General features: G+C 43.8%; 2 protein-coding genes across 3 annotated transcripts; one reads left to right on the plus strand and one right to left on the minus strand.

Moving 5' to 3' along the window:
• Nucleotides 1–24414: 24414 nt before the first annotated feature.
• Nucleotides 24415–142371, minus strand: Lrrc1 (leucine rich repeat containing 1). Of its 2 annotated transcripts, none has more exons than XM_036193535.1 (14): nucleotides 141961–142369; nucleotides 94324–94441; nucleotides 68267–68345; nucleotides 64353–64442; nucleotides 50640–50696; nucleotides 50386–50449; nucleotides 49975–50049; nucleotides 47540–47684; nucleotides 44960–45078; nucleotides 43588–43671; nucleotides 35789–35904; nucleotides 28317–28489; nucleotides 27303–27439; nucleotides 24415–25492 (listed from the first exon to the last, which is right to left on the minus strand). In XM_036193535.1, the coding sequence occupies exons 1-14, from the start codon at nucleotides 142117–142119 to the stop codon at nucleotides 25334–25336; spliced, it is 1575 nt and encodes a 524-aa protein (XP_036049428.1). In that variant the 5' UTR covers nucleotides 142120–142369; the 3' UTR covers nucleotides 24415–25333. The 2 variants fall into 2 exon arrangements, with proteins under 2 accessions (XP_036049428.1, XP_036049429.1); XM_036193536.1 differs by lacking the exon at nucleotides 24415–25492 and adding an exon at nucleotides 40844–40868 and having other exon boundaries at nucleotides 27378–27439; nucleotides 141961–142371.
• A 121022-nt stretch (nucleotides 142372–263393) lies between these two features.
• On the plus strand, nucleotides 263394–267840 carry Klhl31 (kelch like family member 31). Its single transcript, XM_036194305.1, has 2 exons — nucleotides 263394–264565; nucleotides 266448–267840. The coding sequence occupies exons 1-2, from the start codon at nucleotides 263394–263396 to the stop codon at nucleotides 267178–267180; spliced, it is 1905 nt and encodes a 634-aa protein (XP_036050198.1). The 3' UTR covers nucleotides 267181–267840.
• Nucleotides 267841–288358: the final 20518 nt, after the last annotated feature.

Consider the following 288358-nt stretch of genomic DNA (forward strand, 5'->3'; position numbering starts at 1 on the left):
ACATTCCCACACTAGGAATATCTTAATGAGGTACACTCTGCCTATAAACTAAATCAGTATTTACAGTCTTCCCACAAAGAAAGGTAAGATCCAGACAGCTTAGAAGCAAGTTCTCCTGTGTATTTGAGGAGATAAAACCACACTTACGTTACTTCAAAAAGAGGGGAAATATACCCCTATTCATTTTATGAGCTGTGTATTCATGAAATGCCCAGACTAGACATGAATACGATAAGAAAGTTATTCCTGGTCACCTATGAGCATGAGAACAAAAACCTGAAGCGAATCATCAGTAACATGAATTAAGAGAAGGACAGAAATGCCAATTCACTGTGGTCAAACTGAATTTATTCAGAGGAATACAACAGACTTGACGTTACAAGTGAATGCAGTGTAGGCTACTGGTAATGTGACTTTCCAATAATCATAGATTCAGAAATGGCAGAACCATCTCAATAGATGCAGGATAAGCACCAATAAAATTCAGTAACCATTACAGATTTTCTTAAGTGTCATACCAAAATTAGAACAGAAACAAACCCACTGAACTGATGAAGCTAATCTACTAAAAAAGAAAAGAAAGAAAGAAAGAAAGAAAGAAAGAAAGAAAGAAAGAAAGAAAGAAAGAAAGGAGGGAGGGAGGGAGGGAGGGAGGGAGGGAGGGAGAGAGAGAGAGAGAGAGAGAGAGAGAGAAAGGAAGGAAGGAAGGAAGGAAGGAAGGAAGGAAGAAAGAAAGAAAGAAAGAAAGAAAGAAAGAAAGAAAGAAAGAAAGAAAGAAAGAAAGAAAGAAAGAAAGAGGAGAAATCTATAGCCGGGCAGTGGTGGCACACACCTTTAATCCCAGCACTCGGGAGGCAGAGCCAGGCATATCTCTGTGAGTTTGATGTCAGCCTGGGCTACAGAGTGAGTTCCAGGAAAGGCACCAAAGCTACACAGAGAAACCCTGTCTCGGAAAAATTAAACAAAAACAACAAAAAAAAAAAAAAAAAAAAAAAGAGTAATCTATGAAAATGCCTAGCTTACTGGTGAAACATTAAGGAATCCCTTTTAAAGTCTGGAGTCAGACAAAGACACACACACACACTTCAAGCTTTTCTATTAATTATATTAAGATACTTGTCAAGGCAAGGCAATAAATAATAAATAAATAAATAAATAAATAAATAAATAAATAAATAAATAATGCAGCATGGAGACTAGAAAGAATGAAATCTTTATTGTTTACCAACGATACAAAGATCTATGTGGAAACAAAAAGAATTATACATAAAAAGCTTAAGTTAGTGAATTTAGCAAGTGGACAAAATTAAGATCAATGTATAAAAATGATTTGATCTTATAAGGTAGCTATGAAGAAAAGCAGTTGAAAAGAAACTACGACTACAACTCCGTTAATGCTTTTAGTAATGGCCAAGTTAAGGTGTACTAACCGTACTATTAGAACAACAAAAAATTAATCTGATATATTAGATTGAAGATACAAGAAAAAAACACAAACCATGAAGATCTTGGGAAAGGGGATTCAGAAAGATTATCTTAGAGGGTGGGAAGGGTCTAGTTAGGTGCACTAGTCATATCACATATGAATATTCACATAACACTATCATATCACATACGAATATTCACATAACACTATCATATCACATACGAATATTTACATAACACTATCATATCACATATGAATATTCACATAACACTATCATATCACATATGAATATTCACATAACACTATCATATCACATACGAATATTCACATAACACTATCATATCACATACGAATATTCACATAACACTATCATATCACATATGAATATTCACATAACACTATCATATCACATACGAATATTCACATAACACTATCATATCACATATGAATATTCACATAACACTATCATATCACATATGAATATTCACATAACACTATCATATTGCTATGAGTGTTAAGGTCAGGCAGGGAAGGGACTGTGAACAGAGAGGGCTCTTAGAAAGTCTGAGCTGGTGTCTGCTCCTTCACCTGGGTAGTAATTACGTGGATGTTAATGACAGCCCCTTAAGCTATACAGTTTTTATATCTACGTTTCAATTAATATGAGTGGAGTTTTAAATTGGCGACTAACTTTTTGGATAAAATGGTAACTTCATCGACTATTAAGAAGACCTACTTCAGTGGAAAACGTAGGTTAGAAGATTCAATTTGATGAAGACGGCAGTTTCACCCAAATTAGCATATCGATTCAATGTAATATAAATCAAAACCCAAACATGCATTTTTGCACATAAAGCAAGCTGACTGTGTAATTCACACGAAAGGGAAAGTCAGGAGCTCAGTGCGACTTGTAGGGACAGACCAAAGCTGCCATCTATAATGTCCTCTCTCCTGGGAAAGCCTTCCAACAGCTCCGACCAGGCTCACCCACGTCATCCATGGTAATCCTCTCACTTATAGTCAGCCCACCAGGGACTCGTCTTACACATGCAAAGTTCTTTCACAGTAGCACCTAGATTAAGGTTTGCACCACCGTGTCTGCAGTCTAGACAAGTTGGCAGATCAAAGGAGCTCTCAAAGACAGACAGGACCTATCCGCCCAAACAGCCAGACTTCCTTCTAAACATCAAGGCTTGTGATAACATACCATACGTAGGATGTGTGGTAGTGAATAGCACAAGTGGTAGGAGGGGTCAGAGTGAGGTCAAATGCCAAATGCGCATGTGTGTTGAAACCTGTAAAATGTCAGAGTGATAATGAAGATCAGGAAGAAAATGGATTAGCCAGTATGCAGCACTTAATATAGAAATTAATGAAAAGAATCCCTACTCTTTGCAAAACACACACACACACACACACACACACACACACACACACACATGCACGCACACATGCACACAATGTGAGAACAGAGAGGCTGAACAGAACACTTTTCCTCCACTAAGTGGAGGCTTTGGGCTTCTTTCTGTGAGTTCTGTGGAGAGGCAACAATCCCTTTTGATAAGAATGCCTAATTGAACTGTGTCTGGCCTGGGAAGAGAATTACTAAGCCACAGGTGCCTGCTCCAGAAGCTTCCTTCACACCACACAACCTGCCATGAGACATTTCCCTTGTCCTGGAAGCTATATTATACATTTAATAACTTCTGAGCCGGTGTTGTGTACTGCCTCTGGAGAGCTGAGCCTGGTGACATATGCCTGGAAGTTCCATTACATAGGAGACAGATGTAAGATGATCACCATATGTTCAAGGCTCTCCTGGTCTACATGGTAAATTACAGGACACCAGTGAGCCCCTGTGGCCCTGGAAGTGCTTGGTTGGTATGCTGGTGTACTCCCACAAATCCATTAAGGGGACTGGGCCCTGCTGGACGCTATGCCTCTAGTCCTGAATATTGGCACTGGTGTGGCCTACTCAAGAGGAAGTGCCTAAGTGGTCAAGTTTGGGGTGTTTTACACACACACACACACACACACACACACACACACACACACACTCCACATTGATTAAGGAGTGAAGTACTATGGATACTTTGGAAGAGAATCTAGGAGCATCTGTTTATGACTCCAAAGTAGGTGAGATCTCTTGATGCAAGCCATGAAAGAGTGTTATATTTTCTAAAATCTTGTTTATACTTCATTTATCAAAGACCGTAAGATCACAGGCTGCAAACCGAAAGACAACATTTTCAATACACAGAATAATACAAAATAGCAATGTCCATGATAAAATAAGGATAAAGAAGTTCTATGAAGTATACAAAAGATAAGTATAGGAATTGAAGAGGGGTAGAGAATGATTAAAATTTTTAACAGAGACACTAATAAAATCAGAAAATTATTTCATACACATATTATGAAAGATTTATATATATGCATACTAAGTCACAGGGACTGTTAGATACTGCTAGGATGATTATAAATTGAAACAATTACTTTGGAAAACAACTTGTATTCCTCACGAATCAGCCATTTACAAGTCTCCTGCTGTGTATTCTTAGTCCAAAGATGAAGTGTAAAGAGAAACACTTACTGCCACACTGCAGAGGTCATGCTCAAGAATGATCCCAGAAACACTATTCATGGTTCAAAAATGAGGCAACTTGATATGAAGAGTATAATGAACATGTGCATATATACCTATCTGCATGATGAATCTCAAAAATGTCCTATGTGTGAAAGAACAGGGTACGACACAACACAGACGACAGTTATTCTATAAAGTTTAAAAGCAAGCAAAACTCATCACAGTACGTGGTAAGATGTAAAGGCAAAACAAGGAATTGACAATCAAAACTGTCTGGAGCGTGGTCCCAGGCCTGGACACAGAAGGGATGTGTGTGTTCAGCCAGGGCACACAGAGGGATTCAGAAGCCTGCACAGTGTTCTTCTGTTTCAGTGGCAGCAGAAAGTAAACACAGGAGCTGGCCTTCTTCCTACCACCATGCTTTAGAACATAGACATGTAACTCTCTCTGTGCCTTACATTATTGATGTAAAAGGAAATTCAGGGATGAGTGTAGTGGTGGTGGTGGTGGTGGTGGTGCGTGCCTTTAATCCCAGCACTCAGTAGGTAGAGGCAGGTGAATCTCTGAGTTCAAGGCCAGCCTGGGCTATAGGTCCAGTTCGAGGACAACCAGGGCCACACAGAGAAACTCTGGAGAAAAAAAAAAAAAAAAAGGTGGCTGGCCCAGGAACAACCAGTGGAGAGACATCCTGCTATATTCTCCCAGGACAGGGCTGGTGGTGGCCCCACCAGAGGTACCAATTAGTAATCCTTTCACAAGCTGTTCCCTTCTGACTCATGCCTGTTAAGGCTCCCATCTACAATCAAGACCTCAGTCCCTATGGCTCGGTACTCATCTCTAATTCCATAGCAACGGGAGCATGCATTCCACACAGATTCGTTGTGAAGGAAGCCATTTTGCAAATTACTTGTGGTAAAATGAAGTGCCGACATCACTGTCACCCGTGGAGCCAGCAAGCCTTTGCTGAAATGTGCCAGGTTGTCAGTTTTCTTCCACTTGTCTCCTCCTACAAGCTCAGCTAAAGCTGATGCTGAAGAGAGATCTGGTCATCGGGGCATGTTTGGCTTAAAACATTGAAATCAAGAGACTTCTCTCGGGGGAACAGGAAACCTACATACACCCTTCCAGCAGTTTGTTCTTCCACAGGATTCATCTGAGGAACTGGATGGCTCGCCAGGATCTGTTTCCCTCCTCTGTAGAAAGCTGCAGGGGGAAATGGAAAACAACCCATTCCTAATTCTGCTGTGAGAAAGATACATCGGGAACCCGCTTAGCCTGAAAGCAGGCTCCACTCTTCATCTCCTTAAGGGCTGTTGTCTGTCTGTTTGTTTGTTTTCCACTTTTAACCAACACCCTTGTTGACAATTTACAAACAAATCATTTTGCCTAACTCTCTTCCCTTTAATTGCAGTCAAAATAATTACTGGGAACCATAACCATGTTACTGTGTATACAAGTTAAAAATATAACAGAAGCTTTTGACTGACCTTGAGTGAGAACCTGAGAGAGAAGGGGATGCCACGTGATGGCAGAACATTTAGCTAGCATGCATGGGATCCAAGGCTCAACACCCAAGCCCTGCAATGACCATGATATTGGGAAACATAATCACGAAATAGTGTGAAGTTTTGCCCTCTGCTTGCGCCTTGGTAAAAACACAGGCTGACTCTATGGTTTTTGTGGCCATTCACAGTGAATACTGCACCTTCAATGCAGAAACCTAAAACTGTAGATCCATTATGAGTCTAGATGGGCACAGGATATATGGTCACACCACACATCTCTCCTCTCTCAGGAGGCCCAGGCCAGGCAGGACTCCAGCCTGAAGAAAGGCCATATCAGCATCTCTCCTTTCGTTAGCTGGCGCTCCTCCTAGCCTCTACCAGGGTCCCGTCTTGATGTTGAGTGCTTTCTCCAGCATAGAAGAGAGGGAGGGGAGGGCAGGAAGGTAGGCAAGGAACTTCGCTCCTGGTTCCACCTCTATAAGCTGGCTTCATACTCTTGGGCTGGTCATGGCACAAAGCAAACGGTTTCTCTCTCTTCCACTTCAATGGATGTGTTTGCCCATCCTCCTCATCAGTGCAGATCTTCTCCCAGCAGGCCTCTGGACACATATCCATATCCATTGCTGTTCGTTTTACACAAGGTCTTACTGTGTAGCCCTGGCTGGCCTGGAACTCACTATGTAGAGCAGACTGGCCTTGAACTCAGAGAGGGTGCCTGGCTCTGGGATTAAAGGTGTGCCCTTGCATATGTTTTTCAAGGCTCCTAGTCACACCTTCATTTTTTTTTTTTCTGTTGGGCTATGTAGCCCCTCCAGATACCTCCTTGCTCAAGACCTGAAGTGACTCAATGCTACATCTTACAACCAGATGTCATCCAGAAGACTCATGACAAATTCTGAGAAACCTGATCCATGCCATGCAGCTCTCCAGCACACCACTGCCCAGCCAGTCTCTGGAAAGTGAAAGCCAGCCTTCAGTGCACACTGAGCCATACCTGAGAGGTATATATTAGGATCCTCCTGAGAGCCCTCTTGCAATGCCTGAAGACCGGGCAGCCTTAATCTTCCCCGTCCCTGGTGGGTATGGGAGACGTGCAGGACACTGCAGTTCTTTCTATAAAAACCTTGCCACTACGGACTGCCTACATCTTATGCCTTCCATGTGGTGTGACATCCAGAAGTCAGCTAACTAGTCACAAATCTCACAGCAGAGTATAGTGGCTCTTATTATTTCAGTCACAAATTTCACTTAGCACCCTGTTCTGTCAAGTAAACAGCAAGGCCACTGGGTCTTCCTAGTCAAGACAACTTGGCAAATGGCTTAAGAAAAGAAATGACTGAGTGAGATTCTCTAAGCAGGAACTGGCCTGCACAGCAATGGTTCAAAGGAAAGTGTTGTCCCTGTCAAGGAAGAAGCAAGGTCACCCAAAAAAAAGAGCTTTCATGGTAGATGTAAGATGTAGGAGGAAAAACTCTCACCATAGTGGAACATGAAGATGAATAAATAAATGATAAATAAGCCTTGTGCCATATAGTCTGTGGTCCTGTTTTACCAGTCTTAAATGAAGTGGTCCAATCTACTCTGATTTCATAAATGAATGTGTTCCCAATATAGAGAGAAAAAATTTTAAGTAGTAATGACAAAAGAGAAAGAATCATTCATATATAGAGAGAGCAGCTGTTCCGTGCTGGGTCATAGAGGAAAGAAAACCAGGAAGACATTCCTTGCTCTTAGCTGACTCATTTCTTAGATGGGGTGAACAGGGCTTCTTAGAGAAGAATAGCCTGGGATAACCCTCAATGTGCAGCAGAGAAAAGTCATTCCCGCCACAGCGTACAGCACAAGCTGAAGAAGTGGGCTGGGACAACTGGAGAGGGGGGTCTCCAGTGTCTCCCCAGGAGATCAGATCTCATCTTTTACAATGGGCAACCACAGCACATTTTAAAGAAGGAAAAGGAGAGACTTTTTTGGGGAGAGTCACCGTATTGGCCGGTTAGAGAACGACACATGAGATTTGAAACTGGGAACAGGAATGTCAAATGAAGACTACAGCTAGTTTGGGTAGAAATACAGATGCTTAAAAACTGGGCCAGTTGAAAACTTGCTCATAGAGTTAATCCATAATGAAGACTATAGTAATTAGAATGTGGACAAAAATGCTAAGACACGGAACCCCGAAATACAAGGCTTGAAAACTATGGAGATTCCTATCTGTCACACAAATCTCTCAGTTTGTGGATGGGGTAAGGTAGGGGTCAAATCTAAACTGTTCATTGTTAGGTGCAAAGAGGTTTATAGAAACCCAGCCATGCCAGTCATTTCCCTTTAGAATATCAGCTTCCCTTTTGAAGAGCAGTTCTACACTTTCAACGGAGACCTCAGGGCCAGAAAAACAATTTTTTTTCTTCCTTTGCTGTTCAAACAATTATCCAACAGACCTTCTAAGCATTGTATCTCACAGCAAAGACATGTCTCCAAGCCTGAGACTATCTCAGATCCAGGCTGAAGAGTAAGCTTGGATATCTACAACACAGACCTTCCACATTGGGTCCAGGGAAATCTCTGCCATAGTATCATCTCCCAGGTAGGGGGAAGACAGAAGTTAAAACTCAGCCACATTCAGACTTTCTACCTCCTAAGTCACCAGACACATCCTCACTGCAGAAGAGACTGGGAAATTCAGTCCCTAGCCACTTGGCTGGAATTCTGGCTGGAATTCATCACCACCGCCCTTCACCTCCTGTAACACACATGTATGTTCATATTCTGGCATATCTGAAGAATTCACCTTCTGAGCCCAGACTGAAGCTGCACTTTTCCAGAGTTGATGCTCATCTCCTCCCTACTGATGGAGTAGCACTGCCCCCACAAAATGACTTTACGTAAATGTGATACTCGGGGTGGTTTTTAAACCACCCTTAGTATGACTTAGACCACAAATCAATGTGAGTGACTTCTGGTTCCAGATCTCAGGGGAGCTGCCTTTCTCCAGTCCCCACCAGTGTGGCAGGCTCCAGCTATTTTGTTCAGTGAGTGAGTAGGTAGCTTTTTTCATGCCCCTTTCAGGGAAGAGCAGCCCCTTGGTGTCCCATTCTTGTTTGTGGCTCCTGTTCGGGCTCCCCATTCTTTTTGTTTGTTTGTTTTTTGTTTGTTTGTTTTATTTTTGGTTTTGTTTTTTGGTTTTTTGTTTGTTTGGTTGGTTGGTTGGTTGGTTTTGGTTTTTCGAGACAGGGTTTCTCTATGGAGCTTTGCACCTTTCCTGGAACTCGCTTTGTAGACCAGGCTGGCCTCGAACTCACAGAGGTCCACCTGCCTCTGCCTCCCGAGTGCTGGGATGAAAGGTGTGTGCCACCACCGCCCAGCCAGGCTCCCCATTCTTAAATGGCTTTTGTTTCACACAGATGCAAATATGATGGCTGTTGCCATAGTGATATCTTAAATATTATGTTATGGTAAAAGCTGAAAGAGATTCATATAGGCAGGTGTGGAAACATAAACTGCCTTCAGTGGTGTGGAGAGGAACAGGTCAGAGTTCATTGCCAGGTGTTTCCTGTATGGAGCTATGGAAGACGACACAGAGTAACCCCAGACCTTGCCGTCATGGAAGGCAACAGCTCTCCATCCCTACACCTGTCCAAAAATAACTGAGCACAAATATAAACTATGACCTAGAATGGTTCCCAAGCTTTCAGTCTGTTTGTGGCGGCCACATATCTCAGCATGGTCTGCGGATGGGTGGGCATGGGAGGTCTTGAGGGATGCAGTAATGAAGGTGCAGAGATGGGCATGAGAGTGAAGACGGTGTATATGGCTGGTAGAATGCATGCAGGCAGGAGCTGTGGAGAACACAGTTTCTGGCAGGGACCATTCTGTGTATAACAGTGATGGTAACTAAACAGAATACACACAAGAAGGCAGATTTAGATTCTGGGTGAGATGCAGAGAAAAATCTTGATTATTTGGGAGCAGGCTATATTGGGGGTATTTCCTCGTTAAATAAGAAATGGAGCCAGGAAATGAACACTATAAAGAAACTCTTTTCTTTACACTTTAAAGAACAATCAATTGGGATGTATGGAGGAAAAGTGAGGTATTTGAAGCTACCATAACAACATGCCAAATTTATCTGACTGAAAAATTAATAAAACTGAAAATAGCTCAAGTGTGTTATGTAATATACTTCGGATTATTCTCAAACACTCTACCAACCCTATGTAATGAGTCAAATCTAACAGAAATGACTAGATGAGGTTGAGAGCCTTGAAGAGATTTGCCAAGGGCATTGATGTGGGAGTCCAGCTCCAATTTCTCCCACCTTCCAAAGGGTTCTTGGGTAGAGGAGAGAAGAATGAGGAAATATTAGGTAGAAAGACAGACCTAGATGATGAGAAAGACAGAGACACAGGATAGCTTCAGGAGGGCCCTGGGTCATACCCAGCTGCCCAGAGCTTTATTCAAAAGGGTTTTTTTATAATATGCCAAGGAGAGAGGCAAGAGACTTCCCCCTTGCAAGTCAAAGCACACCCTACATCCATGTGTAGACCCTTCCAAACACCTGGAAAATACTCTCCTGGCCAAATCATCCCATTATGCAGCCCTGCTGGGTAAAGCAAACTCAGGTTCTCTGACCTGGAGTAATTTGGGCCTCCACACACCGGCAGGCCTCACAACTACCATCACAGTTGCCAGCACGCAGCAGCAACACGGCATATGCCGGTGGGTGACTGACACACTACAGCTGCCCCATGAGGTAGCATGCCTGCTTTGAACCTAAGTCACAGCCTCTCTGCTTGCCTGTGTCTCTCTTGGGGCCCAGAATGCCACCTACCACTGATTCCCTGTCTCGTTTCTTGGTTCTGCCCTTCCTTCTTTTCCCTTTGTCCTGGCAGTCTGTGGTTCCACAGCCTTTTTCCAATCCATTGTAACTTCTAAAATCACTTACAAGTCAGGGAATTAGTGCAGTAAAAATCAAAGAAATAAAACAAGAAAACTACAAAACTCCACAAAACATCAAAAACAAAACACAATTCAAACTTAAAACAAATATGTACAAACAGTGAAAGTCATATAAGCTTAAGTTTTCCAGATGAAATAAAATCAAATTTTTGAATAGTTTTTCCCCAGAAAATAAATCATACAAAGACTCTACTAGTGTAACTCTTTAGGATGAGTGATAGCACAATATAGCTGAAATCCTTTCTGGGTATTATTTTAAGTATTTATTACTGTGTGTGTGTGTGTGTGTGTGTGTGTGTGTGTGTGTGTGTGTGTGTGTGTGTTTATGTATGTATGTGTACTTACGCCATGGTGTGTGTGTGTGGTGGTCAGAGGACATCTTCCAGGAGTTAGTCTCTCCTAGCATATGGATCCCAGGAATCAAATTCAGGTTCAGGCTGGATAGCAGGCACCTTCACCCCCTGAGCATCTTGCAGGCCCTGTTTTATTTTATTTTGCCAATTTAGAGTATCCTATTTCTTTTCCTGCTACGTTTATGCCTTTGGGGCAGAGTATTTTTTCAGTTGTAGTGGCCACTGCTGTCCTGCTTCAAAACGTCTTACATTTTTTCATTCCAGATTTTAACTTTGGAGCATCGTATTTCCTAGAGCAAAGGACTATGTTGTAGTAAATGCTTTTACAACTTACTGTTGTAGAATATAAAAAAGATTTTAATCTGCTTTGTGGGGGAAATAGCAGACTGCCTTGCATAAAGATGAGTACTCGTAAACAACTCTGTGGCTCAGATGACTGTGGTGAGAAGAATGGCTGTTTCTGTTTACAAGATAACTCTGGCCATGCAATGAAAATAGTGCAGCTGTATTCACTCAACTAGCCAGCCCTTTTTTTCTTTTTTAGAGAGAAGACTAAGGGAGGGTTGATTTCAGTTTGGGCACATAAGGTGAACCTCAACTCTATGTAACATTTTTATATACACAAAGAATATAACCATTTATAATTGAAAAATCAAAAGAGTCATGCCTTTCAGGATTTTTCAGCAGGATGGAAAGGATTGTCTACTTACTTCTCCAGGCACAGCTCAAGTGCAATGCTGACCACACACAAAATGCTTCTGAATATGATAGTGAGGATGATAAGACAGAAAATCCTGAAAGTCAAGGAAATGTGGCGTCTCTGATGATGCAAATCTATTCTTAAAGTCTCCGAGAAAGGAGAAACTGATACCACTTCTGATGCCTTTGGATAATTAAAACTGTCAATAACAGAGTGGCATCGTAAGTGGGTCATCTGCAGAGGCAACGGCTTTCCCTGAACTGGAACTGAAGCTACATAAGAACTGACAGAAGGAGAAACATAAATTACATATTTCAGGCTCACCATACAGTGTGTGTGTGTGTGTGTGTGTGTGTGTGTGTGTGTGTGTGTGTGTGTGTGTTGTATGTATGTATGTGTTCATGTATGTGAACACATGTAGAGGCCAGAGTTAAAGGTCAATGTCAGGTGTCTTCCTTTCTCACCCATGTTCCACCTTATTTTTGAGACATGGTCTCTCACTGAACCTCGCTAATCCAGCTAGTCTGGCTGACCAATAAGCTCTGAGGTCTTCCTGTCTCTACCTTGTCAGTCCTTGGATTACAGATAGGCACTACAGCGACTGACTTTCCTGGGTGCTGGGGATCCCAACTCAGGTCCACATGTTTGCACAGTAAGAACTTTATTAACTGAGCCATCTCCTCAGACTACTTCACAGGACAGCTTTAAGACATTTGGAATTGAGTTACAATTTCATTTAGTAAATCAATGATTCCCAATCTCTTCCCATGAGAAAGAATAAATATTAATAAAATAGTAGATAGAAACCACTGAATTTAAATGCACAGAAAACAACCCCACATGTTTAAGAGCACTGCCATAGGCTAAGGGGCTGTAGTGAATACATACAGTGCAGATCCCCCTTTCAGAAAAAAAGATGTCACCGGCCTCCCTGTTGATGAGCCCAGAGAGTGAGCAGTTACTCATCCTGAGTGCCCCTCAAAAACTGCCTCCACCCTGGAGCCCCAGAGCACTGCCTTGTCCAAATTATATACCTGCTCTCCAGTGGAAGCCTGAATGGAATTACGGGCTACGGGGCTCCTGCTCCCTGATGGATTGGCCAACGCCTCTATTGGAACTGCCTTGCAATTCAACTCTGCGTTCATTCCCCAGAAAAAGTCCTGTAGGTGAATCTCTGGCTCAGAGCCAATTTCCAGGGATTCACTTTACCACCACAGCAAACCAAAAGTGAACTGGTTTCTGGAAGAGGTTTTTACACAGCCATCAAGAAAACATTTCCCTGTTTACAGAAAGATGACAAAGAAAATATTTTCAGAGAGTCAAAGTTGAGTAACAAGCACTGTAAGAATGCAGAAGAAAACACCGCACCTCTGTATCTGTTTAAACCTTGGCATGGATGTTGTGTTGATACTCTAAAGAGGTAAGCATCAAGTTTATCTCACAGTCCTGGAAAATTCCTAGCTTCTTGGGCTGATTATATTCTGCCTGAAATACTGTCAGCCAGGGAAGCATGGGGGACATACAGAAGTCTCCAGAAAACCTAGCCCAAACAGATTGTAAAATGGCCAAGTGGGGACCTTCACTGAAAACTATCCCATTTGGGGGAAACTGGACCAGTCAATTTTTAATAGGGATGAGAACATACACCTGAGTCTGATTTCAGAATGCTATATTTCTTTCTAAAGTACAATATTCCTTATGAAACTATAGTTCCATCTCAGATTAGTTTTCTCCCTAGGCTTGCCAAATACGGAAATGTATTCCTTCTTCTGGTGTGATGCATCTGCATTTCCCTATTTACAATCTCAGTTTTCACCTTCCACCTCTCTTCACTCCACCAACACAAGGCCCTGCTGCATCTCATGTTTCCCTTCCTGCCTCCCACTCTCACATCCCCCAAGAAAACAAAGTTCTTCCACAACTTCTTATCCACAGAACCAGACTTGCTGTTGGCTGGTGAGAAGCTTCATAGAGGGTCAATCTCCTCTGGACCTGATTCACTTTCCTTCCTTCTTTATGCACCATTATAGCTAGAAGGCAGGGGTAGGCATTTTATTTGGGAGAACCAAATTAAGAAATGATCTGGAGTAGTTTCTCTCTCTCTCTCTCTCTCTCTCTCTCTCTCTCTCTCTCTCTCTCTCTCTCTGTGTGTCTGTCTGTCTGTCTGTCTGTCTCTGTCTCTCTGTCTCTCTGTCTCTCTCTCTCTCTCTCTCTCTCTCTCTGCTTCTCTACATTTATCAACCCCTGGTTTTATCTGTCATGAAGGGGTTTGTAAATTCTGGAGCTAGGACTGCCCCTTGAAGGTGTCACAGTAGCAAATTCAACAGTCTTGACTTCAATAGCCAGAGCAGCACCCGCCAGTGAGTCAATGATCCTAGTTCTGACTCAACTTCCTAACCACTGGAATGGGTTTAATATCTCCAAGCACATAGGATTGTGAGGCAAAGTATCAACTAAGCTAATGTGAGCACTGCCGATTAGAGCAGGCCTGCCACAGAACAGTGGTCACTTGATGAAGGAGACCTGTTGTCCTTACTTGACTCATTGATGATATGACTCACATGGATGCCAGATGGACCTAGAGACTCACATCTAACTGTGAAGAAAGAAGTCCTGGAAAGAAGCTGTGTCCGCAGAGGCTGACTGACTGATCAGAACAGCAGTGCCGTGGGGAGCCTGGAACACTGCAGGTCCAAAGTCTAATCACCTTATCTTGGGTTAGCTTTATCCCAGAACAGCCCTTCCTTGTCCCCCTCTGTGTCAGAACAAACATCTGGTAACAGATAAAAACCTCTGGAATCTGTTGACTTAGCAGACCCCCAGCTTCCACCACTCCAAAGCTAAGAGTCATCATAGAAAAGCTTCCTGCATCTTTAGACCTCAATGGATTTTAAACTTGCCTTGGATTTTGTCTTTCTCTGTTATGGAGAACTATGAAACTGCTTCCATGTTGGAACATGGATCTTGGATCACTGAAATCTGTGTTCCCATGCCACGGTCACTCAAAATGGCTCAAAAATAAATAAATAAATAAATAAAATAAACCAACTCTTATTTCCTTTAAGATGAAAGCTGTGTTTTTGTTTTGTTTTTGCATTGACATAGTAAACACAGTACAGAAGGGAAAACGGCATAACCTTAGACAGGGTCCTGGCTCTGTCTCATATGCTTACAGGATGACATGCTTCGGGTTTTCTCCCATACATAGAAAGTGGATGGCCCAACTAGAGTATTTCTAAAATGCAGTTTATTGGCGGCAGAACCCCACAGATACGTGTATACACAGTGGTGTGTATGGAAATGAAGAAGCAGAGGATGGAAACAGTAATCTTCTCATTGGTCTTCACAGAAAAGGAGAGACAGTTATGGAGGAACTTAAAAGATTTTTGATCCTGTGGGATGGAATTAGAAGATATTTATAGAAGCAGCTGAAGATATGGACAAAATGAATCACAGATAGACAGGTCTAAGAGAGGCAAGATCAGAGAGTGGCTGGAAGAGAGAGTGATAATGTCTAGGAAAAGATGTCAGAACAAGCAAGAATAGAGGTACACACGGGGGAATAGACACTGGTGTTTCACTTGTGAAAGCCAGGATTCCCCCTAAAATAAAGCTACTTTTAGTGGTATCTTTAGTGGTGCCTCAGTAAAGCCCTAAGTGAATATGTGTTGTTGGCATGGGCCTGGCCATGTCAAGGACTCCAATGTCTCAAACCAGGTAAGGCTCAGAGGGATGGCAAAGCCTTCCTCAGGTCCAAGGGCGAATGCTGACAGTGTGTGAGGAAAATATGCACCATAGCTTTCTCCCCTGAGATGTTTACGTCCTGAATACTGCTCCCTTACAGAGACTGCTCCTATTGAGATTAGCTGAGCCCGTCTCTTTGTTCAGCTGTGTATAAAACATGTATATGTAAAGCTGAACCTTGTTCAGCTGTGTAGAATACAAATAACCCTGCCGCCTTGCTTCTCTGTGTGTAGTGACTCCGCCTCCTTGTTCTGTATGCTACTGAATGCAACCACTCAACCTTTCTGTTCAGCCATGTATAATAAACACACTGAGCTTCTGGGGTGCTGCGGCTTCTCCATCCAAGAGCCTAGACAACCTGATCTCAGCTTCTTTGTGTGCAGGCCTCTGTCCTTTCTCTGCTCCCTCACTGCTCCAACTGGGTCGATACCCGCAGCTATACAAGAACATGGCACCTTGATTATTTGTAGATCACTTATTCATAGATCATGCTACAGTTCCAGCTATAGACCCTGTACGTCATGTGATAAAACTGCTCAGCCAGGTCAACAGCAGTACTAGGACCAAGGAGGTGGTGCCACAAAACAATCTCCAACTCCTGAGCCACCTGACAAGGGCTGTTCCCAGGAACGTGTCCCAGAGCATCACACAGACAAAGCAGTGAACCCAGGCTATGCTGTTAGAGGGGACTAAGACTCAGGCGCTCTGCAGCCAACCCACTTGGCAGAGCAGCATCTGGCTGTGATAAGCAGGCAACAAGAACACCATGGCCTTGAAGTGGCACAATGTAGCAATTGGTACCAACTGACTAAAGGAAACTCCTGAACACCTAATAGAGGCAATATGGTAAATGTTTTAGATTTGAGGGGCATCTGGGCTCTGTACATTTTTAAAAATTGGCTTAAGGACTTCATATATGCCAAATATTCGCTCTACCACTGAGCTACATCCCTGCCTTTTTTTGGGGGGACGGTGGCCGGGCAGTGGTGGTGCACGCCTTTAATCCCACCACTTGAGAGGTAGAGGCAGGCGGATCTCTGTGAGTTCGAGGCCAACCTGGTCTACAAAGTGAGTTCCAGGAAAGGCGCAAAGCTCCACAGAGAAACCCTGTCTCGAAAAACAAAAAAATGAAACAAAACAAAAAAATGTGTTAAGGAGCTAGAGAGATGGCTTAGTGGTTAAGAGAACTTGTTGCTCTTGCAGAGGACCTTGATTCCATTTCCAGCACCCACATAATGGCTCCTTCTAGACCTAGAGGATCTGGCACCCTCTTCTGAACTCCCCAGGCACCAGCTGCTCATGTGGTACAAAAACATACATGCAGGCAAAATACTCATACACAAAATACTTGTTTTTTTTAAAGTGGGCAAATTGACACAAACTTGGGTCATCACAGAAAAGAGGTAATCTCACTTGAGAAAATGCCTTCATCAGATGGATCTGTGAGAGCACCTGTGGGCATTTTCTTAACGATTGATGTGGGAGTACCCAGTGCATGGTGGGCAATGCCCCACCCCCACCCCGGGCAGGTGATCCTGGGTGGTGTGGAAAAACAAGCCAAGCACACACTGAGGAGTAAACCAGTAAACAGTATTCCTTCATGGCCTGTGCCTCAGTTCCTGCCTCAAGTTCCTAGACTTTGAAGCTATAGGTAAAACAAATAAGTAAATCTTTTTCTCCCCAACTTGGGTTTTTTTTTTTTGTTGTTGTTGTTGTTGTTGTTTTTTTTGGTCATGGTCTCTAATACAGCAATAGAACAAACCAATGCAACCATATTCAAAGAAAATTCTGTTTTCACAAACAGTGATTTGTGGTCTAAGGATCCTTGGACTTTATTAATAGGCATGTTAATGAAAAAAGTTTTAATGTTATTTCCAAATGAGGTTGTGGAACAGCGAAGGACATCATTATGAATCAATCATAAAGCAAGATTTAAGTGTGTACACACCTTCTGGAACTTTCAATATGGCAAGTTTCTACTTTAGACAATGTAAATGTGCTTCAATACACATGTGTCTTGATATAAATTTACATATCAGATATTTACTTTGGAGGGCAAAAGGGGATAATAAACTTAGAAGAGCAAAGAACACTTGAAGCTATTGAAAAAGCCAACTTGGCTTTAGTTTCCTGGAGACAGATTGTCTTGTTGCATGAAGGATAACAGGTGAGCTTAGGAATCCTCAGGGTGATGCAGTTGGATGTTTGCAAATCTGAGATGTCAAGGTGGGTTACAGAATGTTCGCCAATAACCCAGACATAGGGGCTGATTGCAAAGTTGGAGGGTTTGGGACTGAATGCTAGGCACTAGCTCACAAATGAGTAAGGCCAGGTTGCTGATTATTGGCAGCCCACACTCAGCAGGCTCTTGTGCTCTTGGGCAAGTCAGGAACTGTTGATATAGTCTCACCACATCTGGCCATCAACACTTCCAGCCTTCGCTTTGGGTACTCACCCACAGGTAAGCATAGTTCCTGTTTCTGTTAGCACTTCATCTATTGCCATCAGTGAGCACATGTTAGCAAGGGCCTAAGGGTCAGCACGTGGGGAGAGCAAAAACCTACGTAAGGAGCAAGTCTGCACAAACCCATTTTCATGTAGTTCTCTAAAAAGTATTTTTCAGGGGGTGGGGGTGGTGACAAGTGAGTTAATGGAAGTCCACAGAAATAAAGAAGGCCTGTCAAAGTCACATCAAGTTTCCTTGCCTTTGAGCAGAGGTTCTCTGGGTGTGGCCCCAGATCTGCTACAGCAGCCGGACATTGGCCAGAAATGCACATTTGGGGCTCCACTCTCATCTACTGAATCAGAGATTATGAACAGGGTTCCACAGCTACTGGCTGTAACATCCTAGAGGGAGAGTGATCCTAATGCAGTCTCTGGTTTGGGAACCACTGCGCATCACCACCGTCAAGAAGACACTGCCAAAGATGCTAGGGTATCCAAGTGGGTAAGATGGGCTCGGCTGCACTCAGCTTCCGGGCAAAGAGTAAGTAGTGTGGGGGAAGAGGACACCAGGGCCCTAATCCTTCTTGCCACTTGTCCCCAATTGACAATAACTACTACGAGTCGCTGAGGACTGAGCAAAGGACCCAACCAAACTTCATTCTTGGTACTACCATTGTTTCTTCCAGCAAACTATCTGGTGCATGGTCTGAGACCAGAACAGGTGGTGGGTAATTCTACAGTTACCACAGGTGACAAACTGTTCCAAACGATTGCTTCAACTGGGTGTCAGGACATTTACCTGCTAAGAGTCCTCAAAGGGAGGAGAGGGAGCCAGTGTGGGGAAGTGGGCACCTCACCCGATGCTTTTTTCTACACTACACTCCTTTCAGGCATCCAAAAAGGAATCAGCATGGATGGGGGTTACCTCACTGTCAGGCCTCTGTAAAGGCCTTCCTATATGCATCTGCTGCCATCCATCAGGAGGGAGGTGGAACAGGCCCTCCCACGGCGTCTATGGCAATGTTCCCGACCCTCAGATGCTCCAAAATGATTAAATTCACAGGTAACCCTAACCCAGCAGACCCAACCCACAGCCTGTTCTCGAAACTTCCCAAACTATTACCGAAACTTACCGCACCCATTATGCCTCTGGGCCAGTGGGCAGGACAAAAATTCAGGAAGAACTTTTCAATGCCTGGACAAGTAAGCCTGTTGTTTTGTTTTTCCACGCAGTGCTGAGCTGGGTTTAAACAAACAAGTACTCACACCTCCAGCTGGAGGAAGGCAGCAATCAGCAGCCCCATGTGGGAGCACCAGACAGGATGCCCACAGGACAGAAGAGCCCACGTCCAAGAATCTCCTCAGGTGGTCAGGGTAGACCACTCAGGCAGCTTTTCTCAAACTATTTACTGGAGTTGGTACCTTGAAGACCTACGTCCAGCAGCCATCTAAAGTGGCGTTGATATTCTCTAAGATCATGCAGTATTGGGTGCAGTGTGTCCCCCTATTACACCACAAAGCCAAACTGGTCTCTTGACTTGTGGAGGCTACAGGAAGCTTTCTCTTTCTACCACCAGGCAGAAGAGCCGGTTTCAAAGACAGTGAAAGACAGGATAGTCCCACAAGCTATCTTGTTTCTGCTTTTCTAAAAGTCTCTGCACGAGAGCAATACAGTTTGTACATCTTTCACAGTAAGCTTTTTCAAAGGCAGACTTTCAAAAAGAAACTCTCCATCACATTTCTCATCCTCTAACTACAGGAAGGTCAAGATGCATCGTGTAGATCTCCTAGTACCTGACTTCTCTCCAAGGGAGGGCTATTAAAAGTTGTGATGATTAAAAAAAAAAAAAAAATATATATATATATATATATATATATATATATATATATATATATATATATATCCATTCCTAAATGATGGGTCCACTCTAGAGCTGCCTGCCAATGCATGGAACATGCTAATTCTGAGAGCGAGCAGGTTCCTAAACTATCTCCAGCTAACGTGGAAACATCAATTTGTTCTGGTCGTTCACTAAGCAAATGAGTTATCTCCCAAGTGCCTTATGACTCACACCACTTGAGATGGCTGAATATTGACCCCATGGGGATTTCTGTAGCACTTAAATGGGCACCATGGTGTGCAGAGAGGGAGAGGTAGACAAGAACAACCAAGACTAGCTAAAAGGAAGACGCGGCTCTGCATACATCTCGTGAAGTTCCACGCCTGTGTTTGTCCGTAATTTAGGCCTGCACTTCATTACCTGAGTACATGAAGACAGACGACTCCTCACTATAAATACAACTCTAAATGTAATTGCAGGCTCACAGCTGAGGCTGGGAGAGGGAAGTAAAGGAAAATAAACCGCCATTGCAGATGCGAGTCAGCAGAGAAGCAAATTTAAATTCCAACTCTGATTTACAGCTTGATCCCTGGCTCATTTATGAAATCGTTTGAATCTTAATTCATGGCTTTGCAAAGTGGAACTGGGATCTACTTCACAGGGTCATTCTGGAAAGCACAGTGTGTTCGGTTAGCTTGGTGGGAAGGCACCTGGAGGCGGCGGCAGCCATGTGTCTCCTACCTAACCAAGCAGCCCATCATTTTAGATGTTGAATGTTGATGTCTCAAAAGAAATGTAAAAAAAAAAAAATCAACCCCAGCAGATTCTTGCCTGTCATAGTGACTGCCAGCCTGCTCTCATGATTTAAAATTATGGTTCTTCTGGCCAATGGGCAGGAACAAAAGTCCTTCCTACAGCTTAGCAGGCTCCCCATCAGGTTCTTCTTGTTAGTCTCCCTTTCCAGCCAGCTGTCTGGGCTTTTTAAACACCCAGCAGCAAGGCGGAGCAGCGACTCCACCCTCCCCGCTCAGGCTGCACTAACATGTGCATCGTTTCCAGGGGTTTTTCTGAAGAGCGTCCCTCCTGATCCATTCCCAGCCTAGGAGCTCGTTTGAGAGAAGAGACAGAACAACGTATGTCAAAAGGGAGGAAATTATAAAAAGCCGGGGTTAAGGCTACGATAAGGAATAAAATGAATCGCATCGACTTAAAATACAAAAGTGAGGTCATGACAAAATAGAAATTATTTTGTGGGAAAGAGTTTTCTCCTTGATTAGGTATTTAACAGTTTTTTTTGGTAGAAACTTCCCAGACAGGGTTTTCTTTCTGTAGCATTGGCTGTCCTGGAACTCGCTCTGCAAATTTACAGAAGACCTGCCTGCCTCTGCTTCAGAGTGCTGGATTTAAAGACATGTGCCACCACTGCCCAGCTTTAAGAGGCGTTCTTAAGTCTAGGCAAAAAGAGGAAGTTTGACAGAGACTGATGGGAACCTAACTATTAACTAAACCAATGAAAATGCACTTATCAGAATTAGCCAGGGTGGTCCAAGTCTGCAATCCTGGCATCAGGGAGCCGAGAGTTTTGAAGCCAGCGAATTTTTGCTGAGTTCCCCTTATACAATGTGGGGGCCTATATCTAAAACAACAGAAGAGATTTTAGGCAAAGTTACCAGTAGTGCATGCTCCTAAGAATGCTGCCCGCCTGCTCACATACTGCTCCTTGATACGGATTTCAGAGCTCCTAATGCCATCACTGTCATAGCAGCAGGGCCTGTAATAACAGCAACCATCAATTTCCTGAGAGCTTGTGTTCCATGTATTCCATTTAGACCCCTTCTAAGCTATTAGAGGCTAAATCGCTTAATCAAATCCACGTGGTATGGCTGGGACTCAAACCCATGATTTCATTGGCATCCTGACTTAAAAATTAACTCCAAAATGATATTTCAAAGAGTACACTCAGATCCTTCCTTTCTTTTAAGCACACATGTGGTCATCTTTTTCCTGCATATATATTAAAACATAATTCCAGTCCCTTTAAAAAAAAGCAAGCCTCTTGATCTTGTGTTGATACTTGGTGAAGGTGAGTGACAGGCATGTCAAGGCCCATTATATAACTCCACTTTTGAGTGTCTTTGCTTTCCCACAATCAAAAGCTGAGGGCTATTTTAAAACAGTGTTTTAACTGGCTCTCTGGAAAGTTGGGTGAAGGCAGTCAGCAGGAATTGGTGAAGTGAGATTCCAACTCTCCGAGGTTATCACCTGTTTAACAGCACCTCTAGAACCAAGTCCCTCACCGCACACCTGTCGGGGCACCCACAGCACACGGAGGGCAGTTTCACAGGGACAGGACTGGCTTTCCAGAGTCACTTCCTGGCACAGACATTTTCTTTTTCCTGGCCTTCATCTATCCATTAATGATATCTTCATGGGCATGGCAATCTCCCAGGTAATGGCAGATGGGCCGCTGTGCAAACAGCCTAGTGTTTCTGCTCCCACAGATAACCAGTTAGCAAACTCTTAAGAGTTGGCTGTTTATCCGTAGTCCTTTAAAATTTCCAGAAGAAAACCAACATTGGTAAGCATTTTGCAGTTTCTTGCCAGTCACCACTTTCTTCACCAGTGACTATCTCTTTGGCTTCGTCTCCTCCAGGTTGTGGGCTTTGTTGTTTTATTACTTTATCCATACAACTCACTTGATAAAAAAGGAAAGCAGGTGAATATGTTTTGTTGTTGTTGTTGTTGTTGTTGTTTTTTTGAGCTGAGGATCGAACTCAGGGCCTTGTGCTTGCTAGGCAAGCGCTCTACCACTGAGCTAAATCCCCACCCCGAATATGTTCTTATAAACATTATCTTTTTTACCTTTATCCATTACTCCCACCAGACACATAAGTCAGTGGAAGACTGAATTCCACTGTTTCCTAAAGGAAGGGAGGGGCAGGGATCAGAGTGGTAGCTTGTGCTATCCACTCTCACCTCTCCCCACCCCACACACACAGACACCCCAACAAAAGGTCAGGAACTTGACTACTGGACAGGAAGCTTTCGCATCCTTTCCCTTCCTAGAAAGCCTGGGTATCCTCAGGCTGGGGATGTCAAGTTGGTGCTGACGACACATAGAGCCACGTTTCATCCATCAGCCTGGAGTTTTAGAGCAAGACAGAATCAGCCAGCGTAAAAGATCAAGAGGAAACAAAACCAATCAAGCCCCAAACTCAAACCAGAACAAACCAGCTGGGTGGATAGGGCATAAAGGATACAGGCCGAAGGAGGCAAATAATTAGGCACAATGCATTTCCTACTGTAACTATCTGTTTTCCCCCATCTGTGTGTCCCTACCTCCACCCATTCACTAAAGCCAAGATAAAACTGCGTGGTAAATGGTGGCCTTTATATGAAAACCACAAACAAAATACACTGGGAAAGTTTGGTTTGTTTGTCAGAGTCACGATGACTCTCTTAAAATAAAAATCTGTGTATCTACATAGAATCATGTGGGAGCCCACAGAGGCTATCTAGAGAGACCTTACTCAGGGTCAGAGAATCTGGGCTTGCTTTGCCCAGCAGGGCTGCATAAAGGGATGATTTGACTGGGGGCGTGGTTACCAGGTATTTGGAAGGCTCTACATTGGTCAGTACTTTGTGCTTTGATCTTGCAAGAGGGAGGTCTTTTGCCTCTTCTCTTGGTGTATTACAAAACGTCCTTCGGAATGAACCTCAGGGCAACTGGGTATTGACCCAGCTTTATTATTGTCTCTTTCTCTCTTTCTACCTAATACTTCCTCATTCCTCTCTCCTCCACCCAAGAACCATTTGATAGGTCAGAGCTGGACTCCGGACAGACTCCCACAGAATCAGCCCTTGAATTACAACTATCAGTTTTCTAGGTTTAAAATCAGAGTATGTCAAACTATTAAAATAGAGAAAAGAGCAGGGTTGGAGATTTAGCTCAGTGGTAGAGCACTTGCCTAGCATGCACAAGGCCCTGGGTTTGGTCCTCAGCTCTGGAAAAAAAAAAAAAAAAAAGGAGGGAAAAAAAAAGAAAATGGGTCCCTACTGATTAGTAGGCAAAGCTGAAAACCATTCATTGGCAGGTACTCTCACCTCCAGGGTTTTAAAAAATGCATCTACACATGGACATACCAACAATGTTTGCAGGTAAGTAACCCAAGCTAAATGTACAGAAGAGAAGGAATTGCATTTGCTTGGTGGAAAACAGGCTTCCAAGGAATCCAACTTGCCAGATGCCACAACTCACAATGATGAACCCACACTGAAGGCAGTTCTGGGCCCTGCCCTGTGTGGAAAAATGACTCATGAATGAAGTCTTAGCAGAAGTTACTCAAAACTGGCTAAAACCTAGATACTCAACAGACAGAAATACTCTGTCCAAGAACTCAATTATCTGCTACCATTTTGAACACACAAAGTAATAATTTTTAAAAAGCTATATGTCCAATGTCCATGGTGAGTTTATTTCATAGGGAATCCCCATCCCACCCGACCCTGAAAAAAATCCCATGATTTTCTCAGACACCACAGTGTCTGGCACTTTGAATTTCTCTTTCATCACAGCATATATAAAAAGAAAACAACAAAAACATTAAAAACATACTCCTTAAATTAGCAGATTTAAAAGAATATCTTGAATCAGTGTTTTGTTATGCTTTGATTAAAACTATCTATAAATCAAAGTGCACTTGTATAAAGATAGCAATATTTCTATTAGGGTATAGGTTATTTTGCTTTATTGTGGTCTTTTATCTAGATATTAAACTTTTAAAGCTTTCTTCATTAAGAGTCATCCTTCTGCAATACATAAGTTATTGATCCACTGAATTTCTGAATCAGTTTTTGTTTTTTTTTCTGTGCTTTTCTGCTGTACATCATTATACAAATGGTACACGCCTTTAGAGCAGGCACAGTCCCATGCTGCACTTACTGGAACTTAGGACGAGGGAGAGCATATGAAATGACAGATCAGCAGTCTAATCCTTTGGCTCATCTTTTTGAAGAAATCACCAGATGAAACTTACAAATCACTGATAAATTCATCTTTTTGGTTAACAAGCAGATCCATTTGGTACATTACTGCTTAAAATGCAACACTGCTTTAAAATGACCGCCCTCATATTCCCATCTTGCTGTTCAAGGATGCCACTGTTTGTAACTGGTGTGAGAGGACAGACAGGATGACACAGTAAGGCACGGAGTGGATGGTACAGAGAAAAACAAATACTTTAGGCCTAGTTTGTTTTTCTGCACAAATACGAAAATATGTACCGTCTTCAAGATAAAATAACAAAGAAATACATAATTTTTGTTATGAAATACCTATACAAAATTTTAAAATTTACACCATCTGAGCTGCCAAGAAAGGTTTTAAAAAGTATCTTTTTTTTTCCATACATAAAGCTTCCTCTCATCAGTAGGTCCATAAGAACTTAGGTTCAAAATGTCCAGCACTCAATAGAGGGAAGAGGGCCGTGATTTCCCTTCCTGCTCTCTCTAACCCCAACATAAGACAAAAACGAAGGTCAGATGTTGACAGTAGTGTATTCTACTTATTATGAACAACTGAAATTGAGAAACAATCAGGATGGGAGGCTACTGGCACGTGGAGTGCCTGAGGGATGCATAAGGCACTTTGTGCGAGAGCAGCATCCTGGCGCAGGGTGGTGGACACGGGCTGCGGGGGCTCCTCGGTCGGCCGGACGCACACACAGGAACATCTCGGACAGCAGGGAAGACACAGCAGGTCGAACGCGGGTGAGTGCTACACCGACGTGGTCACTCGGTCAGCGGCGTGGTTGACCTCGTTTTTATTGGAATCCAGTCCTTTGGCAGTGTTCCTGTCGTTCCGTAAGTTCTCCACAGTCTTTTTCATGTTCTTCAACTCCCCTGGGTGTGGAGTGGCCCGCCTCTGAAGTGTTCTCTGCAAACAAACAGAGGCCCAAGTGTTTGGTTTTGTCCACTACTGTTTCAAAGCATGCAGCTCTGAGGCATTAGCATTCCAACACATAGCTTACAACTTCAGAAATCCGAGTTCCGGGGGGAAACAGCTTTCTTCCCAGCTATATGCATTCCATCAGCTGCTCACCCAGAGTTCATGGGACATTAAAGGAACTTCGTAGTCATGACAGAACATACTACTTTTAGAATAAAGGAATACATTTTAAAATATTAGTATAAAATAAGTTTCTACAAGTTAACAGAAAAATAACGAAATTTAAGATATAATTATAGAATAAAGAAGAAAATAAATAAATATTCTAAATTAAATTTACTAGAATGTTCTTGTATTACTCAGAGTGGCTCTGGTTTCCTTCACCCCTTGGGGGCTTGGGAGTGGAAAAAGAGAAAGCAAAAAAGAGGACTTCATCTGGACTGGCTGCTGTGTGCCAGTTGCTGTTCTGATGAAAGTGCATGTTCTTCTAATAAAGACCACAGCACTGACAGTTAAAGTGACAGGGCTCGGCAATTTGTACATTTTCCCATTAGTTAATATAGGACATGCTCATTATCTCACAAAGCAGCGTTTCCATCTTTCCAAAGACCGATCTTAGAAGACATTAGCTTTACAAAGAGCATTGCTGAGGTAGTAAAGCAACCACTGAAATACCTGCACTCTGAAATGTCCGGGGTAAGCATTAAAGAAATACCGCCTTTGAAGTTCCTTTATCACCTCTTGTTCCCATTTTTCTCCCTACTAAGGCAGATGCCTAGAGCCCCATCTGGTGACACCCAGACTACTACAGACAATTTTAAAGCAACCTTTGGGTGGGGGGCACGAGCACCCTCTCTTAGCACTGCTCGTGAAAACCCAACTAGCACAGAGAGTTTACAGAACCAGTGTGGAGGCTGGAGAAATGGCCCAGTGGTTAAGAGCATATAACTGCTCTTCAGAGGACCCGCAGCTCGGGTCCCAGCACACCTGCTGGATGGCTCACAACTCCACGTAACTACAGCCAGCACCGGGGCATCAGCAGCCTCTTCCAGCCTCCTTGGGTAGCACGCATGCTCAAACACACATGCATACACACATCCACAGCCTCTTCCAGCCGCCTTGGGTAGCATGCATGCTCAAACACACATGCATACACATGACTGAAAATGAAAATCTTGAAGAAGGAGAAAGAGGAGGAGGAGGAGGAGGAGGAGAACCACCATCAGCCAGTGTAACTCAGTATCAAGTTCAGAGCTAAAACACAGTACATCTGAGAGACATTTTCAAATATGAACCAAAGAGCGGGGCTTCAAACATATTCCTGATTTCTAAATGGAAACTTGTCAAGATAGTTCATCTAAGATCACAGAACTCTACATAAGGGCCATGGTGGCCTGATATGCCAAGAAGAGCCATGTCTTGTACTGAGTCATATAATGACATGTGAATGGAGTGAACACAGCCCAGCCACGAGCAGTATTAGAGATAGGAAGTGATTTCATTCACACAAGCAAAAAACAAAGCGGGGTGGGGGGTGGGGGGAGTTGCCAATTTTAGAGAAAATGGAGACAGAAGAGGACACTACCATAAAGAAATAAAAACACCAAAACCATTCAAGTCACAACAGTGTCAAAAATTCACTTTGTATTGGTGCTTCGAGAATTAGTTTTGTTTAAAAAACAAACAAACAAACAAACAAAATCTAGATGTTGAAAGGCAAAACAAAAAATGTACTATGCACAAAGAAAATCCACGTAAGGCGCCACAGTCCACCGTGGATGAATGTCCACCCCCATACCATTTCATTTTCATCTTCATCCTTTTCGTCTTCCAAAAACCGGATTGCACTGACTCTGTGTACCGCTCGGTCATTCCAGGCATCCTCAGAGACGTCACTCACCAGGCTCTCCAGGGCACCACAGCGAGGCAGGCTCTCTGCAGCGACAAAGATAACATCAGCGGGGAATGCAGGCCCTATGACTGGGAATGGCGACACTGTCATTTAGTGGCTCACTGGTCAGAACCCACATGGAGGACCACAGTGCCAAAAATAAGGAGGGCAGACCACTGCTGCAACCTCAAACCTTTGCTTTTCGGTAACACGTAAAGCAAGAAGCAGAAAGGCCTGGGCAGCATTAGTCCTTTATCATGGACCTCCATCTGAGATCCTCTGAGGTATCTGCTAGACTGGGATGCTTGATGTTTCATCAGAGAAGGTTCCAACGCATTAAAGGGTGCTCTGGCTCTTTTGACACAATGAGCACAGCTTTCTGTCCTGTTTTTTCTCGTGGTACGGCGGCAGTCAAGGGAGGCAGGTGCTCTCTCTCATGGCACTTTGCTACACTTTCCTGAGACCGGCAAGGTCATTTTGGAGTGCTCCAGCTCCAGGGACTCCAGTATTCCTACCAAATCCATATCTCTCAGCAATGGATTCATACCATCATTTTGATATTTGTGTGAATAATTTTTTATCACAAAATTTACAAAAGAAAGATACAGCGACTCAAAATAATTCACTGGTTTAAAGATACTGTGCCAATGGTATTACCTGGGAATCCTCCAATATCAGTTTGGATTTTAACACTGATGAGTATTATATACTTTTATCCTTACTGTGTAATTCCAAACCAAAGGGTGGCTTTGGGAATTTCAGTCACGATGAACAGATGCGAGTGATCTTTTCCTGGGGTTCAGTTTGCCCCTAACTCGCCTCTGGTAGGAGCAAACTGAACAAAGTCACAAGCATACTAGGGAAGAGGAGGCCCTATGGGCAGAATTTAGCTCCAGCTCGAGGTCCCTCAGGGAAAATCACCTTGGGAGATAGGTTCAGAAGGCAGCTGAGGAAGTAAGACACAGGTTAAAATCTTCTCCCCTGTGGTGCGGTCGGTGTCTGTCTGGAACGTGAGCAGAGGCTGGGACTGGTTGTCCGATAACCACAGGGCTTTTAACTTCATAGTCGTCAGAGACAAGGGCAGGTGACGCAACCTGACATAAAACAAGAGATGTTACAACCTGAGACGCCAGAGAACTGACTCCTGCTAGCTCAAATGGGAAGAAGATAAAACACCAGAGCCCTCAGATTGGTCATAAACAGATCTGCCTACCTGGAGAGAGTCACAAGTGAAGTGCCCACTTCCCTTTACCGCTACCACTGCCCTCCATAGGACCTCCAGAGCATGGGGCTAAACAGCCCAGAGACAGTAGGAACACGCCGGAAGGCCTTGCACTGAGTTTGAACCGAAGGAGAGGAAATACACAGCATAACTCAAAGGACAAATACACAGCTCTTACCGCTGCACGGGGCTGCAGCCTCACTGGTAGGCTGCTGGGGGTCCCCAGGGATGGGAGGAAGGAGAGAGTCGTAGAGGCAAAGAATTCAACTTCATTCTATACGTGCGGCACTGGCCGTCTCTGGGGAGACCCTTCCAGCTAATCCTTTAAACTCTGACCTTTCAGTTGCCAGTCTCTGTCAGTTCTCAGACTCAGGTGATAATTAACAGTCGCATCAGATTATTGAATTTCAGATCAGAGAATTCACATAAGAACACTTTAAAAGTTGAAATGTGACACCTGAATATTAGGTATATATTTATGCTTGCACCATCAAAATGTCCTTCATAAAAATAACCATGGGTAATGGGGCTGTTACCTGAGGGTGTAAGCTCAAATAAACCCTTTCTTCCCCAACTTGCTTTCGGTCATGGTGTCTATCACAGCGATAAGAACATAACTAACATAGGAACTGGTGCCAGGATTATGAATCGTTGCTGTGACAGGCATGACCATGTCGTTTTGGGGAGGACTGTCAGTGTTCGGAACTTTGGGCTGGAAATGACACTGAGTTCTGTGGAAGCTTAGAAGATCACAATGTTGAAAACAGTGAAGATCACAGAAGTCTAGCTTGGAAAGTCCCAGGGGGAAGCAAAGACTCTTCTCGGACCATTTGGTGGTATTCTGAATTAAGAATCTGTGGTTCCAATCAGCTCGGGTTAAAGAATCGGATATGATTAACAAATGACCACTGATGTGAAACCTTTGTTTTACTGGAGTAATGGATACTGGTTAGCTGGAGCTGATAAATTAACTGTTGTTAACTAGTTAGGGTTTCCATTGCTGTGATAAAATACCAGAACCAAAAACAACCTGGAGGGGAAGTGGCTTATTTTGCTTACACTTCCACATCACAGCTCATCATGTAGGGAAGTCAGAGCAGGACCTCAAGGCAGGAAACTGATGCAGAGGCCATGGAGGAGTGAGTGCTGCTTACTGGCTTGCTCAGTCTGCTTTCTTATACACTCAGGGACACCAACCCAGGGGTGGCACTGTCCAGTGACCTGGACCCTCCCACATCAATCATCAAGAAAATATCTTACAGGTGTTCTCACAGAACACATCTTCTCAGTTGCAGTTCCTTCTTCCCAAATGACTCTGGCTTTTGTTGAGTCGACATAAAACTAGCCAGCAGGTACTGATTAAGAGACCAGCATCACTGGGGTAAAAACTTCTGGGAATATTTTCCCAGGGTCAGTGCATAAAACCCAGGGTCCAGAGGGAGCCAGGGCTGCATGTCACGCTGGCAGTGAAACTTGGTAAAGTCTAAGAGTCTCACAGGTGGTACTAGTTTTGAAGCTGTAAGGGGGTCATGGAGAGCAGCTGAAGCTTGGCACTTGAAGAGGCCATTGGTGAAGGTATAGCTTCAATTACGGTGGAGACCCCAGGATTGAAGGGGTCATGGAGAAAAGCTGAGGTGTGTACCATGTGGCAGAATCAGAATCCCAAAGAGAGGCCAGGAGGCCATCACTGAAGGCGCAGCCTATGGAGACTCCAGCACATTGGAGATGCCAGGACCAAACCACCAAGGACAGTAACAGCTGTGGAGTGACAGTGTTTAGAGCATATGAGACAAGCAGTGTTTGCTGCACATGACAGAGCTGGAGAAATGGAGCCTCCCTCTGGAGCCCAGAAGACCACGAGTCCCAGACATCAGACACGGAGCAGACTCTTAAACTTGGGTTTACTTTTTTTTTTTTTTCTTCTTCGAGACAGGGCTTCTCTGTGTAGCTTTGCGCCTTTCCTGGAACTCACTTTGGGGACAAGGCTGGCCTCGAACTCACAGAGATCCGCCTGCCTCTGCCTCCTGAGTGCTGGGATTAAAGGCGTGGGCCACCACCGCCGGGCTAGTTGTTTATGTTTTTATTGTGATATTAATATGAATTATGGGTATGAACAAGGAAGGAATGTTTACAGTTGAAGTGATGTGTTTGTGTGTCAAGCTGACCAAGGGGTCAATTGTTCTGGCTGGTTTTGTCCTTTAGGTTTTTCATTTGTTTGTTTGCTTGTTTAGCTAACTTGACACAAGCTAGAGTTATCCCAGAAGAGGAACCTCAATTAAGAAAATACCTCCATCCCAATTGCGTATAGGCAAGTCTGTAGGGCATTTTCTTGATTAACACGGAAGGGACCAGCTCACTGTGGGTGATGCCACTCTTGGGCAGGTGGTCTCAGGATGTATAAGAAACAAACTGTGCACACCAGGGGTATCGAGAATAAGTAGCACTCCTCCATGGCTTCTGCTTCAGTTCTTGCCTCCAGGTTTCTGCCTCAGCTTCCCCCAGTGACAGAGTGTGACCTGAAGTATGAAATGAAACAAGCACTGCCTTCCCCAAGTTGCTTTCTGTTGTGGCCTCTAGGGCAGTAGGAACCCAACCGAGATAATCTTTCCCTAATGAAGGTCACACCCATTTCCCTGCAGTGAAGAGCTCACACCAGGACAAGGACATCTGAAGCATCCCAGAGAAAGCAGCTGTCCTCTCCTCATTTAGATGTGGTTGTTCCTCAAATGAGGCAGCAAGTGACATCTCCTTTGCTGCCCCCAAAATCATTTCTCTCTATATAACAAATATGTTGTATACACGTTCAAACTCAAGGAGGTTAAAGACTTTTTTTTAGGGGGCAGGCACTGTGACAGAGTTATGAACATGCATACATACATATGTGACTATCCACAATAGGACTGAGGACACAGATCAGTGGTAGGGCACTTGTCTAGCATGCACAAGGCCCTGGGTTTGACTCCCAGCAGCAATGACATAACACAGATACACGGACACACAGCACGAGCATCACAGTATCACGTATGCAAACACTTTTATATTATAGGAATGAAATGTTCTCAATTTTTACTGTTTCTTTTTAAAATCGGAGTTAAGCTAATTGCCTCTAAAATGTTAAAAATAAAAAAATCAAGACTTGAAAACTGGCACAAAACAGACAATCTGCTCCCCTAACACCTCAGAGCCATCACCGGCTGCCCAGTGAGCCCTGGCAAAGACGAACGAGAGGCTAAAAATATCACCAACAAATAACAGCTTCCAAGGATGACAAGTGGGTGATAAAAGCTGAAATAAATTACTAGACTCTACAACAGCAGACCTGTAATCGTATTCCAACTCACATTAACAAGTTGTCTGAAACACTGGCTTTCCTGTGAAAAGCCCAAGTGCCAGGCAGCTCCAACGCGGCGGCTGCTGACCAAGTCTTCACCATACACCAGCCCGTCCCTGACGGGTCCGTACTACCTGTAATGCTCCTGTCCCTACACAGTCTGCACACGTTCTGCTGGCCAAGCCAAGTGGCTTCTCCAGACTTGCCGTGGCCTACTCAACTGCAGACACATACACTCTCCTCTGCTTCCCTCAGGAAAATCATCTGACTGGAAGTCAGAAAATGGTATCAATACACTCCAGCTTTCCAGAGAAGTAAGTACACTTTAAAATTTAAGATGGGCTGGGTAGTGGTGGCACACGCCTTTAATCCCAGCACTCGGGAGGCAGAGCCAGGTGGATCTCTGTGAGTTCAAGGCCAGCCTGGGCTACAGAGTGAGTTCCAGGAAAGGTGCAAAGCTACACAGAGAAACCCTGTCTCGAAAAACCAACCAACCAAACAAACAAAAAAACTTAAGTTGGTAGCTTCTCTATACCACAGAATCAGAACAAGAAGCCATGGTCTCACTTGCACACATCTCTGCTCTATTAAGCACCACACCCCAAGAAATAAAAAGCTGGTGTTGACTGTTTTACACTGGTGGTCTAGGAGGAGGGCCAAACAAACTGTGACCAACCCAGCCTCAAGTGACCTTTCATGCCTCAGGAATACTACAGCAACTACTTTGCCAAAGGTATTTAAGAACTCAGAGTGTCTCCTGGCTAGTGTAGTGTTAGCCAATGGTTGAACACTGCTATACTTTAATATTTCATTTGTTTGTTACTTCCAAGTAGAATTTCCTAGTTTCAAGCAATTTTCAAAATATGTCTGAAGTGTATAAAAGATTAGATACGAGCATCTTGGGAAAAAAAAAAAACAAAAAGCAAATCTCTCAAATGAAGCCCTATGTACTCAAAAGTCTCCACCATCCTCTACTGACATGACTGTTGATAGCTCGGTGTAGTCAGATATGGTTTCGTTTTTAAAAAGCAACAACATTTAAACAACAACATCATTCGATACTTGCTTTTTCACTCAGCATCATGAGTCTTCATTTGAATGCAGACAAAAAAATCTAATTTTTGATGATTTAATATTCAAGTTTAAAAATGTTTAAATTAAAGGGTTGGGGATTTAGCTCAGTGGTAGAGTGCTTGCCTAGCAAGCGTAAGGCCCTGGGTTCGATCCTCAGCTCCACAAAAAAACAAAAAAAATAAATAAATAAAATAAAAATTTTAAAGCCGGATGGTGGTGGCGCACGCCTTTAATCCCAGCACTCAGGAGGCAGAGGCAGGCGGATCTCTGTGAGTTCGAGGCCAGCCTGGGCTACCAAGTGAGTTCCAGGAAAGGCACAAAACTACACAGAGAAACCCTGTCTCAAAAAACAAAACAACACAAATAAAAATGTTTAAATTGTCTATACACACACACACACACACACACACACACACACACACACCACAACACACCACACCACACACCACAAAACTCAAAAGTCTAACCTCCCCACTAACAGATACTGTTTCTAGTGTTTGGTACTATTTATATTGAAGCAAGGGCCCCAAGTACCCTATTGTGTGCTCCTGGTGAGTATTTCTAAGCAGAGTATTTATGAAGAGTTAAGAAATGTCGTCCTGTGTCCCAGAGTAGCTGATGATACAGGACACTACCCGTCCGTCACTGCCACAGAGGGTTTCATAGCTCCCACATGGTACTCTAGACTCACCCTTGCAGTAATACATCCTATCAGGTCTATTAAAGCAAGTTCCTGCACAGTGGCAGGCAGTCTCTCTGGCAAGCCACTATTATATTATACCTGGGAGCAGAGCTGGAGGCTGCACCTTCAACCATCTCCCATGGATGACATTTCTGCAAGCTTCAACACTGACATGGTGATATTATTATTATTACTAGTTTCAATACTGAAATTTTAAAGCAAGTAGTGATTAAACATTTTTAAAGGCTGAGAATTTAGTTATGAATTTATATATGGATGGACAAAATGGCACATTGAGCTGACTCAGATGATGACTATGTACCTCAACTTCTTAACTGAATGTCTCCACCCCAACCCAAGCATAATAAAAATGTAACTTCCCTTTTTTCTGAGAACTGGAAAATGATGCCCCTACTCACAGGAAACAGTTTTAGAAGCCAGAGCCGTCTTTCTGCTTAAGAATTAGGAATGGAAATTCATACTTCCCAGTGTGGCTGGGACCAGGGAAATGTCCAGAGTTCCTGAGTTTCCTGGGCTGCAGAAAAGCAACTGGAAAGAACAGTACTTCCCAGGCTAAAGGCTCTAGTGAGCAACTAGCAGAAATTGACATTCAGCCCAAATCAATCCTGAGTTCCCAGTCACTTCTTAATGGCCTTAATAATCTATCAAGATTTCCCCGGAGGATTAACCTTTAAAAAGGTGAGCATGCCGAGGCCATAGTTCACCTCCAATTACAGCTTATTTAGCCCAGCTATCTCAGGTCCATTGCGAAGGATGAAGAGTGTAGGCTTATGCCTGACCTAAGTGACCAACTAATCAGCACGGGGGAGCCAGTCCCACAGCACTCTTTGTCCCGCAGGCCCTTACCAAGTAAAATCAGCTTTCTCCAGTTAAGACATTACTGCTTATCTATCCCTCTCACATTCAAAAGCAATTTTAAAATTCCTGCTGGCAATGAAGAACATACCCCTTTCTGCAACACCATGCTGCTCATTCTGCAAAGCTACGAACATTTTCCTTCAGTCAAGAATTTACCAGGCATCCACCAAGTACTAGAGGCTGGGCTGGGAAAAGTGACACAGTGACACAGAAGCAGACCCTGTCCCTTAGGACAACATCAAGTTCAGAAGGGTCACACACGCATACACGTGCCAGAAGGCATCACTACAGGGAATTACGAAGATCCAAAGAGGGAAAAACGCCTAGAGGAAATAAAGTGGGTGATGAAGAACAAAGGCAGAGTCGGAGAAGGGGGTCCCGGGTGGAAAGGCTAGCTCGTGCACACCCAGGGAGAAGGAGCATGTGGCATCTGGAGTCCTGAAACTAACTCAGAATGCTTGAAAAGGGGCTGCGTTCTAAACCACAAAACCTGGGCACAGTGCAGAGCTGGGAACGCAAGGAACAGCACTGCTGTGTCATAGGCACGCCACCTGCTTTTGACGGTAGTTTGGATTCAGAATCACTTGGATACGCTGATATTACGGAGCCTCTCCCCATAAGCACACCCCTACACAACACAACTTTATTTATGAACGCAGGAGGTTGAAAATGACTAGCACAGAACAGCAAGGCCCATGTTTAAAATCCAGCCAGGTTTGGTAATATGTGACTCTGGTCTAGGCTTCTTGGGACAAGAAGGATGCCTCTTGCTTGTGGGGCAAGAGGATGGCCTACGCCTAGCTTCAACAACATCCTGAAACTCTGCCCTGCCTGAGAAAAAGAAAAAAATCCCAACGGTTTCAAGCTTCCTTTGCAGACAGAGCATCTCTTGAGGCCCACTTTGACTTACAAAAACAGTTAGGGACGCAAAGGCAGAGCCTCCGGTCCACTGTCTGGTCTTGTAAATGTACTGTCATCTAGGAAGCACTCTGCTCTAAAGTAGCCTAAGTGTGGGTGTGCTGTCACTGCTCCACCTGGCTCTCATAGTCTGGTCCCCATCAAGAATTCTCTAACCACTCTGGTTGTGCAGTTAAGCAGGCTAATGCTCCGTTAGAGGTAGCCAGGCCACAACTGCAGAGGTACATGGCAAAGACGGGGGCTAACTATATATTTGTTTGTTTCTCTCCAGCAAAGCCCTTCCTTACCTGTTCCCTGCCACATCCAGGACATGAAGTTCCATGGCCTGCGACACTTCCGCTGGTATCCGAGTCAGTCTGTTGTCCCGGACGCAGAACACAGTGAGGTTGCAGCATCCGCCAATCTGCAGTGGGAAAGAAAAAAATCATCTGTTCTTTTCTCCATTTTTGAGGAGGGGTGGGGTAGGATATTTTACCAACAGCATAAAAAAGATGCATAAAATATACCATATGATTTTAAATTTCACTGGTAAGCATATGATTACTGTCAGTTATACAAAATGTTAAACATGTTCTAAGTTGAATAAAGAAAATACTTAATACAGTTCAAACTGTCATTTGGAAAACTATTACTTTTCCTTGCTGATACCTAATGCACTGCACTGGTTAACTAGTGTTAACTAAACTACACAAGTCCAGAATGTACTATTTAGCTATAAGGGAATTCAACAATTTTACTTCAAAATACTAGGCCAGAGGCAACAGTGACATCAATACACACAGCTCAAGGCCTGCCCTACAACTCCCATGTTTTCAATACTCCAGGGTTAAGAAAGGAAGGGGGGGACCTGATAGATTATACATGCATTGTTACTAAATACATTTTGATAGCTTTCGGTCACTCATAAATTAATTCGGCAAAAATCATTTTCCCTTGAGGAATGCAAAACCAGTGAAGTCTTAGTGAGAAGCGACACTGGTAAATGTGTAATTTGTCTCAGCCACAGTTTGCTGTCAACAACTTCATTAGACCAAGAGCTGCGTCCACATTCAAGTCTATTCCTATGTGTGGTCTTTAAGACACTAATTCAAGACTTTCCTGGACAAATCCGCCAAGGATTTGTGAGTCAGAAAAGGAACCAAAGGGATCTCAGACACAACCTTCTACAGACTCCATAAAGCACTGCAGTCTTCTGGCCTTTGCCTGAATCCTGAGTAGAGAGCTCATGAAGAGACCTATTGATGTCCTTCGGACACATGGGAAAGTAGTACCCCAGGGCCTCTCACCAGAGGGAGAGTCTGGCCTCCTTAAGGCTGTCTGAATAGATCCCCTGAGGCCCTGTTTACTTCTGTGTGTATTTAATAACAACCTAAAAGGGCACAGTACATCTTTACAAAATTGCTACGTAGTTAACCTCATACATTTTCCTTTTATTTCTTCTTCTACGAATATCAGGATTTCCAATTACTATATTTAACTGCAGAATTCAACCATATCAGATGTAAATATATCAATATTATAAAACACACAGATCTGTCTCTTGTCACACAGCCCCAATGCATATGGGCTGTCCCTTTCAGGTCTCAGAATTCAAGTTTTCCATTCCAGTGAAACTAGTTTATTCCCTCTATTTCACATCATTACTTCCTATAGAAACACCTTTCTTCTTTCTGTTTTTAAAAATCTTACCAGTAATCCAAACTGGCTGACTGTCCTTCAGCCCCTCCAGGGTTTTCCCAGAACCTCTGGTCATTATGCCATCTACATTTCTTATGTAATAATTATCGACAAACACTCTAACAGGACAAAACGTCTCTTGGAAATCCTCACAGTCACTTGACGAGATTGCCGCTTTGTACCATGGACACACTGTTAGAACACGGGACAAGAGCACCACCTCTCTCATCTCCCCTACATCCATTGCCTATGCGCCACCAAATAGCTCAAGTATGTTCACCTGGACATCTTAAGAACTACCTGACTGCATATCCCAATACCTTCATATGAAAATCAGTGAAGGATTGACGTGAGCTCACTATCATGTTCCCCAAATCATTTGTGTGTATTTTGATCTCTCTTTTGGTTTCATGGGCAGAATGTGAAGGTTCCCTGGCGGTCATCAGGATCAAATGTCTAGTATCACTTAGAAATTCTGGGAAGCAGAGTCACTGTTTAAATAACCTATTACCAGTTATGTAGGAAGCTGGTATTTTAAACCTCCCTTAAACCACTAATAACACCTTCCAAGAATACAAGGGTTTCGATTTGGAGTCTCTAAAAACTACAGAATGTAGCAGGAAACCCAAGTTTAGCTCTTTTGTGTCTACGTTAATTCAGAACGATCCTATATTTAACTGTCTGCCATTGAGTTAGCTTAGGAAGGGCCTAGAGATCACCATGGAAACCTTTAAAGCTGTGGTTCTCAACTTTATTACTACTGCGACCCTTTAATACAGTTCTTCATGTTGTTGTGACACCCCCAACCATAAAATTATTTTCCTTGCTACTTCATAACTGTAATGTTACCACTGTTATGGATCATAATGTAAATATCTGTGTTTCTTGATCATCTTAGACAAGCCCTGTGAAAGGGTCATTTGACAACCCCATGGGGTCATGGCCCATGGGTTAAGAACCACTGCTCTAAAGGGTAAATTCTTATGGAGCAACCTGGAGACCATAATCAGACCATGATCCAGAGATGCAGCTTAGGTCAGGCACCCATGCTGCTTGCAAATGGCTGCCTGCATGTAAGAGGCTGCAATCTCTTGGTACTGTCCTTTCAAGATGGGTAGCATAAACAGAACCCACATCGCACAGGCAAGAAGGAAAACTTATAAGAAAACATAATCTGGCCTGAAATACAAGGTCAACAAAAATAATATACATAATTTTAGAATCTTCTTCAAGGCCTGTGCTATATTTTATAAATGTTCCCCCACTTCAGTCAGGTGGAGGTGCACACCTTTAATCCCAGCACTCAGGAGGCAGAGGCAGGTGGAGCTCTGTGAGTTCGAGGCCAGCCTGGGCTACAGAGTGAGTTCCAGAACACAGAGACAGCCTGTCTCCAAAAAAAAAAAAAAAAAGGTTCCCCACTTCATGACCATTTTTGAAATTATATGGTTTAGAGATTCCACAAATTATTGGACCACACATACAACAAGACACTATGATCTTCAGCATATATATCATCAAGAATATGCTCTAATGTCACTATATTTCTCAAGGATTTTGCTAGCCACACAATACTCCCCTCCAGATATATAAGAAGTTATTTCACAAACATCCATGGTTGATGGTGCCCGTTAGTTCCCAACACCTCTTTGCCTCTCTCTGCACTAGTTTAATCATCTGGTAGATGGTGATACTGACTTGTCTACACCTCACAAACATACTGTAAAAATCAGGTAAGAACTTGACACAAGGGACTGGTCCATGATAGCCACCTCTGTACACACTCAGGACAGTTTCTGGTCCACATGAATTGCTTCAGGTCTTGGGATGGTACCTGGGCCATGTTTGATGCTCCTGTCTAAAATCTGAGAAACAAGTCTTGTGTGTGTCTTAAATATGAATGGACTATTTTCTTAAGAATAAATTTCTAGAAACAGAAGAGCAAAAGGTATGTTTGTAAGTCTTTAACAATACCAATAGTCTCTCCCATGACAGCCCTAGCAATTTATACTTATACAATAATATGTACAATATTATTGCAATATTTGTCAACATTTGGTGTTTCACTTACAATCTTAAAATTCTGATATATTAAAATGTCTTCACACTTCTGTGAAAACTGATGGGATGAATTCCCCCGTACTCTCCCTTTCTGGGTATCACTTGTTTTTGGTTTTGCTTACTTTTCCCTGATACACACATCTTTTGCTCAGTGACACAAAGGACTTTCTGATTAACAGTTAAGATTTTCTTCATTTGAGATTAAATGTCTTCCTACCCATAAACTGTTTTTAATCCTCTTTCAGACAAGGAATCTTCCAGGTACAAAAACTATCAAAATCATCAACTGTGTTTGCGCCTGCTTGCATGTGAATCTTAGTGTGCATTTGAAGGTTGGGTGGCAATCTCGTCTTTTCTCAAGTCCCATTCTCCCATTTTGTTGACACAGGTTTCTCACTTGCCTGGAACTCCCTCATTAGACTAAGCTAGCAGGCCAGGAAGTCCCAGGGACCCATGTTTCCTTCCGCAGTGCTGGGGTCACATGCTCCGCTTTTCTTAACAAGGGTCTCTGGGGACTGAACGCAGGCCTCATGCTTGTGTGGCAGGCATTTTCTGACTGAGCCATCTCTTGAATCCTGTTAACCATTTCTTTTATGATTTATTTCCTGTTTTAAATTTAGGAATGCATTCTCAGTCTTCAGATCTCATGGTCAATTGTATTTTATTCTAATATGTATAGGTATTATATTATATTTATTATCACTAATTTTAAAATGCAAGGGCAACTTAGACCCAAACAAATTTAAAGTATAAGGCAAAAAGCTGTCTGTGAAATAAATGCTCTAACATCATAAACATTTCTGAATATCAGAATATTTACAGGGAATTAATATTTACACATTGCCTAAATAAATATATGTATATGAATGTCCTACGAACTCTACCTTAGCCCATTGGACCAAACAGGTGGGACATAGTTGGGGTCCCTTTCTCACTTTGATCCAATACAGACAAAAATAACAAGCAAAAAGTCCCCTCTGTATTCTAAACTTGGCCATATGCTCAATTTCTTTTAGCCAGAAGGTGTTTCAAGGTAGCATTTGGCTGGGGAATCTTGAAGGCACTACCCTCATTCATCAGACCCACAAGCACACACTGGCTCCCTGCCCATCTACAAATCACACTCCTACATTTTCATCCCCTTAACTCTTCCCCCTTCCCAAAGTATATAAACTTAAGCGACAGAGTGAGAAATAAAACACACGGGTAAGTGGCTGGGAGCTCAGAAGCATGCCATGTGTTACACATGAGCCAGGTTTGGCCTTTCCACCACAAGCTAGAATCATGCTGACAGAGCACAATGTAGTGAAGGTAGATGAGGTGGCAAAAGATGCCTTTCAGAATTTCTGAGTAACGTACAATCTAAGTCACAGAAAAGCATTCTTTTGTGAAATAATAATCTGAACAAATGTGAGAAACACATAATGATACAAGAGCCCAGGCCATGCAGTTGTTACATTTATTTAGAGAGACAATGCCCATGGTTTACGAGGATGAACACACAGAGCAGTCAGACAGTTTGGATCTTCATGCACTTAGGAAGCAAAACGGGAGGAGTTGGAGACGTAACTGTAGTCAGAACAATACTTACAAGATGACAAGTTTACCTGACTTTTCTAAAACTCCAAGCAGCTAACAAGTAAGAAAACAAGAGACATTCATTCATTTCCAAATGTTTACTACAAAGGACACCACGAAACACAAACAGGATTCTTTACTGTGACCCAACAGTACAAACCTCTTCCCCTCAGTCATTTGGGAAACTAGATGGGAATACATGCAGTTGGGAGTAAGGAACTATGCTGTGAGACTGACAATATAAATTCCATCAAATAAGATGATGAGAGACGATGTGGGGAAAACTACAGACACAGCAAACCAACAGCAATTATACAACTATGGATTTGGGACACAAAAATTGATTAGTTTTTGTCTTAGCTTAGATAAGCCATGTATGCAACTTAATAGATCAAGGAAAAAAGGTAATACATTTTCCAAGGAAAGACTCCAAGAAATCAGGCATGGAGGTAGAGCTGGTGCTCACACACATAGACGACCACAGGGCAGACTACACTAACTGTACACAGCGGTGACTTGACATGTGGCTGGGACACACTTTGTGTTTAGCTGCTCAGCCCCGATGAGACAAACAGTCAGACGATTTCTGCTGGGTACCAAACTGTGACCCATGGCAGAGCCAGAGACATACACTCAGTGACTTTCTTATCCTGGGATCTGGGTGTGTATGTTTAAGGCTCAAGATAGTCTAGAAAGATCTCACTCTCAAAAATTGAAACGTTTCTGCTTTATCTAGAGGCTGAAGAAAAAAAGTATCTGTTTTATTCACTTATAAAACTCTAGATGCCAGGAAATCAATCACTATTTCCCAGAAAATGGATAAAATGTAATAGCACAAATGCTTTAGAGCTAAAAATAATTTTGCAGTGGACGTAAGCAGACACAGAAGGTACCATATGTCACTCTCTAATCAGAAACACTGTTGAAGACTCTTATTTTTTTTAACCAAAGACAACTTATTGCTACAATGACAGTAGCAGTTTCATAATAATAAATTTGTAAGATTCTTCCCTAAAATGTCTCCCTGGAGAAAAGAATTCATGAGCTACCCAGATGCGATGGGAGGGTGTTGTTATTAAACTTCCAAGTGCACTCCTTGGCTTCTGTCTCAAAAACACCCCGAAGCTGTACTGATATTCTAGAATGCCCAGCCCAGAGGTCACTTGACCTTTCTTTACTGAATCAAGGTTTTGTACAGTCTCTAGGACACACAGATGAAAAGGCCATGCTGAATCTGAATCCCTTGTGTTGCCCTGTTTTTACAGTCCCGTCGTAGTGACTGGGAGCATCATCTTTGGGGCTAAAGCCGACTGTCCTCAGTTTTTGTATCTGTGAACTGAGGCAATCATCATGATCTCAAAAGCTGCACAGAAGCACCACACACCATGCAGGGCATCAAGGAAGAAAGAGACAAAGCTCCTCGTGTTGATTCTGCATCCGATCCATTCCCCACCCACAAGGGGAAAGACTAGTGTTCACACTATCAGCTGTGTTTTGGTTGACTGCATACAGATTAGCAGCAAAATGTTTTGATTAGCAGAATCTCAGTTGTGTCCCAATTTGACTGCGATGTAGATTTGAGTCTTTCTGTTGGTGACAGTTTTGCTTAGATGTGATAGCTCACACTAAGGGTATGTCTGATTAGAAATGTGTCGGGTTTTCAGTCTGTAACCTCTTGCTTCCACTCAGGGAGGTTATCTAACTTACCCAGAAGAGTCTGGGCACTGGGAGCAGAGACCCAAGCTGAGAAAGGGAAAGGGGAAGCCCACACACCCTGTAAAGTGGCCCTAGGAAAAGAAAAGAGGTGGCCCTGAAGTCTGGCGGGTTAGATGCCAACTTTGAAATTATTCCGAGACAGGTAGTGAAAAGGTCAGAGCAGAGAAACATAAACAAAACTAAGTTGGCCAATGATCATGTGGAGGAAAGAAGCTTTTTCTATGAGGACCTAGCAAACGGGAAGTCTAACCAACAGCTATTCAATAAAGAAAAAGGAAAGGACCAGAAACTCAGCTCTTGGCTATGTGACGAATACTAAAAACAACAGCGAAAAGGCAAGCTCAGTCTTATTCTTTCCGGTACAGCTCTCCCAGTTCTCAGCACGCAGTAAACCTTTCAAAAAGGACACTAGACACCTCCGTGCTCCATTCACTGTGGGCTCTCTCTTCAGCCAGCATGTCCACCTCCTCTGATGGACATTAGGAGCCTCTGAAGAACCCAGTTACTCTCCACAATAGAAAATGGTTGTCTCTTTTCACTAGTAGGAGTAGATGGTGGGAGAGGAGGAAGAGAAGACGGTAGTGGTGGAGAAGGCAGCTTCCTGCTGGCCTTCCTCCATAGGTGTGCCTTTATAAAGGATTCCCATCCTAGACATTAACGTTGCTTGACCCAAATCTCTGCCAAGAAACCGGGTTGCATGATGGTTCACTTTTATAAGCACAATAATGGCTTGCAGTTAAATGCAACAGTTAAACCCCAAATTACCCACGTTCTCTGGCAAACTCCCAAATTACCCACTTCTGTCAATTGTCATTCTCTTTGGATCAAAACACCACTCTCTTCCCTGGATTTACAATCCCATCAATGTATGTTTCTCCACTCTCTCTAATGTAACTGGAAAGTATTTTTGGATGCAGTCCTCCAGCAGGTTCACACTCACATTCTCTAATGCACCACCAGTCTTTTAAACATGAAAAAAGGAAAAAACCACTGGTGGACACTTTTGATCTCTTATGCATCGCCATTACTACCATATTATTTCTTTAGTGGCACGTACCTCTTTGGGTAAAGACACCAGTTTATTTCTGTCTGCATTCAAGTTGTTCAACTTCTTAAGTTTTCCAATGCTCTTAGGTAAAGTCTGTTAAAGTAATACGCTTGTTATTAGCTTATCACATTTTTTTTTGACACAGTTCAACAGAAAAAGCAATTATTTACAAGGACTTTAAGAGTATCAACAAAAGAAAATACTTCTTCCTGAATATGAGATGTCTATAATGGTCACTTAGGTAAATGTAATTAAGTATTCTAAATTTCTGTTGATATGATAGTACATTTGAAAGAAATTAAATCAAAGGTGGAAATGGGGGAATGTACTGTTCTTCCACTCAACAAAGTGTGTATTTACACCCTCAAGGTTTATATGTGCCCTTCCAGCATACCAGACCACCACAGGTAGATGGTGGCTTTGACACATGGAAGCTAGAATGTTGCATCGGTGCTGTGGGGCCAGGGGCACAGAAAGACCCAGGTGGGTGCCGAGAAAGGTAAGTGGGCCTGGCATGCTCAGCAGAGCCCTACAGCAGCAGGCAGGCTCCCAGGGGCTCTGGAACATCACAGCAGAATCTGAGGGTGACTTTAGTTGTAACTGTTATGGCTTCTATCTGTAAGCCTAGAGCCGCCTGCCAGAGGATGGCTATCTAAGGAAGAACGCTGAGATGACCCACCATGTCTAAGTTTTCGCTCTTCCTAGGGTCTGACTGCTCTTTCCACCTGAAGGACACCACTTCACTTAACAACACATGAGAAAGGGGAAGCAAGAGGAAAGACAAGAAGGGAATGCAGGGTAGAAAGACAGCGGGGGTGGGGGTGGAGCAAAGTACTTGCTTCTTAAGAGGCCACGTGCAGGACAGTTACAGTAGAGGAAGAGGAGATGAGCAGGACCTGACAGGTGAAGCAAAGGGAGACAGGAAGGGGCAGAGAGCAGACACTGGCTACCACTGTGCTGACCCACCCTCAGGAGGTGGTGCATGCAGTCTTTGCCCCTGGTAGGGAAAAAAAGCTTGGTCAAACTGGGAGTCTGGGCAGCTGCCTTCAGTCCTGGTTTTTTAGGGTAGAGACGGCAGTGGTCAAAGTTTTCCAACACCATTCTCCAGCTCAGAACACAGAGCAGTCTAAGCATCCATCCCCCAGAGCTTTCTCATTTCTCCTGGGTGCACTAACATAGCTCCCAGACACATCCATTTACAGGCAAGCTTCACCAGGGATCTCTGTGAGGTGTGAGTTCAGAGACCACGTTCTGAGGACACATGCTCTGGGTGTGGAGCCCACACCCACTTTGCCTATATAGCAAAAGTTGGTCTTCAGGCCACACCTCATTGTGGCAGGTGCAAAGAACTGAACTCATCCCAGCCACACAAGGCACTCACCAGGAGACAGTTTTCTGTAAGAACTAATTCCGTGAGATTTTCACAATCCCCAACTGCTTCGGGCAACTGTGTGAGTCTGTTCTGATCCAGCTTCAAGATTGACAGCTTCTTTAGTTTTCCTACAAAAGTGTCATTTAAACTCATTAGTCATGATTCTTCGCCTAACCACCACTTTTTTTTCTATCTGCTGTTCTTTTGTGTTTTAAAATAATTACTTATCTTTTCTTCAACCAGCTTTTCACACTGAAACTGTAACACTCATTTAGAACACCAAAGGTTGAATGTTAAGAGTAATTTGTTCAGCATATCAGAAAGTCCGTAATTAGAAACAAATCATTTCAAAGGGCTAACTAAAATGACTGTGGAAGCCAGACAATCTCACGAAGGACCAACAGCTAGCTACTGGTGCATCTATGAGAGCAGGAGCCATTTTGTGGATGGAAGAGAACAGGGTCTGAGGAATGAGTGAAGGGCCACCTCCAAGTCCCCAGGGGAACAAACCAACAGTGCAGGCACTCTTCATCATCTACTGAGATCCAAGCAAGGATGCCTTCCCCATTCAAGGAGAGGATCACCTCTACACAAAGAGAGACATGAAGCTGGGGAAGGAGAAGTCAAGGAAGAACTCTCTGGCCTTGGGCAGAGCCATGGGGCAAGGAAGAGGGTCATTCCTTGGCTCACCGTGGACCAGAACCAATAGCGAACTAAGTCAGTCTCTGGTGGATCCGCACAGGCCCTTGCCATCAGGAGATCTGCCGGCGCTATCCACAGGGCACAGTGCAGCTTGAAACAGCTCCTTGACCCTCTTCCCAGCTGGAAGTTTGATAGCTTGAATGATTCAAGTGACAGGGAACTTGTTTCTTCACTATGAAGTGCAAAGTAATTTGTAGCTATTCTCTTTGTTTTTCAAGGCTTTTCAAAGGAAACTCTCCTTTTGCTCATCTGAACCTCAAGATCCAATAAGCCTATAACAGGGGGCCTTGCCACAGACAGTCCTTTAATGCCCACAGCAGGTCAGTGCCCATCTGTTGATTCCTCCTGTTCCAAGCATCAAAACATCCAGTTTCTACAGAACCCGATGCCCTAGATGGTTCTGAACAAACATTTCTAGAAGGTCAGAATCCTCATCTGCTTTTCAACTGGTGCTGACTATCCTCAGTTTTCATTTTCACCTTGACCAAATACCAGAAAGGAAGAGGTCCCTGGCCACACTCTTCTCCATAATCTTATGACAATCTGTGGTTACACACAGTTCCTTCCAGGCGCTGGGCAGCACTGCTATGATGGGGCTATCAGTCCCTGTGATTACATTTTGTCTCTGTCTCTCTGTGTGTGCATGTTTTCATTATTAGCACATAGCTAAAAGTTAACATTTGAAACAGTTGTGCAAAACAAACAAAACCACCTGTTTGGTTCTGTTTTCAAACTTTCTAGGTTATAAGGCTTTCTACCTGAGAAATTCAAACAAATGAACAACCAAAAAAAAAGCACATTAACAGACATTTCTCTTTCTTACAGGATTAAAAATGCATACAAGGAAAACATTATGAGAATCTCTATTTAAAGGAAAACAAGTTCAGGGCCTTGAATAACAAGACTAGAAAGACAGTGTGATAAAAAATATTTTTCACAGCTTAAGTACCAACACTTGTTCCACCACATTCTGTACTGATTTCCCACACTGGTCTATGCTCCTTTAAAAGAAAGGAAATGGAATGGGTGCCGTGTGGTGGGGCACGCCTGTAATCCCAGCACTCAGGAAGCAGAGGCAGACTGTAAGTTCAAGGCCAGCCTGCTCTACACAGCAAGTCCCAGGACAGCCAGGGCTACATAGCGAGACTCTGTCTGGGAGGGAGGGAGGGAGGGAGGGAGGGAGGGAGGGAGGAAGAAAATAAATAGATAGCAAGGGATGGTTAAAAGATCTCTCCCAGCATATTAGGAAATAACCAGCTCTATCAGTGTCCTCTTTATTTGTTTATTTATTTTTCCCAATTTATTTATTTGGTTTTTTGAGACAGGGTTTCTCTATGTAGTTTTGGAGCCTGTCCTGGAACTTGCTTTGGAGACCAGGCTGGCCTCAAACTCACAGAGATCCTTCTGCCTTTGCCTCCCAAGTGCTAGGATTAAAGGCGTGTGCCACCACCGCCTGGCTTCACTGTCCCCTTTAAAAGCACCTTCCCAATGCAGTCTCATCAAGAAGATGGAGTCCAATAAGGACCTAAGTTCTTAGTGATGTCCAAGCTACACTCCCGTGGACTGTTTAGGATTCTCATATAAAACGTCCCAGTGACTGCCCATTTGCCTTAAACACGTCCTCTAACTGTGACTAGTCACTCTTATAATTACAGAGCTCGGATGAAGTAGACATGAATCGATGCTTGAAAGTAACAATATTACAGGTTTCGCCAAACCAGGATGGACAGACGTACTTGCTATCCCCTGCTTTCCTTCTAAGAAACAAGCAGTGAGGAGCCACATTCCCAGCACTGAACAGCAATGAGCAAAGAATCAGAGAGTGAGTTCCAAGTGCTCGAGATGACAGCAGATGGAAGTCTGTGTCTGCTACTTTCCAATACTTACCAATGCCATCAGGAATTGTTTCCAGTAAGTTCTGGGAAATGACTAAGTCTGTTAAAGAAGTCAGGCCACTGATTTCATCAGGAAGTCTTTCCAACCTGTTTTCAGAGACATCTAAGCAGAGCAGGCTCTTCAGATTGCCTATTTCCTGTGTGGATGGCACAGAAAGAGAAGCACATGCTTGAAGCTGGCACAGCACGACGGAATTTGCTATTGGGGATTTTCCCAACCAAACCTCAGGTCTACATCACAGAAACAGGAGCAGAAGGAATGCACGAGTTGGAAGATGGGGGTGAATGCTGTCAAACACTGGACATGACCTGACAGTTGCACTCAGGACCTCACAGCACATGGAGTTGTCTGCACAAGATCAAGCTGCTCAAAACTCGAGCACAGACTGGGTAGGGGCTCACAAAGTCTCACACGGCCCTCAAGTGAGGAGCTACTGGAAACAGACGGCTGCTGGAGAAAGGAGACTCCTTTATCTTTAAGAGCACGGCCCATGGTAGGTGGGCCATACCCATGTGCGTATGGGCAGCACTAACTGGATTTATTGGGTCCAAAAGAAAAGGGGAAAAAAGAGGACATGAAGTTGGAAGGAGATGAAGCAGAGTGAGGGGAGTTGGAGGAGGAGAGTGGATATGATCAAAATACATTTTATATACATATGTACCTATACATATAAAAATATGTTTCATATATATTTCATGTCTATATGAAAAACTGTTTTTATAAATCTCCAGTTCTTTGGGAGGCAGAGACTGGCAGATCTCTGTGAGTTTCAGGCCAGCATGGTAAACAAAGCAAGTTCCAGGATGGACAGGATTGTTACACAGAGAGACCCTGTCTCAAAGAAAACAACAAAAAAAAATCCTCAGTTCTGGGGCTAGAGAGATAGCTCGGTGGTTAAGAACATGGGCTACTCTGCCAAAAGAATTGGGTTCAATTCCAGCACCCACATGCAAGTATATAACCATCTGCAAACTCCAGTCCCAGGGGATCCAACACCCTCCTCAACCTCTGAGAGGCACTGTACAAATGTGGTGGACATACACACATGCCAGGAAAACACTCACACATAAGACACAAAAGTAAAATAACTTAAGACCTCAGTTCCCAGTATGTTATTTTAACACATATCTAGGCGTAGAAACTTGAGTAAATGTCTAGACCCCTTTCCAATGAACATGGTAAACTACACGAATCACGGCCACAGAGTCTAAAGGAGGCTTTGGGTTTCGCACAACTTGATGCTAGAGGCAAAGGCGACTTTTAAATAGGCACTTACAGCACAACCCATTTGGGGAGCCACATGTCACACAGTCATTTACACACGTCTGCACAGCCGTGTGCTCTCCCCCTTTCAATGTCACACGGCTAGTGTTTTATTACACGCCTGGTGTCCCACAGCATTCTCCCCCATCCAGGAGTCCTCCGGCAAGAATTTCACACGTGTTCCAGTGAAATCGAGGCTGAATGCAGGGGCCACCCCAAGTGACTCATCTGTTTCTCTGTCGGGACTGCAGCCCAGCCCACGTCTCAGAAGTAGAGTCTGGTTTCCATCAGTCACTAGGTGACGTCATGAGACCCTGTCAGGTCAGTGCCATCACAGTGACAACTACGTTTGCGTTGAGTGCGTCCTTCTAGTGTCAGACTTCCTGGCCTCTCCCTGTCACTCCCCACCCACAGCTCGGAGCCCCATCATGACTGGGCCACACAATCAGGAGGGCAGCATGCAGACTGTTTGAGAACGGGACCATCCACACCATGAAAGGCACAGTCTGCGAACACTCAAGATTCGAACCCTGTGACAGAGGAAGAGGAGGTAACAACAGGAAAAGCCTGTGGTGCTGGAGAAAGCTTTGGAGGAGCTTCTCGGCTGGCCATCTGAAACTAGGGCTGTCTGCTAGACTCTACTCTGAAGAAGGAAATGGTTTAAGGCCTGTTTCACTTAGAACATGGGTCTCACATCTGACAACAATAGAGAAAAGCCTAAACACCATGGCACACCAGCTTAAACCGGGAGTGCTATGGGGTGGGGGAGCGGGGGACTCTTAATATTACTTTACATTAACTACCACAGGGGGAAATATAGTAAAAAAATGACCCGGAAGCACTTGGGCACATCACTAAACGAGGCAGAGATTTAGACTGTCTTCATTATGGTCTTTATAATTCACAGGTCTGCTGGGCTTGAAGTAAACTACACTGGGTAGGAAGAATGAGATGAAGTACAGACTTCGGCATCTTGGGAGACGGTGGGCTGGGCTTTCAATCTCCTGGAGGAACTGCACAATGGTGAAAGCTCAGGGCCTATTTGCAAATGTGTTTTTCAAACCATGTTTCTTATCTTTGAGGTCTTCTAGTAAGCCCCACAGAAGCAGGAAAGACACACAGTTTACTGCTGTTGCTGTATATTTTGGGAGACACTAAATTACCTGAGGTAATTCAGACAGTTGATTTCCATCCAACCAGAGATCCTTCAGGTGTAGGAGCGCCCCAATTGATTCTGGCTGGAACAAAAGGTAACATCATAGTAACAAGGCCCTAGGCCTCCATCTTCCATTATGGGAGAAAGAATCATCAAATGGAACAGGGAACCACAGTGGGGTGAGTTGTTACTTCTCTTCTATCAAGAGTCCGCCCCTGAAACTGTCCAAACCCCTCCCCTCATGATCACTCCACTAGTCCTGACTCTCCCCAAACTGTATTTCTCAACCACTGTGAACGGAAGCACATTCCCCATGTTTCCTAGCTGTACCTGTAGAAAAGGCATCCCTACTGAACTCCTCAAAATCACTTGAGATTATAAGGACAAAAACCATCAACTCTCTCAGATACACACTTACCAAATTATAGATTTCATTGTTTCCTAAATCAAGTTCTTCGAGTCTCCTCAGTTGGGTGAGAGAGCTGTTGAAACACCAACAAGAAAGCTGCTCAGAGAAAGAAGGCTCGAGGCACACAGAGCAGTGCACTTCCTTTCTTGAACTAGTTTCCTAAAGAAAGCGCGGTTCACGTGGATGTGGCAGGAAGCACTGCTCGGAAAGGACATACTGCCAATCACTCTGCACAGAACCCCCTTATTTCCCCAGAGACTCACTCAGGAAGGTACGTGAGAAGATTCTCTCTCAGTTCCAGTGAAGCCAGGTTATAAAGACTAGAAATTCAAAGAAGAACACAGTGTTAAGGAAACGCCTCAGGTAGACCTACTCCCCTCCACTGTCACACCCCCACATGCTGCTCTTATTAAAGCCTTTCCTCTTGTTACTCCCCAGGATAAAAATACTTATCAACTAATCAACATAGTCTTCACTTCCCAAGTTTCAATACAACGGCATTAATAAAAGTATAGTGTTTGACCCACCAATACCTTATACATGCGACGTGGAAATAACTCACTAGCCACTAAAGACGACCACACCCTGAACTAAGACAGACACCAGCTTTGTGCCTGTCAGCTTCAGAATGTGAAAAATGTGCTGTTATAAGAAGAACGGTGCCTTTAATCTTAAGAGGCTAGGACTTCTCCCTGCTGTCAGTGAAACACCATGCCCGGTTGGAAGTGGGGTGCCTTGGTCTGACAAGATGGCTCAGCCTAACAACCTGAGTTCTACCCCAGAATCCACTGGTGGAAAGAGAGAACCAACTCCTGCAAAACATTTTCTTACCTTTACAGAGGCATGCCCCAGCACAAATAAATGTAATAATAATTTAAAAAAAATTAAACTAGGGTACCTCAACAAAGTCCAAGTGCTCTACCCCATGGCCACCAACCACCAGGGAAAATGCCTCCGTTTTACCAGATAACATAATGAGAGGCTCTGACTGAATACTGTAGCTACACTGACGTTGCTCTTATCCTCACTAAACTCTAGCATGGTGCTCTCTGGAGCAGACTCTCCTGTCTTTCAGATATAAGAGAGTCTGTCAGGACACTATGCCACAGGCAGATGCTCTCCCCGAGCGATGATTATCTGGGTCACTTTCAGACAGTGGCCCATCAACAAAGCCCCCACATACTGAGCTAATTCAGCACGGCATGGTACAGATTCCAAAAAGCGACTATCCTTCACCTCACAGGTACCTAGTCTCCATGCCAACCCCAAGTAATTTTGCTAATATTGCTTTTGCAGCATCTAGATTTGGAAGGATTTTACTTCTGAGCATCAACACTAATCTGCCTTAATCCTTTCCTTTCTGCCTTTCCAATAATAAACAACAAAACTAGGACCATGTGGACTAAAAAGCCAGAGCGCATAAATATGAGCAAACGTCCTTCCATCCATCGACACAGATCCGTGTCTGTACACATAGATTCTCAACATGTGTCTGCCAGGAACATTTTTAACTATGCTAAGGACACTATACATTCTGAATCTTGTCCAATTATCAACGGAATAAGGGACTGGAGACATGCCTCAGCATTTAAGAGCACTGGCTTCTCTTCCAGAGGACCTGGGTTCAGTTCTGAGCATCCACATGATGGTTCACAACAGTCTGTAATTCCAGTACCAGAGGAGCTAATGTTTCTCTTCTGGCATTGTGTGTGCATAGTGCACACACATAAACCCATACACATAAAAATAAGAATCTGAAAACTGAATAGCGTTTCCAGCAAAGGCCAAAGCCAACAGAGTCGCCAAATGAACATGATTTAAGAAAACCAAAATCCTTGCTCTAAATAATCACTCATGGACTTAACCCCAATGTCTTCCCAATGGAATGGGCTAGCGATCAAAGTTCTAGCTTTACTTTCTTTCAACCGAGTGTTCACGTGAAAGTACTGCCATGGGGGATGGCTACCCAGACCAGACAGAACTAACACACACAATGCTAACAGTTACACTTGGAAAGGGAAAAAGCAAAGATTTGATTTCAGGGATATGTGTTCACGTCACTCCACCAGGTTTATTAGAAAGGTGGTAACCCCTGCCTACATTCACATTTAGATTTAAAAAGAAATCACTGGCGAACTGTCATCCTATCCATTACCTACCTCCATATCTGTTTCAACAAACTAAGGGCATCTACTGCTTCAGAAATTTAAGATTTGTAAAATTGTTTAATTTTTTAAAATTATATAATTTGTGTGTGTGTGTGTGTGTGTGTGTGTGTGTGTGTGTGTGTGTGTGTGTGTAGGGGGCTGTATATGCACATTTGTGAGCAGTTGCTCACAGATACCAGAAGACAGCATCGGATCCCCTAAGAGCTGGAGAGACAGGCCAACTGGGGGCTGCCTGATGGTGAGTGCCGAGAACAAAACTCACGTGTTCTGCAAGAGCAATACACACGCTTAAACACTGGGCCGCCTCCCCGGCCCATCAAATGCATCTTGAAAAGCTGTTTTATACACAGATTTCAGATCTGTGTTGTACCATGTTTCTGAAGTTTTGAAACACAGATGGGAGCCTGGGAGGGGAGGAGCTGTACAGGGCTCCTCTTCACACCTCTTCACACCTCTTCTCACCAAGTCAGTCATGACCCCCTTGTGGGCGACATTAGGATGACACGGAGGGAAGACTGAGGCATCCTGCATTAGGAAGAAGCAAAGCCACAGTTCAACCTGGCCCTGAGCCAGGGACTGCCCTTACACTGGACTGATCAGGCATCTCAAGAGCTCACCGCTTGCTGGAAGTTTCCCAGCTAAACATTAAAACCACTTCTCGAACTCCAATGCACACAGTAGTCTTACCTGCTCAACCAAACTAAGAAACACCTGAATTTTTACCACTTTGTGTTGTTAAAAATATGATACATGGAATTCTATTCAGCTGTAAAGAAAACTGAAATGTTCAGGTAAATGGATGGAACTAGAAAATATACAGAGCGAGGTAACCCAGACCCACAAAGACAAACACTGTTCTTTCTTATTTGTGGATCCTGGCTCCTAATCTTCAGATGTGAGTATCCTAGAGTAAAAAGTAGAAGGGGACCATGGTGGGAGGGGGGAGAATCAGCTCTAGAAAGGAGGTCAGGAGGACACAGGTGCTATGAAGCTGGGATGAATGGGGGAAATGGGTGTCATTAAGTGAGAAGGGGGAGAGAGGACAATTCAGAAAGATGCCTGAAGAAGCCATAGGGGCCCGCTGCCAGCAGCGGTGGCAGGAGCCAGGCCAGCCCGCCAGTGGCTCACCAGCTCAGCTACCATCTGGGCCCAGATCCAGTGCTCTGAGTTGGTCTACCCCAACATCTACCCCACGGACAGGCTGCTGGAGTATGTGAAGGAGCAGGTACTGCAGAACCAGAGCTGCAGGATCACCGTGACTCTGGCAACAGCAGGGTATCTGAGATGCGTCTCAGCGATGGTCCAGTATTTATAAACCAGAAACCTTGAACGAGACCAATGACTCACTGCAATGAATATTTGTGTTTGCACGTGTGTTTACATATGTGTATGTGTGTGTGTGTTTGTGACACCACAGTTTCCACTACCAGTATGACAAATGACAAACGAACATTCAACACAGAGGTGGAATTGATAAAGAGTGGTGAGTGAGCGGTAGAGAGGAAGAACTGGAAGTGAGACAGGGGGGTAGGTGTGAGAGACGCCTGCAGTGGACGGGCGAGCATGCTATAGGGCCAACGGGATGGTGTGCAGCAGCCTGGACTTGTATTCTGACTCAGCCAGCCACGTCCCACCCCCAACACACACACACACACACACACACACACACACACACACACAGCCACACCATTCTGACTCAGCCACCCCCCCCCCCCCACACACACACACACACACACACACACACACACACACACAGCCCAGCCACACCATCTCCCTGGTTCTGAGCAACAACAGGATGTTCAAGCCGAAAACAGATCATTTTCTGGATTGGATCTCCTCAAATGATGTCTATAGTCCATGCTTCCCTGTAGGTCACTTTGGTATCCATGGTCCACTGCCCCAGGCCATGTTGAAGCCCAAAGTTCATGTGGATGTCTGTGGTCCTACAACAACTGGGAGCCGGGTCATGTTCCAAGGTACCTCTGAAGGCCATTCAGATGTCCTTGTTCTGGGCCACTGCCTGAGGCCATGCTGATGTCCGTGGGCTTTGCTTCCACTGGAGGCTATATTGATATGAATGGCCTACACTGCCACCTAAGGCCAGGATGATGTCTGGGTCTGTGCTGCTGCCAAGGACCACGTCTAGGTCTGTGGTTCTACTGCAGCTGGGGTTTATGTTTATGTCTTTGGTCTGTATTACCTCCAAGGGCCATGTGGATGTCCACAGTCTGTGCTGCAGCCTGAAGCCATGTTCTTGTCCATGCTGTGCTACCACTGAGGGCCATACAGATGTGAGTGGCCTGTGATGCCACCTGAGGCCATGGTGATGTCTGGCTCCATGCTGCCACAGAGGGGCATGTCTGGTCCCATGTTCCTACTGTGGCAGAGGGTTGGGTTGATGTCCGAGGTCTGTACTGCCACTGGGTACTATGCTGAGGTCTATGGCACATGCTGACACTGGAGACCATGTGGATGTGCATGGTCCATGCTGTCTCCAGAAACCATGTGGAAGTCCATGATCAGTGCTCCTGCTGACTGCAAAGAGCAGGGAAGCTACTTTTGCCATGGTATTGATGACTATAGACTCAGAGCTGAGAAAGAGAGAGATAAATTCCTCCCCCACCTCACCCCTTAACACACACACACACACACACACACACACACACACACACACACAAAAAAAAAAAAAAAAAAACAGCCTAGACAGAAAGCCACCAAAGAGAACTATAGACTCAGAGCTGAGAGAGAGATAAATTCCTCCCCCACCTCACCCCTTCACACACACACACACACACACACACACACACACACACACACACAAAATAAAAAAATAAAAATAAAAAAAAAATAAAAAAAAACAGCCTAGACAGAAAGCCACCAAGCAGAACTCTTAAAGATTGTGCTAAGGATGCTGAAGTGTAGTTCTCCACAACTGGTTGTTTCTGGCAGGCGAGTGGGTGGGGAAGGATTCAGTTCTCTTTAAGGGGCTGGCCACCAAGAGTTTGACCATGCTCCAGTGAGTATAGGGACAATACAAATTGGACTTGCTTTCTTTTCCTTCTTTTTCTTTGGGGTGGGGGCAGGAAGTCACAACAAGGGGAGGGAGGGGGCAGACTTGGGAAGACTGGGAATAGAGTGTGCTCAGGATTCATGATGTTAAATTCCCAAATAATCAATAAAAATAGTATAAAAAAAGACATGGGGGGAAATTACTTATGCTTACTTAAAATATGTGTATACATGTAATACATAGTAAATGCACTGACTCCACTTGGGTGATAATACTCCCCCAAGAGCCATCAACTAACAAACGCCCAAGTGTTAGGCATGGGAAACCTCTCTTCCAGTTGTTCATCAGGGAAGTCCAAGAGAGTCCCAACACCGTAGAGGCAATGGCAGTTGATCATGGTTATCTCCAAAAAAAAAGTTAGGTAAGACCTAACTTTAAGGTAAGACCACATACTTCAGGCACAGGACTTCAAAGACTTGAGCTGGAACTGACCTGAAAGCCTCTCTGAGGACTAACACTTACTGTATCCAAAGGCACATTGCTATGGGGGAAAAGAAATCAATAGCCCTACACTGCTCTAATGCCTTCAAACTACAATGACCAGATTGGCAGGATGTCTCCAATGGTACAATTGTGGCTTTATATCTGGGAAGCAATCACCAGCTGTCTAGGTGGACTAATTCACTGTCCATTGGAGGGAGTTCATCACTAGTACTGTAAACCTAGCCAACCATCCATGGCTTATGAGGTCATGGACCCTTGAGGAGAACTTATGAGTGCCACTTTCCTAATTCAGTATAATACTTAGCCATCCACAGGTAACTGTTAACTCTTATCCCTCATACAGCCGAGATGACTACAGAAATCCACAAGTGATCAAAATACAGAAAGCAACAGACATTGGGGTGCCCAGCCACAACTGGATACATCTACAACATAACCCCTCCATTGAAGGCTCAGGGATTATCATGGGGGAGGGGAACAGACAGATTGTAAGAGCCAGACAGAGTACCATGATGACTGCTACAAGACAGTGTCTTCTATACATATAATAGGGAAGCTGTAGCCATGAAATCTTAACAGTATGTCACCAAAACAAGATCTGCCATGACACTACCAGCTGTTAAGCCAGGCAGATGGGAGGGAACCTCAGAAGGTCCCACCCCTAGATAAAGAGCTACAGGCAATAAGTGATTGCTGGCAGAGTCTTAACCAGGGATGAGAACCCATAAATTGCCCAATCCCCAGTGGTCAACTCTAAACAGAAATGCACACCCATAGGAAGAACACTCAGCAGGCTAGATCTGTATTCGCATGCAGTTTGCCTGTGCACACACAAACTGAAGAATCATGAATCTAGAGGGAATCGGGGGACCTGGCAAGAGCTGGAGGGGGAAGAAGGGTAAAAATGATGCAAATACAGTACTCATGTACAAAATTTTTTAAAAATTGAAATACTAAATTAAAAACAATTACAGATTTAAAAAATTCTCTTTAAGTGAAAGTGCATGGCATGGTTACCATGCATATCCAAAACCCAAGCAAAACATGACTAAAATGCCTACAACCTTAAGGCAGAGTTCCTACCCTCCACAGGACCCCAAAAGCAGCTCCATTCGGTAGTGACAACAATGTAGATTGAGCTCCTTTTCTAACCCATTGCTCAGAATGCCTCTGTCAGCCTCCTGCCAGGAGTCCCCTGAGCAGCTGGGGTTACACATCTACAACATCTCTCTCGGGAGAAAAGTCAGACCTGTAGACTTACACTTACCATTAATAATGGCTCCCAGAAATTAAAAATAAAGATTTGGACATTATATAACCAAACTCTGCAACCTCATGCTGAAAGCCACTCTGTCTGAAAGGCTTAAATCCTGACCTGTTTGGTTGAGAAATTTCATTAGTAACTCTCAATATCTTCTAAAATACAGTGTCTGTTACGGTAATTAGTGCTTAATATATTTTCCTTTCAAATTAATCCGGCTAGTTATTTTACAACTTGAGCCATCCCTTGTCCCTTAGCACACTTGGGTAAATTACCACAAGTCCAGTCAGTGTCGGAAGAAAGTAATCATCTCCCACCACTGAAATCTCAGAGGGCAGACCCCAGGAAGGTGAGGTGCTGGCATGGCCATTTCATACCTTACATACACTGTAATTTGTGACTCACAAACCAGGGGCAGAAGACAGAGAAAAGGCTTTGGCTAGAGACTCCTGAATCTGGACAAACCAACCATTCTCAGTCAGAGGACAACAGACTAATTTGGACCTACCGTGGGCTTGATTCTCATTAGCATCCTGCCTTGGAACATGCTAGACCACGTATAGGACCTACCAACCCACTGTGGAACATGATTCTCCAGACCCGCTGCGGTTACCAGCGGACACAGCACAGGGTCTGTGCAGAAGCAGTCAGACACTGATACGGAGAAGAACAAGCTCTTCCCTCATCTCCCAGAGCGCAGCATTAACGTGGCGTCTGTTCCCAACGAGGCAGCATATCGCACTCACAGTCAGCAGTATCTCATTTCTAACAGAACCCACAGAAGAATGTGCTACTGAGGAGCCCAGAGAGGTGGCACAGGCCTTTAGTCCCAGCACTTGGGAGGCAGAGGCAGGTGGATCTCTGAGTTCGAGGCCAGGAGTGAGTTCCAGGACAGCCAGAACTGTTACACAGAGAAACTCTGTCTCAAAAAATTTTTTAAAAAATTGCTTAATATATATGAAGTCTTAGTTTTTAATAATCCTACTAATGATATTGGCAATTTACTGTATGATGTGTTTATTATAACTGCTTTACAAGAACTAACTGTCTGGAGAAAGCTAAGGTACAAGGAAAGACGCTGACCATCTCGCATAAAGGCCAGGATTCACATAACATTGAAAGTGCTCTGCTCTGCTACCTCTCACTCCGGAGTTGGTGAGTGAACTTGTTAACTGGCAATACATATGCATATACATACATATACGTATGCACTAGAAGACACACACACGTATTTAAATCCACATGCTCAGCAAGAAGTTCTCCTTCCATACTTATTCCCTTCTAATACACCCTCACAATTACTTTTCAAAAGACATTTTAACTAGAATTTTCCTTTAAGCAAAGACAAGAAGGTATGACTCCAGTCTTTTTTAAAAACCTCCCCCAAAAATTATGTGTTTGTGTGTGTGTGCCTGCCTCAACTTATGTTCACCATGGGTGTGCATATGCTGCAGAAGCCAGAAGAGGGCATCAGATCTCCTGGAGTTATGGGCACTGTGAGCCACCCGATAAAGGTGCCGGGAACAGAACCTGTGTCCCTAGAGGAGCAGCAAGCACTACCACTGAGCCTTGCCTTCAGTTCCCAGTCTTTTTTTTTTCCTTAAAGATGTATTCATTGTATGTGTGATTGGCCTCTATGTATGTAATGTGTGTTATGTGCATGACTGATGCCCACAGAATCAAAAGAGGGAAACAGAGTCTCTGGAACTGGAGTTACGGATGCTTGTGAACTTGTTGAGCGCTAAGAACTGAACCTGGGTCTCTGCAAGAGAAAAAAAAAAAAAAGCATGTGCTTAGCCAATGAGCCACCCTCCAGCCCTGTCATATTATTTGAAGTAGAAAATTGGCATCTACCATACACCTGCCACACTGCTTTCCTCAGCAGACAGTGCCTCCTTTTTTACCTTGTACACACATTGTTCTTAAAACAGCCACACAGTATCTCACCTCTGACACAATCCTTAACTTTTAAAATCATTCCCTATGAATAAACAGCTCATCTTTCATTCCCGGCACGTTAAGTTTCTGTGCAGTACTGCTAAGATGGCTTCACTGTCCTCTAGGACACCCACCCCTCACCCCCACGCTCCCACTCCCCCACCCCCCTCTCCCATCCCCCCACCCTCCCACCCCGCCTTGAAGCAGCAGCAGAGGAAGAAAGCCAAGGAGCCTGCGGGAAGCATAGGAAGCCATGCCTCCTGCAACTGCTCCTGTTTCATCCAGTTCAGAACAGCGGGGCAGAAGTTACACTCTAAGTCAGAACGGAGGCCGACTGTATATTTAGGAATCTATTTCAAGGGAGTGAATGAGCGGCTATTTTGAGAAATTCACATTTTTTGAACTGTTTTAAATAATACTCTTTTTAAAACCACTTTGATTTTCATTACCAAATCATCTAGAAAACAGAGTGAAAGATACTTAAACCAAACAAATGACAACATGCTGCAAAATCATACAAAAAAAACCATAAACATTTACAGTAACAATGAGTGAAAAAAAATACAATTTTGCTGTTGAAAGTACTTTACCAGTAAACTATGCCCCCCATCTCAAACTTTAAAAAAAAAAATTATTTTTGCTTTTGAAACAATATTGTATAGCCATTCCCAGACTTCAAAATAAAAAAAAAAAAAGAGTATTTAATATGGCAACAGTTTTCTCAAAGGTTTTTCTCTTCTATCACACCACAGTTAAGTCAGCCACGGCCGCAGGGCTTACTTAGTTCAAGTCCACTGAAGTCAAGGTCACTGGCTCCAAGGACGGAGCGGCACATACAAAATCAGACCCACATGTGCTAGCTCAGTCTGCCAGAGAACCTAAGGCCTGCCAACTTGGTCTATTTCTACCACCGAATTATCATAATTACATGTTTACTGATAGGAACTAGTCAATGACCGATGGCTGTGCTGGGAACTACATCAGCTCATGGTAGACACTTCTGCTATTCTAGGCAGGCTCCACTTTGAGGAGAAGTTTTAATTAAAGGCCTGAGAGTACGCTCACACTAACTTTTTTAGAGCATTATTTCACATGACCGTTTCGTGGAGGAGCTAGACAAGGCCAAGACCAAGCAGCACACCAACCAGGGCTGGACCACAGGCTCCCCAAGTCCTTGGTATGCCCTGCTCATTGTGTGGGGTCTCAGTCTCCCCAACCTTCACCCCCACTCTGTATCACCTGAGCACTGTAAAGACTGGACACGTGTGCTGGCCAGGGGTGAACTTAGAGCAATTCATCAAGTATTAAATTCTCTTTCTGAAGTGTACAATTCCCTGCTGTTAGCACTTTTATTCACAAGCTATGCAAACATTACTACTAATTCCAGAAAATGTTTATCCTCTCAGAAAGAATCAGAGTCATTCTTGTACGTACATGTTTTTAATTCTTTTGAGTACATCTAACTAGAAGAATTAATTAAAATTCAATCCTTTATTCTTCAAACGTGTCCTACCCTTCAGCCTCTAACAAGTACTCTTTCCTTACAGACTAGACCATACTCGTTCCTCTGTATAAACAGAGTCAGTGCTGTGTAACCTTTGGGGTCTAGTTTTTTTTTTTTTTTTCTTCTTTAACTTAGTATCTTTTCAGGGTTCACTCATGTTGCAGCATGTATTAGTACTTCGTTTCTTTTATAGTAGTTTATTGATGGGTGTACATCATATTTATCCATTCTCTCATGGCTCCAAGTTTGAGTCCACTTTGGGGGTATTATGAAGAACACTGCTATGAACTCAACCAACAAATTTTTGTATGGACATGTCTTTAACTCTTTAACACGCCTAGAAGAGCTGGGCTACGTGGGAACTGAGTTCAACTCTGAGAAAGAACCTGCCCACACTACTGCAATAATGCTGCACTGCTGTACTTTCCCACCAGCAGCAGGTAAAGGCTTCAACTTCTCTAAATCTTCAGTGACACTTGTTACCGTGTACCTTTTCGACATCATCCTCGCTGGTGTAAAGAGGACACTGGCTGCCATGTAGCTTTTCTATGATCATCCTAGCAGGTGTAAAGTGCAAACTCACAGAACAACTCGGGACCTAAAACACTAAGACTCTGGGAAGCAGGAAGAAACAAAATGTGCTTACTGTGAGAAGCCGGCAATTTAAAAACTGCAGTATCTGTGAGGAAGACTCGAATTCTCCAGCTAACTCAACCATGCAGAGCCATGCAAACATTAGTTTACTTATCACCATTCTGCAGAAGACGCTAAGGGCACACAGGGTGGTTGGTGCCAGCCTTGGGAGCAAGGGTGCAGCTACCTCACCCCACTCCCTGCTTCCCTCATTGCGCTGAAGTCCATTCCCTATTTCCTCTCATTGCACAGAAGTTCCCACAGCTGCTCCCACTACACATCAGAATTAGCTTAAGCTTTCTGGCAACAAAGGCAGAGAAGTAAATGTGATAAATGTCAGAACGGAGACTAGAACAGGAAAGGCTTCCCATTCTTTTGGCAGATATTCTCTCCTAAAAATAACCCCCTTTCTCCTTCATAGCTCCTTATGTCAGAAAAATTAAGAACTTTCAACAGACAATACTTATTCTTCATTAGAAAGTTTTACGGCAATAGAAGCTGTGCTTTCCATAGTTACTTCTTCATAACTGCTTTTTATAGCTGAGTGCAGAGCACCGCATAGAGACAGGCTAACACAGTTCCGGCGGAGAGTCCGGAACTCCTAGTCCAGAATCCAGGATGCCTCACAGAGCAGAAGGAGTGGATCCTGTGTGCTCTGTTGTGTGTGTTCACCTGGCAGGAAAACAGAAGTGCCACCCATCCCCTGCTGTCACTGGAGTCCTGGTGCAGGTACACACTCTGGTTATAAACACACAAGTGAACACCCAACACCTAGTCTTTTCTATATAGATGCAGAACTGACGCGGTTACATATGGGGAGTAAGCGGGGTCAGGGACCCCGCAGATCTGGAATCTCTTCCCCTCTTCCTGTCACTACAGAAGGTAATGCAAAAGAGGAAGGCATTCTACCTTTACATGAAGAACATACTTCAGTGGACTTGGAAAAAGAGGGTACTGGGCAGATTTTTAAATACATTTGCAGGAAAGGCTCCAGAGTTTTCTGCTTGGTTTATACACGGATCTGTACCACAGGAACATCTGCACATTGTGTGCAGCTATAAACGTTAACAAAGCGTCTGAAACTGCAATCCCCCAAGTTTAACTAGAAAAATGTCTGTGGGGGGACTTTTCAAAAGTAAAGCTAACTGACACAAAGATCATCAGAGACCACCCAAGCACTGGTTCTCACTTCCAGCGTGATCTGGGAAGACTTCAACAGAACCCACTGGAGGCCAGAAAAGCAAAGCTTGAGAACCACTGGTACAGGGCTTAGATGCCTCCCTAACAGTCTATAATAAAAAGCTGCTTTCTACACACCTACAATGAACCTTTATAATCCTTACATGTACTATTTTAAATATGATACGTTATGCATCAATATGTTGCTCATATTAAAAATACACATAAAATTTTATAGAAGATAAAAGAAAATTATACATACATATATATGTATGTATATGTATATATGGTTATGTAGATATACATGCATATGGTTTTATATATCTAAGACACACACACACACACACACACGATTAAGACAGGTCTTAACTTGTAGCCCTGGATATCCTAAGACTCACTATGCAGACTAAGCTGGCCTGGAGCTCATGAAGATCCTCGGCCTCTGGGATTAGGGGTGTGTGCCACCACACTCAGCTTAAACATTTTTACTAAAAATAAGAAACTACAACATGCGCTGCCACACCACCCCCCCTCCACTCCCGGGAGCACTAGGCTGACGTTTATCATCTTCATGCTCATACAGCACGGGTGATACTCAACCATTTCCAACACTTTGCGTCACAGTTGGTGAGTGAACAGCGGGCGGGACTCTGCACTGGCTTCTTGGCTGTGAGATAAAAAGGACACTCTGCAAAGGCTAACTATGGACAGGTCCTTGTTAAGGTTCCATCGATAAACCTGTCGCCTTCCCTGATGGCTTTGTACAGAACAAGTCTGAACACGGTGCTTCTAGTTACTCTTATTTCTTCTTTTGGGAACGCTTTGTTCAGACCCACAGCCCACTGTTCAACCGGGTCACTTTCTCGACTCTTTGCTTTTGGAGTTCTTTGTATATTCTGGATATTGACATATCAGCTGTGGAGCTGGCAAAGTTTCTCTCCCACTCTGTGAGCCTCATCTTCACTCAGCTGCTTGTTTCCTTTGCCGCAGAGGAAGTGTTTAGTTTGGTGAGGTACTAACGGTCCGCTGTTGGCCTACATTTCCAAGCAAATGGAGTCCAGAATTCAGTTCCCAGCACCCGTATCAAGCAGTTCCAGGGAACCTGACATCCTCTTTTGGCCTCTATGAACACTCAAAAACATATGGCATGCATACATGCACATACACACACATACACACACACACACACACACACACACACACACACACACACAATCTTCAAAAACAAAATTTCAAACAAATTAGATTTCTTACAAATAAAAAATAGCGGGACAGTTTATAACCATTAAAATTTAGGAACAACTGGGCACTGGAGAAACGGCTCAGTGGGTAAGTGTACACGTGCTAAGCAGGAATGAGAATCTGGATCCCAGAACTGCTGTAAAAAGCTGAGAAATGTATGCCTGTAAGCCCAGCGCTGTGAGTGGTGGAGACAGGAATCACCGGGCATTGCTAGGCACCAGGCCAGCCCCAGGCTCGCTGAGAGACCCTGTTTCAAAGGAATAGAGCAGAGAGCGACAAAGGGACCTAACTAACATGTACGGTCCTCTGGACTCGTCACACGTGCAGATGTGAGCACAGGGGAGGACAGATGGACAATAAGTAACAACACAGAGGAGCAACTGGACACACAAACGGAGGGTTGACTTCCATCTTTCTTGAAGGTGATATCAGAGGATGGGTGAACGGCACTCTCCGTTTAAAAGCTGCAGTGGCATAGGATGAGGCTGGCAAGCTTCCTCTCACCCCTGGTACTCACAGACTTCTGTAAAAACTTACTTCCCAATATTTTCTGGCAGAGACTGCAGTGAGATGTCATTTACAGAAAGACATGTTAAGTTCTGTAGTTCAGGAAAGCTCTCTGGCAACCTACAACAACAACAAAAATGTTAATTAAAAAAAAAAGCAGTGTAGGCCAAGTATAACTATAGACCCCTTCCATGTGGGGGCTGCAAGAGCCTCTTGAAATACCTTACACTATGGAATACCTGCCTTGCCTTCCTATATATACTACCCCTGTGAGCGAAAGCAAAAGGCTTTGTCCACCAAAGGCAGCACGGGCCGTGTGGATACTTCCTGGTGGGGTGATACAATCCCAATCACAAAAATGGTGGCTGTGCCTGCTCCAGTGAAGAGAAGGTGCCGTGGAGTGCCGGGTGTTCTATGCGAAAGACAGATGCTGCCACGGGAGCCAAAACTGCTGAGAATCTGGCTGGGTGTGACAGCACACACCTTCCAGCCCCCAGTTCACAGGCAGAGGCAGGTGGGTCTCTGTGAGTTCCAGGCCAGCCAAGGCCGCACAGTGAGACCACATCTCAAAGAAAAAAAAGAATAAATCCTAAGGGGAAAAAACCCAAATGAAAACCTGCTGGGTGTGAAAATACTGCACCGATGAGAAGAAAATGCAGAGAAAACTGAGTGGCCTGCGGGCGTTTAAGCCACAGGACAGCTGCTCTGTCCTTCTCCCTCCCCACCGCTGCCCAGAGCACAGGATTACTCCACACCGCCGGGCTGTCAGCCAGCTGCTCCTGTCCGGACTGCTTCTTTAATTCAAGATGCCACTCGTTTTGGATAATGCTTCCTTTCACTACGTAGTCTACACAAATGCATTTCAGCACGTCTCAAACACCACAAAATCATAAGGATTCCATACAAAATCATTATTTAAAATGTACAAAGAAATTCTAGTTTCAATACTCCTACCGTTACCTATATTTAGAGGGAAAATCATGACTAAAGATAACAAACAGAATCTCATCACATCTAAAAGGAGATGCAGCTCTCTCCCCCCCCCCCCATCTCTCTCTCTCTCTCTCTCTCTCTCTCTCTCTCTCTCTCTCTCTCTCTCTCTCTCTCTCTCTCTCTTCCAGCATGGGCAGACCTCTGGCTTTAGTAGTGAGCTCTTGATCACTATACTTTTCCTTTGCTAGGTTTGTCTGTATTTAAAAAAAAAAAAGAAGAAGAAGAAATTCTGTATTAATGTTTTGACATTGATACAGGTTAATTTCATAATTCAAAGCCCAATCCAGGCACCCAAGAACAGGGTACCAACAGGAATGTTTTATTATGTTATTGGGAATCAATTGCTAAAGATAGTTACTTATAATTCAAAAGACAGAACTCACTTGATCTATCTTGAGTTTTGCCAGACATACATATTCCTTTATAATCTTAAAAATACCTAAAATGTTCTTAAAGCGAGTAAAATGCTTTAGCTGGCTGCTCTCTGCCTTTCTCCAGCTGCTAGCAGGAAGAGTGGCATGTAGGGGTGCAGGATGGTGAGGAACCAGAAGCCGGGTGAGGGTGAGGAGGTTCCAACACTGTTCACACTAGCTGCACGGGGGTTGAGGAGTCTGTTCATCTAGCTGAGGTTCTCTCCCCAGCCATAAACTAAGTGGGCCAAGCCAAGCAATTACCACGCTGCTCTCAGCTCACAGGTAACATCTTAATTCTTAGCATCAGGATACCTGCCAAATGAAATGGCTTTTCGCAAAGAATCCTGCCACGTTTGAGGCCAGGATAAAAACAGGCATGAAAGGCTCACGTAAGCTGAGTGTATTCTCCCTGAGAACGCCTTCAGATAATTTGTGGAGTCAACTGGTAGCAGACATTAGGAAGAGAAAAGCAGAAAAGCAGAAGGCGATTTAAGTGACTGAGTGGTTAAGTCTCGGCTGCACCACACAGCATTCTCCAGCTTGCCAGGCCATGGGGGCTGCCTTAATGCTCAGTTAGCTCAGTTCAGTGACCTCTGAGCACTTCCTTCAAGAATTACAGTTGGACTGGAGATACCATAATAAGAGAGAAATGCACGTCATTTCCTCACGTCTGTGGGGGAGTCTTCATCAGGGAGACAGCTCACATGTCAATGTCAAGTGCTGTGAAAACACAGCACAGAGTGGGTGCTGTGAAGGACGGCGGGGGGGGGGGGGCACTAGGGAGTAAGCGGAAAGGCTTTCTGAAGACGGGGTGCTCTGCCTGCAGTCTGAGGGAAGCTGAAAGGATCAGAACTGTGGGGGAGGGGAAGCTGAGAAGTGAGACTGACAGAGGCAGCCAGAGGCAATCAGGGTGGAGACTGTTCAGCACAAAGGCGCTGAGGAGGCTCTCAAAGCCTGGGGAGCACGAACCTATGAGGTTCTGAGAAGAGAACTGTGTGATGGTGACTGGGAAAGATGGCACAGCTGGAGGACAGTAAAGAGTGAATAAAGGCACTAGCTTTATATAACTCTTGATTATTATCTTTCAGTCATGATAAGAGTATCAGTCACTGAAATCCAAAAGAGAGAAACCAGAAACACCATAAAAAAATACTTAATTCTTGGAAATGAGGTATGGGTAAAACAAAATTAAATAGGGAATTGCTTCATACTCAGGGAGTCTCAGTTTTGAAATGAATAAGATCAATCCAGTTCAAACTCAAAGGGAACAGCTATGTACAGAGCCTTGAGAAATCCTACAAATGGACTCACCGGCCCAGAGAAACCTCTAGAATACACACCCAAGAGTAGTCTCTGAATTGCCATATGGGCACTAATTCAATTACCCTGGCAACACAGACACTTAGAGGCAGGTGTCAGTGGACTCCCAACTCAGCTAGGCCACCAGGAAAGCCATGATAACGCCCCTCAAGCTCACCCAGACAGTGTTCTGTGGAACCAGGAAGGACAGAGCTGAGTTCAGTAGTAAAATGGGGCAGGTGCCCAGACTCAGAATGATAAACCTAAGGAGCCCCCATAGCTAATGCAAAAGGAGGAAAATAATGGGATTAAAAAGTTTTTTATAGCTGGGCAGTAGTGGCGCACACCTTTAATCCCAGCATGTGGGAGGGAGGCAGAGGCAGCCTGGTCTACAAAATGAGTTCCAGGACAGTCAGGACTGTTACACAGAGAAACTTTGTCTGGAGTGGGGTGTGTGTGTGTGTGTGTGTGTGTGTGTGTGTGTGTGTGTGTATGTGTGTAAGACACCAACAAAATGTTTTGTGTATATGTGCTTTTGTATAGAAGTGGATATTATAAATGTTTCATCACTGGAGTGTAAAAAGTAAGTTGAATAAGACTTCTCTGGCTGGGTGCATAACTCAGTAGAAAAGCACTGTGTAGCCCCAAGATCAATAAAGGAAACTAACTTCCTGGGAATCTCTCTGGCCTCAATCTGATCCTATAAGACAGGAGACGAATTTGGGAATTTATTTTTATTTTATTTTGACGTTTATTTAGCAGCACATACACACATTTGTGCACACACACACCACAGTGCACATATGTGTGTCATGGTGCATGTGTGCAGGTTAGAAGACAACCCACAGGAGTCAGTTCTCTTATGTTATGTGGGACCCAGGCACTGAATTCTAACCGTCAGATTTTCTGACAAGTGCCTTCCTTTACCTGCTGAGCCATCTCGTCAACCCAACGGAGAATTTTGTTTAAGCTACAGCTCTTCATGTTGCTCAGAAATGTACTCTTTCACTCCTGCTTTATACAGTCCTGGGGACCCTGTCCTCCTGACCAACGATTCCACCAGTACCAGCTGCCTTCTTCCACTGCTTATTTATGATCACACTAAAGTCCATCTTACTTGGTGGAGACAGTGCCCCATCTAGGCACCTACTGGATGCGTCACATGGCCATATCCTTTGCTCTGCTGTAAGACATGCTACCCTGAGCATCTTATCTAGAAATGCAAAGTATGAAGGTTACCTGGTGAGGGGGTTTCCACTGAAGTCAGCTACCTGCAGCGCTTTACAGAAGGAGATGCTTTCTGGAATTTCAGGGATATCTAGAGGAGCAAAGAAAGTTCATCAGCATTGTTAACATTTTCAGCATGTTTAGGACTGACTATAATCACAAGAGAAAACCCAGATGCCGTTACCTCATTCGAATGTGGTCCCGACTTGTCAGAACCATTTTCCTACATTTTTTTTTTCAGAAAATATGTTCTATAAGGAAGCACATTAAAACTGTACAGTTCCAAGGAGCACAGGTTCTGGGTTTCATATTTTAGCTCACACAACTAGAGAGGTGCCAACAGTTTATTTGGCTGGTTGACTGAAGTGTGAGTCAAAACACGGTCTGGTGCAAATGAGCTGGAGCGCTCTGATACGCCTTGGCTTGGTGTGGATGAACCCAAGGCTCTGGGATACCGGGAGGCTGGAGATGGGGGCAGAGGCGACATGTCCTCACTCACACTGCAACAAACAGACTTGTGAGAGGGGAACCAGCACAGCTGAGGAGCTGTCACTGTTTCTCCCTGTATGCCACACCTTACAGTACGAGTCACAGGTGCACAACTGGAACACCTGGATACAATGGGTCATGTGGAACCCAGAGCAGCAAGGGTCAAGAGGTAGTACTAAACCACCAGAGCAGGGTGAGCTCACTTGTTATAAAGGACAACATAGAAAAAGCAATGTTCATAATGGTCTGACTTGTGTAGACCTTTGGCACTGGATAATTAACCATCATGTTCCCAGAAGTGAAATGGACTTCACAGGACGTCTAAGTTCCTGCTTGAGTTATGTAAGCAGAAAAATTGCAGAACAGATGAATGGCTGCCTTGAGTCATAGCAACAGACATTCATGGCAGCTTGACCAATCCCCAGACTTTAGCTAGTTTATAGACCCAGGACCCCTTGAATGAAAGGGAGGCTATGTTCCCTTGAGGAAGGACCCACTGCAACTGTGGAAAGGTTTGCTAGTCTTTTTTCATGTTTCATCCCCATCCTTCCTTCCCTAAAAGAACCTCTGGCCTTTTTTATAATGGGGGAAAGGAAACAATCAGACCTTTCAGAGCCTATTAAACAGTGGTCCACGATTGACACTGATTCTGGGAGCCCCCAAAAGGATTGTGGCCCTCCGGTTAAGACAGGAGCTCACAGAGGCAGGTGAGAGGGTGATCACAAACTTCATCAAGTTGTGACTCCCAAAGCAGCTGTGGTAGCAGATGCTACAACACCATCCTTGCTTAAGTAGCCATTAGTCTTACAGGTGTTTTATCTCAATACCTGTCCTTAAGGACCATGAGAGACAATTCTTTTCCTTTCCTACCTCAAGGGTATTTATTATTCATTCCCCAGCCCTATGCCATAACTTATTTCACAGGGATTATGATCATTTGTCTTTTCCACATGGTATCAAAACAGTCCAATCGTATTGATGGCATATGCTGACAGGGTCAAGTGAGCAGGAGAGAACCACCCACTCTGAACCCGTTGGTAAAGAGTACACACATCCGAGGATGGAAACCAAATCCAACCAAGATTCAAGCCCAGCAGTGTGGGTTATGCAGAGACACCCCTTCTAAGGGGAAAGATAAGTTGTTGGTCCTATCCCTTCCTATCGCCAAGAAAGTAGCACAATGCTGAGAGGGTCTCCTTGGATTCTGGAGGAGCATATCCCCCACTCTGTCGTGTAACTGGCCCATATACTGAGGGACTTGGAAAGTTGCTAGTTTTAAGCGTGGCCCAGAACAGAAGCCAGCTCTTCAACAGTCCCCCCCTCCCCCCCCCAACCCCCGATGTGCAGGCTCTTTTTCTTTTTGGGCTCTGTGATCCAGCATGCCCAGCAGTAACTCAAGTGTCAGCAGACAGGGATGGAACAACGCTGAAGGACAGTGGTAAAGGGAAATCTTTGTAACAGGCGAATCTTTGCGTAGTGCACATGACTTGCGTGTGTTGCTTGGAAGGAAAGCTATTCAGTGTGCAAGTAAGCAGTGACTTGTGAGCTGCGGCCATGTACTGAATGGAGGCAAACCAGGAAGATACAGAACTAGAAAACTGACAGGAAAGACGGCTAAGAAAGAAATATATGGATTAATCTCTCCAACTATGCAAGGAACATGAAGACATTAGTGTCACGTGTAAATTCTGAAAGGCTACCTCAACGGAGGAAACAATGATTCGTAGATAGGATGACCCACTCTACGAACAGCAGTCAACCTCTTGCCCTGACTACCCGTCACTGCCCAATCCCACATGGACAAAATGGCTACGGTGACAGGGATGGAGGCCACACATGGCTTTAACAATGTCTACTTCCACTCACAAAGCTGGATTTGCTACTGAATGCCAGACATGTCAGCTACAGAAAACAATACTGAGCTCCCAGGGGCACTATTCCTGGAGTGGTAAGCCAGGGGACCTGGTAGCAGGCTCTGTCCTTACTGGAAGAATACCAGATACTTCTGGGTGTAGATTAGCCTTCCTGCATGTAGTTCTGCCCAAATTACTGCCCATTAATGTACATATTGCCTTATCACAGTCACAGTATTCCACACAGTATTGCTTCTGACCAAGGAAAGCAGTTGGCTTGACAAAATGGTGGAATGGCCTTTTAAAGACACAGTCACGATGCCAATTAGGTAGCAATAGACTGGAGGCCTAGAGCAGGGTTCTCCAGGAGGCTACATCAGTATCCGCTATATATAGCACTGTTTCTCCTCCAGTCTGGGTTTTAAAGTCCTCGAATTAAGGGGTAGAAATGGGGATGTACCATCATCCTCGGTGACCCACTACCAAGTCTGGCTTGACCTCAGGTTCTGTTGGCCAAATGTTTTGATTCCATGGAAGAAAATGCTCCTGCTGGAGATACAGCTATTCCATTAAACTGGAAGCTAAGACTGCTCCCTGGCCACTTTCTCAAGAGGCTGAGAATTGAGTTTGTGTTAGAAAGGATGATTCATACAGGCTCTCAGGAAACTTGACTGCTTTTTCACCATGTAAAAAGGTATATCCAGAGTAGAAAAGAATCCATTATGGTGTCTCTTGGTGGTACGACGTCCTATGATTACGGTCAGTAGGAAATTACAACTCAAACCAGGCAAGATGATAAATGGCCCATAACTTATAGAAATGAGAGCATGAGTCACCTCTCCAGATAAAGAACCAAGCAAGACATGCCGAGTTGCTGCTGAGAGTGAAGGAAATACAGAATGGTTATTAGGAAAAGGCAGTATAAATACCAGTTAAGGCCAAATGACCAGTTACAGAAATGAAATTCTAATTGCCGTGAGGGTTTCTGTCCTAGTTTGTTAATAACCGTGTTTTTAGTTCAATGTAGGATAGTTATATCATGTTAGGTAGAATTATGGCCGGCATTTTTTTTTCATTTGGAAATTAAGTATGATATAAGGAGATACAATTAGGTATCAAGCTGACAAGGGGTGAACTTCTGATGACTAATCTTGATTATCAACTTCACTGAGTCTAGAATAAATTAAGAGACACACATCTGGACAGGTCACTAAGGGTAATTCCTAGAAAGGTTAATTGACGTTGGAAGACCTTTCCCCAAGTGGATGGCACCTCTGGCAGCAGCCAGATATGAATCGTTCTAAGGGGAAACAATGCTGCTTTTGCCTGCCTGCCTGCCTTCTCTCCCTGCCTGTGAATGCATCAACCCTGTTGCGGCTACTGCAGCCACCCTTCACTGCCATCAAGAACCCAGCTTCTTCAGCCTTTCAACATGGACTGAAGACCAGTGGCTTTCCAGGAATACTCCAGGATCTCATTACCGGATTGTGACTGCCGAGGCATCCAGCCCCGTGAACTGAGCCAGCACCACGTCCTCCCGGTGTGCATTTGTCCACTGCTGGACTACCCAACTCAAATCCTGTAAGGCGATCTAATAAACCCCCTTTGCAATAAATACTCTTCCTCTAGAGAGCCTTGACAAACACAAAACACCAAATCTGGGGGGGGCTATTAATCTGATCAGAGATAAAGATTCAGAATATATGAAGAACTCAAAATCAAAACATTACAAAACAAAACTACAAATGATCCAACTGAGAAGTGGGGGAGGGGGGGGGTGGGGGGGGGGAGGTTACCAGACAGTTCAAATGAAGTATAAACTTCCAGTAAATACAATGCTTAACATCCTAGGCCATCGGGGAGATGCACATGAAAACGAGACTTAAAATTCCATCTCATCCCATGAAGGAAAAGTAAAAACTGCTGGCCGAGACGGGGTGGCGGAAACACACACTGTTGGGAGGGGTGTGAAAGAGCCCAGTCACTATGAACTCAGTAGAGTGGTCCCTCAGAATACTAAACACAGAACTACCTAGTCCCCAGCTACCCAGGCTTGGGTATGTATATACCAAAGGAGTCAGTCGGTACTCTGTAGAGTTACTACTACCGCAGCCCTCTTCCCAACAGCCAAACCACATAACCAGCCTCCGCGCCTACCAATGCGTAAATGGGCGAAGAAATGCAGCCTCTGCTCACGCGGTAGTTTTATCCTGCTGGAAGGAACAAAGTGACGCCATTTGTAGGAAAATGGGTGGGAACTAACGACCACACAAGCGGACCAAGGCGGAAGCACAAGGACAGGTGCCACGGCTCCTCTCCCTTCCGTGGAACTTGTGGGAAAAGCAACCTGGAGGTGACAGGGGTGACAACTACACATGCTGGCACAGGCTGCAACCCCAGCATCTGGGAGGCCACAACGGGAGATCACAAGCCTGGGCTACACGGTAAGGCCGAAGGTGCCTGGGAGACAGAATGAAACCCTGCCTCAAAATAACAAGAAAAGGGTGGGGGGGGGCTGGGGGAGTGAGAAGAGGGACTTTTAAGGATAGGGAGGGAGCGGGGAGAACAGAAAAAGGAAGGTGGATGTGACCAGCGTACATTATACACACGCATGGAAACGGAATGAAACCCATTATTTTGTGCAATTAATAGCTTCTAGCTTAAAAACCGACAAAGGGGATAAAAGCCCACGAGTCTGTCACGTGACTCGTCACACGGCAGCCCCAGTAGTGCCACCTCTACTACTATGCCAGTAGAGCAAGGCTTTCCTCCAGAGGCACGAGGAAGTGCAAGGTGTTCCCGGCCAAAATCACTACGAACTGGTTCCCACATGTTCTGTAAGGAACAAATGTGAGATTCAAGACCAAAAAGTGTAGGGAAATAACTGCCATGCCAGACAGGCCTAGCTTGAACTCATTAAAAAACATTATCATTCAAATTCTGTCACCTGCCTTTTAGATACACCCAATTTCTAGGTCTTCTTGACCATCCTGTAACTCTTCCAACATATGTTCTCTTGTTCACTATTATTACTATCTGCCTGGGTTGGCCCCCATCATCTAGATAACTACACATCCTCCTAAATGCCACGAGTATTATCTGCACTGATTTTCTGTATTTATGAAGCCTGTATGTCCCTTGGCAGACTATTAACATGTCTATACCTTAATCTCCTTCTCAGGACATCACAGGCATTTCTTAAATGATGCTGGCAGATCAAAATGTCACTACTGTAGGAAGCTGAGAAGTGAGGAAGGAGATGAAGAAAGGCCTGATCGCTCTGAACCAATAGGTGCAGAGGACGAGCCTAGGCAGGATTGTGACACTTGATTTAAAACGTTAAGGAAAGGATGACTGTGAGGACACCACAGACTGTCAGTGGAAGGTCTGGAGAAAGGACTAGGAAGGTCCCTGGACATTGAATCAGCCTGGCATTCACTCTGAATTTGCTGCACATAAGAGTGTCCTTGTCTATAACAAGCACCTCCATCTTACCGTTAACTTAAGGATAAAAGGAGCCAGATTGAAGAAGAGTGAGGTCATTAATGAGAACCTAAGAGTTTTTGCTGTTGTGTTAATTATTTGGGAAGCATTAAGGACTATATCCAGAATAGGCATGTATTTACACATTAGTAAATTAAAACTTAGCATTAAGATTTTTATCAATTCATTAAATTATCCAAAACTTCTACTTTCCAGTTCTATAAAAGTGAAACACAACAAAATAATTAAATCTTACTTTTTATAGTTCATATTAGTAATGTCCATTTACAGCCAAGAATAAAAATAACAAAATCTCTCAGGCATTTTATAAGTATCAGATTTTGTTATTTTTATTCCTCTTTTCCATAAAATGTTAAGATAACCTCTAATTCAGAGCCACCACAAGCTATCATCATCTCTTGAATCTGATCTGCTTTTGACAAGTGGGTTTTTGCTGTCTTGGAAAGAACATACCAGATCCACAGTTTACCAGCAGAACAATTTCTGTGGCCTGTGTACAAAGACTCCCATCAGTGCAAATCTGTCCACAAAGCAGGCAGATCACCACTGCGGCACTGTTTGCTGAAGGAGCCTTCACAACAGATACTGGCACTTTAGATGTGATTTCAAGGGACATTCCCTGCCCTTCAGGGCACCCACTTTTAACACAGGCTGAGATTCTATCCCACCCCAGCCCAAAAGCAATGTGTAAGCTTCGTTTATATGTTCCTATAAGGAATAAGTGGGTCACCGTGTCCCCAAATTATCAAGATAGACCCTCTCTTGATGGTCATAGTACCAATACAATTTTAGGGGTATCAAGGAATGGAGTCAAGTTAGGCTATGCGGCACTGCCTTCTGAGCACAGATTTCAGTGCTGGTTTCAGAACTCCGAGCCCTGCCTTCCGTGGAGGACTGGGGCAGCCTACTTTGTCGTCATGGTACATTACGTTTCAATGAATACACTAATTGCTCACTGGCACTTCTTTTTCTGTGTAACAAATACTGAGGTGGATAGTAGCAGACCAATTTAGAGACACAGAAGCATCAAATAAATGGTCCAAGATCATTCCACTGGCATCTGGAAAAGCAGAGCTTCGGACCAGTCCCTCTGCAAGGAAGACACAAAGGTCCCATTGAAGGTCTGCAGAGCCACCTTTGAGGCACTCCAGACACACTGCAGGGATTGCAGACAGCAGAGGAATGTCCCCGGAGAAACACCAAATACTGTCAGGTTGTTCTCTTGTGCAGAAACGGGGTGGGGGGGGGGAGTGTGGAGGGCAGAGGAAACAAGAGTGAGCCTCCTGTCTTAAGGGGACAGAATCCTTAAAAATGGAGGTCCATCAGATGGAAGAGAAAAGAACTGAGCAACCGCCAGAAGTCAAGAGCAAATAGCACCGCTCAGAGCAAGGTCCATGGAGCAACAGAACAGGGGAGAAGGGCATCACTACAAGCTGGGTTCCAGGAATAAACTGTTATCTTTACAGGTGATGTGAGGAGAAGCCAAACCACAGAGGCGGAGGAGGAGGAGGAGGAGTGGGGGGGAGGAGGAGGGGGAGGGAAGGAGGAGGAGGAGGAGGAGTGGGGGGGAGGAGGAGGGGGAGGGGAGGAAGAAGAGGAGGAGGAGGAGAGAAGGAATGGGTAGAACAGCAGAGGCCAGACTCTAGTCTCCAACACAGTAGTCACTAGTTGCCCGAATGAGAAAAATGGGAGAATGCTGTAAGCTTGTCTCATCATGATGTTGAATGGGTTAATTAATTACAGAGGACTGCTATTTAATTTGAAATGATATCCTGACTGGCAAGCTTCAATCTGCTAAATTATGGCGACCATTTTTCTTACCAAAATAAGAGATGGCAAGCCCATGTTGAATGCCAATAAAAACAACCACACTGCTCATCAGGCTGCATAAACCCCAGGGACACATAATCTGAACGTAACGTGGGGCACGCGGTGAGGTGAACAAGAAAAAGCATCTGTCTGTTTTGTTCCGCCATGGCCGGCTCCCGCCACTGTCACACCCCCACCAGGCCCTTCACACATACCAGATCCCTCAGTCACCTCCCATCCTGGTGCACCACCACCGTCTCCAGTGCAGTGCCTAGGGAAGAGGAACCTTCGTCGGGAGTTCTAGACCTAAGCTTGTTTCCCCAGTTCTTTCTGGTTCACATCGACGGACACATCGTTGTGGTCTACAGAAATTAAATTAGTGTTTTTAAAAACTACACAGTCGCACTGAATCTCCAAGTCTGAGAGTCTGGATGAGACCGTGCCTGCCACAAGCCTGGCAAGCAGAAAGACAGAAAGGGGGTTTTGTTTGAGGAAGGTACCAAGGTCCAGGGGAAAGTTACTTCAGTGCGTCTGGATTTTTTTTTTTAATTGAAAACTCTAAGCGGCAGATGGAAGCCCTGTCTCAGAAGGCAACAAGAATGCAGCCATGTAGTGTGAGCAGAAGGCATGAACATCAGAACCTACCTATGTGAGAGACGGAAGAGGAACAAGGGCGCAGAAGGCCTGGGGGAGCAGAAGGAAAGGATCGTGAGAATTCTATGGATGGAGAACGCCCTCCTGGGATGAGAACCCCAAGACACAAGTGAGTGGAATGATACTATCCCGCCATCTGAAGGAAACGAGCTGCCACAATATGAAGCACTTCTGGGCAGAAAGTGGGCAATGTGTCTACTTGGCAACCCAAGTGGAAGGCGGAAGGGAGAGAGGGCTGTGCTGGCACCGAATGTGGGGTCCTATTATGCAGAAACCATGAATCCAGCCTCGGCCAGAGACAGACTTCAACCCCCACCACGACCACAGCAGCCAGCAGTGAAGAGAACAAGCGTGTGCAGGAGGTGCTGACAGGCTGTGGTGACATACTCAAGACTGTGACTTTGGGGACAGTCAGTACATCGTATTGATTCATTTAGAAGTATTTACTACTGGAATAAAACAAGGTCCTTGTGTGCCAAGCAGGCTGGCTGATTAAGACGGTTTGAATGTTGTGCTGCAGGCTGTCTGACTCAAGCCTGTTTAAAAATATCCGGGGCTGTCAAACAAGGCTAAATATGAATGCGCTCTCCCAGGCCCCCTTTCTGCTGTCACAGCTGTTCCTCTGCTGATGAGAGGGGAAAACCAAAAGCAGAATTTCTTCAAATGTTTCCATTTATCATATTATCCCGAGCACTTCAGACGCCCAAGAGGCAGCCAGCCTTGTCCACAAAAGCCCCAGTTCTGGGCATCCACTTCTGTGCACAAGGAGGCTGACGGGCCTGGGCCTCACAGGGCACAGCCAAGAAGGCAAGACAGACAAGGACCCTTTATGAACGTTAACTTGCAGAAGTCTGGTACAAGCCGTGTTAAAAGTCCCTGCTCGGTGTGTGTGGTGGCACACCCCTATCATCTCGGCACTGGAGAGACTGGCACAGGAAATTCAGGAGCCCAAGGTCAGCACTGGCTATGTGGTGAATTCAAGGCCAGGCTGGGGATACATGGTACCCTGTCCCCAAAAGAGTTCCAACTAAGAATTCCAGCAACAGCTATCAGAGTAACTGTTTCAGCCCAGCTTTTCCTACCCTGCAGAATTGGCTTCAACATGTCTGGAGGTACAAGGTCTTGTTTCATAAAGACAATGTTAAGTACTAGGTTTCATACAAAATAACAGAAAGGAAAGAAATATAGCCATTTGGCATTCATTTTACTTCTTTCTAAAACCAGTTATGTTTAAATACATATTCATATATAATTTTAATTAAAAGTTACTTACACTTCAAGGAAATTCACTGAATACCAAAAATGAAATACTTTTATTCATTTATCAGATCTTTCTTTTTCATCCAAAATTACAGCTCTTTGAAATTATTCTGATTTAATATGGCTAGATATATATCAAATTACCTAAAGAATTCTAGTGGATATATATTTTGACCAACAAAGTTTAATTCCACACCCTACCCCAACTTCTCCTTCATCCTTAGACTACAAAACCTTTTTCTCCTCTGACAGCACCCCTGTAGTGCCCACACCCCTGCAGTGCCCACACCCTGCAGTGCCCACTCCCCACACCCTGCAGTGCCCACTCCCCTGCAGTGCCCACTCCCCACACCCTGCAGTGCCTACTCCCCACATCCCTGCAGCACCCACTCCCCACACCCTGCAGTGCCTACTCCCCACACTCTACAGTGCCCACACCCCACACCCTGCAGTGCCTACTCCCCACACCCTGTAGTGCCCACACCCCTGCAGTGCCCACTCCCCACACCCTGCAGTGCCTACTCCCCACACCCTGCAGTGCCCACACCCCTGCAGTGCCCACACCCATGCAGTGCCCACACCCTGCAGTGCCCACACCCCACACCCTGCAGTGCCCACTCCCCACACCCTGCAGTGCCCACTCCCCTGCAGTGCCCACTCCCCACACCCTGCAGTGCCTACTCCCCACATCCCTGCAGCGCCCACTCCCCACACCCTGCAGTACCCACTCCCCACACTCTACAGTGCCCACACCCCACACCCTGCAGTGCCTACTCCCCACACCCTGTAGTGCCCACACCCCTGCAGTGCCCACTCCCCACACCCTGCAGTGCCCACTCCCCACACCCTACAGTGCCCACACCCCTGCAGTGCCCACACCCTGCAGTGCCCACTCCCCACACCCTGCAGTGCCCACACCCCTGCAGTGCCCACACCCCTGCAGTGCCCACTCCCCACACCCTGCAGTACCCACACCCTGCAGTGCCCACTCCCCATACCCCTGCAGTGCCCACACTCCTGCAGTGCCCACTCCCCATACCCCTGCAGTGCCCACACCCCTGCAGTGCCCACTCCCCACACCCTGCAGTGCCCACACCCCTGCAGTGCCCACTCCCCATACCCCTGCAGTGCCCACTCCCCACACCCTGCAGTACCCACTCCCCACATCCCTGCAGTGCCCACTCCCCATAACCCTGCAGTGCCCACACTCCTGCAGTGCCCACTCCCCACATCCCTGCAGTGCCCACACCCCTGCAGTGCCCACTCCCCACACCCTGCAGTGCCCACACCCCTGCAGTGCCCACTCCCCATACCCCTGCAGTGCCCACACCCCTGCAGTACCCACTCCCCATACCCCTGCAGTGCCCACTCCCCATACCCCTGCAGTGCCCACACCCCTGCAGTGCCCACTCCCCACACCCTGCAGTGCCCATACCCCTGCAGTGCCCACTCCCCACACCCTGCAGTGCCCACACTCCTGCAGTGCCCACTCCCCACACCCTGCAGTGCCCATACCCCTGCAGTGCCCACTCCTCTATCTGACACTGCCAGCTTTCATGCTCTCTTTGAAAAGCATCTCTTGCCCTTCCAGTTAAGCCACGCCCTGCTAAGCCATGTTTGCCTGCCACACCACTCTATACACCGTCAGCTGGGACTCAGTCCCGGACCAAATGAGCCACTCTTTAGATAATACACACAGAGTAGGTAAGAGTAAAGGACCAAGAGTGAACCCAGCTCTGTACACATGCAGAGAGGAGCCATTCCCAGATAAACCAGCCAGGACACCAATTCTCAACTATTCACTGGGCTTTTCCAAAGCACAGCCCTATACAGTACTATAACCACTGAGTATCCTCGCAGTGAGGGGTTTTCAATCTTCAGACAGACTCGACAGACAGCTTGAACTACAGAGTAAGACCTTGCAGAAGGAGGGAAGGGGGTGAAATAAAGGGAGGGTGGTCTTACAGGTGCCTCTGAAAAACACTGGAGCATCTGGAAATAAATGGGGGTTTTATAGATACCTTTTAAAAATAATAGGGCATTTACCTTTAGTGGTTCTCAGCCCTGGCATATCAGAACCCCTGGGGCCACCATCACCCAGGAATTCATAAAGGTAGTCTAGGGTAGGCCTGGGCACTGCCTCAAGCAAGCAAATCAAACAAAACCTGCCTCACCTGAACCCAACACAAGGCTAGACTCAGATCACACTGACTGAGGAGTGGGGCATTTGTGCATGGGACCTCAGATACCCCCAAGCACAGTTTTACCTCCACAGCAAAGGGGTTTCCTCCTACCCTGATGGATTCAACTCCAAAGATCTGTGCTGAAGGCTTGGTTAGACTGCCTGGGATGGAAGTAAGACCAATGTGGACAAGAAAGCCGTCCTGTAGGTGACCAGGGGTGAGGACAGGAATGGTGGATGGAGACGGAAGATGGAGGGGAGGGTCTGTGTGGGTCTCACAGAGCCTCTTCTTCCTCAGAGGCAGCAGCTCCCTCGGAGCTAAAGTTGCAGATGGTTGTGAGCTGCCCAGTGTGGAGACTGAGAATGGAACTCAGGTCCTCTGCAAGAGCAGTCCATTCTTAACCACGGAGCCATCTTTCCAGCCCTAAAACTTATTTTTTTAAAAACTCTTTACTTCCAATACAAACTCTCTATTTTTTTTTCTAAAGTAACCCTTAAAAAATAAGGAAGAAAATGGAGTACAAAAAAGGCACTCAAAAGGAATTCAAAACATGTTTACATTACTCAAAGGAATACTGTAAAAAGATTTCAAATTACAAGTTGTCAAGTGACAGATGAAAAGATACTCATGGGTGTTTAACTTTCTCAAAAGACACAACAGAATCACCCACTGAAACTGGCACTGTCTATTCATGCATCCATCACATGACTCACTCACTCACACTCACTCTCTCTCTCTCTCTCTCTCTCTCTCTCTCTCTCTCTCTCTCTCTCTTTCAGCACTGGATGAATGTTACACAATACACTTTGTAAAACTAGTGTTTTCTCTGTAATTTACAAAAAATCCAAGACGAAGGATCAGAACAAACTACGCAGTGTGTTTCAGCTGAACCACACCTTGAAGATGCTGGTTCAACCCCCATGCCTGGAAGACAATCCTCACAGGTGTCGCCACCCAAACGTCTGATGAGAGGAGAGGGAGAGGGTGAACTGCCTGCTTTTGCTAACTGGTAATCAAACCACTGTAACAGACATTTGATTTTTGAACTGGGCAAAATAATGTTCTGCACAAATTGACCATCTCTTGTCTGAAATGTCTAAAACCAAAGTATTTCAGATTCTGGAATTCTTTTAATTTTAGGACACTTGCATACAGAAACTGCCAGGTGCCTTATGAGTTTCTGCTGCTGTAATAAAACACTGTGACCAAAAGCAACTTGGGAAAGGAAGGGCTCATGTCGTCTTAGTTTATGAAAGGGAGCCATCTTAGTTCCCATCAGGAAGGGAAGTCAAGGCAGGAGCCTGGAGGTAGTAACTAAAGCAGAGGCCATGGAGGAGCGCTGCTCTCCGGGCGGAATCTTCAGGGCTGGCTCAGTGGGCTTTCTTAGAGTATTCCGGTCTCCCTGCCCACGGGCAGTGGGTAGTACCGCCCGCCCACAGTGAACTGGGCCCTCCCACTTCAATTACCATCAAGAAAACATCCTATGGGTTTGTCTGGCGGAAGCATTTTCTCAGTTAAGGTTCCCTCCCCTCAAATGACTCTAGCTTGTGTCAACACAATATAAAATTAGCCAGCACAACTGTTGAAAACACTATAGCCAAAATTCACTTGGGCACTCAATGTTTCAGATTTTGGAGTATTTTAAATTTCAGATTTTCAAATTAGGAATACTTAATCTATCCATATGTAAACTACTGCGGATTTAGATGAAGACCAGAAAGGTCAGATTGTAGCATCCTTTTGGCCTAAACACTACCTACCATCTGGACCCAATCAAGAACCGTCCAGGGTCTAGTGACTGACGCCTAGTTTAAATTTAAGGTTCGTGGATTTTAAATACCAACGTTGGTATCTGGCTTCAGAAATTCTGACTTGGCTGAGATGGAAATATGGAATTTTAGCAAGGATTCTATGTAGGTGGTCTCAGAGCACATCTGCAGAAACAACTACTCCAAGTGAAGGAAGACAGACCGCAATACAAACTTAAAATTTCTAGAAAGAATCCTAGCTGCCATTGCCGCCCTTGAAAAACAGTGTTCTCTCTGGTCTGCTGCAGCGGGGGAATCCTGAGCCACTGCCCTTGGAAGTGATTTTCTCTGTCTACCCTTTCAAATCTAGAGGCACAACTAGCAAGGCGGCATGCACCTCTCTGAGAACACATGATATCGTGTCCACTTCTGGTCAGGATTCTTCCTCTGCTACGCTGTGACCACAACTGGTGCCAGACATGCAGAGAAGCCGTGAGGCTCTACGCTCTCTGCACTTAGTGCAGACATCTCAGCCCCATACAATAACTTAAAATGTACTGTGAAGATCAGAGATGTGTGATCATCCAGCTTTAACTTGTTCTCTACCACTCACCCACCAGTGTCTGAGGAAATTAACCCTTTCTATAATTTACCTAGTAAAGGCTGTTTTAAGTCAATAGGTTTCCCTCGCTTCCTAGCTCCATCTATATAACAAGCAGGCCTACAGTACAAACCCAACACACATGATGCTCTCTGCTCTGATTCTCTCTAGGAGAACAATGGAAGAAATGGAGACAATGGAACGAATGGCAAAGCTCAGACGATTACCCAAACCCCCTTTGCCTGACTGGCCATTTGTCCACACTGGGAATTGGCGTTTATGACTGGGAATTGGCGTTTATGCTGGGCCATGTGGCAGCAGTTAAGAAGGCGCAAGATTTTCCCACTATGATCTCAGCAGCCAAGAGAATTATCAATGAGTCAAATAAAGCCAGGCGTGGTGCATGCAAGCACCTGTGGCCACCGCTATTTGGAAGACTTGGAGAGGAGAACTTCTTGAATCCAAGAGTCAAGCCCAGCTTGAACAATATTAGGAGAATACTGTCTCCAGAAAAAATAATAAGTAAAATTATCCAGTAGAGCGGGATACCTAACAAACAACCTTAGCCACAAAGGAGGAAGTTTCCTCCACTGGCGTTTTATAATAACCACATTGGTTTTCTAATTCTGAAAGAAAAAAAGAAATCCCCAGATGAAATAAACGTAAAAGCACTATTTGATGAACGCAATTAAAAGGCTCAGAAGGGAACATCTTCCTGTGATCCTTGAGCCTTAACATGGCCTAACAAGCCTAAGACCATCATAGCTCACCCGGGTCCCATCCACAGCCAGTGTTCAAGTGCAGAAAGACAACACCAGCTGGCTGGTTACACACACTTTTCCTACTGGATCTACCTCACTGCAGCAACAGCCATGCATTCATTCACAACTCACTCTCACATCGCACTGCGTTCAAGCACATGCAGGATACAAGCAGGGTGTTAGGAAATTCCTCCCTCAGTTAAATCAGCAGCAGCTGCCCAAGACACACCCCACCATCGTCAGCAACGCCATCCCTCAGCACAGGCTGGCCGACCCACAGCAGACAGCAATCACTGCTGTTTCCTCTAGGAAATGGAAACTGCCAGCGTGTCTCCAGTTTTCCTCTGATCTCTCCAAACCGTGAAAAAAATATTACAGCACTGTGCGTCCTAACTGCTTCCTTTTGCTGTCACAGACGACCTCCCAAGAGCCAAACACACTGGAAAGTTCAATGCACACTTTCTGACCATTCCCTCCCACTTTATCCTGAGCCCTGCCCAGGGTGCCCAGGTTAGCTTCCTGAGCTCCCATTTCTTTACTTCTTCCTGCCTGCTTCGATTTCTGGGATGCTGTTCAGCAGCCCTTTAACGACGGGGCAACCCAGGGTTCGGTCCTTCCACAGGCTGTGCAGGGCAGATTCATCCAGGACAACAGACACCAGCCTAATCTGTGAGTGTGGGCTGTGTCTCGACATTGCATCCCGGTGAGAAGGATGGTTCCTGCCTGACCTTCCCTACACCACCAGTCAGCTCTGCTGGCCAGTCCTTCGCTGAGATCTTCCCAGAGCTCACAAGGTCTCCCTCCGACTTCCTTCTCTTTGCCGAGGATGTTCTCCCAGCTCTTCTGCCTTCCACCGCCTGCAGCTCCCCCCCAAGTGGTTTCATTCATACTGGAGCTTTTTTTTTTCCTTTATTAAGAAATTCTTTTATTCAGCTTACATACCAACCACAGATCCCCCCTTCTTCCCTCTTCCCACTCCTCCCCCTCAACCCACCCCATACTGGAGCTTAAGACCTCAACAAAGATGGATGACTCTCAGTCCTTCACCTCTTCCCAACCATGTCCTTTAAATCTCAGACCCTCACGTTTAGCTACCATGGAACGTGTCTGTTGACAAAGACATCTCACTCTCACATGCCCACAAATAAGATTCACACTTCACTGTCTCCCATCTCTCAGGGTGATAACTAGGAGGTTATCCCAGGCATCAGCTGTCATTTGCCCCCACAGCACCGCCCCATCCTGCAAGAATGCTGCTAACTGGCCTCAGGGCGGGTCCACTTTGTCTGGTTTCCCTCACAGATGCTTATCCTCCTGCATCCAGGCTGTCCTTAAACAACTTTGAGGCCCCTGCTAGGTCCAGGGAGACATGCGCACACCACTCCTCTACCGCACCACCTTCATAGCTACCAACGGCTTTCAGGAAGATGGCCACTGGCTTCAGCCTTCAGACCCTGTTGCCGTCTTCCTTCCCAGCGTAATCTTTCAAATCTTTATCAAATGTTCATATGATCTCTAACCTTCTAATCCAAATCAAATCACTGTTTCAGGTGCACAGAATGGGAATACTCCTTGGTCTCCATCAACACCTATTCCCCAGAGCCTAACTGCCGTCTTTCCCAGGAATGATGTCCTTAGTCTTGGCTGTGTGACTAAATTGATTAGCTCAGATCTGAATGTTCTTCTTCACCCAGCAACCCTCAGCTTGATGACTGGAAGGCGGTCCTTAAGGCTTTGCAACACCAGGACATGGAGGTTGAAAGCAAAGTTAAATACTCCAGACTATCAACTAGTGTGCATGGCCTTTCAACAAGCACTCTACAAACAATACATGGTGTGTAACTAGAGAACCAGTTGCTTCACAGCCCTTTAGAAGGTCACACACTTATCCCTGGTCTGTTCCTGCCACATGTCCCCATGTGCCTCTGAGACTTCATGGCTGTGGGGTGAGTGTGGCTCCCTGATGGGTTTCAGCACAGGTGGGATCTGAGACCAGCAGACTAGCCTGCTCACTCATCTCTGTCCACTCGGTCTGGTTGGCTTTTACATTATGCTCTTCTGGAAAGCACCCTCTCTTGGGTGTCAGCCTTACCACACCAGCCTTCCCTCTGCATCTAGAGCTTCCCCACTGCTGTGGGATGTTCTGTGTGTTAAATGTGTTGCTCTGATTGGTTAATAAACAAAACACTGAATGGCCAGTAGCCAGACAGGAAGTATAGGCGAGACAAGGAGAGAGGAGATTTCTGGGAAGTGGAAGGCTGAGGCAGAGAGACACTGCCAGCTGCCCCCATGACAAGCGCGATGTAAGGTACTGGTAAGCCACGAGCCATGTGGCAAAGTACAGACTAATAGAAATGGGTTAATTTAAGATAGAAGAACTAGACAAGAAGAAGCCTGCTGCGGCCATACAGTTTGTAAGCAATACAAGTCTCTGTGTGTTTACTTAGTTGGGTCTGAGCAGCTGCAGGTCTGGCGGGTGAGAGATTTGTCCTGACTGTGATCCAGGCAGGACCAGAAAAACTCTAGCTACAGCCCACTGATGTCAAAGCTACAGGTCTGTTCACATTTCCTCCAGAAAGACAAAAATGTCCGAGTTACACCAAGTTCAGTAGGTACCAATGATGGCACCAGAAATGCTCATAACCTACATTAAGTAAGTAAAAGCAATATAGAAGTAGCTATTGACGAATGATGCCTATTTTTGGTGAAACAAGAAATAAGAAGGAAAATACCGAAAACATTAGTGATAATGATTTCTGGGCAAAGGGATGTAACTTTTTATACCCAGCAAACAGAACTGTAACTTTAGAACTAGAATACCTACTAGTTCCGCTCCTAAATCTCACAACTCCAGGTGGCTTTCAACCTGAGCAGAGCTTTGGCATCTCTGGAGAGAAGATGCAAGCTGGTGCCAGGGAGATGGTTTAAGGACTGAGTGAGAACATGCGTAACAAGGACTCCACCTCATACTGGTACACAAAAAAATGCCAGTAACTCTGTCAACCAGGAAGATGTACACAGTCCTCCTTCAGTTGACACAACTGGATCTTTATGTCTATCACTATTCTCCTTAATAGTCTAAAAATCTGAAACTAAAACAATGGTGATCCTCACAATCCACTGCTGTGACAGTCTTGGGCTTCTCTTGTTCCTTTCAGGGTAAGAAAAATAGGAAACCTGCGGCTGTTTCTCTGAGTTACAAAGAAAACTTCAGTGAGGAAAACTCGGTCAGCTCGGAGCAGAGCTTCGCACAGAAGCTTATGGCCACAAGCTCAGAGCCCAGAAAGAAACTACATGCAACCAAGCGAGCACTCTGAGTACCCATGTTACCCTGACCACTCACCACCCTTCTCAGCATCTCCATCAGGAATCTCAGCTTCCCTAACAGTGCTCAATGAGCAGCCACACCCTTGGGAAAGAGCATGGGATGAGCTAGTAGTCAGCAGCAACCAGAGCTGCACCAAGTCAAAGAGGAAAGCCACACCTGCTTCCAAGGGACAGTCACTGCTGTCTAATTACTGTTGTGTGTGTGTGTGTGTGTTTTTTTTTTCCTTTAAAGGCAGAAACCATGTAAGGTTCTGAGTTCTCTTCTTGGATCTCTACTCATAGAAATACACCCTTCGTGTCTGTCCAAGAGCACACAACACCCACCTCAGAAGTATCATGTCAACTTTCCTCACTGGATGATAATAACTATTATTGGCCATAAGATGGTCACAGACAACATGTCATCTACTTGGCATCCCTATATGGATCCTAATAGACAATGTGACTGAATTAAGAGAGCCTTTGGGAAGTGAACAAGTTAAGGACAGAGTTCACTCCCTTACAAAAGAAGCTACAGCCAGTTCCCTTGTTCCTTCTGCCACCAAGGAACATGGCATCAAGATGCCATCCTCAAATCAGACAGCAGCAATCCCCACCAGACACAACATCTTCTTTGGTCCAGAACTTCCCAGCCTCTGAATTACAAACAATAAACTTCAGTTGTTTGTAAATTACTCAGTCTAGGAGAATTTGTTATAGAGGTGTGAATAAACTAAGAAACTACCTTCCAGATAACCCTTTCCTGTTTCCATCTTCAAACTCAGAAGTCCTTATACTGACAGGCTCACTTCTCTAAAAAATAGAACAAACTATCAGTCTTGGCTTTATTATCTTCAATATTCTCAAAAAACAATGACAAGTACCACTCTTCCATGGTGCCCGATTTCAGTTCCACCACTTAGTGACGAGTGATTTGGGGCACCTCACAACATCTTCAAACCTCAGTTTGCTTACCCATCCTGAGACAATAGTACCCACAAGTCACAGGACTAACGTGTGACAGTACAGGGCATTGGTCACACCTCTTTCAGCTGCATCTCTGCTGGGTCCTCACCCTACTCCTGCATTGTGACCCTCAGTCCTAACTCAGATTTTCATGTCCAAAAGGCAAGAGCGTAGGGTTAACTACAGCACCTGCTGCTACAGTCCTCCATGCACAGCCTGCTCTAAGCGCTGCTTACAGCCTCTTCATAAATCTACATGTCTAAAGTCCACTTTACAGAGGAAGCAAACTAGGACTCTATCTGTTAAGTGGCAATCTGGCTCCAAATCCTTTAATGACCTTGTGTCGCCCTAAAGCAAGTGCTTCAAGGATCCCTCCCCCACAAAGCCAAACTCCAACTTTTAAACTCTATTTTAAAGTAAGTTTCAAATTTGAAGTTAGAAATCACACACATTAGCATAGGTTTTATGCTGTCTACTGACTTATCAGTGGCCACCAATGATCTTGACCTGTTCCTGGGTATATGTTCTGGTCTGGGGTGCATCAGTATTTCCTACAAACATGGGGCTCGCTGCTGTAAGGCAGTAACATTACCTCGGGGTCACGTATATATGACTGTTTGCGTAAGTGTTTACTGGGTGTGATTAAGTTTACGAATTAGCTTGACTGCAGCACAGTGTGCCAAATTAAACATTATTTCTGGGTGTGTGCATGAGGATGTTTCCAGGTGAGAAAAACATTAAAAAGACAAACTAGATAAAGCCAACTGCACTCCCCAATTCACAATCAGGCAGGAATTTCATCACTACTTTTCCTGGAACTCCAGTTTCCTGAGGGAGCAGACCATGGACTTCTGAGTGCTCCATGACTACAGTATGAGTTGATCTCCCACACACTCCCCTGCTCTTACTGGTGCTCTTTCTCCAGCACAAAACGATACTACATCAACATCTGCTAAATACCAGGTTTGCAGATGATCTTGTGCTTAACCAGGAGCCATGCCTTCCTCTTCTTGTTCTAGCTACCTGCCTTTTCCTGGCTCCTTTCAGCCCAACAGCCCATACGTGCCTCCCATGAGGACCTTGGAGACCCTGGATGACAACGGGACACCCCAAGCTGTGTGCAGCAGAAGCCCTCACCTTCTACCCCCATGCCTTCTCACACTACACTGCAAGCTCAGCAGTAGTACAATGGCCCCGTTTTGTTGAAACACCAAGATTTTTTAAGTCATAGTCTACACTGACTACTGAGAGCTTGTTACTTTACCTGGTACAGTTCCTTGTAACCCAGAAATCAATTATCTGTGTACTTTTACCTCTTATTTCGTACTATTCCCATGACTGCAGGAGAATTAAAATTGTCAATGGGTAATGTAACAGCCATTTATGTGTAGTTCTTTATCTGTAATACTTGTGGATTTCCCTCTTTAAGTGATGGACGACCTTAACATAAAACTCAGTATCCAACAACAAAAACAAAAGCAAAAATAATTAAGGGGGTAAAGAGATGACCCCATCAGAAAAGTCCCTGACACACAAACATAAAGTGGTGCATTCAAATCTCAGCTCCTGTGCTACAAAAGGAAGTCCAGGTGCAGAAACACACCCTTTATAACCCTAGTGCTGGGGAAGCAGAGGCAAAAAAAAAAAAAATCTTAAAAAAAAAAAAAAAAAATCCAGTCAGTATAGCTTAATTAGCGAGTGCCAGATCAGTGAGAGACCCACCTCAGAAAACAAGGTGCAGAGCAACTGAGGAAGAGAGCCGCCATCCACCTCTCACATGCGCACACTTCATGCAGGCGCACATGCAAGCACACAGCCTACATAAACACATAGGAACATACACAAAAATGAGAACTACAGTTAACTAAAAGCATTTTAATGCATCATAATCTAAGGCGTTTTGGTTTTGTCCTTTCAAAAGAATCTATAGTCACTTTCACTACTGGCTTTAAGCAGATATGTCAACTGGACTCACACCAGTAACTTAACACCAATCCATCACTACACATAACCACCAAGTCACAGTTCTTAGTGATGCTTCTCATTCCCAGACTTTCTCTCTAAGGTCCTCTGTCCCTTTCCCAGAGCTGTCTTTCCTAGCCTGACATGCTGTACAATGGTGGGGGCGTGTGTGGCTCAGCCCATCCAGCACTCAACAGCGCCATGGCTCAGCACCACTTCCCTCAAGCCAGACCCACATGACAAGGTGAGTGACCTCAAAATCTAAGTGAAGCAAGCTGTGCGGGCACGGCGCCCCCCGCCCCAAACCCCCAACCCATTACTCTCAGGGCTGTAAGCAGCAGTGCCAATATTCACAGCAGCTCCTGAATGGCATCGGAGGCCCACCTCCCGGTGTGATGTGGTGTGATCTGATCCCAGGAGAAAGAACTGTGGCCAGTTTTGCTTTCTCCAACAGCCACTGGATAGAAACCCACCATTATTTTTTTGGGGGGTGGGGTGGAATCAATGAGCAACTTAGCATATAAAGACTGGGGAGCATTTATGGGGAGGGCAGAGGAAGGAAGATAAAAATGCCACTGAAAAAGGGAGAAACCGCTTCAAGAACCTGTAACTAAGTAAAGAACTTGTCCTAAAACCCGTATGTTGTTTTCAGTTATTATGGACTTGCTATTTTAAAGAAAGAAAAAGAGAATGCTATATAAATATTCTATTATTCAGTACAATGTTGCTGGTAACAGGACAGGAGTCACATTAGAAGTCTACTTTTCCATTCCTATGTTCAGGTATAGTATGGGCTGTGGGTGGAGGTGTGGCCTTGCTGGAGGAGGTATGTCACTGGGGGTAGACTTCGGGGTTTCAAAAGCCCATAGCAGGCCCAGCCTGCTGCTCCTGGATCAGGATGCAAGCTCTCAGCTACTGCTCCAGCACCATGCCTGCCTGCCTCCCCACCATGATCTCATACTAACCCTCTGAAACTAAGCAAATGCTTTCTTTTGTGAGTTGCTTTGGTCATGGTGTCTCTTTAGAGCAAGAGAATAGTGACTAAGTATGTAGCACTTTGCCTTTAGTGAGTAGAAGGCAACCCTATTTTTTCTGTATTAACCCACGAGAAGGTACAAACTAAGGCAGAAAGGGCTCAAGTGAGGAAGCAGGAACTTGGAAAGCAAGGGACAAGCTCTATGCTGAGAACTGTCTAGCCACCCTGCATCGGCCAAGCCGGTCCAGCTGTGTGCTTCCCTTTGCTGGTGTCTCTCATGGTTAATGGTGACAGTGACAAGGAAAACGGTCCAGGTCCAGCCACTGTGCAATGTGCTAAGCGGGGTGTTAATCCTGGGCCCGAGTCAGGCAGCCAGAGAAAGGAGAACAATGGCTTCAGTACGGCACGTCTGAGGTGTGCCGTGGGTAAAAGCAGACTCGTGCAGCTTTTCTGGAGTGGACGTACATAGTTAATCACATAGTTAATAGAAGAACTGTGTAACTGAGGAGGAGGAAGAGGACATACGGATACTCTAGGTTTGTGCTGCCCGAAGAGGCCTTTTCCCAGGGGCAGACTCAGAAGCAAACACAAGGTCACTTCAGCGGGTTTCAAGCCTGGTTATAAGTTACACTAAAGAAGCCAAAAGCTGCAGACCACAGGCATTGTTCGGCATTCCCTGCTTGGACAGAAGAAACTGCCCTAGCATTAAACCAATCCCAAGCTCCAGAAGAGATGAGAACATGGGTTCTGCTCTCCCTGCAGAGCGTCCACAGTGCTTTTACTTATCCTGGAAAGACCTTACATCTAAGTTCTTGTTAACTTGTGTTTGCTAGTTAGCCAGTCACAAGCCAGGATTAATATGCTAATACTAACCAGCACCCCTTCCACCTGGCCATCCCCACCCCACCTTCACAACTGTAATACTCCCTGAGTTCCTTACTTCTCGTTTAAACTGCCCTTTTAGTCTCAATATTTATTTTCCAAAAAAAAGTGTTTTAAACAACTTAATACAAAGCTACTTTCAACATCAAAAATACATATTATATAAATACAGTGTTATAAGGTCTCATATACAGCAACTCCTGGATAAAATAGGAAAATGGATATTGTTCTTTCCATGATTCAATAGTAAGTGTTACAGTTTTTCATTTCTACCAATAATGACCTCTGCTAGGGTCAATGATCTAGGCCTTACACTTTGGGAAAAACTAAACTGAAAGGAGAATGACATGATTCAATGATTTAAGTCAAATTACAGCATCAACTATAAAACTCAAACTACTGACACTGGGGCTGGAAAAGCATTACGAAAATCTGTCCTGGATCCTTGGATAGTAGATCATATTATGGCTCAATACCTTTTCTTATGAGAGGCCATTTCCCTAGGACAGCTACGAACAGGTGGACCTAGGAAACAGACATAAAGTTCCAGTGTTGAGCTACGGGATCTGCACCACAGTGAATGCCTCATACCTGAACTGTATGTAAAAGTCGGGCAAGTTTTATCTAAGATTTTAGCAACGCATCCAGATATCAATTCCTTGTACTGTATTCCAGTCATCCTTTATCTATATTCAAGGAAAACATGCAATATCTTTTTCTCTCAATACAATTTTGGTCCCTGAATGTTTAATATGTACCTTGGTGCTCACTTATATCATACGAGGAGTAGCCCCTCATTCCATCCCTTCACAGAACACAGCCCAGCAGAGTTAAGAGCCAATCCAAAGCAGATCCGGCACTGATGACAGACCCAGGACTCTGGCCTAAGGTCCCCAACCGGTAATTCTGGGAACAGCCTCTATTCCGTACCCTGTCCCCCAAAAGCATGCCCTCACCACCTAGAACACCCCTAGCCCTTGCCTCATGAGCTCACTCTTCACTATAAGCCCTTATCTCCCCTGACTCTGTGCCCAAAATATCAGAAAACAAAGTCACAAAGGTAAGGGTTTGGAGATTTAGGCAGTTCTCCTTGGCCCAGGAAAACAGTCCTTTGAAAAATCTTATGTATAGACTTTCTTAGAGAGAAACATAAAACTCTCTTATCTTTTATTTAAGCAAGGAAAGAAAATCCAAGAAAAGGTGAGCTTAAGTCAGCTCGAGCTCATTGTCCTGAACCAGGCGTATCTTGGAGACTTCCCACCCTACACACAGAGGTGCAGGGTTGTCTGCAGCACAGAGAAGGTAGCTCATAATCACATGAAACTTCTGAAGGAAGTCTGTAGCAAGTCTAAGTGGTACCTTCTAAAATCCTGCTGCTGTCTGGCGGACTGGCAGGGTTAGCTGCCCCTGGGAGGGTTAGCACCCCTGGGAACCAAGGCACAATCTCAAGGCCCACTCCAGATCCTCTACTTCAGAATCTTCAATTTAATAGAAAGTTGAGGTAATCACTGCATGTTCAAGTTCAACGTGAAGCCATCCAATGGGTGTATGCACCAACACCTTGCCTTTGTCCCCCATGGTCAAAGCACTGGCTTTTAGAAACTCGGGAACTGAAGATGCCACTGAAAGCCTATCAAGCAGCAGCCAGCCCTGGTTTTAGCTCTTCTACGACCCAAAGGCTGGGCAGGGGACTCAGACAATCAGCTTCTGTCTGCAGCAGGCAGCTCCAATTAGTGCAACAGAGAAGCGGAGACTAGACAGACCTCGGACAACGGCCTCAGATCCTCACAATGCCTCAAGTGTACAGGCTAGGTTCTCACACTGCCTCTCAGGCTGGAGGCTTTCTGACTTTTATTATCCACTCCAGTTGCCTTGGAAATTTATATTGATGTGGTTTTTATGTGCCAAAAAATTAATAGTAAATAAAAGGAAAGGAAGCACACTGAGATCTGCCCATCTGGAACTGGTCTGAGACCCTGTCCCTGGTAGTCATAGCAACAGTGACCTCGTTTTGATGTGTCATCCTGGCAGGCTTTTACAACCTTCAAGAAATCCCTGAACCCACCCATGCTCCATGCTGCACTCTCTGTGCTTGGACGGTGGTTCGCGCCCCCATGCCATGTGCCTGCCTCCCCCGACTCACCCCCAACACACCACATTCTCTAGCAGGTTACTTATGGAGGCAGGGCTCTTCCAGGACAGCTGAAGGCCCTCAGACAGTCTCAGGGAACATGACAAACTGCTGGGACCTTCATAAGGCCCCAATGCTTTGCAGAGGGCAAGGCTGGGAATGAGAAATTTCAAAGGGACAAAGTGAGCATCCCCGGGGCAGGAAGCGTTACACCCCCTGCATGGACTTCAGGCACGCTCAGCTTTGTCAACATACTGTCAGACTGTGTGGTAGAGTACACCGGAGCTCACAGTACGTCTGACTGCTGGGGTAGAGCACACTAAGCCATAATCAGGAGAAACCAACCTTTCCCTGGGGCATGACTTCTGTATATCAGCATCCAAACAAACATTCACCACCTGCTCTCAATTCCAAGCTCAGTAAAATGAGTGAGTGCTGGTCATGGTCACCTGTAGCCCTAGTACTTGGGAGGCTGAGGCAAGGGGCCTGCCACAACGTCAAGGCCAGCTGGGCTACACAGTGAGTACCAGGCGAGATAGGTTTACAAAGTGAGACCTTGTCTCACAAAACCAAACCAAACCAAACCAAACTGAGCGAAGTAAGTCATGTGGTCTCCAGCCAAGAGAGTTGAAAACTGAAGCCACTTTTTAAAAGTAACAAGAATAGTGTTGGTAAATATTTGAAGTTAACCGAACTATTTAAGGTGTTATTAGCCAAGCATGGTGAGACAGGCCTGGGATCCCAGTACTTAGGAAGGGTGAAGTTAGAGGTTTGCAAATTCAAGAACAGCCTGAGCTACAAAGTGAGATGTCTCAAAAACATAAAATTTAAATCTCATTAATTTCCACACACAAAAAAAAGTGCACACAGCTTTCCCATAACCAGAAAAAGCATCTCCAATAACCTTTATAGACTCGTTTTTATTAATCATGTCCCCAGCATCAAAAGAGACAAGAGGATAATCCACATGGGATGTGTTCTTACCATTTCGAGATACATCAAGCTCTACCAGCTGCATGAAGTTTGCTATTTCCGGAGGGAGCCGCTGAATTTCATTGTCACTGAGTCCAAGCTTTCGTAATTTGACTAGCTGGAAAAATTGCTGGAAGAGAAAATGGTGTCACGTAAGTTTCACATACATTTGCATGACTCTTGGAGCTAAAATAACATTTCAATTTGTCTTTTAAACCTAATGAAGACTGTACCCATGCCAATTTCCTCATTTGATCATATAAAGACATCACTGGTATAAACCGTATACAAAGTACCTCTCAGGACATATCATTTTTGCAAATTCCTATCCATCTACAAGTATTCAAAACTAAAAATATTTTAAAAATGAATAAGCAACTTCATGAGAATAGATTGCCACATCTTCTATTTATCAAAACTAATATTAAAACTGTGATAATAAACAGACATATGTAAACATAATTTATTTTAGAATTTTAATTAAAACTACTGTTTATACAAAACATAACACATTAATTCTATTGGTTTTAGATGTACTATCTCACAGTGTCTGCAGCAAGTAGGAAAATATTTTGACCAGGAATCAAAAGTCTGCACTGGTTCCCATGGCCGAAGCATAATGACTATTTGGTCTTTCTAATGCACCCTTCAGCAACGTACTAAAATTAGTATAGAGATGAACATAAATATAAAAATATGCAATAAGCCTATCAAGACTACTGTTGCTGAAAGTTTTCCTGTGTCCCAGCCAGTAGTTGTGACAAATCTCTCCCACTCACGTCCTCCAAGTAAACACACAGAGGCTTATATTAATTAAAACTGCTCGGCCATTAGCTCAGGCTTATTATCGACTAGCTCTTACACTTAAACTCAGCCCATTCCTGTTAATCCTATATGTTGCCATGTGTTCCGTGGCTTTACCTGTGTGCCATTACATGCTGCTCCCTGGACGGCAGGCTGGTGCCTCCTCACTCAGCCTTCCTCTTCCCAGAATTCTCCTTATCTACTTATCCTGCCTTTACTTCCTGCCTGGCTATTGGCTAATCAGCATTTTATTAAACCAGTGTACAAAAGCATTATCCCACAGCATTTCCCCTTTTCTGTTTAATTAAAGAAGGAAGGTTTTAACTTTTACATAGTAAAATTAGATATAAGAAAACAATTATCAAGCAAGAGTTATAGTTACAGTATTTATTCTATTTGTATTTGACAAAATTAAAGAAAATATTCTATCTATCCTATATTTGTGAATCTAAAGTTTTACATCTAATTTATCTTTTATCATAATCAAGGAAAATTAACTATCTAGTCTTCAACTACATCAAAGACCCCAGAAGGATATAATATTACCTAAGTAAACAGGAAGTGCATTGTAAGCAACTTCCAAAAATCTAAAATGACAGAGACAGCTGTCTGCCTGGATAGTCATCAAAAGTTCCTCTCTAACATTGGGGCATCCACTTTCAGCCCATAGGCCTAGTCTCTCAGTTATTTTTTTTTTCCTCTGTGTCCTATAGAATGTCTGGCAGTTTCTTCTATGAAGCAGGAACCTGAAGGACCATCTCGCCTTGCAAAGTTCTGTGGTCACCTTTCTATGGGTCTTGCATGTCCAGTTGATTCAACATTTTGTTAAGCAGTTCAGGCAAGAACAATTTCTTGCCCAAATGGCTATTTTTGCGAAGAAGATAAACTCCATATGGAGTGTCTTCAATGCTCATATTTCTCTTTTAAATAAATCACTGCTGCTAGGAGATGTGTCTCACTGTCCAGAAAGTGTAAGTTTTTAATACACTTTAAATGCCACATTCTGTAGGTCTTTGAAGCATTTGAAGATTACCTACTTAAATGAATTATATCTATGTATATCTAGAAAACTTAACATGACTATAAGTTTGACTATCATAGAAGACTAATTATTAATCTGTATTTCTTAATTATCCATTACAATTTAAATGAGTTACATAAACATAATATTTTAAACAAGAGTAGAAATATACATACAGTATAACAAAACAAACTTTAAATTTGTATCAATAAACTAAAATCTATACCAATGTAAAACATTTTAAACAAGTTGCTCTTTAAAAGTAGTTCAACAATCCATCCTTTTATCCTATCATATCTATATCTTATATTTCGTATCAGACTACTAACACACAAAGCAAGAGGCAAACTAGATAGTTATGCAGCAAAATTCTTAAAGCCAAAATGCAGGACAAATAATAATAAAGTAAAAAAAGAAAGGAAGGAAGGAAGGGAGGGAAGGAGGGAGGGAGGGAGGCAGGGAGGCAGGGAGGAAAACAGCTGTGCTGTAAGTAGCTATAAAGAAATTAGGAAAAGTACATCTAAAGGAAAGAAAACTGAAAATTCATTTCTAAGAAACAGTTAAATCCTTGTCTTCTCTTCTTTGCCCTTCATAGTCAGGCAGAGTTGAAGCATGAGGGCTTTAAGGGCAAGAATAAAGCAAACACACACACACACACACACACACACACACACACACACAAAAAAAAAAAAAAAAAAAAAAAAAAAAAAAAAACCACAGTCAAGGGCTATCAGAGAGAGCTCACCCTCCTGTTTCGGGGCAACCAGGACTCCAGGCATGGTCACAGACCTAGCAACACCAATTATCATAGAGAAGAGCTGACATGATGTCCCCCACCTCCAATACACAGTTTCTGCACATACTCATCTCACCCACATTCCTGGGATCTGGATTTCTAATTTAAACAGTCTAGATTCTCTAGATACTTAAGAAAAAAGCCTACCATATGCCAAAAGCCAAGTGTGTATGCATGCACATGCAGGAACACACACACACACACACACACACACACACACACCAAGAGAAACAATACAAGGAACCAAAGAAAACTTCATTAGCTAAAAAGTGCAGGATGGGGGTGGGGGAGAATCAAGCTGAAGCAGTAAGTTACCAAATCAAGAAAATTTTGAATTCAACACTTGGAAATTTAAAATATTGTAGCCTCCACAAAAGATTCTAAGAGAAGTAAATAAAATGAACAAATTTCCTCAGAAGAAGTTTGGCAAAACTCAGAGATAGCAAAATAGGAGGAACAAAAAAAAAAAAAACAGAAAGAAAGAAAGAAAAAACAGGAAAACTAAACAACTCCACAAGCAATAACTCATGCCAGGAATATGGAGTCCAAACACAGGAAACTGCAGAACATGGCTTTCTGGTTCCCAGGGGCACACCTTCAGGACAACATGAACGTGTTCCGGTTTGTATCTGAACTGTGTCCCACATCTGGTGGTGCTGTGAGGAGGGACTTATGAAAGCTTCAGTAGGTGGCAATCTAGCTGGAAAGAGAATGTCACCATCACTTGATGGTTACTGCCCAGAGCCGGGTTTCACCTCGATTTCTCTGAATACTGGTCCATCATGATGTGAATAGGCCCCTCCTTGAGCTCACACTGCCATAAATGCATGTCTTTCCACTGCCATTTCTACCCTGCTAGGATGGACTAAAACCATAAGCCAAAATAAATCTTCCTCCCTTGTTTCTGTCAGTTATTCTGATCACAATAATGCAAAAATAACTAATGGAATGGAAAAAACACAATTAAGGAATACTGAACTAAAAGTTCTATAGTAAATATAGAACTAATTGAAATTTTAAACTCCTGAAGATGAGTGGAATAAAGGGGGAAGTGACTGACAGGGAGTTTGAATTCAGATTGGCACCGGTCCTGACACAAACCTGAAAAGTCAATGAATGACACAGGCCTTAAAAAGACAAGAAATTATTTCCCACCCAAATATGAAAAACTTGCTTTTCCCACACTTTCCCCAGAAATCTGTCAAAATGTGGATATAAACTTTAAAAGAATGATATGACATTCAGGATAGCAAATCAACAAAACTCAGAAGGGCAAAAGAAATTCCCAGGGAGATTTCCATAAGGCCCTGAACCACAATCCATGAAAATAACCTGAATACACAGAAGCCAGATATATAGGCTTCCAGATGAGAGCTTTGAAAAATAAATTAATGAAAACTCATCTCAGGGATTATCTGACGTGGTAGAAAGTACAATGAAGAAATCCGCAACTCTCCACATGTTAGTGATAAATCAGGAACATTTTCATGGAGACAACAAAACAGGCAAACGGGGATGGAGCTGGTTCCCGGGAATGTACAGCACAAGAGAAAATCAGAATGTAAATACAAGATTTGGTTAGAAGGAATACATAAGTCATAATAATGTTCTATCATCCACATTGATAAAAATCATTATGTCAATATTAGAAAGGCTAGAAACTGAAAGTGCTGGATCTTCAACTTCCACTAATGGACATCTATCGAGAGCTACAAAGAGGGACATACACCAGCTGGAAAACAGACAGGCCACTGGTGATATGGAAACACACCTCTAAAACAGCACTGAGCTGGGGGGGGTTCTCAAAAGCCCAGGGGAAGCAAGAGGCCCATGTCCCCAGCTGATCAGAACTGTGAAATGCTTGCATATACTACATTGTTAAAAATAAAAAATGAAGTCGGGCAGTGGTAGTACATGCCTTTAATCCCACCACTTGGGAGGCAGAAGCAGGCGGATCTCTGTGAGTTCGAGGCTAGCCTGGGCTACAGAGTGAGTTCCAGGAAAAGTGTCAAAGCTACACAGAGAAACCCTGTCTTGAAAAAAGAAAGAAAGAAAGAAAATGAATTTACAAAGGAGAGTCTGTACTAGGATGACAGGATACTCCAAATAAGATGCTAATATTTAATGGAAAGATCTCCCATGCTTGTGGATAGGTAGGATTAACATAATAAAAATGGCAATCTTACCAATAGCAGTCTACAGATTCAATGCAATCCCCATTAAAATTTCAACACAATTTTTCACAGACTTGGAAAGAACAATATTTAACTTCATCTGGAAAAACAAAAAAACCAGGATAGCTAAAAGAATCCTGTGTAATAATAGCAACCTGGAGGCATCACCATCCCTGATCTCAAGCACTACTATAGAGCTATAGTAATAAAAACAGCTAGGTACTGGCATAAAAATCAACATACAGAACAATGGAATCAAATAGAAGACCTTGACATTAATCCACACACAATTAAACACCTGATTTTTGATAGTGAAGCCAAAACTATACAATGGAAAAAAAAGAAAGTATCTTAAACAAATGGTGCTAGCATAACTGGATATTTACACGTAAAAAATTACAAATAGATCCATATCTGTCACCATGCACAAAACTCAAGTCCAAGTGAATCAAAGACCTCAACATAAATTCAGTTACAATGAACTTGATAGAAGAGAAAGTAGGAAGTACTCTTGAACACATGGGCACAGAAGATCACTTCCTAAATGTAACACCAGCAGCACAGACACTGAGAGCAACAATTAATAAATGGGATCTCTTGAAACTGAGAAGCTTTTGTAGGGCAAAAGACATGGTCAATAAGACAAAAAGACAGCCTACAGAATGGCAATAGATCTTCACCAGCCCCACATCTGACAGAGGACTGATCTCCAAAGTATGTAAAGAACTCAAGAAACTAGACATCAAAATACTGAACAACCCAATAAAAAATGGGCTATACAGCTAAACAGAGAATTCTCAAAATAAGAATCTCAAATGGCTGAAAGACACTTGAGGAAATGCTCAACATCCTTAGTCGTCAGAGAAATGCAAATCAAAACGACTCTGAGATACCACCTTACAAGTGTCAGAATGCCTATGATCTTCTCCTTTTATCGGTTAAAAAAGAAAAACTGGCATTTATATAATGATCCAAATATACACTGCCTTTTAAAAAGCAAGTGGGCAACACAAAACAGACAAAACTTCCCAAGTCTACTGATATACTACTGGGCACCACTCCTCATACTATAACTGAAAATAGCAAAAATAAGCATAGTACATAAATATATCTTTACATTATGATGTTAAAAACTAGGAAGCACGTTGTGAATAAGAAAAACAGACTAGCCAGTTGTTACATAATTCAGTATTATGCAAATAATAAAAATGATTATTAAAGACACAATAGAACTTGAAAAGGGTTACCATGCAAACAAAATTCTAAAGGAACACAAAGTTCCAGGGTCTTTGCAAAAAGCCATGCTACCTTCAGGAAGAGATCGCAGCGAGAGAACACTGGGTGGGTAAAGTAGAGCACACTGAGGTCACGTGACAAGAGTATTGCACCAACTACTGTTTTTAAGATTTAAAAAAAGATTATTTAAGTGAGCTCTGTATCTGCACAAATGGCTCTACTAATTGGACGTATTTGATAATGAAGAAGATGCTCAAAGGGTGCTAATCCTTGAGATTTCTTTAACCATCAGCTGAGATTTAAGGGACGGCAATCTCTTTTTACTAGTTGTACTAAAGCATCACCAAACACAAAAGCCACTGAAAAGAGTCACATATTTGAATAACTCAGCCGATGCCAATTGTTCAAAGAGTCTGACAGTTTCATAATACATCAATGTGTTTACTCAAGCATGAAAAGCTTGCTTTGTTTTCCAAGAAAGGCGTAATAGCGAAAGTACAAAAGCCATCACCAATTCCATGCATCCAGGGCCCGTCCGTTATGTCACACACAAGAAATCAAGTAAACTGGGTACTCAGGTCTGCAGCAAATAACAAAAATGGTAGCTTATAGATCTCTATGTCTAATAGAAGTCCTAATGAGCAGACAAATTAGGGTTTCTTTTGCGGGTTGTATGCATCCTGACCTACACCCTGTCCCAACTGACACATGAGAAGTTGTAAAAATATAGTGTGTTATGATCTCAAGATGAACCCAAACACTAAGTCCTTTCCCGCATTAGCCTGATGGATCTCAGCAGATGTTCAAATGTTCTAAATCATCTATTTGTCTTATACAATTGAGGAGATGTCACTCAAACTATATTACATTGTAAATTTTCAGCTTCCTTACATAGTCAGAGAAAAGAACCCATAGGCTATAAACCCTTCTGCCTTGGTTCTGGGATCAGCCAGCGTGCACGGAGAACAATTTGTGTAGCTCTTCTGGCAGGGTGCCTGAGCACTAAGCAATCATATGACAGAGCACACAGCGACACTATTCTTCAGATCTACATGTTTGATTACAGCTCACTGACCCACTCAGAGCACATTTTGTGCAATTATATTCAGAGAAACCCCAGTTGATCTGGGTTGTTACACGGCACCAGGCTTCTTACAGCCACTATTGTTTCTGGTAGATACTGAGCCTTTCATTCAACAAAACAAAATGTTGTTCCCATTCTCCACCTGACAAGGTCTTTGCCCTTTGGTACTAGGAATCCTTCTTTTCTGCATCTGAGAAAGGAGCAACGGAAACCTCGGTTCTAAAAGGGCTGCATCCTTTCATGTTACTGTATGGCCAACCATCAATCAGTTGTACCCAAGTTGCCCAAATTCCTCCACCAAGTGGAGAAGAACTGCTACCATGGATTCCCGTGTGTCAAGATTGCCACAAACCTCTGAGCTACAATGACGCTGATTTCCACTTTGGTGGCATTCTAATCCTTGACCAAAATCGTTTACCTTTTTGTATTTTATATAACTTAAACAAAATCCCTACCCCTGTCCTCATCAACGTGGGCTGCCTTTTTGATCAACTACATATAGAGATATTGTAAACCAAAAGCATTTCCTACAAAATCAGGAACAAGACAAGATGCCCAGTATCACCAATCTTATTCAATATAGTGCTGGAAGTCTTAGACCAAAGATACTAGAAACAAAAGGGATAGACAGAAACAGGAAGGGCCAAGGTGAAAGCATCCCTGCTTGTAGAAGACATAAGGAAAAAAAAAAAAAAAAAAAAAAACAACGCTAAATATTCCACCAGAAAACTCTTGGACCCCTTCAGAAAAGTGCCAGGATGCCAACACACAAAACCCAGTAGCCTTCTATACGCTGGTAATGAACATGAAGAGAAAGAAATTAGAAAAAAAAATCTCAATCGCAACAGCTTCAGAAGAAACAAAACTAAACTAAGTTAACAAAGGAGGCTAATGAAATCTCTAAGACACTGAAGAAACCAAACACCAGACGGTCCACAGAGTCAACACAATCCTTAACAAAATTCCACCGATAATTCCTCCAGAACTAAGAAAAAAAAGTTTCTAAAATTTATATGAAAGCATACATTATCCCAAGAAAGAGAGAGGGTGATGCTGTAGTACTGCACACCTGATATCAAATTATACTAGAGCTATCAGAACAAAAATTGTATGTTTTGGCACTAAGACATGGAACAGAATAGAGAATGTAGAAAATAAGCCCACACAGCTGCAGCGAGACATCTAACATTGACAACAACGGTGTCAGGCAAATACTGGGGAAATCTAACGTTGGGAAATCGGGATTTCTGCGTGTTTTTTCAATGGAAGTAGGTCCATCTCTCCCCTCCTACACACACACACACACACACACACACACACACACACACACACACACACTCAATCAATCAATCAATCAATCAAAAATTGGATAAAAGACCTTAATACAAGACCTGAAACCTTAAAAATGGCAGAAGAAAACCTAGGTAAAACACTAAACTTCAAAGCCATAGACAAAGATTTTCTGGAAGAACCCAAACAGAACAGGAAGTGATCCTAAGCTGACAAGCAGAATCCACCAAATTAAAAGTTTCTATACAAACACAGGTAACCAGCGCCCAAGTGGAAGAGATGGCCTACAGGGTGTGGAAAGGTCTTCTAACCACACAGCAGACAGGATATATAAAGTACCAATACAAATATCAAAAGGTCAACCAATCAATAAATGGAAAACAGAACAGAGACATACAGGTAGAGAGGGGTTGCAGAAGGGAAAACTCCAAGGATGTTTTAAAAAGCCATATGGTAACCTAGCATTTTATAAGCTTCTTATGTATATTACATATGAAATATATTCATATAAAAGTACTTAATGAGAGTTACCCAACACAGAGGATTACGCTCATCCGAGAAGCCGTAGGTTGCCAAATAAAAAGCCCAGGGCCAGGTGTGGCATGGAGAGGAGATGGTGTGAATATGCTCAAAATACATTGTATGAAATTCCAAATATATACATAAGGCCAGAAAATGTTCAAAAAATATTCCAACACTCCTACCTACCCATCAGGGCTATGCAAACTGAAGCTGTGGGGATGAGAATACTATTCAGTTGGTAGAGTGCTTGTCTGGCATGCATGAATCCCTTTGGGGTCAATTTGGTACAATCTGCAATACCACATAAACCAGCCACAGACCTGTAATCCCAGCAACTGGTCAAGGTCATCCTTGGCTACATAGTCTATGCTACAAGAGACCCTACATCAAAAGAAAAGAAAAACTGGGCTGATTACCTCGGGAAGAACAGCTATCATCAAGAAACCAAATGACAAGAAATGCTGGAGTGAATGGGATGGAGAAAACCACTTAGTGACTGATGGTAGGAATGTAAGTGTTGAAATCAGTGTTGGGAGGTGTGGGGGGCCATCCCTCACCCCCACATTTCCCCAGAGTACTCTTGAGTAGGAGCAGCAGGAAATATTAGTTAGGAAGATAGAGGGGGAAAAAACAGATAGAAAATACAGGACAGCCTCGAGAGGGCCTGAATCCTAATCCATCGGCCTTTGACTGTCTCTGCCCTGGGGTATTTAAAGGAATGCCAAGGGGTGGAGAAAAGACCTCCCCCCAGCACAGCCAAGTGCAGACCATCCCAGACACCTGCACTCAGGCCTGTGGTCCTAATCATCCTCTCTATGCAGACCTGCTGGGTAAAGCCATGAGGATCCTATAAATGGAGCTCCAACAGGGAGAGTCCTCAAAAAATAAAAATTAGAACTATCGTGTGACCTAGCTATACCATTCATGGTTTCACTACCAAAGGGCTGTAAGTCAGTGTATCCTAGAGACAGGTGCACATCCTTGTTTATTGCTTCACTATTCATGACAGCTAAGAAAAATGGAACCAATCTAGATGTCCTTCAACAGATCAATGTATAGAGAAAATGTGATATATGTATGTGGATGAGGGGGTGGGTAGGTGGGCGGACAGACAGACAGACAGATAGATAGAATGAAATTTTATTCTGCTACAAAGAAGAACATTGTCAGGAAAATGGATAGAAGTAGAGCTCAGCATGCTAAGTGAAATAAGCCAGAGTCAGAAAGACAGATGCAAGTTTTTTCTCACAGGTGGACTCATTTAAGTATGTGTATATATGTACAAATGTGTGCATGTGCATATGTGTGGGGGCTATGAAAACAGAAAGGGTAACATGAGAAGAAAGAGATGATCACTTGACTGATAAAATACGAGGTATTTTAAGATCTAGCCCCAAGAGTCCCATGTGTATTGGGAAGAACAGAGGTGCTTCAGAGATGACACTAACTGACAGAGAGAGACTGGCAGGAGGGTAAATGGCGGAGAAGCCATGGGGAAGGAGGATGACACCTCTTCTATCTATCTTGCTAATCTTCATCCCCTCCTCCAGACACTCCTGGGGGTGGAGGGTGTGTGTGTGTGTGTGTGTGTGTGTGTGTGTGTGTGTGTGTGTGATGAAAAGGACCCAATCCAGGAGGGAAAATAGTCTCTGCTAGTAGATGGAAAAGATAACAGAAAATATGTTTAAAAGAGTCATGGGAAATGTTGCTAACCTAAATAGTCTACCACAAAATAAGGTAGAAAGATCTGTTACAGGAGAACATTTATTAAGACTGAGTAACACATGTTACAAAATTCTGCAGTTAATCAGGAGTGTTGACTTTTCTAATAAAAATTAAGAGAGAAAATAGCTGAATAAAAGGTTTTATAATAAACGAGAAAGTTTTTAATAGACAAGAGAGAAAAATATTTACAGAACAGTAAAAGATGCAGCTGAGCTAAGCAGAGAATTAAGTAATTGCATCTCACCTTCAGAATTTGAGTATGAAGGGGTTCAGTGAACGCTCAAACCCGAGAAGGACTGGGTGCTGGAAAGATCGTCTAGAAAGTAAGAGTGCTCGCTACAGATTCTGGATCCCAGCACCTGCGCAGTGAGCCAAATACTCTGCACACACACTCAGCAGCAGTTCTGAGGAGGACAGAGACAGGAGGATTGCTGAGGTTGGTGCCTTCCAGTCTAGCCAAGAAAATCCCAGCCTTGGGTTCAGAGAAAAGACCCTGCTTCAAAAGAACAGGCAGAAAGTGCTAGAGTAGGTCACCCAATACACTCTTCCAGCATCCGTATGCACACACAGGCACCAGCACATAAACTCTCACATAGTATCCCCCACCCTCTCCTACTGCACAGCATGGTAAATATAACTATATAGGATACATTTTGAAAGAACTAAGAGTAACTTCCCAATGTTCTTAGCACATTCTAAATGTTAAATGTTTGAAGTGATGGATACAACTATATTGATTTAATTGTTCTATACCGTATTCAAAAATCATACCATTATTTTGTATCCCACAGACTTATATAATTATAAGCTGTCAACTTATAACAAAAAAGAATTTGGAATACTGACTCACAAAATAGAAAACTCATATCCAAATACTCTAGATAGGAAATAGTTAATATAGTTAATAAATATGAAATGAGACAAAAAGCTCCATCCCTTACTAAAACTATTTCCTCTAAAATTGGAAAAATATTTTACTTGCCAATTTATTTGTTCAGAGGACAGATTACTGCTCTAAAATGTAATATTTAATAGGTGTGTGTTTTAGCTGCCAGGAAGCCTTTGTACAACAAAGAAAAGACCGTTTGCTCATTTCTTTCCATGTCCTGAAATCTCAGAAGAGCCAACGCTAACCAGACAAATCTGCTCCTGCTGAGGGCTGGCAGGTGTGCATGTGGGCATCTGTAACAAAGGCACTGCATTTATTCTGCTCAAAATAGGTCTCCAATTGTTTGGTATTTTATCCCTGCTGATAATTTTATCCTCTTATTTGCTGGCATATTGGAATATTCTCACGACACTTTCATGCCCTGTTACTCTTTCAACAGTAATGTATTTAACAAAGATATACATGCTCAAGGTTCCCACCACCGTTGTTGAAAAAGTTCAGGGATAAAGTACGTGGAAAATCACAAAGCCAGGCATGCTCTCTGTGTTTGATCAGAAGTGGACAGTTGATAGCGCCGTTTGCAATGACTTAGACAGGAGGAACTCTTAATTAAAACCAGAAGACATTAGGGAAGTATTGCTTTAGTGGGAACCCGATGATGCTGTTGACATGGGAAGACCGGGCTGCTGGTGCCACAGAAATGACAGGGGTGACAGGGGTGATGGGAGTGACAGGGGCTAAGCAGTGCAGCATGGTCCAGGAAAGATCAACTAAGTAAATACTATCAACCAAAGCATTAGCATTAGCAGCAGCAGCAGCAGCAGCAGGAAATCCATGCAGCTGGGAAACAGTTGATAATACGTATATGCATCCCAAGGTTAGGGGGAAACAAAGTACAATTATTTATATATACATATAAACATGCATATATACTATAAACCCGATTTTCCTTAAAGGTGTACTAGAGATATGTGTACTATGTACGAGAGGACAAAGGGTAAGTCTGTTGAGAGAAAAGTTAAGCCAAATGACTGCGGCCATTCCAACTGCTATGCTGATGCTTTGTGTCACGAAAATCAAAGAGGCCTTGCTGAGAGAGTGTTGCTTTATCCTTTGCATTTTCTCTCTTCTGCTGTTTTGCTTTGCTTTTCTGTTTGTCCACTTTGCTTTTCTGAGATGGAGTCTTACTCTGTAGCCGAGTATGGCCTTGAAATGGGATTACAGAAGTATATCAATGCCCCACCTCTTTCCTTCCCATTTTAAACAACGGTAATTGAAAAGATAAATATATAAATAATTTACATGTAAAAAATGGAATTCAAGGAGGTAGAGCTGTGGCTTCCTAGAGCAGAGTGTCTGCCTAGCATGCAGGAAGCTCTAGGTTAAATGTCTAAAGCCCCACAATACTGGGTGCCATGGCACAAGCCCACATTCCCAGCACTCGCAGGACAGAAGGCAGGATTCCGTAAGTTCAAGGTCATACTCAGCTGCACAACCAGTTCAAAGCTAGCATGGGATAAGAGAGGAAAAACACAAAAATCAAACATTCTTAATCGAGTTTATTAAACTTGACTAGTACTCATACCCAGGTGTTTAGACCTGGTTTCATTTCTCAGGCTGAAATGCTGAGGTTTCACGTTGAAGCTGCATTTAAAGGTAATGAACTAATTTGTTTGGCAACAGAAGATCGAAGGCAGTGTTCAAGCTGTGGCAGGCACAGGTGCTGCTCTCTGTGCTGAAACAGCTCTAGGGTGAGGGAAAGGGAAAAGGCCAGGAGACAGGAGAGTACCTGTGAAGTTTGGCAAGGAGAGGCAGAGAGGCAGGCAGAGGGTGCCAGATGGAGAGTACAGGAGATGCGCAGCTGGAATCCAAAGACCAGAGCCATTAAAGAGACACCTCCAGACCTGCACTGAAGAGGTACCTGAGAGTAAGACTTGGGAGATACAGGAGGCTCCACCTTGTAAAATCAAGTTCAATTAAAGGGTCGTGCTTAAGCTGAAGGGTTCCCTGTTCCTGAAAAGCTATTGCCTAGCAAAGTACTCCCCCATCAACCCCAGGTCACCAGAGAAACTTGTGTGTGTGTGTGTGTGTGTGTGTGTGTGTGTGTGTGTGTGTGTGAGACTGTATTTGTGCGCACGTGAACACACGCTCACATAGGAAGGAAGGCTCCATCTTAAGCAGGTGGCAGAAGTTGGTCATACCATCTACATTGATAATGGTGTTGCAGGCAAGAAAGATAAAGAACTGAAGGGATCGTGGAGGCCAGTGTCTAAGGCCAGACAATAAGAGACAAGGTGTGAGTCCCTGTAAAGAAACTCCCCCTGAAGACTATTGAATGAAGCTGTGAAGGTAAAGCCTAGGCTGCAATGGAGATCTTGGGATGCTGGAGACGCCAGAACCATGCGACATCCCCAGGAGAGAGCTGCAAACATAGAGTGGAATCTACCCAAGAGAGACTGTGCCAGTAGTGGATGATGTGGAAGGTGCAAGACTACCCAGGTCTCTTGGAGCCCTAGACGCTGGACATGCAGTGCAGGTTTTAGTGTTTTCTCGGTTGCATTTCAGTCTTGCTCTGTTCCCATCATTCTTTGCTATACCCCAACTCCTCCCTTTTGGAATGGGAATGTTTACTCTGTACCACTGTGTATTACAAGCATGTAACTTGTTTTCAGATGATAGGAGCTCACAGGTAAGTGAATGCCTTCAGGCTGGTCATAGTGGCACATGTCTTTAATCCCAGCACTCAGGACCCAGAGGCAGGCAGATCTCTGTGAGTTCGAGGCCAGCTTGATCTATATAGCAAGTTGTTCCAGGTCACCCAGGGGTACATGGGATCCTGTCGAGACTGCCTTCAGTTTCAGCTGGGACTCAGACTTTGGGCTTTTATAGCAGTATTGAAACTATTAAACACTGTGCAGACTTTTGAACTTGGACTGAATGTACTTGGCATTGTGAGATGGCCATGAGTCTATGGGGACAAATGGTGGAAGGCCATGGCCCAAATGTGATGTGTTTGGGTGTCATGCTGACAAAGGTGACACTGTGGTGACGGAATCTTGATTGTTAACTTGATGGGAAGTAGAACTAACTGCCATGGAAATCCAGCGCATGTCTCCCTTCTGCCTTCTGTCATGTCCTGGATCCTTCTTGTGTGAACATGTCTTCTTCTAAGACTGTCGTCTTTATTTATTGCTGTGTAAAAATATGTTATAAAAGCAACTTAAGGAAGGAAGTGTTTATTATGGCTCCTAGCTTTAGAGTACAGTCCGTAATGGCAGAAAAACTGATTGGCAGGATCTTGAAGCAGATGGCATGTCTATAAGGAATTTCTGTTTTGTTTGAGACAATCTCATTATATAGCCTGGGATGGCCTACAACTCGCTCTGTAGATCACATTGGCCTCTATCTCAGAGAGACCTGTCCGCTTCTGCCTTCTTTAGTGCTGGGACAAGGCAGATGCCACCGTTCCTGGCTCTATGAGGGACTGTCTTAGATTTTCTTTTTAGAGATTTTAGGTTAAATGATGCAGAAAGACTTACTCTCAGTAGGGATGGTATTCCATGTTCTGGGGTCTAAGACCAAATAAAAATGAGCAAGTTTGTTAGGTGCAGGCAGCCATCCCCTTCTGCTTCCTGACGAGGGCTGGCTATACTGGACAAGCTGCCACCAGCTCCACCACCATCCATCACTTTCCCTCCAGTGGAGTACTCTGGGGCTGCAAGCACTTATAAACACCTTCTGCATAAGTTGCTTTTGTTCCATACTGTAGCCTGGCAAAGCAGACAGTTCCAAGAGATGTTCAAACAAGGAACCCCGACTCCTCAGGAAATCTAGAAGACAAGGCGGCATAAGGCAGGAGGGAGAGCAGCTAAAATGTAAGGAAGTGGAGAAAAATCACAATAAATGAGGAACATCCTGCTGAGAGAGAACAAGGGTCACCAAGATGACTCGGTGGGTAAAAGCACTTGGCACAAAGGATGGTGACCTCAATTTGATCTCCAGGAACCACAGGATGAAAAGAGGGAACCAACTCCCACAAGCTGTCCTCAACAAACACACATTGTGGCTCACACATATGCATGCACACACACACACACACACACACACACACACACACACACACACACACATTTAATAAAAACGTTTTTAAAGAAAGGGTATTAAGTATCTCCAATTATAAAAAACTACATCTGTTATACTTCCGGGGGATAAAGGGAGCACACTGTTTCATAGTCAACCAAGACATAAACAGTAAGCAGATTCCCACGAGGCATCCACTAGGAACGGATGCAGAGAGGCTGCATCAGGAAGGTTGTCAACTTTCTCAGTAGAACACCAACCTTCAGACAGGCACCTTTACGGCGATGGCGTAAAGAACTCACGAAGGCTACGGTATGAGTGCTCACCCTGTATGTACAGGGTTTCCCGAGCTCCATCACTTACTGCTAAGGGGTTTTTCATCTTCTGAAGCAACAGACTGATACCATGCCAAACCAGGTTTGACTTTTCTAGAAAACAAGCAAGAACTGGAAGGCCCTATAAATAACACGGTGCCTTAAAACTTAAGCTCGGCTCACAGATTAAAAGCCAGTGACTTTCAAGGCAAAATTTAATTACACTTTTAATGAATAATTACATGGAAAAGTCTTGATTTCATATTCTCAATAATAATGTAGACGAACACATTTTTAAACCATTATCCAGAAATCCTGAAGGGGACAGGAATTAATAACATGATTTACCACTTAACACAGCACAGCGAAGCCAAGGATCCAGCTCTTAAGCCATGAAGTCCAGTAAGCTATGCACTGGTAGCCATGATGCCACTACACTTATTTTCAAAAGCCTGCTCCAGGACCTTGCCACAGTACTTTTCCAAAACAGAGGAGGGGAAGCTTCATGCAGCAGAAAGCAGCAAAGACTGAAAACTAATCCCATCCACAGATACACACACCCCAGAGTCCCACAGGACCCCAGGGGACTCACTAACAAGCCACGTGAACTGGATTAACCACACAATGATGTGTATTTGGACTGCTAGGCTCTAACTAGATTTTTGACACTTAGAAATATAATGATCTGATTATCATCACTGTAAAATTTTATAATGGAAGTAGGCTGAACTTCTTAAACATTTCCTGAACTTCTTGAACATTAGTCTAAATACATATGTTTTTATAATTATAATTTAATATTTAAATTCTGTAATTTTAATATAAGCCTTCCTCTCTGTCCACACAGGTTTCTATTCCAAAGTTTCTATAGATCCTGAAGGGACAGCCATGTACCTTCAAAATAAATGCTTGTATATTTAAATTTCTCACATAGACTAAATTCATGCTACTTCCACTGGCTGACCAAAACAGCAAAGTAAACAGCGAAATGGAAAAGCTCAGAGTATCCCCTAGCAACTTAACAATGCAAAACCCAAACAGATTTCATACTGACCACTATAGTTCAGCTTCACAAACTGAACTGAGTATCAAATTCTAACACTAATCCAGATGAAGAGCCACAGACAGCAGCCTACGTGAGAACTGTCTGAATTGCCTCTCTGTCTGAGGCACAAGAGCAGCCATGGGAACGCAGGAGCCTGCAACTCCCCTAATGTGCACTTTCATCTGATAAAATGCTCAAGCCCTACGTCTGCTTTCTGCATGAAAAGGACAGGCAGCCTGTGGAGCCATCCAGCTAAAAGATGTTCTTCTTAACGATCTGTGAGCTGTAATTTTTACTATTTGCTAGCAAGAGGCAAAACACTCTTGACTTTGTCCAACACAAAACCTTACAAGCAGGATGGATGGCGCCACACGGGGAGGGAGGGAGGGAGGGAGGGGGGGGAGAGAGGGAGGGAGGGAGGGACTCCAGAAAGGGAGCACAGAAGACTTTGGAAGTGGCAGGTAAAGTGTCTGCTGTGAAAGTGTGAGGGGTTTGTATCTCCAACAGTCCATGTGCATAAACACCTGGTGGATGTGGCAGGCCACAAGTAGTCCCAAGCATTCAGAGGCAGACAATGGGGGATCCCCAGGGAAAGGTAGCTTACCCAGAGCAGCCAAACTGGTGAGCTGTGGGTTCCAGGGAGAGACTCCCTCTGGCCTCCGCATACAGGTGCACTCACGCTCACTCTGTGCACCTCCACACACATGAACACACCTATGTGTAAAAGGAGTGGTGCTGGAGGACACTCCCAAACACAGTTCCAGTGTGAAGGGTGAGAGAGCGAGCATCCTTGGCACCTGACCCTCCAGGAAACATGAAAAGAGTGCCCAGGTGTGGGGCCAGGTGTGACTAGCCCTCCAAGAGGTCCCTAGGCAATTTTCTAATCTAGTTCAATGGTCTCCATGACTTCTCTGCTCCAATTTCCCAGGGTTTTAATCCCAGCTGATGGTCAATTTCTTTGCCCAGATTTGTACAACATTAGGGAGCAAGGCTACTATGTCCTGGCTCACTAGACCTATCCTCAGGACCATTGGGAGTAGTGGGGAGACACGGTCCTCACTTCCCCATTCCTCTGTCTCTGGAAATTGTGGAAAACACCTTCCAGAGCCGGAGAGTGTGAGCCCATGATGCCCAGACTTCGTAAACAAGACTTTATCATATATAGCCAATTAAAGGACAATTTAAAATTCAAATGCATCATAAGCAGAGTGCTTCTGAAACCCTAATTTCAGAAAGTTTACCCCACTGCTTTATTTATTTATTTTTCACAAAAGCAACTCTAAAATAATGAGAAACAATCTTCTCTCTTTGTGTAGCCCTGGCTGTCCTGGAACTCACTCTGAAGACCAGACTGGCCTTGAACTCAGAGATCTGCCTGCCTCTGCCTTCCCAGGGCTGGGATTAAAGGCTTTCACTACCACAGCAAGAAATAGCCTTAATGCACCAACTATTAGGTAAGGCTTCTAGGCATATAATTGCATTTAAGCTAAACACAGCCTGACCCAGGCCACTGCCTGGACTCTGTAAGAGAAGGAGATGAAGCACGGGAGGGGTTCCCGCCAAGGCCAGGTTACACAGGTCAATCACTGCTGAGAAGCAGAACCACAGTCAAATGCCACGCCCATCTATTATCAATGGCAATGCAAAGTGCGCTATGGAGTCCAAAGTCTCTAGGGTTCCCTAATTAACTGGACGGCTGTGTGAGCCGGGCAAGCCGCTTAGCCTCCTCAACACCCAGTTTCTCCATCGGGGAAGATAAGCAACCATGGTGTCTGTCTCCACTGCGGTGGCCATTATGTGAGAGAATACTGGTAACATATCCAGAACAGTAGCTGCGTGTGAGAAACAGATAATATGTCAGCTGTACTAATGGCTTGTGGGTATTATAGAACCAGATCCTTCTGTGTATCCAAGTTACAACATCTTCTCAAATATTTGAAACTCCGATCTGCCCACCTTGCTACCCCTGGAACACACTTTCAAAAGGCAGCTAAGTTCTAAACAGCAATCGAAACAAGGAAGACTTCCTTTCGTTTGCAAAAGCAAAGAAGGACGGCCCACAAAAAGCCATTCTACAGGAAAATCAGCAGACTGCAAGGATCAAATGTTACATGGTCTCAAAAAGCAGACCTTACGTACATACCCAGTAATCCATAACCCATCAGGCACTCAGGCTTCCACACAAGCACGGCAAGTAACTCCAAAAGTGTACTTCATACTAATCAGACCAACAAAAACAATGCAGAGGTGTGTGAAATCATAGAGGAAAGGGCTGGAGGGATACCAGGGAAGCTCAGAGCAAGGCCAGCAAGGCTAAGTGAACGGTGACACTAAGGGAGGCACAAAAGGCGTGGAGACAGGAGGGGAGCTGGGAGACTGCACCAGAGAAAAGCCACATGCTTTAGGAGACTGTCACCACTCTGGCTAGGCTGGCCCTTGAGTGGCGTGCTTGCCTCGGGCCCAGAGGGGTGTTACCTGAGACAGGACTCTTCTGCCTAAAGACCTGCCAGCAGCCTTGGGCACCTGAGATGGCACAGAGGCACAGCTAGATCTCCCCGCACCTACCCACCCACCCCACCCCCGCCACACACACACACACTACCAGCAGACTGTGATTCTGATTATAAAAAGGAAAGAACACTAATAAGGTAAATTACACACTAATTTTTTTCTTCTTAGTCTTTGAGTTAATAGCCTCTACCTCCCCAATGGGCTCTGCTCCTTTTTAGGTCGGAACCATGGATCCGGACTGCATTTCTACATGCTCAGGAACCCTACGAAGTGTGATTCTATCATCAAGCAGACCAGCTGAAGTAAGTCCACTTGCCCCTAACACAACATAAACGTGTCCTCTCAAAGCTTGAGCACTCGTCAGAGCCCGAGGTAGGAACTCAAAGAACCCTGGCCATGCTAAAGGCACTGTTAATGTTAGTGGGTTGTAAGAGCTTATAGAGTGCTGGCTCTTATCCCAGCATAGTACCCTGTACATTGGCAGGTGCAAAGTGGCAGAGCCACACCTCAGCCAGCTTCTGCGGCAAGTCCAATGTTCTCTCCAACTCTGCCCTGGTGGCTTTTTCTAACTTCATTTCCCACGCCTACAAGACCCAGCACCCTATGTTCCTATGCTAATGAACCAGTTGCCATCAGTCATGACTTTATTGTTCCCAATGCCTTTCCCCACTGACCAAGATCTTACTCTGCAAATGCCACTTCCCTGAAGCTTTACCCAACTGTCTGGGCAAAACAAAAGATGTTTATCTCTCTGCTTCTTCAACAGGTGGACAAACCCCTGCTGAACTAGAGTAAACTCAATAGTCTAGTGTGTCTCAGAACACCTACCACACTTCTACATGTCAACAGGTACCCAAGTACCTGTCCAGTAAAGTAGAATGATGCTATCTGACCACTGTCTGTTGAGATGCATTTGAAGTTCCAGTTCAGGATATTTGGCTCACATGTATTCCCCTTCCCTGGTCAGAAAAAAATGGGGGAAGGGAGTAGCTTTGTGCCAAAAGAGTAGGAGTCCAGTCTAGCCGTCTTGACATCCTGGGACAACTACGTCAGGCATATGGGTCCTTGGGCCCACCTATTAATGAAGGCTCCGAAACAAGGACTTTTTGGGATCAGACCTCCTACCCTCTCCATTAACTTAGGAGGTAGCAAATCCTGGGAACATATAACCAAACGTTAAAGGACAGTACCACTCAAGTCCCCACGTGTGGTTAACTGGCAACAACGAGGAACACGTAGGACACAGGAACACAGCACAGAGTAACCAGGCTACAAGCCTAGGGATGAGCTTCATCACACCCGGGAAGCAGCAAACCGGAGTCAAGCAACTGCATGGCCAGTCATGGCTCAGAGTTATCTGAAGACCTGCCATGAGACAAAAATCAGACTGGCGTGATCCGGTCCGACACGAAGAAAGTAAAAGGAGTAAAATACAGCAGAGTCCTGGGGAAACGCAGTGAGGTCTACGCAAGAGTAGGTCTGGTGACAGCCGGGCACAGTTTCCTGACGGAACTAGAGAAGCAGATGTGCAACCAATCTAGAAAGCTCCTTAATGACCCTAGGGTTCTCCAAGTCCAATGTCTGGGCATATTTCCTGCCTCGCACTCAAAGTTGGCCAAGGTAATTTACGGAAACACTTGGTGATAACACACTTTGGCCTATGACTGACTAGCATATAAATACAGCGTTTACAAGAAGCAACAAGGAAATCTATAGATTATCTGGGCCATATGACAAAATTCAAGCACGGCACAATGTATGGCACAGTCCCTGGTGTATAAAAAGAATAGGAAGGAAGCAATGGTCAAGTCGGGTAGCAAAAATCATAGAAATTTTCTGGAGGACTGTAAAGAAGAAGAAATGTCAAACTTGCAATCCTCCTGCTTCAGCTCCAGAGTGCTGAAATTACAGGTATGTGCCACGACTCCATGTGATACAAAGAATTCTTAAATGTAGAAATATAACTGATTTCTATCAAATTTTTTCATGCTGATAGAAACTTACTTTTAAATTAAAAAGTCTCACAGATGAGGGCAGTATTTATGGGAACGGCATGACAGGCCCATGTGAAAGGCTATGATAGACACTTCAGACACCTCGGACACAGGCAAGCTAGACCCAGTATTAACCCCGGAGTCACAATAAGGATGGAGAGTACTGGAAAGCTTAGATAGCCGTCCAGCCTTTAGACACTGTCATCTACAAATGCACTGGCTGAACTCACCGACATTCTGGACATAGGCCATCCAGTCTGCAAAAAGGTTTCTACTTTGGAAATGCATCCAAGTGCCTGACCACTTGTGTATTGTTCTGGTTAGCCTTGATTGTCTACTTGACAGTCTTGAGATGCTGCCAGCTTCCTCCGATGGGAGATATAAGATGAAATAAACCATTTCCTCTCCTGGGCTGCTTTTGGTCAGTGTTTTGTCACATCAACAGAGTAGAAACAGAACTGTCCTGTCCTCTTTCTGTTGCTAGGACAATGCCCCAACCAAAAGCAACCTCGTGAGGAACAGATCTATTCTGTTTACAGCTCTCGGGTAATAATCCATCACTGAGAAAAGTCAGGACCAGAACTCACCCACGACCGAAGAAGTACAGCAGAAACCATGAAGAAACCCTGCTCTCTGGCTCATGTTAGCCGGCTTTTTTATAGCCCAGGACTACTTGCCTAGGGATGGTGCTTCCCTCCTGTATCAATTAATAATCAAAACAATCCCCCCCCCCCCAGACTCCCACAGGCCAATCTGACCTATGTAACTCCTCCTCTCGGGTGACTCTAGGCTGCGTCATTGATAATGGCAACGTGGGTATTAGTGATGGCTGGTCTAGCAACATGGCAGCCCTAGTTCTGGCCTTTTCTAGCACACGGAAAGGCCTGCACCTAATGGAGCTCAGTCTTCCTCACTCATGAGACAGACCAGCATCTCCCAAAAGCTAAGCACGCAGGTTAAAAGTCGGCAAGAATTCAGTGAGAATGAGTTCTATGTACAGCCCCTTCCTCACGTTCTGAAGGAGCACGTTCTCTGGGGACAAAGTGGGGGTAAACAGACGAGAATTTAGTTACATTCAAAATAAGATTTCAATACTTGGCCAGTCACAGACGAGATGGCCATTTGTCTGGTAACCCTGGGTGAACCAGAGCTAAAATGTGAACCACTTCACAGCCCATGAGTCTAGTAGGAACTGGCCTCCTGCCCGGCGACAATCCGAGCCCTGGAAGCCTGCCCTCCCCAGCAACCATTAGCAACACATGTTTTCACTGCTCCCAGTCCTGGCTTGTGGAGACAGTGAGAATGCCAACAACTTCCCTGGTTCTCAGGAAACTACAGAGATCTTCCTGGGTTAGAGTACAGCCGCTCTGGAAGAATAAACCGCGTCTTACTTCTCCCTATCTCCTCTACTCCTGTTGTGTAGGTCACTGCATGCCTTTCTCTGGCTTCTTGTGGACCTTTATTTTCGAGCTGCTCGTTTCTCTGAAGGACGAAGGGTCAAGTGTACAGCACGTTCCTTGTTCTCTCGGGTGGGCATGTGAGCCTTTGCTATCTCTATACCCCGCAGGGCCTCTGCCATTTCCCTCCACTGCTATGTGCTTAGTATCGCCAAGGCTCCGCGCTCCATCCTAGCCACCGGACCCTTCAGCAGTTCTCAGAGCATCCAGAAATGCAGAGAGGGTGACAACAGAGAGAGATGTTCACTCTCTCCACACATGACCGATGTGGTAATGATACTCTCTTTGACAAACTTTATTTCAAAATCAGCACTGAAATACTCTTCACCAGCCCCACTTAAGAAGCAAACACATGTTAATCTCACGTTAAAAAGTAAGCGAGGAGCCGCGCGGTGGTGGTGCACGCCTTTAATCCCAGCACTCGGGAGGCAGAGGCAGAGGCAGGCGGATCTCTGTGAGTTTGAGGCCATCCTGGGTTACCGAGTGAGTTCCAGGAAAGGCGCAAAGCTACACAGAGAAACCCTGTCTCAAAAAAACCAGCACTAACTAACCATCACCGCATCCTTCCAAAGCCAACCTCACGATGCAGCTCTATTAACATGTCCCTGCACCTTTAATAGCGCAGCACTTCCAAGTCTAAACTAACAATAACCTAGAAGGATAGTAGAAAGAGTTTACTAAGAACAAGCAAGGCCAGAGGTGGTGACGCATGCCTATAATCCCAATCCTCCAAATCAGAGGCAGGAGAATCGCCACAAGGCCAGAAACATGATGAACTACATAGTGAAGTCCCTGTCAGCCAGAGCTATAGGAAGCCTTATCTCAAAACAGTGAAAAAGAGAACTACTCACATAATCAAGACCATGAAACATTTTCAGAATAAATGACAAAACAGAGAAGCACCATCATCATTCACATTGCTAAGCCCTTGAGCCAGGAGACACGGTCATAACATTTAAGAGACAGAGTGACAAGGGCCTACATTATTTTTAGGCGGCCCTCAAGATGTTCTATTTTCTTTAATATCAAAAGTTAAAAAAAAAAAAAAAAAAATTGAGTAACAATGAATATGTGATAATGATTCAACCCTGAATTATATTTGTCTAGTGTGACCATAAATTGAAATTTACATTTGATGGAAGTAGCCATTAAAAGCAAAATGCCTATGGAAGGCCCAGGGAAGTCACCTGTGGCTTTGTCCTTAGAGAACAAGCAGAGGGAGTGTGGCACGTTACTTGAGACCCGAGGCAGACACAGAAGGCCCAGGGCGGTCAAGCTGTGTACAAATGCCGCTCTGCAGAGAAAGCCCAGAGAGAACCAGTGCCACACACTGTAACAGGCATGGAGTAAAGGAAGTAACGTCTGCTTCCAACTGTTCGAAGCAAGCTGGGTGACCAGTTCTCATGGGTCCTTTGAAAAGATAAAGGGAATACGCTCTAACACCCAGAGAAGAATACACACAGAGGTGGATCTAAGTGGCTGGCACTACAGGATACAAGCAAGCAGTGCCCGGGGTGCCTCTGGGTCTGACAGTTTTGCATACTGCTTTGTTCTTTCTCCCTGCTCATATCTACTTCACTTACAAATATGTTTGGCCAATTATGATTTTATTATGTATGACTTCAGCATGCACTTTTTCCCTTAGAGCAAATCATGCCCCATGCCTTTCAACGAAGCGCCTGCAATTTGGTCATGTATGAATAACACCTTCTTGAGGTAGTCTATGTCTAGAACAGGCTGAGGAGTAAGATGACACGGGGAAGTCAAACTGGTTGGACAAGCAACATCCATTTGACAAATGCTGATTGACAGGCTTGCCTGCCTGTTAGAAGACCCTGCGGGAGGCAGTGCTTTCCGTAGTGGGAGACCTCAGCTTTAACTGGCATGCTGGTACAAGGTGTGTCCACCCTGTGAAAGGCTCCTGCACAAGCAGCCCATGACAGAGACCACTCGGTTTATTCCAGGGAAACAGCGTTCTGCAGTCCTTCGGTGAGTCTGTCTTCTCTGTCTTATATGACTCATGCACCAGAGGATAAAAGCATGTGTGAGATGAAGTAGTCGCTGGCAGCTAGCAAACAGTAACAGTGACCGGGGAGTAGTCTCTAGCTCCGACTTCCTTTCCATTCCAGCACATAAATACTGCCAATTTTAGGGTCCCTGGAACTAACATAAAAGCAGGTGTGTGGGAAAAGCTCTTAGAGTTGACTGCACTGTGTTTTACACTGATGTACTAATCTAATCAGAACAGATTTAGCTCCAAGAAATGCATAGTCTTGCTCTGAGATCAAAAACCCTAAAATTCAGTACAGTTGCGGGGGCTTGGCCTAAAGGCAATGTTCATAAAAAGACTGCAGAAAGGTTTTCTGTGGGTAATCTGAGTCCCAGAATCGTGTGCCAGAACTATACATATAAACTAAAACTATAAACTCAACAGGAATCCAACAGTCACATACGCAGTGTTTCATTTCTTTCCCTGAGGGCCTGCACAGAGTGTCTGTCTACTCACCCCAGACAGGATCCCCACACCCGTGAAAGGATGCCATTCAAGTCCGCTTGGGTGAGCCAGTGAGTCTCCAGTAGCTGCCCCCTACTCCATGACAAATGAAGACTCAGGAATGACTAGTCCTAGCCCCAGTCAACCGCCCCCACCTCCTAGAGACTCTAGCTTCTCACCCACCCCACCCCCAAAACCACAAACAGCAGAAAGAGCGTTAAATATAACTAGATGAGGGCAGGAGAGAAGTGACCGAGTGCCTTCCCCCACCCGCCCTCGATGAGAGAATGCTAAAGGGCTCAACCACGGGAGGGTCTCCTGAGGGTAATCCCAGCAGCTGATTTCCAGATGACAATGGCCATCCCATATCCTGCCACAGTTCCACAATAGGCACCTTCTAAGGCTGCATTCATCGATGTATTTATTAGTTCTCGGGTGACAGTGTTCCGCCCCTGGCTGATAGATCTGACTCTGTTTGCCATATGGCATCAAAATTAAATAAATAAATAAGGCTTGGTGAGCTATGACACCTCTCCAGAGACACAGCCTAACAAAATAAGCAAACTAGAAATATTTCTACAGGAAAGATTGGAAGGTTTGGGAGCTGGGGATGGTGGCGTACTCATGGCTTCAAACACAATACAGCCCCCCACCCCCTATGCCCCCACCCCCTAGCCCTCCACCCCCCACCCCCCATCTCTACCTCCCAACCCCCCACCCCCCACCCCACCCCCCCTTCACCCCCTGCCTCTCCACTTGGCTTTCCACCTCTTTGGTCTGCAGAAGAGAAGTTTCCCATTCCTTTACATACGTGCAAAGCTCCTCCACGATCTAGGAGTAAATAACTCAGGGCTCTGCTAACAGCCTTTGACTCCCCAGGGGTTTACAACAGGCACTTATATAAATAGAGGTAATGACAGACTGTTTTCCAAGCACTTCCCCAGCTCCCCTTGAATGACATCTCTCCTTTCCTTCATAGTTCTACTTGCTGGGAGCACAAACATGGAGTATGCTCAGGCAAGACGTGTAACAAAGGGGATGTTTAGAAGCAAAGTGGCAAAGACATCCAAATGTCTTGCCCCAAAATGCCTTTCCATTCTTAACCTTCCCCATTGCCGCTTTCTAGTGAGACACCCCAGTTATCTGGCCCTCACTGCCGCCTTCTCCTCCAAAACTCTGAGTCTTTCGTTCTGTGACCCCAGAGGGCTGTAAGCCAAGCTCAGCTCTGACGGTTCCCTGTGTGGATCACCCCCGTGCAGTACTGTTTCAGCTGTGCCCCATCCTCCAACAGTGCGGCACCCGTGCCTGTGGGGTCCTCGCCCTCCTGGAAGCTGAAAGTCAAGATAAACCCTTTGTAGCAAAGCTTTCTGCCTCCTTCCGTGAGTCGTCTTCTCTGCCTTATGTGACTCATGCACCGAAGGATAAAAGCACGTATGAGATGAAATTAAATGGGGATAGAACTACCCACTGCCATTTCCTAAAAGTGAAAGGAAATAGATGTGGCAATCACTTCAATGTCCTTGACATCTATTCTGGGAAAGATGTCAAGAGCACATTAAAAAAGAAGAAAAACTTTAACTGGAGAAGCATTTTCACCCGGCCCCTCCTTCCTTCGCTTCCTTCGTGCTTATGACATCATCCATTAACACACAGTCACACATCAAGCTCTCCACGGTTGGGGAAGATGATATGCTGCAATCTTGAGAGAGATCTCTACCTCCTCTTTGGAAAGACTGCACCACAGCCACACCACAGTTTATCCAACAATTTCACAGACGGGCACCTACTTTATTTCCTTTTTTTCCGGTTGTCTGCTACTTTTTTGCCACCACAGAAATGAGCTATACATCTATACATCTTCACTATACATCTTGGTGCATTCACCGTCTTTAAAGCAGGATGCCAGGGATGGGACTGGGTGCTGGGATGCCTTCAGGAGGGCTGCCTCTATTCACATGGCCACCACAGCCCTACACTTCAAAGGCAGGTTTTTATAAAGATCACATGTAGTCATATGTGAGTGTATACAGATTATCCATGGAAAGATATGGAACAACAAATGAGTGTCCATCCCGGGCTTTATAAAGAGGTCGAAGGTGTGGTCCAGAGCTGAGGGCCAGGCGGCAGGTGTGGGGCTGGGGAATAGCACCTCTAGGCTGCTTTAGCAGCTGGCTACCTGGTAAGTAGGCCAGGCACCAGCCTGTCTCTTGGGGGCTGGACTCTTGGAAGTAGAGGTTAAAGGTGACTTTTTTTTCCCTTCCTTTTGAAATATTTCTGATTTTTTTCAAGGGTTCTAAAATTGACATTGAGATAATTTCCAAAATCGGAACAAACACAACAAAAGAAAAAACCCTCCTCTGAAAATGCCAACACAAGTGAATGTTTCTTAGCAGTTAAAGCCCTAATTACAATCCTGGCTGTCTTCTCAGTCTTTTTTTTTCCCCCATTGGTTTTTCAAGACAGGGTTTCTCTGTGTAGCTTTGCGCCTTTCCTGGAACTCACTTTGAAGACCAGGCTGGCCTCAAACTCAGAGATCCGCCTGGCTCTGCCTCCTGAGTGCTGGGATTAAAGGTGTGTGCCACCACCGCCCGGTCTCAGTCTTTAATGAATGTTCACAGGTATTTTTCAAGGAGATAAAGTTAGACTTTTGGAGGAATTCAGACCACTCGGCATGTACAAAAGCAGTTACAAGAAGTGCTGGAAGACTGAGATGGAAGAACAAGGAGCAGGGACCACCCTGGCCTTGCCCTTCCCCCAGCTCTCCTGCTTAACCTTCAAAAGGATCTTCAGTGTACTGGACGACACCCTGGATCCAAAAGAGCTTGCAAAGGCTCCAACATGCCAACACTGTGAGAAGGTGGAATCCTAAAGTGGTGTGACCTGCAGGAGGACTTATGCTCACTGGGGACATGTCCTGGTGGGAAACAGAAGGGCCTAGCTCCCTGCTCTTCCTCTCTTTCTCCTCATCATGAGGAGAGACATGAGTTCTGCCACACACCTTGCTACAGGCCTAAAGACAACAGGACCAACCAGCTTCGGACTGCACCTCTGAAACTGTGAACTCTTCGTAGTTACCTGAAGCATCTGTTACAACAGCAGAACACTAACACACAAAGTTCCCTAGAAAATATATAAAATCTTGACTAAGGAACACATCACTCACACATTCTTACTGTGATAAAGCTGTATTCAAAATCAGTGACGACAAATGGCTACTTGGACTCCGGCATCCATAAAGGACTACAAAAGGCTTCCTGGCGGTCTCCTTAGCTACCAGGTACCTAGAATTCCCAGCTAAGTCATTGTTCTTTCTCCGGGTGTTTCTTTTGCATGAGATCCAAGAGCCTTTTGGAAGAGATTCCAGGGGAAATGTTCCTATAGATTGTCTCAGGTAATGAGCAGAGGCTTACACTAAGTCCAGAACGCACCCAGGATCTATTATGTTTTACAACTAACTTCTCCTCGACATTATCATCACCAAGTCAAGAACTATGAAATACCAAACAAGGAAGTGAGGTACTCTCTGGTACCATGCTCACCATCACCCTCGTGTGGAGATTATCTTGTAAGTGCCCACAGCCAGGGGCACCAGTGAAGACTAAAGCTCTTCTCATAAATGGTTTCTGGTGCTGGAGTTACATCAGACACACCTTCACGCACTTGCCAAAAGAGCTCCCATTACAAAAACCAAACTTTCAGTTAAAACCTTAAATGATTAGCAAGAACAACAGTCGTTATTCCACTTCAAATATTGCAAAGGAAAGATGAAAACTAAAGGCAGCAGCACGCTGGGCCCCCGCTAAGCCACACTGGGGCCCGCTAAGCCACACTGGGGCCCGCTAAGCCACACTGGGCCCCCGCTAAGCCACGCTGGGCCCCGCTAAGCCACGCTGGGCCCGCTAAGCCACGCTGGGCCCCGCTAAGCCACGCTGGGCCCCGCTAAGCCACGCTGGGCCCCGCTAAGCCACGCTGGGCCCGCTAAGCCACGCTGGGCCCGCTAAGCCACGCTGGGCCCGCTAAGCCACACTGGGGCCCGCTAAGCCACGCTGGGCCCACTAAACCATGCTGGGGCCCCGCTAAAGCTGCATATAGCCCAGGCACAGAAGCATCCATTCTGTTTGCACAACACTATGGGCCAGAGCCAAGTAGTATCTTTCACTGATAGCACTAAAGGCAGATACAAATAAAATTCTTTTAAAATGTGCCCTGACTGTCTCCTAGTAAGAGCAAGGGCATATCACCTAAAGCAAAAAATTACACAGGAATGCTTGCCCACTGAAGGCTGCCTCAATTTCCCTAAAGGCTCACTGTCCAGAAAAGAGTTCCCAGGCCTTGGTAAGCCGGTGTCACCAGATTTCAATTCCCTGAACAGAAGGGACTTGAGCTAAGCCTCGGGTACTACAGTAGTTCCTTAGAATGTGCTCAGCTTGTGTTGTGTGTGTGTGTGTGTGTGTACACAAGTAGGTGGAGGAACAGAGTATAAGGAAGAAGAAAGAACAGTGAGTCTTACATAGGAAACTATGAAGGGGAGCCTGATAGACTGGTGACTTGCAGGGACATGACACTTTTTAACCACCAGTATTAAAGAGAACCACTGGAGGGAAAGTCTATGCACTCATACAGTAGGATGTGTGCAATAGTGTAGGACAGGCTTCTTACTCCGTGTTCGATACTCCCTCCGACAAACGCATCAGCAATTCAGGATGGGACTCCATTCTTTCTGATCATAATAAGCATCACATAATGTGTGAAACAGAGCTGGGTGCGTTGTTTATATTCACTGCACATCTCACAATGTCCGTGATGAATTTATCATTCTCATTTAAAGGATTAAAAAAAACAAAAGCAAATGGAAGTTCAATACTGCAAGTAACTGCAAGAGCACATGGCCTTTAGACAGTATAAAAAAGACATGAACCTACATGCGTAGAATACCACAGGCCCGCAGCAATGCTTCACATAGTGGGCTCCAAGACCATTCACAACAGCCCATATCAAAGCTACAAGTTCCCGGTACCACCAAGAACCGCCAAGGTCCAAGGAGAAATGGATCGGATTTATGGGACCTGAGACTTGAGAATCCATTTCTTTAAAGACCTCTCCAGTGCTTCTGGCAAAGCCCTCGGTGTAAGTCACTCTGCTCTACTAGGAGCAGAGAACAGCAACTCGGCTGCTGATTAAGAATACACAAGGTCTGGCAATGGGCCCACTCTTGAGTGTCCAACACACACTGCCAGGGACCCACACACATATCTTGTTTAAAACCTCTTAGAGGAACGCATTTCTCCAAGATTTCTCCTCTGGAGGACAGCAAGGAAACTTCGCAATCATTTCCAAATTTGAAAGAACAACAAGAATTGCATATTTATCTCCAGCAACAACAAAAACACCCAACTAAACTGTCTTTGGTAATGAGAAATTTAGTCTTAATAAATAATCACATTGGAAAGCAACATTGTAAAAGGCCATGTTGAAAATGGAGGAGACCTGTAGCACACTCTACCAAGCAGGCCATGACGCTCAAACGTCTGTGTACCTCCCTGTTTGCACTGAATTAGGGCTCATCGGTGAGTCAGCCTGTCGTGACTTGATGGTCACATCTCATGTGAGCACAGAACTAAATTCCCAGTTGCTCCATAGCCTTAGTCTTTAGACTCAGCTCTCTGACCCAACCATCAAATGTCTTTGCAGAGGGCCAGGACATGCAAACGAAAATGTCCAATGGCATGCAGATGCAGCCTGAGAATGATTCCTAATGAGTTCCAACACTGTCTGGAAATGTAAACTCACAAAGCGGTTAAACTGAAGGGCAAAGCATCTACTTAGATGTGTGAGTACCTTTCAGCTGTTGATTCAAAGAAACAGTTTCCCCACTACCTAGTCACGCCTCTCAATTCATTCACTGAGTTCAAACACACTAAGGGAATAGAACACAAAACTGTACTGCACCATTACAGGAAAAGAAAACTGACCTACATTTTAGCCAACTAACCTGAGCTGAATTCTATAAAGAAACAGATCAGACACAGCACAAACGAAGAAGAAAATGTGCTACAGGAAGAAAATGCTGTGGACAAGCAAAGCGGGAACTACGGGCCAAGAAACTGGGGGGCTGGAGAGAGATACTGCTCCTGACTAGGTCCCGAGTTCAGTTTCCAGAACCGATGTTAGCCGCTCACAACCACCTGTAACTCCAGCTCCAGGGAATCTGAGGCTTCTGGCCTCCGTGGGCAGCTGAACTCACAAACATAAACCCACACATATGCATACTGTAAAAAAGTCGCATAAGTCTTTAAAAATAAACTAGAGAGCCAAAGAGAGGCTCTCCACACGAAGAAAACAGCAAGCTTCCAGGTCCTCAGAAGGAGCAAAGTGGTTACTCAGCCAGTCTGCAGTTCCCTCGAGGCCCAGGCCTCAGATTACCATCGAGGCCTATTAGCTCCCACTGAAAACTAATTAGCCTCCGAGTTCTTTATCTTCAAAGTTGGATGACATGACCAAAAATGGGAAGATGTTCCGAGACTCTGGCATCTGACTCACAAGCATCATCTACTTCGCCTCCTTCCCCAACCCTACAAGCCAACTCACCACTGGACTCTACAGCCCACAGTGCCTTCTCCAAACTCGATTTTCAAGTGCTGAATGCTTAAAAGTCAGAACACTTCTGCACAAAAATTATTTCCAAGGATGAAGGGCAGGGTGGGGAAGTGTGGAACTCGGTGAGGACAGACGCCCAGTCTCACCTGGCCATGCTTGGGGTGGGACAGGTGAAGCTGTCCCTTGTAGGTGAGGCGTGTGGGTTTACCACAGACCTGTCTATAGTTAGGTCTTCGAATACTATCATTTGCCCACCCGGCCCTGCCATGAGTCGTTGGTTTTGAGGCTCGTGGTGGAGCTGACCCACCCTCAAAGCAAGCACAACCATGGGCGTTCTTAAGGGCCATGGCCACCACGCCCCTCTGTCTGCTCCTTGCCGCCTACCCATGAGTCACAAGGCTGGCCTCACCCAGAGCTTCCCCTCCCTTCCACAAATCTTCAATATCTCAGTCTAGCAACGGCCTCACCCCGTGACAACGTGTTCCACTTTCGCTCACTCACTTCTCACTGGAACTCCCTTCTTCCTCTGCCCAGTCGACAGCACCCCAACTACCTTCCTATCAGAGTCCTCAAGGTCTCAGCCCCTCCGATCCAGCCACCGCTCATTACAATGGTGGATCTGGGACCCACGTCTACCTTCCTCCATCCCAGGCTTGAACAGCTGAGCACTTCAAGAAAACAGGCAGCAGAGGCCAGCAGCATCAAAACGGAAGGTGTATCCAACTATACCACCCCCCCCCACCTTCAGTTCCCAGAAGGCCCCATGTTCAACCCCCACCCTGCTCACCTAGCAGGCTGCTGTACCATGAGCAAAGAGGCTTGATCTTGACCTGCCCACACTCAACCTTCTCCTTCCCCCAGATCCTGAGCCTGGTAAGCAGCCAGCTGCTACAGGGTCTCCCTCAACTGCCTGCCTCTATGTTTCAAACCCAACCAATCACTGGACTCTGCCCCTGCTTGGTTTCTGAGCATTACCCATCTCTCTCTTTGCTCCGCTCAGATCCATCCACAAGCTGCCATTAGGATGCGGTTTCTAAACTTATGTCTTAGGAGACACTCATTCACCCACAGAGAGGAAGCCAGAGGCCTTCTCCTGCATCTAGGCCACCCGTGACGGGACTCCAGCCCTCTCCTTACCCAGCCTGCACCTTCACTCTTGGTTCTGCGGTGTCCCCTGCCTGTGCCCAGCCTGCCCAGGACCACCAGACAAAGTCTGCTGCTGGTTCCACAAGACAGGCTTCTGCATGACCCAATCTACCCAGATGCATGATTCCAATGCTAGACCTGAGACTCTTGGAAACAGCAACTCTCACATCTTACCATGAAAAAGCATCTGTCTTGGGCGTCTATCAGACTGGGTCTTCTTAACCTTGGCCTCGTCTTTTCTCAGCTATGCCCTCAGAAAAGCCCTGAGTGTCAGCTTTAACAAAATAAAATTCCCACATACCACGTCAAGCTGACCTAGGGACCAAATTCTGAGCCGCTAGAATACTTGCAGTAGTTAACACACAGCTGCTGTTGGTATTTCAAAAAATGTAGCTGTGGTTTCACTTAACTCTTTCCAGAGGGAGGGCAGATTATCTGGGATGTGGTCAGCAAAAGCCAGGGCTTCAGAAACACTTCCTGCCTTTTGGTCATTTTACTCCTCATTAACACCTTTGCTAAGAGGCAAGGAGGGGCGGAAATGTCCCTCTGTCAACATGACTAATGACACATTATCTTCAGTGGACTGCTGACCCTCTGCCAGCAGGATCTGCTGACTCAGCAAGAGCCCTGCGGTCCCTCATAGGTGGGTAGCAAACACTTGCTATTTATATGGCTACCTTGGGCCAGTGCTGCATAAAGCCTACAGTAGCCAGACACAGGCTCTGGAGAAATGAAGACACACTGGCCCATGTCTGGAGTCCTCTCGGAAGAAGACCTCAACTGGGAAATTGCCTCCATCACACTGGCCTGAGGCAAGTCTACAGGGCATTTTCTTGACTAATGGATGATGTGGGAGGGGCCCACTGTGGGCAGTACCATCCCTGGGCAGATGGTCCTGGGTTATACAAGACAACACAGTGAAGCCGTCTCGGGAAACAAGCCAGTAAGCAGCACTCCTTCATGGCTTCCACTTGAGTCCCCTGCCTCCAAATCCTTGCCTTCCTGCCCTGGCTCCCCTCAATGACACACTGTAACCTCCTAGGTAACAGCGCCCCTTTCCTCTCCGGGTTGCCTTTGGGGTCACCGCCTTTATCACGGGGATAGAAAGTAAACTAAACCCGGGCAATCCTTAAAGACCGTAGGAGACACGGGAGGGCTACAAAGGCAGGAATCCATGGGTGGTCTAGAACACATCAAGGAGTTGACAGGTGTGAACTAGCCCACAAGAAGTCAAATGCGTTTTTCAGACCCATAGGTGTTGTCTGTTTTCTCTTCTTTGTTGTGTCCCCTGTGATTCAGGCCCTGAGTTTCCCGATGCCTACGACAGGCGCACATGAATTCAGACCTGATGGCAGACCGGCAGCACACAAACAGAAGCACGGCTAAGTCCCACCCTCACGCATAACCAGAGACGTGAACCCTGGCAGGCTGGGGAAGCACAGAGGCGTGCCTGGGCCGTGGCCTGAGGGGCTTTACAGAGGAGGTGACCTGGGCACAGGAGAGGGGCAGGGCGAGCAAAAGTGACTCCCTGGCAGTCATGGAAAGTCCACAAGTCCTAGGCTGAGTGTATGAGGACTCCATCTTGTACAACACCCTCCTTATTTTAGTTTTGTTCTCTTCCGGAATTCCCCGGGGCATGGGGCAAGAATAAAACCCACATTACACAGTCATTCTTTTTCGTTCGGTATAGTCTGGAAAAGAAATCATTACTGACTGCTAAGGCTACTTCTTAGAAAACAAAACCACGGGTGGCAAGGGGTGAAGGAGACACAACAGCTACCTACTGCCCCGTGATGGAAAAGGTGGGCATGTGCAGAAGTCCAGCAGGCCCAGCAGGCCGTGCTGACTCCCCACCTGCCTTCCACACACCTCACCTCAGACAGCAGAGCACACACGCACACCACTCCCACCCTCCCGGGCCTACTGCCCACTACCTACTTCTCACCAAAAGGGCTGTTAATCCCAGCTTCTCTGGTGGCTACCACAAGCCATGGACTACCCATGCCTTCCCTTTCTACGTAGGAGGCCACCACCCAAAGCAAGCGACCTACTGACCTAGCACCATGACCTTCAGGTTTCCGGATGTGTGAGGTCACCCAACACCTCTTTAACCAGAGGCACTTCGGTTACCTGTAGTCCAGAGTATTCCGAATGTCATCCTGTCTGTCCAGGACTAAGTGCTAGTGTGTAAAAGTGCCAGAGAACTGAGACCACAAGTCACCCGGTGCCTCCCCTCAACCTTAGACACAAACCTGGACACTGGGATACGACACTGTAGAACACATAACCTCCTGAGAAGACTCAGTAAAGTGCACATCACAAGCAAATATCCTCTGCCAGATTTCCAAAAACATCTTTCTGTGGATTTTTTTTAGTACAAGCTACTAAAGAAGGGTAAAACGAAGGAAAAGTTGGAAATCTGGGGTCTAATAAGCTTTGTCTTTAGACCTTGGGCAATTACAGTGACTCACAAAAACAAAACAAAACAAAAAGTTATAGAAAACTCTGGGCCCACGTAGTCCCTAACCATTTTAGAATGAAGCTATGGAAAACAGAGACGTGTGAATATAACACACTATTAGGTAGGTTGAGTGGCTTAATTTGAATCTGAAACGTCCCCATGGGCTTGTGTTTCGGACACTTGTTCCGCGTATCCAGTGGGAAGATTTTTGAAAGCTGTAGAGCTTTTATGGATAGAGCCTGGCTGGGAACAACAGATCACTGTGGCCAGGCCTATGAAGGGCATATCTTTGTCCCTGGTTCCAGCTTTCTCTGCTTCCTAGTCTTCACAATGCCCCTCTACCATGAACCAACTCTATCCTGCCATCCCTACCCCAGCAGAGTGAAACCCTCAAACCATGAGTCCATCAAACCTCTGCTCCTCAAGCTGCATCTGCCAGGTATTTCTGCCGCAGTAAATGCTGTGGGAGCTACTATAAAATATTCCTTGTTAATCATTAATAGCACCCAATGGTAGTGAGAACATGTGCATTTCCAGAATGCACATTAGGACCCACTTTACAATACTGGCAGGCATAGTCAAGACTAAAGACTGTCTCAAGCCAATTTCTTGGTTTTATACTTTGCAAATAGGGACCAGTAACACAAGCACCAAGTCAGCACAGGCAGAGCGTCACTCTGACAAAGCAATGCTCATGATTCCTATCACTGTCTCTAACAAATGTGCTTTTACTGTAAAAATGTGTAAGGACTCAACTGTTAGCTATCTCCTGAAGGTGAGAATTCCAGACCAAAGAATGGATGCCACTAATCTTTGAGAGATTATGCATGAATGAGCTCATTAATACTCAGTGACCTGATTCTGAAAATGATCTCTCAGCTCAGTGCTCTTTTTCTTAATGATGCAAAAATAGCCCAAACATCAGGAGTCTCTTTGTTGCCCTTCACAGAACAGATGGGGAGTTCTGGATCAGCAGGGACTTTTGATGTGCTTGACCTTGAGGCAAGAGGATCCAGTGGTTAAGAGCTCCAACTCTTGAGAGACCCTGTCTTCAAATGCCAGCTCTGCTACTTAACAGCTGGATGGCAAGTTGTCCGGGGCCTCTGTGTCCCAGTGTCCTCATCTGTAAGGAAGAGCTACTTACATGAAGTGAGGACATGGGTTTTATGAGCATGAAATGTGTTAATCACAGGAAGGTCTCAGAACAGACTGAGGCGTAGTACCCAGAACACATCCAATACCATTGTAAATGCCAGCACCAGGCTTCCCCTTCTCAATGCTAGGTCTCTTTAAACTCCCACCGTGACGCACTCATCAGTTCCTGTACGGCTACATTCACTTATCTAGTCCTCTGGACATCAGCAGGATCTCACACTTATCACATGCCGTCCACCAAAGGACGACCAGTGAACCCTGTCACCCTGATTTCCCACTGCTACCCCCACCCCATGCAGAGACTCTACAGTGCCAAGCTCATCCTCAGGCCTTCACTGGTCCCTCTGCTGTACTGGAGATGCAGCCTGCCATGCCTCAGGACTAGTCATTTTCCTCAAGGGGCCTTGTGAGACACAGAAACCTCCAAAGACGTACTCTCTGGTGCATTCCCGTTTTGCAGCTTTTTAAAAACTTTCTTTTTATTTATTCTTTATGTCTTTCACATCATGCATCTCCATCCCATTCATCTCCCCATCCCTTCGTATCCACCCTCTGTCCTTGCAACCTCCCCTCCCAAAACAAAATGTACAGCTTTTTTAAATCAGAGGTTTGTACTTGCTTATCTGGATTACCTGGGGCTACAGAAACACAGATTCTATCTGCCCTGCTGGAAGGAACAAAGCCTGACGCAAGGCCTGTACTCCATGAATACCTGGAGGGAAGAAGGGAAGGTACCAGAAGGCCTGTGAGAAAGCAGGGAAGGCCCGCCCCACTCCTGAGCTGGGATGCCTCTGAAGCCAGGCACCACCATCCTGTCAGAGCTGATCTTATCCTCAGGAGCACAGAGCTACAGGCGTGAAAACCATCTTGGGCTGACCCTGATCCATTGATATTCCCACTCATCTGTCCCTGAACCACAGTTCCCAGACATATTCTCTTGGTTATCAAGCCAACCTCACAGTACCACCACCTCTGGCTTGCTTGAGCTAATTTACTAAAGACACAAAAAGCCTTAGCCAAATTCCCCAGTTCCTTGCAGCTTTAAAAGCTGAGCAAAGACAAACAGCTGACAGACGAGAAGCATTCAGTATTCAAAATGAGTGTGTGGGCTGGGGAGAGATGTGCAGGCGCACATGTGTGTGAAGGTATACGTGCTAACCAGGGGAAATCTGCTGATCTTTCTTCCTTAATTGACTCTGGGAATCAGCATCTGACCACAGAAAGATACTCATTTGGAAAAGCTCTGCCTGATTATCAAATCCTTGACCATGATAACTAAGCCTAGATTTGTGGTTCCACTGACCTCACTAAGCAGCTCCTGAAACATGTGCACATCTACGGCACTGCTCTCCTAAAGGTCTTCCTGGGGTAACAACGTGTGAAATCAGCATCTGAGAAAGTCAGAACACAAAGGGGCCACACAACATCCACACCCTCCACCGTTCATAGAAGAGAACTGAGCAATGACAAGGACCTACAGTTGTCCCCTAATCAGCGCTGCTTTTCCTCCATCATCATGGGTCCACACACACAACAGGGACTGCTGACAGCCAAGCTTCTTGGTATAATCTTCAGTCTCTCATCCACAGGTAGAATCAAAGCCCACTATGTATGTGAGAGACAGAGACAGAGACACAGAGACACAGAGACGGGAGTGACTGAGATCAGAGGACAACCTCCAAGTGTCAGCCCTTGCCTGCCGTCCTGTTCGGAACAAGGTCTTGTTATTTCCTACTGCTGTGTGAGCCAGGCTAGCTGGCCAGCGAGCTTCCCGAGATTCTCCTGCTCCCACCTCCTGTCTCCTGACAGAGGTTCACTAGGACTAAAGCTGCATGTGCCACCACTGTCAGGCTTGGGTGCTGAGTACTTTCCTTTACCCACCGAGCTAGCTCTCCACTCCTCGAAACCCATCTTCATTCACTCCCCCAAAAAGGGCCACAAACTTCCTCAAGAACATCTTCCAAGTACGTAGTTGCCGTCTCTTCTATGCAGCAGAAGCAAACAAGCGGGGCGGAGGGGGTGGTGGGTGTCTTCCACCATCTGCTTTGAAGGAAAAACGGATGTTCACAGTCAAGAGCAGTATCAGTGGACTCCACAGTGCACAGAGGAGAAAGAAGGATGCCCAGAAAAAGGCTTCTCCCGACCTCTGGATCAGGAGCAGTGGGAGAGGCGGGGGTGGGGGTGGAGGGGGTTAGCAGCACAGCTCAGTCACTGACATGGAGGCTCACAGCATGAAACGGTGCATGCCGTGCATTAGTGACTCGGGGCAGCTAGCTACTGTGCAGCAAGGGTGCAAGGCGCAAACCGGGCAGGAGAAAGCAGATGACAAGAATGTTGCCAAACGTACCCTGCCGCTTTGGAGATGACACCACTCTTTACAGCTGTGTCTTAGGTCACGCTGATGAAGTATTGAGAAAGGATTCAAAGACGACAGGAACAATGAGGGTCTTTGGGCTTCTAATACTAAACAATCAACACCCATAAGGCTAACAGTGCAATGTCTTTTCCTGTCTGCCAGCCACTGTTCTCCATATTGTGCAGGTGTTAACACAGTTCATCTTCACACAACTTTATGGGGTGGTGACTATCATTCCTTTCTTTCCAAGGATGATCAAGCTGAAGCCCGGGTTCAGCACAGATAAAGTTGTTTATGTGAAGTTTCACAACTTCAACCATCTCAGACCTGCCATGCATATTTTCTCTTCAAGTCAGAAAGTCAGGCCTACACAGTGGAAGGGAGAGCGGGGTGGGCTGACTCATACAATCATCACACCAAGTGGATGCTCCAGCTTTGTGCTGCCAGGCATCCTCCATGCCACCGTCACCTCGCTCTGGGGACAGAACCATGTCAACTCAGACTATCTTTTCTCCTAACACAGTATAGTGTCACCTTGCAAAAGACAGCTGTCTGTGGTGCCCTGTCCACTGAGCACAGATGCTGAGAAAGCCAGAGCAATGAACTCTTCTGAAGGCACACAGCAATCCTTGGTCTTCACCACCATGGGACACTTAACTCCATTAGGAGTTCCAGAATGCTACCCTTCTTTACCTAAGTACAGACTTCTGGCTCCTTAAAGACAAGCATTACATGCTAGTCTCCCAACGATCTAGCAAAGACATCTGACCAACCTGACTAGAGCCTACCCAAGGGCTCTTCTGGAAGAGACTCTCCAGCTGGGAGAGAAACTGCAAGTACACACTGTTTCAACCAGCAATTATTCTTTAAATAATTCATTTTAAAGACATATTTGCCCAAGCATACAATATAATCTGTACCGGCACATTTAAACCAGCGTAGTTCATCACTGAAAAGAATGAGAAACAATTTAAATACCTAACAGAAGGAGAACAATTTTTTAAGATGATGATGTAAAGTTCAACTGAAAGCTACATCGATGTTAACCTATAATACACAATGACATGGAAGATGGCCACGATACAGTGTGAAAGCAGAAAAGGGCCCAGCGAAGCCATTCATGAAGGAGGAGGAGTCCCTTTTGTTTAAATGATAATACATAGACATGTAGGAAGAGAAAAAAAACATTTATTTTCTTTCTTCTTCCTCTTTTTCTTTTTGATGTTGTTGTTTTTAATACACTGCCTTTCTGTGTAACACAGGCTAGGCTTAAACTCCCAAACCTCCTAGCCCAGCCTCCCAAGTACTGGCCTGTGACAAGGCAAGAATACCGTGTTTTAAGAGTGGATGTTTGGGGCAAGAGAGGTGGCTCAGTGGTTAAAAACACTTGCTGCTCTTCCAGGAGACCTGGGTTTAATTTCCAGCACCCAAATGTTGGTTCACAACCATGGTAGACAGATAAACAAGCAAGCAGAACACCCATACAAGAAAAGGGGAGGGTTTTCACCATAAGGAAATGAAGAAGAAGTGAGTCAAAAGGTGTGCTGACGAGTCTGTATTCATCGTTCTATAATGTATACATGCACTACAATGCCACCCTGTGCTTCAAAACTTAGCTATCATTATTCCGTCTTTAAAAATATTTTTAAAGAAAAATAAAACAGCTAATGGGTGATACGACAAGAAACATGGGTTTCTTTTCTTTTTTTTTAAAGTTATTTCAAGCATCCAACACAAATCAATCTTATCAGAAAAACAAAACAAGTTGACACCACAGCCTACGCTCAGCCATGGTAACAGCATGGAGACTGAGGTGTGTGGCTAGCATTTTCTAATCCAGCCAGACAGCCTGAACTCAGGTCACATCCTGATGGTCTGGAAGCCACACCTGGCCCTCACAACTGCCGATCTAAGCTGGAGCCCTTACCCTCCACCTCAAGTTACTGCTCCCCTTAATTATGTTTTCCAAAGAAGCGGGTATGAACTGTGGCAAGAAAGGGCCACAGAAGTCCCATCTAGCCAAACCATCAAAAAATCATCTCGACTACTCCATAATTAGGTATAACACCTCCTCCCACCCAAATGAGGCAAATCCATTCCTTGAGGTTCCTAGAAACAAAAATACATCTCCACCCCACCCCACCCCCAAATGTGTCAAATCTCTAGTGTCTAGAAATTTTACCTTCATAAGTAAACTCTTCAACAATGATGGGGCAAACTTCCTTTAAGGACACCAGGGTATTTTAAACTACACACACACACACACACACACACACACCATTAGATCTTCTAAAATGGCACACGCAACAGTAAATTACCAGGCCTGTCCACTAAATTACACCTAAGAGAGAGTTAATGGACATCCAGAAGATCCTTCTGTGCACTTACCAAGGCCTGACCCATGATTTCATCACCCTTCTTCACGCAGCTCTTGAGGCAGAAGACAAGCATACTTCTAGCCCTGCATTTGGAATGGAGACCTACAACTTTCAAACTTGCCCTTGACCTCCATGAACACAATGAGAAAGTCGACCGCTGCCCTCCTCAGCTGCCCATCCTCACACACAGCAGCCCTCCTTTCCATTCTAGCAACTATCCCACTGGTACTGCTGACATTCTATAAAGCCAGCAATGTCTTAAGTCCCAAATTTCGAGTCTATTAAAAGTTCGTGACATATACAGATGTACTCACAGCTATACATATATGGATGTACTCATGTTTCTCAGAAAAATAGAGCCCACAGCGTTACTATGGGCACTATGGTTACACTTTTATAAACATGATGGCCACACTGACCTGAAAATAGAAAAAGATACACAAATTCTTCCTACCCACAACACATCTGGCTGGCCATTTTCCTTCCAAGGCAAAGCCTACACACATAACAGAACTCGCAATGTTTCAGTGGAAAGCAGGCACAAGAGAAGAAAGTCAGCCCCCAAGTGGGTCAGTGCTGTGGGGTGTCTTTTCTGTATGCTGTGAATATGGGTTGCTCTGATTGGTTGATAAATAAAGCTGTATTGGCCTATGGCAAGGCAGCTTAGAGGCAGGCAGGAAATACAAGCAGATAGACAGAGAGAAGAAAGGCAGAAGGGAAGAGACACAAGCCAGCTGCCCAAGGAGCAACATGTAATGGGACACAGGTAAAGCCACGGAACATGTGGTGATAATACAGATTAATAGTTATGGCTTAATTTAAGATATAAGAGCTAGCTAGCAAGAGGTCTGCCATAGACCATACAGTTTGTAAATATAAGCTTCTGTGTTTACTTGGGTCTGAGCAGCTGCGGGACCCGGCAGGACACAGGAAAACTGCCAGCTACAGGTCAGCATGACACAAGGTGATACGGTAGACGAAGAACTCCCAGGAGTCAAAGTCACAGAGCCGTGTCCCTATTCTTCCTACAAGTACACCATCATTCCTCCAGCTACACTATGTAAGGGCTCCCGACCCATCCCAACATGATCCTCTCTGTCCCCAGAAATCACCATCCTAAGACAAAAACTCAGCCACACAGTACCTAAGATGCCCACCATCAGCCTCCTCTGCTAGCAGGGCACGGCTCCTGGCCTCCACCACTCAGGTGACCCCCTCAATCTCCACACCTGGAACAATGCACAATGCACTTCTTCCCTCCTCTTAGCCTCTTCTGAATCACCTCCTCTAAAGCCTCTCTCGTTTCCCCCAAAGTATGAAACTTCTCAAAGTGCTAGCAGCCTCTTATAGAGGCTTCTAAACGTCTCCACTGCCAGCCTCTCCCCTACCAGGTAGGTCACAAGTGGTGGAGGGGGTGGGGGGGTGCCCACATGTTCCCATGCCTCTTAAGTTTCTTAAGTCTTTTTTTACATTTGAAAGCCTGAAATTATAATGGCTAAACTGGTCTGTTATACAGCATAAGAAAAATGGTTTCTGTAAAGAACTACAAAGTAAGGGATGGCTATAATAATTATGTCACAGATACTATCTAACCTGGGGAAATGACAACTTCTCTAGCTTGGTTTTCTCACCTCTAAGTGTAGGGAATGAGGAAATCTATGGGGAAGGTGTGAACCGACAGAGAAAACAATCAGGAAGCAATTAAGTGCTCAACTGTACAGTAACAACAGGATGTCTGAGAAATGTTGGAACTGTTTCTCTACCTTGATAAATGTGTGATCAGTAGGGGAAATATCTCTTTCGATCCTCTTTGCTGTAAACACTCAGGCTCCTTAAATGTGTAATTGGTCTTTCATTGAATAATTGAGTTACTTTTATTATACACCCATTTAAGTATACAGGTGTGTTAGCCCTTCTTACATAACTATAAAGTAGTGCAATTCCAAAAATCCAATAAAGACAAGAGAGGAGACCTCAACAGTAACTTGGTATCACAGAGCAATTACGTAACTTTGTAGATGCTACACGGCTGCTCACAATGTAGTAAATAGTATTAGCCAGGTACAGGTGGGTTTTAATTCTGAGTAACTACACCACAGAGGTGGGTACCCTTCCTGCTCTTCCGATGCCAGTCATCACCTGACTCTCACACGGCCCCTCTACTCTTTCTCCATTAGCTATAAACAATAAAAGGAGTGCTCAGAAGGCTGGGCAATAATTACTCATTTATAAAGCCATCAAAACATCACAGGATGTGTGATTTTTATAACTGCTGAAAATAATATCAAAACTTTAATTTGGGTTTAACAAACACGGGGGGGGGGGGGGGGACTCCTTAAACTTGGGTTAAGAAACACTGCAATAATAAGTTCTTGCCACAGTATTCAGAAAGAAAGACCTTGCATTTGCACTGATCTCAACCCTCAGACCTGGGCTATAAAGTAAGCAGAGTTCTAACACATGCAGAATTAAGGCTGGAGGAGAGCATCCAAGACACAGAACTCTGTCTTGAACTATCTAAAATCCGCACATGTGGACTCCACTGTCCCTTCGTGACTTAGTAAAAGATAACCAAAAAAGCAATATGAACCCAGGTGAAACCAAGGAGGTGGGTACGAGAAACTGAGAGGAAAGATGATATTTTAAGAAAAAACAACAGACCGTGGTGACAAGACTTTTTTTTGGAGGGGGGGGGTCTATCAAAGTCAAATGCATGGGCCTTGAGAATAGGAAAAAGACTGCCCCATCCCCGAGAACGGAAGTGCAAGAAGAAAAACCACTTCCAAAGAGAAGACTTAACTGAAACATGGCCAACTTGTTCTAAACGGGGACGGCAGCCCCTTGCTGAAGGTGCTGAAATTGAACTCACATCCATGACAAAGGTTCATAATGTATAAGAATTATTTCAAAGATGGTCAGAGATTGTGCAGGAGAAGTGGAGGACAAAACCTTCCAGGGAAAGACAAGTGATTTTGAAAGGGGCCGACCAGTTTCAACAGCCTAGTAAGTCAGGCCCCAGGAAAGGGGATTGTGATGGCCAAGGTAAAGCAGCCTTCTGATGTCAACACACAAGGAGTCATTTATGCAACAGCACTTGAGGGCCCACAATGTACCACACTGTGGCCTAGGTTCACATGAACACCCCTGCCCTCACGGACACAGTGATTTCATCGGGTAGACATACAAGGAACACGTAAGCATAAAATGGTTTGAGCTTAGGACACGGTAAGTGCTCTAGAACTAGAAAACAAGTAAGTTAGGGTATGAGAAAGAATGATGAGTGTTGGAAACACTTTCATCGGGCAATCAACAAAAGATTAGCAAAAGGCAAAGAGGAGACAACAGAGAATTCTAGAAGAGTAACTGTTCATTGAGCAAGACCTCGTGGGCACAAGGGTAAGGGTCTGTGCTTACGGGAGAGAACAAAGCATGCAGGGACTTCGAGGAGGCCAAAGTGAGCCTGTCTTATGACAGTCACCCAAAGAATCTAGGGGCAGGGACAGGTGGAGGAGGAAGCAGCAGCAGACAGACGGAACCACGGTCACCTAACCAGAGCCAACCTCAAGATGAGGGCCCTGCCCCTCCCCCTGCACTGCTGAGAAGCCACCACAAAGCTGAACCGCTTCGGAGGTAGATTAGGTAAGTGACCAACATGTCTGTGGCTGGTGAGTAGGCTGATGAAGTGAGGTAGACGCTCCACCCCATAGTCACAACATCTGTATTTAAGTCATCAGCCTCTCCACAGGGCTGGATCAGCTCGTAAGAATCATAGCTTCTTTAATCTCTAGATTCCCAGTAACTAGTAAGTAATGGTACTTCAATAAATGTTTAACAAGGCCAAGTTTAAAATCACACGACTCAGAAGGGAGGGACCGAAAGGTTTGATGGATACGAGAAACAGAAGAGGCCAGACTTATGTTTGACACTTCAACATATGGGGGAGGCCAGAGATTGCATCTCATAAGGCGCAGGGCCCTGAGAAAAATCACTGCAATTCCCCAACTCAATTTGTAAATGAAAATGCTGGAGCAAATGAGAGGTTGCCAGCCTTTCAATGGAGCGTAGGTGTCTATCATTATCCCAAAGCCTGCTGGCCAGGTAGAGGATGCAGGCCTCCCTTCTGGCTGTGCTCCCAAATTGTAGGCCATAAAACACACAGCTGGTATGGCCACCACACTAAGGACCTTCGAAGCTTTCCATCAAGAGTAGGGACACGGCGGGCGGGGAAAAGCTGAATGAAACTAACAGGCTTTCAAGGTGGTCACTCCTGTCTGGCATGCACAAACCCAATGGTCAGGATGAAACATGACAGAAAGAAATCCACTTTACAGGACCTTGACATAAGGCCGTGAGAGCAATACTTGTTGATAAACAAGGCCATCCTTTGGTTCTGAAATGTTTATTTACTGTATTTACAGAATGCCATCAGACTGTATTTTGAGCTTCTGAGTTGTCGTGGACCATCTGTAGAAATACCTGACACGCCCAAAACTCTCTCAACCTCCTATGCCAAGCAAAATTCTCCAGCATTACAGGAAATCTCACAAACTGCAGAAGGGAATGAAAAGCCAACCCAAAGAAAGCTCCCCATGCCACAATAAAACACAAATAAATACTGGAGAAAGCACTGCAAAGTTTATACTCAAGAGCTTTTTACCAAGTCTTTTAATAACTGCATCTCAAATCCCTTGAAAAGCATTAAGTAACATTTGCTACGTTTCAAAAATTAAACAACTTAAAGCAGTGAGCTTACTATTTAAGTAAAACACAGCGAAGCTAAAAACTAGACCGTGTGTTTGAAAACGCCGGGAAAACAATACATGCCTGAGGGAACTGGATGGTTTTCCTACTGAATTAAATTAGGGGAAGGGGGTGCTCTAATCCTACTGAGGGGTAATCTTCGTGATTACACAGAGGCGGCCATGGGAACCAAGGAAAAGTTCAGTCAAGAGGAACATCACTTGAGATGGTGAGAAAAACTCTTGTCAGCGCTGGAGATCGTTATCAGTCGGTGTTCCAACAAACCGAAACATCTGACCAGAGCGTCTTTGAAAATGACAGGGCATAAGCGTTACCAAAGGACAAACAAGGTGTTTGCATTCCAGGGCTCCGGCCTTTAGGCTCTCTCCCCGCCCCCCAGCAGTCTTCCATTTCCTGAACCTTTGGCTTGCCACAGGCTTCCTGCCTACGTACGAAAGCTACCTGGGTTTGGGATGCCTTCCCTTTAACAGTTGAAGCTAAAAGTCCTGAGGCAAATTCAAGGGTTAAAAGTTCAGCGTCTACCCCTGCCCCGACCCTCCTAAAAGCACAATCAGCATCTGTCACTGGACAAGTTCGGCCCCGCAGATGATTAATTTTCGTAAACAACTCTGAATAGGTACGGCATCAGTGAGAGAGAGGACAGACCCAAGCAAGCTCTGCGGTGGCTCGGGGAGGGGTGGGGGGCAGCAGCTGGGCTGACTCGCAGCGGGAGCCGCTGCAGCCGTGGATGGCAGTTCCAACCACGCAACAGGTCCACGCACGCAGTGCCCCAGCGGCGGGCACCGGGGCACCAGCACCAGCTCTCCTCCTGCCCAGCACCCCAATGCCACCCATGGGGCCACTGGAGCCGACAAAGCGCCATCTCCCCAGGGCACAGCCCACAAAGATAAGGCCAGGAGCACATTCCTTGCAGATGCCAAGATACTGAGGCTTACTTGCACGCTGCCAGGTCCCAATGGCCTCTGGGACCTGCTTTAGCCCAAAGAGAGGCGCTCCGGGCCACCGGCCCGGGAACTGGCGGCCAGCCGATCCGCCCTGGGGCGTATGGTCGCCCCCAGCTGGGAACAGTGTGAGCTACCTGGCTTCTCAGCTAACCCGCGTTAGCTCCCAGACGTGGATCTGAGCTACTTGAATGGACCAGAACCTTTCTCCACTCGCCAAGTAACTACTTGTTAAATACCAAGTCTTTCGGTACAAACGAAAAAGAACTTTTATTGGAGGATGGGGTTGGGGAAGCAAGGAGGGGCGGCGGAGTGCAGTGGTGGTCCCCCACGCTGGCCACCGTCAGCCGAAGCGAAGCAGTCGGCGGAGGAGCAGCGCGCGGACCGGGCCGCCGCGCCAGGTGAGGCAGGCACTCACCTCGGGGAGCTCCCGGAGCTGGTTGGCGTCCAGCAGCAGCTCCTCCAGGCTGCGGGCATAGCGGTAAATCTCCTCGGGGACGTAGACCAGCGAGCAGTGGCGCTTGTCGATGGCCTCCACATGACGGTTGCACCGCCACAGGGGAATGCAGTGGAACATCGCCGCCCCCGCCGCCGGAGCCGTGTCCCGAGCCGCGGAGCCCGGGGCTCGGAGCCCGCTCCGCTCGGCCGCCCCGCTGCTCCCCACCCGTGGCCCGCTCTGCGCTCGTTGCTGGCCCCAGGCTCGCTCGCGCCTCGCAAGGGCTCCACGGTCCCGAACGCCCGGAGGAAGCCACGCGAACCCGCGCCCGCGTCCCGCGCCTTCGCCACGGCCGGAGCGCGTCCCCTCCCACCTCCCCCACCGCCGCGCTCCGCTTCCTACTCGCGGCTGCCGCGCACCGGGCATGCGCACACGGCCGCACGCGGAGGGCGTGTCCCGGCCGGGGGATGCTCCGCTCCGGGTTTTCCTGGAGACTCGGCTCCCGGGAGGGTCCGGGAGCCGGGGTGCCTGCGGCCCCTTCCTCGCGGGGATTTGCTTCCCGGCTTGGGACTCTGAAGGGAGCCGCGCTCTCGAAAGGACCTGAGGAGGGCAGGGACCGAAGGCCAGAGGGAGCCGAACAACTTCCGAGTTTTAGTTTTACTCACCGCGCCTCTCTTTCTCGCTCCCCTTCCCCAAAACAACTTTCTCTTCCGGGGTCAGGAAGTACCGCCCCGCCGCTTACCTTGAGCCCGGGGTAGCGCTGGAGCCGATTCTGGCTTTCCGACACCCCATCCCACCCCCGCCCGCCTTGTTCCCTGCGTCTGCTCACACTGTCTATGTCCTGAGAGCATCTTCAGTCAGTAGCGTTTATCTGAGATGTAAGCGGCACCCCTTTCCTGGTGCCACCAAAAGCATAGGTGTCAAGAGTCTTCAAAATCTTCTAAAAGATGCTCCGGGAAGAAAGGAGTTGGCAAAGGAGCACTTCTGGGCCAGCTCTACCCCGGCCAAGTGTGCCTTGGGGCCTAACCTGGACTGAAGAAGTACAGAAGGGACTGGTCCAGGAGGTCAGATGAGCCTCCTGCACCTGGCTGTTGTGTTTCTTCGAGGACAGCACCCTGCTCCATACAAAGGGGAGATCGCAACCCAAGTAATAGATTTGGAGGTGAGGAGCACGACTCTTTCTTTGCTCCTGACACGTTTCCATTACCACAGCCAGCCACTTGAACCATCCGTCCCTTTTCTCCTGTTGTTCACCAGTCAGGATCTCAGAATAACCAAAGACACTCCTTCACGAACGGTCATTGATCTGGTCTAGGGCAAACACAGTAACAATGGACTGTTTAAAGAGTCTCCTCTGACTCCCCAATCAGCAGCAGCGGAAGCCCTGTGCTCCCGCAGCTCAAATCCGCAGAAGACTGAAAATTGAGCATGCTTAGTGACCAAGGCAAAGTTTGTTCTGAACCCTTTTTAATTGTCTCTTCAGTACTTCTAATTGTACAGGGCACTTTGCCCACGAGGAGAGGGGAAGGGACGCGAAGCCATTTTATCTCTATCGGGCGGACCTCTAAATTGAAGAGGGGAGAAATTCAGCTTTTATGTCTACCTCAGGATTACCACCTAGGCCTGCTAGTTACAGCCTGTGCCTACCTAAGTCCTTGCTGCTCTGCCACTTCTCCGTTTCTGCTGACTTGATTCCTGCATTCCTGAGGAGGACTTTGAGCCTCCACTCCTCCTTCATTCTTGCATTCCAGAAGCATGTAAAAGCCCATTTTCTGCCACCTCCCTTGGAAAAACTTGGTTTCTGATTGAGACATCCTAAGAAAATACCTCATTAACTTTGCGGGCTTTCCAACTGCTTTTTTAAAAAATTATAAAAAGCTGACCTACTCAGTTTAATGTTGATCTTTCAGAGATATTCACACTAGATTATTTATGATAAATGTGTTTTTATTTATGATAAATGTATTTTTTAAATGTGGCTGGTCTTTTAAGAATCCCAACCTGAATAAGCATTCTTATGCTTCTCTGTGTTGTGATCACGGTATCGTCTTATTTCCAAAGACATTGTGGCCTTTTGAGCAGCAGATACTCTCACCAGCTTGGCAGGTCTTGAAAACTACCTGTGCGGTCCACATGACTTAACTGCCAGGTTTGTGTTCAGTTAACTCTGAGTTCTAATTAGTTTTCCATTGCTGCTACAAACACCATGACAAAAAGTAACTTAGGGAGGAAACGGTTTGTTTGGCTTACATTTCCGGATCACAGTCCATCTTTGAGGGAAGTGATAGCAGGAACTCAAGCAGGACAGGAACCTGGAGACAGGAACGGATGCAAAGGCCCTGGAGGAATGCTGCCTATTGGCTTATTCAGCTCCCTTTTTTATACATCCTCGGACCACCTGTGTAGGGATGGTACCAACCACAGTGGGTCCTCCAGCATTAGTCTTTAATCACAAAAATGCCTTACAGTTAGTTAACCAGCACAAGGAGCATGGTGTATTTAGCTTGCATATCAGGATCACAATCCATCATTGGGGTAAGCGAGAGCAGGAACTGAGAGCACGAACTGAACCAAAGGAGAAATAATGGTTATTGGCTTTGTTTCCGTGGCTTAGTGACCATGCTTTCCTTTATAACTTGGAATTACCTGCCCACTGTGAATGTATATAATTCAGGATAGTTTACTGCGTAACAACAGATAATCAATGTGCACATTATTCAGCAGACCCATGCTAGACGCTAGAGATGCAATGAAGAACAAGACGCCCTTACTACCAAGAGGAGAAAAATGGCTTGATCAATGGTTTGGTATTTTAATTCCTAACTTTTCTGTAGAATGGTATAGTCATTACATTTTAAACTACAAATCCAAAGTGGCAGCTGGTAAGATGGGGTGACTGGGAATTCAGAAATCCTGACATGTAAATTTTAAAATGGGAGGAGATACACCATCTCTAGCCATTGGAGTTAAAATAAATAAATAAATAAGTAAATAGCACTGATAATCCTATGTTATTGAAGATACAGAGTAACAGGAACTCGGGTATTACTGATAAGAAGGAAAATATTGAAACCACTATGCAAAATAATTCGAAGTTTCTCTTACGTCTGCCCTAATGATCCAGCCAGTCCACTCCGTGGTATAGACACACAAAAAGCTGCTGTAAGTTATTTGTCATTACCAATGGCAGTTTTGTTAATATTAGTCAAAAGACTGAAACAACTAAATATTAATCAAAAGATTAAAAAGGTAGCCTATAGAAATGATGGACTAGAACTCAATGCTAAGAGGAAATAAACTACAAAAACACGTTAACTGATAAACGTATCTCAAAAAAAATCATGTCCACAAAAGAACCCATATACAAGCCGGGCACACACCTTTAATCCCAGTACTTGGGAGTCAGAGGCAGGCAGGAATCTGTGAGTTCAAGGCCAGCCTGGTTCGAAAGTACAAAGAGAGTTCCAAGATGGCTAGGGCTGCTCCACAGAAAAACCCTGTCTCAAAAAAAAAAAAAAAAAATGAAAACAAAACAAACAGAAAAGGCCATATACAACCAAGTACATAGGATACTATAGGATACTATGTTACATATATGGAAACCCTGTCTCAAAAAAAAAAAAAAAAAAAAAGAATGTAACATATGTAAAGTTCTAATCAATGAAAACTGATATAAAATGATACAGTCTAAATCAGTGGCTGCATGCGGCTGGTTTGTATAGAAATGGAAGAGGGGTACAAATGGCAAATACCTCGATAGATTTGGGGAAATGATGGAACTATTTATTTCAGTGGTAGTTACATCCATGTGTGAATTTGTTAAACTCAAGTAAAACAATCTACTTAAAATAGCGACATTTAACTATACAAAATTTATATGTGAGTGTATTTATTTTTTTTTAATAAGAGACTGGCAAGATGGCTCAGTGGATACCAGAACTTACTACATACACAAGCTTGAGGACCTGAATTTGGCTGCCCTGTGGCTGCATGAGCCTCTAATCCCCCAGCTATCCAAAAAATAAACAAACAAAAAAACCCAGCAAGCTCCAGGTTCAGTAACAGATCCTGTCTCAAGATGGTAAAGAAGAACAAGAGAATAGGACAGCTGAAACCCTCTCCTAGCCTCCTCACACAGGAATGCCAGGATACACACACACACACACACACACACACACACACACACACAAATAAAATATAGGTAAATTAATCCTACAGACAGTTGTAAATTAAAACCAAGGCTAGGAATCACATTCCAGTAAGTGGCTACCAATTATCTGCCATATGTCGGGCACTGGGTTACTTTTCTGGGAAACAAAGGGAGTGGCAGGGCTTGGAGTCTTCCTGGGGGATAGGCTGTTGTCAAGGGAATGATATCAAGATATAAACTATAATGGGATAAAGGGTCTTTTTTCTAATCTAGAAAATTTATCAAGAGCCTGAGCTTTTCATCTTGTAAAGGAATACAGGAGTGACCCACTGGCAGATATCTATATCAAAGAGCTAATCAAATCATATGCAAAGCTGGACACTGAAAAACCAGCTCAATTTGCATAAAAACCCCAGGGTACTTTTAATAAATGAAATTCTCAGACTTTAACATACTTCCCAGATTTAAATTTAAGAATATTTTGCACAGATGTTTAGAGTACAAGATAAGGATACATTCAAACCATTCAGAAACCTGAGAAACTATAGAATTCCATAAACAAGTCATTTAGAATTTTCAACAGTCCTTATAATCAGAAGCAAGACCACTAACTTGTCTCTTGTTTCCAACTAGTGTTCCTCCTCTGGCTTTTATAGAAATTACATGTGAGTGCATGAATGAATGTGCTCCTGCACACACACACTTGAGCTTGACAGTTTAGGTTTACCTGTTGAGACATCACCCTGGCACCTTCCTTTGCTTTTCCATTTAAGCGTGTATCACATCTGCACTCAAGATAGTCCTGAAACGGTTGGGTTTATGTTTAGTCTTTTAGTTTTTATTTTCTGTTGATGCTATCTGACCCTTGTTCTTCCCTTGTAGAACAGTTTCCTCTGGGTGGAAACATTCCCTTCAAGTGGACAAAGAAGCTGTAAACAAACATGACATGTCTGGAAGAGAAAACTCAGAACATTCTTGTAACCCTCTAAACAAAAGTATAGATGCAGCAGACCACTGCTGGGAGAGAGACCTGCCATCCAGACTGCCCAGAGAGCTTTCTGAGAACTTCAGTTTGCTTACAAGATGTTCAGAGCTCCAGGGCTACGGCTTTCATGAACTAGCATGAGTAGTGGGGTGGGATTTTGGAGGAAGCAGCTGCTTATAAGTCATCCCTGCTCCTAGAAGTAACCTCCCACCCATACTCCTGTTTGTAAACCCAGTAAAAAACTCACTGAATCGCCACGTTGGATTTTGGTACTATGGTTACTTGCTTTGGGTTCCCTTTCTGGGGTGAATAAACCTGGTTGTTGTGTCTGCCCGGCACACTCTCTTTTCCTGCCATCTTTGATTATATTTTCAAATTACTAGTGATAGTGGTTGCTCTAGTGAACAGAGTGTACATCATTACATTTTCACCGTCAGGCTGAACAATATCAGCAGAAATTGTTAGTCCCTTTTAAAGGGGTGCCTCTTATAAGGAGAAGCAAATGGCTTGAAAAAGACACTTTCTGCACACTCAGAGAGCGTGCCATGCCTTTCACTGAGGGTAAAAAAGATCCCAGATGGCACCCCTGTTGTTGGGGTTCCTCAGGTTGTGTACAGCTTTGATTGCTTCTCCAATATACAGTTGGTCAGCCACAAAAACATGTCTGAAAAAAAATCATGGAACTTTTTGTATCTTATCCAGATTATTGTATGAAGCTGTGCATGTGATTGCTACCTGTTTTTATTCTTCTCTTAAATGGAAACAAACTGCTGCTTGTTTGTTTGTTTGTTTGTTTGTTTATTTGTTTGTTTGTTGAGACAGGGTTTCTCTGTGTAGTTTTGGTGCCTGTCCTAGATCTTACTCTGCAGGCTGGCCTCAAACTCACAGAGATCCGGCTGGCTCTGCCTCCTGAGTGCTGGGATTAAAGGCGTGCGCCACCACCAGCAGCCAAACAACCGTTTAAAAAAGTGTTATGGGGTACTGAATTTCTAAGATGCATATTTGTTAAGAATTCTGTAAATGAGGTATGGTTACTCATCTCTATATAAGTAAACTGCTGTTTATTAGCTTTTTCTAGGTGAACAATTTCGACATTTCTAATTCAGCTGCAGAGTCCTGTGAGAGCTAAGAGCAGGGAAAAATGCTTACTAACCTAATCTCTGAAAGTGGGAGACATGTGACGTAAACATGCTTGAATGCAGTGGGCATGGATACAGGGGGCAACTGACGAGCATCTGATCCCTTAGGATGATAGCTGACTAGATGTCAGTTTGCAGAAGTCGGACACTATCCTGGCCAGGGAGGTCCTGAATGAATCCTACAGAGCACCTCTGGAGACTGAGAACTTACATGTTAGGAAGAAAAAGTAGTGACTGTGAGGACCAGGTTGTAGCCTAAGTGCCAAGAACCTGTGGGTTCTCTTGAGGTGGAGAGTCTTCGTTTAGTCATCTGTGGAACAAAGAATTGAACTACAGTTCACTTTGATCCTTCAAGCCTGAAGACATGAACTCAGTCTTCACGAACCACATAGTGGAAGGAGAGGACTGACTCTCACAAGTTGTCCTCTGACCTGAGCATGTGTAGTGTGACACACACACACACACACACACACACACACATTTTTAAATAAATAAATTTAAGTAAATTAATAAATACAATCAATTCTAGAGGCTATATATAACTATATAACTATATATATATATATATATAGTTATATAGTTATATAAAAAGCACACCTGTAAGAGTAGCAGTGGTCACTTTCTTTTAGTTTTTAAGCTTTTTTAGGTAGCATACAAAGCAGTGGATTTCACTGTGACATTTTGTTTTCCTTTATATATGTCATTATACTTCATTTCTATTTTTGTCATCATTGCCCTCTCCTGCCCTTCTTCCTCCCTTATTGGTCCCCTTCTTCTCCCCAATAGCCCCCCCTTCTGCTTTCATATCATATTTATCCCATCACCTTTTATATTCATATTTAAGATAATTTATATATTGATACAAATACAAAACAATATTTGTTGTATTGTACATATATTTCTACTCCTATCTGAAATATCTTGCATATTGATACAAATGTAAAATTATATTTGTCATACTATATGTATGTTCTACCTCTGTTTAAGATACTTTGCATATTGATACATATTTAGAATTATTGTTATATTGCACTATACATTTCTACCTCTGTTTAAGACATTTTGTGTATTGTCACAATTTTGAGGTCATTGTCTTTTTACTGTACATTTGTTTATAGACTATTTACCTTGTTTTTGTGAAGCCTTAGTCCTTAGGTTATTTAAGTAGATAAGACTTACAGATTTGTAGTCACCTATGCTTGTCATTTCTATAGTTATGTTAGTTAGGTTATCCAGATTTACAGATACGTAGGTCAGATGGACAGGTAATCTTCAAAACTTCATAGACCAGAGAATATGGCATTTAAATAACTTAGAATTCTTTTGACATGAGACATGATTGCTCCTGGCAGCACTGATCTGATCCTGAGAGAATGTTGGGCTTCTAAGACATTTCCATTTGGAGGTTTGTCTTGGCACAAAATGACCTGCTGGGTAAAGAACTGCTCATACCTTGATTGTTGACAGTATGCATGCTGTCCTTTCTGGACAAGCAAGACACAAGGAAAAACAACTACTGAACTCTGCTAAGATGGGGTAAGATGGTCTTTCAAAATTCCTGCTTCTAAAAATGTTCTGTCAGATATTCTAGGCCTGTACCTAAATTGGATGCCCCAATGGTGCTGAGAAACTTTAGGTGACTGTCCAGTCTGCCAGCTGTTTCTATCTATTCTCAAAAGATTTTCAAAAATTGCTTGCATGCATTTCCCATGTATTCCCATTATATTCCTTCTCAGGTCTTTGATGGGGTTGAAGACTAATAATTACAGTTACATTCTTCTCATATATTAGCTAGAACATATTAAGTACTAGATTCAGATTCTTCAGGATGGGACAGCTATTGGAATAATCTCTGTAACATGCCATTTATCTATGTTCTGGACATCTCTGGATTTTAGTATGATTCTCTTGTTTGGTGTTGTTCATGTTGGTTGTAGTTCCATTTTGTTTAGGTCATTACCCTTTATTTGTCCTGGACAATACTTAATAATCACTCTTATTGTATATAGTTTTGTGTTAGGTTAGAACTTCCTTATTTAGACAAAAGGGGGAGATGTAGGGAGTAGCTGTTCTAGCTCTGATCTTGAAGCACCACCCCTAGTGAGGTAGCCGGTAACTGTTACACCTACCTATGACCTTGAAGTACATGCCTGTGGGGCATGGCTTCTCCGGACCATTAAGACCTGGGATGCACATGTGAAGCCCTCTCTTCACTCCGTGGGGCGTGGTTTTGGGTGCTGGGACAGACCAGGATGATCTCAGGCAGAAGAACAGCGTGGGACCATACCTCACCTTTCCAGGATTATGTAATGAATTCCTCTATTCTCTCTTGTGAATTTTCTTTCTCAAATAAAATCCTTTGCCCTTAAAGCAGACTCCGTGGATTTCTCTCACTAGATGGCAACCATTTGGAATCACCTTGGATCACTGCTTATGAACATCAAAATCTCGATCTGCATTCCACTCTCTCTTGAATAAGACCCCACAGGTAGGTGACAGAGTACTCACCTTATCCTGGTCCTCAGAACATACAAACCTTGTAACACACTGCCCTGATCTTTAGCAGCTCTGTTACGTGTCTCTTTGGGGGCAGCTGTATGTTGTCTGCATGCTGGTTCTTCTTACGGTTGTGTATCCTCTGTGCTCATGATTTGGGCTTGTCACCATCTGACAATGCATTCCACTGCCTTGGTTTCAATACAGAGAGAAATCAAGTCCCAGATCAGAGATTCACTCTCCCCAGAAGGACTATTCTTGGTGGTAGAACTTCCCTGTTTGGTTTTCCCTCTAAGTCTGAAAGCCAAAATGACTGCTTTGGTGGCCATTGACTCTTCCTAACTGAGGTCACTCCCTTTGATAAAACATGACAGCTGGCCAGCCACTACTGTGGAGATCAGGTGGTGACGTTCTGTTTCGTAATACTTCGCTCTGTTTTATACCTCACAACAGGAACTTTTGTTTCAACTGGCACAAGTAAGGAATCCAAAGAGGGATTCTGTACTCACCTGTATCACACTGAATCAGAGCCATTGTGAAAGCCCCGGTGTTTATGGCCACGCCCCTTGGGTCCGTGCACTCCTTCATGGAGGGCCTGAGAGCCTGCGTTGGGTCCGTTCAAGAAAGGTGTAGAGAAGGCTGCTAGGCTACTGGGGGAGCAACATGGCAGGAGGTTTTCCTCCTAAACCCATGCACTGGCCAATGGCGGACAGAAAAGCTGCCATGCAGAAACTCAACAGCTTGACAGTAAGCCCAGATATTCTCACTCCCAGCTGTCTTGCAGCGGCCTCCCTTCGATCTCATTTATCTGCTTGGCGGCCACTCTGACTAGGCTGAGATGAAATCGAAAAGCAGGGCGTTTTGTTTGTTTTTGTTTTTGTTTTTTGAGACAGGAATTCTGCGTAGCCCTGGCTGTCCTGGAACTTGCTCTGTAGACCAGGCTGGCCTCAAACTCAGAGATCCACCTGCTTCTGCCTCCAGAGTGCTGGGATTAAAGGCATGTGCCACCACCGTTCAACTTCAAAGCAGTTTAAATTTGCATTTATTTCCCTTGATGGCTAAGGATTTTGAAGACTTTTCTTAAATAGTTACTGGCCATTTGTATTTCATTCTTTGATAACTGTCAGTTATATTTATTAGCCCATAACTTCATTGAATTGCTTATTGGGGGTGGGCAACCCTTGGAGTTCTTTATAATATCAATGCCGTATTAGAGGTGTAATTAGCAGAAGTTTCCTCCTGTCCCATAGACATCTAATGATGATTTCTTTTGTTGTGCATAAGCGTTTTAGTTTCATGAAATTTTATCCATCAATTCTCAGGATAATTACTTGTATTTCTTTTTGTTTGTCTTTTTTGTTTGTTTGTTTGTTTGTTTGTTTGTTGAAGACAGGGTTTCTCTATGTAGTTTTGGTTCCTGTCCCGTATCTCTGTCAATAGCTCAGGCTGGCCTCGAACTCACAGAGAGATCCACCTGGCTCTGCTTCCCGAGTGCTGGGATTAAAGGCGTGTGCCACTGCGGCCCAGCTAATTACCTGTATTTCTGACATTGTTTTCAAAAAGTCCATTCTTATGTCTGTATGTTTAAATATTTTCCTTTGTCAGTTACAAAGATTCTGATTTAATTTAAGTTCTTTGATCAAGTTTGAACTGATTTTGGGGAAGAGGGGGAGACATGTGAACATCTAGTTTTCCCAGCACCATTTGTCGAAAAGGCTAACCTTGACCCAAAACGTGATTTTGAGACTTTCACCAACAAGTAGGGGTCTGTAGTGGCTTGAGTTTGTTCTGGGCCCTCTGTTCTACTCCATTGGTCTGATTGTGTGTTTTTGTGCCAGTGCCCAGAAATTAATGCTGTTATGAGTCCATAGTATAATTTGATAGCAGGTATTTTCAGAAGCATTATTTCTGCTTAAGATTTGCGCTGGCTATTTGCAGTGTTTTGTGTCTCCATATGAATTTTCTGGCTGTTTTGTTACTGCTATAAATAACATCACTGGACTTTTAGTGATGATTGCATTAAATTAGTAGACAACTTCCAGTAATGTAAACCATTATTAATTCTACCAGTTCATGTGCATAGAAGACCTTTCCATCTTCTAGCCTCTTCTTCAGTTTTTATCACAGAGGTCTTGCATTTCTGTAAAGTGTATTCATAGTTAATTTTTCAAGCTATTGTGAATAGAATTTTTTTCATGATTCCTTAATAATATATATATATATATATATATATATATATATATATATACACATATATAGTCACAGTATATATAAAGATACTGGGTTTTTATGATTTTTAGGATGACACTTGGCTGAAGTGCTTATTAAATGCAAGAGTTGTGCAGGGCAGCCTTCAGGGTCTTTTAAATAGAAGCTCATGCTGTCTGCAAACAGGTATGATTTGACATCTTCCTTTCCCATCTGTATCCATTCACTTCTTTCCCTTGTCCTCTAGCTAAGACTGTAAGCACTTCAAGTAGAGGAATTTCGTATCTTGTCGCATTCCTGATTTTAGAAGGGATGCTCTTTGTTTTCTCTCATTTCCCATGGTGATGGCTATTGGTTTGTCATAAATAGGTTTTATTATATTGAGGTAAATTACCTCTGTGCTAGTTTTCTCTGGGCTTTTGTTATGAAAGAGTGTTGAGCTTTGTCATAGGCTTTTTCTGCATCTTTTGGGGTGATCATGTCCCTTGGTGTATTCATAAGCCATGTTACACTGATTGATTTGTATACAACTTTCTTTGCAGTCCCAATGGAAACAAACTCAGGCATGAAGTAGAATCATTTCAATGTTTTCTTGGATTTAGTTTTGCAATATTTTATAGAGAATAATAATGTTTTGTGTGCTCATCATGATGTTGTGCAGAACTATTCATGGAGAGGCATAAGGAAACATTTACCCAACCCAGACAGGAAACTGACAACAGACCAAAGTATGGATACCAACGAAGTCTGACTTGGTGAACCAGTGAGTTTTATTGGGTTTATTATAGAAGAACTGGCTCATAGACAGCTGTATCGCCAAAGCCCTCCTCACCATGGGTGACATCTCACCAAAGCTGGAAACCTGGAGCACACAAGCAGGTTAGAGGGAGTCTTCCCCCAGCTCAGTTGATCTGGGCCTCTTGCAGGCAGCTCAGCTGTGCATTCCTCCCCGTCAGCAAGACAGTGCCAAGTTCAGTGGTGCATCCCTGCTTATCATCAATGAGACATGAGACAGTGCCAAGTTCAGCATTGCGTTTCTCAACCTGTCCTGTTGTTGTTCACCCGGGCAACAACGCAGTGGAGACATTACCACTGCCCCCACAGAGGAACTTAGCTTCGGATTTCCATACATCACTTCTACACCTATCTCCACAGCCTGTGCTGTATTGTGGAATATTATTTGAAGATGTGTTGCATTTGCTTATGCTGTGGAACATTTGCTTTCATGATGCAAAGATGTGTTACATTCTTTTATGCTGCATTTGTTTAACTCTGTGAAGCTGTGTTACTGTGCCTGTACAAAACACCTGATGGTCTAATAAAGATCATAGCAAGTCAGGAGAAAGGATAGGAGAAATCTTGGAAGAGGATCAAGGAATAAGAAAAGGAGGAGAAGAGGACTCCAGGGGCCAGCCACCCAGCAACACAGCCAGACACAGATTAAGAAGGAATGATAAGATATACAGAAATAGAGAAAGGTAAAAGCCCAGACACAAAAGATAGACAGATAATTTAAGTTAAGAAAAGCTGTCTAGAAACAAGCCAAGCTAAGGTCGGACATTCATAAGAAAGAATAAGCCTCCGTGTGTGATTTATTTGGGAGCTGGATGGCGGTCCCCCAAAAGAGTAAGAGAAAGAAAAAAACAAACAACTACGGTGCTGTCTTTGTGTCTCCTGGTCCATGGCTCAGGCAGGCCCCAGGCTTGACTCTACAGCCCTGTTCAGTCCCTGTCATCTTGTCTCCAGAGTCCTGCTAATCCCTGTCCAGCTTTCTGCTGCACTGCTGTAGTGCCAATGTAGTATAGGAGGGGAGAACCCCCTCTGCCAGCCACTGAAAACCAGAGCCCAGCACAGGCAGTGCGGTGCACCCGGACACCAGTCAGCTGCCACTCCTGACGTTTCCTAGTAAAGGTCTCACCTCACTTGATTTTTCCTCTTCTGCATTTTTCTCTCATGAACTTAGTCTATTGTTTTCTAAGCTTATTCTTTCCTTTTACTCAATGGCACAGAGCTGTCTTCTGCCATCTTACCTGGAAGAACTAACTGATCTTTACCATTTTCTTTCCAAAAAGTACAAGAGGGCAAATCTTTTTAGAGAGCATCAGTTTGCTATAGCGAACCTATGAGTAACTAATAAACAAATACACTTCTTCTTCTTAAAAATTAATTCTACTAGAGCCATAAAAGAGTTGAAAAGAGAGTTTTGATGAAAACATCAGTGCCTGGTGTTATTGAACTCTCTAACTGAATCAATTAATACAAAAGCTGCACTTTGAGCATGTCCTGCTTTAAGGAAATAAGACACAAGGTTAACTCGTCCTAGACACATTTCAGTGGGGAGTTGGTTCCTGCTCCCTCCAGGTGTGCTATGAAGGTTTTATTGAAGGTTGAATCGTATTTGAATGCAACCAAAGTGGAATTGTCTTTATTGGGAATTAAGTGTCATATAATTTTATAAGTAGATCTATAATACACAAAGCTAAGCATAACTATATTTAGCCCTGAATATATTATGTTTGAGGAAATTAAACCAAAAGCTACCCAAGAGTTCTAAACATCAGCTTGAGAACCCTCACCCAAGAGTTTTACTTTCTCTGAGATACATTCAGAGAAATGACAAAAACGGGGGGGGGGGTGATTTGCATTAAAGGCATAACTTCCCAACACCTGCATATTCATAGACCGTAAGGATGTTATTTCAAGTTTTAAAGACCTTATGTAATATAGAAACTACAACTCTGTATTTTCCAATAAAGAAACAGTTTTCCTCCAGAATATGAAATATAATTCTGAATAAAAGCCACTGAAACAGGAATTCAATGAGACTCAGTCCTGGCTTTACAACAGAATGTCGCAGATTTCAGAAACTCCTCCTCCTCACCGCCTCAGCATCCCCCTCTCTAACTGGAGTGGATGAGGATAAAGACCCCGACAATGCTGAATGACTGTGATTTTTCTTCAAAATGTTCTGCTAAGATGTTTACTGCCTGCACGAGCAGAAAGTCCACAGGGCATTCTATCTTCTTTTCATTTTTGTAAACACATGCATTCACAGTTCCCAGGCAGTCCTTCCCTCTCCCTCTCCCCAGCCCTCTCCCATCATCACATTTTTCCTACTTCCCAGAGTAACTGTTACAATCAAAACCACTTACCTCAGAATCGCCTACCTTCCCACAGCCACTCATCTTCTTTTCTTTATATATTTACCTGGCTTCTAATGTCTCCCTATTTTACCAAAAAGGAATATATGAAAACAGAATTTGTTAAGAATGATTTACAGAGCCGGGGTAATCCCAGCACTCGGGAGGCAGAGCCAGGCAGATCTCTGTAAGTTTGAGGCCAGCCTGCTTTACAGAGAGATCCAGGACAAGCACCAAAACTACAGAGAAACCCTGTCTCAAAAAACAAAAAAAGAATGATTTACAGTTGTGGAGACCTCCATAATTAAAAGCTTAATAAAATAGACTATCAATAATTCAAAGAAATGGAAGACCAGGAAATGTTAAACCATTGTTGGTCACACAGGATATTTATAATTATATATATATATATATATTATTATGTTTTAATAGTTATACACCAAAACAAGTTTTTATAATAGATATTTTATGCTTTTATATATACTTTACTATGTATACACTAGTATATAATTCTATATACTCTAGTATATAATTCTATAAATTGTATTATTCTTACTTTAGACATGATACAGTTTGATTAATTTCTCTTAGAGTTTTCAGGGTTGCAAGTTAATGCCACCAGAGAGTGTCACAAGGCAGCCAGAAGGAGAAAAGGAAGAGTAGACAGCCCAGAGCAGGACTCTTTGCTCAAGGGAGGTGGCTGGAATTCACTTATCGACTCCTTTGGGAATAATAAACACATTTCCCACTGGGTGTAGGGGTGAGAAGTAGTATTTTTATTTCCATGTGATGGTCAACGTAATGGTTCCCTTTGGCATTCTCTGAGGAAGGAAGTGAGCATGTGTCTGTGTGTACTGACCAGACAAGGAAATACAAAATGTACCAAACAGACAGCCAAACAAGAATGGCTTTTAAAAAACAAACTGAATCCAAGGAAAGGCATAGCCGTGCCTGGAAAGGCACTATGGCTGGTACCTTGTAAGATGATGCGAAGCACAGCGTGACTGCCATTACTACACCATTTGTGTTGAAGCTGTACAAGGGTACAGCTCATTGTCCATCTTGGCAGTACTGATCTTCCCCAAGTGGTTAAATCTCTTATGAAGGCAGAGCTAACTTGTCTATGCAAAGTAATGAAACAAGATTGGTGGGATCACCATCCTAAAATACCTCTGTTGGACCAAGTCATGTGGTATAGACGAACACTAACCCTGTCCCGATGATTTTTGTGTGCCGGGGATGCATTGATCTGTTAGTGCTTGTGTGTCTGTATTCTTCTCTCATTCAAATGTTGGCTGGACTTATTGACTTGTGGCTAACAAATAAAATACAATGGGACTCACTCTTGAGGTTAGATTATACAGAGGTGCTGCCTTTCCTCTTGGGCGTTCATTCCTTTTCATTTACATTCACTGCTCGGGGGAAGCCAGCCGCATGTCCTGAGAAAGCCTTGTGGAGAGTTCTCATGAGTCCACTTAGAAGCAGATTCCTGTCCGGGTCAGTGCTTCACCAGTGAACATGCAAGTTTCTCCCTCCCTCCACCGAGTCTTGAGACAACTGTAACTTCAGCTAACATCCTGATTATAACTTCCAAAAAGAGTCACCCCAAACCACCTAGCTAAGCTGTTTTTAGATCCCAGACTACAGAGAATTTGAGGCAATACGTGTTTGTTATTTTAAGATGCTAAATTTGGAGTGACTTGTGAGCCTTAGGAGATAACCAGTGCAACCCACAGCAGATCAGGTGCAGTGGGAGAGTTAGAGGTGGACAGGGGAGAGGTGGAAGTGTGGCCATGTTGTGCAAGATAGGATACCAGGATCCTTGCAGGTGTATCTCAGGTCACTCTCTCTACATTCTAATATGGGCAACACTAGCTGCATGCTAGACTTGATTAACCCAATGTTAAGTCAAAGGTATTTTGCATATGAAACAGCTTAAAGATTTTTTAGAACCATACTTTATGTACAACAATCCAATTTATAGTATTAAATAATATTGTAGTAGAATGACTTTATATAGTTTTAAACAGAAGAAAAGACTAGTCACTGGATAAATTTAACACATTAACCCATTTAGAAAAAGTGATTTTAAAAAATGTTCTGGTGAGGCTGGACGTTATGACTTGAAATTTGCCCCTCTTTTCTTCTGTTTAAAACTGTATTCATGGGCTGGAGCGATGCTCAGTGGTTAAGAGCATCTGCTGCTGTTCCAGAGGACCTGAATTCAATTCTCAGCACCATGTCTGTTGGTTCACAACTGAAGCTTGGAGATGGGGGTTGACCTGATTCCCTCTTCTGGCTTCAACCATCACCTGTCATGCCCCCCCCAACCCCCCCGCCACACACACACATACATGCCACACAGTCACCACAAGATACATACACCTACAGAATAAAATAAAAGCTATATTTAAATAATGTTTTTAAAATGATACAAATATGCTGAGTGGTGGTGCACACTTTTAATCCCAGCACTGGGGAGACAGAGACAGGTGGATCTTTGTGAGTTCAAGGCCAGCCTGGTCTACAGAGTGAGTTCCAGGACAGCCAGAGCTGTTACACAAATCCTGTCTCAAAAAACAAAAACAAATAAACAAAAAGATACAAATACAATGTAAAGAAGAAAGTCAAAAGACTTGAGGCTGCTTCTCTATGAGCCAGCAGGAGGCTGAAGGTAAAAAAATGAGTTGTATCTCAAAAAAAATAGAAAAGCAGCTTGGACATCAATGAAAGAATTCAACCGGGCTGGAGAGATGGCTCAGAGGTTAAGAGTGCTGTTTGCTCTTCCAAAGGTCCTGAGTTCAATTCCCAGCAACCACATGGTGGCTCACAACCATCTGTAATGAGATCTGGCGCCCTCTTCTGGCCTGAAGGATACATGCAGACAGAACACTGTATACATAATAAATAAATAAATCTTAAGAAAAAAAAAAAAAGAATTCGACCATACAAGAAAAGAGAGGAGAAGAAAGGTGATGTGGTAAGAGAAGTAAGCTGAACACAGTGTCCATTGCTCAGTTCTCCCACGGGGAAGAGAAATTGAAGCCACCTCCTGAGTGTAAGGCCAAAGAAAGCAATCGATATTCTCCCCCACCACCACCCCACATCACATCAAGCCCATGCCCTCACAGACCTCAAACCCAGCTGCAGGTTCTGGTGTCACAGTGGTTCATTTGGTGGACAGGAAAGGTTAATAATCAAGAGAGGTCTCATGTTGCCACACGCTATGACTCAGAAGGCAGTGACCATCCTTCCCTCCCACCAAGTCCCCATCCATTTTCGTGTCTTTGTTTTCTCTTTGTGACCCACTGGGTTCAACTGGAGCCATTCTCATGAGAGTGAGTGTGCAGCTGCCTACTGGAACATGAGTAACTCACCAGTGGCTACATCACTAAAGACAACGACTTCCTCAACCCCCATTGGCTCCCCTTGGGCAGGGTGGGGCCCATGAGCCTCCACACTCTATGATTCAGTGGGTGCTATCTTGACAGAATATCAATTGTTTTTGTTAATTTTCATTTTGTTTTTCAGTGTATGTGTGTAGTACACATGAGTGAGGCTTCACCTATGTGAGCAGGAACATGTTTGTGTTCATGCATGGTTGATTCTGTGAGTCCCCCTTGATCACTCTCCACTTTATATCTTGAGGCAAGGTCTCTCCCTCAGTCTGCAACTAACCATTTTGGCTAGTCTGGCTAGCCAGCTTGCTCCAGGAATTCCCTATCTCTGCCTACTGCCCACCGAGATTACCCGTGAGCTACCACACCCATGAGACTTTTGCATGGGTTCTGGACATCCAAAATCCTGTCTTCAAGTTTGCATGACAAGCACTTTCCTCACGGAGCCATCTCCCTAACACCAATAATCTATTTTTAAAAACTGAGCTCCCCTAGGAGTCTGGCATCAGGGATTTACAGCCTCAATTTGGTCTTCCACAGCTTCTGGGCAAGTGAAGGCCCAGAGAGGCAATTATGAAGAACAAGGGACTGGCCCATGACTGGGTGTTGGCAGCAGGTGGCTGGTTAGGGCTGGGCAGTACTTAAGGAGAGATAACTCCACCCTTAGTGACTGGGGATGGGTCTTATCAACTGGAAATTACCCTAGAGCCTGGAGCTTGATAGTTCTGAGTCTGAGGCCAGCCTGTGGATCAAACCCTGGGGCCACCTATCAGTCATTCTCATCCCAAGAACTTTGCAGGTGTGAGGTATATGTGCATCTCTTCAGTGGAGGTGATTAATACTCAGGCAGCCTTAAAAGTAAAACAACAGTCATTCCCTTGCACTGATCTCAATGCTGAAGTTGCTTTACACACTTTTTACACACTTTCAGTGTGCTTCAGAGCTCCCAGCTACAGCATCCACTCCAGGGGATACAACCTGAACAGTCTGTAAAGGTGAAAGAATCTGTCCCACAGAATGGAAACCAAGTGTGGCAAGCAGAGGCCTTTGCTAAGCAAAGAAGGGAAGCTGCTGAAGTTGAAGATAGCTCTCAGCAATGGCATCAACTGCAGGAAAGGCAAGAATCCACAAGTTTAACTGACCCCATTTCCCCACCCCCATGCATGTAACTGGCATCTCCAATTTTTAAGGGCCCAGTAAGACACTGCTCTAATATTTTTTTTTTCATTTTGTCTTGTGATTTGTGTTTTCTTCCTCCTCCTCCTCCTCCTCCTCCTCCTCCTCCTCCTCCTCCTCTTTTTCCTCCTCTTCCTCTAACTCATTTATCCCGGGCTAGCCTCAGACTCACCCTCACCATGTAGCCAAGAGCCAAGAATGACCTTGAAATTTTGATCCACTAACTTGCACCTCCTGAGTGCTGGGCTTAGAGATGGCAGGCACCACTGTGGTCAGTTTATGCAGTCCTGAGGCCTGAACTAGGCTGTGTGCACACTAAGCAAGCACAAAGGGCTATTCGCTGAGTTGTAGCCCCAGCCCTAGCTACACATTCGGAAATGGATCGATTGTGATTTTTTTAAGATTAGTATTTCTACTTGTTCTTCACCCTCACACATTCACGTACTTTTGTTAAGCATTTTTCTCACTTGGGGCAACATATTTTCTTTTCTGCCGTTATTTCTTTTTGTTGCCCTCTGTATGCCTCCGACTTTTACATCTAAGCTCTTTGATTTTTATCATATACAGTGTTGTTGTTGTTTCATAAACAGGTTTTCATTTATCTTTACTGTTTTAACATTTATCGAATCTTGTTTCTGAAATTTTTTATTATTGGGATTTTTTTTCTTTTTCTTGCTAACATGTTGTTTTTACTCTCCATCTCAAAAGAATTCCCACCATGCCTTTCTCCCTCATGCGTTTAATCTTACTTCCTCCCTTCCAGTGTCCCCCCTTCAGCTCATTCATTTATTGTTTCCACAATTACTCTAAATAAGTTTTAAGTTGACCATATTTTTAGCTTTATGGACATTGATGATGTATAATTATGTTTTTGTGTCTTATGTGGCTTGCAATTGTTGGTGCCACAGGAGTTTGTTTTCTCCTCACTGGATATTGAGACTTTAAGAACAGAGCATTCAAACAAAACGATGCCCTTCCCACCCAAATCCAGATGAGGTATCCAAATCAACAGCTCAAATACAAGGATCAGGAAAAGGCAAAACAATATGTCTTCCCTGATGCATCATAACTCCCGGCTACTGTATTCAAATATTCTGAAATGGGGAAAATGCCAGATTAAGGATTTCTAAAGTTTTCTTGTAAAAATGATCAATTACATCCAAAATGTTACAAGCAAGCAGATGGATCAAATCCAGGGCCTAGGAAAGAAAACAAGCAACATAGAAAAAAATATCAACAAAATGGATGAGAAAACCACCAAAGTAAGTGATGGGCCCACTGAAAAGTACAGAGAAACGGAAGGAAAATGCAGGAGAAGGCAGCCGTGGGCTCCCAGGGCGCTTGAAGAGCAGTAGCTACTCCTGAAAGGTAACCCACCCGGGCAGCCCTGGTAGAGACTGGTATCCTGACCTACTGGGCATGTCGGCAGTTCTTCAGAGTCTTCTATGTAGCTGGGAATGTGGGGAGACAGTGCTTCTTTAGTGTGACTGGCGCACACTCAAGAGGTGGTCTATTTTGTCCCTCTCCGGGTCTGAGTGCTGTGTCTGGGCATTGCTTTAAAAGGTAGCCTGTTACTGATGAGTAGTCACTCTTGGCATGGGAAAACAAAGACCAGTCAACAGCCGGGTGTACCAACGAAAGTCAGCAACATGGATGGAAAACTCCAAAGGAGAGCTGAGAATATGAAAACTCTGACATTGAAGTGTTGAAAAACCCACTGAGTCAGACGAAAACCACCCTGGATCGCCAATAGACCGGATCAAGCCAAAGAAAGATTGCCTGAGATGCAAGACAGATAACAGAGAAACTGCATTCAGAAATCGATACAGAAAACAAATATAGACAAGTGACTGCAAGATGACCAAGGGGTAAAGACCTACAGATCTATGGAAAAGAGAGAGCTGAGCTAGACATTAAGGGCATAAAGAATCTGCTCTATGAAATTATAGCTAAAATTTCCCTACATCTAAGGAAACAATTCAGTATCTAAGCACAAGAGGCATCTGGTACCCCAAATACACATGGAGAACATCTCTATAACACATTGCAGTTGGCTCTAAAACTAAAAAATGATATTAAAAGCTGCAAGAGAAGGAGATAGAAACAAATCCACTGGAATGACATCAGACATCCCAATGGAAACCCTGAGAAAGTGTGAAAGCATGAAATGACATATTGCAGGCCTTGAAGGGACATCACTGCCAACTAGGTCACCTACTGTATTCACGCAAAGCTATCTTTTAAAATCGGTGGAGGAGAGTCTCCCTACGGAGAAGTCTTTAATGTCACTGCCAGGGAATTTCCTGTGTCGGTGACATCACCAGTGGATTTCTACTATGAAGGGACTCCTGGTGACACCCACTAACATCTATGCCACCACGGCCACCCGCCCACCAAGGCTCATGCCGCCGCAACTCTTGCCACCTTCAGGCTGTGGGCATCTCAAACAAAACCCATCAGAGGATCTGCCCTGTCCTTGCCAGTTAATGCTGTGAAGGATTGGTACCAGAACTCTGAGTGGACAAGGCTGGTGAGCAGCAATCAAGGACACTCGTTAACTAGAGCAGAGAAACCATGCCAGTCCCTCGCATAAGCTGTGGCTAGGGAACCTAGATATTAACTACACTGTGAGCCAGAGAAAATGACCTCCCCACCCAAGATAATGCAAGGTGGAACCCAGGGCTCTGTCCCCACACAGACTCGAGAGGGTGTTCGAATCCTTCCACGGATTACAGACAACCCTGCCCATGTTAAACTCTTTCCATAAATCCTAAGGTGTAGACAAGACTGTAACTTGCTGGGCTGGGGAATCTGGCCAGGGAATACTGGCAAAAAGCGGTGGATTTGCACAGAAGCCCTTCTCATCTGGATGAGCACACTGAGTTCCCTTGTTTGAACGGTTGAGACTAGAGCTCCTCTGACCTTAGAGACAAACAGCAAAGACAGTTCCAAGAAATGCGGAAACCACGTCATCGAAATGGGGGAAGAAGTTTGGATATACTCTTTCTTCATGTTTTGTTTTTATTTTGCTGTTTAGTCTTTTGACATCCTAGTTTAGTTGTGTTTTTTTTTTTCCTCCAAGTTTCTTGTCTTTTCGTTGCCGTTTGAAATTATATGTATTGATAGCTGGGGTACTGTGTTCCAACTTCAGTCTCACTGGGAAAGACTTACGACCATCCCTTCTATTTCTATACCTGTAAAAGTCTGCTCTGCATTTCTGCGGCTATAGTGACCCCTCTACTTACGCTTTCACCCATACACATTCCCCCTCATGCAGAGTTTACCCATTCTTTTCTCCTTGCCCCATTTCTTCCTATTCCATTACTTAACTATTGATACCTGAGGCTCTACATAAACTATGGATTATACTTTCTCTAGTCAGTACCACGGCATGGCTGCCCCTTAACAGAGGCACAGTGGGGCACCCAAATCTCTCAGGCAGCAGTGCAAATCTACAACCGCAAGAAGTTAGTGAGGAACACTGCTGTGGTGGGTATCGTGTTCCCTGAAACATTGTGTGTTCCCCGAAATAAACATATCTGGGGTCAGAGAACAGACAGCCACTAGAACAAAGCCAAAAATGGTGGCTAGAAAATGGGAAGAGTAAGCCATAACAGAAGTTGGGCGGTGGTGGTGCACGCCTTTAATCTCAGCACTTGGGAGGCAGAGCTAGCCGGATCTCTGAGTTCAAGGCCACTTTAGAAACAGCTAAACATGGTGATCCACGCCTATAATCCCAGAAACCCAACCTTTAATCCCAGGGAGTGGGGGCAGAAAAAGAAAGGTATATAAGGTGTGAGGACCAGGAACTAAAGGAGAAAAGCATGTAGTTAGTTAAGCATCTGGTTGGTTAAGCGTTCAGGCTTTGGAGCAACACAGTTCAGCTGAGATTCATGTGGAGGAGGACTCAGAAGCTTCCAGCCTGAGGAAACAGAATCGCCTGAGGAACTAGCAAGGTGAGATAGCCGTGGCTTGTTCTGCTTCTCTGATCTTCCAGCATTCACCCCAATACCTGGCCTCAGGTTTGATTTTATTAACAAGTACCTTTAAGATTCCTGCTACACACTGCTGCCACGTCACCTCTGTGGCATCAGGAAAATAGCACAATTTTAAAAATGAAGAGAAAAAAAACAAACAATGACAAATGTTGACAAGCACCTGGAAAAGGGGCCCATACATTGCTATCGGAACTGCAAATTGGGCCTGACTCTGTGGGAATCAGTGCCAAGTTCCTCACAAAACTAAGAACACAGCTACTATGTGACCCAGGTGTATCACTTCATGATACATGCCCAAAGTCAATGAACCAGAGAGATACCTGTGTACTCATGCTTCATTATTGTAGCACTAAGTTACAGAATCAATCTAGGTGTCTGCCAACACATGAATGGATGAAGAAATACATAGCTGCAACTTGATACCATCATATTAAGTGAAATAAGCCACAGAAAGACAAATATTGCATGTTTTCCATTACTTACGGGTTCTAAGAAGTCTACATATTTACATCAAAACATCCATATGTATATACATATATATGAAATGAAATCAGAGGAAGATTGGGAGGGATAAGTGGACTTAAGGAGAAGGAATAAGACAGGGTGAATATGGTCCAAGTAAGGGATATATTTAAAATAACTTGTTTTTAGAGTAGCTGTTTCTTGGAGGTAAGGCTGAGTGGTGCAAGAAGAAATTGGAAATGTTTACAGCCAGGTGTGAAGTAACACACCTTTAACTCTACTGCTCTGAAGGCAGATTAGGAGAATTACAAGCTTGGGGCTAGCTGTGTAGGGAGTCCCAGGCCTGCAGTAGTTATACAATGTCTCAAGACAAAACAAAAAGAAACAAAGAAGGGAAATGTTTACATTATTTGATATACGTGTTGTAATGAGTAAATAAGTTTTAATGACATCTTTCATTAAGAGCCATTGAGATGGCTCAGTGGGTAGGAGCCATTAAGTATGACAACTTGGGTGCAATCTTAGTAACCCACTTGACTGAAGAGAACATAAAGCCTTGTACGTTGGCCTGTGACATCCACACATGCACCACGACAGGTGTGTCTCCCACAAAAATGAAACAAATTGCAAACAAAGGTGTAACTTTTTGAATCTTTTATTAATACAGAAAAGGAAGAATAATCCAAAAATGACTGTCAAGTATATATAAATCTCTGTGGCATTTTGGTGAGAGGGATTTGGTGCCGCCCTTGACAGATCACAGGGGCAGAAATACCTTGATAATGTACCCTCTAATTGTGGGCAAGGAAAAGGCCAATTCTGGTAATGAGTTTCTCTTGGTCCTAGCTTGCATTCTGGATCTAACTTCATGGTGCTGTTTTCATTTATCACCTTTTAAGCTTCCACATACCTGCTAAGGCTTGCTATGGTCTGAATGTACCCACCCCTAGATTCATTTGTTAAAACTTAACCATGACTGTGATTAAATAAAGGTAGGACCTTTAGGCCCTTATGAGCAGGATAAGCAGCCCTTTGAAGGAAGTTGTTGGTCTCGGGTTAGTTTCAGGAATGAGGCAATGCTGTAACTTTCATGATCCGGGGAATTGCCAGCTCTTACCATTCACCTACTTACTTAAAAACCCCAGTTTCATAGCATTCACCTTGCACCGGGATCTTCTTAGGGTGCATGGAAAGAGTACCTGCTGTTAAATTCTTTACCTACCCATGTGTCTAACTCCAGAACTGTTCATTCTGCAATGTTTTATAGGTAATGAAGGGAAATTTCAAGACATCAGATCAAGGCTTCAAATGAAAACTGTGTCTAGTGGAGTGAAACCAGGTGTCCTCTTCTGGGCTCATTAAACATCTGAAAGCCCAGTCTCTTCTAGACTCTCCTAAAGCAACTGCCTGTCTAAAAGCTGTCCTGTAGTCTCTTCTAGACTCTCCTAAAGCAACTGCCTGTCTAAAAGCTGTCCCATCCACCTCCGCTTTGTGATTCTTGTTACAATTCAGTGTTCTTTCTCTCCAGTCTTTTCATGTAACCAGTCAGCAATTATAGCACTTACTTGACAAGCTCCTTCTGTGGGAGCATGTCTTGAAAGCAGCTGCCTCCAAGAGAGGTCAGCAGCTTTAGGAACAGAGTAAGTGAGTGTTATTTGACTGTCTTTTTCCCAGCTAAGACTTTTTTGTTTAACGTTTCTAGGACTTTTAGGGGTGGTTATTTATTCTTGTATAAGCACAGTTTTCTTTTCTTACTACAGAAGTCATCACATATAATTAAGCTCTGTACTCCAAAATAAAGGCAAAAAGAAGTACTGGTCTCATTACTCCTGGCTGAATGCCACCACCTCTATCCTCAAGCAACTCGGAGGATTCCTCATGTTGATGATAATTCCATTTTCTTTTAGCACTAACTCAGTCCATGCATCCATGACGCATATTAGGTTAGAAAAAAGAATTGTGAAGCACCCTATCAGACTGTAGATCAAGGGCTTTCAGCCTGTTCACTCTTCATAGTTTGGACTGTAGAAGCAGGAGTCCTTTGCACTCTGCAAGATGCCAAATAGCATCTGTACAGTTACCTAATAGGTTACAGGAACTCTCTAGTCATTATACAATGACAAATGTTTGCAGATATTATCATACATCTCCTGAAGTACTGTCCTAGTTAGTGTTGATTGTCAATTTGACACAACCCACAGTCACCTGAGAAGAAATTGCCTAGATCAGACTGCCCTGTAGGCATATCTATGGTGAACGGTCTTGCTTCTTAGTTGATGTAAGAGAGCCCAGTCCATTGTGGGCAGCACCAACCCTAGGCAGGTAGTCCAACCTGGGCAGAACAAAAACAGCTAGCTAAGCATGAGCCAGTGAGCAATCCAGCAAGCAATGTTCTTCGTGGTTTCTGCTTCAAGATCCTGCTTGAGTTCCTGCCCTGACTTTTCTCAATGATGGACGGAGAGATGAAATCAGCCCTTTGCTTCCTTCCTAAGTCGCTTTTGGTCAACCTGCTTTGTCACAACAGGAAGGACGCTATGACAGGGACAAACTGCCCCCTGTGGAGAATCACTGCTCAGAATATTGAAGGATTGGTAGAGTTTGCTTCTAGTGTACATCTTATTGTTTCTTTCCTTAGAGTTTCACAAAGCCCCTGCCTCACATTCATACATAACAGAAGTACAGTTCTTGATCTAACTGAAGCAATTCCTAATGAGTTTACTAACTAAAGAGGGAATGGGGAAGGCAGATCTCTTATGCAGTGTAATAGCCTAAGCAATGATAATTTATCCACTGTGGGATACTTAGAAAGACTGGAAGCAAACTGGAAACAAGAGGTTGTACCACATTATTCTCTTTTAATTTTAACTGTAAAGCATTGTGAAATTTTTATCAGCCTGTCCTCTGCCATTAAAATTTGATGTCCAAGTTCCCTCTAAAGTGACTATTCCAGGGCTAAGGTAATTCCTCAGAGATGGGGGGGGGGGGCGGTGTTAGGATTTCCCAGCAACCTTGACATAACTCGTTTACAGTAAGAGACAGTGGCATCCTTTGTGCACAGCAGTTTAGCCAAGGGCAAACAGGAACAGTGTCAAGGAGTGTGTCCTGAGAGCTGATCCAGTGACTTCTGCCTAACACCCTGTCTCCTTCAGAAACCCAGCAGGAAGCTAGCTCAAAGCCTTGAGTGAGGTTCATGCCAAAAGGATAATTACAGAAAAAGAAGTGTCAGAGAAAGTCTCTGCTTTATGATCTGCGTCAGATGTGTGCTATGCCCTTCTTTTTCAAAAGTAATTCTATTTATTTGGTGCATATGTGTGAAGGGGTGTGTGTATGCGTGTGTGTCTGTGTGTGTGTGTGTGTGTGTGTACTTAGAAGCATGCATGTAGCAGTTAGAGGCTAACTTCCAGGAATTAGTTCTTCTCCTCCATCAGAGTGTCTGGGATCAAATTCAGATATTCATACTTGGTGAGGAGCACCTTTACCCACTGAGCCATCCTCCACCTCTTAGCCATTCCTATAAGGCAGTCATCTATGTAAATAGATACTTCAATGTAAACAGTTTTTCCTATAATCTGCAAAAGTTAATCTCATCATCTGCAAAAAGAACAAGAGCAGTCCCTGCTCTAAGACAACGATTAATATGTTAACACCCAAGTCGGTCAGTACCCCACCCAGAAGCGCTTGGTCAGTTCATCTGATATTCTTGTTACAGCTGTTAGTTTAGTGAAGGGACTGTCTGGACTGATCTGGGAGAAATATATATTATTTAGGCAGGAAGAATCAGTACAGCAGAAGACGTGTAAGCAATGAGAACCAAGACCTGAGAATTTGACAGGACACTACAGGGAGAGAACTTAGGAAGGAGAGGGCCCAGAGTCAGAGTTTAAGGGCCCAAACTGACATGATGAAAATGAGATACACTGGAGCTTGTGAGGAGAGGTGTAGCTAATGCAATTTCTTTTGAGATAGACTGGCATGCATCTTTTTTCTTCCCCAACATAATAATTTTATTAATTATTTCAGAATTTCATACAATGCACTCTGATCACACTTGTTTCCCATTCCTCCCAGGTCAACACTCCCATCCTGTGCACTCCTCCCCCACAACCCCCAAAAAAGCCCCAACAACAACAAACCCCAAGTCCCAATGGCCCTTAAAGAAAACCCGATACCTTCCCCACCCCCCTACCACTACCCTCCACTCTCCGGAAGCCATCAACTGTGCAGACCTACACTTCAACATCTTTATCACAGTCTTTAAGGGCTCTCTTCGATAGCTTCCTGTCTCGACTGTTTCTTTGGTTTTTTTGGGGGGGGGCAGGATTGTCACAGAATCCTTCAATGTCTCTCATTCCCAGTTATGAGTCTGCATCCTTGATTCCACTGCAAAAGAAGCTTCCTTGCCCATAGCAGCCAGCAGCAGCATGGATCATGGACTTAGACATGATTTCCAGTGGCAGCTGGGATCCCAGACATCAATCTGGTCCCCTGTGGCAGCAGGGACCACAGACTCCAACATGGCCTCCAGCGGTCACAAGGACCATGGACATCAATGTGGCATGAAGCGGCAGCACAGATCACGGACATTGGTACAGCCTCTAGCACCCTACTTTGCCTGCAGTGGCAGCACGGATTACAGACCTCAGTATAGCATGGAGCAGCACAGATCCTGTATCTGCACAGCCTCTGGCAGCACCGCAGACTTTGGAGACTAGCATGCATCTCTATCTGCCCCACTACAGGCTGCCCATCTCATAAGGCTGAGCTGACTTCCCCCTGAAATGCTTCTCTAGTACTGGATTCCCAGGCCTCTTTTTGTCCTTAAGACCTTAGCATTAATCTTCAATCATAGAATGCTCATTTTCTTGGAATGATGATAGGTATTACACAAAATGAATCCCATGTCCAAAGAGATAGAGAATTCTGGGTCCACAAAGGGTCATCAGATTTTCAAGACTCCCCGGAATCTTGACGATACTAATATTCATGGGGAATATCCATGAATATGACATGAATGTTACCTCAATTCATTTAGCCATGGGCACTGTTCACACAGCATCCCAGGGACTGACTCACCTTTGACCTGGTGTGGAGAAAAATCCAAATCTGCTTTAAACTCATAGTAGGACCAAAGCAGATAGCTGTGAGATTGAGAGCATCACACTTAGGGGCAAGACTGGTCTCTACTACGAAGTCAGCAGTCTTCCCTAAAACAACGCACTGCCTGGGCAGATCCCCAAGCTGGAGTTCCTATGCCCAGCAGAACTCTTTGGCTTTCTTCACATTCGCTGGAACTTGAGACACAGCACATCTTCATAGGCTCTCAAATATTCCACCCAGAACTTTTAACACCAGGTTCCCCACCAATGACTTCATGGGAGGAATAACAGATGGAGTTTCCATCACACATCTTGGGAGAATATTTTTAAAACTACCTACTCAACATCCGAATGACTCTGAAGACACTTTCGGCTTTGCTATTAGTGTGAGCATTCCTTTCCACTCCATGTGTCACGTTCGTGTTGAATTTCCTGTTGTAAACTGTGGTTTCTTTGAACCACTGTGATAACACATTGAAAGTATACATCCCCAAGCCACCACAGAATCTTTACTGTATCTGGGAAGAACAGCTAGTCATTGAGGGTTTTCAGGGCTAGAGTAGGGGTGTTATCAAAACAAACCAACACAGAAACCTCTATCAACACATTACAAGTACCTATCCTTGTCAATTGCCTCAAGTGATGCAATGTCTACACCAAGAATATGAATAATTTCTGTGTCAGATAGACGAAGTCAGGTGACAGACATGTCAATATTGTACTGGAATCAGCTAGAGCAATAAGACTAGAGAAGGAAATAAAAGAGATACAAACAGGACAAGAAGTTGAAGCATCCCCCTTTGTCAGATGATATGATCCTATATATCAGAAACCCTAAATACACTACCCAAAGTCTCTTAGAGCTAATTAAAAACAAAAAACCTTCAGTAAAGCAGAAGGATACAAAATTAGCACACAAAAATCAGACTAGGTGCCAACAACAAATATACTAACAAAGAAAACAGGAATGCAGTCTATCTCCTCCACAGTACCCTCAGCCCCTCAGCAACACCTCAAGGGAATAAAACCTGACAAAGGACCTGAAAAGACTACTCTATGAAAATTTTAAACCTGTGAAGGAGGAAATTAAGGAAACACTCTGCAAGATGGGTAGGCCTCCCACATCATGGACTGATAATATGAAAATGGCCTTCTTATCAAAAGCAATCTACAGATTCAACACAATCTTAATCAAAATCCCAGTGCCTGTTTTTCACAGAAATAGAAAAAAAAAAACAAAAAACAACAACAACAACAACAACAACAAAAAAAAAACTCTTAAAAGGAATATGGAAACACAAAAGACTCCAGATAACCAAATCAATCCTGTGCAAAAAGAGAATTTCCAGGGGTATCATGTTACCTGACTTCTAGGTATTCTACAGAGCCATAGTAAGAAAAACATATGGGATTCTTCTACAAAATAAAATAAAATAAAACCAGACGCATGGATCATGTGTATGATAGAACAGAAGACCCGGATATAAATTCACTCAACTATAACCACTTGATTTTTTTTTTTTTTTATTTAAGATCTCAAAAATGCACACTGGGGGGAAAGACAGCATCACTGACAAATCGTGCTGGGAAAACTCGATCTGTGAATGTAGCATAATGAAACCAGATTCTTGTCTCTCACCTGACACAAAAATCGCCCCCACATGGACCAAGCCCTTCACTGTAGAACCTGGAATTACTAGAGAAAGCATGGAATATACTACAAAATGCAGACATAAGTGAGGATTTTCTAGATAAGAAAAAAGGTCAATAATCAATAAAATGGGACTTTGTTAAATGAAAAAGTTTCCCTACAGCAAAGAAAACAGTGGAGTGAAGAGGCAGCCTATAGCGATGGCAGAAAATCTTTGCCAGTTATGCCCCTGCCAAAGGATTTGTATCTAGAATACATAATGAACTAAAAAAAAAAAAAATCAAAGCAACAAGAAAATAATTCAATCAAAAAATGAGCTATAGCACTGGAGTTCTCAAAGTAAATGCCAAAGGAACACTTAATTGTTTCAACACCACTAGCCAGAAGGGAAATGCAAATGCGTTAAGATCTAGAACACACCATAGGTGTGGGAAATGGGGATCCCTTATCTGCTGCACGTAGGAGTGTAAACGGGTGCAGCCACCGTGGAAATCAGGGTGGATGTTTCTCAACAAGCTAACTGTTTAGCTAGCACTCAACCCAGTAGTTACTCCTCTCCCAAGAGGCTCTATATGCTTCTTGCCCATCCAGCTGCCTGGCTGCACCAATCACAATAGCTATGAAATGACATCAGCCTACATGTTCACCAACTGATGAATGAATGCTGAAACTGTGGCACATGTCCACGGTGGACAATTACTCAGTTGCAAAGCAACATGAAATTATGAAATTCTCAGGAAAATTTTATGGACCTAGAACATACTATGTGAGCTAACCCAGGCAAGGGCTGCATTTCCTTCCTAATAAATGGACCCGAGCTTTTAATGTTTAGATTTAAAAGAACTATTTTGTCAATTTCCATTTTATGTGCGTAAGTGTTTTGCCTGCATGTATGTATGTGCACCAGGTCCATGCCTGGTGCCCACAGAGGCCAGGAGAAAGTGTAAGATCCGCTAGAACTGGAGTTACAGGCGGTTGTGAGCGGCCAGGTGGCTGCTGGACACTGAACTCTGACCTCTGCAACAGCAGCCGGTCCTCTTAACCCTGGATGTGCCTCTCCAGCTCCTGAATTCTTACATTTTATGTTAGAGTTGAATTGTCTTTAAAGGCCAGGAGGCAAGAAAAAAGACTATGGGTGAGGGGAAACACTTAGGAGGGGGTATAACACATATATGATATGAAAATGACAGGTGATTGTGAGTAGTAAAACATATGACATGAATGCTTATGTGGAAAGGTTTAAATGGGAATGGGTGGGGGTGGGGATGTGAGAATGTAGAGTTAACCAAAACTAAAGATGTACTAAACCATCAAGTGGAAACCTATTATTTTATAAGCTAACTAAAAAATGAAATGAAAAACATAACGTTTCAACAGAGGTATCCTGTATGGGTGGACAGTGCTGTTCCTTGAAGTCATGGATTTTTCAATGAAAACCCCACCTGTCAGGGGCAGGATACTTCTCTATGACTTGTTGGATGTGGAGCCCCCACCACCACCAAGAAGAGTACAGGAGACTGACTGCCAGTGTTTGGTTACCCACAAGAACAAGGTAGTAAAGACTCTGTTGCTGAAGAGACCACACGCTTTAGATACAAAACACAAGAATATCAACCTGTTAGCATTCTTGAGGACAGAAGGTGCTTGCTCGGTAGGCTGCTGGGGGAGGGACATCAGCAGCAGTCTTACCCAGGCAAAATACGAACGCTGGCATGACTGTTTGGGGGATAACCCACTCCTTTCTGATTGGATGTGAGGCCTAGTCTACTGACAGACGGGAATACATACCCTTACTGTGAACCTGGTCAAAAGCCTATTGCTAAGGCTGGGAAGCAAGCACAAAGACCTGCCTTTGATTCCCAGTACCCACATTAAAAAAAAAAAAAAAATCCAGTTACTACAGTGCTATGCTCGCAATCCTAGAACCTAGCGGTGGAGACAGGAAGTCCCCTGGGGCTCACCAGCCAGCCAGCCTAGCCTAGCCTAGCCTACAGAGTGAGTTCCAGGCCAATGAAAGACCCTGTCTCAAACAAACATACAAATAGAAGCCTGTGGCTAAAGAGGTCACCGGCCCTGGGGTGGAATATATTACTGTTGTTGCAAAATGAACATAAAATCAGTCCAATTACCTTCTCAGGACTCATGTTTACACTCCTGGAAGTTCTGCTCTCCGCTGTGGCCAAAATGCTGACTTTTGCAGTGTGGTAGGTGATTTTTTTTCCCTAACAGGGAAAGGTGCAGAGAATAAATGACCCCTGAGGGCTTGTCCCTAAATGAGGCAGGTGTATCAGCCCCTCCAATGTCTGTGGAACTTCGTAGAAATTATGTTTCTACCCAGCCCTCCCTTCTTACCTTCTCACCTTCTCCAAGAGGGTGAGAAACAGAGCTGTGAACTCTGTCTTGTTTTTCCCTTCTTGCTTGGGTTTTTGTTTGGGGGCTAGAAAGCCGTGTAGTGAGAAGTAAATAATGACGTTTAACTTCTCTCCCAAGGCACAGGACTCTCCTTTCTTTACATCTCCACCATGATTTTCTCAGAGAACCCAGGAGACTTGGGATCATGTCAGGAAGGGAAAGAAACCTGGAAAACTGCCTTGGTTGCTTTCCTCACTGGGAAGAGACTAGCATGCTGATTTCTAAAGGGTTTAAATTTCTACCAACACAGGTGGTCACTGATCCATCTCGCCTCAAACCACTCCCTGTAGAGGTGAGACTAAATGGCATCAAGGTCACTTTCAATTCCCCAGTTTCTCCACGTGCTCCCAGACCAACAGTGCCACCTATGGGCGCTGGACACATCTCCACACCCCTTTGGCCTTCATGGGTTCCTTACCCAGCAACAACTTGTACCTTCTTTTCTTCTTCCTAGCTCTTTCTAAGCGTGCCTTCCCTAAAACTTCAGGCTCCCCTACATTTGGGGCTTCCTTACTCTTTCTCCAAAGCTCCGCTCCCTTCTAAGTGGCCACTTGTCTGACCTCCATGCTGGCTGAAATGGTATGCCTTCCCCCACCCTTCCCATTCTCCTCTTCTGGGCAGTTGCTGAGATTTACAGAGTTGTATTGTCAGTACTTCTATCTCAGACATGATGCGAACCAAATGAATTACTATTTATTATGTGGTTCTCCTGCGACTAGCACAAAGTAAGGGCTATATGCTTTTATACTATTATAAGAACTCAGTAAATAAGATAGTCTTGCCTCCAGAGAGGTCCAGGCTATTGACTATACAGCTGGGGGAAAGTGAGGTTTGGGGGTAGGTTAGGAGCAGAGGATTCAATCTAGTTCATACCCGATATGACTATTTTGAGTAGCCAGTGCCTTCAATATCAGGTCTGTTGGACAAAACCATATCTTCCTACATGAGTCTGTTACAACCAGATTTTCTGATGTAATGTGCATAAGATTCAAATGTTCTATTTCCCCTGGCTGTTCATTACTTAGTGATAAAACGGTTGATGTAAAAGGCGTGATTGGAAGAGAAAAGAACAGTCAGGAAGAAATGAGTGAGCAGGGAACAAAAGGCAGCCAAGTACTTCAGGAAGAGTTGCTGCAGTATTAAAGAGAAAACATAAAACTAGGCTGGGGATTTGCTTCATTGGCTTCGAAGTTTCCTAGTGTCTTCTGGATTCAATCCCCAGCACTGAAATTAATTGCTTAATTAAGTGTAAAAATGCCCCCACGTGATAGGACAAATTTTATTTTCTTCTAATTTTCTGTCTTTACTACATTTACTACAATGAGCACACATCACTTTTATAGCTATAAGGAAAATATTTTTAAATTAATAAAATGTGACACTGGGGAACTCAAATAAAATGTTCAGAAAGGAAGAAACTAAATGAACAAGAATTGGTTATAAATGGAAGAGACGCACAACAGTAAAAAGTGTTCGCATCCAGGCAGAACCCTTCACGGTTGCTGCTTCCTGGGACTGGGATACTGTGTGGCTCAGTGAGGGCTTCCTGGGTCTGCTTTATGTTTGCTTTTGATTCCCAGAACAACACTGAAAGTGAATCAATAAGACAAAACATAAAATAAAAAAGGGAAGTAGAGATTTACTACCCAAAGATAAAGAAGCAGGTGACTTGGGGAAAGAACCACAATTTTTAAAAAGCCTGCCTTCTACCTCACAGTATGTGTGTAAGCCTTGACCGCCGGTGGATTTGATACCTTAAGAACTTGGGTTTGCAGGGTGAGTCAAGAGCAGGCCCAGTGGGCACCTTCCCAGCTGAGATACTGCAGCATAAGGACCCGATTGTGAGGACCTAGTTCTCCCTACTGACAGATCCATCCTGCCCTGTCAATTGTGTGGACCTGCATTTTCATAATGCTTCGCCATGGCTACGTTTCCATAATGCTTCGCTATGATAGTTGGGCAGGCTCCAGGCTCTTTTAGATTTTCAAAAATAATTTATGTCAATTTTCTCATTTAAATATGTTACGGGCCTGCTAACGTTCCTTCTTTCAACCTCTTAGCTTCAAAGAGAGGAACATTGAAATCATTACAGCAGCTTCTCTAAAGTTGTGTGAAATGTTTTCTCCTTATGATTTAGAATTTTTCAATTTCTTCACGGGGCATGATTTTTTTCCCTCTAGAAATACCTCTCCAGTCTCTGTTTCTCGCAGATGTTGGTTAGAATTTCTTTTAGTATTCCAACTGTAGCATATAATGTCTTGCTTTATTTCTTGCATTCATGCTGAGATTTTACTTGGGATATATACATTCAAAATAGTGGGACAGAGAAATAGGAAGTGACAAGGAACAGATGTGAAGCCTCACGGAACAAGGTATTACTGGACACCGTCTGCTGTTCAGGCAGGCAGGACAGTATTTTCCAGAGCACAGATCTGTGTTCTAATATTAAAGACTTCATCCACAAGAGCTACAAGAAGAGAAAGGATGGAGAATCTACTTGCCCCACCCCCTCTTCTCCCTCATTATTACTGCTTTTCATTCCACTTGGCCCTGATTTCCCATTTCAGGGCTGGACTACATGAGTTACTTTCCTGTGCTGGGACTAAACGTCTGACAAGAATGTGTCAAGAAAGAAGGATTTATTTTGGCTCCTGGTAGAAGAAGGGATGTAGTCCATCATGGTGGAAGGCTCAGCAGCATGACGCTCTGAGTCAGGAAACAGAGAGAGGAATGCCAGTCCTGGGCTTGCAGTCTGCCTTTTCTCCTGTGTATTCTATCTGGGACTGTACCCCATAGAATGTGGGCCCATCCACCCTCAGGGTGGTCCTTCCCTCTGAAATCGTCCATAAACATGCCTAGAGGTGTGTCTCTTGGGTGATTCGGAAGCAAGTGGAATGGAAAATGGAGACTAGCACGCCTATCAGCCCTCTCAAACCTTCCAGAAAGCCAGCTCTGATGCTTAGAACTATGACCTTTCATCCAAATCCACAATGAAAAGGATCTCCTTTCCCTCTCCTAATTCCTGCTCAGTCCCTAGCAAAATTTCAGGCAGGAAATCTGGTCTTTGGCCCTTTCCTTTTCTGCATTTCCTGCCTTGTACTACCTGTGTCCTTTGACCAATCATGTGACTTTAAACCCACCTTCATCCTCTAACTTGGAGGAGCAGGCAGAGTGGGCCATGTCGTCCAGCTAAAATCCCAAAAGTAAAAGGATTATACCCATTTTAATCATAGCTGGGTGACCGTTCACCTTTAACCTGCCTATTGCTTTCTCCTCTTGCCTGATTAAAGCTTTTCTACAAATTGCTAATCAGAATCTTCCTCCATGGGGATGGGCAGGCTGAGATGGCCCCCTGGAGCTTTTCTGGCATTTAAACATCATCTTTTCTGCATGTTTAGACCCAGGCTCTGCACCAGCTGAGAAACAAGGCCCCCTTGGCTGTATTGGGTGGTGTTGGTCAGCTATGGTTCCAAAGCCACAGCAGAAGTAGAGTTCCACACTTCCCTCTTTTCCACTGTAAAATTTCCTCTCTAGATCCTGTTCTTTCTCAGCACTGTCTTCTCCTTTGTGTGCACACTACATGACATGTTCTTCGATTAGCAAAAGGCCCAGAGCATAGCTAAGATTTTAATTTCCTGTTTTAAAGATCAATTTATTCATGGGAGAAACATGTGAAAACAAGCTCCTTATTTTTATCAGATTAAAGGGAGGGACTCATCATGAATTCTGACATACTTCTCCAGTTTCTTTTTTTTTTTTTTTCTCTCTCCTATTTTCCAGCTAGCCTGGATTTCTCTATAATGAATGTGTGAAATATTCCCTTTCTTAACAATCTTCTCACCTCATATTTCAAGATGTCTATTAGGAAGGAGTAACTGGGTGAGCTGCAGAAATCCTGCATATTGTATTTAACTCAGCAGGACCTTCCAGAGTGCTCCCCTGCCTACACCAGAGTCAGGGGTAGATTGTGATGTGCACAGGCAATGTAAAGTGGAAGAGCATGGCACTTGCTTGAGCCACACTAGCTGTGTGACATGACCAGGTTGTTTCATCTTCTGTGGCCCCCTTTTCCCCACCTTTACAATGCCAGTGACAAGCCCTTCCTTGTGAAATCAACAGTCAGTGAGATCATGTAACCCATCAACTACTTGAAATCTGTTTGCTGATGCTATGCTGGGACCTCGGCAAGATGGGATGAATGTTCTCTGGCAGTGCAGGATCTAGCTCAAGAGTCAGGCAGAAAACCAGACAGCGACGAACTGATAGAACAAAGTTCAGCGATGATTTTCAAGAAGTGCACATCTTAGCACCAGGTTCTTCTACTGAAGAACAGCCATCTTCTGTGTGATCTGCAAGTCTGTGTGTGCTTGCCCCACCCCACCTTTTCCTCCCGTATTCCACACACTTTCACTGCACTGTCTTCAAGTTAGCAGAGATCCCTTCCACAATTTGTAGCATTTTAGTTAGCCACATTATTTAATGAATGCTGTGTCTAAAAGACATATGCTAACATGTATCCCAACTCTAGTCGCATTGCCCTGGTCTAAACTAAAACCTCCTATGCCTTGGTTGTTTTGCCCTTGTTATCTGCTTTGAATGCGGATCCTTGTGAACTTTGTTTCTTTCTATGGGTAAATCTGGTGGTATCCTCCCTAACTTTCCTTCACTGGCTTTCCTCCTCACACACAAGCCCCAGAACTTAGAACCACATCTTCACCACCACGCAGTCAGTTCTGAGGAAGGACGAAGGACAAAGGTATGCTAGAGGAAGATGAGATGCGACTAAGTACACAAGACATCGTCAGGCAATGAAGCAATTTACAATCTGTCATGGAAGGTACTGGAAAGATCAAATGGCACAAGTAAAGTGACCTTTTCCAAGTCAGTTTGGCGATAAAAATGAATGTTCCTACATTTGAGATAATGAGTCTGGACCACTATACATGTCTAAAAACATTGCTAGAATGTGGATGTAGGGAGCACGGACTGTGACTTGAATGTTAAAGGGAGATCTGATAGTCTGTGGTAGGCTCCATGCAAAGATAAAGAATGCAGAGGTAAGGGCAGCGTGAACAATGGTGTTGGGAAGTGGAAAGTCATTCACTGCCCCAGGAGTCTAGGGTGCTCAATAGAAGATGATCAAGACTGAGTAAGAGAAAGAGGTTAGCATTCATCATTCCTGCTCATTTGTTAAAGCTTTCAGCAAGGATTTCAGTTAAATACTCTTTCCTAATCTATAGACTTGTCAACTAGTAGGAGCTGTGCTTGGGTCAGGGCTTAAATGGAGACCATTGAAGCTGCCTGTGGGTAGCGATGGGTTTTCAATGACGTCATCCTTGGCCTCTTGCTCCTCTTCCCCTGACCTCTTTCCTGTTCCCCACAACATGACTTCAAACTCTCAAACATTTCTATATAATCTAGCTACAGATTACAAATAGCTTTTAAATGAATTAGAAGGAAAAGGAGGTGGGTGGGGAATGCCTTTAAAGCTCTTTAAAGAAAGAACTTCAGTGGCTGCAGGATGGGAAGGTTCCCAGTTTAAGGTAACTCCCTGCCCAGAGTTTTCACATTTCAAATCATCAGTGCAACCCTCACTCCTGAGCTGGCGATCCTTTGTGTTGTGAGCTATTGTTCCCTATTAAAGCCTCTCTTTCCGAAGAGCCCTTCCAGCAGTGACTCTAATTACAACCCAAGGCTAGGCTAGGAGATGGCGTGCCTAGCAGCTTCGGTGGTGGGAGGTGGGAGAGGAATGAAAGCTTGTAATTTCCTTTGAGGTGTCTTGAAGGCTGACAGCACCCTGTCCTAGTGACGTGAATGTGCAGGAACCTGGAGTGTCAGGAGAGACGAAACCAGAGCAGTGTGCTGTGTCTCTGCCGCATGCATTGCCAGTCAACACATAAGGAGGCAGTCCAGAGCAGATTTCTCTGTGATCTCTTTAAGCAGAGTGGCCTGGAACAGAGTGTCCTAACATTCTGAACTATCATGGCCTCTTGTTAGTTATCAAAACTGCTTGTTCCTTCCTGGCACTAAGTTTTCCCCAGCCTGATGGGGAAATGCATATTATCACCAAGCAATTACAAATTTGTTATTACTTTGAAATAAATTTGTTTCTTGAATCACAGTAGCATTCATGGATACTTGAAAAACAGAACATCTATGCTTGAAAAATGTGGTTTATTCAGTTTGCCAACAAAGCACGGACCTTTGAGTGTTTTCAGCCATATGCAGCAGCTCAGAGACGCATTTGATCCTTTCTTTCAGCTGCTCCTACCTAAAGGTCAAGACATGGAGCAACATGTTCCTTGAATCTATTGAGTTAACTTTATTTTTAAAAAAAGTTATGAAGACCTACTATATTCTGGGAATAATACTATGGGTCACAGAATCAAAGTTAAATAACCTACTGTGATGATTTGAAGACAATGGCCCCCAAAGGCCCATAGGGGGTGGCACTATTAGGAGTGTGGCCTTGTTGGTGGAGGTGTGGCCTTGTTGGAGTAGGTGTGGTTTTGTTGGATGAGGTGCATTACTAGAGGTGGGCTTTGACGTCCTAGACGCTCAAGCCAGTTCACTTTCTGCTGCCTGGGGATCCGGATATAGAACTCTCAGCTCCTTCTCCAGGACCATGTTTACCTGCACATTGCCCTGCTTCTTGACATGATGATAATGGACAAAACCTCTGAAACTGTTAAGCCAGCCCCAAATAAATGTTTTCTTTTATAAAAGTTGCTGTGGTTATGGTGTCTCTTCACAGCAATAAAATCCTAACTAAGATACCTGCCCTCAAGAAACTTAAGTCAGGGGGTCAGAGAGATGGCTCAGCAGTTAAAAGTACTGTCTGCCCTTCAAGAAGACCAGGGTTCAATTCCCAGCACATGGCAGCTCACAACTGTCTGTAACTCCAGTTCCAGGGGATCTCACACCCTCACATATACATACATGTAGATTAAATACCAATGCACATTAAAAAAAAAAAAGAAAGAAAAGAAACAAGTCAGATATATACATCTGTAGCAGTACAATAGGCACCGTAGGACGTGTTTGTTTCTCTTGGAAGAGTGGATAGAAAAGCTGCCACCTAGAAGGTTCAGTCAGATATTGGCATAGTATGGTAAGAAAAAAAAAATCACTCAAAGACACAGTAGTTTAAAACAGTAATCCTCGGATTCATGGTCTAAAAGTCAACAACAAACCCATCAGGCTGTGTTTGACTGGAGGCTTTGGTTCTGGGTTCCAAGTGGAGGACTGGAATCCGAATTGCTCCACAGTGTTCTCATCGTTCCTGGGCTGGAGTATGTGTCCATAGTTGGTCATTCACTAAGGCCAGAGAGAGACCAATTGCATAAAAACAATTCATGCCTCTGCTCTTGCTACATCACTAAAATTCCATTGGTCAAAGCAAGTTAAATGTCAAAGTCTGAGGTCAAGGAGTAGGGTCTTAAGGTTGGGGCATGTGTGCTCTAAAGAGAAGTGAAGGACTGGGACCATACATGACGAAGAGGGTCCTTGAACAGCATCCTGAGAGGTAACTGCAGACTAAGAACAAGCATTTGAAGTAAAGCTCAAGGAGAACAAAGAGACCGAGCTTGGCGCATGAGTGATGCTCTGAGCGTAAATTGGTCTTGGCCTTCCTCACTCTGTGCCTTTCATGGAATGTACCAGGGTCATTAGTGACATGCGCACAGCCTTCGACATGGCAGAAAGAAGATTGGAATAAACCTCAAGTCATGGCCTCATCCTGGTGACGCAAAGCCAGGCTGACCACACATGGACAATTTTAACCCAAGCACTCTGTCCCAATGACTGGCATTGTACAAAAAAACCAAAAAAAAAAAAAAAACCAAAAAAATGATTCACATTCTGCACTGATGTTTGTTTGCACTAATATAGTCTTAACGGTGCTTTTTTCAATGCTCTAAACCTGTACTTTGCATTAGTTTCCTACTGCCCTGAACACATTACTATGGATTTAGCAAATAGCACTAACACTATTTTGTAGCTCTGTGGAACTAGGAACCTGAAATGGGGTTTATGGGCTACAAACAGACTGTTGGCATGGCTGTGCTCCTGGAAACACTAGAAGAGAATCTGTTTCCATTCTAGAAAGCGGTTTCCATTTATAGAATATAGCTGCCCACCTAGGCTTATTCCCTACTTTTTCATCTTCAAAACTAACAGTGTAGCATCTTCAAATCTTCCTCCAATTGTAAACTCTGCACCTTTCTACATTTAAAGGACTCTGTGATTATACTGGGCCCTTAAAGAATCTTGGGTGAGTTCCTTCAACATAGCTGATTCACAATCTTAAATCCTCCTTGACATGGAACATAGCCTATCTACAACTCTCAGCATTAAAGTATAGATGTCTACAAGAGGATATTATTCTGCTTCTCATATGGTCTGGGGAGGAATCGACAGTGTATCATCTGATTGTCCTTTATATAAAGCAGAGAATCATGTTTTAAGTGAATGAATTGAAATCTGATGCCAGTAAGTGGCACGTGACACACAGCACAGTGGTTAGCTGCTGTCATTTCCGTGGCAGTCCAGGTTGGTGCCTGTTTCACATCATCTGCCATACATTTGTCTCACCATCTCAGAGCAGACATGCACCCCTGCGACACTCTGTGCCTTAGCAACTAAGGTAAAGAAAGCAACATTCTTCAGTGCTTATTACATTCATGTACCAAACACTGTATAGGTATGTGGTTTATAATGCGTTCTTCTTATACTCACAGGTGAGAAACCTTGGTCTCCTGGTCACAGAATCACAGAATGCATTAAGGTCTGCCTGGCCCCACAGCCAGTGTTCTTTCATTGTCTCCCATGGAGTCATGGAGACCCTCCACTGACTTACTGAACTGGTGTGGGCCCTAGGGATTTAAATATGTGACTTGAATCCTGACTTGACAAGAACAAACCCAACAGCAGACCATGCGCGCGCGCATGTGCAGATGCTCACACATGAAGATGCTCACACATGCATACCACTATGCACATGTGGGAATCAGTTCTTCTCTTTCACTATGCAGTTTCACAGATGGAACTCAGGCTGGCAGGCTTGGCGGCACCCTTACCTGATGAGTCATTATACCAGTCCTGACGTGGGACTTTGGTACTGATAATGCTCAAACTCCAGTCAGTTCTGCCAACGGCAAGCGTGTGCCTCAGTCCACTCACAACCTCTCTGAACCTGTGGCATTTACAATGAGAAAGTTAAAAGGGGTGACTCCTGAGTTCTTTTCTGGAAAACACCTGAGGTGCTCAGCCTGTTACATGATGGTGAAACTGAAGCATCAACCCCTATTCTTACAATTTTAAAATATTTATTCCCAATGGACCTTTGTAACATGTTCTAAAAAAATTTCAAACTTATATAAGCAACATCATACCATAAACACCCATTCAACATTATTTACCTAATACAGTGGTTCTCAACCTTGCTGACGTTGTGACCCTTTAACACAGTTCCTCGTGCTGTGGTGACCCTCCCAGTCATAAAATTGTCTTCGTTGCTATTTCATAACTGTAACTTTGCTACTGTTACAAATCATAATGTGAATATCTGGTATGCAGGATATCTGATCTGCAGACCCCACCCCCACCCCAATGCAAAGGGGGTCACAACCCACAGATTGAGAACCACTGACCTAATGTTACTGTGCAGAGCCTAGCTTGCTCAACACAGCTTGGATATGATCACAGCTTTTGTTTTCTCCTAAGAAAGTGGGCTGGATTTTCTTTTTAATACATAAAACTGCTGCAATAAATCCATTTCCTTAAATGCATCATCGTTCTGTTCTTTAGGACTAGTGTCACTGACAGCAGGGCTTCTGGAAAAATGGACTACAGTTCCCGGTCTGTAAACTACTTAAGTGTAGGATAAACACCAAGAAACTTTAATGGCAATTTAACTGAGTGCTTTTATGTCTTTTAGATCTAATAATGAAGAATAGTCAAGGGGTGACTGTGTATATCTATTTTAAATGTGGCTCTAGCAATTCATTTTATCATGTGTTTTTTAAACTAGATTTTTAAATTATGGACTATTTGAAACTGTCCATGTGGTTTCTATCCAGATATAAACTCTTCAGCTTGACCATGAGTGTGGTCTTAGCTCTGAAGGGTTTTCACACAGAGCACCCGTCCAATCCAATCTCACCTGCAGTGTGTGGGTTTCCTTCCCCCCTGGTTGCATGGTCTGGTTTTTAAACCTTTCTCCATGTGTCAGCTGTGCAATGACATTTCATTTTAATTAGCATTCCTGTTTAATAGTGAGGTTAGGCAGCTATTTACATGCTTATTAGGTTCTCAGCTGCCTGACTGGGCACGGTAGACAGTTCCGTTTGCAAGTGACGGGAAAATAGAATACTTCACTCTTGCAGCTAAAATTTTAAAGTCAAAACTGGTACAACTTGTTTTGAAGAGAAAAGCTCAGGAACAGCAAGTTTTGACTTGATGGAGGTCAGGAGCTTCAGTAGCAAATGAACGCTGAGGCAGGTACTTTGCTGCTGATGTGTGTGGAAACACGGGTGCTTTGGGTTTGAGTCAATCACTCAGTCATCACCATTAAGACATTTCCGTAGACAGACTCACAGAGAGTTCTGAACCTATTACCCAGTTCTGATTATCTGATGATACTTTTTGGTGCTAATGAGCTCAAGGACAAAGAGTGAGTCTGAGTGCTTGGTGATTCCCATGCTCTGACTTCTTGTTCACTGAGCCTCTCAAGTTGGATGAAAGGAAGTCTGGGTAGGGTGTGTGGCCTTGGGTAGGGTTGATTGAATAGAACCTTTCTATTTTGCACACAGTCAGCCTGAGAACCCACGTTTCCACTGTTGACAGTTTCCCACATTTTCCTAAAGCATGACTGAATCAGAAGGGCTTGGCATGAACTATCCCTCCCCTCCTACTTCTTCTCACCCTCTTTTTTACCCAGCTGAGCACAGAAAATTGCTTTGAGAGCCTCCATTATGGCAACCTCTTTCACATACATTCATTTCTTGCCATGATGACTTTCCTACTCCCAGGACTCCTAACCTTATACTAACTCAGCTGGCAAATCTCTCCCGAAGCTGTATGTTCCCCTAAATTAAAACTTTTAAAGTATTTCCCCCTCTTGGGAAACAAACTTTTATCAAGGCACATAGCATTATTACAAAAAGAACTACTGATCCAACCCATACTTCCTCCTTTATTACATTTGTGTTAACTACCTTTGTGTAGCTCTGACCATAATATCCAACAGAGCAACTTACAGGAGGAGGGTTTAGTTTTGGTCAATGATTTCAGAAAATTCATATCACGATTGCTTGGCTCTAGACTTATGAGTAGAACACCATGGTGGCAGCAGCATGTGGTAAAGAAGAACCTTCACTGCACAGTGAAGGAGAAGGAAGAGAGAAGGGACCAGAGAGGGTAGGTAAACCTTCAAAGGTTTCCCCACAACTCTTCCAGCTAGCCTAGCTCCTGACATTTCCAGAACATCTTCAAATAGCATCTTTAGCCAGAGACCAAGTATTTAAAATAAGAGAATGTGGGCGGATATTCATAGTCAAACCAAGACATTTTTATTATTACAATGCATCTAGGCCGCCGCCCCGCCGCTGAGCCTGCCTGCCTCTGCAGCCCCTGCCCGCTCTGCCTGCCTGCCTCCAACATTTTTATTATTTAGCATTTCATATACATTCATTCATACAGTATGTAGTTTTGTGTGGGTTATTTTCTTAATAATATTTTTGTAAAATGTGTTCATGCTGTTGTATATACCAGCGTCCATTTTGCAGCTTACAGCATCTTTCTTACGCCTACACCACATGTGTTAATTTGTGTCTTTAACCTGCAGGTGACCATTAAAGGTATTTTTACTTTGACACATTGACATGCTGCCCAGAACATTAATACAGTGTTCTTTTGGTGCATATGTGTGCAAGTATTTGTGTTAGAAATATACCTGAAAGTGCCCTTCTCGGGTCATGACACTAGGATTCAAATCCAGTAGATACTGGCATCTCGAAAAGATTGTATAATTTATATTCCCATGAGTATATGCTACTTCACTTTTTAAATTTGTGCTCCCTTTTTGAGCTAGGGCTTGCTGGCTGCCAGTTGAGCTGAAGAACAATGAGTTCTGAGTTCGTGCGAGATCCCACTTCAAGGGAATAAGGCAGAGAGCAAGGAAGACAATTTGAATTGTTATGTCTCCCTGGCAAAGGATCCTGTTTGATTGTTCTCTTAATTTAAAGAGAGCCTCATGTGAATTTGACTTAATAATGTTGATTCTACTAGTTTGTACATACAATTTGACCTTTTTTTGTTATTTTCTTCTATTGAATCCCAATCAGCTTCCCATTCTCTTTTCCATCAGAGAACAGCATGCCTCTTCTCTCAAGAGGCTGCCATGCACAGTTTGGGTTATGCCTGCTGTTAAAAAAAAATAGAATTTTAAAAAATCACTCCTGTTCAATCTGCAAAAGTTTGTGTGTTGATGTCCTAATCCCCAAGGTTAGGAGGTGGAGCCATTGGGAAGTGATTAGCCTAAGGAATGGGATCCTCTAATAGAAAGACCCCAGAGAGCCTTTTCCCCTTCTGCCATGGAGGGCACTGCAGAGGGCACAGCTATGAGCCAGAAAAGAGGCTCAGTTTACACTAAATCTTTTGGCACATTGATCATAGTTTTCCCAGTCTTCCGAACCATGGGAAGTAAAGTGTATGTTATTTATAAGCCGCATAGTCTATTTCGTATTTTGCTCTAAAATCCCGACTAGACCAAGACAATCACTCTGCTGGGCAAACCTGAATGTGGAATCACCAAAATGAGTTTAGACAGATGGAAAGACTGCTGCTGACCTTGATCACTCACTCAGCTCATTTTTTTTCTCTGCAAGAGCTGAAGAATGTCTCTTAGATGCTAAGAGATGCTAGTTGCCTCCCTGGGGTTTGTACATGCTTGGCATGCTCTTGCTTTGGAGCCTTTGAGCTTTCCATCCGAGTCTTTGTGTAACTTCAAGGCTTGTGCCAGAGTTAAATGGAAAACTCACAGAATAATTCCAGGCTTACAGGGGCTACTATATAAAGAGGAAACAGATACTGTGAGCTCAAGGACAGCTGCGTGGTGAGCAGCTAGGATTCATTTAGGGAAAACTGATTTGCATGGGGAAGGGAGAGGAAAGAGCACATGGTACTCAAGCAAACAATGATACAGAGTTGCCATGGCCAGGCCATCTCTACACACATCACAGAGGCCAAGATCCAAGTAGGGTGGTAGTAAGTGGTAGGTAATTAAGTTAGAAAAATATCTTGACTCAAAAAATAAATGACTGTTGAGGAATAGATAAAGAATCTTGGTCTTTTCATTGTGTTTCCTCCAAGCCTCTTAACTAAGTTCATTATTAGGATTTGAGTCCACAGGTCATACCAGGATGATGTTGTACACATAATAGGTGAGTAGTGTTTGATTTATTTATGCTTTATTACTCAAGGCCTGTATGAAACTATCCAAGTTCAAATCCTCCTCCTCACATCTTGACTTTGAGTAAAACAGTTAGCTATTCTCAGCTTCTGGCTCCTTATCTGTGGAAAGGGCTGACAGAGGTGCCAGGCAGTTGTGAAGGTCAAACCAAAGAAAAGATGATTAGGAAGTTCTTGCTATTTACCACTCACTACACAGGAAACATTAGCTAGTGGTAGTTTGTAAACTTCCTGATTCCTATAATAGTCTCCTTTCATTAAAGATTGAAAATTTTTCCCTAAGGAACAAAACCAATAAGTATGATGTTGCTTTTAACAAGAAACCAAACTTGTAATTATGTCCCATTCCACTCTCTCCAGAAATAGGCGTGAGCACTGCTCCTAAAATTTTGCTCAGCCAAATAGTAACATGGTAATGGCTGCTGAGATTTGTGTCCACACGAGCTAAAACTTAATAAAGTAAAGAAAGCCTTATCGTTTGGGCCATTATTTTGCTTTCAAGAGCTGTTTTCCTTTACAAGATTTCCTCTCCTCCCAAAGCTTAGCTTTTCAACGGTTGATTGGGAGTCAGATGTCCATGCTAACAGTGTGGTTTCTTGACCTGTTTGGAAAGCGGCTAGTCTGTAGCAGGACAAGTTGCACAGAGGTAGACGCATAACTAGAATAGGTGAAACAAAGCCCCAGATGCAATGTGGCTGTGGCAGCAAGCTCGCAGTTCTGGGCTGGATTTTACTTGTCATTGGTGTGTCCTAAACGGTTGGACCTGATGGACAGACAGGGGGATAATAGGACTAACATAACGCCGTTACTCAGGAAAGTCATTTGATAAATCCTAATTTTGCAAAGAAATGCTCTAGTGTGGTAGAGGTATGACAGCACCCCAGAAAATATAACTGTGCCTGGATCATCCTCCCACCGGATGTTCTTCATAACATGAGCTTAATGTTTTTAGCACATGCCTCTTAACTCTATTTTCAGCTATATATAAAGGATTAATGAAAATAACTGCATTTCATGTGATTAATGTCTCAGAAGTGTATTCCATCTGAGAATTGATAGGAAATGTGAATAGCTTTAGAAAAGTCTCCAAAGGAGTTGAATAAGGAAAATGAGATCATATATCTAAGTACAACATTTGAATTTTTTATATTGACATTGAGACTCAGTGAGGAACCTTAGTCGATGAATATTCATTTGAAAAGAAATCATATCATGCACAGAAGTTTTTCTACTCACCATGGGAAAGAAACAATAGACAGCCACTTAAAGCTAGTGTGGATTCCATTAAATGTGGACGTTCTCCTACAACAGAGGCAGAACCCCAATATGCACAACTGTCACCCCAACCTGTACGCAGTGATTCTCTGTTGCAATACCATGGATAAATTGGTCACCATTTTAAAATCTTCTGTTAAAGAAGTGGGGGAGGGGGACACTACTTACTATTGTAAAAGAAAAATCAAAGCAAATTAATAATTTACAAAACATGAAGAGCATGCAGCAACCAAAGAGTTACAGTGTAAGATAAGGGAGACAGTAAAATTCTAAACAGTTGTTACTGTTGCAGATTATCACATGAATATATGTCTGTAAGTATGTATACATTTCTTGTTGTCTTGGAGTGGAACAATATAAATTCACATCTCACAACAACCTATGGGGATTTTACAACTAAGGCCAGAGATTTTCTATCACATCTCAAGAACTTCCTGTTTTCTAAAGCTTTGAGAGCAAATTTTTATTATACTCCAACAGGACGAGTGGTTATGTGAGTGGACGCAGACAGAATTACATGGAAACAACAGATGCGGGAACTCCCAGATAGACTCCCTAATTGCAGAGGCTGGGGATTTGGAGGAAGAGGTCCAAAATACCCCAGAAGCAGGTGTTGTAGGCATTCCTGTGGCTTGCGTGGGCCTGGGAGGTATTTGATGTGGTAGACAACAGCTTGCTTCTCTAACACAAGGCTGAATGAAACAGTTGGCACCGGGATTAGTGGCTGTGGGGAGCTGCAGATTAGACAGTAAGGGACGATTCAAACCCAGGCAGTGCTGTCTTCTGGCTTCTAGGACCCTCTGCCTGCTCCGGGTTATTATTCAGGTTCTCTGCCCTCTCCCACCCTAAACTGCAGGCTGTTTCCCTGAGAGGGCCCTCCTCCCTGCTCTCCTCAGAACTGCCTCTTTCCCACCTGTGAGCTCCCCAAGCCTCTTCTCCTGACTGGCTCTTCCTCATTGTACAGAATTTACCTTAATCCTTCTCAGAGAGGATTCTCTCTCCCCTGTGTCTCCCCTCATGCCCTCTACCCCTTCCCAAGGTTAAGTTTCTCTGCAGTCATCATCAGGATCTGCCTCTTTGTTAGTCTAACGTGTTCACTGTTCCTTGAGTGTTGCAGAAATGGATATTTATGAGAAGGAACGGAATCCCAGCAGTTTCTGTGCTACAAACAACCATCAAATAATTGGCGAATGAACAAATGAATCTCCAAGGTGTCTTCAGTTGTACCATTTTCTGTTTGAGATGATCTCTTCTCTTAGTGGCATTGGCCACGTGCTCGAAGCACCTAAGTCCCTTGTTATCAGGATTTGTGAGTTAGTAATATGTTAGCCATGACTAATTCTCTTTAGTTTGTTCACCAGCTAGTATAAGCACTGTACCGCATAACAAAATCCTCTAACCTAGATAAAAATTCTTTTGTGATTTGTCTTAAAAGCATATATGGAGGGGATGGCAGGAGAGGAGGGAGGGGAAACTGCAGTCAGTATGTAAAATAACTGGGAAAAAAATCTTATTTAAATAAAATTCAAGAAGGCATATATAGAAGATGTGTTTCTAACAATGTAGAAATGGGTAGTGTCTCACATTACAAAACACCTAGAAATGCTGAGTAAATCATGCCAAGCACACCTCTAAGTCCAAACACACCCTCAGGTTCCATGTGCAAGTACCATGAGCATTATTCCTGCAGGGAAACACAGAAACATCTCCCCCATCATTCACGACCAAGATTTTCCTTGGCATGGATTTGGGGCTTATCTCCCAGAACTCAAATCCCTTAGTCTGGATAACTGACATATTCATGAATTCACCGATTCTTACCCTTGGGCTATTTGGCAGAGGAAACCATTAATCCTTTCTGAAGGAACACTACCTAATGCAGGATTCACAGGAACCTCACAGATAGAGGCTTAGATACGGGTTTATGATCCAAATCTATGCAACATTCAATCTACAAAGAAACAGCAGAATGAACAATTGCCTGGGAATTTCAGGTCAGTCAGCATCTACTGAATATTCTATGAGTTTAAAATGATTAAGCACATAAAACAATAAAGAGTTGGAAAAAATAGAACTGCAGAAAATAGGCAAATACAATGCTGATAAATGAAAAATGTATTCGTGGATATTGAAAACTCGACAGATTAGAAAGAACAAAGTGAGGATTAGCTAGCTAGAAGATTATTCACAAAGACACTAAGAGGTGAAAAAGATGTTTAATAGACACTCCAGACAGAGAATATAAGGAAATGCCAACATTTGAAGATAATATGACTAAAAACTTTATAAGTTTCCTAAAGCATGACTCACCTGATTCAGAAAATTCAAAAAGTACTAAATAATAGAAGTACCAACACACCTGTGCATACATAGTGCAGGAAACAGCAGGAAATAAGACCAAGGTCCTAAATCATCTTTTGAAAATTTCATACTCGGAGTACACTGAATTTATACCATTTCCACTCTTCCTTCCCTCTCTAATTTCTCCTATGTCCCCTTCCACTCCCTTTCAAATCCATGATCTCTTCTTTTATATGCATCTAGTGTTAATCTGTGTCTTTAATTCTTAAAGCACATTTTTCTATATGAAGTTGCTCTGGAGTTTGGTGAATGTAATCCTAAACATACATGAATTTTGTTTCTGTCTTATTTTTTTTCTTTTCGGGACAGGGTTTCTCTGTGTAGCTTTGGAGCCTGTTCTGGCTCGATCTGTAGCCCAGGTTGGCCTCAGACTCACAGAGATTCACCTGACTCTGCCTCCTAAGTGCTGGGATTAAAGGTGTGCACCACCAGGCCAGGCTAAAGATGGATTTTGTTTCTTAATCCATTCAGCTAACCTGTATCTTTTGATGAGAGTTGAGGCCATTCATGTTTAGTGGTATTACTGGCAGACGTGTGTTGATTGCAGTAATCTTGTTGCTTTTCTGCTGTTTATGTTCTTAGACCTGTTTGTATTTTGGTAACTGCAAGTATATTTATTGTTCTTTCTGTGGTATCCTGGCTGTGTTTATTCCTCTCTTGAGTCCTAAGTATTGCTTCCAGTTTTCTCTGTAGGACTGATGGACATGAATTCTTTTAGCTGTTTATATCATAGAAAAAAGTTTTCTTTCTCCAACTGTGGCTGATAGCTTTGCTGGGTAAAGTAGTCTAAATTGGTATGTGCAGTCTTTTAAAGTATGGAGTACATTACTCTAGGCTTTTCTGAGTTTTAAAGTTTCCGTGAAGAATTCAGCTGTTAGATGTAGCTGAAACTTTTCCTGTGTCCCAGCCGGCCAGGGGTTGAGACAAATCTCTCCCACTTGCATCTCCCAAGTAAACACACAGAGGCTTATATTAATTACAAACTGTATGGTCATTAGCTCAGGCTTATTACTGACAAGCTTAAATTAACCCATAATTCTTATCTGTGTTTAGCTACATGGCTTGGTACCTTTTTTTCAGTTCTGCCTTGCCATCTTGATTCCTCTGTGTCTGGCTGGCCACTCCTGACTCAGCTCTTCTTCCCAGAATTCTCCTCATCTGCTTACCACGCCTATACTTCCTGCCTGGCTACTGGCCAATCAGCATTTTATTAAACCAACGTACAAAAGCATTATCCCACAGCAGTTAGAGTCTGATGGGTTTTCTTTTCCATGACTTGTGGTTTTCTCATGAAGATTCCAGTACCTTTTCTTTGTTCATCATAGTTAATGTTTTAACTATAACATGGTCTGGGTCACTTTTTTCCCAATTATGTCATGTTGGTGTTCTGTGTGCTTCTTGTATCTGTATGGGTATATCTTTCTTTAATTCGCGGAAGTTTTCTTCTATGGTCTTGTTGAAGATCTCATCTATGCCATTGGCCTGGGATTCTTCTCATTCTTCTATGCATAAAAGTCATAGATTTGACCCTTTTATGGTGTCTAAAAGTTCTTGCATATTCCTTTAGCATGTATGCTTTAAATCTTGTCATGTTCTTGGTTTAATGGTCTACTTACTCTATTTTATATTCTCTTACTTGATGTATTTTATTGCTACGGCTTTCCCCCCACCGAGTTTTCTAATTGGTTTGTTGAATTTTTCAATTCTACTTTCATTTCTACTTGACTCTTCTTCAGTATGTCTATCTTTTCGCTGAATTCACTTTTCAAATCCCGAATGTTTTCTTAATTTCATTCAGCCTTAAATTTGTGGTTCTTAGATTTCAATCTGGAGTTTACTCTTCCACTCCATTCTAGTGTTCATGGCCTCCTCAGATGCCTTGATTTCATTGACCAGGTTAAGAATTGTTCTTTTAAATTCTTTCTTGTGGGGTTTACCTAGTTAATTCTCATCAAAGAACATTTCTATAACGACTAGCGATTTGGGTTGATGGTACACATTGTCTTGTCCTTTCATATGATTCAGCGAGTGTGCACAGAGGTGAGCCTCCAATCCAAACAAATATCTTAAGAAGCAAAAGCCAAATTATCCAAAATGAACAATGACACTGATATCATAAACCATGAATCAGAAGACAGTATGTCAATATTTTCAAGATACTTAGAAAAGATAGTTGCCATAAATTCTATGCCCAAGTAAACTGTTGGTAAATGACCATAATCAAGTGCTCTAGGAATGGGCACAGTTATGGAGGAATGAAACTAGTTCAGAAGACAAAGGTGAGTTGCAAAAACATAAAATAAGCAAGAACTTAGCAAATGTAGTTAGGGTCAGCAAGATTGCTCAGCTGGTAAGGTGTACACATGCAGGCCTAATGACTTGAGTTCAATCCCTGGATTTCTCAAGGTGGCAGGGAGAACAGTCCTCTGAGAGTTGACTTCTGGCATCCACAGGCACACAATATACATGCAGGTGTGCACGCACGCATGCACACACTAAAATAAATGAATACAAATACATAGGTAATATTTAAAAATGTGATTATGAACAGGATTGTTATATGAGATAACATAGTAAATAAGGACTAAGTGGTGATAGAATGGGAGAGACTTAAAATATTATGGTAATTGTTGGCTTAGTGTGTTATAATGCTTTTCTATTATTTAGAAGGTAGCTAAAGGTATCTGTTGACTCTATACTTTGGTTCATATACATGTAATCAGATTGTGAATATTACCACTAATGGAAGTGAAATGTATAATTTTTAAGATGTGAAAATGCTCTTTAAAAAGTTGCCTGGTGCAGTTCACAATGTTCTATTGAGTTAAGACCCTATTGCTAAAGACATCTCACACACTGGTCGTAGGGCATAGAGGAATCAAGCTGAATCTAAGCTAGAAGTTTCCTCCCTGAAACTATCTTCTGTAATGCTACAGTTATTGTGCAGACTGCTGGAGGAGAAAAGTCATCAATAGTTCTTACAGGGCTGTAAATTCTGTGAGCTACATAATGATCTGTGAGGAAAAACGCGCCTTCTAGTGCAACGGTAGCATGATTGTTATAGGGGTAACCAACCCCTTTTCTGCTTGGATTTGAGGTCCACTTGATAGAAGATAATTCATGGGTGGTTCTGTAACTTGGTCAAGAGCCCTTGGATGGAGAAGTCAAAGACCTTAGGGGAACAACTATGACTGTTATTTTGCCAAATGATCATGTTATCAAACTGTCTTCTAAGTACCTATAGATTAGTGCTGCACCCAGCCTTCATCAGAGAAACTTCTGACTGACTAAACATGCAGTTAATATAGAAAACCATAACTATGCAAAGTGCCAAGAATAAATGATAGTGGAATGCTTGGCCCTAAGTGGTACAACTATATTGTTGTTTTTCCATCATCTCAGTGGCCGCACATGAATCTACTGTTCTTTCAGCCAATAATTTCAAGGTCTACAGTTACTGGCCCGCTTCTCAAGCAGCGGCCCAGTGGGATGTTTACATCCTGCCAGATCTGCCCCCTGCCTCTGCCATCAAATGTAGTTTTTAACTAAATCTCTATTGTTTTATTTACCAATAAAGAACTGGGAGTCAGATGCTGGGGTGAAAACCTGCTAGCTCAGAGAGGTTGAGAAGCAACTAGCTGACCTTCCCTCTTAGCCAAACAAAAGCTGGTCCTTCCTCTCCACCAAACCAAAAATGACTGTCACACTCAAAGTTCCCCCCTACTACTTCCTGTGCATCTCTCTATCCAGTTTCTGGACCCCTTCTGACTTTCTAGTTGCCAGCTCCACCTCCTGACCCAAGGTTGATTTTACTTAATGCAAAGGCAAACTCAGGGTTCACAGTGTGATTGAATATCCTGCAACACTGTATCATCCATCCCTCCAATGCTCAGAAAATACAACTGGGGACAGAAAGAATGTAAGAGCCATAGCATAAGGAGATATGCAGCAAAAAGAAGTCTCCTTGGCTGACATAGCTATTGAGCTCATATTTTCACTGCAACTGTGGTCATCTGCATAAGATCTGCATACGATGGGGCCAATCAGTGTTTTTTAAAACTTTATTATAAAAATGTCACAAGCAAAGAAAAAAAATTCACAACAAAATTAACAGACACAAAGACTATCTCGGTGAACTCCCCCCCCCACACACACACTCCCCTGTTTTGTTTTGCTCATTTTTTGAGACAGGGTTTCTCTGTGTAGCTTTGGAGGCTGTCCTGGAACTTGCTTTGTAGACCAGGCTGGTTTTGAACCACAGAGATCCACCTGCCTCTGCTTCCCAGAATGCTGGGATTAAAAAGGGGTATACCACTATGCCCCACAGTGAACTTCTATACACCTAGAGTACTCATTTGGAGCAGAAGCTGTGGAGCTTCATGTTACAATTCACACTTTCAGCATCAAACATATTTGATATACTTATCCACCACCAAAAATCAAAAGCCATTAGCTTCATATCTTCTTTTATATCTGCTGTCTATTACCTGCACCTGCTCCTTCCTCATGTCCTAATATTTAGCCTTTCTTATTCTCTTTTCTACTACATCATATACTATACCCACATGTGCATTTGTTTATATTCAATCATATATTATTGGGTAGATTCTGAATATGAAGGAGAAATGTGGGTTTTTTTCCTAAGAGCATATGACCTCGCTTAATATTCTATACCCTAAGTCTATCTATTTTCTTGAAATTTTTGTGATTACATTTTTCTTTAGGGCTGAATAGTATTTTGATATACACTTACCTGTATTTCATGATGGATGAGGAGAGCCCAAGAGGTCCCAGACCTACATGAGACACTAACTAGCATTCAACAGTCTGTGGTGGCTTGAACAAGATGTCCCCATGGTCTCAGGCCTCTGAATGCTTGGTCCCCAGGTTGTGACACTGTTTGGGTAGGTTTGGAGGTGTGGACTTGCTGGAGGAAGTGTGTCATTGAGGGCAGGCTTTGAGGTTTCAAGTGCTATGCATATCCCCACCCAACACCCCCAGTGTAGCTGGAGAGCTTCTCTCCAGGTCCCACCAAGCCCCAGCAGTCCCATAGCCAACTTATAAAATAAACACACAGACTCTTATATTACTTATAAACTGTATGGCCGTGGTAGGCTTCTTGTTATCTATTTCTTCTATCTTAAATTAACCCATTTCTATTAATCTATATTTTGCCACATGGCTTGTGGCTTACCGGTACCTTACATCTGGCTTGTCATGGCGGCATCTGGCAGTGTCTCTCTGCCTCAGCCTTCCACTTCCCAGAATTCTCTTCTCTGCTTGTCCTGCCTATACTTCCTGCCTGGCCACTGGCCAATCAGTGTTTTATTTATTAGCCAATCAGAGCAGCACATTTACCATACAGAACATCCCACAGCACCCCAGCTTCCTGTTTGTGGTTTAAGATGTGAGCTTTCTGCTGCTCCTCTGGCCATGGCTGCCAGCTGCCACGCTTCCCTGCTGTGATGGTGAGGCCTTCTTAGCCCTCTGGAACCTTTAAGACCCAAATAAACCCTTCCTTCTATAAGGTGCCTTGTTAATGGTGTTTGATCACAGCCTAACACACAGCTATTGGGAGAGGAGTATCATTTTCATCAGGGGTGAGCCACTAGTAAGTTGCCCTTGGTCTAGGAAATGACCTCACACCCACATGCAAGTGAGAAACTCTAAACTTGGAGAACCACACATAGAAAGAATCCATGGCAGTGGAGGGGGGCTCATTGAGAATAAGGATTCCAGAGAAAGGAGAGGGGAAGAGATGAAAGATGTTACTAAAATTCATTATGTAAATGTGTAGAACAACTTTAAAAATTAATACCTTGTTACAAAGCAGTGTGCCTCAGGATCCTCTTTTTGATAAGCAAATATGGTGGGAAGTGGAAAGGCCATTTGAGACTTTTCCCTTGGATTATTCTGCAGTTAATTAACCAAGAAGCAAAAAGAAAGCATGGATGGGGAAAAGGAGAGACAGGAAGCTAAAAGATAAGAGAATTAGCAAACATTTATGGCCAGGTCTTCAGGTTTTACCCTCAAGAACCCACCCTTCGAATGGAAACCATGTGGCTTTCTCTAACGTCACAGCAAGTGCACAAAGGCAGGAAGGAACCCTCCAAGATTCCTTAACCAGCAGCTAATGGGCCGCTTCAGTCTCTGTAGGCAAAGCTGTGCTGCCTTGAGACGTTTTCTCCAACCCTTCTCATCTGCCACAGACCAAGAGAAGCTAGATATCCCAAAGCCAGTTTTCTTCAGGAGGAGGGTACAGGTGGGGGCACAGGAGGATTGCAGGGGGTGAGGAACTCTGGGAGGAAGAAAAGGAAGAAAGGTGGGGGGGGGGGGAAGTCAGGCCTGAGCTCTCAGACCTCCGCAGGACAGAGTGGAGGGAAGTCCCTAAAGCTGATTTCATTCACTGAGGAGATTCTTTCTTGGCCTTACCTGGGAGAGAGAGAGAGAGAGAGAGAGAGAGAGAGAGAGAGAGAGAGAATAAAGAATGGGCTGAGGAATACATAACATTTCTACCATTCTGGAGGGACTAAGGTTAGTTTTCTACTCCAGCTCTCACTTTGAAATTCAGTGTAAAACTCCCTCCCCCCCATCTATCTATCTATCTATCTATCTATCTATCTATCTATCTATCTACCTATCATCTATCTGTCTATCATCTATCTATCATCTATCTGTCTATCATCTATCTATCTATCTATCTATCTATCATCTATCTGTCTATCATCTACCTATCATCTATCTGTCTATCATCTATCTATCTATCATCTATTTATCTATCTATCATCTATCTGTCAATCTATCATCTATCAATCTATCATCCTATCTATCATCTATCTATCATCTATCTATCATATATCTATCTATCATCTATCTATCAATCTATCTATCATCTATCTATCTATCATCTATCTATCTATCATATATCTATCTGTCTATCTATCTATCATCTATCTATCTATCTATCATCTATCTATCTATCAATCTGCCTATCTATCTATCATCTATCTATCTATCTGTCTATCTATCTACCTATCTATCTTGGCCCCTTTCATTAGGGTTCTGCAGCTTTACCAGGAAGGGAATTCATAACTCACATTTTAATCTCTGGGGCTGGAACAGGGTGGAAACCTGCAGGTTCCCAAGGAGATTTCTTTTTCCTCCATTAGCATTTCAGTAAAAGCCTTAACTCCACAAACAGAAGGCACAATGTGCAGCAAGAGGCCTCGGCCCTGCCTAGTCTGCTCTAGCTCGCCAGGGCTCTCAATAGTCTTTTGTTACCTAGCACTGAAAATAGCGCTGTCTCTCTTAAGCCGCATTGCTATTTGTACTTGTTCAAAATGCCTGGCTGGGTGCTTTTATCTGTGAAAACTTGCGTAATTCCAGGGCGTTGCTGTACACATTTATTGGGGAGAAAAATGTGTTCTCTCCCAGCTGTGTGCGAGGCAGGAAGAATCCAGTAAACAGGCATACATTTCATCAGATAAGGACACAGATTGTCATTACCACTTACCCAAGAGTGAGTCAACCACTGAGTTAATTAGAACCCGGGTTTGCAGCCCAGCTTCAGTTCATAGAATGAGCACTGTTTTCTCTTGACCTAATTACAAGATCATCTTAAATATCATCATTTTGTAAAAAGACCCTGTAACTACAAATTACTTTGTGAACCATATTATTGGCTCTCAAAATATGGCTGGAACTTGAAGACGCTTGCAATTTGAAGGAAAATAAAATGCTGTCACCAGGGAACAGTGATGTTACTGGGCCGTAGGACATTATGCTCTTTTCTCCCCAGTTTCCTCTGCACCTATCTTTAAAAGGAGGTCAGAATACCTTTGGGTCTTATTAGCCGATTATAGGTGGTAGATTCCAAAAAGCTGCTGGGGTCAGTGATGTTAGGTAGTCATTCTTGCCCTCAGCTCCAACAACAGCTTATTAGTGTGATCTCCGGGTGAAGGAACCAACCATCAGATATTGGTTTAAAATGCTATCTCACCACCACCACCATCAACAGCAAAAAAAATTCAGAAGCTAAAAGAACTTTCTATAAATAAGCTCGATTAAATTCAGGGAACTGCAGGATACTTTGCTGTGTTAGATCATTACTGTAGAATTTTATTTGACTATTTGCCCCGAGGGACTACAGTGCTGGAGACTTACAGAGTCCCAATTTTTTCAGGTCCCCCAGTATCAAGGGGAGGAACATCGAGGGCAGGAAAGAAAGATTCATGTCAAGTGGACAGTGGAACGCTACCAGAAAATCTGCCACCATTAGAGTGCTGAAAATCCTGTTCTCAAACACACAGCTCCGTGTGTGTGTGTGTGTGTGTGTGTGTGTGTGTGTGTGTGTGTGTGTGTGTGTGTGTGTAGGGAGGGAGGCGTGGTACTCTTGATGAATAGAACTCCAGACCCCAGAAAAATCACTCCAAACTGTTTTTTAAAACACCGAACGAAAGCTGAAATAACACAGCTTACCCGCGGTAACTCCCAGCAAGTCTTGACAGATAGATGTTCTTTCACGCGATCACCACTAGAGGGCGGAGCAGGCTGCCGCCTCAATTTCCTAGACCCTTTTCCCCACTAGGGGCGCCGAAGGTCGTAAAGAGAGGAAGGCTGAATTCTGAACAGGGGAAATCGGGGTTCCCTCTCGGGGACCTTAGGCTGATTAATAAGAGAACTTAAGAGTGTATTAAAACGGAAGTACAAGGATACTTTTATTTGAATGTAAAAGAAAATGCTCAGGGCAAGCAAACTGTTTAAAACTCAGTAGCTGTCCGCAGGAGAAAGAAGGAAAAACGACCATGCCCTGTAAGAAGGCATGGAAGTCAGACACATGATAGACAGATGGCCACGTGGTGGGGAAGAGAGCTTTAGAGAAAAAAGAAGGTCGCCCAAGCATCGGGAAAAGCAGACTGCAGGTTCTGGCCCAATGAATGAATGAATGAATGAATGAATGAATGAATGAATAATGAATAATGAATAAATAAATAAATAAATGATACTTAAAAAAAGAAGAAAAGAAAAGGGATAAGTTGCTCCTCACTCAGGCCTCAGAAAGACAGGTAGGCTCAGCTACAACTCATGGTGGCTGGGGATGGGGATCACAGAAAGAAAAATTACAGTATCTTGTTAAAGGAACAGTTTTCCTGCCATCTCTTTAGCATGTGAGTCTACCTTCCTAGGGATGGTCCCTTGTCCCCTAGGGATGGTCCCTTGTCCAGGGTGACTGCTGGACCCAACTGGAATGTGAGGTCTCTACCCAGGCCAGAGATTTTGTTCTCTTGACCAGAAGGAGTTTTTCCATAACGGCCACTTTTATTCCTGCTCCAACACTTTGGACTTACAAATCTCTTGCCCCGTGTGTAACTCACTCGCTGCTCTTGGGAGCAGAGGGGTGGGGGAACACATAGCGAGGACTCCATTGAAGCAGAGCTTTGTGCCTTTGACAGCGTTTGCTTCCTAAACCGTTTCTTTCTCCCGTCCACCTTCCAAAGGCTGCATTCAACCCTGGGGATGTAAGAAGTAGCAACTGGCTATTTCCTCTCCAGGCTTATAGTCTGGGTCGGGGCACAGACCAGAGGACTAATCAAAAACTCTAACATTTATATCCAATATGAGATCCAAGGGGAGACTGTGAGTCACAGTTGTGAGCAGAACAAGAGGGGGTATGTATGGCTTCATGAACCCAATGCCTGAGACATCTGGGGGCCTGAGGACCAAATCACAAACATGGCATGAAGAAGAAAGTTGGGACGGGAAAACACCACCTCGTCCTAAGGTATCTTCCATCTAAAGCGGAGGTGCTCAGCCTCCTGATGCTGCGACCCTTTAATACAGTTCCCTCAAGCATAAATATATTTTCATTCCTACTTCATAACTATAATTTTGCTACTCTTAGGAATTGTAAATGTAAACCTAGGATAAGTGGACCCCCTCCAGGGGTCACGACCCACAGGCTGAGAACTGCTTCTCGAATATGCTCTCTCTGACAGAAAACACAAACACAAAGAGGAAGCCTGTAGTTAGATTTTTCCTGCCTGGCCCAGTCAGGACAAATCTCTCTTACCCGCCAGTCCCACAGTCGCTCAGACCCAACCAAGAAAGCACACAGAATCTTACATTGTTTAGAAACTGTATGGCTGTGGCAGGCTTCTTGTTATCTGCTTCTTCTATCTTAAATTAACCCATTTCTGTTAGTCTATACTTTGCCACATGGCTTGTGGCTTACCAGTGTCTTTACATGTTGCTTTTCATGGCGGCGGCTGGCGGTGTCTCTCTCCAACCTTCTACTTCCCAGAATTCTCTTCTCTCTTGTCCCGCCTATACTTCCTGCCTGGCCACTGGCCAATCAGAACTTTATTTACACAGAGCGATATCCACAGCACTTCCCCTTTTCTTTTTTTTAAAGGAAGGTTTTAACTTTTACATAGTACAATTACATATAACAAAACAATTATCAAGCAAGAATTACAGTTACAATATTAAAGAAGATATCCTATCTATCTTATATTTGTGAGTCTAAGGTTTTATATCTAACTTATCTTGTATCATAACTGAGGAAATTATAACTATCTAGTCTTCAACCACATCAAAGACCTCAGAAGGATATAATATTACCTGAGAACCGGGAGAAGGATGCAAGCATTTTTCGGGAGTCTTGCAAGAGTAGACAGAGACAGCTGGCAGCCGGAACAGTCACCTAATGTTCCTTTGTAAAGTTGGGGCATTTGTCTTCAGCCCACAGGGCTAGAGTCTCTTGGTCACTTCTCTCAGTGTCCTGTAGAACGTCTGGCAGTTTCCTCTGCAAAGCAGGAACCTGAAGGACCATTTTGTCAAGCAAAGTTTAGTGGTCACCTTTCTATGGGTCCTGCATGTCCAGTTGATCAAGCAGTCCAGGCAAGAACAGTTTCTTGCCCAAATGGCTATTTTTGCCAAGGTGAAGATAAGATATGAAGTGTCTTCAATGCCCATCCTCCTCTCTGAAGTAAATCGGTGCTGCCAGGAGCAGACATGTCTCACTGTCCAGAAAGTCTAAATTTTAAAAGTATTTTAAATGCCATATTCTGAAGATCTTTGAAGTATTTGAAGATTACCTATCTATCTGAAATATCTCTATGCATACCTAGAAGACTTAACTAACATGGCTATGAGTATGATTATCACAGATGATTAATTATTAATCTATTTTTAATTATCCATTACAATTTTAAATGAGCTATACAAACACAATACCTTAAACAGGAGTAGAAATATATACATAGTATAACAAAATTAACTTTAACTTTGTATCAATAGACTAAAATCTATACCAATGTAAAACATTTTAAACAAGTTGTTGCTCTTTAGAAGTAAGTTCCTTCCTTAATCTACCCTTTCATCCTATTATATTTATATCATATCCCCTTTTTATCTTTAGAAAAAGATTGCATTTATAATCAAACTGCTTTAAATAAAAATATTGGTTTTTCTCTGTCCCACACCAGAGGGCTCTTCTGATTTGGGACACAAGAATCTCTTAACCTTTTGTTTTAGCAATATGTCTGGGTTTAGAGAAGGAGTGAGCCAATTCCATCTCCAAAGCCAGCTTGATAATTTTGGGAATGTGGGTGTAGTTTCTCTTACTACTTCCTGCTGGAGGGGGGCGCTGTATCTTATGGGGACACAAAGAAAATTTTAGGATTATGGAGTAGTCCATTCGGGTGAACCTCTGAGCCAGTTGCCTTGAAACCATTTTGGATGTTGGATCATCTGGGCCATGGTGTCATCGGAGACCTTTCAGGTGGTCTTGGCTGATCAAACCTGATATATCTTAATCTGGAACAAATCCACAGCCTCTGGCTTTCTGTGGAAACAAAAGCAGAGACTCTTTTCCAAAGCAACATATCCTTATATCCAAATTTTGAAGTCAAGGTACCTTTAAAATTTACATATTTGTTTAACTCAACAGCTTTTATGATCAAATCTTTCTCTGCAGTTAGAAATCCCAAAGACAAGACAAACCAGATTCTCTGTGTAATATCCATCTTTGTAAGACTGAAACGCTGCTGTGGCTGCTGGCTCCACCCACCTCAGCTTCCCAACATGGCGGTGGTACAGTTTACTGCCAGCTCTGGGTCTGGAGCCATGTGTACCATCAACTATCAGAAGCAGTTCTATCAAAGCAGTGCATAGCCCAGAAACTCCCCCTTTTTTTTCTTAACTAGCAAAGGCTAAATCCACCATGCAGCAGAGTAAAGTGCTGCTTGTAGACTCCTCATCCCCGCCACACTGCAGGTCAGACGCACACGCCAGGAACCCGCCACAGTAGCTCAAACCCGCAGGCTGCCACTAACTTGAGAGAGACAACTAGGAAGCTGTTTTAAGCTCCGTTTAGAATCTTTTTTCTCAGGTTTTAGGTGGAAACTCTTGCCAACACGTTGGGCGCCATTTGTAGTGCCCAGTCAGGACAAATCTCTCTTACCCGCCAGTCCCACAGTCGCTCAGACCCAACCAAGAAAGCACACAGAAACTTACATTGTTTAGAAACTGTATGGCCGTGGCAGGCTTCTTGTTATCTGCTTCTTCTATCTTAAATTAACCCATTTCTGTTAGTCTATACTTTGCCACATGGCTTGTGGCTTACCAGTGTCTTTACATGTTGCTTTTCATGGCGGCGGCTGGCGGTGTCTCCCCCCAGCCTTCTACTTCCCAGAATCCTCTTCTCTCTTGTCCCGCCTATACTTCCTGCCTGGCCACTGGCCAATCAGAACTTTATTTACACAGAGCGATATCCACAGCAGAAGCCCATAGCTAATTGAAGTGGCCTGCACTAGGCTGCTGAACACACACCCTGCTGTGTGTGCAGAAGCACTTCTGGAAGGGCTTCAGCACCAGGGCAGCCCACCTGAGAATGATGCGGGCTAAGGCGGGGCAGAGGGGATGGTTTCCTCACAGAACACGTCCTAGTTAGGGTGTCCAGTGCTGCAACGAAACACCATGCCCAAAAAGCAAGTTGGGGAGGAAAGGGTTTATTTGGCTTACACTTCGGCATTGCTGTTCATCACTGAAGGAAGTCTCCCTAATCTACCAACTGGGCCTGGAGAGCTGGCGGCTAATGTAACAATTCTCAGTCCTAACTACATTTCAGCTACCGTGGGGATCATCTAAGGAATACCAATTCTGGGTTTTCTCCCTACCACGTGGTCTTGGGGTCGAAGAACTCTCCAGGTGATCTTAGAGTGTGTCTGTGGAGGCCAGTGGGATTCTGAGCTTTGAGATTTCACAGGAGACACAGAAACTTCAAGCAAGGATACCGGCAACTGCAGTTTTTCCTAGTGTTGTTAAATGAAAAAAAAAAAAAATCAGCCTTCCACCTGTGTAACTTTGGCCTGCACCTCTTCACTTGGGATGCTTTGTAGGGGATGGCTGTTGCTGCAAGGAAAATTAATTGAAAATAAAAATGAAGACACACCAGGTAGACAATGTTGCACAAGTATTTATCATGGGTCTTTAGGTTTTTAAAAAGTATCCCTCTGACGGCGCCCTGAAAGTGCCTCACTCGGGGCTTCATTTCCTCTCACATCTTCGGCTGCCTCTCTGTCCTCCTCATCAGGAAAGTGTGACTGAGCTCTTACAGAAAGTCATAGGTGTTGGTGGCGGGGCCGCGGGGGCTGCTGGTGAAGCCACACCCCTCTTCTCTCACACAGCTTGGTTTTCCGCCAGTGTGCCAACTGTAGGCCAAGGTTGGAGGCTCTGGTTCCCACCGTCGTGGCTACACCCGGGCCCTCCCTACACACCAGCATTGTGTAACTTTGGCGCTTAGGCTCAAACTAGGGTCCATGACAGAATGGTGTCTAAAATAGCTGATTCTATTCTGGCCGGACAGCTAAGTAAGAAAGAGCCCTACAGACAGGAAGGGGAAATAGATTAACTGGGGTGACGGAGGGGGAGCATCTCAGGCAGCTCCTGTGGCTGGCAGTGCCAACCTCTCAGGCACCTGATCTGGCTCCAGTGAGGGAGGAGCCGCAGCTTGCCCATGGTTTGGACAGCTCAGGCTTTCAGCGGCTGAGGGTGTCATGAAGTGTCAGGTAATAAGACAGACACAGTAAAGTACCCAGCACAGACGAGTGGTTTGGAATTTTACCAGGAGAAACGCAGACCCTGGAGTAAAAGGTAACACGCTCCTTGAGTCATGCATCAGCTGTGACTGTGACCACAGGCTTCCGCGGAGATAAGGACAGAGCATTTGAAGGTTGTGTGAAATAGTGATTTAGGGCATGGAGACCCGACACCGTCCCCTCCAGCTCAGGGACTTGCTTCCTGGGTCTCATGGAATGCCGATTCACTCAGGCAACTCTATGAGAAAGGCAAAGATAGCAAATTGTTTGCAGGAGAACTAACCCAAGACCCTAAGGGCCCATGGAACACACAAACAATATTTCCAGTGTGGCTCTGGGACATCCAGTCTCCATCAATTCCAGGAAAGCTTTGAGGCAGCAACATTTTCTTCTTGTATTTCATTTGCTGGGGTTTCTATTCACCTCTGCTGAATGCAGAGCATTGCACCACAGCTACAGAACAGGAGTTCCACGTCTCCGAAGGTCTCCATGAGGTGCTGGGGAATCTGGGAAATGTTTCAGCTACTGTTCTTGGGAACCATCAGCACACCCAAATTAGGATCTCTCCAGGAAGGCTCCTGTGCTGACGTGTGGCCTAGGTGAGGGGTGCTGAGGTAGCCCAGGTTTGAGCAGCAGAGGGTTACTAGACCTGAAGCCAGGGTGGTGCACTGTGCACAGTAGAAACACTAGAAGAGATCATGGAGGGAAGGCCAACTTGAGATTACGGTGACCCCAGGCCAGCTCTGGGCCTACTCTTGGGTCCCCAATATCTGAAGCAAAGGACTTGGCGGATACTGTTTTTTTAGTCTGTCCTATGGAAGATATCAAACTGGACATAGTCACACTCACCTAAAATAAAGCAATTAAACATTCCCATTGTTTGTTCAGAAGCACACATGGAACTCTTCAGGCCAGCCTAGCTATCAGCCTCTACACCAGTAGTTCTCAACCTGTGGGTTGCGGCCCCTTTGGGGGTTGAACACCCCTTTCACAGGGGTGGCATATCATATATCTTGCCTGTCAGATATTTGCATTACAATTCAGAACAGTAGCAAAATTACAGTTATGAAGTAGCAACGGAATAATTTTATGGTTAGGGGTCTGTACAACATGAGGAACTGTATTAAAGGGTCACAGCATTAGGAAGGTTGAGAAGCATTGCTTTAGACCTAGTATTGATAATGATAATGTGATCAGCCAAGGAAGGCTAGAGAGGGGAGCCCAACCTCCTATTGCAGAGGCAGCAGAGGGAGGTGGGTCAGGGTCCAGTCGGTCTTCATGATCTATGTTTCTCCCCAGCTTTCTTCCCATCTACATCTCTCCCTTCTGTGTTTAATCCTCAAGGTCATTCTTGCAGGCCACCCTGCTCTCTTCTTGCCCTATGTCAGTTCCCACTCTCTTCTCTTTCCTGATTCTCTCTTTTTGCTTGTTCTCTCTCTAAAGAGTATAGACAAGCCAGTTTTGCAAGGTCCGCGTGCCTCGGTCTCCTGAGAGTCGGGTCTGTTCCGTTACCTGGTAGCATGTCATTGCTATCGGCGTCCTCTACTTCCTAACCTATTGGTGCTCAAGGGGTACTGTTGCACAGTCAACTGCCTCTGTTTCCACAGTGAGTCTACTCCCCTGGCTGTGACTGTGTTACAGGGGAAGACATTAGTTGCGGGAATGCTTTGAAGTCTGGGTCCTTGTTGGTTTCTCCAAAGAGGATTTCTGTTTAGCTGGGAATGTATGGGATAGGAAGGCCACCAGTACTGTTTACATTCTTGGCTTGGGATCTTGGAAGACCGAGCAGGCACTGAGTTAGAGCCCCAAGCCTGTTTAAGAACTGGCTCAATAAATATTCTTAGACAAGGTGAAGGTTTTGTTTGTTTGTTTGGTTTTAGTGTTTTACCATCTTACATAAAGAAGAGGTCAGAGCTGGAAGGTTCTTTGCTTCCATCTTTGCGGGACAGCCTTCAGAACGTGAGTTTAGATAGGTCTCTCTGGTCTGCCTGCAGGGCCCTTCATTTTGGTCCCCTTTTTTATAATGCGGCTCTGCATCTTGATTTGCTATTAAAAATCAAAGCTCTAATACCCTTGGGGCATTCTGAAATACGTGACCTGTCATCGTAGTAGCTTTCTTTGGTATAGTCTTTATCATAGCTTCTTTAACACTCAAGACAGGCCATCTGGAAGGCCTGGGGGGTGGGGGGTCAATTCCATTCTTTCTGGAGGAGGAAAGTGAGATAAAGCTGCCCAGGATAGCATACGCACTAATGAAGCCAGTGTATCTGAGAACCACATCCAGGATCTTCCTCACAAAAATCACAGCTGTTCTGACTGTTGTCAGAAGGAATGGATGGAGACTACCTTGTGTGTGTCAACCGTTCTCGAAGTATTTTTCTTTTTCATCACATCAGCCTTCCTTCACAATTCTCACCCAGAACTACAGAAAGAAGAGGATCCTGGGGAGCGTGGTGCCTGTAAGCCTGTAGACGGACTTACAGAGCTCTGTGATGAGTAAACTGAGTGGCCCTTGAACTCTCTTGGATCATGCGTGAATGTACATGTAAAGTGCAGTGAGTAGTGAATGCCTTTGAGATGGAAGAGAAATCGAGGAATGCTGGTGGTCATGCTTTTCCTCTTCTCTGCTAAACGAGTCTGATGAAATTTAATCCTGTGTTTACCGATGGTCTTCCAATGGCCGCTAGTCTAGTCTGTAAGACAATGCCTCTTGGGTCAAGAAAAACTGAGATGCTCATCACAGACATCTTGATGCTTTCGTTTTTCCAGACTCAAGGGAGCACCCATCCTTATAACCTTTTAAATGAGTTGGAGTTCCTAGGTTTATGAAGAGTCTCTTGGAGCTAAATGCATTGGGGGCAGATTGGCTAATTATGCACACCATGCTTGTGGACAGCCAGTTCTCTTTTTTATTGCTCTCAGTAATTCGTCTTCCTAGAAACAAACTGAAAAAAAAAAAAAGAGTAATTATTGCATTAAATGTTTGAACTAAACTTCTTGCTTGCTTGAGTGAAGGAACCAGAGCCGAGATGTGTATCCCAAACCTCCAGGACTTGCAGGCCTGAGTCTGGCTAAACTGTAAGAACTGACTCTCACCTTGAAAAGGTAAGAAAATGCACTTACAGTGGGAAATGGGCTTCAGGAGCCTTCTGCACATTTTCTTGACTTAAAAAAATATCAGAACTAAGCAGATAGTTCAAGTTTATTATCATCTCATTGACAGGTCTGGAAGTATTTCTCTGTTTTCCAAGTTCTGATGTCTGATATTGAGACATTTAAGAATGCAGCACTTTTAGATTTATTTTTCAGGGACTTATTTCAGAACCAAAGCTTATTGTGTATTGTGACCAAAGACAATACGATGACAAGTCCTGTGGCCCATGATACAGCTGATCCACTGGTAGATTTATTTTTAGTTTTCTAAGGACCCTCCTTACTGATTTCCAGAGTGGCAGCTCCAGTCTGCAGTCCCGCCAGCAGTGAATGGCTGCTCCAGTCTGCAATCCCGCCAGCAGTGAATGGCTGCTCCAGTCTGCAGTCCCAGGAGCAGTGAATGGCAGCTCCTCTTTCCCCACAAGCACCCCGGCCTTGGTTGTCAGAGCTTTTGTTGAGCTTAGCCATTCCGACCAACATGAGATGAATGAAATCTCAGAATTGCTTCAATTTGCATCTCCCAGCTAAGGATGATGAGCAATTTTTCAGGTATCTCTTATCCTATTTTATTTTTGATTGAGAACTCTTTGTTTAGATCCCTAAACCTTCCTTAAATTGGGTCATCTGTTTTCTTGAGTCTTTATTTCCTGAGTTCTATATTCTGGATATTAATTCTCTCTCAGACGTGTAGCTTAGCAAAGATTCCCTCCCATTATGAGTTTCTCCTCCACTCAATCAGTTATTTCCTTAGCTATACAGTAGATTTTAGTTTTGCAAGGTCCCTGTTGTGGGGCATCCACCAGAGAAGACTGCTCAGACATGGATTTAAGCCAATAGAAAGCATTAGCCAGCTGGCACCTACACTGCTTGTTTGGGATCCCAGGCTTATCTTGGGGTGAGCTTTCCCCCCTTCTTTTTATTTGTTCTCTGTGTCTTTCACATCATGCATCTCCATCCCATTCATTCATTTCCTAATCCTTCTGTATCCACCTTCTGACCTTGCAGCACCCCCTCACACACGGACAAAAAGTAAAATAAAATTTAAGGGAAAAAAAAGGAGAAAAGGAAAAAAATCAGTCTCATTATGGAAGCTGTAGTGTGACACAGTGAGTCATGCAGTAAACCCTTTTATTCATATATCTTTGCTTGCAAGTGTTCATTGCAAAGAGTCATTGATCTGGCTTGAGGTCTCTGGTTTCTGCTGCACTATGAATGCTGGGCCCTCACCGGAATTCCTCTTGGATATCCTGTTGTCCTGTGTTACGGAGATCTGTAGCTTTGGGTCTGCAGGAGTGGTCAATTCATGTGCTCCAGCGGTTCACAAAAGGGGTGAATGATGGGGTGGGCCAACACATAACCTTGGTTCTGGGTCTGGGTAGTTGCAGGATTGGTCAGCCCAGGATGAGCTTTTAAGCACAGACACCATGTTCTGGGTTGACACACTTCAGTTAACAAGAACGGTTAACTAGATGCAGAACAACACAAGTAAAAAGCAAGGTTAATACACTGAGAGACTTCCCCAGAACTACAAACTTTGATGGATCAGGTCTGTTTTAGTTTGTGCAGGTGGTGTTGTCTACATGCTGAGTTTTATGGCCTGAGTGGTAGTTCCATCATGGAGTGAGTTGTGCTTCAGTCTGGGATTCTATTGCAGTCCCACTTGTCCAGTGTTAACCTGAATTCCTGGGTAAATGGAGACCTATTCAGAAAGTCCTCTCTTGCACCTACATTTGTATTTTGTACTGCCTGTGTTGTCTTCTAGCAGTTTTAAATTTTCAAGTTCCAAATTGATAACTTTGATCCACATGGACCTAATTTCTGTGCCTGGTGACAGACACCTAATTTCATTCTTTTACATGTGGGCATCCAGTTTTCCCAGCACCATTTGTTGAAGATACTGTCTTTTCTCTGCTGTGTATGATTTGGTTCCTTTGTTAAGTATTAAGTGGCTGGAATTAGTCTACTCATGTTTGAGTCTTTGATTCTGATCCATTGATCTACATGACTGTGTTTTGCCATTTTGTCTTTTTTTAAAGTTTTTGTTTTGTTTTGTTTTGTTTTAATGACTATGGCTCTGTAATTTACCTTGAAGTCTGGAATGGCTCTCTAATATCATTATTTTTGCTCAGAATTGCTTTAACTATTGGTGTTATTTCTAGTTTCACATGAATTTTAAGATGGATTTTTCTATTTCTGTGAAGAATGTTAGAGGTATTTTGATTGGTATTGCATTCAGTCTGTAAATTGCTTTTGGTGGGATGGTCATTTCTACAATATTCTACCGGTCCATGGACATGGGTATTTCCTTTTTCTGGTGTCTTCCTCAATCTCTTTTTTAACAGATTTAAAGTTTTCCTTGTACTTCCTTGGTTAGATTTGTTCCTCAAATATTTTATTTGTTTTTGATGCTATTGTAAATGGGAATACATCCACAATCTCTTTCTCGGTGTGTTAGTTGTTAGTATATAGAAAGGCTACTGATTTTTGTAAGTAGATTCCATACCCTGCCACTTTGCTGAATTTGTTGGTCATTTCTAGAAGTTTTCTGGTGGAATTTTGGGGATCTCTTCTGTATAATATACCAAGTGCAAATAGGGATAATTTGATTTCTTCTTTTCCTCTTTCTGTCCCTTTTCCATATCTTGCCTTGTTGCTATGGCAAGTTCTTCTAGAACTCTGTTGAAAAGGAGTGGGGATAGTTGAAAGCCCTATCTTATTCCTTATTATAATGGAGTTGCTTCTGGTCTTTCTTCATCATTTAGAATGATGTTGGCTGTGGGTTTGTCTCATAAGCCTTTACCATGTTGAGGGATGTTCTCTCCAGTACTACTTTCTCCAGGACTTTTATCATAAAGGCATGTCAGATTTTGGTTAAAGGCCTTCTCTGCATCTATTGGCATGACAATGTGATTTTGTTTTTGTTTTTTTGAGACAGACTTTCTCTATGTAACAGCCTTGGCTGTCCTGGAACTAGTTCTGTACGCCAGGCTGGTCTCAAACTTATAGAGATCTGCTTGCCTCTACCTCCTGAGTGCTGGGATTAAAGGCATGCACCACCACTGCCTGGCTGGTTATGTGATTTTTGTCTTCCATTTATATGATTTGCTATATTAATTTGATTATGTATGTTGAATCATTTCCCAGATGCTTGCTCAGCAATTTCATTGCCACCACATACTCAATAGCTAGGAAATGAAAACCACCGAAATCTCTTTCAGCTGATGAATGGATAATATATATATCAGCATACTTTTCAGCTGCAAATAAAAATGAAATTTGCAGGTAAATAGATGGACCTGGGAAAGATTACACTGGGTGAAGTAACCCAGACCAGGAAGACAACATGTGATGGCATGTCCTCTCATCTGTAGTTTCTAGCTGCAAATCTTCACATGGGAACATGTAACCTACAGTAACTGCAGACACCAGGAAAGTACAAAAGGACAATGGAGGTGGGGGCTTGAGAGGGAAACAGCCGAATACCGGTGATGATGTGAAAGGGAAAACAGAAAAATGGGAGGGGAGGAGGAGGGGGAAATTCAACAGACCGGGAGAAGGAGGGAGGAGAGATAAATGGCATCAAGGGTGTTGGATTGGATAAAGCATCAAAGAGTCACATTATTTTCTATTTACCTAAAGGTGTATACTATATACATTTTAAGACATACATCTTAAATGAAGTTATGTCCCCTGGGCTGACAATGCTCCCCACAAGAACCATAGACTAGGGCTGGAGAAATGGCTCAGAGGTTAAGAACACTGGCTGTTCTTCCAGTAGGTCCTGAGTTCAATTCCCAACACCCATATGGTGGCTCACAACCATCTGTAATGAGATCTGGCGCCCTCTTCTGGCCTGCAGGGATACATGCAAACAGAACACTATATACAAAATAAATAAATACATCTTTAAAAAAAAAAAAGAACCATAGACTAACAAAAACCCGAGTGCCGGGCCCGATAAACCTCCTTTCAGGATGTGGGTCAGGGTAGTTCAAGTGACTCTCAAAACAAGACGGCTCCTGCTGTTGACCTTGGACACCTCAGAGCTTGAGGGTAAACCTCTGGTACTGAAGACACCACACAGGGCTCAGGTTCCTCCAGTTAGGATTAACCTGAGAGCGTCCTTCCCGGAGTCTAGCTGCCAAGAGAAGGTGGCGGTTAATAGTCCCGCCCAGCCGACACACCTATGAACACAACAATGACAGCGTGACAGGATACTCATAAAGGTGTAGTAAGTGGGATCTACATGTTGGTAACCTAAGTGGTAAGCCTGAGAGGACTCCTGTCTGGTACTAGAAACGTAACCAGCTACCTGGGGCTAGGGGGTCATGGGTCTTAGAAGAGAATCTACTACCACAACTTTTCTGGGCCAGCTTAATTCCTTACTACATTCCAAATCGTATCCTTACACCCACAGTATAGCTACCACCTCTCATCAGAGAGGCCTCTTTTCACAGAAAATGGAGAGATCCACAACTGCACACAGTACGGAGTTTGACAGATTGTGCAGAGCGCAGCCCCGGTGGAAACATCTACTGTTCCTGCATCTATGGCCCAGGGAACATCTCAGGAAGGGGGGGGGGGCAGGATTGTAAGAGCCAGAATCCCAGAAAGGCTATTGTGAAACAGTCTCTCCTAGAAACGACTGTGTAAATCAGATCTGAACAATGACAACAGCAACAAGCATGCTAGCAGGGAAATTGTAAAATCTTACAGGGTATTCGTATATTTGTGCATACACACACACACACACACACACACATAGAATGTATGTTTATGTATGACTATATAATATATACATATACATACATATACATATATATATATTTGTGCACATATATTTGAGAGTGCAGGGGTAGATAGGAGGGGGTGGATAACGAATCTGAAGGGAGAAAGGGGAAGGGGAATGATTATCATTTAATTTAAATGTATTTAAAAATAAAAAACTAATGAGAGATCAACAATATTTAAGCAGCAGTGGAGTCTATGTTTCCTCAGAAACATGAGCACAGTGCCCTCTAGTGGATGCCGTGGACCTTGGCTGCCTGCTGCTCTGTTGCAGTCATTCCTTGAATACAAAGACTGTTTTGATCTGAAGAAACTGCCAGCGTCTTCCTGAGAATCACGCATGGTTGAGGAGACGTGAAGGCAGCGCCTTCCCTCCCACGCTCCCTCTCCAGTCTCTGCTCACGTTGTCAGGAGGTTCCATCGATGGGAACGCCTGTGGGGTTTCACTCCACCGCAGGTCGTCCCTTTCCCTGGGCTCCGGAGAACCGCACCAGCAGCGTGGTCTTCAGCCGCTCGTGGGCAAGTGTCCCACTTACTGCGGGACTTCAGGACAGCGCAGTGCTGGCCGCTCCTGAGCCCCCAAGTCAGAAGCTCCGCCTGGGATCCAGGAATTGTTTGCACGAACGACTTCCACGTGGAGATCAGAGAACAACTTTGTGGATGGCGTCAGTTCTCTCCTTCCACAAATGTGTGGAGCCTGGGTCACTAGGCTTGTCCACCAAGCTCCTTAACTGCTCAGCCGTCTCTCTGGCCCACCCTGTAATTTTTAGATAAGATACAGAGCCTAGAAATCTTCATCTATTTTTAAAGCTGCATATTACTCCCTCCTATGGAAATGCCATTATTCTGCATGTTTTTTGGTCGGCAGCTTAGCCTTTAACAGCTGAACCACCTCTTCAGTCTCCCACCTCCAACCCCCTTTTTTGAGACAAGGTCTTTCTAAATAGCTTTATCACAGAACTCACTGTGTAGCCCAGGCTGGCCTTGAACTCACAGAGATCCACCTGCCTCTGCCTCCTGAGTGCGGGGATTAAGGGCATGCGCCACCATGCAGATTGGAAATATTCTAATTTCTGATCAGTCTCCTGTTGGTATGTAATATTTCTCTCAATGTTTTGATAGTGTACAATATTCTGATGACTGACCTTACACATAGACAATGTATCATCTATCTTTAGGAAAAATTCCTAAGGAGAAATTGGCAGGTCAGTGATGGAGAATTCAAAAAAAGCCTTCTAATTTTGTTAATGCCCCAGAATGGCCTTCCATTGGGGGGGGGGGGGGGAGGTTGCTACTGATTGAGGCAATATTTGCAATCATCAACTTAACCCGTTTTAAGTGGATGAGAGCTCGATTAAAAAACCCTTCATGGCATCATAAAGAACACGTTGGATCTCCATGTCCACGTTCCTGCCGTACACTGGGGAACCTGGATTTCGTGAGAGTTAGAAGAGCCTTTTGCTGGGATTCGAATTTAGGATGGAGCTGTGCCTCCCAACAGGAGGACTTCCGTTAGCTTTGGGGGGTGGGGGTAGCCAGAAGAGCCAGCTACGTTATTTATGGGACAGTTGGGAATATCAGTCACGTTCTCCGACATCTCGGGGAGGAGAGAGGAGACGAGTTCGTCTCCGGGGGAAGAACATGCATCTGTGTGCTCGGAAGGAAGGCGGTGGTTCCTATATCTGTCTCCTACATAAGTCTCATCCCCTGTGGATCAAGGAGTCTACAAAGCAAAGCCCGGCTTTAGGACTATCCTGCCCCAGGGGCTTGAGTGCTTGTGGAGTCCAAAGCCACAGCAGGACTTCCCAGTTACCGGTAAATAAGCCCAAATTTTGAACAAAATCCCAGGTGGATTTTAGATTTCTAAACTTACAAGTGAAAGACTCTCGGTTACAGTGAGTAATCCCCGCCGTGGGTGGTCATCGGAAACTCCTGGGGAGTCACAGCGGGGTCGCAGTGGCCCCTCGCTCCTTAGTGGAAACAAAAATAGCAACAGGAAAATCCGGTTTGTGATTTCTAACGTGTGACTTAGGACCTTCAACTTTCCATTTAAAAACGGGGGACGGAGGTCTCCAAAGGTCCAACAGTGGGAAAAGGAAAGCCCGTGATCCTCCTGGGAGTGCAGACCGACGTGTTTACCCCGAGGGTGGCAGCCTCGGCCTTCTGCTGCGCTGCGGGCTGGTCTAGGGGTCATCGCGGTCCGCTTGAAAGCTAAGAACTGGAGTGACTCGTTCACATGGAGCGGACCTGCTTCTCCTTCCTGCTTGGTACTTGTCTTCTGCTTTATGAGGAACATTATGATAAACATTAACCTAAGCAAGCCAAATGGAAAGCTTGATAAAGCGTTGCATTTCCGTCTCAAAGTCCCTGTTCGCTTGTCAAAGGCCCCGAGTCAGAGCATTAACTCCTTCCCTCCGCCCTCCTCCTTCTCTTCCTCCTCCTCTCCTTTCTCCTTCTCTTCCTCTTTTGTTTCTTACTTAGCTTCTTGTTCACACTTTTCTAGACAGCCACCGTTTAAATCCTCACATTTTAAAAAGGGTTTCGCCTCCCTTTGTCTGTGCCCTGCTGGAGACTGATTTACCCTGAACTTTGAAAAGGCCTTGGCATCCCTTGGCTGCGGGAACTGGCTGCCACGGCCTCTGACTGAATTTCCCAGTAAAGGTTAACCGTCTCAGCCTCCCTCAGAGGATCTTTGCTTCTCTTTGTTCAGTTAGACTTAGCCTCGAACACCTGCCTTCCAAGAGCCTCTGTAGCTTTGCCGCCTGCTGCAGCCTCGGACGTGACTGACCTGCAGCCTTGGTGATCGTGGAGTGACCGGCTCGCACAGGAGAGGAAGCCACCAAAGCTTTTTGTCACCATCTGTGGGAACTACTTCAAGGCTACGCAGCAAGACTGGAGGCGCTTTCATAGACACATTCTCTTTCGAGGTTTTGGGAAAAAAGCTGTGCATTTGTTGTGATTATGGATAAAATTTATTTATGCTCTTATTTTGTTACTTCTGTTTTTCACACTTTTTAAAATGTTACTGTGTGTATTCGTTGTACATGGTACTAGGGTATGTCAGGATTTTTAATTATATATATACATATATCATGTGCATTGGTGTTTTGCCTTCATGTATGTCTGTTTGAAGGTGTCGGGTCCCCTGAATCTGGAGTTATGGACAGCTGTGAGCTACCACGCGAGTGCTGGGAATTGAACCCCGGTCCTCTGGAAGAACAGCCAGTGCTCTTAACTGCTGAGCTAACTCTCCAGCCTGCTTCATAGTATATATTATGCATTGAGTGTGTTGCTCTTTTCATGTGTTCTCTGTCTCTCTGGTGTCTCATGGATTATGGTTTTTCAGCCTTCTGTTTATAGGTTACATACACAATTTTTAAAAAAATTTTCTCTTTTTTTTTGAGCTGAGGATCGAACCCAGGGCCTTGTGCTTGCTAGGCTAGTGCTCTACCACTGAGCTAAATCCCCAACCCCTGAAATTTTTCTCACCTTTACATTTTTGAGTGCAGCCTAATGTAACTAAGAAAAGTAAAACGTGCTGACTCTGCTCACAAACAGGCAGGGGATCTTAGAGTAATGTACCCACAATCACTCCCTCCTAGGTGCAAAAACTAACAGGCAGAATTGTGAGCCCACCTTTTTCATTGGAAAATAGTTATTTGTAAAAGTTCATCGCTAAACACGTGCACGGTGTCTGTGTGTCCCACGCTTAGTTACTCTGGTCCACACCTGATAACTGGGTTGTACTGGGCCCTTGGGACCTAGAACTCTAGGAAGTGATGCTCTCTGCTCACTCTTGCCCTTGGGATATTGTTTCTGAAAATGTTTTGTCATTTTTTTTTTTTTTGTAAGCTCAGAGACTTGATCAAAACTGTTTCCAGAGATGACACCCACATGACCTCAGGGTCTCACCATCCAGACGTCAGTCTTATTTCCAGATTTAAAATTTCTCTGACAGAGTGAAAAATGCAAATTTGAATTCCACATCCCAGAAAGAACAGGCCTAGGATTACAGGTTCTTGGGGAGAAAATTATTACTAATATCGTCCCCCCCACCTCAAAACTGGCAGTTTTCTTTGTATCTTTTTGCCTCAGGCAGATTTTCCTGAACCGGACCTTTCAATGATAACATAACATTTGCAGATGTTCTATGTGAGGAGTCTTAGGTTTAGCTCCCCTACTTAGTGTGACCCTAAGGCCTACCTTCTTATTCCCATGGTCTTTAACTCTCTGTGTTAATTCCCACAAATGCTAAATATATATAAATATCTTCCAAATCATTACATTCTGTAATTTTATGAAATGTAGTTTGTTGGTAGACTGCTTGCCTAGTGTGCATGAGTCCCTGGGTTCAATCCCCTGCACCCCATAAACTGTATGTAGTGGCACACATCTGTAGGCAAGAACAGATGTTGCTGGTGGAGAAGTGAGTGTAGGCTCTGGGTGAAACTAGGTGGCTCAGAGGTGAGTGCTCTGGGTCAGCCTGGGATGTTTTGTTTTGCATAGCTATGGAGGAAGTGCACACAGTTAGCATATCTAAGAAAGAACAAATGCCAGCCTGCACTGGTGTGAGTGAGGTTGGGTGTGAATGCACAGTCAGTGCACTGTGTACCCACCACAGCCATGCCAGTGGACACTGCTGTTTTTTCTAACACAAAGTACTCACATGAGGAGGAGGTGGGATGTGTTTGAAGTCATTTTCCTTTTTTCCAACATTATCTGGGAAGACTTGTGTGTGAGGAACACACACCCTGGCCTGTTTTGCATTAGTTCTCAGACAGCCCTGATTTTGTTTAATAGTTTCTTTAAAACTCTGTTCTTCCCGATTTGCCTTAGTTTCTTGAATTCGGTAATACATTAAAAGCTAGTTTTGCTGAAATTTATCCTTGAGCTGGATGTGCTTAGTGGGGTGGCATTTGGGGAACAGCTGGCCCCCCATCGTCTGTCTTCTGGCCCTTCCATACAGCTGCAGTAGAGCTTCTGCTACCTGTGAGGCATCAGAGACACGAAGAGGTGCTGTGAGGTTGGGTCAGTTCACTGGGAAACATTTAAACACTTGTCTTAACATCAGAAGATAAATAAAAAGGTTCTGGGGAGACGGTTCCGTGGATTAGGTACCTGCTATGCAAGACAAGGAATTGATTTCGATCACCAGAACCCACATTAAAAAAAGAAAAGGCTTTACACATTCTTGTAAATCCAGTTTTAGGAAGCCGGATACAGGTGGATCCCCGGGGCGGGCTGCAGAGCCAGCCCGGCCTAAGCAGCCTCAGATCAGTGGCAAACCCTGTCTCAAAACAAAACAAACCACAACAAAAAGCCAGGTGAACAGTGACCGAGGAACAGTACCAGAGACTGTTGGCTGGCTGCCACATGTCCAAGCACACGTGTGCACCTGCATTCACGGGTCTGTCTGTGCCACAGCATCAAAAAGCAAAGATGGTAAGGAACACAAAAGTTCAAGACTGAGCAGACAAGAATTCCCTAGCAGAGAGGACCGGCAGCCGCTCTCTGAAACAGGGAGACCAGAAACGGCATGTCAAGTGTTTCTACGTCAACCTCACAGAGCACAGTATAGCGCCACTTACAGGACAGAATCATGGGACAGGGATCAGACTGCCACCGTTTTCCTGGGTCCAGCAGAAGGGAGTCTGAAGTCAAATGAAAGCTTTACTTGCGTTGATGAACTGAGGGGGATGGAAGAAAGCATAGCAAAGTCTCAGAACTCCAGTGTTATCACAAGCCCTTCCTCTGCCCTCCAGGAGCCAATCAGCCCCCCTGCCTCTAGTCAAATTGGCACTCACCTAGTCTCCTGGGAAAATAAATTCTTGTGAGTGGCTTGCTATGGATTTAGCAGCGGATTGTTTCCTAAGAACTGTTAGCATTTCCCCCATTTCAATTGTCAGGTTCCCAGGGCCTGTGGGAGACCACACGGTGAGTCACACTTTATTGTGATCAGTATAATACTGGCTCCGCTCCAAGAGGTCGAAAGTCTGATTTTAAATGGCGTCTTTTAAGCCAGACAATTAGATTCTGTTGGACTTTCAGAAAGGCAAATAAAAGCCTACACAGGAGAAATTCATTCTTAAAAATGAATTACTCTTAAATTTCTCTGCTTTAACTTAGTAACAGATAAGAACACTCGCCATTTCTAATGAAAATGTGACCTAATCAGCCATCCAGAGAATATGTCCCTAGTGTGCCATGTTAAGATTGGAAACTACAGTACATCTTAAAAGGGGAATCATAAAGTGATCTCTTATCTGTGAGTCCCAGTGTCCTGGAGAACAGACCGGCTGACCCTGAGAAAGGACTGTTGCCGCAGTCTTCAGTATTGCTGGAATCTAGGTGGGATGTGTTTCTCTGGCTGTGGGACTGGTTTAGAGATGGTAGGACACCAGAGACAATGTCTCTCCATGGGCTTCAGGAACTCAGATGGTTCCAGCCCTGCCACGGGGCGTGCTGACTAGAGAAGGTAGAAGAGGTGACCTCGAGCATCACTGGGCCTCAGGAATTGCACCGCTTCTTGGGGAGACCACATGCTTTCTACCAAGGTCTCCAACTTCTCAGGAGACATCTGGACTTGCATTTAAAAAGAGACAAAAAGGAATGCCTTTTGCTTACAAAAACCACACACACACACACACACACACACACACACACACACACACACACACTGCAGAAATATCATGAAACAGATAAGATCCAGACAGCAGCTGGTATCTGTTCTCCTGAAGCCACAAAGCCATGTTCCAGAGCCTTCTGATTAGAATGTGTGGAGGGCTCAGCCACAGTATCACTGCACAAAACCATGCATCAGCTAATACCTGTTCCCCTAAAGCAAGGAGCCCTGTCCCAGAGCCTCCAGATGGGAATGTGTGGCAGCCTCAGCTCAGGTGCTGCCTGCCTGGCATTTGTCCCTCCTGCCCACGGTGTCTTGTATGCCTCCACCATGCTTCCCCTGCCCTGCGTGTGTGCTCGGGAGCTGGCATTTTTGCACTGCCTCAGCTTCTTTGACCTTTGACTTCTTGGTTGGATTTTGCAAGTGGAAGTAGCTGCAGATCAGTGGATGGAAAGGGAAGAGATGCTTATTCCCTCTGCTTCCCCACTACCTTGCTCTAACTCAGTGGTACTCTGTACAGTCTCTGGCCAGGCAGCCTTTCTTCCAAGATGCCACACTCTCTGTCATGTGCTTTAAGGATCAGCAGAACAAGACTACCACTGACTGAGGAGCCAGCCTCCAGGAGCACAGGGCTCAAAGGGAATCCACAGAGTCAGCCCTTACTACGACTTTTTTATCTGAGGGGGTAAAGGGAAAAGACAATCTCTTGATGGTTTCCTTCAGACCTTTTCTTCATTCTTCTTTTGCATTCTCTACTTTATTTTCCTGGTGATTTTTTTTTCTCTCATTCTTGATGTTTCCTTTCTAACTCTCTCAGTTATGATGTTTTCCTTCTAACTCATGTTAACTCTACCTTTATTCTTTCCCTTAAAACTTATATACCCTAGCAAAATCTTTCAGGCAAGAATGGAGGACACAAGTGAAGTCAAGAAATTAAACAACAAATCATCTGATTACCTAGCAGACCCATGATGTGAACAGTTTTCCAAAAAAGTACCAATGTGCCAACCAATGCTTGAAAAATGTCACCATCTCTAATCAGCCATTGGGAAGGTACAAATGACAACTGCATTGAGATTCTGTCCCACCCCAGCTAGAATGGCTGTCATCGAGAAAGCAAACCGACATAGTCTGGCAAGGACATTGGGCACAATGAGTGAATTAGTGCAACCACTGTGGGAATCCGTGCTGCATGAAGAGATGTCCACCTCCTGGTTTCCCTATTATAAGTAAGGCCTGGCCAAGGGGCCCCAGAAAACCCAAGTTTTCTAGTGTATTCTGAGTTGATCAGAGCATCTAGTCAACTCCACATGGAGGGCATGAAGGATGGAGAGTTACTGAGCTCCTAGAAGGAGAGAGCTGCAAACCAGGGCCCACAGGGAACCCTGTGTAGCTAATGTTTTGCCTTGCAGTATTCCACCCTGAAGCTTGGGTTGACTTCCTAAGTTCCAGGCACCAGAGTGTGTTGGGGAATAATTTTTTGTATACTGTGAAGATGTGTTGCTTTCGTTGGTTTAATAAAAAGCTAAATGGCCAATAGCTAGGCAGGAAGAAGTTAGATGGCACTTGCAGACAGGGAGAGAGAGCTCTGGAATGAAGAAGGGCTGAGTCACTAGGAGATGCAGTGAGAAGCAAGATGAACATGCCATATTAAAGAAAGGTTCCAAGCTGGGTGGCGGTGGCACACGCCTTTAATCCCAGCTCTCAGGAGGCAGAGCCGGGTGGATCTCTGTGAGTTCGAGGCCAGCCTGAGCTACAGAGTAAGTTCCAGGAAAGGTGCAAAGTTATACAGAGAAACCCTGTCTCAAAAAAAACAAAAAAATAAAAATTTTTAAAAAAAGGTACCATGCCACATGGTAGAATGTACATAAGAAATATAGGTTAATTTAAGCTGTAAGAACTAGTTGGTAACAAGCCTAAACTATTGACCAAACATTCATACTTAATAATAAGTCTCTGTGTGGTTATTTGGGAGGTGGCTGGCAGGACAGAATATTATGCCTACAAGAGTGGCCTCTTATAGGACTACTATAGAACTTCAAGAAAATTGCCAAGCCACCTGAGGTGCAAGACCAGCTTCCTTCTCACTCCTTTCCTCTGCATGGCCCAAGAGCATCTTCTCCCACCACAGAGAAAAGTAGTGGAATGTGCCAGCTCCTTCTCCCAGGTTCTATAGCCCCACCAACCCATCTGTTGTGTAGACAAAAGCTTCCATTGACTACAAACCTACGTACAAACTCTTTCACTGATAGGCTTCTGACAAACCCAAACCAGGGGGAAAATATAATAATCATCATTTTAACTCCACTACCAAGATCTGTCACCTAGCAACAAGGATTGATGCATAGTACTGCTTGACCAAGATACAGATCAAAATGTGCAGGCCAAAATAAGTGTGTAGCACATGAAACAGGACACAGAGTTAAACTGTAATTTAGATGAACAATCGATTAGTTACTTTCTCATTGCTGTATGAGAATGTGGCTCACAATTTGGGATGCAGTCCATCATGGCAGACAAGGCCTGGCTGCAGGACCCCGAGGCAGCTGGTCACGTTATGTCTGTAATCGGGAAGTGGAGAAGGAGAAATGCTGGTGTTCCATTTGCGTCCTCTTTTTCCAGTTTTTCTTCAGTGCCCCTGAGATAGTACAGTCTGCATTCAGGGAGTGTTTTCACCCTTGGTTAAACTCTGGAAACATCCTCAACAGCCCCACCCACCCAGAGATGTGTATCCTGGGTTATTATTAATCTAATCAAATTAAAATGAAGATTAATAATCACAAACAGTGAATGATTGTTTAGTATAAATATATCTCATTCAATATTTGGGACAGTTTCTATCATGAAAACATACTGTCTATCTGAAGTTCAAATTTTAACTGGATATTCTGTATTTTTCTTTGCTAAGTTGGATGGCCTACAGTTCACTGTTAAGAGAAAAAAGTAATTTGTCAACCAACCCTTACACTTGGAATTCCTTGTAGTAAAGAAATTTCCATACATAAAGATGTTTACATAAACAGATATACACAGCCTTGGGTATTTTGTTTTCATGTACATCTATGCACCATAGGCATGCATGGTTGCCTGTAAAGGCCAGAAGAGAGCGCTGGATCCTCTGGGACTGGAGTTACAGCTGTGAAGTGCCATGTGGGAATTGAACCCCAGCCCTCTGGAAGAGCAGCCAGTCATCTTACCCACTGAAACATCTCTCCAGATCCCAGCTCTCCCCTCCCTGCAGATTTTGTTTTTTTAATGGAAAATATATGTATACAAACTAGTTCCTATTTGTAAACTCCCTTGCTATTTCTACATCTGATCCTTTGTATCAAAGGATTTTAAAGGAAGTAAGGAATGTAATATGAATGGAAATTGACAAATAGGATCTACGAAACTTAAAAACTTTGTACAACAAAGGAAACAGTTGAAGAGACAGCCTGGGGAACAGGAGAAACCCTTTTGCTAGCTATGTATCTGATAAGGAATTAATCTATAGAATATACAAAGAACTAAAATAAAACCAGAACCTAACGATAAATAAAACAGCTAATGAGATGAGCAGACAACTCTCAAAAGGTAGACTACAAATGGCCAATAAGTACATGGAAAAACGTTCCTCCTCACTAAGCATCAGAGAAATGCAAATCAAAGCTACATTAAACCTCCATTTTACTCCCGTCAAATGGTGTTCATCAAGACAACAAATACAGCAAATGGTGATGGGGACATGGACAACAGAGTCCCTTGTACACTTCAGGTAGAAATACGACCTGGTTCAACAACTATGGAATGAATTCATAATGGAGGTTTCTCAAAAACTAAAAATAGTTCTAAATGTAATTCCTAGGCATTTATCTGAAGGATTCCAAATTGACACATCACATAGACACTTGCATATCAGTATCTATTGCAGGACTGTTCACAATGGCTAAAACATGGAAGTAACCCAGATGTCCAACAATAGAAGAATACATACAAAAAAGTATTCCACACAGTGGAATTTTACTCATTCATTAAAAAAAAAGAAAGAAAAAGAAAATGAGGTCATACCAAATTCAGGAACATGTATACAACTGGAGATAACCATATTAAGTGAATTATCCAGTCTCATAAAGACAGACGTTATACATTTTATCTTATGTGTGTGTTCATGTTATTAAAATTGTTTTTAGGATTTATTTATTTTTAATCTATACATATATCTTTTGGCTGCATGTACAGCTGTGTACCTCATGTATTCAAATGCCCTCAGAGGACAGAAGAGGGGATCAGATTTCCTGGAACTGAAGTTACAGGCTGTTGTGAGCCACCACATGAGTGCTGGAAACTGAATTCAAGTCTCCTGAAAAAAAGGAGTAAGCATTTTTCATTGCTGAAACATCTCTCTAGCCTATGGCATGCATATATGCATATATGACATAAAAGAAGAAGTGAAATTATGTAGGGATACAATGGAACTAATGGGATGCGGGAAGGGAGCCTGGGTTAGGGATGCGGTGATTTGAGTAAGAGTGGCCTGTAGTGGATAGCCATCCCAGCCTTGGCCTGGAAGTTCCAACCCTCATTGAGGCTTCGGTAATGGTCACGCCCACAAGGCGGGGCAGAGGAGGGAGCAGAAGACGGAGGATCAAGGGGAGGTCTCTCTCTTGCTTCCAGGACCCTGGACGCTGGAGGTAGACCGAGCAGAGTTCTCCAGAGAACACCGCCGGACTGTGCTATACCTTTGCCAGACCCTGCAACCTACCCCTTCATTTGTAAGTTACCCCACAAAATAAACCTCCCTTTTAACTACGTAGAGTGGCCTTAATAATTTCACCAATAGTGGCCCCCATAGCTCATATATTTAAATGCTTAATCACAAGTGCATAAACCTATTTGAAAGGATTAGAAGGACTAGGAGATATGGTCTTGTTGGAAAAAGTGTGTCACTGAAGGTGGGCTTTGAGGTTTCCAAAAGCCCATACCAAACCCAGAGTCTCTCTCTCTCTCTCTCTCTCTCTCTCTCTCTCTCTCTCTCTCTCTTCCTACAGATCAGGATGTAACTCTCAGCTGCTGCTCCAGCACTATGTATGCCACCATGCTTCCTGCCATGATGATAATGCATAAACTTCTGAAACTGTTAGCAAACCCCCAATTAAATGCTTTCTCTTATAATAGTTTCCTTTATCTTGGTGTCTCTTCACAGCAATAGAGCAGTGACTATGACACAGGATATAGAAAGAAATATGCTCAGTATATAATATTTGCTTGTACAAAACCTTAAAATATGTTAATTAGAAGTGAAAATGTGTGAGCAGTGGTTCCAGAGAGAGTGCTTGGGGTTTCCACTCATAGAGCATGCATGTTCAACTCTGTTGTCAATAGATCCCCTCTCATTCAGCCCATGTCAGCTTACTGAGTGACAGGGGAGACAAGGGAGCCCATGGAAGGCAGGAACTCCTGTAGAAGGTATTATGTGGATTCACAAATGGAGCCCAAGGTCATAGTGTACACAGTGCTGAGTCAGCTTGTACCATGGTAGTAAACAGAGTCCCAGGAACCAAGTGTTTTCAGATGAGTTAGAAATCTCAGCCACAGACACCACTGTAAAGGCTTGTGGTCCACTCTAGAAAAGACTTAACTTGTGTCCCCCAGAGACTGAGGACTTTGCTGTACATGAAACCATTGCAGAAAGCTGTATTAAACCACTGGGTTACTGCCAATTTTGTGCATTTAACCTAATCTCTGTGGTGATACACAGCTGTGAACTTAACCCCCAAACATCTCCAGAGTTTCTATGCTGCCTGTTCCACTTGTGAACACACTTTCATTTTTTGATCCCCCCACCCTCTGACACCTCAAAATAGTCAGCCACGCAAACCATTTGTTCCCTTTGCTTCTATTTCTGGAGTGGCTTTCCTTCGGGTAGGGCCAATGGAACAGGTGTGAGAGTTGCTGTTTAGTGCATCTGTAACCGGAAAATAAAACAAACCCGCACATTTGAGAAGTGTGGGAGGCCTGCCTGATGAAAGATACTGCTAACAAAACAAGACCAGAAGAGAAACAGTTACCAGGGCCCTCAGGGACATTCAAAAATCAAAGAGTTTATTTCTTCTTTTCCAGTCAGAGGCCCTGTGGACTCAACTTAAATACCAGTTAGATGAAGCCGGGCGGTGGTGGCACACGCCTTTAATCCCAGCACTCGGGAGGCAGAGCCAGGTGGATCTCTGTGAGTTCGAGGCCAGCCTGGGCTACCGAGTGAGTTCCAGGAAAGGCGCAAAGCTACACAGAGAAACCATGTCTCAAAAAACCAAAACCAAAAAACAAACAAACAAAAAAAAAAACCCCAAAACCAAAAAACAAACAAACAACTAAAAAGCAGTTAGATGGAAATGCTGTGAGGGAGGATGGGGGACACCGTGTGCTTCTCTTGTGTGAATCCAGTAACTCCTAGTGGTCACCACAGTGGGAACCACAGCAGGCCACCCATGTCTGTGTAATACACCCAGCTTGCAGTTTCTAAGATGCAGAATAGAAGGAAGGGCCAGTGTGGAGTCAGGTGGACAAGTCAGCATGGCATCTTACTTTATAATTGGTAGAAACATCTGGTCAAAGTCCATGCTAAGCTAATTTTTAAAGGTGACCCTATTTCTCCCCAGGAGTAAATTGAGCTTTGAGAATCTGGTTTACAGAATGTGTCCTTAATTAGTATTATTAATTAATAAATCATTATTATTTGATAAATAACAATCCTATTAGTATTAAATTATGTCATCATATATAAATTATATAACATTAAATAATCTTATTATTTAATGATAGATATTTAACATAATTAATATTCATAAGTATGATTATATTTATATAATACATTATAGTTTGTTTTAGATAATATAATAATATAATAAAATGATTATAATAATTAATAATAACATTATTAAAGTACCTGAGACTCACCAATGCCTTCAGGGCAGGCTTTCAGAACTCCCCACCGCCTCTTCACTGTTGAAGGCAGTACTCTGTGATTCCAGTTTGGAGTGGAGAACTAGAGGCCCAAACTTAAGGCAGTAGTCTTTCCCTGCACACAGCTCAGCAGGATGCAGAGTCCAATCTCAATGCGTCTTTCGTGAGGTTATTGCTAACTTCTTCCTTTGCGCCTTCCTCCTGGTGTGTTCTGAGGTTCAGAGGGAATCAAAGGTGTCGCCGTTGGGGATGTGTTCTAATTGCTCTGGGTGAAGGCAGGGTGAAAATCCCTCTGCTTCCCTCTTTTCCAGAGCCGCCATCTGTTCTAGGAGCTAGCATCCGTCCAGGAATACCTGCCGTGAATATTTTTAGACAATGTTTGTCACGAACTATAAGTAGGGATGACCCAAAAGAGAAGTTAAAGATAGTTTAGTTGAGAGTGGTGTCAAAGGCCCATAAGCCCCGCATTCAGAAGGCTGAGCAAAGGGGATAAGGCCTTGGCTACACAGCATCGTCAGCCAGCCTGGGCTACATAAAAAGACATTGTCTAAAAAAAAAACTGAATAAATTATGAATTTACTGATCGTTATACCCTTTCCCTACTCTGAACAGTATTGCATAAAAAAAAGTAATAATTACTCGTATTGTTGAAAAACCAGTAGTACTTATTTTACTAGTGTTGCTTAAGCAAATCACCCTTTTCGTCATCTCTCTCGGCCACCTTAAAGCCTTCGCCAGCTAACACCACGTTTCTCAGGCAATGTTTGCGAAGCAGCAGCTGGGACAACCAAGCAGGAATGCAGTGTGGGCAGAGCATGGCCGTTCCTCCCAGGACTCACTAATCAGCACAGAGAAGAGAATCTGTAGTCAGAGCGGGTGAAGCGCTGAAGGAGACACTGACAGAATGACATGGGAGTTATCTGAAAGGTCGGGTGCCTACATCTGCCAGGACAGCGGGCAGTGCCTCGGAGGTATCCGAACAAGGGCTTGATGGTGGGGAGAATTTGCTATGTACAGGGAGGCCTGGTAGGGAGACCCAGAAGCATGGAGGTAAGGGATTGCATGAATGTGTTCAGGACACAGGAAGAAAGATAGATGATTTTGTGAACACGAGGGTATTTCAGAACAAGAGGAGAGAAGGAGTTAGATCCTGCTCAGTTACAGGCTATAGGTTCAAATATTATTACATGAGAAAATGTATTTGTGTATTTCACAAAGAGTCTGATGGAATGATACTATCATTACCCCCAATCCATAAATGAGGAAACATATATAAAAGTTAATTTATCTTGCTTCCTTGTGGGAGCCCCATTTTCAGGTTCCTCATGGGTTTACCCAGCAGGTCTGCATAGAGGGGATGATTGGACTGCAGGCCTGAGTGCAGATGTCTTAGAAGATCTGCACTTGGCTGTGCTGGGGGGAGGTCTTTTTGTTCTACCCCTTGGCATTTCTATAAATACCTTAGGGCAGAGACAGTCAGGGCCCGTTGGAATAGGTTCCAGGCCCTCTAGAGGCTATCCTGTATTTTCTATCTGTTCATCCCCACACTCTAAATCCTTCTAATATTTCCTGCTGCTATCACTCAAAAAAACTCGGGGGAACTGTGGGGTTGGTGGGTAATCACCCTGCACTTCCTAGTTAGACTCATGTTGAAAGTAGGCAGGACACATGTTCCTGAATCTTTGGGTTAAGTTAGCATTATCTATGATCCTTCTTGAGTCCCATGATGCTAGATACTAACATGGCTGGACCTACTTTAGTGTGTTGGCTAGTAGTAGCCCTGGTGATTCACAACACTGCAAAGTGCATGGAAACACATTTAAACAACATTTAAAAGTCAGATTTGCGAGTCTGAAAGCTAATCAGGCAGCATATCACATGAGGATATTACATGACTGTATCACTTGCAGGCATAGCACCATCTATCATCATGTCCAAACTGCCATGGTGCAAAATCACATTACTTAAGACAGTTGCCCAGACAGTGATTTGTGGCTCCCAAACAGCCCTGTAAATAGCAATATCTCTAGAGGCATCTTGTTAATTGATTCATTTAATTAATAGTATTTTCATACTCATTTCCAATAGTTTTGTTAGCATATTTTAATTGTACATAATGAAGGGTTTCATTTATTTTTTTCATTCATGTGTATAATATGCTTTTTTGGTCAAACTCACCTCCTCTATTAATTCTTTCTGCTTCTGCCTCCCTGTCTCAGTCAATGTTTTATTGCTGTGAAGAGACACCATGACCATGGCAACTCTTATAAAGGAAAACATTTAAATGGGGCTGGCTTACAGTTTCAGAGGTTTAGCCCATTATCATCATGGTGGGGAGCATGGAGGCAGACATGGTGCTGGAGAAGGAGATGAGAGTTCTTCATCTAGATCTGCAGACATCAGGAAGAGAGAGAGCCACTGAGCGTGGCTTGGATTTTTGAAACCTCAAGTCCCACCCCCAGTGACACACTTCCTCCAGCAAGGCCACACCTCCTAATCCTTTTAAATAGTGCCACTCCCTAGGCATTTAAATATATGAACCTAGGGAGGCCATTCTTATTTAAACTATCACAATCCTCAACATCCCCCCCTTTGCTTCCTTCCTTCATTTCCCCTTACTCCTATGTAAAGATGTAATACTTGTTTTTGTGAGACTAGCTCATTTTACTTCCCACAATGATCTCCATTTCCACAGCCAGTCTTTGAGCTATTGTGGCAGAGAATAATCCAGAGTGATAGGTGATGCTGTTGTGAATGATTGGCGTGGCTCAGGACAAGTAGGGAGAAAAAAATTCCAAAAGATGAATAGCATGAATAAAGAGAGAAGGGTCAGATCCCAGAGCATAAGTTTGGTTACATTCTTAACACCTTGACTGATCACATTTATAATTATTAAGTTATTGTCTAAACTGACAATGATTTGTAGCAGGAGCAAGGCCATCAAATCAGACTTCCCCAAGGAAGCCAAATGTGTTGTCTTTATACTGTTTATTAATAACATGGGTATTTTGATAAAACGTAAGTCCTATGTTATGAACATTTGCACCCCACCTCTACCCCATTCATTGCTTTAATCCTAACTTCCAAAAGGAGGTAGTAGGACTTGCCCTTTTGGAAACAGATTAGGTCATGACAGGTTAGGACTTTATAAACAGGCCCATGGAAGTCTACCTATTCCTTCTACCATGTGTGAATGAATACACAGGGAGAAAATACCATTTCTAGGAACTAAGAAACGGCCCTTCAGAACACTGATTCAGCCAGTATCCTGGTCTTGGAAACCCCAGCCTTCATAGCTGTGAGAAAGAAATTTCTGTTATTTATAGAGTCTATCCCTGCAAGTGTTACAGCTCCAGAGGGAAAGGTATCCTGACTTGTCAGGAAGTCAGGCTATACCTACAGCTGTGAAGGGAGGTATCCTGACTTGTCAGAAAGTCAGGCTACACCTGAAGTTGTGGTCCCGTGGGGGATGGTCTTTCAGCAGCATGGTCTCTCTCTAAGAGAGAGCCTTTATGGTTGAGCTCTGCTCCACTAAGGGAGTTTCCCAGCAGAGATTCTGCTCCACATCAGCAAAAGAAGATCTTCACCCAAAACTCTTCCAAGAAAGAGATTTATTTGCGAAGGAGTCCAGGAGAGTGGCTGCCTCTGCCAGGGTGGAGAAGGACAGCTGCAAACCGAACAGGCAGAGGGGCTTATATAGGGGTTCTGAGGGGTGGGTTTTTTCCAGGGAGAAGATTTTCAGTTATGGAACTGGTCAGATTTCGATCCCCTTGAGTTTAGACAAGCTCAAATTGGCTAGATTTCGTGCTCAGGGATTGGTTGGTTTTCCTGCTCAGGGATTGGTTGGTTTTCCTGCTCAGGGATTGGTTGCTTTCCTGCTCAGGGGTTGGTTGGTTTCATGTTCAGTTGGTCAAAGGCAGATTTGACCCTGGTTTCAGGGCCAAAGTATGTTTCTTTCATTGGCCCTTTCTAACCTTTTGGCTCTAGTTTCAAGGCCAGGCAGGGTGTTTCTTTCACTAGCTCTGGTTACAGGGCCAAAGTGTGTTTCTTTGGCTCTGGTTTAAGGGCCAGGGTAGGTTTCTTTGGCTCTGGTTTCAGGGCCAAAGTGTTTCTCTTACTGGCTCTGGGTTCAGGGTCAGGGTAGGTTTCTTTCACTGGCTCTGGTTCAAGGCCAGCATGGGTTTCTTTGGCTGGTCTTTTTACCCCACAATCCCATCTAGTTTTGTTATGGCAACCAGAAAAGTCTGAAGACAGAAGGGATCATGTACCTTCTAACACTGCACAATTTTAACCCTCATTATTGACACAGATAGAAAGACTACTCACTGGGATAAACAAGTCGATTTTCTTATTAAGGAAAAAGAAATGAAAGGAGTTTCTTTTAGAATGGACAACAGTGGCATCTCCCTGCATGGGAAATTTTCCCGTGAAAGCTCTGAGGTGCACAATCTTGCTGCCCCCTTCTGGTTATTTCCTAGTGTTCAATGAAACTGCTTGCTCAAAGGTATCATTGAGAAGTTATAGTGCTCACTGTCAAACCCAACTCCAGAATGTGGTCTCTGGGCATTGCGTAAGAACAATGCTTCCTCTGCACTCACCCATCTCTGGCACTGTGTAGATGTTTTGACTTCTGCCACTGGAAAGCGTGCTTGCATTCTCTTAGTCTGTTCTCCATTACTCTTTGGATTTATGTCCCACGAAGTCTGTGCCTGTCTACTTCTCCCATCTCACGGTCTTCATTCTAGGCTCACAGCACCACAGATCTCCTTCAGCTTTTTCCCTTATCAAAAACAAAGAGATCCGGGCAGTGGCAGTGGCATGCTTTTAATCCCAGCACTCGGAGGGCAGAGGCAGGTGGATCTCTGTGAGTTCAAAGCCAGCCTGGTCTACAAAGCGAGTTCCAGGATAGGCTCCAAAGCTACACAAAGAAACCCTGTCTCGAAAAACCAAAAAAAAAAAAAAACAAACAAACAAACAAACAAAAAAAAAAAACCCAGAGATGCCGCAAGCTGTAAGAGGGTTATGTCCGTGGCCTTACTGTAACAGGGTCTATGTTAATGCCCGGGGTCTGGCCCGCCAACTGAGGCCACGTTGGTGTCTGAAAGCCATGTTGCAGCTGTACCATATGGATCTGAATAGCCTGCACCACCACCTGAGGCCCTGGTGATGTCTGGGGCTGGGCTGCTGCCGAGGACCATGTCTGGGTCCATGGTCCTACCATAGCTGGGGTCTGTGTTGACAGCCATGACCCATGTTGCCACCAAAGGCCACATGGACGCATGAGGTCTAAGCCACCACCTGTGGTCATGATGGCGTCCTTGCCACTGCTGGAGCCATGCTGAGCTGAGTGGTCTGAGCTGTCATCTGGGTCCTGATGACATTCATGCCTGAGCTGCAGCCAAGAGCCATGTCTAGGTCCATGGCCCTACAGAAGTCAGGGTCTACATTAATTTCTGTGGCTTCAGTTACCCTGAAAGCCATGTGGGTGCCTGGGGTCTGAGCCACCACATGGGGCCATGTGGGTGTCCAAGGGCCATGCTAACACTGAGTGGTCTGAACTGCCTCCTGAGGCCGTGGTGACATCTGCACCTGGGCTGCTCCTGAGGACCACGTCTGTGGTCCTACCACAGCCAGGATCTGTGGTCTCACTGATCCTTTTTTTGGGCACAGGCCTTAGGGCACACCTTGTGTTGTCTTCAATTAAGTAGATCTGAAGTTGAGCTGTAAGCTTCCAGTCATATGGGAGTGGGTTCAATGATTAAATAAGACCCTTACCAATATCAATTTCAAAGAAGAGAAAAGCCCAATAAAAAAAGTGGTGTTTAGCCAAAAACTCAACCAGCCCTTGATCACATACCCACAGCATTAAGCAAGTGCTGGCTTGTGTTGTTGTTTTTATTGTTTTGGGTTTTTTTTTATATGATATCACTGCTATCATATTGATACCTCTTTCTCAAAAGCTGGTCATATTTATTGCATAGTTTATTAAAGCATGCAATGGTTTAATAAACTGGGGTTGCTTTGACTGGGAGTCAAGCATATAAAGATCGCATGTGTATAAGCTTGGGAGATTTACATGGTTCATATTTGCACGAACTGGTTCTGTATGCAAATGTAAGCACAGACTTGAAAGTAAATAATGCAAACAATTGGACTTAGACCTTTCAGTGGACTTTGTACTGTTTACCTCATTTTAGTCTTTTTATAGTTCATATTTCTCCCAAACATCCTGCTGTGGAACGTGGGAGCCCACAGAGGCTTCCTAGTGAGAACTTACTCAGGGTCAGAGAATCTGAGCTTGCTTTACCCAGCAGGGCTGTGTAAGGAGATGATTTGGCCATGGGCATGTTACAAGGTGTTTGGAAGGGTCTACACTTGGCTGGAAGGTGTGCTTTGATCTTGCAAGGGGAAGGTCTTTTGCCTCTCCCTTTTCAATAAAGGACAATGCTGGTGGGTATTGACCCAGGCATTCCTGAAGCTATCCTGTGTTTCTATCTTTCTTCTCATCACCTAAGTCTCTCTATCTATCATTCCTTAATTTATCTCTCCTCCATCAAAGAACCCTTCAAAAGGTGGGAGCTAGCCTCCCACGGTGGAATGTTACTTTAACTATGTTAAGGTGTGTTAGGTTTGTTTATGCTGCATTTGTTTAATTATGTAAAGATGTGTTACTGTTTTGCCTTGCCTGCCTAAGGCACCTGATTGGTCTAATAAAAAGCTGAATGGCCAATAGCTAGGCAGAGAAAGGATAGGTGGGGCTGGTGGACAGAGAGAATAAGTAGGAGGAGAAACCTAGACTTGAGAGGGAAGAGAAAATGAGGGAGAAGAGAGAACGAGGGGGAAAGAAAGGGAGATCTCCTGGGCCAGAAGCCAGGCAGTCACCAAGCAGCCAGACACAGAGGAAACAGGAAAGTAAGACATACAGAATGAAAGAAAGGTAAAATGCCCCAAGACAAAAATGTAGATAAATAGAAAGATTGAGGGCTGCAGAGATGGCTCAGAGGTTAAGAGCACTCGCTGCTCTTCCAGAGGTCCTGAGTTCAATTCCCAGCAACCACATGGTGGCTCACACCCATCTACAGTGAGATCTGGCGCCCTCTTCTGGCCTGCAGGCCAAACACTCACTATATACATAATAAATAAATAAATCTTTTAAAAAAGAGAGAGAGAAAGATTGAAACAAGAGCTAAGACAAGGCCGAGGATTCATAACTAATAATAAGTCTCTGTGTCATGTTTTGGGAGCTGGTTGGTGGCCCCAAAAAAAGCCTGCTACAATAAATACCCTCTTGTAGATTTTTAAAGTAGTCATCAGTGTTTGGATAACAGGGCAGGATTCAGATAGCAAGCCCAAATTACACTCTCTATGCTGCTCACCAAAGTTTGTTTGTTTTTTTTTCTTTAAACAAAAAACTTTTTTGTTTATTTTTGAGACAAAGTCTCACTATTTAGGACAGGTTGGCCTAGAACCCACCCATCCTCTTCCCTCTGTCTCCCACAGTGCAAACTACTACTTCAGCTACTGCTTTCTTGTTCCGTGTTAAACAACGTGGGCTTCAGGGCACCATCCGGCCAGTGTGGGCCTGGCTGTCACCCTGCTCACACCTCCTCAGCCCCTTTGCTCTGCTTTCTGTTTCTGTATCATCTTGATCATCAGCAGATACAGAATGTGCCTTTGTCTATTGGGGATTTTTTCCCTCTTTTGTGTATTCTCTCCAGAGAGCGGAGGTTTTAGGCTGTTTCACTTTCTGCTTCCCCTGCTCCTGGGACAGTGCCTGAGGAATAGCAGCAAAGACAGTCCACAAATAATTGTCGAATGATGAGAAAAAGAATGAAGATGGGCTTTAATGGTCTCAGAGCTCCTGCATCTCACCTATTAGCTGTGGCCTGAAAAGCTGGTCCTTGTCTTTTAACTCCTGTGTCCTGAAGTTCATCTTGGAAATTCTCCTGGGAGAACATTTGCCTAGGACTGATTAGGGGTGGGGAGGAAAGACTGCCTTGATCATATGTTTGTATTTTCTTTTTCTATGAGATCTGGGCATGTGGACTTCTTTTTTAGTTCCATGTCTGATATAGATAAAGCAGAGCGCAGGATATGTGGGCTAGGTTCAACCTCCAGATTGTGTCCATATGGCTGTAGTGGAGTGAAGTCAGGTGGGCACAGGGGCCTGAGCTGGCCTGTAATTTGTACATCCTGATCTAAACCTGGAGTTTAGATGTAGATCTGGTGGGGGTGGGGGGCAGTTTAGAGAGGGTGTGTGGAGGGCAGAATCAGGTAGACTCACCTAGCCAGACCCTGGTAAAGGATATACAGTATCTTGCCGGGCAGGGAGGTTGGATCTGGTGTGGGAAGGACCTGTAGGCTGCGGGCAGGTGGGGGGGGGGGGGGTTCTGACAGAAGCCTACAAAGTTGTGGCAGCACAGGCAAGGGCGGCTAAGCTAGACTGGAGGTCTAGAGAGAGGATCTGGGCCGAATCTGGAAACTTAGGGAAGATTTGTGCAGGGGAGGGTCAGGTGGACTCGACTTACTAAACCTTGGGGAAGGATGTGCAGGTGCAGAGGCTGAAGTTACTTTTTAAAAATTTTCGTATTTTTTTCAGTAAAGATGTTATCACAAAGCATAACCAACTGATTTGTTTATTTTATTTGTTTTGGTGTGTGTGTATGTGTGTGTGTGTGTATGTGTGTGTATGTGTGTGTGTGTGTGTGTGTGTGTGTGTGTGTGTGTGTGTGTGCTCGTGCACGCGCGCGCGTGCATGTAAGTCCGCCATGGAGGTCAGAAGACAACCTGTAGGAATCAGTTCTCTCCTTCCACCATGTGGAAGCAGGAGTTCACAATCAGGTCACTGGTATTGGTGGCAAGCACCTTTACCTACAGAGCCATCTTGCAGTCTTTGATTTTATTTTTGGAAGAATAAATGCATTCAATATGCAAAAATCGTCTTCCTGGAGGCTTATTCGCTTCATCAAGAGGCGTGTGTTTTCCACTAACGTAACTTCTGCTACTGAGATTGACAACTCTGGGTCTGACCCTCTTCTCTGCGAGCCTGGCTTGCTAGCATTCTGGATGTCCAATTATAGTTCAGCGTAATGGAGCGCTGTCTTCTCACGCCACACATAGCTGCTGACCTCACTGCATACTCAGCCATTCCACTCCGGGCCTTGGAATGGCTCTCACAGTTCTGGTGACACACAGGTGGCCTTGCTGAACTGGCCATGACCCATATAATTCAGATTTCCTAAAATATACTTTCCTGGGACTTCCATCCCACAAATGGAAATATGGCTGGTGTTTGGGTAAGTGGATCTGCTCCTTCCATATCACTTTAAATATGATGTCTTACTTGAATGAAATGCTTCTTCACATTGTCAGCCCTTCACTCAAAGAATTTCCCACCCCATGTACATATGAGACCCTCACTCCAATTCACTTGGTTAGTTCCTACTCAGACTGAGGCAGGGCCAGACATGAATATGAATGAAAATTTGGAACATATGTAAATATTTAAAAGGTCCAGTGAGGCTTCACACACACATACTAAGGCCTCAGACATTTGGAACCATTTCCTTAAGTATTCCTGTCTTAAAAACTACTTTTGACCCCTTATTGGGCCTAGGGTTGTACATATCTGTCCTGGGCTTCATGCCTTGAAAGGGGGCCAACTACGTTCTGTTTTTTGAACAGGAAATGCCAAGATCCTGGACAACTCCAACCAGGATTATAGGAGCCCTGTTGGCTAGATTTTTTAAAAAATAGGTCTCAAAGTATCAAGGGAACTTTGAAACCTAGCCTCATGGCATAGTCATTGGAGTGGCATGTCACCTGCCATTTTTCCATCTCTAACTTTATTAATTTGGGCCTTCTCTCTCTTACTTTTGGTTAATATGACCAGGGTTTGTTGACTTTGCCTATCTTTTCAGAGAACCAACTTCTGTAATATTGTTCTTTACTCTCCATCTGATTAATTTGCCCCTGAGCTGTATATTATTTCTTACTGTCTTCTGCTTGAGGGGTTGGACTGTTCTTGCTGTCCTCAGACCAAACTGTGCGTCATCGGGTTATTTGAGACCATTCCGAGTTTTTAATGGCAGTACTCCAAGTCAAAAATTTCCTTTGAAAACTGCATCGCTGTATCCCAAAGGCTTGGGTAGGCTGTGATTTTATTTTTACCAGATTCTAGGAACTCTGAAATTTTCTCCCTGATTTTTTTTCAATGACCCAGCTCATTCAAAAGTAGTATATTGTTCAGTGTCAAAGAGTTTGTGTGGTTTCTGCAGTTTCTCCTGATAATGATTCCTAATTTTATCACACCACAATCTGGTAAGATACAAGATATAATGTGTGTGTGTGTGTGTGTGTGTGTGTGTGTGTGTGTGTGTGTAGTGTGTGTGTGTGTGTGTGTGTGTTGTGTGTGCCCACGTGTGCATGTATGTTCATGTGTCTGTGCTTATGTGTGAGTGTGTGGATTAAGACTTGCTTCAGAACCTAGGAGGTAGTTTATTTAGAGAAGGTAATATGGGCTGCCTAGAAAAACATGTATTCTTATTTCCGTTGGATGGAATATATCTGTTCGGTGCATTTGATCTGTGGTGTAGTTTAATTCTGAAGTTTCTTCAGGGATTTGTAGATGAGTGTGTGATGTGGGAGTCTTCCATTGTTGCATAAGGACTTATTGGACTTTTCATGCTCATTAGTATTTAGTTTATGAGATTGGGAATGTAACATTTAGTGTGTATATTCACAAGGTTTACATTTTCTGGCTGGATGGTTCTCTTAATTAGGATGTAGTGGCCATCTTTATCTCTTCTGAGTAGTTTTGGTTTGACGTCTGCTTTATCGGGTACACAATGCTTATACCAGTGTGTTCTTGGCTTCCATTTGCTTGACCTCCATCCTTTGCCTCTTGGTCTGTGGGAATCATTCGAGGGGGGGGTGTGCAGGGGGAGGGTGTTTCTCAGAGAGAACATAGTCAGGTCTGGCTTTTTAATCCAGTAAGTCTTGTCTTTGTTAGTGAGTTGAAAAAATAATAGATTTGAGTTAAAAAAAAATCTGTTTACACTTATAGTCATTTGCAAGAACTATTTACCAATTCTTGGGTTTAATGGTTGTTTCTTTGGCGAGTTAGATTACTCTTGGCTCTTTCTTTTGTGCTGCTGTTCTAGATACTTGTTGATGTAATGTGTTAGACATGATGGGGATCTTCTAACTCTCTCACATTCATCTATAGTGAAATCTCATCTTCATTTGCTCTCATGAGAGAAAGGAGATGGTTTCTCTTCTTTTTAAGCACCGTTTGCAGAGATGACTTGGTGGTCACCATGTGCCTTAGTTTGTATCTGTCTTGAACCATCCTTATTTTGCTACCAATTTTAAAAGATGGCTGTTCTAGACATAGCAAACTTGGTTGGCACTTACCGGCTTTTGGGGCTTGAACTAGATTACTCCGTGACTTCCTGGCTTTGGGGGTTGCTGCTAAAGAGCTGGTGTTTTTCTTGATGTGTTTGCCTTTATGTCATTTGGTACTTTAACCTGTGGCTTTCATATTGGTTTTTGTTTTGCATTTTAATTTTAACTTATGTGTGTATATTTGTGTGGCAGGGAGGGGCTATACAGTGCTTGTAGGTGCCCTCAGGGCCAGACGTATGAGATCTCCTAGAACTAGAGCTAGAGGAATGGTGAACCACCTGACTTGGGTACAGGAATCCAAATGCAGGTCCTCTGGAAGAGTAGACTACACTTTTAACCACTGAGACACTCCAGCACCTGCTTTGGTTTCTTGACGTTTTGGCTATGTGTCATCAAGAGATGTTTCTCTGGTCATACCTATTTAGAGTTTACTTTTGCAGTTAGATGTTTGTTTCTTTCTCTAGATTTGGGAATTTTTCTGCTATAATATCATTGAATAGATTCCTTATGCCTTTAGCATTTATCTTAACTTCCATTGATTCATCCTGTGGATTCTTAGATGTGGTCTCCTTTTAGCATCCTCAAGTTCTTAGATGTTATATTATGTTCATTAGTTCTTTGCCCTTATTGATATTTGAGTTCATTTTTAATATGCATGGTACTCCCTTTCTTTCTTTTTCTTTGGTGCTTGGTTAAGTCTGTTGGTGACACTTTCCACCAAGTACTTTATTTGATTCAGGGCTTTCATTTCTAAGATTTGTATTTTTTTTTCAAGTTTCAATTTTCTTGCCAAATGCTTTTTTTGTTATTACTATTTTGCTAAATACCAAGCTTATGTTGGTAATTTGCCATCCATACTGCTGATTTTCTCATCTATTTTGGTGATATTTTTCATTCTGTGTTGCTGATTTGCCTCTCTAAGTCCTCCTACATGGGCTTTTCCTACTTTTTGAGGTCATTGTTCATGCTCACATAAAAACTTTTGAAGTCATCATTCAACATTTTGCAGGTCCCAGCATCTTTTCATTCAGTGGTTCTGGAGCTGTGGCCTTTGGAGGTGCTCCGCCTTCCCCTCCCATGCTACTGTGTATCTCCTGACTCACATAGCTGTTGGTTTGGATGTGTCCTCCTGATTAATTTGGTGACTTACCTAACCATCAGTCTACTCTTCAGGGATCAAACATTGGTGTCACTTTTTTTTGTTACTTACTTTGTTTGTTTTTTAGATTTATTTATTATGCATACAGTGTTCTGCCTGCATGTATCCTGCACATCAGAAGAGGGCACCAGATCTCATTACAGATGGTTGTGAGCCACCATGTGGTTGCTGGGAATTGAACTCAGGACCTCTGGAAGAACAGCCAGTGCTCTTAACTTCTGAGCCATCTCTCCAGCCCCCTGCTGTCACTTTTATAGGAATGTTCTGCCTCCCTTTCCTCCACCATCTAGTGCTCATTTTTGCCTGGTATAAACTTCTTAATCTCTGTAACTCCAGCGTCCTCACCTGTGATGTGGAAGAAGCCTCTCTGTGAGAGCTAAATGAGTTTGTGTGTGAAAAGGCCCACTGGGCACATGGCAGAACTCTGTCGATGGTAGCTTTCATGGCGGTGGCTACCTCAAGCTATCGGCCCCAAACAGTGGCATCTCAATTGACTGATAATCTGGTAATCCTGTCTGAGCCATTTCTGCAAAATGCCCAAACCAAAGCTAAGGAGACAGAGAGCTTGGCCTGAGAGGGCTCCCCAGTCAGCAGATGTTCTCACCAGTTGTTGGCCGTATGTCTGCTGAGTGTGTGCCTGTTGTGTAGGTCAGTAACAAATCACTGAATCACACAGTTTAATGAAAAACTGTACAAGGCAATGGAATGTGAACAGGCCCGTGGTTTGGAGGTGAAACAAACAAATAAATGAAACAAATAAGAGCAGTGTTGCTTGATACCCTGTAATGATATATTTTTCAAAGTGTAGACTGCAATTATATAGCAGTGTCCAAGGTTAAAGTAAGTCACATGAGTAAATATGGTAAGCTTATTATCCTCGTTACTGTTGTATTGCTGGGAGAAGACACCATGATCAAGGCAACTCATAAAACTCACAGTTTCAGCAGGTCCGCCTGTTATCATGTTGATGGGTACTGTGGTGACAGGCAGGTGTGGTGCTGGAGCAGTAGCTGAGAGCTCACATCTGATCCACAAGTTGCAGGGAGAGAGAGAGAGAGAGAGAGAGAGAGAGAGAGAGAGAGAGAGAGAGAATCAGCCTGGTGAGGGATTTTGGAATCTCCAAGCCCACCCCCAGTGACACAATTTCTCCAACAAAGCCACACCCCCTAATCCTTCCAAAACAGTTCCTCTAACTGGGAACCAAGCATTCAAACCTACTTGGGGGGTGGGAGAGCATTCTCATTCAAATAACCACACTTACATAACTTTAAAAAAATCTGAAAATGAGAACCAAACATGAAATTCTCACTGAGGATTCATAGATACCCATAAATGCCCTGCAGAAATCTCTCATTCCCATGCTCAACTGGCATCTCCTCCAGATCTTCCCAGAGCATCCTAGACAAGAGCTGTGCTTCGCCAGCTGCCTAGCCTATCCCTGCTTTCCAATTCCTGCATGCTCAGTAGAGTACTACTGAGATATTTTTTTCTTTCATTTGTTTTAGATATTCAGCTATGGACAAGTTGAAGCGAAGATTATAATGTATAGTATGTTCATAACAATTGACTCCAATTCTCTTCTTGACATGTAGAAACAAGCTAGATTGCAATGTTTAAATAATATTTAATTAACCTAATTTAATCTTCAAGTAAATTGACTGAGAACATAAAGGCTTTACCCATGCAAAATTAGCATGAATTTCAGAACAAGGAGCCTGTGCCTATTTCAGTAGCCAAGACATTTTTTAACCATCACACTCTTCCCAGCTGTTTTCTGGACGATAAGGAGTTCTTCTCACAGAAGAACTCAGGGGCAACTATCAAACCTTCAGAATATAATAAATTACTTTCAGAAATAACATTCACAATTTAAACTATTTGAAGACAACATATAGTTTACCTTAATTTTATAATCTTAAGCCATCATCGTTTCAAGAGTTCTTTAAGCCTTGGGGTCTTCCTTTTTAAACTGAGCAAGATTTTTTTTATTAAAAAATTATTAAAACTTGACAAAAGAGGTATCCTTCACCAACATAGCTCATGAATATGATGAAGCAGAGAAAAAGTATTTTAATGGAAACAAAGTTCAAACTACAGCTCAGTGGATGATAAAGGAGGAGGATGCAGGAGGCAGAGGGTGGGACTGTCACTGACTAGAACAAGGAGCAAAGGGGACTCCGACAGGTCTCCTTACCTTCTTAAGGTAGATAGATCTGCAATGCTCCAATGAGAGGACGATCTCTGATGCCTTGCTTACTCTGACTTTGACCATGTTTAACTCCAGAGTGAGGGAGTCGCTAGGGCAAGCAATGGGCCTTCCCCAGTGTGGCAGACTGTCAGCCATCAACCATGTACCAGGCACCATGCTGAGTACAGAGGTACAGAAAATGAGCACCACAGGACCTTGTCCTCTAGGACCTGTCGCAACATGGGAAACACCAAGAGAGACAGCTAGACTCACGGCATTGTGGGAACCAGAAAGCAGCCAGGAGATGGAGCCAGGAGAGTCAAGAAAGGAGACTGATGAAAAGTTTATTCTATGCTCCTCAAAACTTGTCAGTAGACAAATTTACAGTATTTTAACTAGAGAATGATGTCTAACTTTGAGGCAACTGCTCTGCCAGGAGAGCAAGTCCTCTGAACAGTGAGCTTCTAGATTTTAGCAAGGCCGAGCCTTCAGTGGCGCTGCCCAGAATATGGGAGTCGAGCTTTCCTGTGGAGGTTTTTTTTTTTTTTTTTTTTTTCTTTCTGGTATTTGGTATCTTCAGGTAACTTTCCTTTACTACCTGCTCTTGGGGTCTAAGCAAATCGTGATCTATGTTTCGAATACCAAGGTCCACTTTTAGAAGAGCCTGTGATACATTTGATGCATTTCTTCCACATTTGCAAGCATAGTTCAGACAAAGCAGTGCCACTGCCTTCGAAATGTCACAGCAAAGCATGTGATTGGCAAGTTCCACTTACCTCAAGAGCCTCTCAGCACACTGAGCACAGCCCAAGCACAGCTGGTGCTTTAGACGGCCTTGGAAGGCGGCACAGAGTCTCGGAGACTGCTAGGGTTTCTGTTGAAGGTTTTATTTCATTGGGCTTCACATCTATTTTCAAAAGAAGGTCTCTGATGGACCTTCAGATTGTGTATTGCTTGCTTAAAAGTCGTGTGTTTGAAATAGTAGAGCATCCCCCTTTCCTTCCCCTTGACAAGGGAATGGTTCGAGTCTATTATCTGAAAATTCTTCTCTTCACCCCTATTCTCTGAGAGCAGTGAGTGATCCCTGACAGCAGTTCTTTTGGGCAAAGATCTGTCAACGTGTAATCCATGTTGAGTATGAGAAATAAGGTTTCTTGTCTCTTGTGACCCATCTTTAAGTCTTAGTGAAGACAAATGGGTTAATACTTGTATAGTGCATGTGGCAGCTTAGCTCTCCATCCCTATTGATACTCAAATAAAACTGACTTGACCTTCCTAAGTCCCCAGGCTCAGAAAGTTCTTTGCTGGAACTTCAGGGTGTTGCCTATGTCCTTAGGTTTGTGTCTGTCACCCTGGTTCCAAGTTACTGCCTGGCTGAGCTCCAGCCCAAGCCTGGCCATTGCTCTCCTATCGTGCCAGCTCTGGGTCATGCTGGGTGACTTTTCACTAATTGCTACTCAAAACACCCACCAAGGGACTTGTGCAATAGATTCCACTGACACTGTTGTGCCATGGAGAAAGCTTACAGAAGGAGCAGGAAGGAAACAGTGATAAGACACCTGGAAGAAAGAACATGGGAGAGAAAGGAGTTTTGTTTTCTTTGTTTTCCAGCTAATGGTTTCTGTGTTTATTCTATGGTCATTAGGCCCCGTGTACTTGAGCAGAGCATGAGGCAACAGAAGCCTGAGGCAGAAGACAGCTGTTCTTATTGTGGTGGACAAGAAGCAGAGAGGGAGGGGTAGGGGCCAGAAACAAAAGGCCTGCACCAGCAGGGTCCAACCTCTGAAAGTTTTCAGAACCTCTCAGAGTAGTGTCTTCAGATGGGAAGCAGATGTTCAAAATACAAGCCTGTGAGGGACATTTCAGATGGAAACCAAACCATTATTTAGATCTCTCTCTCTCTCTCTCTCTCTCTCTCTCTCTCTCTCTCTCTCTCTCTCTCAAAAAGAAAAAAAAAAAAACCACAAGATTTTGGCTATGTTTCCCAGGATAATCTCAAACTCTGTGCTCAACTGACCTTCCTACCTCCGCCTCCCTGAGGTAAATGGATGGATGCCACCATACCAGATTTCCACTTCCTTTTCAGTAAGCCAGTGCTGAGTAGCTAAGTGTTCTAAAGTCCTGCTATTAGCAAAATGTGGCCCTTGGACCGTCAATATTTGCATTACTCATGGGCCTGATTAAAAGCAGGCTCTCAACTGCCCTCCCTACTTTACAAAATAAATTCTACAATGTTCTCAGGTAATCCCTGCGTGTGTTACTGTGAACAATAGTATTTATATTTACCTACTGTTAGTGATATATGTAAATAGGCAACTAAATAGCCAGGATTATGGTCTGCAGTAGTCAGGTATGATCTAAGGCTTTTAATTGTTACCCAACTGTTCTTTCAACGGTAAGTACTTCTTTTTTTCTTTAGAATTATCTTTATTAAATCATAAACATATAACAATTTAACTCCACATACACACTTCAATTTTTAAAGAAAAAACATTATATCTTATTACACCTGGCTAGTTTCAAAACTTTGAAAAAAATCATTTAAAAGGTTTTACACATCACCTGAAACTTACAAATCTGACATTATCAAGAAAAGAATACTTCTACACTCTTTTTTTTTTGTTTTTTTTGTTTTTTTTGTTTTTCCAGACAGGGTTTCTCTGTAGCTTTGGAGCCTGTCCTGGACTAGCTCTGTAGACCAGGCTGGCCTCAAACTCACAGAGATTCACCCGCCTCTGCCTCCCAAGTGCTGGGATTACAGGCATGCGCCACCACTGCATGGCTACTTCTACACTCTTACAAAGACCACAAGAAAGAAACAACAATTAAAGAGCTAAGAAACAGTAAGGTAACGTTATCAAATAATTCAGTCTATTCATAGACTGGCTCTCTGCATCTGCTTTGACGTCTTTGGCTGTAACACTCCATGCTTGTGCATGACTGAGTTAAGAGTCCTTTGACACTGTTATTTTGACAACCTGAAGCTGTTCAGTTCCCCTGGGCTCTCATCCTCTCCATTTTATACCCTGAAGGCCAGGGCAAGTAGGAGGAAATTGCCATTGACCCCTCCCACCATAACCCCTACTTCCTCCACTGCCCCCAGGACCACAGCTTCCTGCACAATGTTGCTCCTCCATGTTCCTGCCACCACCCAAGTTTCTGCTCTTCATTACGCTGTAGGTAAAAGAGTGTTGATTATAATTTCCAGAGTCTGCATTTTCTGCTTTGTTACCTCCTATCCCACAGCTGTCATAATGGCCTCCATTGCCTCACTCCTGGTTGTTATACCCAGGCGTCCACCACCACGTTCTCCTCTTCCTCCTCCATAACCAGGGCCACCTCCAAAGTTGCCACCTCCAGGCCCCCCATCATACCATGGTAGCCATTGCCAAATCCATGTCCACTTCCACGTCCATCACCCCTTCCCCAATGAAGTTGTTCCCTGGTCCTGGTCCAAAATTTCCACCACCATCTTGAGATTCCCCCAAACCAAAGTTCTCTCCTCTTCCACTCCTGGCTCTTTGGACATCTACATTCCTTGCCTTTCTAATTCTGCACTGTGACCGTTGACAGTGTGGTATTTTTGTGATCATTTTTCCCATGGGATCATGGTCCTCAAAAGTAAGAAGGCCAAAGCCTCTTTCTTCCTAGAGTGCCTGTCAGTAATTTTTAAAATATTGTTATTTCAATAGTATCAATTTTCCACATTCTTCAAAGAAATCTCTAGTGATGTTCTTAGCATCTTCTCTAACCCCATAAACAGCTTTCACAGTCATAGGGGGACTGAGCTTTCAAGATTCCTCTCTGGTAATTTTCTGGCTCGGCGGCTCTTCCATCAGTTGAAAGAGGCCTTGCACCCATCAGCATCAGCCTCAGCCGTGGGTGATAGCATTTTCCAAACCAAATCCTCTTGACCATTTGTTTGCAGGGTCCTTCATAACCACTGTCTGTGTGCTTTCCCACTGCATGCAGTCATTTCTCAGACTTTCTTCTGTGATTTCAATGTGTAAGCCACTAACAAAGAGTCTATGGAACTATTCCTTTTCTCTTTTTCTTCTCTGCAGGAACAGTTTCTAAAGTGTCTCCCAGTGTGGACTCAGTCTCTTCAGCTGCATTTCCCACAGCCTGGGTGAAATAAGAACTCTGCTTACTGACTCTGCCCTGTGCCACCTCCTCCTGAACGCACACAGTTGGAAGCTCCCGCACACATAGCTGGAAGCTCGTGTGCACAGGGTTCCGTGCCTCTGCTGCCTCCACAAGCTGGTCTGTCAGCTTCCGGATGGGTTCCCTGTCTTCTACCTCCCACTTTGCCATAGAAATGTTGGAGCTGCAGATGTGAGCCATGACATCCAGTTTTTTGTAGTTCCAGAGACTGAGTCCATGAAAGGTTTGCACCTGCTAGGCTATCTCACTGGCCCAGCAATGATTTTTTCAGTATAGTGAAAACAGGGTAGACTGCTCTGGCCCTTTACCTGCATCAAGGAAGGGGGGTTCACTGCTACACACCTGTACTCCAAGATACTCTGGAGATGGATCTCTTGAGCCCAAGCAACACAACAAGACCCGATCCCAAAACCAAATGTAGAATGACTTCAATGAGAACCATAAACTGCCTTACTTTACCTCTTCCAGATTCTGTGCTAAGGATTCATGAGTGGAATCCAAACATCTAAGATCAAGCCAGGCGTGGTGTTCTGAGCCTGGAATTCCAGCACTCAGGGGACTGAGGCAAGAAGCTAACAAGTTCAGGGCCAGCCTGGGCTACATAGTGAGTTCCATAGTAAGAGAGAGAGAGCGAGAGAGGGGGGAAGAGAGAGAGAAAAAGAGGAGAGAGGGGGGACAAAGGGGAAGAGAGAGAGAAGGGGAGAGGGGAAATGAAGGAAGGGAGGAAGGGGGAAGGAAAGGAAGGGAGTCCTTTCTACGTCACACCTGTTCTATCCCTTCCCTAACTTCCACCCTCTGTTTACAGACAAGTCATTCTTGATGAAGCTGCCATTTTGTCACTAGAACCCAGTTGTTTTCAATTTTTCTTCCTTATTTTTCACTGATTTTCCTGGTGTTTTCTCATTTGGGCCTATTTTTAACATATTAGGCTACACAAATTTCAGTTGCACTTCCTTGGTGCACAACAGCCCCCAAATTCAAATTTTTGGGAGTCTCAGCTCATCTCGAAGGCCTCTCTTCCTTATGATTTTTTCACTTGTCCCCCAGGATGTCTGCCTGCTGATGTTTTCATCCTTCTAGTGATTAAGGATGCAGAAAAGTTTCTCAGTAGACGGCATCTGACTGATAAAGGATAATTAGGATGTTTCTTTTCTATGGTCTATTTGCCCGTTACTGAAGCCGATACCATAGTGACCTTTAGAGCGGTCATTTCAAACCCTAGGTGCCTATTAAAAGCCCTCTGTCCATTACAACCGCTTGAACTGCCTTCCCTGCATGAAATGTTGCCAAAGGAGGTACTTCCCAGCATGCTTCTGTGCCGACCCTCCTGTGTGTTCAATGGCTGGTGGGGGACCGGTCACAAAGCTAGCTTTATTAAACTATGAGATGTCAGCCCTGTACTGGAGCTCTGCAGAACATCTCCTACCCTGGTAAACATGTCTCCTCCTCTACAGACAGTCTATTTATAACCAGTCTCCTCACAGGACCTGAGGTGACAGCGATTTACCTTCCTAGAAACTAATTTTTACCTACGACCTCTCTTTTTCACAACTCAAGTCCCTGCTTCCGTCACTTGCAACCGAACATGCATTTAGCTAATTTTCTTTCCTCGCACCCATTAGGTCCTTGACTTAAAAGCAAATGAACGAAACAACCTGGCCAGGTCAGGAAACCCAAGCCCTCTCCACCCACCAGAGCACGCCCTCTTCCCCTGCATTGCCCACAAGCTGAAGACCAAAGAGGGAGTGGAGGGCTCAGGCTGCTCCAGGCCAGCGCGCAGGCTCAACCCGGCTCCTCCAGTGGGATGGCAAAGGGCTAGTCTAAAAATTACTGCCGCCAGGGCTCGTCAGGCGGCTGCCGGTGACTCCTCACTGGGTCTTCCTTCTCCCGCCCGCCCTCCCCTTCTCTCCACAGATCATCTCCCCAGTCTTCACTACCAGCCGGGCTCTCACTTCACACCGGGAGAGAGAAGCTGGGACCGCACTGCCAGCTCGCGCCTTCCGGATCCTAGGGTGTGTATGGCTGTGTGGGTGGGAGACGGAGCGGGTGTCTAAGTGTTGGAGGCAATAGAGCTACTTTCCTGCGGGGCATCTCCAGCTGGGTGCTACAGGTCATGTCCCTTGATCTGAAGTTGAGAGGCAGAAAACTTTGTCCTGGAATCTGAGAAATGTTGTAACCGAGGAAACGGACTTAGTAACTGATATGTAGGAGTGATGCCCTGTAAAAGTAAAATTACATGTGTTTTGCCATAATAGTGTTCAGTCTCTAAATCGTCTAAGTGTTTCTTCCACTATTTTAGAGAGAAAATTCCTAGGGTTTGCTCAGGGGGGTTAGAGTTCCATCTCTAATGTCATTAGCAACGACTTTAACACGTGGTTTAGTTAACACAACCGTTCAGGGAAGATACAATTTTATCAGTTTTAACTGCATTAGTAGTGCAAAATGTCCTCAAATGTCCTCTTTGATTCCCCAAAATACAACTTCTCGATAAAACTGAACCCCCACCCCCTGCAAATACCCTACCTTTGTTATTTGACCTAAAATAAACGTAGACTTTTGTTCTAAAAGTACATTTATGGTTATCACGGTTCATGTTTCACATTTAAAACTCATTTTGGTGATGAAATGGCAAAGTGGAATCCCCGTTCTGATGGACTTCTCTAAAAATGGACAGCGAGCGCCAAGTTTGTTTCTATTCCGGGCGGCAGAGCTGACGAGACCCAACAGATGCAGCCACTGGAATGTGACAGGGGCCAGGAGCAGGCACAGCTGACTCTCACCCTTAGCCAGAAGTCCTGTGGGATCCCACTCCTGGTGCAAGACAGTAACAGCGACGCCTCAGCACATGTGCACCTCCAGTGTCTCACACACGAGGTGACCACCTTTCTGGAGGCTTTCTCCAGAGGTAGGCTTGAGAACAGGAATGATTTTTATTTCAAGTCAACACTTTTGCATGGACTGGCCCACTGACAGGTGAGGGTATGGTTATGTTTCTATTGCTTGGCAGCATCAGCCCAGCTGTTCTAGACATATTTTGGATTACAGACTTTTCCAGGAACTTTATGGGGAAAAAAAAGAACAAAACCCAAAACTCTGAGCCATTTTACAGAAAAGTAACCCGAAGACGTCTGTACTGTGTTTCAGAACAGTCCTCAGCACTCATGGACCCATCTGGAACCAAACCTGGAGTGCAACTGTCAGATAGAATGCAGGGTACCCTATTAAATGTGAACTTCCTCATAAACTACAAATACAAACAACTTTTAATATACGTATGTCTGAAGTACTGCCTGTCACACACACACACACACACACACGTCCTAACTGCACAATTTTATTTTATTTGTTGACTCTGACAGCTCAGAACTAGTTGAGTAGATCCTATTTATGTAAAGAATCTCGTCTCCATTGGCTCATCTCTCCCTGAGACAGAGTTAATTCTAGGCATCCAAAGGGCTGTTAGAGAGGAAGTGGCTCCAGTCCTGGCAGAAAATGCCAGCTGTGCAATAACCATGAGATTTTAGAACTAAGGGGACAAAGCTCCGGTCTGACAAGAGGTTAAACAGAAACCGTAAAGGCGGCGTGTCTCATTCAAGCCTCGCAAACGGTTCCAGCAAAGTTGATACGGAACTCAGTTCCAGTTCTGCGATAAGCAAAGAAATGTGAGTGTTCAAGACTTGGCTGGGGAGAAAGAATTAGAAACTCGAATTCTAATCCCCTTATGAGCATAAAAGACAAAGAAAGAGAAGAAAGGCCTTTTTATTAAAATTTGCCAGGCTTGAATGTACATGTCTTTGATCCCAGCACTCAGAAGGAGAGACAGGTGGATCTCTGTGAGGTTGAGGCCAGCCTGATCTCCTGTCTCAAAAATATTTTTTTTTTTCAACAAAACTAATACCAGTATTTTTGGACCCTGTGTCTTGAAGGCAGAGAATATAATTGCAGTTAACTTTGTGTTTAGAGTCTCAATGCCCTATAAATAAATCCAAGCGCAGCTCTTTCCTAAGTTAAACGGATAACCTTGACACCATATTTTTAAGAGAAAAAGTGGGAACTTCGTGTTCAATCTGACCCTTACAAAGAATCACCAAATCCACAGAAGCTCATCTGAACTTACATTTTTGGCTGGCCCAACCTGCTGGAGTTTTGTGATCTTACCACCTTTAGCAGGAAAAAGAAACCCACAGAATTTATGTGTCTTCAAAAACTTCACTTTGTACTCAAAAAACATTTTTACTTTGATAATTGGGGCTGTGAAGAACTATTTCGCAGTCTCCATGTGTACAATTTGATTTTATAAGCCATGGGTCTTCCTCGCTCAATCTCAATTTTTTCATGTTAGAAAACATGAGCTTTTCATCTTCTACAGGCTTTAATGGACCTTGGATTAAAGGGAAGCAAAATAGAGAAGAAGAGTATTGTGTGGATTTGAATCTTTGCTTCAACACACATTGCACGTGACTTGTGTTACTGTGGACAGTGTTTTAACTCTCTGAATTTTGAATTCTCCATTTGTAAAATGAACACAGGACAATATTTTTATTTTAAGATTTCTGTGGCATTTAAACTTAGAAAATTAAATCATAGAAAGTAGATAACCAGGACTCTAGCATACAGGAAACCCTGTGTACTGAGTAAATCCTAGGTATATAATGCTACTTAGGGAGAGATGGAGGTATCCATTTACACTTAATATATATAGATGCATACTTGGTGATTTATATTTTGTAATTAATAATGCACTTAAATTTGACAAGTAGAAAAGATGATGGAAAATGTGATGATTTGCATAAGACTGCCCAGCTGCTAATCAGGTATAGAATACATTACACCGTCATTTCGGAAGTTGCCTAGGAGACAAGAGCCATGGTGGGTAGTGAGGAAAGGTTGGGGAATAGTGTCTGTTACCCTTCTCCCCAGTTCTGGTGAGAGATTTTCTTAGAAGGATGGAGCAAGGAGGAGAAGAGTCAGTGGCACCCACTGTCAGGATTATTATCAATTGTCACTACACCAAGGGATGAAGGTAGAGCTTTGGTAGGCTCCAGTAGGACGGGGTCTCCTTTAACCCCCTGCATCCAGTGCGGCTTCTCCTTTGACCCGAGAAGGAAGAGGCAGAAAGGACTGGCAGTGGCTTTAGATGTGCTCATCCTGTTTCACAAGCTCAGCTGCTGTGGATGACCCACTCTTTCCAGCATGTCCTACTACGGTAGGAACCTTGTGAAAAGTGCAAGCCATGAATAGCTCCACGAGAGATCTGGAAAATTCTTCTTCTCTTTGAGCATAAAGGTGTCAACTCATCAGAGCCCCCATGGGTGAGAACAACTCAAGCATGTGACTCAGGAAAAGGGGGAAAGAGTCTTGAATGTCCTCTCCAGGGAAGCTTGGTAAGATCACAGAGCTCTCTCTTCAGCACTCTGTGATCTGAGCAGAGCCTCAGTGAATAGAAAAACATGGTGATTACCTGGCCTCCAAGTCTAGGCCCTCAGAGTGGCTGGCCACGAAGTATGAGCTTGGCTGATGGGGGAAAAGCTGTAAAGACCAGTTAATCACTCAGCCATCTTTCAGCTCACGTATAAGCTGAATCAAAAAGAATAGAATGCTTTCAGAATTGATTCCTCAGTGTGTAGGAATATTCTAGATTATTGTAGGCAAATGAGTAAATTAAAATGAGCTAAGTTGTTCAACTTTCCATATATATACATACATATATATTCCTATGTTGCCTATTTATAACTGTGTCTTTAAAAAAAATTATCAGTTCTTTGAAAATTTCATACCATGCATTTTGTTCATATCCATAGCCCCTTTCCCGGCAGTCAACTCCCCCCAGATCCGTTCTCCCTCCCCTAGCACCTCACATTGTGACATTTTAAGAACTGTGTCTGATTTAAACAAACTTTATTCAAGTATAAATCAACATTTTAAAAGAGATAAATTTCCAGACAAGATCATGAGAATAGCATGACCATAAAAGAGTTGAACAGGTTTTAAATGTCTAAAATAACAATATCATTTGATTCCTTGATTTGCATGTTTTTTACCTTATTCATTTCACGATGTCCCTATTCTGGACTTCATAGTTTTCTGTTTAAAGGTTTGAATTATGAGTGTCATGTTGAAGAGGTCGGAGTTTATCCCTTAAATAGCATGCTGGTAAATAACATCTATATTAATAATTATACATGTTATGCATGTACAACATTCACTTGGAAAAATGCTTTTTAATGAAACTAGTAGTGTTTCAAGTACTTTTTACACCTCTAAGCACATAAGAAATATACAAGGCACTATTTATTCAGTGTGTAACATAGCATAATTAGTTAGCCATAGTATGTTTATAGCATGTTGTCTTTATCTCAAAGACAATAATTGTGAATTATATCTAGGTTTTATTGGCAATATTACCAATTTCAAGACAAACACTTTGAGAAAGTTTCAATTTCGTTTTAGTAAGCAATTCTCAGGATAGTAACTCTTAGGTCATAATACAAATCAGTAAACACATAGAGTCTAGATGGCTTTATGAAACTCAAGAAACTAATATCCCCGGTGCTCAATGTGATCCAGAAGCTATTAAGCTGTGTTGTCCTCACAGGTGCCAGCTGGCTCTTGAGTCATCACATTCTTGCCTTTTCTTTTCCTTCTTTTTTAATCTTTTTTTTTTTTTGAGAATTTCATCATGAAATTCTTACCACTTATACCTCACTCCCACATTTCCCTCTCCTCTCTGAAACCCCATCCCAAATTCATCATGATCTCTTCTCTAATCATTATATATATGTTTGTGTGTGTGTGTGTGTGTGTGTGTGTGTATACTTATATATATGCACACATGCATATATAACCTACTGAGTCTGTTTAGCACTGATCATGTGTACATGTGTCCAGAGATGACTGCTTGGGATTAGACTACCTACATGGGGAGTTTGTCCCTGCAGGCAGTCCTCAGTAGCTTTTGACTACCTGTTGCTCTTCATCTAGGGGGCAGACCATGTGGGATTTCCGTGGCCTGCATTGGCATGTCAACTAGTAGTATCATTATACTAGTCTTGCTCAGGGAGCCATGTTGAGAGCTCATGGATGCTTTTTCTCTGTCTTGTCAAGGGGACATCATCTATTAATAGGCATCCTCGGCCTCTGTTTGTTACACTCTTTCTGCCCCCTCTTGCAAGATTTTCCAAGTGCCTTAGGAGCAGAAGTCGTGTTGCAGACATATTGGTCAGGGTTGGTCAGGCCACATTCACTTATTCTCTGCACTTTGACAGCTGTGAATCTCTATAATAGCTCCCAGCTGCTGGAAAAAGAAGCTTCTTTGATGAGGGGTGAGAATTACGCTTATCCCTGAGTATTAGGAGGGGCATTCAGGAAATAGAAATACATTGGTTTAGAAACTTGGGAGTAGTAGGTTCTCCTCTTGTGTACGACCTCTCATGCAAGGGGTAGTTGGCTAAGTATATAGTACCAGGCATGAGTTCCCTCCTATTGAGTGGATCTTAAGTCCACTTAGACAGCTGTTGGTCACTCCCATGATAAAAGTGCCACTCCTTCACCATTTGGAGTATCTTGCTGGTCTAAGCCATTGTTGGTGGCCCAAAGGCTTTATAGCTGGGTAGGGCTATTGAATCTTGGTAACTTGTGTAGCACCTTCTGGTACTATGAAAACCAGTCTTCAAGATGAGGCTTGCAGGTCAATTCTAGGTCCATCCCTCCAGGTCTTGTGTCCAAAGTGCATGGTGTCTTCAACAATAGACCTTTACCTTCCAATTCTGAAAGACATCCAAGAGCAACAGCAATAGCTTATATTGTTTGGGGTTCTGTTGGATTCTGCTGATCAGTAACTCTAGAGGAGGGTTCTCATGCTTGGTCCTGGAATTTTTGTTAGATCGCCCATGGCTCTTTGGGGGGTTCATTTTCAACCCAAGCCATGTAACTTCTTTAAAATATGTATCTATATGTCATTTCAGGTAAACATAAAGTAGTATGATTCCCTGTATCTTTTCAAAGTTCCTTAGTGTGATTTATTCCCCTTCTCTATATTGCCTTTTCCCCAGCCCTAGTTAAAGCTCCGCCCCCCCTCATGTTTCCTTTCCTCCCTGGATCTCACTATTCCCCACTCTAGAGTCGCCTCTTGGTCCCTTCTCACTTACCTGCTTTCTATAGTTACTCTAAATTCTAAAGATCTGGGCCTTAAAATGACAGATGAAAGAACCTGCAAGCTTCAAGTTTCTCAGTCTGTTTACCTCATTCAGTATATTTTCTAGTTCCATCCATTTAATTGCAAATCTCATGGTTTCATTTTTTCTTTAAAATCGAGTAATGTCCCATTGAGTATGTATCACATTTTTATTATCCATTCATCAACTGAAGACCATTTACGTTGTTTCCATTTCCTAGCTATTGTGACTAGACATCAGTGAACGCCATTGAGCAAGTATCAATATTGAGTCCTTTGAGCATATGCCAAGGAGTGGGATCTTAGTTACTTTTCTATTGCCATGATACCATCACCAAGGCAGCTAATAAAAGAAAGCATTTAATTTTTTGTGGGGGAAGGGAGCTCATGGTTCCAGAGAGTTAGAGTCCATGACCATCATGCTGGGGAGCATGGCAGCAGGCAGTCAGGTGTGGTGCTAGAGCAGCAGCTGAGATCTTACATGTTGAAACAACCATAAGGCAGAGAGAGAGAGAGAGTTGTTATCAGTTGTTTCTTTGAGCTTATCCATTCTGACTGGGGTAAGAGAAGATCTTAAAGTTATTTTAATTTGTATTTCCCTAATTGCTGAACATAATAAACACTTTCTGAGATATCTCTTAGTCACTTTTATTTATTCTTTTGAGGACTCTGTTCAGAACCATAGCTCCTTTTTAATTGGTCTTTTGTTTCTTGACTCTTTGTTTTCTGAGTATTTTATATATTCTGAATGTTAATCCTGTCAGATGCAGGATTCTCCCCCACTCTGTAGGCTTCCTTTTTACTCAGTTGGTTGTTTTCTTTGTCATACAAAATATTTTCATTTTATGAAATCCCATTTGTGCAAATATGGAGTCCAGTTCAGAAAGACCTATCTTGTAGGACACTGCCCATGTTTATTTGTTTGTTTCTAGTAATTTCAATATTTCAGGTTTCATATTGAGGCCTTTGATCTATTGGAAGATAATTTTTGTGAAGGGAAACAGATACAGGTCTAATTTTATTCCCCTGCATGTGGACATTCAGTTTTCCTGGCACCATTTGTTGAAAACGCTTCTCCAGTGTGAGGTTTTGGCCTCTTTGCCAAATATTGGATGGCTGTAGTTATGTGCATTCACATTTCTGTGTGGTTCCATTGTTCTCATGTCTGTCTTTGTGCCAGTACCATACTGATTTTGTTACAATATTTCTGTAAAATATATTGAAATTTGGAGTAGTAATCCTTCTGGGGGCTGTTTTTTGTTTTTTGTTTTTTTATGCTTAGGATTGCTTTGGCTATCCCGGGTCTTTTGTGATTCCATATGACTTTTAGGAGGTTTTTAATAAAACATTATGTGAAGAACGATGTGAGTGTTTTGATTGAGATTGCATTGCTTTTGGTAGAGTGATCATTTTCACATTATTAATTAATTCTGTCAATCGATGACGACGAGATGTCTTCCATTTTCCGGTGTGTTTCTCAGTTGTTTTCTTTAGAGGTTTCAGTGTTTCATTGTACAGGCCTATCACCTCTTTAGTTAGGTTTATTCCTAGATATTTTATTTTCTTTGAGGCTGTTGTGGATGGGAGTGTGTCCCTGATCTCTTTCACAGCGTATTTGGTTTGGGTATATAGAAAGGCTATTGGCTTTTATAAGCATATTTTGTATTCTGCCACTTTGCTGAATTGTTGATTATTTCTAGAAGGTTTTTGGTGGAATTTTTTGTATTTCTTATATATATGTATAATATATCATTTATGAATATGGATGATTTCACTTCTTCTTCTCCTCTTTGTAACCCTTTCCTTTCCTTCTCTTGCCTAGCTAGTGTTCTAGCACTATATTGAAGAAGAGCGAAGGATAGTGGACAGCTCTATTTTTTATTTTGATTGAATTGCTTCAAGCTTTTCTTCATTTAGGATGATGTTGGCTGTCGGTTTATCATATGTCTTTACTATGTTGGGGTATGTCTCTTTCAGTCCTACTTTCTTTAGGCATTATAGTAATTATTATGAAGGCATGTTGGATTTTGTCAAAGGCTTCTTCTGCATTTATTGATACGATCATGTGAATTTTTCTTTTAAACTGTTTATATGATTTATTACATTTATAGTGTTATGTATATTGGACCATCCCAACATGTCAGGGATAAAGCCAACTTGATTAGGCGAATGGCCTTTTTCACATGTGCCTGTGTTCAGCTTGCAAGACTTTTACTGAGGATTTTTACATCTATTTTCATCGGAGATCTTGGCCTGTAGTTTTCTTTGCTTGTGCCTTTACCTGGTTATGGTATTAGAATAATATTGGCTTTGTAGAAGGACTTGGATGTGATCCTTCTCTTTCTATTCTTGAGTAAAGTGTTGTTGCTACTCTTCTTTGAAAGGCTGGTAGGATAACAACAAAAGCCCATCCAGCTCTTTGGTGCTACCCATATACTTGGGTGTGGCCATCCACTGTAACACAGTCAACCCAAAGATCCCAGCTCTTCCACATCCCTCCTGCAAATGTCTATGAACCACATGGCCATGGTTACCGTAGTAAGAGCCCCAGGTCTCTGTACCAGTTTTCTGCATTGGTTACTGTTCTTGTGAATGAAGTCAAATACCCCAGGTGCAATTGAAGGAGGGTTTGTTTTGGCTTATGCTTTGAGAGCACAGCTCATCTTGGCAGGGGAGGGAGTGGGGCAGAAACATAAGGCAGCTTTTGCGTCCAGAGTCAGGAAACAGAGATGAATGTTGGTGTTCAGGTGGCATTCATTCTTCGTATTCAGCCCGGGACTGGAGCCCGTGGGATGTTACCATCCACATTCAGGAGAGGGTCCCTGCCCAGCCAAACCTTTGTGTAAACTCGTTTAGACGTGTGTTTCATAGTGAGTCTGAACCCCATCAATGTGACAGTCAAGATTAACCTTTGTATTCACCGGCAACCCTGTGAAGCAAATATTGTTTCTTTTTAATTATTAATAACTCCACATGTGCATATAAGTTGCTTTGAACATATAACCGGCCATCACCCTCTCTTATCCCCTTTCACTGATGCCAACACTCTCCCAAGCAATCTGTCTCTTTCTTTCTCTGTGTATCTCTCTGTCTCTCTGTGTGTGTGTGTCTGTTTCTCTCTCTCTCTCTCTCTCTCTCTCTCTCTCTCTCTCTCTCTCTCTGCATCAATCCACTGAATCACTAATTAGGGTTGCTTGTATGAGCATGGGCAGGGAATTACTAGAACATGAGTAGCTGCCCAGTGGCTGCACTCCTTGAGGAAATGACTTGTCTACCCCCACCCCCTGCAGCCACTAACTGCCAAGCCCCTCCTCCATCCATGATGGAATAGTGACAGCCTCATTTTCTACAGTCGTGTAAAGACAACCAGAGCTTCTGTGATGTCACGGGTGTAATGACCAAGTCTTGCCTACATGTCTGTTTACAACATCCCTCCTCATCCTTTAGCCGATATTCTCCTGTCTGCCCCCTCTTCTGCAGTGTCTCCTGAACCTTGGAGGTGGGAGAAATACAGATGTCCCATAGAGGTCTGAACCCTTAACAGTTCACGCAATTCTCCGCACTTGAACCAACTGGGTTCTTTGCATTAACTGACACATACTGCATAAAGGGTCTCTGACCAAGGCTGGAGCAGCACTGGCCTTTGGCTAGCTGACAATTTTGACAATGCATCCATGTACCAAAGCATCGGTAGTAGATTCCTCCCTAAGTTTATGGCTTACGTTATCATTGACTTTTTAAAATATATATTTTTATTTTTATGTGCATTTGTGTTTTTGCCATGGGTGTCAGGGTTCCCTGAAACTAGAGTTAAAGACAGGTGTGAGCTGCCATGTGGATGCTGGGAATTGAACTCGGGTCCTATGGAAGGAGAGTCAGTGCTCTTAACCCCTGAGCTAACTCTCCAGCCCTATTATTGACTTCTAACCAGGTCGCCTATCAGGAATGAATTCCCTCTAGCAAAGGAGAGCTCAACTCTGAGCAGAAGGCTGTTAGTTACCCCTGAAGCCGTTCCTCCACTGCTGCACCACTGTGCACAGCTTGCCGGGTAGCACAGTAAATGACAGCACACTTTTCTTCCCGTGTAGCCAGTTTAATGTCTTTCAGCACTGTGAAAGCTAGCCAGCAGAGAGGAAGCTTCCAGTTCAGCTCAGCTCCAGCTTAATTTTTCTGTGCTCCCCCTGACCAGCAACTTTTAAGGCTATATAGCAAATTTAGAATTGGGGATTTTAGTTAAATAAGCCACAGATTTTAGAAACAGCATTAGCCAATGCTACCTCTCTTTAGACCCTTTTTAAAAATTGATTTTTATCTAGCCTACGAGGTAGTAGGTTTCCATATGGCTTTTTCACACATAACTCCTAAGTTTTAGTTAATTCTTCCCCCACCTCCTCCTCTCTTCCATCTCCCTACCCTCGTCCCTTCTTAACCCTTTGTAGCCCCAGGCATCGTCCATTCCCAGGGTTAGTTGACCAACAGGTGAGAACATTCTTTTCTTCCTGTGGTCAACAGAGGCTGAAAGAGGTTCGAAGGTCACGCTGAGGATAAGTAACAGAACTGGTACTGGTAATGTGTTTTCGGATCATTCAGTATGAAATGTGATCTAATTTCCCTTGTAAATTCTTCTTTCAGTCATAAATTATTTAGAAGTATATTGTTTTATTTCCAAAGTTTGAAATCCAGGTTTTCCTGGATAACCTGCGACTGTTTCTAACTTCATTCCATTGTTATCAAATAGAGTATTCTACACAGAAACCCTGTGACTTCAATGCTTTTACGTTGGCTGAGGCATTTCTGGTGACTCTGTGAATGTGCCATGCACACATTAGTGGAATTTGTATCTTACAGTGCATGTAATGTTCTATTAAGTCAGTACTAATGTTCAGATTTTGCTAACTGAAAATTTTTTTCTAGTTCCATCAATTGTTGAGTTAATTTTTTCCATTTATAATTGTCAGTTGCTTATTTCTATCTATAATTCTTCCATTTCTAAGTTCATGTATTTTGAAGCTCAATAATTATGAGCATATACATTTATGATTTTTACATCTTCATGTTGAGTTTATATTTGTATAATTATGAAATTCTATCATTAATAAAAAAATTCTTTAAGTCTGTTTTACCTGACACTACTAAAGAAGCCACTAGGACTTTCTTATGTTAATGATTGCCTTGGTAAATATTTTTCTAAGTACTTATTCTCTACTTGTCGGTACAGTGAGTCTCTTATAGACAGCATATTGATTCTGCTTTTGTTTATCTGTTCTGACAACCTGTGCCTTTTAATGCTTTACCACTAATACTGAGTATCATCATTTGTTTAACATTACATTGTTGCTTGTCCCCTCCAACTCTCTTGTCTTCTTTTGAATTCCCAGCTATATTTTGCATATCTTTTTTTTTTTTTTTTTTTGAGCTAAGGATCAAACCCAGGCCTTGTGCCTGCTAGGCAAGTGCTCTGCCACTGAGCTAAATCCCCAACCACTATTCTGCATATCTTAAATAGTTGCTCTAGAGTTATGTTGTCCAATACAAATACTCATCAGCCACTTGGGGCCACTAAATGCTTAAAATGTGACTAACTCAAAGCAAGACATACTAAAGTCTAAAATGTACTCAAGATTTTGAAAATTTAGTATGAAAATATATAATAGCATATCAATAATTTCATAAAATTATATGTGAAATGATAATATTTTGTATATGCTACAGTGAATAAATATAGCTTACTAACATTAATTTCAAATATTCATTTTTGTCTTTCTAATACAACTACTCAGGCTTTTAGATTGCATATATAACTCATATTTCTATAGGACAGCATTGCTCTAGACTACTGGTTTTCAACTTGTGAGTCATAACCCCTTTAGGGGTCAAACAACTCTTTCACGGGTGTGCCTAAGACCATAAAAAATATAGGTATTTACATTATGGTTCATAACAGTAGCAAAATTACAGTTATAAAGTAGCAATGAAAAATAGTTTATGGTTGGTCACCACCACAGGAGGAACTTAAAGGGTGGCAGCATTAGGAAGGTTGAGAACCAGTGCTCTAGACACTTTGGCATGCACATAAAATTTCCACAGGCTTTGTACATACATGTTGTATGTGACACTTCACAGAAAATATGGAGACTAAGCTGGGAGTTTAATCTGCTGGCAGCATACTTACTTAGAATGTGATTCCCAGCACCTCAAAACAACAAAACAAAACAAATTGTTGTGACTGGAGACATAGCTTACATTGATTCTGTACCTGCCTAGAAAAATTAAGCTCTGGGTTCAGTTAGGACTACATAAAACCAGACATAATGGCTGCACACCTGTAATCCCATCATTCGGGAAGTAGAAGCAAGAGGATCCAAAGTTCAAGGTCACCCTCAGCTACATAGCAAGTTTGAGATCAGCCTGAGATACATGAAACCTTGTCTCACGAAAACAAACAATAACAAAAGAACCAGCAAAAAGAGGAAACTCTTGACACCTGTTGATTTCTTTTTACACTGTGACCTCTGTGCTTTAGATGTCTGCTACAGCACTGATATAACTGTAAACTTTATGATATAACGTTTTCATCTTTATTTTGAGGAATCATAATCACTTCAAAAGGACTAAGTGGGAAAATAGTATTTTAAGATTCCCCCAGATGTTTATCATCTCTGGTGTTCTTGGAGATTCAAGATCCTTTTGAGTTTCCCTTTTCAGAATCTTTTACAGAATTTCCCCTCAGGTTCTATTGAATGTAGTTCCCAACTGCTCTTCACATCAGAAATAATTCCTGTGGGAACTGTAACTGTCTTGTGCAGTACCAGCTGTAGCCTGCTCTTAGGCTAAAAGCCATCAAAACACTCTTCGCAGCTCTGCTCTCCGCAAAATTGTCCCCACTCTTTGCTCCACGGTGTCTTCAGTATCTTCTCCCTCTCCCCGACCTCTCCTCTTACCTCTATCTTACAGTTATAATGATGTAAGCTAATTAGAAACTTATTAAGGAAAAGGGAATTGCTCGTTGAAAGATGGCATAGAGACTGATGGGTAAAAAAAACACTTAAAATTATAAATCAGACATAATTGATTCTGAAGTCCATTGGTCATATTTACTTAGAATCTTCTGCCAATAATCTTTTCCCCAGAGCCTCGGCATATCAGAATGTTAAAAACCAGAGATCTGCCTATGAATATTTCATATGCATTAAGCAAACAGAATTGTGAACACCAGCCAGCTGTTGCCCCGAGCCCGTCTGAATCCTTCTTACCCTTTCAGCTGTCTCTCAGCATGCCCTGGACCTCATCATGATCCAGAACTGAAGAATTATACAGGGGACCTCAGAAAGGTGTCTGAGACCCAGCTTCAACACTGTGGCCTGGGTCCTTTCTGGTTAGTAGGGACCTTATTTTATCAGTTGTGTTTTAAATATCACCTCTGTACCTACATGCCACTAACAAAGTAATCATCTAATAATGGATAAACAGAACTGTCTTAGTTAGGGTTACTACTGCTGTGATGAAACACTGTGACCAAACCAACTCAGGGAGGAAAGGGTTTGTTCAGCTTATACGTCTGCATCACAAGTAATCATCAAAGGCAGTCAGGATAGGAACCCAAGCAGGGCAGGGACCATGGAGGGGTGCTGCTTACTGGCTTGCTCCTCATGGCTTACTCAGCCTGCTTTCTTATAGAATCCAGGACTATCAGCCCAGGGATAGCCTCACCCACAACAGGCTGGGCCTCCCCCATTAAGAAAATGCAGGGTTGGAGATTTAGCTCAGTGGTAGAGCGCTTGCCAAGGCCCTGGGTTTCATCCTCACCTCCAAAAAAAAAAAGAAAGGAAGGAAGGAAGGAAGGAAGGAAGGAAGGAAGGAAGGAAGGAAGAAAGAAAGAAAGAAAGAAAGAAAGAAAGAAAGAAAGAAAGAAAGAAAGAAAGAAAGAAAATGCCCTGCAAGGTTGCCTACAACCCGAAATTATAGAAGTATTTTCTCGCCGGGCAGTGGTGGCGGTGCACACCTTTAATCCCAGCACTCGGGAGGCAGAGCCAGGTGGATCTCTGTGAGTTCAAGGCCAGGCTGGTCTACAAAGTGAGTTCCAGGAAAGGCGCAAAAACTACACAGAGAAACCCTGTCTCTAAAAACACAAACAAACAAACAAAAAGTATTTTCTCAATTGAGGTTCCATTCTCTCTGATGACTTTATCAAGTTGACATAAAACCAACCAGCACAAGAATATTTAGCTTTTTAGTCTGAAGCACACAGATCACTCTTCCAAGTGCAGGCTTTCCTTGAAAGCCCATTATGTGCATGAATAAAACATTGGCTATCTAGGTTCTTCCAAGGACCCAGACAAGGCCTACATTTCCTCTGCTATAAATGTAGCTTCTTGTTTTGGGCTTACATTTGTCACGTCTTGTCTTGCCAGCACAAATCACATATTTACTGCTCCATCATTTCCAGAAAACTGTTGTCCGTCCATACAGTAATGGACATCATATAACTTCTTGTTGAGCAAAGTGTTTTTAAAATTTTCTCAAACAAACCCAACAATGGAACACTCAACATATAAGTGCGATTTTGGAAAGTAACTGCAAAACCCAGTGAGAAAGGACATATGTCCTTTAAAGAAATGTGAATATGAATATGACGACTTGAGCAAAGCAAGAAAAAACAGCCCCACATTAAGCAGATCCTTCTGTCTCCTGCTATGTCCTAGTGGGCAGGCGCAGGAACACGTGCTGTGCTGGGGGCAGGGTCACGAGAACATGCATCCTTTCTTTTAAATCCTCTGGCAAACCCTATATATTATATAAGGTTCTAGCTATCTGTGTCACTTCAAGTATGGTAAATATGATATGGTAAATGTTGCTAAAAGGGTCTTCTTTTCATGATATTTTGTAATTTTACATGGATTCCTAAATTTTAATATTTATGTTGAGGAAAACCTTCAAGGTAGTCATAATTCACTTTCTGGTTAAGCCTTTCAAATGTTTACATTCCAAAATTACTGTGCATTTGAACCAGAGAACTGCTCATTGCTGCTTGGAAATACACCCTTTGGGAGATTTCATTAAAAAAAAAACACACACACACCTTTCTACAATCATTTTCAATGTTTGCGGCTTGAAATAATGTCACTGAGATGTGCATCTCTCTTAATATCTTTAAAACACATTTTGTTTAACTAAGACTGAACCTACTTTATACTTTATGCAATTATATGTTTCTAGCGTAACATTTCAAAGTCCAAAGCACAACTAAAATCAGCATCTCCTTCTCTTCCAGGGAGCTCTTGACTGTGACAGCGCTGTGGCTAACATGGCACCCAAAAAGAAGACTATCAAAAAGAACAAAGCGGAGATCAATGAGATGACTATCATCGTAGAAGACAGCCCCCTAAGCAAGTTGAATGCTCTAAATGGGCTCCTAGAGGGAGGCAACAGCCTTAGCTGTGTTTCTTCTGAACTAACAGACACTTCCTATGGCCCCAACCTCCTGGAAGGTTTGAGTAAAATGCGTCAAGAGAGCTTCCTGTGTGACTTAGTCATTGGCACCAAAACCAAATCCTTTGATGTTCACAAATCAGTGATGGCTTCATGCAGTGAATACTTTCACAACATCCTTAAGAAGGATCCATCAACGAAGAGGGTAGACCTCAACGACATTGCTCCTTTAGGCCTAGCCACAGTGATTGCATATGCGTACACGGGAAAGCTGACCCTCTCTCTATACACAATAGGAAGCATCATTTCTGCTGCTGTGTATCTTCAGATCCACACCCTCATAAAGATGTGCAGTGATTTTCTGATACGAGAGATCAGTGTTGAGAACTGCATGTATGTTGTTAACATCGCTGAAACTTATTGCCTGAAAAACGCAAAAGCAACTGCCCAGAAATTTATCCGGGATAATTTCATTGAATTTGCAGAATCAGAACAATTTATGAAGCTTACATTTGAACAGATTAATGAGCTTCTCATAGACGATGACTTGCAATTGCCTTCTGAGCTGGTGGCATTCCAGATTGCAATGAAATGGCTAGAATTTGACCCAAAGAGAGTGAAACACGCAGCAGATCTTTTAAGTAACATTCGATTTGGTACCATTTCTGCACAAGACCTGGTCAATTATGTTCAGACTGTACCAAGAATGATGCAAGACGCTGATTGTCATAAACTGCTTGTTGACGCTATGAACTACCACTTGCTACCTTATCATCAAAACACGTTGCAATCTAGGCGAACAAGAATTAGAGGTGGCTGCCGAGTTCTCATCACTGTTGGGGGACGCCCTGGCCTGACTGAGAAGTCCCTTAGTCGAGACATTTTGTATAGAGACCCTGAAAATGGATGGAGCAAACTTACAGAAATGCCAGCCAAGAGTTTTAACCAGTGCGTGGCTGTGATGGACGGATTCCTTTATGTAGCTGGCGGTGAGGACCAGAATGACGCAAGAAACCAAGCCAAGCACGCAGTCAGCAATTTCTGCAGGTACCCAGTGCTTTGTTGATAATGCGAATGAGTCAAAATGTGGAGAAACTGCCTTGACCCAGAATTAATGTCTAACATCTTAGCTCACTGGCCATCCAGCAGTGGTAGTAGTAATGCTTTAGATATCCTCATCATTTCATATAAAGTGCATCCAAGATATATGTACCCTAGATTTCTGTTTTCACTTTTTCATATTTGTCACAGTATAAAAAGGGATGAATTTCACTTTGGCGTTTTCCTACATACAGGCCATTATACTTTCTTATGCGTACCTCTTGCCCGCTCTCCTCTCATGCCCCTGCCTCTCTCTTATTGGTCCCCTTGCTGCTTCCATGTCACATGAATTTCATTACCACCCTGCCCTGAAAATCTCTTTCTCCACTTTCATGGTCCCCTTTCTGTTTTCGTCATGCATACACATCAAACATAACCAAGAGGCAAAATTGTTATGATATTCTTTATTGTCTGTGTGTACCCACCACTTACCAAGAACCAAAACAAAGCATTGAAGAAGTGCATCAGTAGCTAAAAGCACCATTGCTCTTGCAGAGGACCCAAGTTTGGCACCACATCAGGTGGCTCACACCAGCCTGTAACTCCAGCACCAGGGCATCCAACACCCTCTTCTCGTCTCCAAGGGAATCTGCACGCATATCCACGCACTGACACACATGCACACACACACACTTTATATACATGTATGTATATATACATGTATACATATATACACATTACATATGCAAATATGTAATTGTTCATATGTAAATATATTTATGTTTATATATTTATTATATATTATATATGATTCATACTTACATATAACAATAAATCAAGATAATTATTTTGTATAATAGCATATATTTTATGTAATTTAAAGATGCATTTTATATTTATATGTATACATATATTATTTTTTAAATAGTCCAAGTAATTGATTTTCAGACATTTTATACCTTTTTGGTTCTGGGCCTTGAACCCAGTGCCTCACCCATGTCAAGCAAGCACTCCAGATCTGAGCCCCAGAACTGAGTCCACATCTTCAGCCCTAGTGCTCATTTCTTATCTATACTTACAGTTAGTTATGTTTGGGAGTGAAACTGGACAAAGATGAACTCTGTAAACAAGGAAGCCCGAGGTCACCGGCTCCACCTCTTTCCCTTCTGCGGGGTCTCTCGCCGTTTAATACTCAAGCCCGTTTTCTTTGTATTGATTTATACACTGAAAACACTGGAGCACTAAAAAAATTCTATAAACTGGAACTTTTACCAGTAGAAAACTAGTAAAAGAGACCAAGCCTTTCTCGATGCTTTAGACATAATTCCATTGATCTCCTTCCGACAGGCTCAGAGGGGTGGCTTAGCTTTCTTGGGGGGGGGGGGTGCAATGAATCGCCAGAACAGACATGCCAAGGAGAAGTCTGTAGAAGAAATCCAATCAGGCAATTCCTATCCTAATTAAGCAGCAAGAAAGAGCTGGGGGGGGGGGGGGGGGGGGGGGGGGACGGGGTCATTGATGTCTAAAAAACAGGTAGAATCACCTCTAACGTACAGGTTCCCTCATCAGGTACCCAGCATCTATCCTGTGACCCATTTTGCATGTCTCTTAAATCCCGGGGTGGAAGTCATATTAGAGAAAAGATCGGTTTTTTGTTGTTTGGTTTGGTTTTTTGTTTGTTTGGGGGTATGGCTAAAGAAAACGTCTTCTGTGTGGGGAGAGAGGGAAGTACCCCCCCCCCCCATGAGAGGAGGAGGAGCAATACCTATGTGTTGAGGGAGGGTTGGTGGAGGGTGGTGTTGGTAAGGTCACGGTTCCCACCAACGCGCTGCTGGGCAACCTGAGTTCCCCCTGCTTCTGCGATCAAGCTGTCTTCCTGTCATCTCAGGTACGATCCTCGCTTCAACACCTGGATCCACCTGGGCAGCATGAACCAGAAACGCACGCACTTCAGCCTGAGCGTCTTCAACGGGCTCCTGTACGCGGTGGGCGGCCGCAACGCGGAGGGCAGCCTGGCTTCGCTGGAGTGCTACGTGCCCTCCACCAACCAGTGGCAGCCCAAGGCGCCGCTCGAGGTGGCACGCTGCTGCCACGCCAGCGCCGTGGCCGACGGCCGCGTGATCGTGACGGGCGGCTACATCGGCAGCGCGTACTCGCGCTCCGTGTGCGCCTACGACCCCGCGCACGACGCGTGGCAGGAGCTGCCCGAGCTGAGCACGCCCCGAGGCTGGCACTGCGCGGTGGCGTTGGGTGACCGGGTGTACGTGATGGGGGGCAGCCAGCTGGGGCCGCGCGGGGAGCGCGTGGACGTGCTCACGGTGGAGAGCTTCAGCCCCGCAGCGCGCCAGTGGAGCTTCGTGGCGCCGCTGCCCGTGGGTGTGAGCACGGCGGGGGTCTCGGCGCTGCACGGCCGCGCGTACCTGCTGGGCGGCTGGAACGAGGGCGAGAAGAAGTACAAGAAATGCATCCAGTGCTTCAACCCTGAGCTCAACGAGTGGACAGAGGACGACGAGCTGCCCGAGGCCACGGTGGGTGTGTCCTGCTGCACACTGGCCATGCCCAACAGCGTGTCCCGCGAGTCACGGGCCAGCTCGGTGTCCTCCGTGCCGGTCAGTATCTGAACGCATAGCTTCCCGGAGGCTCGTGGTCAAACTGTGAGTGGGCCACAAGGAAAATATACACCACTTACTACAGTGATGGTGATTCAAATTGATCTAGAGGAATGTCTGGGCGGCTCTAAATTCTTAGTTTGGCATCACCTACCTCAGTCTTTTCCCACCTCCCCACAAAAGAGAGGGCTGTAGGCAACGGAGGGAGCAATTGCGTTCTGCAGCCACTGGGTGGCAACCGGAGTTTGTGGCAGGCACTCTTCCAAGGAGCACGCTTCCTGAATTCATAGCTGAGATTTTCTTTCCTACTCGTGAAACTTACGTGACTATGCAATTTCCTATTCAAAGGTGTATTTTCCTCTCTGTTCCTTTTGAGGGAACGGAAAATACTCATTTCAGTTTTTTTCAAAATTGTCTATATCTATACAGACTTATTTTATATTTCAACATAAAAATGTCTGTCCCCTTACTTGAGTGAAAAGAACTTTTAAAGACATCTCATGATACAGTCACAAAGCTTTAAACAAGATGTGGCCAGAAAGCAACACGGTCTTCCTGGGATCTACAGTCATTTTCTATCGTAATATCCCACTCTCAGAAAAGGAACGGTTTTTCGGTCATCTAATTTACAGTATAAATTTAAATCATTTGGCACTTTCCTTAGAAATGATTTGATCGATCATCCATCTCTTACTGTATATGGAGAGACTTTTGTTGTTGTTGTTCTGGGTGGCGAACCAAGGACCTCATGCGTGCTAGATAAGTGCTGGGCCAGAGAGCTACATATTCAGTCCTCTTCTTTCTATTTTCTATTTATTTATTTATTTATTATGTATACAGTGTTCTGCCTGCGTGCCAGAAGAGGGCGCCAGATCTCATTACAGATGGTTGTGAGCCACCATGTAGTTGCTGAGAATTGAACTCAGGACCTCTGGAAGAACAGCCAGTGCTCTTAACCTCTGAGCCATCTCTCCAGCCCTTATTCTATTTTTTTGAGACAGAGTCTCACTGGGTAGACCAGGCTAGCCTCAAACTCCTAGAGATCAGCCTGCCTCAGCCTCCTGAGTGCTGAGATTAAAGGTGTGCCACCACCACTCCCAGCTGTTTTTTATTTTAAAGTCAGGTTTTACTTGGTTACCTAGGTTAGCCTTGACCTTAAAACCCTCTTGCTTCAGCCTCCCCATTAGCTGGGATCACTGACCTATACCACAAGGTACAGTTTTACCCTACACCGACATGGTTAAATTGCTTCTAACATTAGCCCAAACAATCACCAAATAACACTATGTTCTCGAGCACTGTTAACTTTGGCTTACCTTTCTGGCCGTACAGCCAATAGCAGTAATTTTATTGGCCCACTCTTTCACACCGCGATGATAAAGGAAACATTTGGGATGCTCATATTTGGCAATAACTGGATGAATGGACGGGTTCACCTGTTGAGGAATGTGCTTTGTTTCTCCTAATAGCTAACCTAAAATATTCTTAAAATATTAAGCCCATAATATATGCTCTTTATGATTGACTTTTACTACTAGCATCCAAATTGCTTTGCAAATCAAAGTGTAGTTTTGTTTTGTTTTTGTTTTTGTTTTAAGTCAGGGTCCCTATGTCGCTCTGACTGTCCTAGAACTCATTAGGTAGACCACGCTGACCTCCAACTCCCTGAGATCCTCTTGTCCCTGCCTCCCGAGTGCTGGGATTGGAGGCGTGAGCCACCCTGCCTGGCAACGTATCTTTTCCTGCTGCCATTTCCTTGACTTATCTACCAAGTCTGGGGGAGAAGGGAAGGACTGTAGTAATTGATGCATATTGCCTTTTAACCTATCAGCTTATTCTTTTTGTATATTTGTTTGGGGAAGGAAGTGCCTGTTGACTATGGCTTATGAACAACTAGACAATTTAAAGGGATAAATAGGTATCTGCAACTATATCTTAGTTGTCATTAATCCGGCCCTTCCTGCCACCTGTGTGTGGAGTTGTGATGGATATGTCTAAAACACAGTCATCTCTGCTTATCTGTGGGCTACACGTCAGTAAGTGCAGCCAGCCACAAGCTGAAGAAATTTGAAAAAAAAGCATATGTAGGAAATATATACTGAATAGCTTTTCCTTTTTCTTTTCTTCCCTGAGCAATACAGCATAGCAATTACATTGTATTAGATATTATAATGACCTAGAAACAATATAAATTATACAAGAAGATCTGAACAGGTCATATGCAAATACTGTGCCATTTTGTAGATGGGACCCTAGCAAGGGGTAGGGCATGTCCTGGTACCTGTCTGCTAAGGATACTGAAGAATGGCTACATTTTCTTCCAACTGTGAAAAGTGGTTCTAATAAAACATTTTTGAAACAACCTTCCTAATCAACCCTTATAAAAAGTTCAGTTTCAGTTTGGGGTATTCAGTGATACCACTCAGGAATAGACTATAAACACTGGAAATAAGTAAGATACCATTAGCCTAAAATACAGAAAGAAAGAGAAGTTTCATAACTACAGGGAAAATCTAAGGACACCTGCTCCTTTGTCTCCATGACTACGCAGGCCGGAAAACAAAACTGTGAGAAAATGGCTTTTGGACCAAGTTAATTACTGGCTGAGCTCCCAAATTACCAGAGATGCGGCAGCATTGGTAAAATAAACTCTATTTTCAGTGCTTCATTTTGGCCACTACTTGCCAAGCCTGTGTGAGGGTGATTTACCATCTTTTCATGGCGAAATACACACACCCCTGCAACTGAAGAGCATACCGTATATTGTTAATTTTGAGAGAGAAAGGGGTGCTTCATTGTGGGTTACAGATGATTGAACAAACATGTAATTTATTTATGCACACTAACAGAAGTTCCTCACTTTGAGAATGTAGAGGTGTGTGATGACAAGGGCCTAGGTCTCCAGATGAAGTAAAAGTCAATGCATTGTAACATCCTAGGATTTAAAACATGGGCAGAGTCTGGAAGTAGGGGGGGTCTTCATCTGTTGCAGACGGTAGGCTGTAAAGCCCAGGCATTTGCTTTCTAGAGCTAATGGCAGGCCTGGTCCAGCTGAGTAAATTGCAATCATCATTTAACTTTTTTGTGTTGTTAATCTGAAGACTTGGAATATATACGTAGCTGGGCTCACCAGGCCCTGGGTGCATTGCGGTTGATAGATTATGGTACATGAAGATTGGTGAATGTTTGAACCCCTGAATATCCTGCACTGCCTTTAAAGACACAGACATAGACTCGAAATGTTCTGTGTCACCCTCGGGGTCTTTAATTCATCTCAAAGTTGCTGCTCCTGGGACACACAGTCCACTTTCCAGTTGCAAACTTGACCTCATTTTATCGTGGTTTGTGCTTACCTCTGTCCAGTTACACCCCCGAGTTAGGGCCCAAACATGTACTTCTGTTGAGTTTTCTTAAAGAAAGTGGCTTGTGATTGTTTTTAATGCCTGAGTTCTGCGATTAAATAAATGCTCAACTTAATCAGAAAATAGCATGTTACCCAGCAGCCAAAACAATCAACTCAAGCTGCCTTCTGCTGAATGGGCCAGAGACGGGATAAGAACATCTCCAGGAAGCCAGATCTTAATAGAGTGTGCCCATCTTCTCAGGGCTCCTGGCCAAGCTGTGAACTCTAGCTCACGGGTTAATTTCAGCACACTGAGTGCATTTTATTTTCACTTCCTGTTGTAAAGGTGGTCACACATGGAAGGCCCGTGATGGGCAGTTTACATAGTTCTCTAGAATGACTGGATGGTGGGGACTTGAGGAAGCATCATAGCTGAGGTAATAAGGAAGTTAGTCCTGAAAGGTTCTATGCATGAAGACAGGGTGATAATGATACCATGTGTGTTTTACATCATGTATGTAAATAGAAGTCAGGTGGAAATAGAAGGTAGGTCTCCCCGACTCCCACCCCCATTATCCTCGCCAAGTGTCTTCAGAACTCAAGTGAATTACTAAGTAAATAGACTTAGCTCAATGCATTGCATTTATTTTCCCTTAGTTATTACAGAATGAACCTTTGTAATCTCCGAGTGAGTGCTGGACCCCTGCCCCAGCACGGATGACTGTGTTCTTGACACAGGCATCAATGAAAAGAATTCCTTTCCTGTCAATAAAAGATTATACCAAATATTTTCCATTGTTAATTACTAGAACTAAATGATGTGAAATGTTAACAACTTCCCCTACAGCATACCACTTAGCACTCCCTCTTACAGAGTTTGACACAAAATATCTATCTTGGACGCTCCTAAAAATGTTTGTTGTTGTTGTTTATCCCGCCAAATTTTGGCAGAAATCTCGTCAGCTGACAACATTCTGGTTTCCTATAAAGAACAACAAAGAAAACTGTTTGTGGTGTTATTTTGTAACCTCATCACTGTCAATAAAGCTGCATACGGAAAGAGTTTAACCACTGCTCACCTGTGCTCAGTTTTGCGTATTTCTTTGATGATTGGACTTCTCCTTCCCCTTCTCCTTCTCCTTCTCCTTCTCCTTCTCCTTCTCCTTCTCCTTCTCCTTCTCCTTCTCCTTCTCCTTCTCCTTCTCCTTCTCCTTCTCCTTCTTCTTCTTCTTCTTCTATTTAGTTGTTTCTGTTCAGTGAAGCAAAACAACAGCAGCAAAGTAGAAACGACCCTTGCAAAGTGTCGCTGCCGCCGCCGCCGCCGCCGGGAGCCAAGTAAAAGAAAGGGGCATCAAACAGCACCAGTGGCCAGACTTACCAGCTGCTGCCACTCAGCCCGGATCTTCAGAAGTTAGACTGAATGGATCTTCTCATCCCGTGACTCCCTGTTAAACCTGAGAATGATGAGGAGAAAAGATAAAATCCGCGATTGTCCGATTAAAACAAGCTGTCGTTTGGGGTGTGTCTGGGACCGGCCTGCCAGCCGTCTCACCCTTAGTCATAATTCGAGAGAGCAGCCCCTGCCTGCCTCTTGAGGTCCTTTTTCTAGGAGAGATAAGGTGTTCATAGGGACGAGAGAGGTAGCTGTCATACAGTGTTAGAAAAAAATGCAATGAAAAGGAAGGAACAGGGGTAAGGATGTACATCATGTGAATGGTGCCGCAGCTCAGTGCAGTTTACATCAGATCTAAGAAACAGAAACTTCTTCTTTTTTTTTTTGTTTTTTGTTTTTTTTTTTTTTTTTTGGAGCTGAGGATTGAACCCTGGGCCTTGCGCTCGCTAGGCAAGTGCTTTACCACTGAGCTAAATCCCCAACCCCGAAACTTATTCTTAATTACAAATAGAAACCTTAACTTGCAAGGACTTAACACAGGACAAAGAGGAACGTATTATTTAACTACAAACAGAAACCTTAACCTGCACAGGACAAACAGGAACTTATTCTTAACTGTCTTAGCTGCAAACAGAAACCTTAACCTGCACGGTAGCTTGTTCCTGTTCTGGTCTCACGTACCCTGAGCACAGCCAGTCTCACACAGAGTCACCATCATTTGCAGTGAAGTAAATTCATAGGAAACAGATTCCTGTTATTCTGCAGAAATAGCCTTATAGCCCAGCTCTTCCATCCCTCCTTTCTAAATGAGCAAATGCCAGGTAACCAGCATAGCAGGTGGAGCCTTGATCCAGTCAGGGAATTAAGTAAAATGCAGTTGAGGTCATCTCAGTCATGTCTAGGACACATTAAACAGAAGCAACAAACCTCTTTGGGCCCTGTAATGAGGGACCCAAATGAGATAAAACTAGATGCAAACAGAAGCCAGCTGGTACCAAAGTCCCAGTTCTGATCATATGAGCCAGGGGCCCTAAGTCTCTGAACTAGCTTTCAACTCCTGCATAATCCCAAAGGACCCACCTTCAAGCTTTCCATTTCCTTCCATCTAGGGTTATCTCCACTCTCAATTAAAGGGGATAGTTGAGAAAAATCTTTTGCTAAGTTGGATATGGAGATCATCTATATAGAATCTGCTTGTATCTCTCTCTCCATGGGCTCTACCTAGGTGCAAGTGTGGTTGGAAAAAATCTTATGTGGAAATGGCTAGAAAGCTTTCGGGGGGGGGGGGGGGAGTTTTCCTGGTCTCTATGAAATGATTGGGCACTCACCTTCCCCCAGTTAAGAACTTTTGAGTCTACCCAGCTCCCATTCAGCTCTTTTGACCCTGTGATAAAGGCTCCTCTGGGTCATAAGCTCTTCCCTCAGCTTCCCAATACTACCTTGTTCTTTTCCTTTAGTCCTTTTTTCAACCCAGTATCCTTACAGGCATGAAATTTATTCTGTAAGCCTTCAGTGTTTGGACAAGTCTAGATCCCACAGACCATCAAGAAGCATCTACTGTTTGTAAAATGCCCTCTTCCCTGTTCCCAGCCTGGGTCTCCATTCCCCTCTCCATCTGTAATTCTGATATTACCTTATCCTAAGGTTAGCACGCACTGCATGCCCATGACTTAATGCTACTCATTCCAGCCGTATGAAGAATTCTTTATAGCCGACAGTCTGGGGGAGAAGAGCACACATACAGAGAGCTTAAAAGAGGACTCGTGTACATCAATCCTTAGCTGCTGTTGTGAACAGTCCTGGGGGAATGAGAAGGACAATAAGATGGCTGCAGTCTGTCCTCCAAGTCTTATTCCCTAGCCTTAATGGATCTTTCTCATTGAGCAGAGTTGCAAGTTGAGAGATGTTTTATGGCATGCCAGTTCTGCATGTGTGTAGCCAAGGAAACCATGTATGCTAGAGTGATTCTTTCCATTGTTTAGCAAATATTCACTGGACACAGCCAGGCATCAATCTGAAGCTAGAATACTCTCATGAACAAGGTACTGCTTCCTCAGGGACAATAAAAAGCTGGAACCTTCCAGGAGGTGGCTGTGTTGCCCAGAACACACTCATTAGATGAGGAAAGCCAACTCTACAAAGAGCAATTAAATTAACAAGCACATAGTTTGGCAAGCTCTGTGCTCTCTAGGTCTCTCCCAGGGGAGAGGAAGGTAAGTTCAACTCCATGTCTGCCCTCAGAGGGATCAGAATTAGTCAAGGTTTTCTAGCTGACTCCACTCATTGGCTATTTCTCTACATCACACACCCTATCATACCGTCTCAGCTCCAGGGACCACATCACACAGGCTGATTCTGTGACCTATACTTGCGTTAGTCTATAAGAGTTAGAAGCAAGTGATCAGATGTGGGTGTTTTTATTTCTTTCCAGTACTCTCTTGACTTCAGCACTGTGCTTCTGGCCATGACTGCAGCTCTCCCCAGCTCCTGCCAGGGGCCTGCTTTGCCTGTCTCCAGCTTGTAATGTACTCACATCACCATAGCCTATCACCACGGCATATTTTCTCGTTGGTTTATGTTCTGGCATCCCTTTAAGAATATGCATCTTAAGAGAGAAGGTCTTGTCTACCGACTCACTGCTATGCGTCCAGTGTTTAGAACAATGTCTGGAATACAACAGAAGTCAGTTGTTTTGAGAGAGTGAATGAAGGCAGTAATAAGTCATCATGACCTACTGCTCCTTGATTTCTATTCCAACGCTACTCATCGATTTAATCAACAAATGTTTGCTGAGTGTCTACCACATGCAAAGCACCTCCCCTGACCCTAGGAATCACTAGAGGTGAGAATAATCAAGTCATAATCATGATAACTAAGACCTTATCCAAATTGGGTGGAGGCCAAGACCTAAATTTCTTGGAAACATAGGTGAAGGGAGTTAGGCAACCAAATCTTTACAATTCATTTCTTTATTAAGCAACCTTATAAGATTGATATCTCTACAACTATTTTCTCGTTATTTTTAATTATAGCTTTCTCCCTACAACTGCCAAATGTTCTAAAACATGCTAGAACTAGTTTCACTGTTTAGCTGGCGATTAGTCAGTACTCACTTTATATACATTCATGTACATATACAAATATGCACATAACCATCATTTGATAGTATAATAGTGCGTGTGTTTCTGTGTATTTATATGCATGGGGCAGCTACATATTTGTATTTTGGGATTAATAGTCCTTCTGGTTCTACTACCCACAGGTGATGAGATGGATTCTCAGAGGTAGCCACATTCCTGATGGTGTAGAGAAGCCTGAGAAATTTGAGTTTACACAGAGACACCCATAGGCCATTTCTGTCTCAAGAATAGGAGACAGAACGCCTCCTAGGAGAAGGACATTTTACACCCAAATTCTGGTGATGGAACACTGAAGCTCTATGCCTGAGTCACTAGCATCTTAGGAAAGTGGGGTATCACGTAAAAAAGCAAAAGGTCTCAAATTCTGCTGCTGGGATGCTCAGCTCTGGCTTCAGAGGCCTTCACAGAGGCATCCTTCTGAAGATGACTTAGTGGACTGGAACCTGACTCCAGGATGACTCTAGGAATCAAATGTAGAAAATAGCAGGGTAGTGAATAGAGTTATCATTGATGGCCCCCACCCAGGGATGCTTGTTTTGAAAAGAGAAAAATTGGCTCCAACAAAAACCTACGGGAAGGTGTGAAGTCTCTATTGATTTGTCCATTTTATTTTATTTTTTTTTACAAATGTTCCTACACATTTGAAAAAAATCACAATCATTTCTGTAGTCTATGGCAGTTATTAGAAATCAGTAAAAGTACAAAAAAAAAAAAAAGGCCTATAGTCATAGCATTTGGAGACTGAATTCAAGGTCAGCCTGGGCTTCATAATGAGTTCAAGGCAAGTTTGGGCTAGATAGCGAAATCTTGTCTCAAAACAAAATAAATTAAGTGAATATTTACCTAAATAAAATTTTATTCGTCTAAAAAGATGCATATGAATTTAAAAGAACCCTAACCAACCATCTTTGGCTAAATTTTGGTATATTTTTATTAGGACAAGCCTAAATGCATTGGCTAAGGGAGTAATTTGTTTCACATTTTAGAAGCTCATCTAAAACTTTATTATTTGGTTTATTTTTGCTATTATTTCCAAGTTGTTTGCACTGAAAATACAATTTTACATATATGTTTGTGTGTGTGTGTGTGCATTTACATATATATGTACACACACTTACATATAACATATGAGAGTCTATGAATATATGCATTTGGATATATTTGAAAAAAATCTTAACACCTATAATTCTACTACATCTCAATAGCAGAAAATGCAGCACTAATTAAATATTAGCAGTTTAAACAGAAAGACAGTAGTCCAAATAGCTCTAAAGGAAAGAAGATACATGCCAGTTGCCTAAAGCCATGGGTATGATGAATTACAGATAAATGAATACTTACTTTTTGAACTTTTGTATTTAACAACCTTCCAGGTATGGGGTGCCAAAGAGGAGTAGAACGTGTCTCACCATCCCTTGGGGTAGAGGGAAATGAAGCAGGAGGCTGTGAAGACAGGCAAACAAATTATAGCTGCATGATGTAATAGCTGTAATTATAGGGGTATGTGCAGGATCTCAGGGGATGGTGGCTAAATGGACGGCCAGTTTTACTGAAAGCGGCCAAAGCAATGAAGGGAAACTCAAGCTGAATTTTTTTGTTTCTGTTTTTATCTTTGTCATTGAAAAAAAAATTCATATACTGTATCCTGACCATGCTCTTCCCCTCACCAAACTCCTCCCAGATCCTCTCCACAATGCTATGGAAATTTAGCATTATTGGGAGTCATATGGTATGAAATCTTCAATAAATGTAGCAAGCAATCATACCTATTTGCCTCTTTTACGTCCCTTGGAAAGCAGTCTAAAATGAGAGATGAAAAACTAGAATTGATAAATAAAAGGTCTGAACCTCAGTTTCTACAATTGTAACTACCCTACTTACTTCATCAAATGGATGTAAATAAAAAATTAAGCAACACATGGGAAAACATTTTGAAAACACGAAGCTAGTCTATACATTAGTGAAGATCATGACATTCCTATATTGAGTTACCTATAGCCAACATTATTTACCACTGTACATTAAGACATCAGAACTATGTGGCTCCTCGGAATTCCATAGCACATTTCCACTCAAGCTTTGCATGCCTGTTTGCTCTTTGATTTCCTAATGTCTTTGACAAGAAAAGCCTGGGCACGTTTTGTTACCCCAGACATGCAAAAGAATGGAGAAGATGAAGAAGCCAGGGGAAAAGAGACAAATCAGAACGTGAACTCCTGCTTGTTCCTCCAAATCAACATTCCTTCTGACACAAAGAACACAGAACACAAGAAAGGAATGAGAGAGGTGCTTTCTAACAAATATTCTAGTAGCTACCCCAGAACAGGTAAGGACACATTCTACGGGCATGATCAACAGTAAAGTTCATCTTTCCAAATATTCCACTGAGGAAGGACTCATGTCTCTAAAGCTCAAAACAGAAGAAAGCCCTACCTGCCCGCACACTTCTCTTCCTGTGCTCCCAGCTTACCAAAGTGCACCTCATCAAAGGCCCATTATCTTAGGGACTGCTCTAAGGATTCTAGGGGTACCTCTCTCCACCCAAGCAACGGTCTCTTATCCTTAATCTCAGCTCAAACAACACATCTGATAACAGTGGCCAGAAATCTCTCCTTTTCTTGAATTCACCCTGCTTAGACTTTCGGATAAATCTCGAGGCAATCTGCCTCCATGTGAACGTCAAACTCACCGCTATTTGGCAACTTCTCAGCCTCTGAGCTCTTACCTAGAAATGAAAGGCTATCACAGTGGTGTTAATAACACTTGTTACTTAGAAAGATGAATATCAAGTGCAATGGTTTGAATGACTATAGAAGCTTGAACTTTGGGATGATGGGTTGGAAGGCACTGGAACCTCAGAAGATGATGTCTAGTGAGAGAGCCTTATGTTATTGGAATACACCTCCAAAAGAAATTGTAGTTCTGGGTTGGTGTTGTAGGTGTATAATCTAAGCCCACAAGAGGCCAAGGCAGAGAGATCACACAAGTTTAATGGCTACCTAGTGAGTTTGAGTTTGAGGCCTGAACTTCATAGTTACACACTGGTTCAACAATGCTGTGTGTGTGTAGGGAGTTGTTATAAAGCCCTGACTAGTTCTTTCTTAGCTTCTTTCAGGATTTGATGTAAATGCTTTGCCCCACCACATGCCCTCCACGATGATGGGCTGCGCTCACCAGAGGCCCAAAGGTATGGGGCTGCCTAGTCTTGTATTAAAACTTTTAAACCATTAGCCAAAGTAAATCTTTTCACTTTATAAGTTCGTTATGTTGGGTATTCTATCATAAAGCTGACAAATACAAAGAAGGGGGGAGAGACAAGTACTGAGGTCATTACTGAATATCTAAATGTAGAAGAGCCTTTGCAAGTGGTTTGCAGGAATTTAGAACAGCATGGAGGGGGCTGGAGAGATGGCTCAGAGGTTAAGAGCGCTGTTTGCCCTTCCAAAGGTCCTGAGTTCAATTCCCAGCAACCACATGGTGGCTCACAACCATCTGTAATGAGATCTGGTACCCTCTTCTGGCCTGTGGGGATATGTGCAGACAGAACACTGTGCAGCCGTGCTTACAGCATGACAGCTGTAATAATAATTTGGCTCCTTATCCAGACCCAAGACTTTGTGAAAGACAAACCTTAGGAGTGATGGACTAGCTTACCAGAAACAGGAGATTTCAAGAAAGTAAGCATTTGGTCTGTGAAAGGGATGCCACATTTCCAGTAGGAGGAGCAAAAAGAAGGAAAATGAAAAGGTTTGGAAACCGCTCAGATGCACGAGTACAGACGCGACTGACAACGGCAGAAAGAGATCAGCACTGACAAAGAGAAACCAGAAGCCCAAAGTGCTCGTTACTCTTCGTTGCTGTGATAAAACACCGTGACCAGAAATGACTTCCAGAAGAAAGCATTCACTTTGGCTCACGGTTTCAGAGAGAAAGTCCACAGTGGGAGGGGAGGCATGGCGGCCAGCTCTGTTTACACACAGAAAGCAGAGAGAGTGAACTGGATGGGGAGGGAGGCGATCAATTCTGAAAGCCAGCCCTCAGTGGCACACTTCCTCCAGCAAGGATGTATGTCCTAAAGGTTTCCAAACATCTCCAAACAGTGCCACCAACTGGGAGCTACAAGTTCACATAATTGATCCTGTGAAGGATATTGCTCATTCAAACAGTCATACAAGCAACACCACTGTCTCGGTCAGTGTTCTGTTGCTGTGAAGAGACGCCATGACCAAGGCGACTCTGTGAAAGAAAATATTCACGGCAGGGGTCATGACAGCATGCATAGTGCTGGAGCAGCAGTTGAGAACTACATCCTGATCCACAGATTAAGAGAGAGTGGCCAGGCGGTGGTGGTAGACGCCTTTAATCCTAGCACTTGGGAGGCAGAGCTAGGCAAATCTCTGTGAGTTCGAGGCCAGCCTGGTCTACATACTGAGTTCCAGGAAAGGCACAAAGCCACACAGAGAAACCCTGTCTCGAGAAACCAAACAGAAAAAAGAAAAAAAAGAAAAAAGAAAAGAGAGAGAGTGTGATACTGGGCCTCGACTGATCTTTTGAAACCTTAAAACCCACCCCCAGTGACACACTTCCTCCTACAAGGCCACACCTCCTAATCCTTCTCCTTTCCAGTAGTACACTCCCTGGTGACTAAGCACTAAATATATGAGCTATGGTGACCATTCTTATTCAAACCACCATAACCACACACTCATCGGGGCTTCAAAAGTGTAGCATTCGGGCTAGAGAGACGGCTCAGGGGTTAAAAGCTTGGCTGTTCTTCCAGATGACCTAGGTTGTGTTCCCTGACTCCACCTGGTAGCTCAAAACTGTCTACAATTCCAGTCGCAAGGGATCTGATGCCCTCTTGTGGTCCACAAGGGCACCAAGCATGCAGGAGGTAACAAGACATACAGACAGACAAAATACCCATACAGAAAATAAGCAATAATTTAAAGTGTAACATTATGGATCTGTTTCAAAGACTTTTATATTACCTTTCTTGTCACTGTGACAAAGTACCTATAGAAGCAACTTAAGAAAAGGAAGACTTATTTTGGCTCACAGTTTTAGAGGATCTAAATCCATCACAGTGGGGAAGCAAGGTATCCCCATCCACAGCAGCAGTGGCTTGCAACACAATTTAGCAGGTTAGAAAGCAGACAGCTCAGGCTTGAAGCAGGGCTGCCCTAAAACTTTCAAAGACATGCTTCCTCACCAGGGCAGCACAATGAGCCCATCCCTGTCAGCTCAGATGTGAGTGAACCAGCCCTGAACCTGTGAGCATGGGAGACCTGTCCTCATTACCCATCTGTCTTGTGGTAGCATGGTCAGAGAAGAGTTGCCCTCTTCCCTAACACCCATCAATGTCTGGGGCAGGTGAGAGTGCTGACCCTCTGGTCATACTAGCAGGAGAGCCATCTCTGACCTCCACCAGCTGCAACACTCGGGAGAACAGGCCCTGCACCTCACCAAGGAAGCTCAATAGAGCCAACCCTGTTAGTGCAGATGTGGGAGAACCAGCCCTGAAGTTGTAAGCATGGGAGAGTTGTCGTCACTTCACATCTGACAGACCAACCCTACAGCTGCCCAGACCCAGACCCAAAGGTTTGACTTGGCCTGCCCTATCATTCACCCCATCTAGGATTTGCTGGAGCACATGAAGGGACCTGACCTGTAGACCCAAAGCTGAAGGATCTCCACAACACAAGGCAACAACAGGATATCCAGGAGGAGCCCTAGTGAGGGCCCAGCATTGATAGGGTAGTAGAAGCTAGAGGCCTCGAACCAGACCAATCACTCTTTGCAATGAACACTTGCAAGTAAAGATAAATAGACAAAGGAGTTCATGGAATGACTCACCGTGTCACATTGCAGCTTCCATGACGAGATTGTTAAGTTTTTTCCTTTTTTTCTCTTAAATTTTGTTTTATTTGGAGGGTGTGCAGGGGCGGAGGGTGAATGCAAAGGGATGGGGAAATGAATGGGATCAAGATATATGATGTAAAAGACACAGAATAAATACATTAAAAATAAAACAAACAAACAAAAACACCACAGACATGCTTCCTGTGGTGACCCATCTCCACCAGCCATTCATTATTTCTACCCCAAACAGTGCCATGATCTGGGAACCAAATGTGCACAGCTGTCTGGAGCAGAATCATTTCACCAAAGAGCACATGAGTACCCTGTTCACCTAGGACTGCTTCAGGATTCCCTTGCCAGTGTTCAGGCCATGATCGCCACAGTTCAGCAGACCCCATATTCTTCATGCTGATAGTAGACTCTGGCATTGCCTACATGGTACTCTACTTTTGTGTGTTTGCAAAACGTAAGAGTTATGAGATCATGGTAGCTTCTATAATAAGAGTCATGTGAACACCAACCATAAATTCAAAAGTTCAAACAGTACTCAGCTTTATTATAATTCATGGACCCAGAACCTAAAGAAGTTAATACAGTAGGAAATAGCTAACATACAAAGTTTTCAGTCATATTATCAATTGCTAAGTTTGCCAAACTGCTTTTTTTTTTTTTTTTCCTTTTCTGAAAAGAAGGTTTGGGAGAGCCAGCCATGTGATACAGGGTTGAAGTATCTCTGCAAATTCTCCCCATAGCTGGATGAAGCTGAAGATACAAGGAGGCTGGGAAGACAGGGGTGACAGCAGCAGCCAGTATCCTGAAGGTGGAAACCAAAGGCAGTGTGGAAAATACATCCAAGAAAATATCTATGCAGGCTCCAACTGGCAGCAATATCCCTCCACAGACTGACCCACACGTCAGGCACGTAGTTTAAGATTAATGTTTTGCCTGCTGGGTTTCCCCATTTCCTGATCCACTTATTTAATTTCCTTGTTTCTCCTTTTTGTAATGGGCTAAACCCCCTGTGCATGTTTCCCATCTTATCCTGGAAATACACTACTTGAATTTTGACTACTCTGTGGGCTCAAAGCTGAATTTTTTCTAGTCTCAGAGACTTTGGACCTAGACTTTTGAGCAAATCTTAAACAATCAAGACCTTGAACTCTTAATATCACCAACTGGTTGAGATTAATTTTGCTCTACTAAATAGAAATTGTGAACGTATAGAATAGAGTCCTGTTAGCATTAACAGTTCTGAACTTTGAGTGCTAATGCTCAGCACTTTCTAGTACATCTCCAAGATCTGTGTGCCGGAGGCACTTGGGTTTTGTGATGCTACATCTCTGTACTTGTGGTGCTGGACGCATCAGGGCTTAATGCTGCAGCTCCCACCCCAGTGCTCTGAGCTCAGCTTCCAGCTACACTCAGCAGCCAGAATTATTAGTGGGTCTCCAGGAGTATTCCAGGGACAATGGCCTGCAGCTCTTCCCCAGTCTTGGCACTCAGCTCTTCAGTAAGCACTCAGGAACTAGTCACCCATCATCCAGCTTACTGATGGACCCTGGTGTCCTCTGCTTTTTATGCAAAATGCTCAGCCTACTCTCCTTGTACTCAAAGACCATCGGAAGACAATGAATGCGAGATGAGTGGGGGCCAGTCACATGAGTTAATGAGATGGCTCAGCAGGTAAAGGCACTTGCCACTAAGCTTGATGGCCGGAGTTCAAACACCAGAACATAGAAAGTGGAGAAAGAGAACCGATTCCAACAAATTGTCCTTTGACCTCCACGTGTGCACGCGGTGTGTACAATCCCCTCCGCACCCCCACCACCACACACTAAAGAAATGTCAAAAAAAAATTCGAATTAAAAAAAAAAAACAGAAAGCAAAGCATTGAGATGGAATTTTATTGAGGTCTATACTCAGGAAGTAATTGCAAAAATTAATCAATGGTATTGCATTAGATTTAAAACTTCTCACCGGGCGGTGGTGGCGCACATCTTTAATCCTAGCACTTGGGAGGCAGAGGCAGGCAGATCTCTGTGAGTTCGAGGCCAGCATGGTCTACAAAGCGAGTTCCAGGACAGTCTCCAAAGCTACATAGAGAAACCCTGTCTCAAAAAACAAACAAACAAACAAACAAAACCCAACAAAAAACAAAACAAAACAAAAACTTCTACATAATAAAGAAGGCCATCATCAGAAGGTGATTAATAAAGTCCTTAACAAACCTCAAGTATTAAGCACCAAGAAAAAGGAAGAAAAAGAAAATAAAAACAAAAAGAAAGAAAGAAAAGAAACGAAAAGTTCCAATAAAAATGAATCAGAGAATTCTCAAAGGAGGACCCACAAATGACCAATAAATATTTGAGGGAGAAAGCCAACGATTTTTAGCCATCTGGAAAATGCAAATTAAAACTCCATGGAGATTCCTTCCTATTCCCGTCAGAACGGCTACCATCAAGAAAACAAACAATGGAGGCTGGAGAGAAGACTCAGAGGTTAAGAGCACAGGCTGCTCTTCCAGGACCCAGGTTCAATTCCCAGCACCCACAGGGCAGCTCACAACTGTCTAAAAAACCGTATGTTCCAGGGCATCTGACATCCTCACACAGACATACAAGCAGGCAAGACACCAATGCACATAAAATAAAAATAAATAAAATTTTTTAAAAAAGAAAAGAAACAACAAATTCTGATCAGGATGTGATAAGGTGCTCTTTTACACTGTTAGTGGGAATGTAAATGGCACAGCCCCCATGGGATGTAAATGGTACAGCACCTATGAGATGTAAATGGTACAGCCCCTATGGAAATCAGTCCTCAAAAAATTAAAAATACAGCATATGGTCCAGCTGTATACCGATTTTTGGACGTGTAGCCGGAAGGAATCTAAGTCACCACACACAGAGATACTTTCACATCCTTGTTTGTTCCTTTACCAGACACAGCAGCCGAGATATTAAACCAAACTGGCTGTCCATTAACAGATGAATAAGGAAGTGTGGTACAGATACACAATTAAGCTTTTATCATATTGGTGGTGGTAGTGGTTTGTTTGTTTGTTTGTTTTGTGTGTGTGTGTGTGTGTGTGTGTGTGTGTGTGTGTGTGTACGTACAAGTACAAGATGTAGAAACCAGAGAAACCAAGATGAGAGGCCTCGGTGTCCTTACCCATCAGGCACCATCCAATTTATTTGGGGGGGCATGGTCTCTAACTGGGACCTGGAGCTCACTGACTAGAGTACTACGCTGGTTGGCCAGTGAGCTCTGGGGATCTGATTGCTCCCCCTTCAGCAGCACTGGATGACAGATACCCACACCTAGCTTCTTAGATGAGTGATTGCTGTGGATATCACTCTGTATAAATAAAATGCTGTTTGCCCAGTGGCCAGGCAGGAAGTATAGGCGGGACAAGAGAGAAGAGAATTCTGGGAGGTGGAAGGCTGGGTGGAGAGAGACACCACCAGCCGCCGCCATGAAAAGCAACATGTAAAGACTCCGGCAAGCCACAAGCCATGTGGCAAAGTATAGACTAACAGAATTGGGTTAATTTAAGAGAGAAGAAGTAGATAACAAGAAGCCTGCCACGGCCATACAGTTTGTAAACGATGTAATTTCTGTGTGCTTTCTTGGTTGGGTCTGAGCGACTGTGGGACTGGCGGGTAAGAGAGATTTGTCCTGACTCTGGGCCAGGCAGGAAAACTCTAACTACAAGTGATGGGGTTTGAGCTAGGTCCACATGTTTATACAACAAACACTTTAGTGGCTGAGCTACCTCCACAGCCCATCACAACAAAGTTTGCTTAGCCATTAAGAATGAAATTATGGGGGTTGGGGATTTAGCTCAGTGGTAGAGCGCTTGCCTAGCAAGTGCAAGGCCTTGGGTTCGAATCTCAGCTTCCAAAAAAAAAAAAATGAAATTATGTCATTTTCAGGAAAATGGATCATCATATTAAGCAAAGTAAGCTGGACTCAGAAAGACAAGGATCACGTTTTCTCTCAATTAAGGAATATATACACGCATATTATGAACACATTCATATATAGAAAAGACATGAAAATGAAAGTGGAATTGTGGTGAGGGGAAGGAGTGGAAGGAGGGGAGAGGGGAAAACACAAAGTAATGAGGGATTTTAGAAGACAAAAGACCATGTTTTCTCACATATTACATCACACGAAGGGGGAGTATTTGAGAGGAGGAAATGGATCTGTGAGAAGAAGGGAGGTGGGCTTGTAAAGGTCATAGTAAGTAAACATGAGCAACGTCCAGGGATACATATGCATGACAATATCCTCCCCATGCTAACTAAAACAAACAATTAAAAAAACACCATGTAAACAAATTCACCATCACAACGTTACGGTCACACTCGTGGTCTACATCGTCTGTGTCAGTTTTATCACAACTGTGGCAAATATGCGGCATAGACGTTGATTGTGACTCCCAATTTCAGAGGCTTTGGACCTTAGTTGGCTGATCCTATAAATATGAGCTTGAGCATGATGGCAGGAGATCACACAGTAGGGCGACAGCTCATCGCATGGTGGACAAGAAGCAGAAGGATGTCTTTGCTAGCATGGTCCCTTCTTCCCCGCTTTCATTTTAATGGCCCCCAGTCTGATGGTGTTGCCCACACTCAGAGTGGGTCTTCCCTTTAGTTAATCATCTCTGGGAACACCCTTGAAGGCAAACCCAGAAGTATACTTAACTAGTGCAGGATATATCAATTTGCTGTCTGTTGCTGATCCAAAGCAATTTGGGGGAGAAAACTTAAAGAAGGTTTAGAATTTTTATTATAAATGGAGAATGTGGGGGCAGGTGGAATGTGGGGGCCTAGAAGCAATTCTGATTCGACCTTTCTTTTCTTGACCATTTTGACAGTAGGTGGTGCTAGAATCTAGGTTCTTCCCCAAAGACATATTGGGCTTGAACCTGCTGCTCTGACACCTCTCCAAATACATATTCTGTACATAAGTAAATACATTTGCAAATAACCACTATCGCTATGTTAAATTAGAAATATTTCATTTGATTATATTGAGATATTTCCAGTGAGCTGGCCTAATTGGAGAAAATGTAACTTTATATGGAACCCACATGGCCCTCGTCATTCACTAGTTGAGTGACATCTATACCATCATCAGTCCGTCAATCCCCTAGACCCAGTGTCTAAACACAAGAAAGATCCTGCAACCTTGGCAGGACCTATAGAGCCAGATGCTGCGTTATTAGAAAAGGACACCGGAAACATTGGGTTTGGGTAAAGAAAATATCCAATATTGAGGTTAATACAGAGGATATCCCAGGAGAAAGCCAAGGATAAAGATAAGACCTTGTAGCCAGATGACCTGAGTTCATGATCTTCGCTGTGACAGTCATCAGTCTTGCAGTACGGTACGAGGCCCCTTAACTCCACAATGAGGATTTCAGTGTTTAAGAACGAAAGGGTTATGGGGGCTGGAGAGATGGCTCAGTGGTTAAGAGCACTGACTGCTCTTCCAGAGATCCTAAGTTCAGTTCCCAGCATCCACATAGTGGCTCTCAACCACCCATAATTAAATATAGTGCCCTCTTCTGGCCTGCAGGGATACATACAGGCAGAACACTGTATACATACTAAATAAATAAATCTTTTAAAAGAAAGAAAGAAAGAAAGAAAGAAAGAAAGAAAGAAAGAAAGAAAGAAAGAAAGAAAGAAAGAAAAGGCTTGTCTTCTGTCCAACACCTATAGAACAAGACAATCCACCTATACTGCAATACTTCTTCCTGTGCAGTTTCCTACCTCTGACTCTACAGCAGGGCCCTGGGAAGGGGGTAATCCCGAAGCACGGCTTTCACGAGTGTGCGTGTATGCCTCTGCGTGTATCCCAGGTACATGGTCTCCTCTGGATTTGAGTCATCAAGTATAGATCAAATTAAGGGGAAAGGCATTGAAAGAAAGCAAAGACATCAGAAATTTCCCTCTGACAGGCACAAACGGAGACAATAGGAGATGCATGAACACTGGCCATATATTCGGGGAGTTCAGACAGTACAATGCCTTGTTAGAGTGTGTGAGCTCATGGCACTGAAAAAAGCTAATGCAGTAGAACACTAGCTGACACACCAGGTTTGTCAGTCCTACTGTCAGTCCTTGACAGTTGGCCAAACTGCCCTCGGCCATGGCCCTGACTTCCCACAACAAAAAGAGGGAACATTAGAATGGTCACTTTCCATTGGACTTTTACAAGCCCCAGATTATCTTAATGAAAGATAAATAAAAATGAAACAGAGAAAACAGCTCGCTAAGACAGCCGGGTTACTAACTGTGCTCTAGCACTGAGATACCTCAACAGCAAGGAACAGAATGCTCCAAGCACACTGCAGAATTTGCGTGACTTTGGCCATGTGCTATACATTGGTTTTCTGACATTCCACCAACTGGGTGGCTTGACACAAGAGAATGGTTCTCTTTCATAGTTCTGGAAGCTACAAAACCAACATCAAGGTTCCAGCAAGGTTGGTTTATTCTCCAGGAAGAATCTGATCCCTGCTAGTCTCCCAGTTCCTGCTAGCTGCCCCTTGCATTCCTGGGCTTATAGACGCATCATGCCAATCTCTATCCATTTTCTCCTGATCATCTTTTCCCTGTGTGCTTCTGTGTCTTCAAACAGTATTTTCCTTACTCTCTCATTACCCAGGGTCAAATTTCCTTCTTACAAGAACACCCATCAGATTGGATTTGAGTCCAACCTAATGACCTCATTTTAACTTGATTATACTTGCAAAGATTATGTTTCCATCCCTTGATTCACAAGTAGCAAGAGTTGAGATTTCAACTCATCAATTTAACTGTTGAACGGTAGTAAATATGTTAATAGCTGAAAAGAATTAAGAGTGCATCAAGTTCTTCCCATTGTGAAACATCTTCATTTCCAAGACAAAGAGGGTAAGCTTTCATATTGGATCTTAATTAGGGTTTTCTCTTCTAGTATTTAACTCAACTTTTTTTCCCTATTTATTTATTTTTCATTTTTTCCCTCTTTTTCAAGACAGGGTTTCTTTGTGTAGCCCTGGCTGTTCTGGAACTTGCTCTGTAGACCAAGCTGTCCTCAAACTCATAGAGATCCTCCTGCCTCTGCCTCCTGAGTGCTGGGATTAAAGGCGTGCGCCACCATTGCCCGGAAATTTACTTGATTTTTCTTTTACGTGTAAGAGTGTTTTGTCTGCTAGTACGTCTCTGCAATGTACGTGTGCTTGGTGCCCCTAGAGGTCAGAAAAAAGCTTCAGATGCCCTGGAGTAACTGGTGTTTGTGAGTCACCATGTAAGGGCTGGGAATCCAACCTGAGTCCTATAGAAGAAGAAGAATCAGTGTCCTTGACTACTGAGCTGTCTAGCCAACTCTTTATTTGATTTTTATTTTGGTGTTTTAGAAGAGATTGTATTTGCTTTGTTTTTTATTAACTCTTTA

This window comes from Onychomys torridus, chromosome 7 (assembly GCF_903995425.1).
Source record: "Onychomys torridus chromosome 7, mOncTor1.1, whole genome shotgun sequence".
Lineage (NCBI taxonomy): Eukaryota > Metazoa > Chordata > Mammalia > Rodentia > Cricetidae > Onychomys > Onychomys torridus.

Excerpts from the sequence above, each read along its gene's own strand:
- Lrrc1 (XM_036193535.1), bottom strand. The coding sequence starts at position 142,119 with ATGTTCCACTGCATTCCCCTGTGGCGGTGCAACCGTCATGTGGAGGCC. Across the intron at positions 43,672-44,959 it reads TTACAGAAAACTGTCTCCTG|ACTTTACCTAAGAGCATTGG; the intron begins GTGAGTGCCTTG and ends TTACTTTAACAG. Across the intron at positions 35,905-43,587 it reads TGGTGTCTTTACCCAAAGAG|ATTGGCGGATGCTGCAACCT; the intron begins GTACGTGCCACT and ends TTCCCACTGCAG.
- Klhl31 (XM_036194305.1), top strand. The coding sequence starts at position 263,394 with ATGGCACCCAAAAAGAAGACTATCAAAAAGAACAAAGCGGAGATCAAT. Across the intron at positions 264,566-266,447 it reads GCAGTCAGCAATTTCTGCAG|GTACGATCCTCGCTTCAACA; the intron begins GTACCCAGTGCT and ends CTGTCATCTCAG.